Here is a 216,195-nt window from a genome sequence, read left to right on the forward strand (position 1 = left end):
TGGTTGTCTTTCTAGAAAGTTTCATAGTGCAACAGTTAATGAACCAGTCAATCACTTCAAACTCTTTTTGCACCGCTTGTCTATTTCTACATCACGTCAAAGTCTGCACATCTTCTTTTAACACCCCTAACGTAAGAGCAGTTTCAGTTTTCAGTCTATGGCACGGTTGTTGTTGCTTCATCGGGTGAGTTCATCGGAGGAGGCACCAACATGTTCACAGTAGAGTTTCGCCAAGAGTTTCGACATGTCCTCCCATGTGCGGATGCTGCTCTTGTTGGCCACATTTATACCTGAGTAATAACAAAAAAAGATGTTTCCGACTTTAACTGAACTCATTTCTACCTACAAAGACACGGCAACAACAGTTTTCTGTCTCTCGGTGTCCCTGAATGCGTGGGCATTCTTTCTTCCTTGTCGGATCAGCACCAGGAGAACGACCTTCCGACCATTTCAAAGAATAACTTGTTGGGCTTCCGGAAGTACCGGCAAAGCTTCTTCAAGGCCTGGGCGCTCAGCGGCGCGTGCGGCCGGCCTTTAGACTCGTCCAGGCACTTATCGTGTCCGGCGGACAGGAGGCAGTAGAAGCCCTTGGTGGCGTTGTAGTAGAAGTTGTCCGGGTTGATCCTGGGCGGCAGGTCCAGAAACCTCTCGGCCTTCCTCAGCTCGGGGAAGGGATCCCGAATGAGTGCGTCACCGTCCACCACATGTATCTGCTCCCTGGGGAAGACCTCCAGCCACCGGGCCAGATGCTGGTGGTACAGACTTCTCTGCAGCGCCTTGTACCGGGGGTCGATCTGACCCTTGTGGAGAAGGAGCTCCTCTAGCGGCTCATAGGGCTTGTGTTGTGCCAGGCGGTTGTGGAGGACCTGGGTGTAGTCGGAGACGAGCCTCTCAGCTGGGTCTCGGACGATGAGCAGCAAACGGACGGAAGGGTTCAGGTCCCAAACGCGTGAGGGAACCTGAGGAGCCGCGAAGTAGCCGGGGGTCTTCTCTACTGTCAGCTGACCAGGGAAGGTGAAGGGCATCTGTGCTCGGTACCAGGCCAGACCTCGGCGGAAGTGCTCCTCCACGTTGAAGTAGTGCACCTGTCAAAGATATAAAAGGTGGAGCAGCGTTGACAAAGACGAATGAACAAAAATGGTGTTCTTCTAAGACATGCAGCTCCGTCTTATCCAAACCAGTCAGTTTCTTGGCACTCAAACTCTCAACAGATCCGTCATCATTCTTAATAATAAAAGTACTCAACAAACTACATAAATTGAGCAGATTTCCTCCGCTACTAAAACTAAACTGCTCCCGGGCCTGATCTTTTATTCATATCTCAATATTACCTGATTTAACTGACTTACAGTTTACCAAATATACCTCAACATTCCCTCAGATTACTCCTCATTTGATGAGAGAACAGGGAATAAGGAAGACGCTGATGTTTGCGTAACCAAGTGTGTTCAGGGCGTGTTTCAACTTGAGTATTTCTGCAGAATTATTACGATTATGAGTTTAGACAGAGCCCAGAAGCCTCAAATTTGCAGCTCCTTCATGCTTCATGATCAGGACTGTCATGGTATTTTTACTATGTTCCCTGTTTGGTTTTCCTTGTGCCTTGTTTTACTTCCTGTGTTTTTCCCCCCTTCAATTGTTTGATTGGTTTCTCCTTGTGGCTCCGCCCTCATTAGTTTCACCTGTGTCTCGTCAACCCCTCACCACTGTGTGTATATATATATCTGTCTGTTCAGCAACCTGTTTCTTCCCCAGTTTCTCGTATCTTTGTTTTTGCGTTCTTTCTTTTCTTTCTGTCTTTTTCTGGGTTTGTGTTTTAAGTGTCTACCCTGCAGCACGTTTTATTCCTGATTTAGTACGTTTCATTGAAGTTCTGTTTGTGTCCTGCGTTTGGGTCCTACCCTCTACATAACCTAACAAGGAGTGTGTCACCAAGCGGCCTTTTGCTAATATACTGAGATATTCTCCCCTCTCATCCATGGCACAGCAGACAGTCACAGATGGTTCCATGCTGGAGTTTTACTCCAGAACCAATAAAGCATAAAACTATTTTACAAATGCCACTAGTTAAAGCTGTCTTTCTAGGCCTCAGTGCCCCCAGAGAAGAGAGAGTGGAAACATGGTGAGGAGCCTTGAAACGGCCACAAGAGGAAAGAATGATCCATTTTCACACTCAAAAGCAACACAAAGGTTAAAATAAGGCTTTATCAGAAATCCCTTTGGGTACATTGTGCAAGGAAGAATAATAATAAAAAAAAACTTGGTTGTTTTGGGAAATGTAAGTCTGAGTAACATCCCCAACTATGATCAGTAACCACCAGTAGGGTGATAGACTGCAGACCTGTCCAGGGTGTACTCTGCCTCTCGTCTGATGACAGCTGGGATAGGCTCAAGCCTGAATGAATATTACAGATAATAATATAAAATAATCATGGCAGACGTGTGGTAGAAATGAGTGAAGAGTATAATTATAATATTGAGTTATTGCAACCTTTGATTTCATCTGATACTTGTTGTGTCTCTGTGTCATGATAAACAGTCCTTGCTGGGTTTTGTTATTCGACCTTGTCCCTGATTGCAGTTGGCTGTGATCGGCTTGTAGGGAAGATGGTGTTTGGAGTGTGGAGTCTAGTTTTCTAGGCCCAGAAAATAAATTAGATATATAATGGCACTGATGGAGAAAGAGTTAACTGTTTTACAAGCAGGTCACAAGATGAATATGAAGAGGCCTTGAGCTGATTAATGACAAAAGAAGAAGTGTGGGCGACTCTGGCTGAGGCGACAGAGCAGGTTGTCCTCTTATTGTAGTGTTGGCGGTTTGCAGCTATTATATATTTTTTATATCTATAATATCTTATATATCTCACTATATGCTGTACACGATGTCCGTTCATCTAGATTCATATCCATATTGACTGCATTTATATATATTTATGTAGTTATACTACAGGATACCAAAATTTCCTGGATACCTATCTGATGCCAACATGTCCTTAGGCAAGACACTGAACCTGACATTTCTTCTGATGGTAGACGAGCACCTTGGTAAAACAGATTCCTGAATCCACCTCTTCTGGTTTATTAAAGCTGTCTTATAGGCGGTTTAGGCTTCTGCGTCAATTTGATGCAGAAGCCTAAACCCCAGAAATGAAACTACGTGCCACAGCGATGCAGGCCGCAAGAGCTGTGATTGGTCCGCTTGGTAGTAGCGTGTTTCTGCTTTTGTATTTCCGGCTGCTTCTCCATCTCTGCAATTATCTACTTGTATTGTTTTGGATCAATAAAGATGGAACACATTGAGGAGCGGTTAACCGAGGAGGTTCACAGATACAGACATTTGGAAATTTCGGTGAAAGTTTCAGTCGCTGTTTTTGAAAGTGAAGCAGGAAGTAGAAACAAAAAAGACACAGCGCTGACTAGTGTTTCGGTGGTGTTGCTACAGAGCAAACCAGACTAACGAGGCTCAAGTATAAATGGCTCGCACCGGACGTAGGCTACGTACGTAGGTTACGGCGTCTAGGTCCTGCAGTAATTTAAGTCAGCCTTTAGAGGGAGATATTGGAGAGAGTTTACTGTGACTATTAAAGAGGAACTACAGTTTTTTTACAACCTGGACGATCGTTTACTCACCCACATAACTTTGGTGTCAGTTTTAGTCCTTTGAAAGAACTCCGGACTCAACGGGGAATAGCACTAGCATATCATAACGAAATATTGGTGAAATGAACGAGTTTCGCCGCAGATAATGCGTTATTTAGAGGCAGCGTTTCGGTGCCCCATTCACTCCCACTATATGGATATACGTGGCACTCCACTGGAGCTAAATATCTTTCAAAGGACTAAAAATGACACCAAAGTTATATGGGTGAGTAAACGATCGTATTTTATGCAAGAAATAAGGTCCAGATTGTAAAAAAACGGTAATTCCCCTTTAAACTCAGACTGTATAAAGATATTTATATACAGTCAATGGTTAAACTTCACATTGCACCACTGTTACAAAGAATTTCTCTCTTTTTTTTACTTTTCTCAGAGGAGTCGTCTTTAGACGTCTGAAAATCCAAATACAGGTTGATTTTTATTTGATATGCGTTTTATGATTTTTTTCCCCCCACCTTACCAGTAGCTACAGCTGTCAAATAACTAGTGGTGTTGAGAAACAATCTCACTTTTACTTGAGTAACACTTTATCTGATGGGAATTTCCTGAAAAGCACACAGAAGAACAACCTGAGTGAATCTACTCGGGTCAGTGGCGGTTGCATTTACCTCAGCCTTTGCCACTTCCACATCTGGGTGCAGGTTGAGCATCTCCAGCAGGGCTCTGGTGCCACCTTTCCTCACGCCAATAATGATGGCTCCGGGCAGCCGTTGTTGGGTAGCATTGTACGATGAGGAGGAGGAGGAGGAGGAGGATGATGATGATGATGATGAAGAGGAGTAGACAGGAGGGCTTGAACCCCCAGTGCGTAATTCCCTTAAGCACACAGACAGCTGAGTCTGCAGCAGCAGGAGCACCAGCAACGCTAGTAGCACTGTCCACAGCATGGTGCTACACACACACACACACAGAGGAGTGGTGGTTATGAGCACGGACTCATGAAGCTCCCAGACTAGTACGATGTGCTTGTTATCCGTCAGCAGGGGGCCTCAGGAGGGAGCTCTTCAATTGGACAACCTAGAAAAACAAAAAAAAAAAATAACCCACAAAGGTTATCCACTTTTGCTGTTTGCCACTTTCCTTTTTCAATATTGCCCCTGTGGCAACAAATACAAAGTTGAGAAGGGATCAGTTTGTGAAGAAGGCTGTTGATGAACAACCTCAATCAATTAGTGCGTTTTTCTAAATAACTCAGAACTCAGGTTGTACAGATTCAGCCGCATAGAAACTGAAAGATTGAGTTTATAACACATGAATACACTGGGTAGCTGGACTGGTATAAGTGTTCATAGGCCCATATTTATGGCTGTATTTGTGTACTACATTTATGTGGATATGTATAGACACCGATCAGCCACAACATTATGACCACTGACAGTAGAAGTAAACAACATTGACCATCTTGTGACAGTTCATTGTTCTGCTGGGAAACTTTTTGACCTGGCATTCATTGGTGTGGATGTTACTTAGACATGTAGCACCCACCTCGACCAGACCAGACACCCCCACCCCATAGCAATGACACTCCTTGATGGCAGCAGCCATCCCCGGCAGGATGCAGCCACAAAAAAGCTTTAGGAACAACAACAAAAAACATGAAGAACGGGAGAAGGTTTTGACCTGGCCTCCAAATTCACTAGATCCCAAACTGATCAAGTATCTGTGGGATGATCCACAGAGGCCCCTCCCCTCAAAGACCCCCCCACTAACAACATTGTATTGCCAGACACCACAGGACACCCTCAGAAGGCCCATGTCCATTCTCTGATGAGTCACAACTGTTTTGGAGGCGCAAGGGAGACCTACGCAATATTCGGTTTTGCAAGTCACACACATATTTGTGCAGGTGAGCAGGTGAACCCATGTGTGTGTCCTGACCAAAAACAGGTAAAAGAAACAGAATGAAAGTCTAAAATGTTTTGACGTCGGGGGAAGATGCAGCATCTGCAGCACTCAGCGTTACCGAGTCTTTTCATCTCACATAGATGCTCCATGCTCGCTGGACTGTTTCATGACCCATATGTCTGAGATGGCTCTCAAATATATAATGTGCCATTTTCACAAAGTCCCAGTAGAAGGAGTGGCGATTTCAGCCCAGAATACAGAGCTGTGAAGTGATTATGGGCAGAAAATATTAAAATATTAATCTACATCTAAGCAGACTGAGAGTCGACGCATTGAAAATGAATGAAGCGTCCCCACGGAGCGCTAACACTCACTTTTACAGTATAAAAGACAAGCTGCACCGAATCCCCGGTGTATCAGTGCTGCGGTATCTTTCACGGTTTGGAGGTTTTCAAAATATGCCTTAAGTGTAACTTCACAGAGGCATTAAAGGAGTCAACTGGTCCTTTCATGTGTTTTCATCTCAGCTGAGAATTAAAAAAAAAACATCATCTCATCTGCAGAAGAGGAAAAAAACAAACCTGTGATCGGCTTCACATGATCCTCCGACATCAGCCGTGGGAGTGTGGTTTTTGACTCGATTGGTTTTGGGCCACAAAATAGTAAACTACACACAGACTCGCATGTGTTTCCAAGAGAGCCGGTCAGCTGCTTGTAACCATGGGGATCTGAGGTGTTCTCAATGTTTGAGTTGAAGAAAGGAGCTGCTGTTCCTGGGAGTTCCTGGGAGTTGTTTTAAGTTCTTTGTGCACAAATGCACAAAGAGGACGTTCATATCTCAGGGTGTCGTCACCACTGTCTGACCTGCAGCAGTGATTCTCGGGCGGGGGATTTATTTTATTTACTTGACATACTTTCAAGTACAAATCCAACCTTTTTTCCAATGAGAAATAATTGTCCATTGTGGGGAAATATATGTGTCAACTTTCTCGCCAAAGAATAAGATGCATCTCGTTGAAGTTGAAGCCAGAGGATGCTCACTATATATCTGAAACAACCTGAGGTTAAAAAAAAACAAACCTGTGAATCTCACTAATTAACCGTCTTTCTTTTACAAAAACAAGCCTGTCCCCTGTGTTACGAGGTTACAATCGAGACATTTTTCTTCGCTTTGTGAAGTTTCTATCATGTTTTTGATGTGCTGACACGGTGCCATGCCGTACCTTGTCGGCATTTTTTTCTCCAAGCACCTTCACGCACCTTTTCTTCTGCAACTGCCTCCTGCTGGTATTTTCTGTTATTTATCACCCGTATTACCTCTGCAATAACATGCAAATATATAATCCCTGCAATTCCTGTTTACTTTTGCAATTTAGTCACTTTACTCTCACAGTTATGTTACATCCTCTGAGGACGGTTTGGAAAGTTTCAGATATTCATGGCATAGTTTTTTGTATAAATCATCTATTGTTCTTTTTTTGGTTTTGTTCCTTAGAAGTGTCTCGTTCTTGCACGTCATGCTGCTCACATGTGCCTTAAATTACCCCCCGGGTGACAAATAAAGTTTTCTGAATCTGAATCTGAATCTGAATTTTGGTTGTCTCTGCACAAATATCGATTGGGAGAACTCAAGTCTAATTTGCATTTTCGTGCACAAAACATCGTCTGAGCCTATTGCATTTAGCTCATTAGCTTCTGTCTCTATTTCTTTCTGTGCAGTAGAAAGTAATGAAATCTATATCCTTGACCTTAATACATATGCTGAGAACAGACAGCTCATGTGCCACATACTGTGAGCTGCAGATATGTATAGCCTGTATAAAAACATGCAGCACCTCAGCACCATCAGTAGCATTAAATAGTGCTCCACAGCCTGTTGTTAGATGGGATAGTGTAGCAGGTATTTCTCTGCAGCTAAAGGTCTAATAACTTTATCAAATAGCTGATGTGCAGCCTCCTTCTCTCTGTTACCATAGGACGTTTGGTGAAGTTGTTAACTGACTGCTGTCCAGAGGATTTGGACCGTTCCTCTGCTAGCTTTAGCGTTTTTTGCTTTGTTTTACTAGATTTTTACTTCTATTTTATTTTTTAAATTATTTTATTCTTTTATTTTATTCTAACTATCTTCACCTATTTTTCTTTTTACTTGTGGTTCTCAAGTTTAGTTGCGTTAGAGAAATATTGTCCATATAAATCATAAACACTGATGATGGCTACTGTCCTTTTTAGTGCTAATGCCATTATTTGTGAGTTTGTCTGTCAAGAAGGTTGTGAAATGGTAGTCAGAGCTAGTTACATTTGATTGCAATAATCTAGTATTTAGTTTTATCAATAATAAAACAGAAAAACAGACTGAATTATAAAAATCCAGAACACAGAAAACACCTGAATCCTTCTGCTAGTCTCTTCTTCTGGTGTATTAAAGCAGCTTTAGAGGGAGATAACTGAGTTTATATAAAAACCTATTATTTCTGTACAATATTGATACACAATCTGTGGTTAAACTCCACTTTTAAATGCGGTTTGTTTTGAGGCAGGCGTTCACCAACAACATGAAAACAGGAATTAAATGACTTCTGGTCCCAGCTCGTTCTCCGTCGCTGCTCTTGTTTTTATTGTCACTGTTGTTATTGTGCCGAAGCCGCCCCTGATGCGACTGAGTTATTAATTAGTGCAACAATGTTCTGGCTCAGGAACCCTGTCTAGCGTTGTTCCTGTAGCGGAGCACTAATTGCGCCTTCGGGGAGAATCGCTACACCCCCCCCCGACCTTCTGTGCTATCCCCTGGCTTGGTGACATTGGCGTCATCCAGCCGAACCTTAGCCATCCCTCGTTGGCTGTGAATGGGAGCTTCAGTGTGTGTGTGTGGTTTTTGTTTGTTGATGTAAATGCAATGGGTGCGGTAACTGTTCAGCCACAGTTAGGATAGAGGAAAGGATTAAACACAGGAAGAGAAGCACCTGAACAAAAATAGCTGTATAACTTTGCATTTTCTTAAAAGCTTTTGCATACATTTGTCAGAGCATAAACTAAAAATGGATGCTATTTACAAGTGGGGAAATAGTAAGAGCTGTAACTCTAGTAAAATCTAAACACAGCTGCAGCTGCTGCACAACTGAGACTGATGGGAATGTAGTTTTGTAGGTTTACAGTAATGAAGCAAATTATTGACATGAAAATATTAGTTCAGCAAGAACGGGATGTCATCATGTTACGACTAAAATTCAAATAGTTTTGATCCAAAGTGGACACACAGACCACGTTGAGTTTCAGCTCAAACTCTGACCTGTTCCAGGACCATTCTACAAATAATGGAGTGTATTTCTAGCTTTCTAGCACAAACTGTATTGGACATAAACCTCCAGGCTAAAAAAAGAAGAAAATAATGAAACCATCGTAGGACCACTAAATACTGCAGTTCCTCAAATGGCCACTTGAGGCTGGTGCCAACAGTGAGTCAATCCTCGTTGACCTCCGTGTTAAAACGTCCAACTTTACAGCAGAAATAAACATGTTTACATGATAGTAGGGGCTGCTCCAGTTCAGATTCATTAAAATCGACTGTTACGTGATGAAAGACTTGACCCAGTAGAAAGTAATGAAATCTATATTCTTGACCTGAATACATATGCTGAGAACAGACAGCTCATGTGCTACATACTGTGAGCTGCAGATATGTATAGCCTGTATAAAAACATGCAGCACATCAGCACCATCAATAGCATTTAACAGTACTCCACAGCGCCTTGTAAAATGGGATAGTGTGCTTCTCTCTGTTACCACAGGACGTTTGGTGAAGTTGTTAACTGACTGCTGTCCAGAGGATTTGGACTGTTCCTCTGCTAGCGTTAGCGTTAGCCTTTTCAGATGCATTGCAGTTTAGTTGTATTTCAGAACTGACATGTCACGGTAGTATGGGCTTCATCTCTAGTGAAGTATTTCCACACACTTCATGAACCGCTGCTAGCTTGCTGCAACGACCCACTGGGGTCCTCACCTGTCTTCTTGGAGGCGTCCATGTTGTTATTGTCACGTGATCGGTGACTAGTCTAAACAGTTAATTTAGAGTCGGTGCCATTAATCCACTAATGATAATGATAACGGGTAACTCCAGACTCAACGGGGAATAGCACTAGCGTATCATAACAAAATATTGGTGAAATGAACGAGTTTCGCTGCAGATAATGCGTTATTTAGAGGCTGCATATCGGTGCCCCATTCACTCCCACTATATGGATATATGCTGATCTAATTATCTCCCGAAGGAATACAAATTACATAAAAGTTATATGGGTGAGTGAACGATCGTATTTTATGCCAGAAATAAGGTCCAGGTTGTAAAAATTTCCAAATTATAGTCACCTGTTCGGAGGTTATTATTATTTTATAATAATGCGTATTTGGTCATAAAATTGGCCTCAGCTCCCTTCAGCTCTTTGCTCTTTTGTCCTGGAGTTTCTGCCAAGATGGCGATGTGCCGGAGCCACCACACTGAGCTTCAAAACCATCTTTTTGTCTTTATGTACAGTAACTATAACAAAACTCAATATTTGACCCTTCTTAGTATTTTCTGACTATAAACACATTACATTTACTGTATATATGTTTAAGTATGGCTGATATCATCTGTCCTACATATGAACTGAGCTGCAGCCAGAACACCTGACTCAGATAACCTACCCTCATCATGTAGTTGTGAGATGTGCACTGATGCTGTGCAGGATGTGTACAGGTTTGTGAGTACAGACACAAAGAAGGAAATCTTTTGGGGTGGGGGTGAGGGGGTTGTGTGTGCGTGTGCATGTACGGGTGTGTTGCACACAGAGACACGTGCTTGGGTTAAGTGGTTGCACGAGTCCCTTGTGACTCCTCTCTAAGCCGGAATATTCCCCTGCTGTCAAGTTGCGTCGCTTCCACTTCACCTCCCGACTTTGCTCCCCTCCCGCTGCACCCTGTCGTGCCCTCCCCCTCACCTTCACTCGTCCTCTCTGACTCTCACCTTTGCTCTGTGTGTGCTCAGCCTCGTCCTGGGTGCCTTTTTGAATTCCCGTCTATTTTTCTTATTTCTTTTTGGTGTATCACCTCGCAACATGCTAATGGGGATGCCCTGCAGCAGCCTCTCAGCTGCTCATTAATAAAACACAGGAACACCTTTCTGCCCTGAAATATTCTGGAGTCAGTGAACTTTTAATCTGGATGAACTGGATTCAGAGATGAGAAGCAGCTCCATGCACGTGTTACGATGAAGTAAAATTGTTTGTATATAGCTTTATTTTGAAAGCTGGGCCGAACCTGAGTCACTGAGATGTTTGAACATCATCTTCTGCAACTGCTTGTCCTTTCACACTCGCACCTACGGCCAATTTAGAATCACCAATGAACCTAACCATCATGTCTTTGGATGGTGGGAGGAAGCTGGAGTACCTGGAGAGAACCCACTCAGACACAGGGAGAACATGCAAACTCCACACATGAAATGCCTCAGTCAGCCCATGGATTGGAACCCAGAACCTTCTTGCTGTATGAGGCATCAGAGCTAACCACCCTGTTTTGAAACTGTATCTTCAATGTTTTCTGCAATTTCAACAGCATATGCAAAACAAAAAAGTAAATCGACTGGAAAAAAAAAAAGGTAAATACACAAAATTGCCTTATTTTGCAGCGTGCTGCATATCCTCTTTGGTCAGCGTCCCTTGAAATATGCGTAATTCCTTTTTAAATGACATAAACAAAAACAACTGACTTTGGAACAATCTCTTTCTGTTCGGTTCGACCAGCCGGACTGCTCTTCTTTTTTTATTTTATTTTTTTATTAGCCCCATATAGAGTCTAGCTAAGTTAGCCTCTTAGCTCTGCTCAATGAGCCTCACATGAGTCATTGCTAGACCCCGTCTTTCCCGCTCATTGCTTCTCATGATTCACATTAGCCGCCGTGGATGGGGAGAACAAATAACAACAACAACAACAACCACCACAATGCCAATGATGCATGAATTCTCCATACTGACGCATATCTCGCCAGGCTGGAGAAGATTTAGATGGAGGGGGGTGAAAGCAGAAAAAAAAAAAAGGAGGGGAGGAAGGGTGGAGTGTAATTATCTGTGAAAGGCAGATGCTGCCATCTGCATTTTGGGAGAGTACCAGTGTCTTATAAGTTCTGTTGTGTGTGTGTGTGTGTGTGCAGTGCCTTTGCCTTTTGTGCGAGCACACAGCGTGCGACTGCCTGCGATCTGGGCCCTTGGAAATATCTTTTTTACTGAGCGACGGTATTTGGGGGGTTGGGGGAAGGATTATCCTGTACAGAGAAATGGAGGGTGGCAGGGAGGGAGGGAGGAGACGGGCGGCAGCGGAGAGGATGGGGCTGAGGTAGAGTCCGTGTGTGTGTGTGTGTGTGTGTGTGTGTGTGTGTGTGTGCTCTGCAGGCAAGCAAGAAGATTGTCACTGGTAGGGGGTGGCATGGTGAGCCGCCTTGGATTGCCAAGCCTGTCATATCACTAAGGCTGCGAAAGTCAGATAAAACTCTGTCCTCCTTCCTTTTCTTTCTTCCTCCATTCAACCCCCCGATCATCCGTCTTCGTTTCACACTCTGGCCTCTCGCCCGTCCTTTTATTCGTCTGGGTCTCACCTTAATTTCTGCTGCATACTTCCTGCACCGTCCCGGTCCTCGTTTACCTTCTCGTGCCCTTTTTTCCCCCACTCACTCAATCAATCACGCCCGCTGATTGCGCCACATGTAAACAGAGATGATGGGCTTTCAGAACAACAAAGGAAAACGCTCCTGCTTCATATCCCTTCCCCATTATCTGCACGGACGGGAGACGACCAACGCTCAGAGGGGGGTCTGTAATCAAGGTAGATGGAGTCCTGTGTTATCGTGCACGAAAAAGACAAGAGGAGCTATATGATTCTAGACGGGGGTTTGCGATGTTTGACAATAAAAAAAAAAGAGAGAGACGCTTTAAGTCCCGTCAAGTCCCGTCAACAAAGCTTCCTCTCTGCTGCCAGGTCTCTCAAAGTCCACAGATAAGATGAAAGAAACCTGATATGCGGAGGAGAGAGAGTGAAAAAAAGACCTCTTCCCGTGTCTATTGAAGTCGAGGAGGTTCACCTCTCACAGGCACTTTTTCCATTTCTCTCTCTGAGGCACCCCAGCACCAGGGCACCGAGCCCGGGGAAAGATGTGCTTTAGTTGGCGGCGTGAGTGGAAGATTAGATGCTTTTCAAGAAGGAGAAAGACGGAGGGTGAAAGAACAGAACTGTCTGAGAACAAGAGTTGTCTCAGACGTTTGTCTCTGCTGCAAAAACTCAACATGTCCATTATTTACAACAGTACACCCATGCAGCCATCCACGAAGTTAATGACAGAGTGTGTTTTTTTAATCCATCAAGGTGTGACCACCAAGTGATCACCCTTTAATTAGGTTTAGGATAAAGGAAAAGGTTGAAATAAGTTTCTATGCTGCGTTCCAGAAAACTGGGAGGTCTGAAACTTCCGACCTCCTACTAGGAAAAGTGCTCTGGAATGCCACTTTAAGCCGGAGGGCCTACTAGCGAAGAGATGCAGCAGCCTGACGTCACAGAACAATGGCGGTCGTACTAGACGTCATCACATTACACAACATGACTTTTGCGTGAGGATGGGTCGCTGTAATCTCTCTGCATAATAGATGAAGTGCACCCATGAACGAGTCTGACAAAAGGAGAGGAGGTTTGTTGAGCGTGAAGAAGTATATTATCTATTGCTGGTGGAAAAACTTTGGGAGACCTCAATCTCGATCATTGTCAGTAACTTCGGAAACAAAACAAATATTATCTTATTGCGGTCGGCCATGTTTGTCTAGTGCCCTCCAAGTGGGATACATCCGACATCCCAGCTTTCTGGAACGCAGCACTAGTTAAGGGTAGGGGTCGGACGTCATCACGGATGAAAGAAACCAATAATTGACTGCCGGTAGGAAACAGGAAGTTACCTCCATTCTCTGCGTTCTGATACTGGAGAAACCGCGCCGTAATCAGATGCTAATGTCCCACAACAAATGCTGCTGCAAAGTTACTGACACACACAAGTTAAATTAAATTTCTGTGCTCACAGTTCAGATTATTCGAGAACGCATACGTACTATAATCTGTGATGACCACGTCCTTTTAAACCCACTGAAACACTGACTACATTAACGTGGACGCTAGTATTTTGCTAATAATCAGAATACAAGACCAATCATTAAAAGAGCCTCTTATGAGAAAACATCAGCTCCTAATAACCTTGCAAACACCTGATCTGCATGGTGCATGTTTGCATGGGATGAATTTCCAAGAGGGACAAAGACGTGCAGGAGTTCGCCAAACAAACATGGTCGCATCTTGGTTCCTGTGCATCATTTTTTATTTTTTTTTCAAAACAAAACACGTTATATTCTGTTGTAAACACTTAACAGTTTATCTTAACCCTCTCAGTGTCCTCTAGGTCAGATCTGACCTGTTTTTAGAGTCTTCATATCACAGACTTCGACATAAATGTGTGAATTCTGCAAAAAAATGTCCGATGTATAGTAATTAGCTCAGAAGAAATTGGCTAAATGCAAGATAATCAGTTGATAATCACTGGTTTGAGTTTGCAGACGCAGAAGCTTCCAGTGTTTAGGAAATGCATTTTTATCAAAGGGATCTTTGATAAAAGCATGCATGCATTTACAGTCATATTCACCAAGACCTGGCTTTGAGTGCACAGGCTGCTGAGACAGGAAACGGTCTGCACCCACATCACACCTTTGCCTAAAATACCACATGCTACGGGAATGTAATTAGCTCTGAGTCAAATGGAGAGGACTTCTTAGTGGTTACTAGTTGTGGAAACACACTTATACTTGTATTTGTTTTCTGGTGACAGACAAACAAACACCAGACAAACAAAGTGTGGCGCGTACGCCAGAGACAATGGCTAAAACGTGTTTCCCAGCTAGCGTTACTCTTCTGTTTGTCTCTATTCTTTGTCTCCCTCTCTCTCTCACTCAAACACACATCGTTACAGAAATATCTTAGTATTTTTTTTATGGATGCACGCATGCAAAGATCCCTTTGATAAAAATGCATTTCCTAATCACAACACCCCCTCGGGTGCACCCTCTCAATATGCAAACACACCAAACACACACCACAGAGGCGGGGTTGTGTCGATGTGACTCGTGTACCTGTCGTCTAAATTTGGGAGCATTCGGTTAACGTGTTGACGAGTTTATTTAAGAAGATTTATTCAAGAATTTGAGTAAAGATCAGAACATGCCCCATGTAGGGGGTTTGCAGATTTTGAGAAAAACCTAGATACAGTTTGAAGGAGGAGGATTAAAAACGTGAGTTCAAACTGGTGTTTTTTATGTTATTGGCAGTGAGTTGGAGACGTTTGTCTCAGTGAGGGACAGGAGGACACTGGATTACCTGCTCTCCATCATGGACAATCCATTTCTTCCACTACACCAGACAATAGAAGGGCAGTGGAGCTCATTCTCCAACAGATTGATCCAGATCCACTCCCACAGTGAACGCTACAGGACGTCATTCATACCAAACTCTATCCAGCTGTTCAACAACAAGATAACTCCATGTTATTCATGTTAATGGTCACTATTGCACCTTACTATCATTCCTACGTATGTAATATATATTCTTCAGTCTTTATTTGTTCAGATGCTGATTCTGTACATTTTTGTACATCTTTCTTTTGCTTGTGGTTCTTCAAAGTGTTGTTTTATGAGCATCCAAGCTACTGTGACCAAGCAATGTCCCATGTGGATCAAATAAGTTTATCTAAGTCTAAGTCTAAAGGCTCATTTAAGGTACTGTTACGGGACATAGACGCCGTAACCTACGTACGTAGCCTTCACCATTGAGAGTCATTTCTACTTGCGCGCTCGTCGCAAGTCTGGCTTGCTCTGTAAAAATGCCTCCCAAACGATAGTCGGGTTAACTTTTGTTTCTACTTCCTGCTCCACTTTCAACAATGGCAACTGAAACTTTCACCAAAGATGAGTCGTATAAATGTTTGTATCTCCAAACCTCCTCAGTAAACCTTTCCTCCAAGTGTTCCATCTTTATTGATCCAAAACAATCAATTCAAAAACTGTGGAGATGGAGAAGCAGCTGGAAATACTAAAGAGGAAACACGCTACTACCAAGTCGACCAATCACAGCTCTGGGGAGGGGAGAGTCAGTTATGGAGCTAGGGCCTAGCTACGGCGTCAAATTGACGCAGAAACCACCAATTAAACAGTTAATGAGTTCTGTAACTTGTGAGCGTTGTACGGTGGTATGATGGTAGGAGGTTGAGCACCGTAGGTAAGTTGTAGTATCGAGGCCTTTTTTTTTTTACTTTCTTTAGTTTTGGCTCAGTCTGTCCCATTCTCCACAGTGTTTGTGTGAAGCCTTCTCATGTTATGTTGACAACCTAATAAACCCGTTTAATTTTACCTTCCACCTCGACTCCTTCGACTCCCTTGTGTGTGTTTGTCCCTGAATTCCCCACAGAAGGCACAAAACACAACCACAACCACATATCCTGCTAATGAACACAACTAAATTCATCTCTATAACAAACTGACCGCACACATCTTTCCCAGTTCACACCCCGGACGCTACCCTTTCCGACATTACAGACTTAACATATGTGGCCTCTCTCACGGTGACGGTAGCCCCGACAGCTTGGCCCGACGGTGAGGGGAGCCTGACCCGTCAAAGTGGATTTAACCCGACGGTCACTGAGGAAAGCGGGACACTTGGAGTGGTGGTGGGAGGGGTGGGCTGCAGGACGCTAGTTTATTTAATATGTATGTCTGTCGTTTGGAGGGATGCTGGAGGATTTGCGTGCTGCTTAGAACTCAGGGAAGGTCATCAGCAGTTGTTGTTTTCAGTTGAATTCGTGTCATTTCCTGTGAATACAACGGTCACGTTTGTATAAATATGGGTTTCTGGAACGAGGGAGAGCGGACAGATGGGGGCGGGCGAGTTGTGTCTGGTCAATATCATCACGGGCCAGTGAGTCCCAATATTAACTGGGTCTTAGGACTGTCTTTTATTATAGGGGGTGATGGTGATGGTGGTGGTGGTGGTGGCTACAAACCAGATAAGCATATTGTTTTTGTAAAAGAGGAAGATTTGATGGTCGGAGTAAGAAGTAAGTGACACATGAAAAGAGAAAACGAGAAAGAAATGATGAGCCAGCGTCATCAGGTGTGTTTGGGGCTCCTGCTGGCAGTTTACCATGGCAACAATTGTTGAGATCCCTCTCTCACCTGGGCTGTAGACCCCAGAGACGGAGGGAGGAGGGGAAGAATGGAAAAAGAGAAAGGGTGAGAAGCTGTGGAGGGACAATCAGGGATGGAGGGAGGGAGGGAGGGATGGAGGGAGGGGGAGAGTGTTGGTGGTAGTGGTTGCAGATGATGCCACAGTTGGTGTTGGTGTTACGGCCAAACAGTGTCCTACAGCGACAGTAATGAAAACCAGACTGACTTCTGCTGCCTTTGTTGTCCAAAATGGACAATTAGACGGGATGGTGTCCCTACTCTTCATGTCTTCAAGTCTCTCATGTCGTACAGCGATCAGCCACAACATTAAAACCACTGACAGGAGAAGTAAATAACATTGACCATCTTGTGACAATTCAACATTCTCCTGGGAAACTTTAGGACCTGGCATTCATTGGTGTGGATGTTACTTAGACATGTAGCACCCACCTAGACCAGACCAGGCACCCCCACCCCATAGCAATGACACTCCTTGATGTCAGCAGCCATCCCCAGCAGGATGCAGCCACAAAAACACTTTAGGAACAACAAAAAAAAAAACCTGAAGAACAGCACAAGGTGTTGACCTGGCCTCCAAATTCACTAGATCCCAAACTGATCAAGTATCTGTGGGATGATCCACAGAGGCCCCTCCCCTCAGAAGCCCCCCCCCCCCCCCCCACCAGACACCACAGAACACCCTCAGAAGGCCCGATCTCTGATGAGTCCCAACTGTTTTGGAGCCACAAGGGAGACCTGCACAATATTAGTTATAATGTTATGGCTGATCGGTGTGTGTAAAAAAATTAAACACTAAATACACATTTAATAAATATTTACATGACCATGTCTCATCAGGCCGATAGACCGCACCTCCACCGCTCTCTGGCCTCCTGGTGTCCTGCCAATTAAAATCAATCAAACAATCTCCCCGTCTATCGACCGGCCCCCGTACAGTAACAAGGTCATTAGACTTGAATCCTGGCTCGCTTCCAAAATTTCAGAAAAAACAAAACAAAAAACCAAATCAAATCAAGGTCACGGAGGGCAACGAGAAAGACTCACGGTGCTTTGGGTTTGCGGGGTGACCTTGATAGATTCCAGACAGCAGGAGGGACTTCAAATCGCAATCTGGGTGGCAAAAAATATACGTACGGCCATGATGGCTCTCATTAATTTCCAGTCGCAGAGACCCCCTGAGGAGCGTGTGCACATGTGTGTGTGTGTTGTGGTGCGACGGGGGAGGAAGGAGGTGGTGCGCGGGGGTTAAGTAGAAAGGCAATAAAGCCATTTAAGAGCCATAAAGTGCTTGGTCAATCAAAACCGCCCCCCGCCAGGCACCTCATGTCCTCTTGTTTGTGTGTTGCGTACATATGTGAGAAAAAAAAGAAAAAGAGTTATGAAGTGCGTTGACGTGTTTCCCGTGTATCTGGGGGAATGGGTTTGTGCATCGGTGTGCGTCTGTGAGCTGAGGCGGGCGATGATGGAGCCAGTCTGGGCTCAGAGAGAAAGAACCAGTGGAGCTTTGTTGAAAATAACAGCAGAGCAGATGCAGTGATTAGAGTGTAATTTGTCCCGGAAGCTTCGCAATGTGTTTTTGTTTGTACGTAAATACATGTGCATGCATTAGCGCCTGCGTCCAAGACTCTGAGGCAGATTATCGGAATAATTTTGTCGCCACAACAGGGGACTCTGTCCAGCTTTGCGAAGCAGACATGCAGACAGGAACGACGTCATTTCTAGATCCAGAGGGAAAAGAATGAAGGTTGTGTAAATAGAAAGAATGAGATCAAGGAAAACGCACCATCAAATGCTGCACATACTCTACGAGGCTTATATACACCGATCTGGCATAACATTATGACCACCTTCCTAATATTGTGCAGGTCTCCCTTGTGGTGACTCATCAGAGAATGGACATGGGCCTTCTGAGGGTGTCCTGTGGTGTCTGGCAACACAATGACGTCAGTGGGGGGCCTTTGAGGGGAGGGTCCTCTGTGGATCATCACACAGACATTTGATCAGTTTGGGATCTAGTGAATCTGGAGGCCAGGTCAACACCTTGTGCTGTTCTTCATGTTGTTGTTTTTTTATTTGTTCCTAAAGTGTTTTTGTGTGTGTGTCTGTGTCAGGCTGCATCCTGCTGGGGATGGCTGCTGCACTCAAGGAGTGTCATTGCTATGGGGTGGGGAATAATCGAGACTCTAACTGTTGAATCTTTTTTCAAGTTTGCAAAGTTTGTAGTTCTCAGTTTTATTCCACTTGGATAGAGTGGTACCGTTCCCGTCCACGTTAGCGAGACGGTCGTCCCTCGCCCTGAAAAGTCTGACTGCTCTGCCAGCTGACCTCCGAGCTCCGGGAGCGGGAGGACAAACCCACATCTGGTGACTCACTGTGTGGGTAATAAAATTAATCACAGTACACTCTGCAGACGAACCGTGTCAATACATAACCCAGTAATCTGCAATAAACTTCAGAGTCTTACTCGACTGAACATTCCAAACTTCGAGTGTAGCACAGTGTCCTGTTCTGTGTCTGGGTGCTTTCTCTAGAATTAGGATTTTTTTGTCCAAATAAGGATTTGTAATCTTAACTGATTCCTTACTGAGGTATAGAAAAATAACTTAGAGATAGAAAAACCCAGAAAAACAAGAAAAGATGAGGTGTAATGGACTCTGAACCTTAAATCATCTTATCAGGCTTAAGACAAAGGAGTCTTTTCACGCTATTTATTTTATATCAGGTCTCATAAATAAATTAAATCACGACGGCGCAAATTACGGGTGTGCATGGGTGTGTGCAGACTTACTCACCCCCTCCACCTGTTTGCAACCAGGAGTTGTCGATAAGTCATAGCCTCCCAGGTGCAGTTTTTGTTTCGTGTGTCCTATTGAGCAAAGCCGGAGTGAACCTTGGCCCATGACACAGAGCGGTCCACTGTCGGGTCGGGCTGATAAACGCCTGCAACCAAGGTTTTGCAAATACAGCCGACCCACTGACCCCCCTACGTGCAAGGCCTTGCCTCCAGCTGCAGCTCTTTTTTTTTATTAACTTATTATCTGATTTAATGCAATTTAATGAAATACAAACTCATGCTGAGCTCAGACTACGTTAATGTGTGGTTGATTTATCCACAGATCCGGAAATTTGGTCCAGACCTTGCTCAGTACCAGATTGTCTGGTTTGTTCTGAAACCTCCTGAAATGTTTGCAGACTCACGAGGGCTTTATATCAAACGTGTTGGATATTTAGGAGTTAAATTCTGGATGATTGTGTAAGAATTCTGACAAAAAACAAGAGAGAAGCCGTCAAGCATTCCTAAAAACTCAAAAACTATTACAGTCCAGCTTCTGCTTGTGTTTGTTTTTCTAATTAATGTTATAAAATTCCAGGAAGTTCTTCTTCTTCTTCCTCTTCTTTTTAATAGCATCTGGCGAGCCGGCTTGCAGGACTGGACTTCAGATCACATGCTCCACAGTCTCCGTTTTGGTTTACATCCTTCTTCTGATGAGATTACATGAGGCGCCACCTTTAACAATCTCAACAGCTTCCTGTAATGTGTTGCGACATTACTTCTTTTTAAAAACAAACCTTTTGTCTGTGCCAGTTTGAAATTCGAGAGAAGGTTATCTGTGAAGTTTCTCCTGAAGTGTGTGACGCAACCTGATTTCAAAGTGTGACTGGATTTGAAGTTCCTGCAACCTGACTTCACGTGAAGGACAATTAGTCCAACAATTGTCGTCACTCGGCCAAATTATTTCTATTTCAGTTCTGATTTTGCAATTTTTTATTACATTTACATTCATGTGGAAAACTTCTTAGCATTAGTGGCAACTAAATTAACATTTTGGTTTTCATGAAGACCGACTTAATCTGTTCTGTGGATCATTGACTGTATCTATATTAGATGAATGGATTTTCTATTATTGTCTCTCTCGAAGGCTTTTCTTCTTCGGCGTCTGATTAAACCATTCTCTGATATTGGATGTTCACTCGAGCTCTTCGATGTACAAGCAGGGAAATCAAAGATTCGCTGTTAACAACCGCACGATTCAGATAAGATTCAGAAAATGAACCCATTAAAGGCAAATTAAGTCGAAACAAAAGTGAAGATTTAAAGATGAGTCATGATACGATTAGTACGTAACAGAGGAGTCCGCGTAGGGGTTGTACGGACTAGTCGACTAGTCAGTTTGTCGACTTCACGCTTTAAAGCATCATGTCGACTAGTCTCTGATCACGTGACAATAACAACATGGACGCCTCCGAGAAGACAGGTGAGGAGTCCAGTGGGTCGTTGCAGCGAACTAGCAGCGGTTCATCAAGTGTGTGGAAATACTTCACTAAAGATGAAGCCCATACTACCGCGACATGTCATTCCTGAAATACAACTAAAGTACTACTGATGTGCATCTGAAAAGGCTAACGCTAGCAGAGGAACGATCCAAATCCTGTGGACAGCAGTCAGTTAACTACTTCACCAAACGTCCTGTGGCTATTGATAAAGTTTAGACCTTTAGCTGCAGAGAAATACCTGCTACACTATCCCATCTAACAACACGCTGTGGAGTACTATTAAATGCTATTGATGGTGCTGATGTGCTGCCTGTTTTTATACAGGCTATACATATCTGCAGCTCACAGTATGTAGCACATGAGCTGTCTGTTCTCAGCATATATGTATTCAGGTCAAGAATATAGATTTCATTGTTGTAAGTGGCTACATGAGTTTGTGTTGGACTCAGTGACTCAATGATGCACACCCACCCACCCACCGACCATCTGCTGCCGCCACATTACGATGGTGTGCAGAAATTGAGGAACGGAAAGTTAACTTTGCCGAGTCAGACATTTTCAAATATCAATTGTTAATGTGTTTATGTGCAAGAGAAACCAGTGTGTGTGTGTGTGTGTGTGTGCTTGTTTTCCTAAATTTGAAACCAGTTTATACATTTACATGTTGACCTCCCTTTTCGTGTACACATGAAGACGTGGTTTAAGGTTCGGTTTGGGTCAATGTTAAAAGACTCATGGTTAAGAGTTTATTTATGGTTAAGTCACCTGGAAACTAACGTATGTGAACTGATGGAGACGTGACATGTGTGTGTGTTCCCTGTGTTTACCGCGCTTCAGAGGACATTTGCACTCTGCTCATAAATAAAGGCCATGCATTATTCAGGGCTGCTCCTTCAGCTAATGTCCCTTAATGCGCCCAAACTGCCATAATGTACTCAGCTATCAAGGTGGCCGAGCACCCCCTCACCCCACCCACCCCTTCCCCATCTAACATGCGTAGATATGTCAACCCTCCACCCCTACATCAGAGACACAGTCATTGTCAGTGTCTTCCTCGTTTCCTAAAATATTTGCTTCACCATATCTCCATCGAACTTTGCGCTCCTCTTCCACTTCTCTTTTGAAACCCCACGCCCTCTTCATAGCCCCTGGGTCCTTTCTGTAGAATTTCTTTGTCTAGATAAGGATTTGTAATCTCAACCTGATTTTCGGGGAAGTGACGCCATTCAGAGTTGTTTCAAGAATAGGTTGCAAAAGAGAAAAAAACCTGAAAATGCCATAAATGCCGAGATGTTTATCACTTCTGCTTTGCCGGTCTGCATTTCATCCACAGTGTTTCGTGTTCTAGTCCCCCATTCGTAATTGATTTGCCCGTTTACCGCCTGTGGTTTTAATTGCTTGGGCGATTTGTGATCCTGTTTTGTTTTGTTCTCTGTGGCATTTTAAAAGTGGAAAATAACTCAAGTTTAAAAGGGTTGTTTGTTAAATTAAATGCTGGCTGCAGGAGGCACTGTTAAAAGTTTCTGTGAGGAGACGGACGTTATTATGAACCGCTGCTTTAGAGAGTCACAGGGTAGATTTACACAGCTTTTCTAGTGTCTCCAGTTTTGCACAGATCAGCCACAACATTATGTGGAGAAGTAAATCACATTGACCATCTTTGTGACAATTCATTGTTCTGCTGGGAAGCTTTTGGACCTGGCATTCATTGGATGTTACTTGGACATGTAGCAACCCCAGCGGGATACACCCACAAAAACGCTCTAGGAACAACCCAAAAAAAAAAGAAGAACATCACAAGGTGTTGACCTGGCCTCCAAATTCACTAGATCCCAAACTGATCAAGTATCTGTAGGATGATCCACAGAGGGATGATCCACCCAAAGGCCACCCTCAGAAGGCCCATGTCCATTCTCCGATGAGCCACAACTGTTTTGACCTGCACAATATTAGCAAAGTGGTCATAATGTTATGCCTGATCTGTGTATAAAGCTGTGGAACCCCTTGTCTTCATTACACCCTCACAACACTGTTTTCAAACCCTGTGCACGTAGCGGCATTAAAATATCCGAAAAAACGAGTAATGAGTTCTTCTCTTCCAAATCACTTGTGCCTCTAAAGACAGTTTCCCAAACTTTTCTCAGACTCTTCTAATGTTGTTTCGACTTTGATGCAATCATTACTGATCAACACATAAAAGCACATAGCTGCTGGAAGGAATATGCACACAGACTGCAAACCTAAAACTCAGAAAGAGAGATTTTTAGTTCATTAATATGCGAAAGTTCTTGTAATTCAGTGCTGACCGTATACATCTGTTTCCCAACTGCTCTGTGTGTTATTTGACTCTTTGCCTACGAACGGATGACGTCCTGCAACCCTGCTTCACAGCGGCAGAGACTGGAAGTTACAAAAAGCGGCATTTAATCCCGTGAATCTGTCGGAGATTATTATTATTATTATTATTATCATCTGAACTGAGCTGTTATTTAACGTGACGCCTTTGTTCACCGGGCGGCCCACATTCTGGTGTAACATTAACCTCTTACATGTTGCTCACAGTTTGTTTTGAGACACACACACACACACACACACTGCACCAGACAATGAGTCCATTCATCCCTTTACTCTCTCCCTCTCGCTCTCTCGCTCTCTCTCTTCTTGTATTTTCTCTTAATAAACACAGTGAAGGTCAAAAACACGACATCGAGTCTATCCCTTCGCAGCCTCTCTGACCTGGAACTGCTCTGCTCTGGTTCATATTATTTATTTCTTTACTTTAGACGCTCCAGTTGGGGCATTGTCTGTGTGTTTATTTTATTTTTTTTCCTGGTACCATTCATTCAACCAATTAGTCATGTGTGGGAGTGGCAAGCTTAGCACTGCTGTATGACAATAGCTGCCTTGTTTTAGCTATCATGTGTTCAAAATAAGGCTGAATCCATACTGTAGACGGGAGGTTAAATGCGCACTTTTGTTGTCGATGACATAAATGAGCTTTTTTTCTGATACGATGTGTGGAAAAAATCTGTGATATATGATCTGGCTTTGGTAAGAATAGCGTTACATGATATGATCTTTATTTATCTGGATGTTATTAGGGATACAGAGCTTCAGAATCTGCTGTTCCTTCCTGGAACCTGTGGTGTCATTGGTTCACAGAGGAAGCATGAGCTGTTTGAGTCAGTCTACGCCTCTGGAAAGATAAATGGACATGCTCTAGATCAGGGGTGTCAAACGAAATTATACTGTAGACATTAACTGCAATTTTTAAATAAAAGTAGCTGCTATTCCTGATTTGACCACTAGGGGTCCGCACTGTTTTAGTAATGAGTGGTTTAGACTTCTGCACTACGGGGACAGCAGACCCTACGCAGACCCCAACGCCGTAGCCTGACATGCACCTCCCCAGAAACGCAACTACGCGCCATGGCGACGCAGAAAAACAAGGGCTGTGATTGGTCGGCTTGGTAGCAGCGTATTCACGCTTTAGTATTTCCGGCTGCTTCTCATCTCCGCAATTTTCGAATTGATTGTTTTGGATCGAAAAAGATGGAACACATCGAGGAAAGGTTAACTGAGGAGGTTCAGAGAGCTTGTATGACTCGTCTCTGGCAAAATTTCAACATTGTTGAAAGTGAAACAGGAAGTGGAAAGTGAAGCAGGAAGTGGAAACAAAAATGAACCCAAATGGCAAAAAAGACTTAGTCAATATTAGGGAATAATGATGATGGTTATAGATAAAAGAAACCATTGTTGACTGTGGCTCAGAAATAAAAGGCTGTGTCCCGTGGTTAGACTTAGACTTAGATAAACTTTATCCATCCACAAGGGAAATTGCTTGGTTGTACATAATTAAAGGGGAACGTGGAAAGTGGTTCAAGGGGAACTACTGTTTTTTACAACCTAAAATACGGTAATTTTCTCAACCATATAAGTTTGGTGTTATGTGGAGTCGTTCTGACGATATTTAGATCCATGTATATCCATTTAGTGGGAGTGACTGGGGCACCGGAACGCAGCCTTTACGGATGAGGAGCTCACTGAGAGGAGGATGCGGAGGCAGAGAGAGGAACAACTGGCCAAAGAATAACAAACATCCATGACTAGATAACAGGCTAGTGTATCATAACAAAATATTGGTGAAGTGAACTGAGTTTCGCGGCAGATAATACATTATTTAGAGGCTGTGTTTCGGTGCCCCAGTCACTTCCACTATATGCATATACGCTGATCTAAATATCTAACGATCAACACCAAATAACACCAAACTTATATGGGTGAGTAAATGATCGTATTTTATGCCAGAAATAAGGTCAAGGTTGTAAAAAACAGTAGTTCCCCTTTAAGCGTGGTGTTTTGTTAACCCATCCAACCAGCCTGACCCCTCTGGCTCTCTAACTGACAGAGGGGAGCCACAATCAAGGCGGCCGCTGCAGGTCTTTGACACTCGCATGTAAACAAATGACACGAGAGTCACATAAAGCATCGCCACGCTGCAAACAAACCCAGTAAAAGTTGTTTTTTTTTCTAACAATCAAATGTGAATTTTGTAAAGTCTTCAGCTTTAACTCTTGCCTGGGCGCGAGTCCCAGAAGCGATCTGGGAGACTCTCCAAAAGCTCTATTTGTTTAGGTTTCAAAAGTTTTCTCTCACAGCGTTTCATTTTCTTTCTTTTCCTCACACACAACAATGACACCGACTGCACCTTCTTCTTCTTCTTCTCTGTTCACAGTTCATTTGCTTTTCCGTTTCCGCATTTGACAGCACAAAGCCACGGTGTGCAGCTGTGTCTCCTGCACAGCCCCGTTACAGGTGGATGAATATATATACAGGCCTTTTTAAGAATTGGCTGTGAGGGAGCGAGGAGAGGTCATGACTCCTAGAGAGTCGGGGCGGATGAGGACGAGGGGAAGCCTGCGCAGCGTGGAGTTGTACTTCATGCAGCCTTTTATGTGAAATAAATAAATCTGTCTGTTTTTCTTTTCAAGTTCCAGTGAGATATTGTCAAGAAGCATTAAGAGAAAAAATAAAGAAAAAGCGAAAGTAGTCTTACCTGAGTGATGTTCCCTCTTAGATTTCTCTTTTTCTTTTCTCCAGTCTCTTCTTTCTTTCCTTTCTTTCCTTCTTGTCTCTTGTCAGTTTTGCTTCAGGTCCCTGGGTGTCGCTGAGGTGTTGTGTGTTGAGTGTGTGTGAGGTATATATGTATATATGTATGTATATGTGTGTGTGGAAGCCGGTAAGAGAGCGCCTGTGCTTTGTGCTGCCGACCACGGCGAGCGTGTTGTTGCGACTGACTGAGTGACTGTGAGGGAGGAGAGGGGAGGGGAGGGGAGGGAGGGAGTGTGTGTGTGTATGTGTGTGAGATTAGTTCACACACAAACACATCTCCGCCTGCAGGGAAACACCCCTCTCCCTCCCCTTCTTTCCCCTTTCTTGTCTTCTTCCTCTTCTGTCTTTCTGCCTTCTTTCATCTGATCACCTTCACGACGGACCGAAACAGTTCCACTCCTTCTTCCTCCTTCCTCTTGCTCCCACTCCTTCTCAGTTTTTAACCTTTTGTCTTCTTTTCTTTTTTTTTTAATCTTCCTCATACCCCCTTCTCCTCGTTTTCAGTTTGCTGTGTTGTGAATTCCCCCACCCCGAATCATAAATAAGTTAAAGAGAGCTGGCACAAAACGGCACAAAGGCGACAAATTAACCTAAATATCTGCGATGGGGCTTCTCTCTGTACGATGATGTTTTTCTTGTTTGACTTTCTTATCCGTAAAACCGACTCTCTCTTTGCTACTGTCCAAGCGTTTTCTGTCTTAATAGCCTAGCAGTGGGCAGTGTAGCGCTGTAGGAGTCTTTCCACTTCACTTCAAGTCGTTTCAGGGACAAACTTCTTATTAGTGGTTGTCGAGTGTGGAGAAGAAAAATATTGTGTTTTAATCAACTGTAGGTCTCCCTTGTGGGGGCCTCTGGGTGCTATCCATCCCACAGATACTTGATCAGTTTGGGATCTAGTAAATTTGGAGGCCAGGTCAACACCTTGTGCTGTTCTTCATGCTTTTTTGGGTTGTTCCTAGAGCGTTTTTGTGGGTGTATCCTGCTGGGGATGGCTGCTGCCATCAAGGAGTGTCATTGCTATGGGGTGGGGGTGCCTGGTCTGGTCTAGGTGGGTGCTACATGTCTAAGTAACATCCACACCAATGAATGCCAGGTCCAGAAGTTTCCCAGCAGAATACTGAACTGTCACAAGATGGTCAATGTTATTTACGTCTCCTGTCAGTGGTTTTAATGTTGTGGCTGATTGGTGTGAGACATGAGAGACTTTGTGATTGAATTTGCATGTAGAGTAAAATATGTCAGTCTTTATTTTCTATCTTCTATATCAACTATATCAGCTTGTTGAAATATAGTGAAGACAAACTGTAATTAATGAATTTAAATCATGCATGTGACAAACTATAACAACAAAAGTCTCGTTATTATTAGATTTTACACTCCGTCGCTGAATACGACGTCTGAATCCACACCTGGACGTCTTCCATTGGCGTAGAAAATGCTGACCGCTCGAATGAACTCCGGCACGTAATTGAAAAAGACATCCATCAGTTTAACCTTGAGCAGACCCCCCTCCTCCTTTTAGTTTAAACCCATCACAGCGATTACAGAATCCAGCCTCAGCCTGCTAATCTGCTCCAGAGCCACATTAAAGTGCTCCTCGGGAGGCCGAGGACAGGCTTGTGTTATTGTGGCTGTTAATATAAAGCACAGTTCCCTGAGGTGTTTGAACCCCTTTTTGTTTTTGGGGGGATTTTCAACACATTGCGCCTTATTATAATACAATGAGAGAGAGGTTAACACGGATACGTTCAGCTTTAATTTGAGGTGGTTGGTTTACAGTCTGGGTACTGTAATTAGTTTAATATATAACAAGTGTCAGTCCTACTTTTCTGCACATCTAGATGGAAACGACATCTTAAAGCTGAAGATTTTACTTTGTAATGAAGCATCTCTGTCCACGAAGTTCCAAAAAACTGCACTTCCTCAAATGTCCACTTGAGGCCTGGTCCAAAAATGGGTTTTGATCTCTATTGCTTTACATGAACATCTGTATCTTTACAGTTATAATAATTAATCCAGGGTATGGCCACTCTGGGTGACAGGTGGTGCAGGTGGAGTCAGATACAACCAAGACTGTTATAGCCGTCCAGCCTGAGCATCAAAACCCTTTTTTAGAAAACCTGTACATCTGCTTTTAACCCCGAGCCTTGCCTACAACGATCAGCCACAACATTATAACCACTGACAGAAGAAGTAAATAACATCGACCATCTTGTGACAATACAGTGTTCTGCTGGGAAACTTTTAGACCTGGCATTCATTGGTGTGGATGTTACTTAGACATGTAGCACCCACCTAGACCAGACCAGGCACCCCCACCCCATAGCAATGACACTCCTTGATGGCAGCAGCCATCCCCAGCAGGATGCAGCCTGACACAGACACACAAACAAAAACACTTTAGGAACAACTAAAAAAAAAAAAACATGAAGAACAGCACAAGGTGTTGACCTAGCCTCCAAATTCACTAGATCCCAAATTGATCAAGTTTCTGTGGGATGATCCACAGAGGCCCCTCCCCTCAAAGGCCCAACACAGACACCACAGGACACCCTCAGAAGGCCCATGTCCATCCTCTGATGAGTCACGACTGTTTTGGAGGCACAAGGGAGACCAGCACAATATTAGGATAATGTAGATAATGTAATGGTCATAATGTAATGGCTGATCGGTGCATAAATCTCTGTTTTCATTTCTGTGCACATAACAGCAGACAAAAAATAAGATCGAAGGAGAAAAAATGAGTAATGAGTTCTTCTCATCCAAATCACTTGAGCCTCTAAAGAGAACTTTCTCAGATTCTTCCAATGTTGTTGAGACTTTGCCATAATCATTACTGGTCAACACATAAAAGCGCAGACATCAAACTTAAAACTCTGAGTGATAGATTTTTGGTTCATTAATATGTGAAAGCTCTTGCAATTCAGTTTTAAAAATGCTGAATGGCAGCGTTGCATCCGACATGAAAACCAACCAAAACCAGTTTGCCAACTGCTCTGTGTGTTATTAGTCATAATGATACGTCGGCGGTGTATCTGTGTCTGTATCTGTCCTTTGTGGTTGATGTAAAGATGAAACGTTATGGTATAGTTTAGGAAACTCTTAGGAAGCACTTGGTTAACAGACAAGACTGGTGATACTATTCTTGTCAGTCATTTGCTCCATTATTCAATAATTGAACTTTCCATCTGTGTTGGAGGCACTCAGTACTAACCCTGTCTGTTCCTACAAGCAAGTCTTTGACAAAAGGTCACAAATATTTAAAAAGGTTAAGTGCTTCCGTCAAAATGACTGCGCATTCTACTTTTCCATCGAAATAATTCATTTTAGAGGAACTTTTGGAAGTGGGTGGATCTACATTTGGCACTCAAGAGTACCTCCTGCTGCAGAAACGAGTACGTTCACAAAAAGGAAATTTAGTATATCACTACACATACCATCAGTGATTAGTAAAATACTCTGATCTTGGTTAAAATCTCTAAAATCATCCAACTAGATCAAACCACCAGGACAGGGGGAATAAACTTTAGATTATTCATTTTTCTTGGACTAGCAGATCTGATCTGTTTCCATTTTAATGTGTGTTTCCACCGACTAGAGGTTGCATCAGTTCATATTTTTTTAAACTCGACAGTAAATGATGAAAGTCAAGTCGACACCAACTAGTCTCTGATGATAGAATAAAAACACAGTATGAAATCTATATCCTTGACCTGAATACATATGCTGAGAACAGACAGCTCATGTGCTACATACTGTGAGCTGCAGATAAGTATAGCCTGTATAAAAACATGCAGCACATCAGCACCATCAGTAGCATTTAATAGTACTCCACATTGTCTTGTAAGATGGGATAGTGTCCTTCTCTCTGTTACCACAGGACGTTTGGTGAAGTTGTTAACTGACTGCTGTCCAGAGGATTTGGACCGTTCCTCTGCTAGCGTTAGCGTTAGCCTTTTCAGATGCATTGCAGTTTAGTTGTATTTCAGGACTGACATGTCACAGTAGTATGGGCTTCATCTTTAGTGAAGTATTTCCATGCACTTGATGAACCGCTGATAGTTTGCTGGACTCCCCAACTGTCTTCTCGGAGGGGTCCATGTTGTTACTGTCACGTGATCAGAGACTAATCTAAACAGTTAATTTAGAGTCGGTGCCATTAATCCACTAATGATAATGATAACGGGTAACTCAACGGAGAATAGCACTAGCGTATCATAACAAAATATTGGTGAAATTAACAAGTTTCACGGCAGATAATGCGTTATTTAGAGGCTGCGTTTCGGTGCCCCATTCACTCCCACTATATGGATATACGCAGATCTAAATATCTCCCGAAGAACTACAAATTACACAAAAGTTATATGGGTGAGTGAACAATCGTATTTTATGCCAGAAATAAGGTCCAGGTTGTAAAAAACAGTAGTTCCCCTTTAAAGTCTCCTCATCCCTTTGCACAAATCGGTGTCACCCCGTGTTGTGTTCCACTTACGTCTCCATCATTTTCCTACTTTCTCCAAATCCCGATTAGAATTTCTGACATTTGTGTGTGTGTGTGCAATAGGTGGGCAGTGTGTTTATGTGTGACAGTGGGGGTGGGAGATGACTGAATTAGAAGAAGCCCCACATCTCTGAGCACAAACCTCCTCCGCCGGCTCCATCGGCGCGTTACCGTCGAGGGCGTCGAGGAAAGGTTTTCTCTTTCTTTTCTTCTTTTTTTTTTCTCCGCTAAACAAAAAGGCCGACCCCCCGCTAGGATCCTCGGTGGGGGGTGCACTCGCCGAGCCATCCTCCTCTCCCTCTGAGACCCCTGGGAGACACTCAACCGCCCCTCCTCGCCTCCTGCCTTGTTAGTCCCCCCCCTCCACCCCCACCCTCCTCTCATTTCCCTCCCCCAGAGGCTCAAGTTAACTATTGCTCTGATCTCCCAAAAAAACTATTTTCCTGTCTTCTATTTCATCTTCCCTTTGTGTTCATCTCCTTCCTGTCCATCCTCTTCTCCCCCCCACTGTCTTTCAACCCACACCTGTAATATCCCTCCTCACATCCGTCGTCTCTTCTTTTTACAACTTCATTGAAAACACTGCCTTCTCTTTTCCTTCTCCATCTCCTCGCTTTATCTTCTTTTTTTTTTCCTCTCCTTCCAAGCAGCAAAGTGATTTGGCGCTCACTCGGGCCCATGAGAAGACCCAAGGGGGCGTTGGGGGGGGGGGCTCGGTTGCTCTATGAGGCGACGTCTCTGAATAAATAAGCATGGGTAATTTGCTCCGAACCTGCAGCCCTCTTATGTTTTCCTCCCTTCTTTTCAGCCTCCCAGTTTAGAGAGAGAGAGGAGATAAAGACACAATAATAAAAAAAAATAAAAGCTCCTCACAGAGGCTCATTATATGGTTGTCAGAGAAGTTTTCTCACAGGGCTTTGTGACTGATCGCTCAGCCCCGCTCCGCTCCGTCTACTCCTTTTCAGAGTAAATTATCTATATTACCTTCCATTTTCTTTTCCTAATGGCTGCCTATTTGGATAAAACCAGTCTCACTGAATCAAGCAGTGCAGCTCCAAATCTAACCGAGGCAGATTACTGAGAACAAATTGCGAAAGCTTGCCATACGGCGCTAACCTCGATTAGCAGCACCACGCACACTCAAGACTGCGAGCAATCAGTGGATTTGGTGTGTGTCGCTCCCGGAGGTTGCAGAGTAATCTCAGCCAGACAGACGCACACACACTCCCTATGTTCACGGGTCCGGGGAGGAAAGTGTGCGAGCGCCAGGTCAACTGTGAACATCAGGTATTAATAATGCAGGACGCGAGAAGTAGCCCCTCTGACAACAAAGCTGTGCACTCAGACTCTTTGCTAAACCGTCCCACCGCTCCATGCTACATAACCCAGGACTGACTCCCTTGTAGGTCTCCCTTGTACCTCCAAAATAGTTGTGACTCATCAGAGAATGGACATGGGCCTTCTGAGGGTGTCCTGTGGTGTCTGGTTGTTAGTGGGGGGGCCTTTGAGGGGAGGGGCCTCTGTGAATCATCCCACAGATACTTTGGGGAGGCCAGGTCAACACCTTGTGCTGTTCTTCATGTTTTTTTTTTTTAGTTGTTTCTAAAGTGTTTCCCAGCAGAACATAGAATTGTCACAAGACAGTCGATGTTATCCACTTCTCCTGTCAGTAGTCATAATATTACGGCTGATCGGTGTACCTTCATCTGCTAAACACAAACATGATCATAATGCTTACCTTGCAGGACATTTAGGCAAGTTTTTTTGGCCTGTTTATTATTTTGTAAAGTTCTTCCATGGTGTTTCTTGTCTTGTTTCCCTCCTCTTTGATTGTTTGATTGGTTTCTCCTGGTGTTGCTCCGCACACATTAGTTTCACCTGTGTCTTGTTAACCCCGCTGCCCAGGTGGGGTATATATAGCCCTGCCTTTCCCTGTGTTCTCTGTCAAGTCTCTGTCAATTTGTCCTGTTGTGCATTTCTTTGTGTTGTGGTTCTCATCTGTTCTTGTAGTTGTGTTTTTGGATACCCTGCCTTTCCTGCACCCCATTAAGTTCTGGATTTTGTTCTGCCTCCCTCTGTGTCCTGCACTTGGGTCCGCCCTCCCTCGCTACGAAACGTGACAGAAGCACCAGCAATGTCAATGAAAGCTCAGTTCGCTAAGATGAACAGCTGATTAGAGTGATTTCTCTCAGTGATGCTGAATCAAAAACTCGCTGACAGCATCCGGTTGACCGTCAACTCTACTGTCACTGCCTTTACCTTCAAAATAGACTCCACGCCTTAATCACCTCTCCCCTTTGTTTCAGTGTTGAACCTGCTGAGTAGACTCATAGTGTTTGGATGTAAACTCATATTGCGATGATAATACCGTTCAGATGCTGCACAAGCTTTTATAAGAAGCCAGCAGCCAAATAAAGTCTTTCTTTAAATGACTGAACCAGCTTGAATCACTCCTCAACCTTGTTCCTGTAACAGCCTGATACAGCAAACAACTGAAACTGATTTTTAAGTGAATGTTAGATCGTGCAAGCACAACAGAAACAGCTGCACGCAATAGTTTCCATCTTCTTACGCCTAAACAGTCCTTATGTTAAAACACATCTGAAGCTCTAGCATAAAAACATAAATAAATGAATTAATAAAATAAATTAAAGTGATTCTAACTTTATGTAAATGAATCCTCAGATTCAATCTGTTGATGGATCCGCCAGCAAAAGATTTAAAATTCAACGCTCCACCTTCTTTGAATGACTCCGTGCCCTCTGCCAGTTTTGCCATCTGTTCTTTTAACATTTGTGTCTTCCTCCTCCTCATCCTCCTCCTCCTCATCCTCCTCACTCTTAAAGAAATGAACCCTTTGGGATGTGTTGAAATCTCTTAAGCATCCTCTGCAGGAGGATTCGCTGGCTGCACATTTGCGACTCCACATAAAAAGCACAGCGCTACGTCCAACTCGTTTTCTCTGTTGTAAACATCCAGAATATTTATCTTCTCATTTGCTAACGTTTGCCATCCTTAGATTGCATGTAAGAATAAAAGTGCACAAAGTCTATAGAAGACAGTTTTTCCATTGATCAACTGCATTCATTTGATCGACCAGATATGCTTGTGACCAACACACATAACTTTGTGCATTGGGCTGTGAGTTAAACCAACACCAGGCTAATGAATGGTTTACAGATTCAGGAAGGTTATAATGATCTTTTTGGACGGTATTTCTTTCATTCTCATTAGAGATTCCAACTTAAGATGTTAAGATAAGAGTTTACTAGGGGTTGCACGACTTCAGATTTTCTAAAGTCGACTGTTGTGGGATGAAAGTCAAGACGTCACTGATAAAAACCCAGTAGAAAGTGATGAAATCTATATTCTTGACCTGAATACATATGCTGAGAACAAACAGCTCATGTGCTACATACTGTGAGCTGCAGATATGTATAGCCTGTATAAAAACAGGCAGCACATCAGCACCATCAGTAGCATTTAATAGTACTCCACAGCGTATTGCAAGATGGGATTGTGTCCCTCTCTCTGTTACCGCAGGACGTTTGGTGAAGTTGTTAACTAACTGCTGTCCAGAGGATTTGGACCATTCCTCTGCTAGCATTAGCGTTAGCATTTTCAGATGCATTGCAGTTTTGTTGTATTTCAGGACTGACATGTCACGGTAGTATGGGCTTCATATTTAATGAAGTATTTCCACACACTTGATGAACCGCTGCTAGTTTGCTGCAACGACCCACTGGACTCCTCACCTGTCTTCTCGGAGGCGTCCATGTTGTTATTGTCACGTGATCAGTGACCCCTAGTGGTTACATATCCCAAAGCGTCAATCAGGATATGCAAAGTGGTTCTGTCTGCTCTGGAGCATCTGGGTAATGATACTCCTAACCCTAACCCAAATCAAACTAAACTGGATGTCCATCTCTTGCTTCCATTTCACCGTCACTTGTGAATAACACTCTATAGAGATTCTTGAAATCCATTTCCTTATCTTTAAGCCCCGCAGTCTCCATGGCTTCGAGTAATGCCAAACTGCTTACTGTGGTTTTTAACCAGCTGCTGGCCACAGCTGCTGATACATTTTAAATACAACCTCTTGCAGCAGGGTAAATGCATGCATGTGTGCGCGTGTGAGCACATGCACTGAAGTCTCAGAGCCTCCGACCAATTACCCGCCATATGAGCAGGATGTAAACAGCTTCTCCAGAGAGTGTGAGAGACATTTTTGGCAGGAGGAGAGTTTTCACAGACGCTCCAGAGACGGTCCTCACCCTCAGTCAACAAAAGCAAAAGCAAATATATTGATTGATGAAGGCATTTGTTCTTCACATGTGGAGTAAGCTCAGTGTTTTCCAGTTAACAAAACTCAAAGATAATTATCATCCAGGCTGGTGTGTGACTTTATATTTTGTTCCTTGACAAAAGAATATGTAGAAAAACAAGCAGAGGTAGTGTAGGTACAAGATCAGTCATGACGTCCTTTGTTACACAAACCCAGCACACTAACGGGTGTCTTCCTGACACTGCTGTCAGCGCATGTTGGGAGAGAGTGTGCGCTCAAGACTAAAATAGATATGAACTGTCATCCTTCCCAAAAAATATCGGAAACAAGCAGCAATTCAAACCTGAGCGTGAAGATCTGCGACGAGGCCTGTCGCTGAGCGTAAGTTAGCGAGAACAAAATAAGGAAAGACAGAGGAAGGAGAGAAGACATGCTGGTTGGGTTCATTGGTGATTCTAAATTGGCTGTAGGTGTGAGTGTGACTGGTTGTCTGTCTCTCTGTGTTAGCCCTAAGATAGACTGGAGACCTGTCCAGGGTGTACCCCGCCTTTTGCCCCAGTGACACCCCCCTCCCTCCGCGATCATTCACAGGTTGCATTTGCAGAAGATGAACGAAGAATCGGAGAAGGAGGAGCCAAGAGGTAGCACAAAAGGGAAATTGCTCCAGTGAGAGTCATTTAATTAATCTTTAACCCCGCTTGTTAACGTTTGACTTACCTGTCTTTCCTCATCTGCACTTCCTGTCCTCGTCTGGCCCCTGATCCTTCACACACACCTGCTTCTCATTCATTCTCCCCTTTCCATTCATGTGTTTAAATCATCCTCGTGTTTGAACTTTCACCAGATTGACGTTTCCACCTGTTTTGCATGTTAAGAAAAGAGTCGTCAGTGGTACCATCAAAACTTCTGACACATTGCTGCGGCGGAAATGGAAAAGGATTTCTGACTTTTTCTGACTTTGTGGAAACCCAACATCTGCAGACTGATGGAGCAAGCAGCAGGAACAATGAGCGTGCTTGTTTAAAGAGAACTGAGCATCTGTAACTTAATTTATTGTAGAAAAGTCATCTTCAATGACCTCCAACCTCATTCAAAACACCTCTTAATACGATAGCTATGACACCACTGCTATAGAAACCATCAGCAACATAGAGATACGCAATAAAACAGGACGTTGCCTTGTAGACGGGTATCTCATATAGTGAGATGAATGCCATTACTAAAGCAAGAAACTCACCATTTTCCCGGCTGGGTCAGGCTAGCTAGCTCCAGGGTTGGGCGGCCGTGGGTTCAAAAAATAGCTATCAAAACGTTAACGGGGACGATTTGCTTGTGCAGCTAGCAACAGATGAACATGAACCGCTAGCTTGGCTTAAACGTAGCGGCTGTCTGACCGTCCAATCAGAGGACGCGAAAACGGTGACGCTACCGTATGCCACAGAGAAGGACTAAGAATATTAACTTGAAATGTGATTGGTTAAAGGAGTTAAAGCGTCATTACAATGTGTTTCAAGCTTCAGCTGCCTGCAGCTTTAATTGTAAAGGTCCAGATAGATTTCTTTGACTACGGCAACACGTGACGACTGAAGTATGATTGGATAAAGGCTCTAATGCAAAGTTACACTGCAGGAATCACCGAAGCTGAGAGACAGACAAGATATGAGATGAAAATAACAGGCTACTGGGAATAATTTAATAAGATTAATGGGAAAATATTAAAATGTACGTTTAAGGTAAGATAGTTTAGAATTTTAAGCCAGCAGAGAAGGCTACGTGAGGATGAGCTACATGAAAGCAAGTGATTCTCTGTCAATGGTACTATTCCCGGGAAGCTCATTGTCACGCTACGTGCAGTTGTGGTACTATTGTGCACATGGGAATATATGCAATAAAGCTGCAGACCCACATTTTTCCATAAGGTGGTGAACTCTGTACCTCCAAGACGCAAACGCGGCTCCGCTTTCAAGTCTAACCGCCATCAAAAAAACATGCCGGGCAACAACTTTACCACAAAGCCACGCTCACTCATGTGGTCCCGTTTGCCCCTTTTCGGATCTTTTTGAACAATGAAAGAGTTTTTAATCTTATAATCCATTTAAAATGCTATAAATTACCAATTTCAAATCCACACAGAAAAACAGGAAGCAGCGACGTCTGAGAGGCAATAAAAAATGACGTGCATGTGAGGAGGCCGATTGAAAACATGGGCCATTAGGAGAAAAATACAACCACTTGTGTTTTTGGTGAACACATGTGTGCAACCTCCTGAATCTCTGCATGCCTGAAATGATTTACAAGAGACATTTTATTTTTTTTTTAATCCACCGTCGTACAGAGCCTTTCCTTTGTTGTAAACACTGAATGATAACATTTTTGTTTTGAGACGTCTGCGTCAGGGCGCCAAATATGGACAACGTGCAAAAACAGGACTGGAACGCACACAGTTCCACTTGAGCGTGATGAGTTTTCATGGCACCTTTGTTCATTTTAAATGCGACGTGGCACGGACGTTTGTGTTTCACAAGTGACCGACAAGTGATCCGTCTTCCTCCAACATCACAGCCTCTGTTGCAGACGGTGGTTTTGCTTGTGCTGCTGAAAGTTTTGAAGCAACGATCCACTTTTGCTCTTTCATCCGCAGCTTGTCTGAAAGAGCAAAAGTGGAAAGAGAATGTATCCTTGACCCTTTAAACTTCTTCAGGAAGGGATTTTCCAGACTTGGTAATGCCAGGTAAACAATCCCACGCAAAGAGTCAAATGAAAGCTGTGAAGCAACTTTGTGGTAAACTTTATGGACACTGGTATCCCACTAAAGGGGAACTACTGTTTTTCACAACCTGGACCTTATTTCTGGCATAAAATACGATCTTTTACTCATCCATATAACTTTGGTGTCATTTGGAGTCGTTTGTCAGATATTTAGATCCGCGTATATCCATATAGTGGGAGTGACTGGGGCACCGAATCGCAGCCTCTAAATAACGCATTATCTGCTGTGAAACTTGTTCATTTCACCAATATTTTGTTGTGATACACTAGTGATATTCCGCGTTGAGTCCAGAGTTACCTGTTGTCTATTCGCGTACGTGCAGCGGTTTGTTGTTCTTTGGCCAGCTGTTCCTCTCTCTGCCTCCGCATCCTCCTTTCAACGAGCTCCACATCCGTATACTCTGGCTCAAAACGGTAAGGATGTCCATCATAAACAAAGTCGTCGTCCACAACCTCAGAATTGGAAAAATATTTAGCCATGTTGCACAAAACTAGCAGTATCAAATTACAGGTAGACAAGCCGCACATCATCCAGGTCAGAGGTTAGTAGGTCAATCTACAGACCCCGGATGATAATTACAGGTAACTCCGGACTCGACGGGGAATAGCACTAGCGTATCATAACAAAATATTGGTGAAATGAACGAGTTTCGTGTCAGATAACGCGTTATTTAGAGGCTGCATTTCGGTGCCCCATTCACTCCCTCTATATAGATAAACGCAGATCTAAATATCTGACGAACGACTCTAAATTACACAAAAGTTATATGGGTGACTAAACGATCGTATTTTATGCCAGAAATAAGGTCCAGGTTGTAAAAAACAGAAGTTTCCCTTTAAGTTGGAATCTCTAATCAGAATAATGTCAGGTTTAAGACATATTGGAAAAAGCCGTCAGTGTTTGCACGAGTTAATTTAAGCCCACCCACTTTGCAGAAACGAATCTGCACTTACACTGTGTATTAAAAAGATGCAAACTTCCAAAAGTATTATATATGCAGAGGATAAGACTGGACGTACTTGTTGTCAATGAGTTTTCTGCCCTGAACAAAGTCATTGTTCAAATCTCAGCAGTATGGGCAGTTTGCCGTGTGACTTGGTACAGATTTGTGCTGTCGCTGCAAACCAGAGAGTAAAGAAAACGCTGAATACTGCAGTATTGCTGGTGGCGAATGTGTAACATGCTGGCGAAGGTGGCGAGACTGAAAACCCAGAATTGCGAAACGTGCAGAAGCTTCTCATGTTAAACATTAACCGCAAACAAGTGTTGCACAAAATGTTTTCAGTGCCCCAATACCAGCTCATTCATTGTCTCTGTTTGTGCAAAGATTTAGGTAAACATTTTTTGTTTTTTATCTGATCCTCAGGTTTGCACCCACAGTAGATGCTTAATATTTCGGACTGAATCAGTTTGGTTCAGTCGATGTTTGTGAACAAAGAAAGACTCGGTCCCGAGGCTGGAGATGAGACAGATGATGGGATGCTCAGGGACGAAAGCTGGAGCTGATCCACTGGCAGACGACCAGACCGACTGAGTTTAAAGGCTGAGCAGCTGCTTGGGGTTGTTTATTATTGTCCCTGTTTATCCGGCATCTAATCAAACACTGTAGGTCTGTGTCACCACACTACCGAGGTTAGTGTGGTGACAATTTATCCGACTTCTTCTCTAATTACTTTATATCGTTGTTTATTTCCGAATACGTGGGCATTTATATCAAATTATGTGACACAGTCAAATTTGACCCAGAGGACGATAGGAAAGCTAAGCCATGCACTTCATGGCTTCAAGGGTGCTGCTTCACAAAGAAAAAGTCTTGAATGAGTCCCTCCCTTATCACTGTTGTTAATGTTGTGCACTGTTAACACTCCTCGTCTGATTGTCTCCCTCGGCCCCAGCAGAGTGCATTGGGTGTGTTGTGTCTGGAGCCCTGAGCTTGGAGATGCTCCTCAATGACGCTCCTCTGAGCCTTGGTGGGTGTACGAGAGTGGAAGGAGGCGGAGAGGGAGGAGAAAGAAAAAAAAGGACACGAGAAAGGAAACGGGGAAAAAGGAACAAAGAGAGAAGAGGAGATGAGTTAGAGAGGAGAGATTGATGAAACAAGGTGCAAAAGAGAAAACAAATGAGGATAGAAGGAGAGGAGAGGTGAATACGAAGGACGAGGTGGAGGCGAGGATGCCGCTTTGACTTTATGAATTTTACATGAGTCATATTGTGGTGGCGACGACCGTGACCTACAAATCAGTTGTCCACTTGTTGCTCCGCACTGCACAAATTACCCATCAGAGTTATTTACTGAGCTGCATCCAGGTGAAGGCTATGCTCCTGGCAAGGCTGCAGGTTTCACTCATTCATCCATTCCTTTTCTGTAACCGCTTGTCCTGTGAAGGGTCACGGGGGGGGGGGTACACCCTGGACAGGACTCCAGTCTATCACAGGGCTAACACAGAGAGACAGACAACCATTCACACTCACACCTACGACCAATTTAGAATCACCAATTAACCTAACCAGCATGTCTTTGGAGGAGGTGGGAGGAAGCTGGAGTACCTGGAGAGAACCCACACAGACACAGGGAGAACATGCAAACTCCACACAGAAAGGAACCAGTCGAACGATGGAGTCGAACCCTGAACTTTCTTGCTGTGTTTGCTTGGGTTTCCTCGGGCGCTCCGGTCTCCTCCCACCGTCATCAAGCAACATGGGTGCTAGGCGCTGGGTCAGGTTGGCCCACGGTGGCGGCCCTCCCCCATCCAACCATGCGATTCAGTTGTACAATATCATACAAAGCACTTTACCTTTACCTTTACGAGTGCAAACCCACACGCATTGTTGTTTTTTGTTGTTCCCTGCCACTGTAACACCTTAATTTCCCCACAGGGATAAATAAAGACCTATCTTCTCTTCTCTACTCCTATATCAAGACCTAAAGTCATGCAATAATAAAGGGAATCGTTACTTCAAGTGAAAGGTGCCCACCCGCCTCAAAATAAGAAATATGTTCCTTATGAACTTGGCTTCGTTGAGCTCCTTTATTTTAATTTCTTTTGCCTCATCAAAAGTTTGAGCTTATTAAGTGTTTTTTTTATTTATTTATTTGTCTGAGCCCAAAGAGCCAAAGAGGATTTGGTAACCAGCATGTATAACCCCTTGTCAATTAGCTAACGTGTTGATGTCAGCATGGTCAGTGTAATCCGCCTCTTAATGTACTGTAACGACCCCCCCTCCCCTCCTCTCCCTCCTGCCTCTGCCCTCCCTTCAGTGCCGTGTTCAACACACACACACACAACAGTACCTGAGGGATAACACAGCACAACAACATGACAGGATGCTGCATTAGCTCAGCCGTCATAGGGGCTCGATGAAACTCTCCAGGGCTTCCAGAGAGACAACTTTGTGACCGAGCTAACTGCTCTCACGTGAATGCTGTTTAGAGTTCACACAGGTACCGGGTCGCATTCAAACCTCGAATGCACAATTGGACTCTCTCGCTTTGCAGGGACTGTAGAAATGGTTGTTTATTCTTAGTGTTGGCTAAAGACATGTTACAGGTTTACTTTTGATCACATGGTAATGTTAAAGTCCTCCCAGCGTACCTTTAAAACGTGCAAATAGACACAAACACAAGCAAATGGTCAGTTTGACACCAGGGGCTGCAAATACTCCCAACACCAGCAAATACAGAAACACAATGCATGCAGCACAAACGCCTGAATATTCATTCATTCATTCATTCATTCATTCATCTTCTTCAGATTGACCTACAGACCCCATATGATGATAACAGGTAACTCCGGACTCAGTGGGGAATAGCACTAGCGTATCATAACAAAATATTGGTGAAATGAACGAGTTTCATGGCTGATAATGCGTTATTTAGAGGCTGTGTCTCGGTGCCCCATTCACTCCCACTATATGGTTATACGCGGATCTAATTATCTCCTGAGCGAGTGCAATTAACACCAAAGTTATATGGGTGAGTAAAAGATTGTATTTTATGCCAGAAATAAGGTCCAGGTTGTAAAAAACATTAGTTCCCCTTTAAATTAATTGCTAAGCTAAGGCCCATGGTAACACGATAAGTACTGGACAAATAAATTCTGCATCTGTGATCAGGGAACATTTTATGGTAATATTTGTTGAGATATTTCGCTCTGGATCAAACTACCCTTTCCTTTTTTTTTTTTTTTTTTTTAATTACAAACAAACTGTAAACTTGGAAAAACTTGGAAAAACTGAATACACAATTTTCCATATTTGTCAAATGTTTATTTTTCAGTTTGTTTCTTTCTGAGCTTCACAGCTGGAGCCAAAATAATGGCAACCACTGAAACTCCAGCCCACTAACGACATCAACATTAATCAGCCTCCGTCTGGTTCCGTGGGACACTGCGAGTGTCGAGGCCAAGGCGGCGGCTAATGATGCGTAGCTCGCCAGGGGGCTCGGGGGAGGCTGCCATTTCAGCCGGGAGGAAGGTCCAGTACGAGCGGCAAATGCATCCAAGACAGCTGGTGACACAAACCCATCCTTCCAGAGGATCTGGCCCCTCAGACACCGGTCCAGACAGTCGGTCCATGACGATCAGAGAGTCCCTCGGTGAGGAACTGTGTGTGTTTATGTGTGGACATTAGATTTTTTTAAAGTTGACTGTTATGCGATGGCGTTGACACCGATGTCACTGATAAAAACACAATAGAAAGTAACGAAATCTATATTCTTGACCTGAATACACATGCTGAGAACAGACAGCTCATGTGCCACATACTGTGAGCTGCAGATATGTATAGCCTGTATAAAAACAGGCAGCACCTCAGCACCATCAGTAGCATTTAATAAAAGATCTAATAACTTTATCAAATAGTTGATGTGCAGCCTCCTTCTCTCTGTTACCACAGGACGATTGGTGAAGTTGTTAACTGACTGCTGTCCAGAGGATTTGGACCGTTCCTCTGCTAGCGTTAGCATTAGCCTGTTCAGATGCATTCAGTTTGTTGTATTTCAGGACTGACACACTTGATGAACCGCTGCTAGTTTGCTGCAACAATGCACTGGACTCCTCACCTGTCTTCTCGGAGGCGTCCACGTTGTTATTGTCGCGTGATCAGCAGCTAGTCGTAATGATGCTATGCTAACCCTTATGATGATTTTCGGTGGGGACAACAGGTCTCTGGCCTCCAGTGAGCCAAATGATGATGAGACTGGGATATGAGGTGTTTATACAGTCTGTGTGTGTGAGTGCAGGTGTGCGAATGCAATTAAAGGAATACTCCGGAATTTTGGACATAGGGCCTCATTTACAACTGAGCCGGTGTGATATAGGTCGGTGGAGACCGTTTTCAGCACATTTGATCCATTCCTTATATTTGCACAAATCACTGTTGCTAAACTGGTGTTGAGCTAGCGTGCGTCAACGGTAACATCCAGCCTGTCACTAAAAACAGCTATAACTGCTCCGCAGAACACCCGAGACAAATGTATTATAACGTCGGACTATCGATGTACATGTCAGTGTTGGTAGAATCATTTTAGAAATTAAACCAACCTTGCATTTTCAATGATAAAACATTTTGAGGGACTAGTTTCTCAGCAGCAGCGGAATTTTACTTTGCGTGTTAGTAGTAGTGCGTCAAAACGAAAACAGAAGCGCCCTAAAGTCGTGACAGCTAGTAGTAGCCGCGTTATAAACATAGACAGTAAAAATAGGTTATAAACATGGTGCTTCAGTGTGCTTCCGATTCCTTCCCACTAGCCTAGGAGGACTGACAGCAGCTAAATAATCTCGCGTGATTGTCAGCGAAACCGGAACTGTCTTCCTCTGTAGCCTCACTAGCCCGGAGATAATATCAGTCCGCCGCTGCCGTAGCCTAAGCAACAACAGGGAACAAAGTGTAAGCTATTCCAATGCCATGCAAGGTTGGTTTAATTTCTAAAATGATTCTACCAACACTGACATGTACATCGATAGTCCGACGTTATAATACATTTGTCTCGGGTGTTCTGCGGAGCAGTTATAGCTGTTTTTAGTGACAGGCTGGATGTTACCGTTGACGCACGCTAGCTCAACACCAGTTTAGCAACAGTGATTTGTGCAAATATAAGGAACGGATCAAATGTGCTGAAAACGGTCTCCACCGACCTATATCACACCGGCTCAGTTGTAAATGAGGCCCTATGTCCAAAATTCCGGAGTATTCCTTTAAATGTGAAACTGCTCCAAATTCACATGTAAATGAGACGTAAATGACTGCTAAGTTGTTTTTTTTCTCTATATAAATCATGTTTATGCTAAACTGAAGGTGAATAAACAGGGCGGGTATGGACAGGTTGCCTTCCCTGCTTCGTGACACATAAGTGTCCTCTGAGGACTGAGTGTCTTTTTCCACTTTCTGTCTCCATGGTGAAACAAATGAGGTTCCTTTCTCGAGAGCTCATCGAAGAGCTCGCAAAGGTGTTGTCAGGTACAGGGCGGCCTGTCTTAAACACATACTTGTTGTGTTTTGATGAGTCTGTCTGCCGGGCTGCAGCAGAATAATGACGACAAACACGCACACATACACTTAAACACAAATGATCTTTAATTGGGAGAACAAACTCATTTGTTCAGATGACAGCAGATATTTTGTCATATTTTCCTCAGGGTGGTCTGTTTTATAGACGTCTAAGATGCCATGTGTGATGTGGCTTCTTGCTTGTGTGTGAAGACATAGTCTGCATAAGTGTGTATTTTCCTTCTCAGCTAAAGTGTAGAGAGTGTATCGCCAGCCAGTGGCCTTAGTTTACGTCTCCCAGCGCTCTTATGAAAAGATAAAGAATAAAACCTTTCTGAGGCAAAAGCTCTTGAATAATTCAGTCACGTTTAAAAAGAATAAACTATGATCCTCCACGAGTATGACCTGATACTCCCCTAAGACGCTCCCGCTTTCTCTTTCTTCTTTCGTTTTTACGACAGACGACTGCACTGCAAATGATGGAGGGCTCTTTTCTTGTCTCTTTTTCTCAACTGTCACGATTATTTCACCTCAATAAAACTTCACAGCTGTGTTTTTGTGGATGATTTACACTTTCTGTTCATATACTACATGTGTTCCCCGCATTTCAGATTCATCTACGCATTCAGGGAGTATCATAAAGCTTAGCAACGTGCGACTTCAGTTCGATAAATACTTTCCAAAATGGCTGTGGCTCAGTGGACAGAGTGGGGTTGTCCACAAACCACAGGGTTAGTGGTTTGATCCCGAGTAGACTGATATCGGGGCCGATACAGGCGTTTTTAAAGGATCAGATCGATATCGGGCTTAAGCCAAGTCTGATCTTCGGTGGTTATTTATTTTAGGTCTGCCATAAACCAAAACCACGTCCCTGTAGAGTCAGAACATCTTCTTCTTCTTCTTTAGCGGCAAAGCTACTGTCAGAGAAGAAGAACCTAAAATCACGTGGAGTAGTTTTCTGTGAAAAATTAAGTCAGACGGAAATTCATTTAATTGTGCAAGGTGGATGTTTGGTGAGGTGGTAGTATGTGATCGTTTTTCAGTGCCAAGTCCACTCGAGGCAAAGGCTGCACCAACAAAACAACAAACACTGAACTAAAAAAAAAAAAAGAGCAAAATTTCCTATATTCCAGAGAGGGTTAGGGAGTTTATGGCACTGGATGACCAGAACATTTCTGTAGCAGAGAACACAGGTTTTCCATGCTACATTAGCTTTGGCAGCTTCTATTTATTGGATTATACAGTCGCACGGTGCACAGGTGATAAGAAAAGCCTTTATGAATCTCCAGACTCAGATACAGAATATTAGAAGATTGGTATCGGTGTGGGTAAAAAAACAGTTTGATCTGAACATCCCCAACATGGACAACGTGCCGAAGTAACCACCGAACCCTAAATGTGAATGTGGGTGGGCAGATGTGTCGGTGTGACTGTAAAGCGCTTTGCGTCCTCTATGAATAAAAGAATATTTCCTATTTCCCCTGTCCCTGCACGACTCTGTGCCTCTGTGAATTAAACCTGCTCTATAAAGTCACGTTTTCAAGTTCTCTGACGAGTCCTGAACTCCACCCACTGAAAGAACTTCATGAAAAACAGAAGACTAGAACAGCGAGTCAGGCCATAGCACTCAATATATGTCTGTTATGTATCATACTTATATGCGTTCCATTTAATGTTGTGTTTCTCTACTATGCCTTAGGCCTCTCATTGCTGATTGCTCCATGGATTCAGGCACTATTACATCTCCATTACACTTTAACTAGAAAAGAACACACACTTTGCGTGATCACATTGTGTTTATATTAGGGGTGGGACTTTAATGCGTTAAATATGATTAATTACAAAACAATTATCGCGTTAAAAGAAGTAATGTGTTTAATTAATAATAGCATTATGCGATTAAAATATGATTAATCGAGGTTAATTAATTACAAAGCCTCTTTTTTATCAAGTCCCACCCCTAGTATTTATTAAACCCTGGTACGTTTCTGACTTGGCTTTACATGGGTGCAGTTGCTATATTATAAACACAAACTGCCCACAGGCCGAATGGGAGCAAATTCCTACGGCCTGGTACCAACATCTAGAATGCAAAAACATGTGCGGCTAACACACCACTTTACTTTTTATGTATATACCTTTCTGATTATCTGCACTTCATCTGCTACTGTATTCCCTCTGTGGTCACATTACTGTTGATTTATCTTATCAGTACTTGGTATGAAAACAAACGCGTTGGAACCTGCTTGACGTGGAAGAAGTGAATCGCAGCCAAGATATTTTCACTTTTGTTTTAGGCAGGGGGGGGGGGGGGGGCGCTGTGCAAAAGTCAAAGCAAAGGTGGAAGATGTGTCAACGTGAGTCACTTTTCTGGGAGATGAGCTCAGATCAGTGAGCAACCTCGGCTTAATGTTATCTCTGAGAGCCCACAGGCTGAGCCAGCAATTACGTATGACTTGTGGAGCATCCATCCAAAACACAACATAGACCTTTTGAAGTATTTGCATTCTTTCAAACAGGTTTTGGAACTGTTGCACAAACTGAAAGGGACAAAAGCTTTGCTAAAGATTTCAGCTGAGGAGATCTTGTCATGGCACAGCGGTTAAGTCCACAAACTGACTGGTAGACTGGTCTGTAGGACCCCTAAGCAGTCATCATCCATGGAAACATGAGCCCAAGCAATCTGTGGTGACCACTGAGGGGCTGCTGTAGCAGTGATCGTATCTGACGCGTCCTTTTCCGTGGTGGATCCATTGAATTAGAAGACGTCCATGCAGTTGCACCGAACATTTATTTACAATCTTCAGTTAAATGATCCAAAGGTTTTGTGAACTTGGCCGATCGATACACACTTAAGGTACTCCTAGAACTAAACAAAGGCTCACATTGTGGCTACGGAGCAAACAAATGGCAACACACCTGCTGGAGTAATTAGCACCTCTCCTGTTTGTGCCTTCCCACCTCCCACAGTACAGATCGCCACCCACCGTGGCCCGTAGGGAATGACATGCAACAACTATAAACAAAACACAAAATCAACAACTAAAGAAGCACCAAAATTCATGGGTATTAACTTATCTGTGACCCCAGGCCCTGTGATAGACTGGCAACGTGTCCAGGGTGTACTCCGCCTCCCGCCCAATGATAGTCGGGATCAAGCACCCCTGCCTCGCAAACCTCTAGAACATGGATGGTTAAGGAAAATGAATGAAAGAATGAATAAATGTAACACAGCACAGGTTTAACATAAAGGACTGGACAGAGAGGCCCAGACATGTTGGACAAATGGTGCCCTCTACAGTTGTTTGACTTCAATCACAGTTTTAAAGTTCACATTTTTTCTCTGTGTCTGGGGTCTTCCTGCGTGGACTTTGCATGATCTCCCTGTGTCTATGTGGTGATTCTGAATTGGCCGTAGATGTGAGTGTGAATGGTTGTCGGATCTGAAGGACAGGAAGCTTAAGTGATTGATTTTATGAAATCTAGAAGCTCTCACCACAAGTTCTAATTAGTTTTTACACATTTTGACATTGCTTTGAAAATGAGTTAATGTTCAGACACTAATTGCTGAAATAAACAAATACATTTTAATCATTTGAAGTGAATTGTGTTGTTTTGGGAAGTGGAAGCAAGTCGTGTTGCAAAAAAAACCGCTGGTTTGATGCTGGTGCTGGAGGTTTTCACATGATGGAACAAATCTACATTCATCGATATATTTAAAAGACAAACAAAACAAATCTTCAAATGAAAATATAAGATTTTACTTACTCTCTTTTTTAAGAAAGAGAATATTAGCCTTGATTTAAATATACGAGTGGATGAGCAAGAGCCATAATCAAACATTGACTAGTCAGGCTGCAAATGTTTCAAATGTTATCAAAGGTTAATAAAAAGAGAAAGCTAAACAGGTTTGCCATTAATAATTAAACAGTGAATGATGTGGATGTACATTCTGAAAATCATTAACAATCCAGACACTGCAGAACCAAGGCCACAGTAAAATGATCTCAGCCCTCTCACTGAACAACACTTGCAGGACAGAAAGAAACTGTGACACAAGCCGAAGATATTAAAGTTTGGTGAGTTTTTTTTAGCAACAATTTGAAGTGACTGAAAATGGCTGAGAAGGTTGTTCTTCTTAAAAATTTCCTGAGCTGCCATGTGTGTTCAGAGACTTTCAGAGACCCCGTGTCTCTGAGCTGCAACCACAGCTTCTGTTCAAGCTGCCTGCAGAAATTCTGGGAACAAGCTGAAAACAAAAACTGTCCTATTTGTAAAAGAAAATCCTCAAAAGGTCTCATTGTGAATTTTACCCTGAAGGAACTGGCTGACTCCTTTGCAGGAAGACAGAAACTTGGATCATCTGAGACAAAGAAAAAAATCATGGTGGTTTGCAGTAAACACAAAGAAGAGCATAAATTGTTCTGTGAGGATGAGCAGAAAGCTGTTTGTCCTGTCTATGAGATTCCTCATGAAGGTCACGAAGTGGTTCCTCTAGAACAAGCAGTGAGTGACTTGAAGGAGCAGCTGAAATCTGACTTAAAGTCTCTGCAGGACAAGAGGGACAAATACGAACGAGTGGAGAACACTTACAATAAGGTTATTCAACACTCCAAGAACCAGCAGCTGTTCACAGAGGAGCAGATCAAAGCAGAGTTCAACAAGCTTCACATGTTCCTGAAAGAGGAAGAGGAGTCCAGACTGGCAGCTCTGAAGAAGGAAGAGGAGCAGAAAGGGGAGATCATCAGCAGAGAGATGAAGAAGATTCAGGAGCAGATCTCCTCTCTGTCAGTCAGCATATCTGCTGTTGAACAAGAGCTGAATAAAGCCAACGTGCTGTTCCTCAACAGTTATAAACCCACTCAGACCAGAGCCAGAGCCCAGTGGTCACTGCCAGATCCACAGCTGGTCTCAGGAGTCCTGACAGATGTGGCCAAACACCTGGGCAACCTGTCCTTCAGAGTCTGGGAGAAGATGAAGGAGAAGGTCCACTACAGTCCTGTCATTCTGGACCCAAACACTGCAAACCCCCGTCTCTATCTGTCTGATGATCTGACCAGTGTGAGACGTGGAGACACAAAGCAGGATCTCCCTGACAATCCAGAAAGATTCACTCAGTATTATGACGTTCTAGGCTCTGAGGGCTTCAGCTCAGGGAAACACAGCTGGGAGGTGGAGGTGGGAGATCATCCTGACTGGATTATAGGTTTAACCAAAGAGACAATTGACAAGAATGAAATAACGGCTTCACCAAAAAATGGATTCTGGTGTTTAAAGCACCGTGATGGAAAATACATTAATAGTTATGGCAAGACTGTCACAGTGAAGAAGAGTCTCCAGAGGATCAGGGTCCAGCTGGACTATGAGAGTGGACAGGTGTCCTTCTACAACTCTGAAGACAAGACTGAGATCTACACCCACAGAGACACCTTCACTGAGAAACTCTTCCCATATTTTAATATCGGAGATGCTGTTGATGCCAAAACCTCCGACATCAAAATCTGTCCAACTGAGATCAGGGTGTCTGCTGAGGCTTAGGTGACTATTATTATAATCGTTAATTTATCAGCTTTAAGAAAATCATAGTTAAAACAGCAAACTTACATGATGGGACACCCTCTTTTGTAGCTTGACAGTAAAGCACAAAACAAAACAACAAGTTTAGAGTAAATTCAGAACCAGGTCTGAAACCCCAGAGGGAGCATGAAGGCGATGGTGGCAAGAGAAAAATAAAAAATCCCTTTTAACAGGAATAAACCTTAAGCAGAACCTTAAGCTCATCACAGAGGGAACCAATCTGCTTGAGGCTCAGCCAGGTATATGAGATATAGCTGATGCATGTTATATGACTGAATAAAAGACGTATCATAGATGCATGATGCATTGAGGTGGGAGTGGACAACTGCAGGCCATGAAGACTGGACAGGTTGATGAGACCAGGACCACTGAATGATTTCTAACAAGAAGAAATTTTTACGTAAAATCATATAATCACAGAAGAGCAGTGTCCCACTGTTTTAATTTTGACATTTCATATTAACTTTAGTTCAATTCTTTACGTTCGTTCATTTTTATTTACGCAAACTTGATCTTTAATAGTTTTTTTAAATTATGTTAGACACAGTTAATATTTCTCTTCATGGTTCAGTCCAAATTACAGCCTGATGACTGTGTTGATTGAGATGTTTCAGTTATATTTTTAGTTTTCTAGTTTTAGTAAAATGTCAGAGACAGAATCAGCTCACACATGAGAAAATGTTTGTGATTCTCGTTTTATTAATGACCCCAATGATTAATCTTTGTGAATGTCTGTGAATTGTGGACGTCTGTTTTAGTGGCTGTGTGTCTTTATTCAACATTTGGAGCTGCTGTCTGCTCCCGTGTCTTTATTTAAACTCTTCCTGTCTAACAGCACTTCAGGATTGACTCTAGCTAACAGTCAGATGTCGAGCGTTTCATACGTATCTTGGATGATCTCTGTCAATAAAAAAAAAAATCAAAGCCAATCAAAGAAGTTTTATCCGTCTCTAAACACACAGAGAGATGGAGAGAGAGACGGTAAACTTTCTGGTCTTCATGTTTACATCGGTTGTGTAAAATGCAAATTTAAAGATTCCTATTATTTGTGCTTTTGTGTGAATTTTATGAGAAAGTATTTTCTTTTATTAACATAACATAATTTTTGTGGATTATCATTTTCCCATGTATAAATAAAACACTTTACAGCGTGTCTTGATTTCCTGAAAGAATACGTTATTCTATGTTTATAGTAATTTCCCTGTACTGCTGCTGTGTTGACTCAAATATGTAAAAGCACATTTGAAATTAGACTCATTGTTTTCAACAGTTTGGAGTATTTTAATCAGTCTACATTGAATACTGAACATTCAAGTATGAGGGGACATGGCTAAAAATGGCTCTGGTTGAAAGTTACACAAGTAGTTAAATGTCTCTGAGCTGAAACCACAAATTCTGTTCAAACTACCTGCAACAGTTCAAAATAAGTTTTTACTTAACAAGGGAGACCTAGACAATATTAGGAAGGTGGTCTTAATGTTATGCCTGATCAGTGTATACTCCACTATAGTTTCTGACTGGTTCTGTGCTGCACCTTAATGGGCTCAAACACTTGTGCTCAAATGCTCATCTTACTTTCAGCAGGTAAACAGCTTACCAATGTGACAAACACTAATATAAATAGTCGTTCAATGAGTCGTCTACGTGTGTTTCAGGACTTTTTCGCATGCACGTCTCTCAAACATAGGAGCTGACAGGGTTTGACAGTCACAACAAAGGTTTTATAACAAAGAAACATCACCATCTAGTGGGGACACTCTCAAAAATCAGCTCCACCCGTAACACAAGGAAATGAAAGTGAAAGGTTTTCATTGTTGATCGGGTGGAGACGGGATCAGTACTCAAGAACACGACTTAAGAGGATTTCAAGCGGCAGAGCTTAAAGTTTGGTGAGTCTCTAAATCTGGAATCAATCAACAGAAATGGCCGAGAACCTTTTTGAAAGTTACCTGAGCTGCCATGTGTGTTCAGAGACTTTCAGAGACCCCGTGTCTCTGAGCTGCAACCACAGCTTCTGTTCAAGCTGCCTGCAGAAATTCTGGGAACAAGCTCAAAACAAAAACTGTCCTATTTGTAAAAGAAAATCCTCAAAAGAAAATCCTATGGTGAATTTCACCCTGAAGGAACTGGCTGACTCCTTTGCCAAGAGGCAGAGTCAAAGTTTAGCCATGATTGAAAAACAAAAGCAGGCAGAGAAGGAGGAAGTGGTGTGTGCTGAACACTCAGAAGTGCCATCCTGGTTCTGTGAGGATGAGCAGAAAGCTGTTTGTCCCGTCTGTGAGTTTTCTCTTCACCAGAGTCACAAAGTGGTTCCTCTAGAACAAGCAGTGAATGACTTGAAAGAGCAGCTGAAATCTGATTTAAAGTCTCTGCAGGACAAGAGGGACAAATATGAACAAGTGGAGAACACTTACAATAAGATGATTCAACACTCCAGGAACCAGCGGCTGTCCACAGAGAAGCAGATCAAAGCTGAGTTCAACAAGCTTTGCCAGTTCCTGAAAGAGGAAGAGGAGTCCAGACTGGCAGCTCTGAAGAAGGAAGAGGAGCAGAAAGGGGAGATCATCAGTAGAGAGATGAAGAAGATTCAGGAGCAGATCTCCTCTCTGTCAGTCAGCATCTCTGCTGTTGAACAAGAGCTGAAGAAAGCCAACGTGCCGTTCCTCAACAGTTATAAACCCACTCAGACCAGAGCCAGAGCCCAGTGGACACTGCCAGATCCACAGCTAGTCTCAGGAGTCCTGATAGATGTGGCCAAACACCTGGGCAACCTGTCCTTCAGAGTCTGGGAGAAGATGAAGGAGAAGGTCCACTACAGTCCTGTCATTCTGGACCCCGACACTGCAAACCCCTGGCTCTATCTGTCTGATGATCTGACCAGTGTGAGACGTGGAGACACAAAGCAGGATCTCCCTGACAATCCAGAAAGATTCAGTAATTATGCTAATGTTTTTGGCTCTGAGGGCTTCAGCTCAGGGAAACACAGCTGGGACGTGGAGGTGGGAGATCATCCTGACTGGGTTATAGGTTTGGTTAAAGAGACATTTGACAAGAATGAACCATATATTTCACCAAAATACGGATTCTGGTGTTTAGTGCATCGTGATGGAAAATACACTAATGGTAATAATAAGACTGTCACAGTGAAGAAGAGTCTCCAGAGGATCAGGGTCCAGCTGGACTATGAGAGTGGACAGGTGTTCTTCTACAACTCTGAAGACAATACTGAGATCCACACCCACAGAGACACCTTCACTGAGAAACTCTTCCCATATTTTAATATCGGAGATGCTGCTGATGCCAAAACCTCCGACATCAACATCTGTCCAAGGGAGGTTAATGTCAATTAATCTAGGTTTATTACACACTTAACTGTGTGTTTTTCATGTACAATATTGATAATATGCAAAAGTTATTCAATATGTGGAACCGAAAAGTCCATTGTCACTTTTGAAAAGGTTTTAAAACTACATTTTTACATGTTTTTAATTCAGTCACTGCATCCATTTTTCATTCATTCATCTTCTGTAACTTCTTATTCCTGTGAATGGTTGCTGGGTCTGCTGGAGCCTATCCCAGCTGTCTGCATCCGTTTTTAAAATGTGTAAAGGCTGATATTCTGCCTGATTAGCAGCATTTAACTCATCGACTGGATCAAATACTTTTTTTTTTTTACTTTGTCGTCATCTTATTTTAGGTTGTACGATATTCTGTTTATCTGATGACTTACTTTAGTCTTTAATGTGTTTTAATGGGATTGTTTACACTTCAAACTCAGTGGTTCAATTAGTCAAAACGTATTCTGTCTCTGATTGATTTATTTTTTTCCCCTTCAGCAGAACGGTTTTATTTTTTTTTGGTTGTGGAAATTGCTAATCCAACTGTCGCATCTGTCTGAAATTAATTATGTAAAGTAGTTTTCTTTTGTTGGTTTTGTGGAGACTCATCCTCAATACCTAAACAGTTGTTCCTGTTAAATCAGTCTTTCAAATCCACCAAAGATTTAGTTGTTTTAACTTTATTTTATGCTTGATCAGAATGCTATTTACAAGGAATTACTAGACAAAGAGTAAAGATTAAAATGTGCTTTAAGAAACAATTGGATTATAACTGAAATTTTGCTGCATGTTCTTCAATAAATGATCATTTTGAAAACTGAATGATTCTTTACTGGCTTATGACCGTAGCACCTGTCCCATGTAGCAATCAATAAATGTAGTTTAAACATAGTTTGGGTGTTATAGTGTTATGGGCTGTTTTTATATCTCAGGGAAACACAGCTGGGAGGTGGAGGTGGGAGATCATCCTGAATGGATTATAGGTTTAAACAAAGAGACAGTTGACAAGAATCAACCGAAGGCCTCACCAGAATACGGATTCTGGTGTTTAGAGCATGGTGATGGAAAATACACTGATGGTGATGGAAAGACTGTCTCAGTGAAGAATTGTCTCCAGAGGATCAGGGTCCAGCTGGACTATGAGAGTGGACAGGTGTCCTTCTACAACTCTGAAGACAAGACTGAGATCTACACCTACAGAAACACCTTCACTGAGAAACTCTTCTCTTGCATGCTGTTGATGTTGACGCCAAAACCTCCGACATCAAAATCTGTCCAAGGGAGGTTAATGTCAGTTAATCCAGGTTTATTACACACTTAACTGTGTGTTTTTCATGTACAACATTGATAATATGCAAAAGTTATTCAATATGTGGAAATGAAAAGTCCATTGTCACTTTTGAAAAGGTTTTAAATACTACATTTTTACATGTTTTTAATTCAATGTTTTGTTGTTTTTTTGTTTGTAGATGAGATTAGAAGAAACAACAGTCACAGCAGCAGTTTTTATGGCTGATTTTTACCCTGGTTGTGTTCACACTATTAAAAGTAAATGTGTTGACAAGCAGCCCAGAGCATCTCCCAATGAGATCCTCAAATGTGTCCTCAAAGTGTTTTCTGTCACTTTACACCTGTGAGCTGACCACCTATGATGGGACAGAACCTTTTCTGCATGCAAGCAGTTGTTGTTGATACAGACTGTTAGATATTAAAGAGTTATGGTAGGGAAAAAACAGAAAGAAATGTTCTTCTTTCTGTCTTACCAGATATGGGGTTATTTACTGCTTTGCTTCAGCTTGCTCATTAGATAAGATGCACCACACTCATATTTCACCTTGAAGATATCAGTTAGGGCCGGCCTCGGCCACACATAGAAAACCACTGATACACGAAAGGCTGCGCTCCTCCTATTATACGTGGGTGGAGCCCAGATAGAATAAAATCTGTGTGTACACTTAGGGGCTTCTCTTCTCCTACCCTTAAGGTGGTTAAGTTGAAGTCTCAGCGCTGGGTCTGTACCTATTCTCTGCGTGTCAAATAAATTGTTGATTGGAGAGAAGTTGTCGGGTGATCTATTCATAGTCGAACTAACCTTTCCAATAGGTATAAAGAACTTGGGCTGAAGGAGAGGAAAATATTCCTCCTTCGACAAGACCTAAGCCAAGCAAACACCAACTACCATCTTCTGGGTTAGGGTTATCCTCATAGTGTTCATAGAACAGCGTCATTATAATGTGTTATAAAGCTGCAGCTGTCTGCAGTTTTAATTGTGAAGGACCAGGCAGATTTCTATGACTACGGAAAAAGCATTACGGCTGAAATATGATTGGACAAAAGCTCTAACGCAAAGTTACACTGCAGGAATCACTGCAACTGAGAGACAGACAAGACATAAAATGAAAATAACTGGCTATTGGGAATAATTTAATAACATTAACAGGAGTCAGTGGTTTTTATAAAGTTTAGGCCAGCAGAGAAGGTTTTGCTGACCCGGACGGCCCACCACAAAATCAAGAAGTAAGGACGGATCAAAATTCATAGGTATTAACTTATCTGTGACCCCAGGCCCTGTGATAGACTGGCAACGTGTCCAGGGTGTACCCCGTGTCCCGCCCAATGACAGTCGGGATTCAGCCCCCCCACCTCGCAGACCTCTAGGACATAGATGGTTAAGAAAAATGAATGAAAGAATGAATGAATGTAACACAGCACAGGTTTAACATAAAGGACTGAACAGAGAGGCCCAGACATGTTGGTCAAATAGTGCCCTCTACAGTTGGTTGACTTCAATCACAGTTTTAAAGTTCACATTTTTTTCTCTGTATCCGGATCCTTCCTGTGTGGAGTTTGCATGTTCTCCCTGTGTCTATGTGGTGATTCTGAATTGGCCGTAGATGTGAGTGTGAATGTCTCTCTGTGTTAGCCCTGTGATAGACTGGAGACCTGTCCAGGGTGGACCCCCCCTCTCAGGAGGACAAGCGGTTACAGAAGATGAAAGAATGAATGAATGAAATAACATTTGGTCTTCAAGCAAAAACGACACGACATTTACTGAACAACAACGGTGACAAGTGACAATTACATCATAAAATAGAGCAGTATTAAATCACGGACTGTGGATCTGAAGGACAAGAAGCTTAAGTGATTAATTTTATGAAATCTAGAAGCTCTCACCACAGGTTCTAATTAGTTTTTACACATTTTGACATTGCTGTGAAAATGAGTTAATGTTCAGACACTAATTACTGAAATAAACAAATACATTTGAATCACTTGAAGTGAATCGTGTTGTTTTGGGAAATGGAAACAAGGCGTGTTGCAAATAAAACCGCTGGTTTGATGCTAGTGCTGGAGGTTTTCACGTGATGAAACAAATCTACATTCATCAATATATTTAAAAGACAAACAAAACAAATCTTCAAATGAAAATATAAGATTTGACTTAAGAAAGAGAATATTAGCCTTGATTTAGATATATGACTAGATGAGCAAGAGCCATAATCAAACATTGACTAGTCAGGTTGCAAATGTTTCAAATGTTATCAAAGGTTAATAAAAAGAGAAAGCTAAACAGGTTTGCCATTAATAATTAAACAGTGAATGATGTGGATGTACATTCTGAAAATCATTAACAATCCAGACACTGCAGAACCAAGGCCACAGTTAAATGATCTGAGCCCTCTCACTGAACAACACGTGCAGGACTGAAAGAAACTGTGACACAAGCTGAAGATATTACAATTTGGTGAGTTTTTTTTTTTTTAACAACAATTTTAAGTGACTGAAAATGGCTGAGATGATTCCTGTTCTCGAAAATTTCCTGAGCTGCCATGTGTGTTCAGAGACTTTCAGAGACCCTGTGTCTCTGAGCTGCAACCACAGCTTCTGTTAAAGCTGCCTGCAGAAATTCTGGGAACAAGCTGAAAACAAAAACTGTCCTATTTGTAAAAGACAATCCTCAACAGAAAATCTCCTGGTTAATTTTGCCCTGAAGGAACTGGCTGACTCCTTTGCAGGAAGACAGACACTTGGATCATCTGAGACACCCAAGGGACAAAAGAAAAAAATCATGGTGGTTTGCAATAAACACAAAGAAGAGCCTAAATTGTTCTGTGAGGATGAGCAGAAAGCTGTTTGTCCCGTCTGTGAGATTTCTCATGAGAGTCACAAAGTGGTTCCTCCAGAAGAAGCAGTGAGTGACTTGAAGGAGCAGCTGAAATCTGACTTGAAGTCTCTGCAGGACAAGAGGGACAAATACAAACAAGTGGAGAAAAATTACAGTATGGTGATTCAATTCTCGAAGAAGCAGCGGCTGTTCACAGAGAAGCAGATCAGAGCTGAGTTCAACAAGCTTCACCAGTTCCTGAAAGAGGAAGAGGAGTCCAGACTGGCAGCTCTGAAGAAGGAAGAGGAACAGAAAGGGGAGATTATCAGCAGAGAGATGAAGAAGATTCAGGAGCTGATCTCCTCTCTGTCAGTCAGCATCTCTGCTGTTGAACAAGAGCTGAAGAAAGCCAACGTGCCGTTCCTCAACAGTTATAAACCCACTCAGACCAGAGCCAGAGCCCAGTGGTCACTGCCAGATCCACAGCTGGTCTCAGGAGTCCTGACAGATGTGGCCAAACACCTGGGCAACCTGTCCTTCAGAGTCTGGGAGAAGATGAAGGGGAAGGTCCACTACAGTCCTGTCATTCTGGACCCAAACACTGCAAACCCCCGTCTCTATCTGTCTGATGATCTGACCAGTGTGAGACGTGGAGACACAGAGCAGGATCTCCCTGACAATCCAGAAAGATCCACTTATTACACTAATGTTTTTGGCTCTGAGGGCTTCAGCTCAGGGAAACACAGCTGGGAGGTGGAGGTGGGAGATCATCCTCTATGGTTTATAGGGTTAACCAAAGAGACAGCTAATAAGAATCAACTGAAGTTTTCACAAAAATACGGATTCTGGTGTTTAGTGCATAGTGATGGTGAATACATTAATAGTGATGATGAGACTGTTACAATGAAGAAGAGTCTCCAGAGTGTTGGGATCTGAACCTGGTGGTGCATAATCAGGTAACCACATGGCTGCTTTTGTCTTGGGAACAAAGGAGCCCTGGAAAAACTCTATTACCCACAATCCTCCAGGTGTGAAAAACTGACCAAGCAGTTCACTGGCTGACAGTGGCATGTGACCTATGAGGTCATCAGGTCATATAAAATGCACCGTTTGGCCTTTGTTCTCTCTCTTATTCTCTTATCCTCCTACCCTCTACAACTCCACACCTCCACGTGGAGACCCCCAGCTGCTAAGCTGCAGCTGGGCGCCAGGTAGTCTGCTAACAAAGAGCAACTACTTGCAGGCCTGTTCTCCATACAGCAGCGAAGCGAGTTCCTGCTGAGGAATCTACACCAGCTTTTTAGCCAACAACAGAAGGTTTGCAGGCTAAACTCCCAAACAACAGGAGCCACACGGCTAGTTAGCACCGAGCTGCTAACAAGCCACTTCAAAGGACTTCAAGGAGCGGCCAGTTTCCCCTCCAACGTCTGCCATCAGGAAAACACAGCAAGGACTACAGCTTTTCCCAGTTTGGCCTTCCATCAGGAACTGCCAGCTAAAGGAGCAACACACCAGAAATTGACTTTTCCACCAAATCTGGTAGTATGACCTGGGCCTAGTTAAGCTAAGCAAAGCATAGAACTTAAACTTTGATTTGATGTGATATGTGTTTTATTGAGTGTTTAGTATAGTGATTTGATGTTAGTTTAGATTATGCAACACATAGACTCAGGGTCTCTTGCATGCTAAACTAACCATCCTTTCTCTAACCTGGCACTTCTTATCACATTCTCTTATCACATTCCACCAAGGCATTTGGCCAGCACACGGCACATGAGTGTCCCCACTCAGCAGCCATTGTTTCCTTTGTGTTCAAGACCTCAAGGCCCAGCGGCCATCTTGACACGCCCACAACCGGCGGCCATCTTGGCACGCCCACAACCGGCGGCCATCTTGACACGCCCACAACCGGCGGCCATCTTGACACGCCCACAACCGGCGGCCATTTTGGCTCACACACAACCAGCGGCCATTTTGGCTCACACACACACACACACACACACACACCTGTATTGAGTACACTGTAGTTAGCTTGTATGTTTACTTTTATTCTTGTTAATAAATGTCTTTTAAACATACCTGTCTGTTTAATGTTGCACAAGAGTGAATATTGCCAACCTCTACACTGTCAAGAACTCCAAATTCCTTCAACTGTAACTAGTTGTTAACATGGTAATTTTGGTTATAGTTATTAAGTTAATTATTAATCCGAACTCCAAATTGACAATTTAGTATAATTTATGAGACTGTTTTGATTAATTGGCTATCTTTTCCCTTCCTAGAAGGGTGGTGCCCCGAGGTGATCTAGTAATTCAGATCCAATTATTTAATAATAAATAATTATTTTTGATAATTATTAATTATTCATGATAGCCAAACCCCAATACTGAGTGCCTTAGTACCAGGCCCAACAAATGGTGCCCCGTGTGAGGCAGAGTACTGTTGGCAATTATTCATAATTGTGCAATATTAATTTCAGCATAATTTTGGCCAAAGCCAAAAATATTTTTGAACAACTTTTAGACTTGCCAGAAGTCTTAACGTTCAATCCCACTAGTCTACCACAAGAGTAGATGTCCAGTTGTACTTACAAACAGGTGCAGTGTGGTGATAATTTATGAAATTCATAAATTGATAAATTGATAAATTATTAATAATTCGTTATTAATAACTACTGTTTTCAGTCCCATTGTTCTACATTAAGTGTTGCTTTTGCTGCTAGCCAATTCAAGTTGAACCTACCTTTCGTAGTTGTAAGAATTTCGGCATTCGAATACCACGTATTCATGCAATCCAGTCAAGCTGTTTCCTGTTAATTTAAGTGCTCCCCTGTTGAATTAAACCACAGCGTGCCACCGGCCCTGTGTGAAAGAACTTGTGCCAGCTGTTACTGCCATGCATTTCAGCCTAAGTAAGATAAGGAGTCTGAGATAGAGCCACAGTGTGCTACCAGCCCTGTGAAATATAAGTTATATACTTAGCTGCCACTAACACGTGTTACAGCCCAAGTTAACTTTAAAAATCACGTCTCTAACTGTTACTGCCCTGCATTTCAGTTACTGCATTTTGAGTTTTGGTGAGTAAATTTGCATTTACTGTGTTACCAAATTTGTTGTGCCCACTAGAACCACTAGATGGTGCCATAGCTACCTTTCTAGCCTCTCTCTTAGAAGCTACATAGCTACTTAGCATAGCATTGCTAACCCCATTGCTTTGTTGTTGTTGTTTTTGACACCTCCATCCCACATAACAATGGAGAACCCCTGTGTAGAGCAATTCATTTCTTCCCTTGCACAGAGCCTAAACCCAGGCTACCCTGAATTCATTAACAAGTTGAATTTCAGTGAGTGCAGGGATGAGATAGATTCTCTACTGAAGGACAGGTGTGATGCACAGACTGCATCCAAAGGCCCATTGTTAAGATGTTTGCTTCTGAACTTCCACAGGCAATCCAGCCTTGCCTCTCAGAGCAAAGCAGCCTTAGAAAAGGAGGTAGAGTCCCTTAAAGCGCAAACGGCTTGTCTCCTCCATGAGGTACAAATGGCCAATAATAAAGCTATGCGCTACTTAGCAGACTTGCACTCAGCAGAGTCCGATCTTTGTGCACACAAAGAAGAACTGCTAAGGCTTAAATCGGGTTGTCTCTCCCCACCGCCGTCATTAAGCCAATGTGATTCTGGTTACTCCGATTCACACTCCTCCTGTAGTGAAAGGTTAACGTCCCCTACAGTTAGAAAATGGGAACAATTTCCAGCTGACCCTAAGTTCCTGGGAATGGAGTCAGGTCCTCAACCTCCTCTGAGAGACCGAGGTAACAATTACCTGACGTCCCATCTCTCTGACATAGACCGTGAAGAGATTTGTAGTTTATCCTCCAGAAGATATTCTGCCCAATCTTCTTTTCAGCCGATGATGTATGACACTCCCATCCGTGCCCATCTCTCCGAAGGGGGGACTACAACACCACAGGTTTGCCCAGCCCCCGCCTTTCCACCAGAGATAACTGTTGCACGTGATGCACCTGCCCGGACACCACAGTGTCCCCGCTTTAAAGTGCTTGAGTTCCTTGCCAAGGACATTGAACATTTTGATCCAGACAGCTGTGATCATAACGTTGACAATTACGTTAGGGATTTAGACCACGCCCTAATTGATTTGCCCCATGCAACCCAAAGGGAGAAGGTTAAACTTGTATGGAAAACAAGCTCTAAAGCTGTCCATAAGTTTATCCAGTCACAACCTCCCACAGTCAGAGATGACTACTCAGAGCTCCGTCAAGCACTACTAGAAGAATTCTCTTCTACTGCTGATGAGATTGACTCAATGGTTGCAGCCCTCCAAATTAAACATACCCGTCATGAGCATCCTAGAGATTATTACAAACGTTTGAGAGATGTGTACTTTCAGGGCAAGAATGCACCAGGCTTAGAAGAGAACTCCACCTTCAAGTCTTTATTCTTGCAGAACCTTCACCCATGTGTACGCACTCACGTTGCACTCATGACACGCCAAGGTGACCCCTCGATGCAGGACATCAGGAAGATGACACAGGTGGCTTGGGAAACTGTTGTCACTTCCAAAGCAAGAGGGAAGACAGTTGAGCTCTCCAGCTCCACCACCAAGGCATCACCCCGATCTACCACCTTTAAACATCACCCTCACAACAGACCAAAGGGGGGTGATAAAGGGCCACACAGGGACACTGAGCGTAGCCGCCATGTCCGCCAGCTTCCCCGAGATAGACATTCACACAGTCGAAGCTGTAGAAAGCCTTACTCTGAAATTATGGCCCAGCAGTATGATCAACCAATAGACTGCTCAGACGATGATCGCAGCATCTCTGAGTGCAGCTTAGATGATCATAATTCAGCAGACAGTGACAATACCTCTGAATACCTCTGTGCCTCTGGCTACACGGAGCGTTACAGCCCTGAGCCACTAGTTCATAAAAACTTAAGGCAACACAAATTCAGAGTTCCTTCCTCAAGGAAATAATAACACAGTCCATCCCTGTACTGCCAGTATGTAGGAAGTACTTTACTTTCTTTGCAGTTAAGTAGGCAAACTTGTGATTTGTTAGCAACAGCAGCAAACTCCATATTTTTCAACTCACTAATAGTCACACCTGCCACTATTAGCTGAGAAAAGCCTAAATTCTGGTTGGAACCAGACCCACTGTCTAACTTTGCAATTACACCTGAACCAACTCCTTGGTAGTATTTTGCAATTTATACATGTCCTTATTCAACGCAAATTTTAGGACACATTCAGACAATGATACAGCCAAAACCAAGATATTTAAACGTGATGACATCCTTCCGCAGCAACATCTGCATGAAGGACAAATTTGTTATTTCTGTTAAGATCAGACCGAGTACTGCATTGAATAATAATTATTCTAATAGGATCCAACGAGTAAACCACAAAACTCTTGGACATTTGGAAATGGTTTTATCATTGTAGGTGCCACTCTCTTTCTGCATCTTACCCTAACAATTTACATCACTGACATTCTTCTTTTCCTCACTAACACTGTTAGTAACTGTCAATGTGCTTATGTGTATTTCAGTTTTTCACCTGATGATTTTGTTTTGCTTAGCTAAGATAGTTAGCATTTACCACAGCCCAGTTGGTTAACAGACTGCCCAGACGTCATTACTATGAATGAACTTTTCCAACTTGGATTACGCACGGACACTTGTGCTCTCACGACCACACATCGAGTGAGATCGTGAGACCAAAGGGGGGAATGTTGGGATCTGAACCTGGTGGTGCATAATCAGGTAACCACATGGCTGCTTTTGTCTTGGGAACAAAGGAGCCCTGGAAAAACTCTATTACCCACAATCCTCCAGGTGTGAAAAACTGACCAAGCAGTTCACTGGCTGACAGTGGCATGTGACCTATGAGGTCATCAGGTCATATAAAATGCACCGTTTGGCCTTTGTTCTCTCTCTTATTCTCTTATCCTCCTACCCTCTACAACTCCACACCTCCACGTGGAGACCCCCAGCTGCTAAGCTGCAGCTGGGCGCCAGGTAGTCTGCTAACAAAGAGCAACTACTTGCAGGCCTGTTCTCCATACAGCAGCGAAGCGAGTTCCTGCTGAGGAATCTACACCAGCTTTTTAGCCAACAACAGAAGGTTTGCAGGCTAAACTCCCAAACAACAGGAGCCACACGGCTAGTTAGCACCGAGCTGCTAACAAGCCACTTCAAAGGACTTCAAGGAGCGGCCAGTTTCCCCTCCAACGTCTGCCATCAGGAAAACACAGCAAGGACTACAGCTTTTCCCAGTTTGGCCTTCCATCAGGAACTGCCAGCTAAAGGAGCAACACACCAGAAATTGACTTTTCCACCAAATCTGGTAGTATGACCTGGGCCTAGTTAAGCTAAGCAAAGCATAGAACTTAAACTTTGATTTGATGTGATATGTGTTTTATTGAGTGTTTAGTATAGTGATTTGATGTTAGTTTAGATTATGCAACACATAGACTCAGGGTCTCTTGCATGCTAAACTAACCATCCTTTCTCTAACCTGGCACTTCTTATCACATTCTCTTATCACATTCCACCAAGGCATTTGGCCAGCACACGGCACATGAGTGTCCCCACTCAGCAGCCATTGTTTCCTTTGTGTTCAAGACCTCAAGGCCCAGCGGCCATCTTGACACGCCCACAACCGGCGGCCATCTTGGCACGCCCACAACCGGCGGCCATCTTGACACGCCCACAACCGGCGGCCATCTTGACACGCCCACAACCGGCGGCCATTTTGGCTCACACACAACCAGCGGCCATTTTGGCTCACACACACACACACACACACACACACCTGTATTGAGTACACTGTAGTTAGCTTGTATGTTTACTTTTATTCTTGTTAATAAATGTCTTTTAAACATACCTGTCTGTTTAATGTTGCACAAGAGTGAATATTGCCAACCTCTACACTGTCAAGAACTCCAAATTCCTTCAACTGTAACTAGTTGTTAACATGGTAATTTTGGTTATAGTTATTAAGTTAATTATTAATCCGAACTCCAAATTGACAATTTAGTATAATTTATGAGACTGTTTTGATTAATTGGCTATCTTTTCCCTTCCTAGAAGGGTGGTGCCCCGAGGTGATCTAGTAATTCAGATCCAATTATTTAATAATAAATAATTATTTTTGATAATTATTAATTATTCATGATAGCCAAACCCCAATACTGAGTGCCTTAGTACCAGGCCCAACAAGAGGATCAGGGTCCAGCTGGACTATGAGAGTGGACAGGTGTCCTTCTACAACTCTGAAGACAAGACTGAGATCTACACCTACAGAGACACCTTCACTGAGAAACTCTTCCCATATTTTGCTATCGGAGATGCTGTTGATGCCAAAGCCTCTGACATCAAAATCTGTCCAACTGAGATCAGGGTGTCTGCTGAGGCCTAGGTGACTATTATTATAATCGTTAATTTATCAGCTTTAAGAAAATCATAGTTAAAACATCAAACTTACATGATGGGACACCCTCTTTTGTAGCTTGACAGTAAATCACAAAACAAAACGACAAGTTTAAATTCAGAACCAGGTCTGAAACCCAGAGAACCAGCATGAAGGTGGCGATGGCAAGAGAAAAGAAAATCCCTTTTAACAGGAAAAAACCTTAAGCAGAACCTCAAGCTCTTCACATGGAGGGAACCAATCTGCTTGAGGCCGGCCAGGTATATGAGATATAGCTGATGCATGTTACATGATTGAATAAAAGACGTATCATAGATGCATGATGTATTGAGGTGGGAGTGGACAACTGCAGGCCAAGAAGACTGGACAGGTTGATGAGACCAGGACCACTGAATGATTTCTAACAAGAAGAAATTTCATGTTAAATCATATAATCACAGAAGAGCAGTGTCCCACTGTTTTAATTTTGACATTTAACATTGACTTTAGTTCAATTCTGTACGTTCATTCAGTTTCATCGACGCAAACTTGATCTTTAATAATTTTTTTAAATGATGTTAGACACAATTAGTATTTCTCTTCATGGTTCAGTCCAAATTAAAGCCTGATGACTGTGTTGATTGAGATGTTTCAGTTATATTTTTAGTTTTCTAGTTTTAGTAAAATGTCAGAGACAGAATCAGCTCACACATGAGAAAATGTTTGTGATTCTCGTTTTATTAATGACCACAATGACTGATCTTTGTGAATGTCTGTGAATTGTGGATGTCTGTTTTAGTGGCTGTGTGTCTTTATTCAACATTTGGAGCTGCTGTTTGCTCCTGTGTCTTTATTTAAACTTTTCCTGTCTAACAGCCCTTCAGGAATGACTCAAGCTAACAGTCAGATGTCGAGCGTTTCATACGTATCTTGGATGATCTCTGTCAATAAAAAGAATCAAAGCCAATCAAAGGAGTTTTATCCGTCTGTAAACACACACGGAGAGATGGCGAGAGAGACGGTAAACTTTCTATTTAAACATGTTTTATTGTTAACACCTTAACACATGTTCACGTGAGAGAACAGAGCAATAATCCGAAGAAGAATCCGAGGCTCAGACAGATCTTTCCTGCAACAAACTATCAGTCTGTAAAAAAGAAAAAAAAAAAGGATCAGTGTACACTCCACTAAACTTTCTGACTGGTTCTGTGCTGCAGCTTAATGGGCTCAAATACTTTACATTTTACTTTCAGCAGGTAAACAGCTTACCAATGTGACAAACACTAATATAAATAGTCGTTCAATGAGTCGTCTACGTGTGTTTCAGGACTTTCCACGTGCACGTCTCTCAATCATAGGAGCTGACAGGATTTGACAGTCACAACAAAGGTTTATGGAGAATTGCTTAAAGATTTATAACAGAGAAACATCACCATCTAGTGGGGACACACTCAAAAATCAGCTCCACCCACAACACAGGTAAATGAAAGTGAAAGCTTTTCGTTGTTGATCGGGTGGAGACGGGATCAGTACTCAAGAACACGACTTAAGAGGATTTCAAGTGGCAGATCTTAAAGTTTGGTGAGTCTCTAAATCTGGAATCAATCAACAGAAATGGCTGAGAAACTTGAAACTTTCCTGAGCTGCCATGTGTGTTCAGAGACTTTCAGAGACCCCGTGTCTCTGAGCTGCAACCACAGCTTCTGTTCAAGCTGCCTGCAGGAATTCTGGGAACAAGCTGGAAACAAAAACTGTCCTATTTGTAAAAAAAAACAATAAAAGAAAAGCCTCCAGTGAATTTTACCCTGAAGGAACTGGCTGACTCCTTTGCCAAGAGGCAGAGTCAAAGTTCAGCAATGATTGAAAAAGAAAAGGAGACCGAGAAGGAGGAAGTGGTGTGTGCTATACACTCAGAAGTGCCTTACTGGTTCTGTGAGGATGAGCAGAAAGCTGTTTGTCCCGTCTGTGAGTTTTCTCCCCACCGGAGTCACAACGTGGTTCCTCTTGAACAAGCAGTGAATGACTTGAAGGAACAACTGAAATCTGACTTGAAGTCTCTGCAGGACAAGAGGGACACATACGAACAAGTGGAGAACAGTTACAATAAGATGATTCAACACTCTAAGAACCAGCGGCTGTTCACAGAGAAGCAGATCAAAGCTGAGTTCAACAAGCTTCACCAGTTCCTGAAAGAGGAAGAGGAGTCCACACTGGCAGCTCTGAAGAAGGAAGAGGAGCAGAAAGGGGAGATTATCAGCAGAGAGATAAAGGAGATTCAGGAGCAGATCTCCTCTCTGTCAGTCAGCATCTCTGCTGTTGAACAAGAGCTGAATAAAGCCAACGTGCCGTTCCTCAACAGTTATAAACCCACTCAGACCAGAGCCAGAGCCCAGTGGTCACTGCCAGATCCACAGCTGGTCTCAGGAGTCCTGACAGATGTGGCCAAACACCTGGGCAACCTGTCCTTCAGAGTCTGGGAGAAGGTGAAGGAGAAGATCCACTACAGTCCTGTCATTCTGGACCCAAACACTGCACACCCCCGTCTCTGTCTGTCTTATGATCTGACCACTGTGAGATGTGGAGACACAAAGCAGGATCTCCCTGACAATCCAGAGAGATTAACTAAGTATCCTGAAGTTCTGGGCTCTGAGGGCTTCAGCTCAGGGAAACACAGCTGGGAGGTGGAGGTGGGAGATCATCCCAAATGGATTATAGGTTTAACCAAAGAGACAGTTGACAAGAATGAAACGATGATTTCACAAAAATACGGATTCTGGTGTTTAGTGCATAGTGATGGAAAATACACTAAAGTTGATGGCAAGACTGTCACAGTGAAGAAGAGTCTCCAGAGGATCAGGGTCCAGCTGGACTATGAGAGTGGACAGGTGTCCTTCTACAACTCTGAAGACAAGACTGAGATCTACAGCCACAGAGACACCTTCACTGAGAAACTCTTCCCATATTTTGCTATCGGAGATGCTGTTGATGACAAAACCTCCGACATCAAAATCTGTCCAACTGAGATCAGGGTGTCTGCTGAGGCCTAGGTGACTATTATTATAATCGTTAATTTATCAGTTTTAAGAAAATCATAGTTAAACAAGCAAACGTACATGATGGGACACCCTCTTTGGTAGTTTGACAGGAAAGCACAAAACAAAACGCCAAGTTTACACTCAATACCAGGCCTGAAACCCCCAGAGGGAGAATGAAGTTGACGATGTCAAGGAAAAAAAAATAAAAAATCCCTTTTAACAGGACAAAACTTTCAGCAGAACCTCAAGGTCTTCAAATCGAAGGAACCAATCTGCTTGAGGCACGTCCAGGTACATGAGATATAACTGATGCATGTTACATGACTGAATAAAAGACATATCATAGATGCATGACACATTGAGGTGGGAGTGGACAACTGCAGGCCATGAAGACTGGAGAGGTTGATGAGACCAGGATCACTGAATGATTTCTAACAAGAAGGAATTTCATGTTAAATCATATAATCACAGAAGAGCAGTGTCCCACTGTTTTAATTTTGACATTTAACATTGACTTTAGTTCAGTTCTTCATGTTTATTCAGTTTCATCCCTCAAACTTGATCTTTAATAGTTTTTTTTTAAACGATGTTAGACACAATATTTCTCTTCATGGTTCAGTCCAAATTACAGCCTGATGACTGTTGATTGAGATGTTTCAGTTATATTTTTAGTTTTCTAGTTTTAGTAAAATGTCAGAGACAGAATCAGCTCACACATGAGAAAATGTTTGTGATTCTCGTTTTATTAATGACCACAATGACTGATCTTTGTGAATGTCTGTGAATTGTGGACGTCTCTTGTAGTGGCTGTGTGTCTTTATTCAACATTTGGAGCTGCTGTTTGCTCCCGTGTCTTTATTTAAACTCTTCCTGTCTAACAGCACTTCAGGATTGACTCTAGCTAACAGTCAGATGTCGAGCGTTTCATACGTATCTTGGATGATCTCTGTCAATAAAAAGAATCAAAGCCAATCAAAGGAGTTTTATCCGTCTGTAAACACACACAGAGATGGAGAGAGAGACGGTAAACTTTCTGGTCTTCATGTTTACATCAGTTGTGTGAAATGAAAATGTAAAGATTCCTATTTTTTTGTGCTTTTGTGTGAATTTTATGAGAAAATATTTTCATTTATTAACATAACATAATTTTTGTGGATTATCATTTTCCCATGTATAAATAAAACACTTTACAGCGTGTCTTCATTTCCTGAAAGAATACGTTATTCTATGTTTATGGTAATTTCCCTGTACTGCTGCTGTGTTGACTCAAATATGTAAAAGCACATTTTAAATGAGACTCATTGTTTTCAACGGTTTGGAGTATTTTAATCAGTCTACATTGAATACTGAACATTCAAATATTAGGGGGCATGGCTAAAAATGGCTCTGGTTGAAAGTTACAGAAGTAGTTAAATGTCTCTGAGCTGAAACCACAAGTTCTGTTCAAACTACCTGCAACAGTTCAAAATAACCCATACAGAAAAATAACATATTCACATATATGCAGCTTGCATATATTCCAGTATAAGGACATCTATGTTAAATACATATATTTACATCTATGTTAAATGCATATATGTTAACTACATATATGTAAATATATGTATCAATATATGTCAACCTATAAGTACATATTCGAAATTGGCCACTTTCTTATATTTCCTACATATAAGTACATATATTTAAATATATTGCACTAAGAAGCATGGTCACGTGACGCCTGATGACAATTGGTCACATGACCGATATATGTCAGACCTATATTTCTCACATATATTCTCATATATTCTTTAAATGTAGTTCATATTCTACTATTGTTTATTATTTTCAGCATTTATTGATATTTCATTACTGTGTTTACTTAACATTAACCATAATATCAATATAAAGAGGAAGAAACACACAACACTTCTGCTTTCTTTTACTGAATTTTAATTAATTTTATTTCTATTTTGAAATCTGAGCTCTGTGAGCTTGGCATTAATCGCCTGCCCCAACAATCCAGCCTGAGTCCCTTGGAATCTCTTCTGGGTGGCCTCTGGAAACATAAAAATAGAGCATGCAAAATATTAGTGACAAGCACAGATGCTAATGTGTTGTGTATCACAATAATTGAAGAGAAATACAAAGCCAGTTGGAGAGAAAGACATGCAAATAGAATAAAATAAACTCATCCATTATGGCCTTGTTATATTATATTATTTGCTTATAACAAGACATTTTTACACTTTAAGTTTATTTTGACTTTGTGTAAGTGAAAATCTTCTTGTATTGACAAATCTTGGAAGATAATTTAGTTTATTTTCCACAAAACAAGAAACTTTCATTTGCAGGATTTGCCAATATAACAAGTACTAAGTATAAGTATAACAAGTACATAATAAGGTCAAAAAGGCGTACATCAAGTGCAGAAATATCTTAAAAGCTCTTGTTATATGCAAATAATAAACAAAATGATTCATACCCCTGGAAATATTGATTTCCCCTTGACCAATGTTTCTTCTGACTGAAAATGACAATGCCACATGGCAAAAGGTTGTAAGACCATGTACCAGAAACAAGGAACCAGAAAAGGTGTTTTCATTGTTCAGGTGTTTGTTTGTTTGTTTTTTTTTTAAACATTTTTATGAAAAATGGCTCGTGGCAGTGCTATATTCAGTCAGAACAAACATATTGGTCAAAAGAAAATCAACATTAAATTGATATCTGCCAAAGGGAATTAATGACTTCTGTTTAGACCCCCATGTTTAAAAGAACACTCCACCGTTTTTTCATATTAAACTAGTTGCGCCACAGCTGGGGCCACCAAGGGAACTTTATCAGGATGCATAGTATCCTGGATCCATGGAATAACTGGCCTTTAAAAATAATAATCTGCCTGCCTCTATGGAAATTTAACATATGGGTGTCTATACTTATGCACCCTGTATTCTAAGGAAGAACATTTATTTTATATGATACATTATTCACTCACAAAGAAATCTGGTGTCTTTAAAGGTTGCATTCTCCCTCATGTTTTTTTTAATTAGGGCACTCAGATCAATTCCCAAAAGATGATTTTTTATTCCTCTTTTTAGTCAACTTCAGCATGGGGGTCTAAACGTATGCATACACTTTATTCATTATACGGCCCTTCACAAAGCAAGTAGAACGCTCCATTGACTTGAATGGGATTTCCCAAAGTTCTACCGGTCATTATTTTCTGATAGAGGACCTCTGAAAAAAATAATGACCGCTGTCAATGGCAACTGTGTTTTTGCTTCTAATTCAGGTCTTTCATATCATTTCGTTGAAAGTGAAAGACAGCTAGTAAGAGGTTGCCAAGCAACATCTGAAACAGTCAAGTTCTATCTGTGTGGCCAACTATTTTGTTAGCGGAAGCCACGGAACGGTAGCTAAGTCATTGCTAATCTTCAAGTCAATGGAGCGTTCTACTTACATTGTGAAGAGCCGTAAAATAAGACAAATATAATGAACTCACCCATTATGGCCTTAGCCCTTTCAGGGTCCAGGGACTCCCTCTGTTCCCCCTCTGCCCTCTTAGACTTGCCTCCTAAAAAAAAGCACAATCAATAAGGAATGTCCATTCATTTCAGGTAAGAAATAAAGAGGAATATAAAGTCATCTTTTGGAAATTGATCTTAAAGGGATATTCCACCATTTTTGGAATTAAGCTCATTTTCCACCTCCCCTCGAGCAAAACAATTGATATTTATCTTTTTCCCGTTCATCCAGCCGTTCTGTGAGTCTGACGATACAACTTTTAACTTCAGCCTAGCATAGTACATTGAATCAGTTTAGACCATTAGCATCTTGCCTGCTAGCATCCTGTTTAAAAGTGACTAAGATTTCTGGTAATTTTCCCATTCAGCTTTAAAAGAAAGAAGATTGAAAAGTTAGACAAATTGCATCATATTCACTAAAGTATTATATCTGGGAAGCATTTACACAAATTAGTTAATGAATATTACTGATAAAGAAATATGCTGTTTCTGTTTCCCACAATACAATATCCAGGTCACCCTAAAGTTTATTTTCATGCTAAACAGTTAAGTGAGGAGCAACACTGAATTGTGACTAAAATGTTAAACTAATGCATGTCTTGTCTCAGCTACATTAACATTACAAGCTTTACTGAATTCTTAATAGGCAAACTACTACACTTAACCTCTGAGGCAGAATAAGGGCCTTACTTGTCAATAGGAGAAAAAATAAAAATAAAATATAGACCAATAAAAATCTTTATATCACAAACAAAATAATAGTAATAATACTAACTAATGGCATTTACATAGGCCTACGTGCACTTGTGTGGGTGTTGTGCGTTTTGCTGCTGCTGCTCTACCCTCCCCTCCTCTTCCCGCCCCGCCCCTCCCCTCCCCCACCCTTCCTCTTCCCGCCCCACCCCACCTCCCCTCCCCCACCTCTCCCCCAAAGTCAAGTTCAAGCACCTGAAAAGCAGGCGAACATTTTTACAGTTTTTTAACAGTTTTTTAACGCACACAAATCGATTCTGACAGGAATTAAAACGTTATCTCCGCTGCTGGTGCCAGCCTACCAGCTTGCATCCGCCGCCAGCTCGCACCCCCCCAATCCCACCGGCAATATACACACCCGACAAATGCTTGTTTAATCCACATTTACGTTTCAAATGCATAAAATAACTGCCGACACATTCAATGCATAAAATAAAAGACGATGTTACAATGAGGTCGCAAACATTAGGTAACTCACCAAAGAGATGCACTCAAAGAGAAGAATAAAGTAATGGCGGTCAGTGCAGCTGAGCGGGTTGACAAAATCACATTTCACCTCAATATTCACTAATGTTAGCAGTCTAGCGACGAAAAATATCTCTTTAACTGCCTAAACTTAATAACATAAGTTGTTCCACGGGTTGAATATTTGCCAAGCAGGTTGAGAAAACTGCTGCATGCTACCACATTTCTCCGCCAACAATTTACCAACAGTCCCACGGGATAATTTTTTTTTAATAATCTTTATCCGTTTCAACGTCGAAATATCGAAGTAATTCACAAGCTGAAAACTTTTCTCCGCATTTCCCGTTCACAGCGAGCAACGTGTATGTATATAATGTTATAGGTGTATATGTTTTTTTGTGTGTAAAGCACTTTGTAACTGTTTTTTTTAAAAAAACAAAAAAACAAAACCTAACTTATATAGTTAAATAAAGCCTTAATTACTTAAGGAACTTACCGTTATGTCGGACTTTTCTCTTGCACTGTAGTCTGCTCGTGTTTGCTGCTGCTGAAGAAGCACGTACGCACCGTCGGCTTGCGCGGGCTGAAGAAGCACGTACGCACGTACGTGACGTCACATATAACGGTCGACTTGTTTAAATAAGTCTATTCAGTGAATATATTCAGCACATAGACTTTCATATAAGATATCCACATATATGTTACAGTGCAGGGTTCAACATATACTTGCATATATACATACTTGTACTATATATGTATTCAATATATTGTAGCCATCTATTTAAACATAAGTTGGGATGCAGCTGCATATATGTAAATATATTTTTTCCCTTGATTTTTCTGTATGGGAAGTTTTTACTTAACAAGGGAGACCTAGACAATATTAGGAAGGTGGTCATAATGTTATGCCTGATCAGTGTATACTCCACTAAAGTTTCTGACTGGTTCTGTGCTGCAGCTTAATGAGCTCAAATACTTTACATTTTACTTTCAGCAGGTAAACAGCTTACCAATGTGACAAACACTAATATAAATAGTCGTTCAATGGGTCGTCTACGTGTCTTTCAGGACTTTTCCACATGCAGATCTCTCAATCATAGGAGCTGACAGGGTTTGACAGTCACAACAAAGGTTTATGGAGAATTCCTTAATGATTTATAACAAAGAAACAGCACCATCTAGTGGGGACACACTCAAATATAAGTTTTACTGTTTTATTACAATGAAATCAGCTCCACCCATAACACAGGTAAATGTAAGCGAAAGGTTTTGGTTGTTGATCGAGTGGAGACGGGATCAGTACTCAAGAACGCGATTTAAGAGGATTTCAAGTGGCAGAGCTTAAAGTTTGGTGAGTCTCTAAATCTGGAATCAATCAACAGAAATGGCTGAGAAACTCGAAAATTACCTGAGCTGCCATGTGTGTTCAGAGACTTTCAGAGACCCCGTGTCTCTGAGCTGCAACCACAGCTTCTGTTCAAGCTGCCTACAGGAATTCTGGGAACAAGCTGGAAACAAAAACTGTCCTATTTGTAAAAGAAAATCCTCAAAAGACAATCCTACGGTGAATTTTACCCTGAAGGAACTGGCTGACTCCTTTGCCAAGAGGCAGAGTCAAAGTTCAGCCATGACTGAAAAAGAAAAGGAGACAGAGAAGGCGGAAGTGGTGTGTGCTGAACACTCAGAAGTGCCTTACTGGTTCTGTGAGGATGAGCAGAAAGCTGTTTGTCCCGTCTGTGAGTTTTCTGTCCACAGGAGTCACAAAGTGGTTCCTCTTGAAAAAGCAGTGAATAACTTGAAGGAGCAGCTGAAATCTGACTTAAAGTCTCTGCAGGACAAGAGGGACACATACGAACAAGTGGAGAACACTTACAATAAGATGATTCAACACTCCAAGAACCAGCAGCTGTTCACAGAGAAGCAGATCAAAGCTGAGTTCAACAAGCTTCGCCAGTTCCTGAAAGAGGAAGAGGAGTCCAGACTGGCAGCTCTGAAGAAGGAAGAGGAGCAGAAAGGGGAGATCATCAGCAGAGAGATGAAGAAGATTCAGGAGCAGATCTCCTCTCTGTCAGTCAGCATCTCTGCTGTTGAACAAGAGCTGAAGAAAGCCAACGTGCCGTTCCTCAACAGTTATAAACCCACTCAGACCAGAGCCAGAGCCCAGTGGTCACTGCCAGATCCACAGCTGGTCTCAGGAGTCCTGACAGATGTGGCCAAACACCTGGGGAACCTGTCCTTCAGAGTCTGGGAGAAGATGAAGGAGAAGGTCCACTATAGTCCCGTCATTCTGGACCCAAACACTGCAAACCCATATCTCTATCTGTCTCATGATCTGACCAGTGTTAGGAATGGAGACACAGAGCAGGATCTCCCTGACAATCCAGAAAGATCCACTGAGTATGAAGACATTCTGGGCTCTGAGGGCTTCAGCTCAGGGAAACACAGCTGGGAGGTGGAGGTGGGAGATCATCCTAAATGGATTATGGGTTTAACCAAAGAGACAGTTGACAAGAATCAACCGGCTGCTTCACCAAAGTACGGATTCTGGTGTTTAGAGCATGGTGATGGAAAATACACTAATGGTGATTACAAAATTGTCATAGTGAAGAAGAGTCTCCAGAGGATCAGGGTCCAGCTGGACTATGAGAGTGGACAGGTGTCCTTCTACAACTCTGAAGACAAGACTGAGATCTACACCCACAGAGACACCTTCACTGAGAAGCTCTTCCCATATTTTGCTATCGGAGATGCTGTTGATGCCACAACCTCTGACATCAAAATCTGTCCAACTGAGATCAGGGTGTCTGCTGAGGCCTAGGTGACTGTTATTATAATCGTTAATTTATCAGCTTTAAGAAAATCATAGTTAAAACAAAACCAATCAGATTTTCAATATGTTTGACGCCGTCCAGGTATATGAGATATAGCTGATGCATGTTACATGATTGAATAAAAAACGTATCATAGATGCATGATGCATTGAGGTGGGAGTGGACAACTGCAGGCCATGAAGACTGGAGAGGTTGATGAGACCAGGACCACTGAATGATTTCTAACAAGAAGGAATTTCATGTTAAATCATATAATCACAGAAGAGCAAACACAGATTCACGCAAACTTGATCTTTAATAGTTTTTTTTTGAAACAGAACTGTATGTGTAAAGTTTTTTTTTAAATGATGTTCGACACAATATTTCTCTTCATGGTTCAGTCCAAATTACAGCCTGATGACTGTGTTGATTGAGATGTTTCAGTTATATTTTTACTTTTCTAGTTTGAGTAAAATGTCAGAGACAGAATCAGCTCACACATGAGAAAATGTTTGGGATTCTCGTTTTATTAATGACCACAATGACTGATCTTTGTGAATGTCTGTGAATTGTGGACGTCTGTTTTAGTGGCTGTGTGTCTTTATTCAACATTTGGAGCTGCTGTTTGCTCCCGTGTCTTTATTTAAACTCTTCCTGTCTAACAGCACTTCAGGATTGACTCTAGCTAACAGTCAGATGTCAAGCATTTCGTACGTATCTTGGATGATCTCTGTCAATAAAAAGAATCAAACCCAATCAAAGGAGTTTTATCTGTCTGTAAACACACACAGAGCGATGTTAGAGAGAGAGAGATGGTAAACTTTCTGGTCTTCATATTTACATTGGTTGTGTGAAATGAAAATTTAAAGATTCCTATTTTTTGTGATTTTATGTGAATTTTATGAGAAAATATTTTGATTTATTATCATAACCTAATTTCTGTGGATTATAATGTTTCCATGTATAAATAAAACACTTTACAGTGTGTCTTGATTTCCTGAAAGAATACGTTATTCTATGTTTGTGGGAATTTCCCTGTACTGCTGCTGTGTTGACTCAAATATGTAAAAGCACATTTTAAAATAGACTCATTGTTTTCAACAGTTTGGAGTATTTTAATCAGTCTACATTGAATACTGAACATTCAAATATTAGGGGACATGGTTAAAGGTGCCTCTGGTTGAAAGTTACAGAAGTAGTTAAATGTCTCTGAGCTGCAACCACAAATTCTGTTCACACTAAACAGCACCATCTAGTGGAGACTTACTCAAATGTCAGCTTAACTTCAACCGGCTCCACCAAAAAGAAAAATGAAATCCCTGAAAATCAAGGTGAAGGAACAGTATTTTAGACAGTCTGGTAATAAACAATAATCTTCACTTATTTTCATTCATCACCAGATACTACATGGACAGTGGAGCACCTCCTCTAAAAGGCTCAGACAGGAGAAGTGAATAACATTAACCGTCTTGTGACAATTCAGTGTTCTGCTGGGAAACTTCTGGACCTGGCATTCATTGGTGTGGATGTTACTTAGACATGTAGCACCCACCTAGACCAGACCAGGCACCCCCACCCCATAGCAATGACACTCCTTGATGGCAGCAGCCATCCCCAGCAGGATTCAGCCTGACACAGGCACTCACACAAAAACACTTGTGTGTGGTCATAATGTTATGCCTGATCAGTGTATACTCCACTAAATTTTCTAACTGGTTCTGTGCTGCAGCTTAATGAGTTCAGATACTTTACATCTTATTTTCAGCAGGTAAACAGCTTACCAATGTGACAAACACTAATATAAATAGTCGTTCAATGTGTCATATATGTGTTTTTCAGGACTTTTTCCACATGCACGTCTCTCAATCATAGGAGCTGACAGGGTTTGACAGTCACAACAAAGGTTTATGGAGAATTCCTTCAAGATTTATAACAAAGAAACAGCACCATCTAGTGGGAACACAGTCAAAAACAAGTTTTACTGTTTTATTACAATGAAATCAGCTCCACCCATAACACAGGTAAATGAAAGTGAAAGGTTTTCGTTGTTGATCGGTTGGAGACGGGATCAATAATCAAGAACACGATTTAAGAGGATTTCAAGTGTCAGATCTTAAAGTTTCGTGAGTCTCTACATCTGGAATCAATCAACGGAAATGGCTGAGAAACTTTTTGAAAATTACCTGAGCTGCCATGTGTGTTCAGAGACTTTCAGAGACCCCGTGTCTCTGAGCTGCAATCACAGCTTCTGTTCAAGCTGCCTGCAGAAATTCTGGGAACAAGCTGAAAACAAAAACTGTCCTATTTGTAAAAGAAAATCCTCAAATGAAAAGCTTCCAGTGAATTTTACCCTGAAGGAACTGGCTGACTCCTTTGCCAAGAGGCAGAGACAAAGTTCAGCCATGATTGAAAAAGAAAAGGAGACAGAGAAGGAGGAAGTGGTGTGTGCTGAACACTCAGAAGTGCCTTACTGGTTCTGTGAGGATGAGCAGAAAGCTGTTTGTCCCGTCTGCGAGTTTTCTCCCCACCGGAGTCACAAAGTGGTTCCTCTAGAACAAGCAGTGAATAACTTGAAGGAGCAGCTGAAATCTGACTTAAAGTCTATGCAGGACAAGAGGGACAAATATGAACAAGTGGAGAAAACTTACAATAAGATGATTCAACACTCCAAGAACCAGCAGCTGTTCACAGAGAAGAAAATCAAAGCAGAGTTCAACAAGCTTCACCAGTTCCTGAAAGAGGAAGAGGAGTCCAGACTGGCAGCTCTGAAGAAGGAAGAGGAGCAGAAAGGGGAGATTATCAGCAGAGAGATGAAGAAGATTCAGGAGCAGATCTCCTCTCTGTCAGTCAGCATCTCTGCTGTTGAACAAGAGCTGAAGAAAGCCAACATGCCGTTCCTCAACAGTTATAAACCCACTCAGACCAGAGCCAGAGCCCAGTGGTCACTGCCAGATCCACAGCTGGTCTCAGGAGTCCTGATAGATGTGGCCAAACACCTGGGCAACCTGTCCTTCAGAGTCTGGGAGAAGATGAAGGAGAAGGTCCGCTACAGTCCTGTCATTCTGGACCCAAACACTGCAAACCCCCGTCTCTATCTGTCTGATGATCTGACCAGTGTGAGACGTGGATACACAAAGCAGAATCTCCCTGACAATCCAGAAAGATTGATTAAGTATACTAATGTTTTTGGCTCTGAGGGCTTCAGTTCAGGGAAACACAGCTGGGAGGTGGAGGTGGGAGATTATCCTGTATGGATTATAGGTTTAACCAAAGAGACAGTTGACAAGAATCAACCGATGATTTCACCAAAATACGGATACTGGTGTTTAAATCATCGTGATGGAAAATACACTAAAGGTGATTACAAGACTGTCACAGTGAAGAAGAGTCTCCAGAGGATCAGGGTCCAGCTGGATTATGAGAGTGGACAGGTGTCCTTCTACAACTCTGAAGACAAGACTGAGATCTACACCCACAGAGACACCTTCACTGAGAAACTCTTCCCATATTTTGGTATCGGAGATGCTGCTGATGCTAAAACCTGTGACATCAAAATCTGTCCAACTGAGATCAGGGTGTCTGCTGAGGCCTAGGTGACTATTATTATAATCGTTATTTTATCAGCTTCAAGAAAATCATTGTTAAAACATCAAACTTACACGATGGGACACCCTCTTTTGTAGCTTGACAGTAAAGCACAAAGCAAAACGTTGAGTTTAGAGTAAATTCACAACCAGGACTGAAACCCCCAGAGCAAGTACGAAGGCAATGGTGGCAAGAGAAAAAAACAAGAAACTTTCAGCAGAACCTCAAGCTCATCATGGAGGGAACTAATCTGCTTGAGGCCCGGCCAGGTATATGAGATATAGCTGATGCATGTTACGTATCATAGATGCATGATGCATTGAGGTGGGAGTGGACAACTGTTTTGTCCCACTGTTTTAATTTTGACATTTAACACTGACTTTAGTTCAATTCTTTACGTTCATTCAGTTTTATTCATGCAAACTTGATCTTTAATAGTTTTTTTAAATGATGTTAGACACAATTAATATTTCTCCTCATGGTTCAGTCCAAATTACAGCCTGATGACTGTGTTGATTGAGATGTTTCACTTGTATTTTTTCTTTACTAGTTTTAGTAAAATGTCAGAGACAGAATCAGCTCACACATGAGAAAATGTTTGGGATTCTCATTTTATTAATGACCACAATGACTGATCTTTGTGAATGTCTGTGAATTGTGGATGTCTGTTTTAGTGGCTGTGTGTCTTTATTCAACATTTGGAGCTGCTGTTTGCTCCCGTGTCTTTATTTAAACTCTTCCTGTCTAACAGCACTTCAGGATTGACTCTAGCTAACAGTCAGATGTTGAGCGTTTCATACGTATCTTGGATGATCTCTGTCAATAAAAAGAATCAAAGCCAATCAAAGGAGTTTTATCCGTCTGTAAACACAGAGATGGAGAGAGAGACGGTAAACTTTCTATTTAAACGTTTTTCTTATTGTTAACACCTTAACACATGTTCACGTGAGACAACAAAGTAATAATCGGAAGAAGAATCTGAGGCTCAGACAGATCTTTCCTGCCACAAACTATCAGTCTGTTACAAGAAGAGACAAAATCTGTTTTTGGAAGGAAATATAAATATGATTTTATATTTCTGTCTCTGTAGTTTCAAAAAGATTTCTGCTGAATGAACATCAGCTGTTGTATAATGAACAAACAATTGTTTATACACTGATCAGCCACAATATTATGACCACTGACAGGAGAAGTGAATAACATTGACCATCTTGTGACAATTAAATGTTCTGCTGGGAAACTTTAGGACCTGGCATTCATTGGTGTGGATGTTACTTAAACATGTAGCACCCACCTAGACCAGACCAGGCACCCCCACCCCATAGCAATGACACTCCTTGATGACGCAGCCATCCCCAGCAGGATGCAGCCTGACACAGACACACACACAAAAACGCTTGTGTGTGGTCATAATGTTATGCCTGATCAGTGTAAACTCCACTAAAGTTTCTGACTGGTTCTGTGCTGCAGCTTAATGGGCTCAGATACTTTACATCTTACTTTCAGCAGGTAAACAGCTTACCAATGTGACAAACACTAATATAAATAGTCGTTCAATGAGTCGTCTACGTGTGTTTCAGGACTTTTCCACATGCACGTCTCTCAAGCATAGAAGCTGACAGGGTTTGACAGGCACAACAAAGGTTTATGGAGAATTCCTTAAAGATTTATAACAAAGAAACAGCATCATCTACTGGGGACACACTCAAAAAGAAGTTTCCCTTTTTTATTACAATGAAATCAGCTCCATCCATAACATGAGGAAATGAAAGTGAAAGGTTTTCATTGTTGATCGGGTGAAGACGGGATCAGTACTCAAGAACACAACTTAAGAGGATTTCAAGTGGCAGAGCTTAAAGTTTGGTGAGTCTCTAAATCTGGAATCAATCAACAGAAATGGCTGAGAAACTTGAAAATTACCTGAGCTGCCATGTGTGTTCAGAGACTTTCAGAGACCCTGTGTCTCTGAGCTGCAACCACAGCTTCTGTTCAAGCTGCCTGCAGAAATTCTGGGAACAAGCTGGAAACAAAAAGTGTCCTATTTGTAAAAGAAAATCCTCAAAAGACAATCCCATAGTGAATTTTACCCTGAAGGAACTGGCTGACTCCTTTGCCAAGAGGCAGAGTCAAAGTTCAGCCATGATTGAAAAAGAAAAGCAGACAGAGAAAGAGGAAGTGGTGTGTGCTGAACACTCAGAAGTGCCTTACTGGTTCTGTGAAGATGAGCAGAAAGCTGTTTGTCCCGTCTGTGAGTTTTCTCCCCACCGGAGTCACAAAGTGGTTCCTCTAGAACAAGCAGTGAGTGACTTGAAGGAGCAGCTGAAATCTGACTTAAAGTCTCTGCAGGAGAAGAGGGACACATACGAACAAGTGGAGAACACTTACAATAAGATGATTCAACTCTCCAGGAAGCAGCAGCTGTCCACAGAGAAACAGATCAAAGCTGAGTTCAACAAGCTTCACCAGTTCCTAAAAGAGGAAGAGGAGTCCAGACTGGCAGCTCTGAAGGAGGAAGAGAAGCAGAAAGGGGAGATCATCAGTAGAGAGATGAAGAAGATTCAGGAGCAGATCTCCTCTCTGTCAATCAGCATCTCTGCTGTTGAACAAGAGCTGAAGAAAGCCAACGTGCCATTCCTCAACAGTTATAAACCCACTCAGACCAGAGCCAGAGCCCAGTGGTCACTGCCAGATCCACAGCTGGTCTCAGGAGTCCTGATAGATGTGGCCAAACACCTGGGAAACCTGTCCTTCAGAGTCTGGGAGAAGATGAAGGAGAAGGTCCACTACAGTCCCGTCATTCTGGACCCAAACACTGCAAACCCCTTTCTCTGTCTGTCTGATGATTTGACCAGTGTGAGATGTGGAGACACAGAGCAGGATCTCCCTGACAATCCAGAAAGATTAACTAAGTATACTGATGTTCTAGGCTCTGAGGGCTTCAGCTCAGGGAAGCACAGCTGGGAGGTGGAGGTGGGAGATCATCCTGAATGGATTATAGGTTTAACCAAAGAGACAGCTGACAAGAATGAACTGAACATTTCACCAAAATACGGATTCTGGTGTTTAGGGCATGCTGATGGGAAATACACTAATGGTGATGATCAGACTGTCACAGTGAAGAAGAGTCTCCAGAGGATCAGGGTCCAGCTGGACTATGAGAGTGGACAGGTGTCCTTCTACAACTCTGAAGACAAAACTAAGATCTACACCCACAGAGACACCTTCACTGAGAAACTCTTCCCATATTTTGATATCGGAGATGCTGTTGATGCCAAAACCTCCGACATTAAAATCTGTCCAAGGGAGGTTAATGTCAATTAATCCAGTTTTATTACACACTTAACTGTGTGTTTTTCATGTATAACATTGATAATATGCAAGTTATTTAATATGTGGAGCTGAAAAGTCCATTGTCTCTTCTGAAAGGTTTTAAATACTACATTTTTACATGTTTTTAATTCAGTGTTTTGTTGCAGCAGTTTTTAAGATGCATAAAGGAATTTTTTGTCTTTTAGCCTTGTTAGCAGCATCGAAGTCATCGACTGGATCAAATACTTTCTGATTGTGTCACTTTTGTTTGTTGTCATCTTATTTTAATTTGTACGATATTCTGTTCATCTGATGACTTACTTTAGCCTTTAATGTGTTTTAAATGGGATTGTTTAAACTTCAAACTTAGTGGTTCAATGAACCAAAAAGTATCTGTCTGTGATTTATTTATTTATTTATTTATTAATTTTTTCCTACAGGAAACCGTCTTATTTTCTTGGGTCGCAGAAATTGCTAATCTGACTGCCTCTGCTGTCTGAAATTCATTACGTAAAGTGGTTTTCTTTTGTTGGTTCTGTGGAGACTCATCCTCAGTTCCTAAACAGTTGTCCCTATTAAATCAGTCTTTCAAATCCATCAAAGATTTAGTTGTTTTTACTTTATTTTCTGTTTGATTGGAATCAAAATGCTATTTTTGCAATGCATGTTTTCAAGGAATTACTAGACAAAGAGTAAAGATTAAAATGTGCTTTAAGAAACAATTGGATTATAACTGAAATTTTGCTGCATGTTCTTGAACTGAAGGATTCTTTACTGGCGTATAACCATAGCACCTGTCCCATGTAGCTATCAGTAAATGCAGTTTAAACATAGTTTGGGTGTTATAGTGTTATGGGCTCTTTTTATAACAACAAGCACTTATTGCTCTTACCTTTGCCCAGGCTCACACAGCTAAATAAGTTGATCTGTGCCACTTTGTAGATTATCTCAGTTCGCTACGAAGAATATATTATAAGCACAACTGTTTTAACTCTCCCACAGCATGAGGCTGCCACCACCATGCTTCACAGTAGGGACGGTGTGTTTGTTGTGTTGCACAGTAGCACCTGCACCTTCTTCCAAATAACGTTGGAGTCACCCATGTGGCATTTTACATTCTAAATAGTGACAAGCAATCTAAACAAAGTCAAAGATCAGCCTGAAGGAACGTAAATAATGTTTTATCCATTTGACTATTGTAGTTCCTTGAAACTTCATGGAATCATTTTTAACACATGCTAACTATATAAAGGATGATACGTTGCTACGGATTAAAGTCACACGATCTCGAATAAAATGTCTTTCAGTTAAAACAAATCCATCCTGCGCGCTCTCTAGTTTTAAAAACGACGCTCTTATTTTGAAAACACAAGCGGAAGTCCTAAATTAGCAGCCATAGCTAGGCGAGGCTATCCAGTAAACAACGACCGTCGCTTCCCGTGATATCCGCAGTGATGGTACTAACTTTTAAGCTTTTTACTAAAACAAAAAACAAACCAACGCACGTGCACGGTAGTCTGCTCAGTTAATTGTGCGGTATGTGTCATTTGTACGGGTTACTCCTGAATGCCACAGCTTAGCTTGGTAACAGCTAGCAGCTAATAACGTTAGCTAACTAGCTAGCTAGCTAAAGAAGTGACGAGAGAGGGGGGCACCTCACTGATAGCAAGGATTTCTAAGTACTGGCAACGATTTAAATATAAATTAGCATTTTCTGACACAGATATTAACGATATGTGATTTTAATAAATTACTAATTTAGTCGCAATTAGTTAGCTTTGTGTGATGTAGCTCTGTTGACACAACCTACTAACTAAAACATAACATGTGCCATTAAGCTAGCATTTAACTTGACCCCTGTTTAGGGAAGCTGCAAGACACTTTCTGTTTCTACTATTTTCAGTGAGATTTCCAGATATACCAGTGAACACGGTGTTGTCACTAGGCTTTCGTGTGTTTTCATTCATGTTTGCACACAGTCCCATTCACTGTGTCCACTGTAATGTATACATATGTGTTATTAAAACCCCATCTTTTTGTACATGGCTTGGTAAACTAAAGTTAAAGCCTAGCCAGTTTAAAGCTAACTGATATCCACCTTCCACATGCGTGATATGGAAACAAAACATGCTAAAGGAGCTTTGTGCATTCAGCTGATAAACTCTAGGTATACAACATATTATCGTGGTGGCAGATGCAAGGTTATGATGATTTCCTGCAGCCAAGTAGATGTGGTACTACCAAGCAAACTAAATATGTTTTTAAGTTCAAACTAGTTAAATGAACTAATTTTGTTTTGTAGAACGTATCTGATTAACGCTGTTTAAGACTATTTTTAAAATGATTTTCTACAGTGTCTGTCTTCTCTGCCTGTAAAACCTCCACATCCTATCACCGTCTTCCGTATCATTTCCCAAAACAAAAACCTTCACGAGAGGTTTAATGCAAACCACAATAAATAACCATAATATATTGTACTATCCCTGCTGATCACTTCTGTGTTGTTTTGCTCCACTAGGACCTGTCTCTGAGGGAATAAAAGAGAGACTGCAAGCAGCAACCTTTTAATGGTTATGGAGGATGATGGACAACCCAGCAGCAAATAAGAGCCATGCACCCTGCCTGTCGTGGGAGGGCCAGAATGGCTGGTGCACGGCTCCATCTCAAGGACCCATCAACCTGCTCACCGGCTCTCAGCATCACAGCATGGGCTCGTCTTCTGACCAGAGGCCCTCCTATGACCACATGCAGGCGTCCGGTCAGAATTGTATGACCAACCTGGGCGTCCTAGCTCCCAGACACAATATTCATCACGCTGCCCTGCACAAAGCCCCCCACATTAGCGGCATTTCACCCTCCAACGCGTTGTTTGCCAACACTGCTGCTACCCCGAGTGCCTCTCACATCGTGTCCTATGCACAGCAAAGCCCTCAGACTCTGCCGCTGCTGCTAACCGCAAACCATGGGAAAAACCTACCCCCGTCGTCCCTTCCCCAACCGAACCAGCATCTCCCAGTTCTCTCGCCCCATGACCCTTACAAAGCATCCTTTCAGAATCCCTTAACCAGTCAGGGTTTGCCAAACGGACTTCAAGACCTGCCCGTTAGCCTGCCGTCATGTGGGCAACAAGTAAGTACATCTCAAGCTACTTCTGAAGAGAAGAAACAGAGTTGACTGGTTTTGTTGGATACACTTATTCACATTTATGCCTCATCCACTTCTCAGGAGCAGCTTCAGTGGATGCCTTCATTGCATTATAGAGGTAAGCCTTGTATGTTGCACTGCCAAGTTTGTCATGTATCATGTGGGTTTTTTTCATTTGGTTTGTTGGGTAACTTCCTAGATGAGGATAAATACACTCAAATGTTCTGCTGGGAAACTTTTGGACCTGGCATTCATTGGTGTGGATGTTACTTAGACATGTAGCACCCACCTAGACCAGACCAGGCACCCCCACCCCATAGCAATGATGCAGGACACACACAGGAACACACACGAAAACGCTTTAGGAACAACTAAAAAAAAAACATGAAGAACAGCACAAGGTGTTTACCTGGCCTCCAAATTCACTAGATCCCAAACTGATCAAGTATCTGTGGGATGATCCACAGAGGAACCTCCCCTCAAGTCACAACTGTAGGAACGTGGCCATAATGTTATGCCTGATAAGTGTATATACTGTTAATTCTGGGTATTTTAAAATTAGAATTAGAAGAGCACAAACATTGTGACGCGCTGTTGTGTTCCACGCAAATACGTCGTCATCGGTGATTATGCCGCCGTCTCGTTTGTAGCTCTTTAGTTAACTTCCCTGTCTTTTTCCTCAGAAACTGTGAATGAGTCTGTCCCAGATGCAGCTGTTCACCCTAACAAAGAGCCCTTGCCAGAGGGGAATGTTACGCCAGGGGTGAGGAAATTAACAGCAAACCTCTAATAGTTTTGTTGGCTCATTATTGATGCTCATTTTATGAAGATACTTGTAGTTTTTCTTCAATAGCTGCATGTTACGCTGATTATTTCTGTCTGCTTTTAGGCCAGCAATGAGCGACTACGTTCAGTTCTTTTACATCAACGCGCACAACTACTTAAACAGCTGGAAGAAATGGATAAACTTGTAAGTGTGTTTAAAAGGGGTTCCATATATTGAATTTACTCAATTGTTGGTTACATTATGTTTTATATAGTTATGTCTGCACCCTCTTAACTTCGCTATATTCTTTTTTATTAAGCTGGAATCCATTCCTCCAGATGAGGGCAGTGATGTCCAGTCTCCACAGACGGCTAATCAGGTAGGTTGTTCTGATGTTGTAATTTAATATGCAACGGAGAAGTCATATCTGAAATACATGCAAAGCTACAAAGCTCTCTGATGATTTCCCCCATTTTTTTTTAATTAATGGAATCAAAGTAAATATAATTTGGCTTTTTCAACATAAAAACTAGTTGTTAACACTTGTTCTTCTCTGTTTGTGTGATTTTTTTTTTATTTTTCAGTCACAGCTTGTAGCAGATTGTTCACCTTCATTGTGTCGCGAAGAAAATGAGCCATGTGAAACGCCAGTGGATCCAGCAAACAAAGCAATATCTGTGGTAATTAACTGTATTTTTATTTGTTTAAAAACCCAGACAGTACTACAGTACAGCAGTTAAAGGAAAAATAATCTGCACCTATTTCAGTGACCTAGCCAGCAAGTAGATCACAAATCCTTGATGGTTTTTATAAATCTCAAATGAGTGTCTGTACATTTTTCTTTTTCAGAAAGTGGAAACTGCTTCAGCCAAGTCAGGGGATGACAGTGATCCTGATTACATACCTGATGATGATGGTGACTTCTCCAAGTCTGAGACGGACGGTTGTTATTCAAACGAATCCAATCATGGCAGTCCTTTGCCCCCCACGCAAAAACCTCACCCCCCACGGGGAAAAAGGGCCAAATCAGGAAGTTCTCTGTGTAAGGATGAAAATTTCACTCCTCCGCCAAAAAAGATATTTGTGCGTTCCCAAAAGAAGCATTCAGAAACTCTAGTCTTACCGACTTCAAATTCGAAAAAACATCGTGTTTATGACAAGAGGAGTTACTGTTTTTTTTGCCACAAACCGGTGATCAAAATGGCACGGCATCTTGAGACGGTCCACAGTGACAAAGCAGAGGTGGCAGCTGCGTTTCAGTATCCAAAACATTCCAAAGAAAGGCAAAAGATATGGAACAAACTAACAAATCAAGGAAACTTTGCGCATAATAAAGACGTTTTGAGAGCAGGAAAGGGACAACTTGCCGTTCGAAAAAGACCAAAGCGCGTTGGCAAAGCCCAAGACTTTCTTCACTGTCTCTACTGTCAGGGTCTTTATTTAAAGAAAGCCTTGTTCAGGCACATGAGAAGATGCCCAGAGAAGGTGAAGTCCGAAAATGAAATGAAGATCGGAAGAAAGCGCATCGCGTCGCGTTGTGCACTTGAAGCATTGGGAGACCTTGGCGTAAGTGACGCTTTTAGGAGCATTATGAACGAGATGGTGTACGATGACGTGACGCAAACCATCATGGATGACAAGATTATCTTACAGTTCGGAGAGCAGATGTTTTATCAGTTTGGCTCTGACGTGAAGAATCATGGTTATATAAGACAAAACCTTCGTCAAGTAGCAAGGCTTGTGCTCAAGGCTCAAAAAACGACCCCCATGCAGGAGTTGGAGGACTTCTTTTATCCCTCAAACTTCCCACATGTGGTGTCTGCTGTGAACGCCCTGGCAGGCTATGACCCGGAAAGCAAAAAGTACACCACTCCTTCTCTTGCCCTCAAGCTTGGTTACCATCTACAGAAGACCTGCAGCATTGTTGAGGCCAACGCACTGAAGTGTGGTGATGCCGAGCTGGCGGAGTCTGCGAAATGTTTCCTCAACGTGTACCAGGAGAAGTGGACTGAGCTCATTTCTTCGGGGGCATTGACAAGCCTCAAAGAAACCAAGTTGACCACGGACAAGCAGGTGCCATTTGGTCAAGATGTAAAGTCCCTGCATTTCCACTTGGAGAATGCTCACGCAGTAGCGGAGAAGAAACTCAGAGAAGAAACGTCTGTAGAAAACTATGCCGCTCTGGCCAGGGTAATGCTTTGTAGGATAATGATGTTTAACAGGAGAAAGTGCAGAGAGATATCGTCAATTCAAATACAAGCCTTCATGTCACGGAAGAAGACGGACGCTCATGATGACATGGACATCTCCGTGTCGAATTTGGAAAGAACCATGTGCAGGTTCTTCGTTAGAATTGACATACGAGGGAACTGCGGGAGGATGGTCCCTGTTTTGCTGAAGCCTTCGTTCGTGTCGGCTATGGAGCTTCTCGTAAGCGTCCGCGATGCGTGCGGCGTCCCCAGCATGAACACCTTCCTCTTTGCCCGGCCGAGCACGCTGTCGGCCTACAGAGGGTCCGAGTGCATCCAAAGATTTGTCAAGGCGTGCGGAGCGAAGAACCCCGAAGCCCTGACGCTGAGAAAGATCCAGAAGCATTTCACGACGATGCTGCAGCTGATGAACCTGGACGAAAACGAGGCCTACCACATTTTGGGCCCCAATAACCAAGTCCAGGTCCTGAGACAGAACAGTGCCATGACGCTCGATGATGTTGAGCTGCAGTCTGGAGGTAATCATTTCTTCGCTTTGCATGTGACTAACAAGTCCCAGAACACCATAGGGAATTTTGCACATTTAAGAGTTTAATGGAAGATACAGAAAGCTGACCAGCCAGAGGCCATAACCCCACACTGCAGCATTATCACAATATTTCAGAGTGTTATTACCAAGAGAAGACCCCCTATGTAGATAATGGTGGTGCCGTTACCACCATGCTTTACAGCTCACAGAATTCTGGGGGCATTAAAGCTTTCAATAAAGAAGTTGAGCAATAGCTCCCCAACCTTTTTTTGTTTTGCATCAACCTGTGAGCCGCTGTGATCTGTTACAGCTGTGGTTACCTGGCTAAGAGGCTACAACATGCCTCCTGCAGCTCTTCATCCAACAGCTCACCGTGGCCCCATCTTGTTCCATTACTTCCTGCAATATTTCCAAACAATCCGCTATCAAAAAAATGGTCTTGCAGATGTATTTTGTGCTTAGCAAACTGACAAAACACATCGCATAGTCGGCTCGTGTTTTGGCATTCGGTTGCTTTTAATGTGAAGCGGTAGAACTTTGATCAGCGAGCCGTAGTCCAAGCCATCGAGTTACTTTATTCAGCATGAATGCCTCTTTAATTTGGAGAACATATTTACAGCATAGGGCGGAACAGTGGCGTGGTGGTTAGCGCTGATGCCTCACAGCAAGAAGGTTCCGGGTTCTAAACCATCATGGTCGACTGGTTCCTTTCTGTGTGGAGTTTGCATGTTCTCCCTGTGTCTTAGTGGGTTCTCTCCAGGTTCTCCAGCTTCCTCCCACCGTCCAAAGACATGCTGGTTAGGTTCATAGGTCTAAATTGGTCGTAAGCCCTGTGATAGACTGGAGACCCGTCCAGGGTGTACCCTGCCTGGGATAGGGCCCAACATCCCCGCAACTTTATTTTTCGATTTTAATCAAACATTTATGTATTTAATTAAACATTTTTTGGGCAGTTTTCATTTGTTAGATTAATCTAATATTATGAAGTTAATGTTTGGATAGTGGTGATGTAATACGGGTCACAAAAATAGCAAACTGAGGACCAGACTCAGTCAGTGACATGTCTAGATGTTGTTAACAGCCTCCTGGATGAGAATAAATGTTCACAGGCTACTGAGTATGTTGCTGAATGAACTTTTCGACTGAGAAAAAAACAAATATATTGGCTACGAACACAGCTGGTTATGTTTGTGCAGGAAATGTATATTCATGTAGTTAGATGCCAGTTGACAACTTTTTTTTTTGTCTTCGACACAGCGAAAGCACAGCCTGCTGTAGCACAACAAGCTGCATTGTGGGATCACAGTGACGTCGGCAGTGCAGGCTGTGGACCGGGAGGTTTCCATCATCAACAAGCGCATCACGGAGTACCAACCAGCTCCAACATGAACATACCTGTCAAGTCAGGGGCACAAGGTAGTAATGTTGATTAATGAGAGGCTTTCTCTAATCACAGTAAAAGACACCAAATAAAGGTTTAATGTTTTTGTGGGAATCAAGAGGAGGATGCAGCTGCTCAGGTTTTTTTCCTGTTTGCTGCCAGTTATTAATTATGAATGCATTAATAATTTTGTGGGGTTACTTGAGCTACCTCTCATGGGATTAAACATAAGGCTGACATTCCAGCATGGACCTATTAGCAAGTCCAACAGTGGATAATAAATCAACACAACACAAAACTAAACAGAATCTATATTTATCTGTTTTATTTTATATAGGCGAACAGCGTCTAATTTGTTTTATATGGCTTCCATTGATTTATTTGTCAGTTTGCTTGTATCACCTAAGGCAGAGGTCTTCAACAGGGGGTCCGCGGCACCGTGGAGGCACTGCAGGAGGGGGTCGCGGATTATTTTTTCCATAAATTTAAATTTCTTTAAATACACATATACATAAGTAGGGGTTCCCTGCTCCATCTCACCATCAGTTTGGGGGTCATTGGCCCTGAAAATGTTGAAGACCCCTGACCTAAGGCACAGGTGTAAAACATAGGGCTCAAAAGCGGCCAGCCAGGGGGTCAAATCAGCAAGAACCTGTAAAAATTACATAGAAGACTGCAGTTTTTCATTGAAGATGAACAGCAGACAGCAATGTGACCGAATTGCACTTGTTTTTCTTAAGAAATATTATTAAATGTAAACATTCCCCTAATTCACTTGTTCTTTTTTGCACAAAAACAAATTGAAAAAGTCTGTAGTTGTTGTTACTTGTAGGTTATTATTGTGTTATGTTACTGGTCTGGCCCGCTTGAAGTCAAATTGGGGCTGTATGTGGCCCCCTGAACTAAAATGAGTTTGACACCCCTGGTTTAAGGTTTGCTAATTGTGTTTTAAGTTGACCTGATTTGATCCAAAATATTAGCTAGTTCTCCAAATACCTCAGTTCATGTTTAGATGAATGTTATAAATGCTATAAATCTCAGCTTTTATACATCATGCGTTATTCACACAGATTAAAGGGGACTTGAGACAAAGACAAGGGTTTGTGGACAAGCTTTTCAGTGATTGCAGAAGTTCACACGAGTTCATTCATTTCTCTTTTTCCCCCTCCCTCACAGGCACCAGCTACAAACCCAAACAGAAATGGGACGAGGACGAAGTTAGCGCCGTGGAAAGACACATGATGCAGTTCATTCAAGGACACAAGGTGCCTCAGAAGAACGACTGCATGCGGTGTCTTGAGGCCGAGCCCAAAGCGCTGCGGACCCGGACGTGGAAAGGCGTAAAGGACTACGTCAGAAACAGGATCACCACCCTAAAAAGACAAACTGGCTCTTCGCAGAATTTACCGAAAAACGGCAACAGCGCCGGGCAAGTGGAACAACAGCAGCAGAGCACTGAACACTTCCAGCAGCTGTAGATGTGAGACAGATTGTAGATAGCTCAACCGGATTTGTGCTACTCTCCCATCTTCCATTTACTCACCTCTATCAGTACCTTTCCGACATTTGTTAAATTGGCCAAGAATAATTTGATAACGGTTCATTTTTGTATTCACGGTTCATGGTTCGTTGCGGCTCTGTCGTTTTGTGTGAGCACAGTGTGTTCGGCTGTGGTTTTCTTTCATTCTGTCACGTTCATTTGACAGAGACCGTTAACAAATAATGTCACTCAGATTCAACTGATGTCGAATGTTTACTTTTCTGATGGAGGGTTTGTTCATCTACTTTGAACGCCTTATTTGGTATACAGTATTTGGTTACTCTGTTTGGTATAGTAGGATGTGGTATGTTGTTTTTGATAATTCCACCAAGAATAAAAGTTCCCAGAATAAAAATTATGTGTGAAAATATTGTGCCACCCTCGTTATTGCATATTTCCTTCATGTATACATCACACTTCTGCGGGCGTTATATGCAAATAACACTCCACAGTGTTCATGATAATACTGAAGATAAGCTGCCAGTATTTTAATGCTTTTATAATACCTTGCACTGTACATTAAATGTACACCGATCAGCCACAAGATTAAAACCACCTGCCTCATATTGTGTAGGTCTCTTGTGTGCCTTCAAAACAGTTGTGACTCATCAGAGAATGGACATGGTGTCCTTCTGAGGGTGTCCTCTGATGTCTGGCACCAGGATGTTAGTGGGGGGGGGGCTTTCGGGTCATACAGATTGAGGGGAGGGTCCTCCGTGGATCCCACAGATGCTCAGTCCGTTTGGAATCTGAAAAAATTAGATTTTTCTGCAAGCTGCTGGATAAGGCTGCTGCTGTCAGGGATGGTTGTTGCCATGGAGTGGACGTCCAGCAACATTTAAGTGTGTCGTACGTGTCTAAATACATCTGCATGAATGCCAGGATCAAGGGTTTCCAAGCAGAGCAGACCAGTGCATTGAAATGAGATGTTATTCACTTCACCTGTCAGTGGTTTTAATGTTGTGGCTGATCAGTGCATGTGCAATCCTTGAATTTTGACTCTTTGATTTTAATCCTAAAATAACCTAAATAAATTAAATTGTATATAAAACTCATTTAGCTGTTATACAGAAGCTAATTTGACATGAAGGAAAAACATTAGACCTTTATTTACAACGGGCTTTTATTTTGAAGGGAAAAGCGGAAGTTTGCTGTCGTGATTCTTGCTAATGTGATGCTAACGTAGCGGTAAGGCTCCGGTTTCTTTACCGTGTTGTTGTTGTTTGTTGCGGCTACGGACACCGACGTTAAAGATGTAGTCTTTCCCCAAACACGGTGTCTTTATTATAGTTTATTATAATGTAACGTATTGAAAGCGTTTCGCTTCTGTCGCAGCAGAGGAGAAAATGAAACGGCGACCGTTAGTAACGTTAACGAACGAACGCACGCAGAACCGTTTGTTTCCGTTGACGTCCAAAGGTAGCGATTTAAATTTTTTTATCACTAAAAAAATACACGTTTATTTATTTCAACTTGAGGTTTTATATGTGGCTGTGTCTTTTTTATTATTATTATTTGTTTTAATCTTTTAAGCTGTCCTTCCTGTGTCTATATGTCAAGACCTCATCCCCATAGAGCGTCTCTCTCTCTCTGTGCTAACAGGAGCTAGCAGGTATTAAAAATAAATGAGCGAGGCATTACAGTTTTAAATATTTAATTTAGATGTTGTGGTTTAAGATACCTGCCAGTGGGAAGACAGCGAACTGCTACAGTCACAGAAACAAGAGGTTTTAAAGTTAACGGAATCACAGCTGATATTAGCTGGTTGTTGTTGCCAGGTAACATTTAAGCTAGTGTCAGAAACAACATCACGACCTTCGTTATCTTTTAGTTCCCTTTTTCTGTTTCGCAGTCAGATTTATTTATTTATTTATTGCCACGTATGCTGACACATATGAGGGATTTGTAGTGTACTGGGTATAGTCCAGAAAAATATATTAATGTGATGCATAGACACAGGTTGTGTAGCCATCTTTTTATTTGTTGACATTAGGAATTTACAGACATACACTGATCAGCCATAACATTAAAACCACAGGCAGGAGAAGTAAATAACATTTAAACCATCTTGTGACAGTTCAATGTTCTGCTGGGAAACTTCTGGACCTGGCATTCATTCATGTGGATGTTACTTAGACATGTAGCACCCACCTAGACCAGACCAGGCACCCCCCCATCCCATAGCAATGACACTCCTTGATGGCAGCAGCCATCCCCATCAGCAAAACTCACAAAAACGCTTTAGGAACAACTCAAAAAACCATGAAGAACAGCACAAGGTGTTGACCTGGCCTCCAAATTCACTAGATCCCAAACTGATCCCACTAACAGTAACAGTATTCTGTTGCCAGACGCCACAAGACACCCTCAGAAGGCCCATGTCCATTCTCTGATGAGTCACCACAAGGGAGACCTACACAATATTAGAAAGTATTGTATTTGCCCTTTATCTACTGATTAATCCCTGGTACAACCATTCCAAACTACAACACTGCAGGTTCAAAATGAAAACAAAGCAATAAAACTAGAAAATCTTATGAAATAAATGTATAAAGTCGTTTAAAACTAGAAAAAAATGGGGTTTGAGTGATTTGAGATCTTCAGTTTGTGCCCATATTTTAACATCTTTATTGAGTTTAAGTTTTGTGTGATTTTCTTCATTCTATAAAGACGTTTCACTCTCTCTTTACATTGTTCTAAACTAGGGGCCTGACGTTAAAGCAAGAAAACTGTGCCCCTTGTCGCTGCTGTTAAAAGTCAAATCCATTTCTGTCTACTCTTTAAGAAATATAGCCAATATACAGAACTTAGCATCAATTAATTTAACGTTTTGTTGTCTTGCGAGGTCCCGCCTCCAAGAAGAAAAACACCTACCGATGGTGATGGTTATGGAGGATGATGGACGTCCCCTCACCCAATCAGAACCAGGCACCCCCCTGCCAGTCGTGGGCGGACCGGAACGGCTGGTCCACGTCCTCGCCTCCAGGACGTCTCGGCGATCCTCTCCCCAGCTTTCAGCACCTCAGCCTGGGCTCGCCGTCTAAACCCTGTTACGACCACCTGCAGGCGTCCACCCACGGCTCCCGGAGCGGCCTTGCTGCCTTTTCACCTCGAGACAACACCCGTCACGCCATGCTTTGTGTTAATAATGCTCACCAGAGTGTGCAGCAAATCCTTCCTGTTTCATCCATGATTCCAAGCCATGGAAGAAACGCACCTCTACATTGTCTTCCTCTCCAAAACGAGTTGACGCAGCCTTGCAACCTCCAACAAATGTCACTTTATTCCTCTCAAGCAGTATGTGCCCCTCTGCAGCCCTTGAACGTACCCCAGGGTTTACTGAATGGACCTCAGTCACCTCACCAGAGTCATCTGCCCGTTAGCCCTCCGTTATCTGGATACTACGTGAACCAGAGTCCACAGCCTGTGCCCCCGCTTTCGTTTGAGGGGGAAGCGGCGGGGTCTTCTGTGGGATATGCTTACAACCATACCTCGCCCACCTGTCCCGTGCAGCAGCAGCAGCAGCATCCTCAGTGGACGCTCCCACCGCAGTCTAGAGGTGCGTTTTTAATAGGTAAATGGTATGCTAACGTGCTCCTTCACACGTGTCCGGATGAAAACAGCCCTTATTGCTTCTTATCTGGATCTCCTGTTTCTCCTCAGGAAACGAATTTGTTCCCAGTGCAGCTGCAGAGAACAGGGACATCCCTCCACAGGTGAGGAAAATATAAATATGCACACGTGTTTGAATCACTTCTATAATTCTTCAAATAGACACAAAATTGGGGGAATTGACTGGTGAAGCATTGTCTTGTTGTGTTTGTTTGATAATTACTTGTTTTACTTCCTGTATATTTCCTGCAGTCTCCCACCTCTGAGTCCCGTTACGGCCTGGACCCAGAGCTCCTGCCTAGCGCCGTAAGTTCTTCTGTTCACGTTTCTTTCACTTCTTGACTAAGGTGAGTTCTCTGCCCGGCTGATTGCAGGCTTTTGTATTTTAAGCACGACACACATCGCACAGTGTCTCATCCGTTAATGTGATGTACATCATATGCTGAGGACATGTGTCGCCATTTGCAGCGGGTCTTCTCGCAATACTATTGGAAACGACTCTTGCAATTTACGGTCCAGTACGTTAATTTGTACTTGTAATAACAGTATAATTCTGTATGCATATACACCGATCAGGCATAACATTATGACCACCTTGTGCCTCCAAAACAGTTGTGACCTTCTGAGGGTGTCCTGTGGTGTCTGGCAACAGAATGTTGTTAGTGGGGGGGGCCTTTGAGGGGAGGGGCCTCTGTGGATCATCCCACAGATACTTGATCAGTTTGGGATCTAGTGAATTTGGAGGCCAGGTCAACACCTTGTGCTGTTCTTCATGTTTTTTTGTTTTTTTGAGTTGTTCCTAAAGCGTTTTAGTGTGCTGCTGCTGCCATCAAGGAGTGTCATTGCTATGGGGTGGGGGTGCCTGGTCTGGTCTAGGTGGGTGCTACATGTCTAAGTAACATCCACATGAATGAATGGCAGGTCCAAAAGTTTCCCAGCAGAACACTGAACTGTCACAAGATGGTCAATGTGATTTACTTCTCCTCTCAGTGGTCATAATGTTCTGCCTGATCGGTGTACACTGCACCTTTCTACCTATTGGTACTACAGTTACAATAACACATCTAACCACTCGTTCACACAAACGCACAAACTTGAGCGTGTGGTCCATGTTCTGAGGATCAAAGTACTGACCCTCTGGTTCCTCAGACAACCTGCTCTACCTGCTTCGACCCACGTTGGCTATTACTATTGAATGAATCTAAATATTTCCTGATACATCCTGCGTCTGTTTAAATAAAGTCTATCATTCTAGCCGATTGACGAGCTGTCTGCTTGCCCGTGTTTGCTGCAGGTGAAGGTGATGTCAGATGACAAGGCAGCGTGGGAGGGCAAGGTCTTCGTCTCAGAACCTTTTTCCCGTCTGCCTCCTTTGGCCACTACTTCCTGTATAATCGAGGACAGAGGTGTGTATCTGTATCACAGAGACCTGCTCCGTATCAGTTCACTTTATCCAGTCCAGAAGCAATACATCAGTGCTGCTTGAATTAATTACAGAGCTACTTCATACACTGATGAGATTAGATTTAACTTTGGCCTTGTGTCTGTTTGAACTGTAGGTAACGCGAGCCCCTCTGCCATCCGCTTCACCTCCTACTCTGTGCCCTGTGAAGGTCAATCTGTGCTGCTCAGCCATCTGCCGCTGGGAGCTCTGGTCACTCCTCTGGCGAAACAAAATGCTGGAGAGGTGGGTTTCTGTTTGTTTTATACATAGTTGAATTATATACAGGGAGAATTAACAAAAAAAAAGAATCCGTATTCGTATGGGACTGGTGCTACCTAAGGGGCCTCTAGTAATCTGTCCCGTGCAAATTACACACAGATGACAAATAAGACTAAAGACTTGTAGAAACGCTACGAATAACTCATTTGTGGAGAAACATGTGACGTTAACTTATGTGTGTGTTTGTTGCCTCTAGAAGCTCATCCCGCTGTGCAAGGAGACGGAGAGCGTTTCGGGCTGTGGCCAGTGTGGAGCCTCCATGTGCCCGGCGATGAGCTGGCAGGACTGTGGTCAAAGGTTTTACTGCCCCTTCTGTGGTAAACTCAGCGAAGGTCAGATTTAACACGGAGAACTTGAATCTGTCACGACTAAAATCCCAAACAGGAAAGCGAGCAGCTCGTTCTTACACATTATCAAGTAACCGTGTGAACAAAGATCATTTAAGATCTACGTTAAAGATGGTGTGTAGTGTGGCTTTATTAACCTGAATGTATGCTATGCTATGTCTTTATGCTTCCTCTTTGTGCGACTTGTGCAGCTTTTCTCTCCTCTGTTGCGTCTCAGTGTCGTGGCAGCACTACCAGCCCACCAAAGGCGCCGATGGGTTTCGTGTTGATAAAGACAAGAGGCCTGAGCTTAGTATGGGGTCATACGAGATACTCAACTCTCAGAAGGTTAGGCTTCACTCGCCACAGTTGTTCGTCTACGCTTCATCCTTTCATATATTGGCTTTGTCAGTAACACGTCTGCACAAGTGGTCTGTGAGTGGCAGGAAACACAAGTCATTGTAGCATCCAAACTGGAAATATTTAAGACCATTACAGCCTCATTTAATTAGTTTTTATATGGGACACTATAAATTGTGTCGATGTCTGTTTATTTTATTTTTTATATTTTGTTTCAGGGTGAACCTGCCGCGCTGCTTCTAGCCATAGACGTGTCTGCCTCAGCGCTGAGAGGGGGACATCTGGAATTTCTAACAAAACAGATCCACACACTGCTCACCTCTCTGAACAGGTATAACCCACTCCCACCTGCACCCACACACCCACAACTTCCACGTCCTGCTCGGCGGCGTTCGTGTGCACAAAAAACTGTTGAGGTTCTCGTCCCGTTCGCGTAGGGAGGACGGCGACTCGCTGTCGGATGTCCGTGTTGGTTTGATAACGTACGACACCAGCGTCCACCTGTACGACCTCAGTCCCGATCTGTCCCGCCCGCACATGCTGGTCATCACGGAGACTGAGGACCTGCAGCTTCCTGTGAGGGAGGGGCTCCTGGTGTCCCTCAGAGACTGTATAAGCAGTATCGACAGGTAACAACCACGTTGGCTGTTATCTGAGCTGAAATGATTTATATACCAATCAACCATAACATTACGACCACTGACAGGAGAAGTAAATAACATTGACCATCTTGTGATAGTTCAGTGTTCTGCTGGGAAACTTGTGGACCTGGCATTCATTGGTGTGGATGTTACTTAGACATGTAGCACCCACCTAGACCAGACCAGGCACCCCCACCCCATAGCAATGACACTCCTTGATGGCAGCAGCCATCCCCAGCAGGATGCAGCCTGACACAGACACACACACAAAAACATGAAGAACAACTAAAAAAAAAAACATGAAGAACAGAACAAGGTGTTGACCTGGCCTCCAAATTCACTAGATCCCAAACTGATCAAGTATCTGTGGGATGATCCACAGAGGCCCCTCCCCTCAAAGCCCCAAGACACCACAGGACACCCTCAGAAGGCCCATGTCCATTCTCTGATGAGTCACAACTGTTTTGACCTACACAATATTAGGAAGGTGGTCATAATGTTATGATGAGTAGTTTTCTCTTCAGTTTTGTTCAGTTTTATTGTCTCTCTGTGTGTGCAGTGTGTTGCAGCTTGTTCCTCAGTTCAGTGCAGAGTGTGATGGCTCTGATGGCGTTCCCATGGAGCTGCCTGTCAAAGCAGGGCTAGCCGTTCTACAGGTTTGGGCATCTAACCTAAATGAGGGTTAATGCTATATTCATGTTCATAAGTTTCTCCTTGTGTATTTTGGTTAATAGCTTCATCCTGATTATCTTACAAACTAGGGCCTGAGTTGTCCTGGCAAGCTGCTGATCTTCCATACGGCCCCTCTGGTAGAAACAGGACACACAAACTCCTCCTCAGGGTTCTTCGGCACCAACAAACCAAAGGTACATATAGCCTAAATTACCCCTAATAGTGCTGTCCTCTGATCTTTCTCTTATGTGGGAGGAGGCAGCTTGTAGTTTTTATAGAGAGTTTAATAATTATATTGTGACCTAACTTCACTTCTCTTTTGTTTTTTCCCAGTCCATCTTCCAGCCATCAGAAGTAGCCCTCTCATTGGCCAAGGAGTGTGTCCTTCAGGGATGTGGGGTTCACCTGTTTGTCCTTTCTCAGCAAGATGTGGGCGGGGCCTGGCCAGGGCACATTCCATATCTAACAGGTGGAGCTCTGAACACCTACGGCCACCTCCAGGTACAGGACAGCTCCTCCACTTCGATCTGCATAACATTCATTGTTAAAGACACAATTTGACATATTTTTTCTTTTTTTTTTTTATTTCCACTGCAGGGGCAATTGGACAGAGAGCGTTTCACCTCTGATCTAAAGCGAGCCGTAGAGACGGACACGGGCTACAAGGCTGAGCTCAGGATATTTGTCAGCAAAGGTGAGCGATCGGTGTATCGTAATTATGCAGCGTGTGCTCTTTAAAAACACACGTGGCTCCACTATCTGTACCTGTCTCACCAGATTTACGTGTGTCCGGCTGTTACGGACTGTTTGTCCCCGGCCCGAGCCCCGGACACGTCACCCTGGCGACCCTTGATGGGTGGACAACGCTGGCTGTGGAGATCGCACACAACAGAGCTCTGGATGAGACCAGGGGGATGGCCATACAGGTGGGTCTGCGATCATCACCTTAGATCTGTTAGTTGACATTTAAGTGGACTATTAGTCATGTTTTAAAGATTTTTTAAACATATATATTTATTAATTTCATGACATTGGAATCAGTCCTGAGAGCAAATTTAGTCGAGATGTCTCAAGCGATGTCAGGAGATCGGTATCAGGTATCAAGCTTCAGCCAAGCCTGATCTTTTGTAGAACAAATCACGTCCCTGTAGCGTCACAACGTCTTCTTCCTCCTCTTCTGTTTTAATAGAGGCTGGCTAGCGTCAAAGCTCTTTTAACCGTACCGTAATCCTCTCCTTTCCCCTCCTGTGTGTCAGGTTGTGCTGACTTACAGCCTCCAGTCAGGAGACCGGAGGACCAGGGTTCACACGCTGACCTTACGATGCTCACATCAGCTACAAGACACTTTCCGGCACTTTCAGGCCCAGACGCTGCTCGCTTTCTACTGCAAGAAGAGTAAGGAATCTGCATATTGTTATGATAAATTATGCAGCGTGTGCCAGTAATAGGTTTTTATCCTCTTAAGGAAAAATAGCACAAACGCCTGGAAGGTATAAATAGAAATGTTGATACTGCTCTACGGTGACATTAATGATTTGTTCAGATGCTATCCATGGAAGCTGTAAAATAAATAGTGGATGTCGTCTCCTCAGTGTACTGTTCAGTGCTGGAGCGCCCTCTGCAGGAGCTGAGGGAGGAGCTGCAGACGGAGGTAACGGAAGCGTTGGCGTCCTACCGCAAACACTGCTGCTCTGCTTCAGTATCTGCAGGACAGGTAGAAATTCATTTTATACTTGAATGCCTACGTTTAAATTATACTAAACAGTCGGGGAGCTGTTACAGCCACTGAATGTTTGACCGTGCTGTGTTTGTGCTCTGCAGCTGGTCCTTCCTCAGCACCTGCGGGCTCTCCCTGTTTACATCAACAGCCTGAGGAAGAGCGAGGTGCTGCTGCCGGGCCTGAGGAGCTCCATCCACCAGAGGCTGCAGCAGCGTTGCCAGGTGCTCAGCATGGACACGTGCAGCACCGCCACACACTTCTACCCTCTGCTGCTGCCTCTGGTCAGTGTCAACACACGGGAGTTTGTCTTGGTCAGATTTATGCTACCAAAGAAACTAAGGCTGAAATTTCAATATCACTTAGAGAGATCACTTAGTTAGAGATCCTAGATTCTTTTAGGCAGTAAAGAAGTTTTAGCTGATTATTATTGATTCCTCCACTTTCAGTTTGATTGACGGTGTACCAGGACTTTGTCTCGATTGCCCTGTGAACCCAAACCAAACTTAAATACAACATTTCAACAATATTGTATTAATTACTCGCTGAAACGGAATGAAAGTAGAAAAGAAGATGTTTGTCCAGCATCCGTCTTGACCTCTGACCTGACCTGTCTCCATATTATTATTAATTTGCGCCAAACGCCTTGCAGACATTTATTTTGTTGAGATTTTCCCTCCTTTGTCTCCTCCAGCCGCTGTCAGCTGACGGCTCCCGTCCCCCAAACCCAGAGGAGGCGCTGCGTTGCTCTGCTGCCAACCTGGAGCCCCGAGGTCTGTATCTGATGCACGCGCCCCTCAGCCTGCTGCTCTGGGTGGGCACCCAGGTCCCAGCATGCACACTGGTTGAGCTCTTCAACAGCAGCGGCTTCTCCTCCCTGCCGTCTGGAGAGGTGAGAGATCACACGTACGGTTTATTACTATGTCTAAGGACTCATCTACAAGTGAACACAGTGTAATAAAGGTTTAGCTGTAAAACAGTATTTTATTCATGATGGTTTAATGGAGAAAAAAGAAAGAAAGGAGTTAAGTGATAAAAGAGAAAAAGACAACTATCCATGTCACCACTGAGCTCAGCTGTTTTATCATTTCTATCCATGTGCTCCTTCAGACCAAGTTGCCGGTTCTGGAGACCCCTCTGTCCATCCATGTCCGGTCCCTCATCAACACACTGAACTCCCAGACACCCTGCACCCGCAAGGTGAGCAAAGACCACGTCAAGTTCAGTTCACATCTCCTCTGTTGCCTCCTTTTGCTTTCAGACTCTGACCAGACTTGGTCCGCTTTCTGTTTTCAGCTCTGGGTGGTGAAGCAGGGCGACACCTGCGAGGAGGCCCTGCAGCGCCACCTGGTGGAAGACAAGAGCCTCAATGGTGGAGCGTCCTACGCCGACTTCCTCTACCATCTCCATGTCAACTCTGTCCGGCTGCTGCAGTGACAAACTCAAAAGATGACACGACAGCAGCATGTTTGCCCCAGAACAAATCACTATTCATTTATCTTCTGTAACCGCTTGTCCTGTTAAGGGGTGCGGGGCGGCTGGAGCCTATCCCAGCTGTCTTACTGCGAGAGGCGGGGTACACCCTGGACAGGTCAGTGGCGGCCAGTTTAGAATCACCAGTGAACCTAAGGAGCATGTCTTTGGACGGTGGGAGGAAGCTGGAGAACCTGGAGAGGATTGGACTGGATGATTAGAGCCTTCTTGCTGTGAGGCATCAGTACTAACCACACCGCTGTGCCGCCCGTTAGACGTTATTGAAATGTGGAAATACTAAAAGCTCTGCTGTCAGAGGATGAGGCGACGCATGGGGACATTACAAGAGACACATCATTCATTCATTTAATGACTGCAGCGATATAAAATGTGTTTGTGTGACGAGTGCTGCTCTGAATGGATCTGCGTATTATTGAAAACGTGTCAATGATGTTATTTATTCTGAAATCCTTATCTGAGAGTCGTGTGTATGAGTGATGTGTGTGGATCATGTCCAGTAAATAAAATAAAGGCTGGGAACGAGTCATTTAACCCCAACTGATGCAATGAGTAGCTTCTCATTTCTTCAACAACCATGTCTAAAGACACATCCTGTGGTCGTGGAAAAGATGTTTGAGAAGGGTCAAATCATTGGCATGCATCAAGCAGAGAAAACATCTAAGGAGATTGTAGAAACTACTAAAACTGGGTTAAGAACTGTCCAACGCATTATTAAAGACTGGAAGGATAGTGGGGAACCATCAGGGTAAGAAGAGAGGCAGATGAAGTGATGCACCCATCATGCCTAGTGTCTACTGTACAAGCCTGTGGGGGCAGTGCTATGATCTGGGGTTGCTGCAGTTGCTCAGGTCTAGGTTCAGCAACATTATGTGCCCAAAGAATGAGGTCAGCTGACTACCTGAATATACTGAATGACCAGGTTATTCCATCAATGGATCATATTCCAAGATGACAATGTCAGGATTCATGGGGCTCAGATTGTGAAAGAGTGGTTCAGGGAGCATGAGACATCATTGTCACACATGGATTGGCCACCACAGAGTCCAGACCTTAACCCCATTGAGAATCTTTGGGATGTGCTGGAGAAGGCTTTGTGCAGCGGTCAGACTCTCCCATCATCAATACAAGATCTTGGTGAGAAATGAATGCAACACTGGATGGAAATAAATCTGGTGACATTGGAGAAGCTTGAAAAGTGAAATCCCTTCATTAGCTTTCTGTTTTTATTTTTATTTGCATTTAACCTGTTTATCATGCAGTGCCAACCAAAATGCTTCATATCAGACTTGTGCATTATATGTCTTCAGTGTTCTGTATAATATTCTGTTTAGTCTTGGGCCAGTTTCTCAACATGTCTCCATTTAACCCCTTCACTTTGTCACAGCGTCCACCTCGACTCCAGATAAACACTTACATCTCTCTGTCACACACACACTCACACACACACACGTGGCGCTCGCAAACAAGCTCTGTCTCATATTTGCCCGTATTTGGAAATGCGCACCGTGCAGGCGGGAGGTGCGCTCCATTACGTTGTGGCGCTTTGACGCTGCGCCCTCAATCCACCAGAGGGCGCCAGAGAGGGAGCGAGAGAAAGAGAGAGAGAGTCGCTGAGTAGTGAAGGTGCTGCAGAAAGAACAGGACTGCGTGAAATGAGCCAGACTGACGAGCACGAGGCCGGAAGATGTGTGATTGTTGCCTTCAAAATAAAACATAAACAAAAATGTATTTTTACCTGACACACTTGAACGGCCTGAGTCTGGAAATATGCTGCTCTTACGCCAACGCGTCAACTCCACGGGTTCTTTTTACTATTGCAGAGTTTATAGTTTACTGTGTGTAACCCTGTTCTGCAACTTCACCATTTACATAGTATTTGCACCACTGCTAAATAATACAAATAACTTTATTTGCACTATTACTAATACTACGAAGTACCTTATTTGCATTACTGTTAATACTGTATATTACTCTTACACTAGGCTACTGAATTTTATTTTTTATTTTTTGCAATACTCTGTATGTTACACTGCTAAAATAACTCAATGATTAGCATTAGCTAGCCTTGTACGTATGCAAAAGAGTAACAAAAGAAATATAAATTATTTAAAAAAAGAACATGTGAAACAATAAAAGTCAAGGCAATTCCACAAAAAGAAAATTTTGTGTAAATTTTTTGAGTGATTTTGCAACAAAACATAAAAAAAAGACAGAGTAGTTGTCGTGGCAGCATGCTAGCATGATTTCACATCCTGTTGTTATCGATGGCCCGGCCAAACTTCCTCTTTCGATGTCACATCCTGTTTCTGTAGAGTCAAAAAACGAACTAAAATCAAATAAAATTAAACTTAGAAAAAAAAGAAAAATGTATATATTAATGACCTAAAATGACAGAAACAATCCTTGAAAAAGAAAGATTTAGTTCGGCCCAAGTCCCATCCGCTAACATGGAGGGGGTGGAGCTATACTGCAGCCAACCACCAGGGGGAGCTCTTCCTGCAGTATAATAATGTATAATGCGGGAGGAAGTGGAAACGCGTCGTGCATATTCTTCTACAGTCTATGCCTCACGCAAATACTCGTTTTATTTTGAATTGTTGTGGAATTACTGGCAGGAAGTGGATGTGGGTAGATCAGCTGACTTGATGACAGCGCGGCAGCTGCTGTCAGATAGTAGAGAGAGAGAGAGAGAGAGAGAGAGAGCACCACCCCGGCTACCTCGTCTTTCTATATCAAACCCCTCCGTCACTCGGCGCCTCCTAAACGGCTTTCCACCGCTCCAACGGCCGGCTCGCTGCTGGGCGGACCTGTATTTTTCTAACGCAACATTTTAGCCCCCCCAAAACATACACAGATCACACATTATTTATTTTTTAATTTTTTATTTTTTTGGAGTTGATTAAGGAGAAGAAGCAGAAGAGAGACAGGGGAGAGACATGGCCACGACAACCTGTACGCGATTCACAGACGAGTATCAGCTATACGAGGAGCTGGGGAAGTGAGTAGAGCCGGTGGATGTTGTGTCGGGTGTCGGTGTAGTGGTGTGCGCAACGGCGTCGGGCTGCTGCCTCTGTTGGAAAGTGTGATTTGGTTTAAAAAGCAGCAGGGCTGGTTTATTTTTTTTGCAGGAGCTGATCTGAGTTGATTGACTCTGCAGGCCAGCAGTGCTGCGAGCGTCTGTGTGAGCGTGTGCGCGCTTTTTAGGGATGACAGCTCTCAAAATACGCTGCTCTCTCCTTCTCTCTCTCTCTCTGTGTCTCTCTGTGCATGCATGCACCGCTCATAACATTTGCTCTCTCTCTCTTGTTTCGACATTTGCACGAAAGAAATAACATATTGACTCAGTTTGCTCACTTTTACATGTCCCTGCAGCGTCATGCGGTGAACCGCGGATGAAAGGTGCGGTTTATAAAAGAAAAAAGAAAGAAGGAAAGTAGTAGATGTTTTCTAAGTAACAGTTGCATGCCCTCTAAGGAGAGCACAGGTCTCCAGATGTGGGAAATGCTGCAGAAAAGAAAACATCTGCTTCGTGGAACAACAATAATATGAGTACCAGAAGAACATATAGGAAATGGAGATGCATGCTCAAGACTTTTGATTTTTTTATTGGCTTCAATTTCAAGTTCTGAACTGCGGCACCCTTTACAGGTTTATTGGACAGTGTGTGAATGAGTGACAACAGTTTCTTCCTTAGACAGCTGTTTCTTTTTTGCAGCTTTGTGGTGACAGATAGCACCAGATAAGACATTTTGCAGTGCAGTGTGAATCATCTCTGTTCAGTGCACGTTTTTTAAACACAAAGATAGCTTTTTTTTTCAACACCTAACCCCGGTTAGTGTGAAAATGATGTCTTGCCTTGAAAATATAGATTTGTATTGTTCTTATTAGCTTAATCCTACATAATCCCTCCTGTTGTGACTTTTCTTTACTCATTTATTGAGCCAAAATGTCTTGTTTTAAGCATATCCCCATGAAATGACACACAACACAACCACGTAGATGCATAAAACTTAACTTTCTGGCATATTATTTTGCTTTAGGTGACCAGGCATGCAAGTATTTTAGGAGAAAGTTAAGTTTCACTTGATTTATAGTAAGAACTGAAGGAGCACTCCACCAAAAGGCTTTTATTTTGTAGTATTAACCCCCCTGTCGGCTCTGAAAGGATACCGATCTGTGGCGTGGAAGTGGAAGACAGCAGCTGTAGTGAGCTTGGTGCAGCTCGGCTATTTGCATTTGTTCACGTTAGCTGCGTGTATCGATATTAGGCTAAAATGTATTGACAGGTTTACATGGATGTTGTTATTGTTTTGGTTTTTTTCATCATGAAACTAGGTCACCGTTTCAGTCCGTACTAGCTTTTTCTTTTTGCCGCTGGTGAGTGTGTGTTTCTCACTGGGCCATTGTTGTAAGTCACATCAGATCACTTAACACTTTATTTGCCATCTCTATATGTGCACACACACACACATAGAAGGAATTAGCTGTCTTCATTTAACCCATTCGAGGCATGCAGCAGGGAGCGCTTTGCAGGGTTTTGGGTTCTTGCTTCGAGGCTCCTTGGCGATGGACGTAGAGGGGATCAAACCAGTGACCTCACCGTCCCAAAGCTGTTTCTCTCATGCGCCACAGCTTCCCCTAAATTCACAAAGTCCTCTGTCCACATAATATTCGCTTGTAACCCGTCGTTTTGTAGCCGACGATTGGTCGCTGGTGGATGTTCCAGGCTGTGGTCACCTGGGTAACCCTCTGTTTCCAGACCAAACCTATTGCTAGTGTATGGATGGAGCTAGCCTACGTGTCTAGTGCAGTCTTTCAGATCAAAACGTTACGCATCATCCAAGAGCTGGCTCTTCTTGTCGTCACTGCTCTCTGTTTGCGCTCCATCTGCTCCAGACTGTAAAAAAAGATGGAGCTAGTAGTAGAGCTCCCCCTGGTGCCTGGCTGCAGTGTAGGTCATAAGCTCCGCCCCCTCCATGTTAGTGGATGGGACTTGAAAATACCAAAGTCATTTTAGGTAGCTAATATAATACTGGTTTATGTTCAAGACTTTCTGAGAAGTTACGTCTTAGTAGTGTCTAGAGGAAGTATGGGCGGGCCATCGGCCAACGTACCTCCAGTCTCAGCTCAAGATGGTGCCGCCTGTATCCCCGGTCTATAGCGTCAGTTTGACCAACTCCGCTATCAGCATGGTCAATGCTTTGTTAGCTTTTTGTTTTTTTTGGTTGTTGCGTCGTTACTGGTTAGAGAGGCTCCTTCTTTGTCACAAAGAATTTAGATGACTTCAAAAATGTGCACCCAGGCTTCACAGTTTAAAATTTTTGTGAGTTTCGAGTGTAGTTTGGGTTTGTCGGAGACCATATTGAAGAAAACTGCTACTCCGTTCTGATGGGGTTAAAGTAGACGGTGTTTCCCTGCTGGATATGTTTGGAGATCTCTGTGTTGCCATCATCAGACAACTTGACGATGCCTCGATTGAGATTAGTTCCGCTTTGAACTCGTGTCATCGCTGCTGAATTTCATTGCTATACGCGGGGCTATATCGGGGCTAACCCAGGAAGATTTTAAATGATCAGATCAGATCGGTATCAGGCTTCAGCCAAGCCTGATCTTTTGTAGTATTTATTTTAGGTCAGCCATGAAACCAAAACCACGTCCCTGTAGCGTCAAAGCGTCTTCTTCCTCTTCTGTTTTAATGGCAGATGGCTAGCGTCAAAGCTGCTCAAAAACTGAAGAAGAGGAACAAAAATCACGTAACTAATGATGTCTGCTGTGTGGAAGAACTTTAATCTGGAAAATGAAGTCATGTAGATGTTTGTTGAGGTGGTAGTAGGTGATTGTCATTTAACACTACCAACTTGAAACAGAAGGCTGCACCAAAACAAAACAGCAAAAAGAGGAAGGTCTCCTGGAGGCAGCATCAAGGCGAAAAATATTCCAGAGAGGGTTGCTGAGTTTATGGTGTTGCATGACCAGAACATTTCTGGACCCAAAGTATGACTACTATCTTCTCGTTACGTTAACTTTGACAGCTTCTATTTGTTCCAGTCGCACGGTGCGCACGTGAGAAGACAGGGGAATCAACAGGGGAGAAAATTTTGTTTGTTTAAGATCGGATTGGGACTCGGATACTGAATAATAAAAGAACGGTATGAGATCACAGAACATCTGGATAGAGTTTGGTATGAATGACGTCCTGTAGCGTTCACTGTGGGAGTGGATCTGGATCAGTCTGTTTGAGAATGAGCTCCACTGTCCCTCTATAGTCTGGTGTAGTGGATGAGATGGATTGTCCATGATGGAGAGCAGTTTGTCCAGTGTCCTCCTGTGCCTCACTGAGACAAACGTCTCCGACTCACTGTCAGTAACTTGTCCAGCCTTTCCGATCAATTTGTCGATCCTGCTAATGTCCTTTTTGCTGGTACTCCTCCTCCAACAAACCACAGCACAGTACAGACTGGTAGAACATCTCCAGCAACTTGCTGCATACGTTGGAAGACCTGAGCTTCCTCAGGAACTAGAGTCTACTCAGGCCCTTCTTGTCCACAGCATCACTGTTGTCCCTCCAGTCCAGTCTGCTGTTCATGTGGACTTACAGTGGTCCACTACTTACTGCCCTGGACGGTGATGGGCTCCACTGGTGTCCTCTTCCTCCTGAAGTCAATGACCGGCTCCTTGGTCTTGTCCACATTCAGGAGTAGGTGGTTTGCCTGGGACCACTCAGCATAGTCTCCAATGTCCATCTCTAATACACCCAACCCAACCACCGCAGAGTCATCAGAGAGCTTCTGCAGGTGGCAGGAGCTATTGACATTTACACACCAGTGTATTTCTCAAATTGTGAAACTGAGGTTTGGCAGCTCATTGGATCCAGTGTCTTGCTCAAGGGACATTATATCGCCATATACCGGGGATCGAACGGCCCCGGTATATGGCAATATAATGTCCCGCTGGCCCCTCTGGTTCACGCCCCATCGTCTGTCCCAACTACCTGCCAAAGGTGCAGGGATCAGGCTAATTCACAATGCTGCCGTGCTGTTTCATACCTTAAGTGACACACACACACACACATACAAAGACATGCTCCGGTCTCGATTTCTTGAAAAATGCAGCTGATCACAAGCGCAGGCTTTCATTGTGTTCATCTAAATGTTACACAACAGACAGAAACCGGTGGCTTTCAAAGCTCCCTGTGTGGGAGAGGCTAATCTTTCACGGGGCCGATCTTATTAATCACGCAGAGCCTGAAGGAAGAGGCGCAGGTGTGAATGGTTTGACATCCGTACGATAACGCTCCGTGCAACTTGGCGACGCTAATCCCACTTCTGGGGAGAGACAATTACTGGGCGCCGGTGTCACTTTCTTCTTCTTTCTTTTATCCCTTTATTGCAAAAGGATGTCAGCCTTTTGCTTTTGCTGCAAACGACACAGCATTGACGTATATTAGGCGTATATTTCTACATAACCTCTAGTATTAGCAGATATTAGTTAGAATTTTGAAATAATACAGACCGAATGCTTCGATTTTCAGCAAATATTGGTGCAAATGTTCAGCAAAACATGCATTGGTGAAGATTTACACGTCTAGGAGCAACAATCTGAGCAGTCTCGTGTCCTTGAGTGGAGCTTTCTGTCCGTCCTTCTGCCACAAAAAGAAATCTGTAAGAGGAGAAGAGATCTTGTCTCTTGTTTGTAATACATTTTAAGCTTTTAAATATAGCTTTTCACATCCTACAGCGCTGAATCCCTCTGCGCCGCGGGGTCCGTTGTGAGGCTGCAAGCGGCGCAGTGGCCGATCGGAGTCATCCAGTTACAAAACCCTCGATAATTTTAGGCCCGTTTTAAATCTCTCCGTGTCAAACCGGACTTTGAAAAGCGGTGATTCACGACGTGTTACCTTATTTAACTCGGTTTGTGTTTTGAAGCGTATTTACTGACCTCACCGAGTGTGAACTTTCCAGGCACAGCTGTGGAGTTCGGTGTCAGTAGCTTACGCATTTGTTTGCGTGCTGTGTGTGTGTGTGTGTGGCTGGTGTCGGCCGTGCAGGGAGTGGCGTCTCGCTTTTTTTGGATCTTATTTCGATGCTGTGCACGTGGTCGCCGAAGAAAAGCAGGCGGATTCTTGGACGCAATGTCGAGCGCGGGGCAATTCAAACCCGCTTTAGCTGAGTCTGTGCTGAAAAGGTTATGCTCTGCTGGGTTTTGAGTCATCGCAAAGAAATATCCCCCAGAGTCTGCTGTTATAGCCTCAGGTCAGCAGGTCTCGCAGCTTTCACCTTTGACCCCTCACCTTGTCGGTTGCTTGTCGGTGGCTTGTCTCAGTGTGGAGGCAGACCAGTGGCACCACTCGACCTTTCACTGCCGTTGCCGGCCAACGCTGTGAAGCCAGCTCTTCACAGAAAACTTGCTCAGCTGAAGGTTTTTGAAGGAAGATATAATTACTTTGACCTGATAGATGTTTAAATCAGATTTTGTGGAGTAGCTGCAGGGGCGAAAGTAGGTTTGGGAAGACGTACCAAAGTTCGGATGAAGTGGCTGCGAGGTATTGTTCTTTGAGGCGTGCTTGTCCACTAAAGCTGAAATTGTGTTCAAGAGCCCAGTGTAACTCCTGCACAAGTGTGCACATTGTGTAGAATGCTGACTCTGTATCGGGGAGCTCTTGGGACCTTATTAAGCAGACAACTCCATATATATATATATATATATATATATATATATATATATATATATATATATATATATATATATATATATATCTAGGGTTAACATCGTGGCTGTCATACCTTCTACCTGGAGAAATGTGAAGAGCTCTCCTCCTTAGCCATTAAGCCAGACAGGGATCTCCTCCACCCACTCCATGTCTTCAGGTATTGAGTTATCAACTAACAGCAAAGCTGAGTTAATGTTTTTCTTTCTTTTCTTTCTTTTCTTTTCCACAGGGGAGCATTTTCAGTGGTGCGCAGATGCGTTAAGCTGTGCACAGGACAGGAGTATGCTGCTAAAATAATCAACACCAAAAAGTTATCTGCAAGAGGTAAGCACGGTTCTTCTTAGAGTTGTTTCTTAGCACAGACCTACTGTGTGTGCTGTGTGTACCTAAGGTTTGTCTCTAACGTAGCTGCTGTCTAAAGGTTGCTTACTCCCACTTAAAATGTAACGTTGATGGAAATTTGTGTTGTTTGGTTTCATATTGCTATCTATGCAAAAAAAAAAAAAAGTTTTACAACTTGCAAATGCACTAGGATTGTAGTCCAATGGATTTGAGCATCTGCTCTTGTGAGTCTTGCTAGAGTTCTTGTTTGATACGCAACAGATGAGGACGCAACAACTCCCAGGCCACTAACTAACCCAGAATCAGACAAAACTCACTGTCGTAGCCCAAATATCGTCATTTTGAGGTTGGAAAGCTGCAGGAGGTGTCCCTGCATAGTTTTTGTGCTTCTATTTTTTTGCATCTCATTGGGTTGAATGGCGCCTTTAGTGCGTTACGTTGATGTCTCGTTGCAGCCCTACTACATGCTAGTATCTAGTGCCATAGCAGATGTTTAAATAAGCAACTGCCTTCTCCAGCAATGCGTTGTGGGAGGAACTGTCTGTAATCCTGGAGGCCACGGATCCAAGAAAGTACAATAATGATCCTCTCCTCCACAGACAGGTAGAAACTAAACTTACTTACTGACCCACCACTGCATTGCAGTTTGTGTTGTCAGCTACTTCTGCTCAGTAACACATTGCCAGAAATTCCAGAATACTCTGTTGAAGCCATTAGAATATAAACAGATCAGGCATAACATTATGACTACTGACAGGAGAAGTGAATAACACTGAGCAGAGCAACTTGTGACAATTCAATGTTCTGATGGGAAACTTCTGGACCTGGCATTCATTGGTGTGGATGTTAATTAGACATGTAGCACCCACCTAGACCAGACCAGGCACCCCCACCCCATAGCAATGACACTCCTTGATGGCAGCAGCCATCCCCAGCAGGATGCAGCCTGACACAGACACACACAAAAACACTTTAGGAACAACTAAAAAAAAACATGAAGAACAGCACAAGGTGTTGACCTGGCCTCCAAATTCACTAGATCCCAAACTGATCAAGTATCTGTGGGATGATTCACAGAGGCCCCTCCCCTCAAAGACCCCCCCCCACTAACAATATTCTGTTGCCAGACACCACAGGACACCCTCAGAAGGCCCATGTCCATTCTCTGATGAGTCACCACAAGGGAGACCTGCACAATATTAGGAAGGTGGTCATAATGTTATGCCTGATCTGTGTATCACTTAAAAAAGGAATGATGGTAAACTTCACTTGACGTCATTGGAAGCAACTCTCAAGTCAGTAAAATTAAACGATGAATTTTCATATCACATGACTGCAGTAAAAGTTAATCTCTCTTGTTTTCTGGCCATTATAACATCTGAAACGTTTCACCACATAATAAATCTTTTAACCACATTAATTGTTGCCACATGTTTCCTGAGCCAGTAACGGTTAAAGCCAAAGTCGGGACTGAATGTCACGTCCGCGAGGACCAGTCCAGCACCACGGTGGTCGCTGTGGCTCCTCACGCCACCGCCACTCGCCCCCCCTGCAGCCTCGTAACCGGAGACCCGCTGCTGCCGCCCTGCCAGGTGGCACCACGCTGACACTTGACTGTTACCCTGCCTCCACACACACACACACAAACAGCTTGTGTGTGAAGACGACGCAGAGTGTGGCGGAACAGGCATTTTAACAGGCATTAGCAGAGGGCATCAGCCTGGAATGTCTGGTCGCATCGGTTCGTCTCTCACGAGTGTTAGCCTCCGTTACGACCGCGTGGCCTGTCAGTTAACCTTCTGGGTGAATACTCTGACTGAACCAGGCAGACATATTAATTATAAATGACTCTGCTCGACGTATATAGAATTATTTTTTGTATATTCAGCTTGAGGTTGTGTGTTCTCCTTTTCCATTGCAGAACAGTGTAGTGTTAATAAATAAGTTAGACGATGTTGTAATGCTCTTTTGGCATTGTGTTTCCACATATTGTTTACAGCTCCTTTCTCTCGTCGACACTTTTTGTGCAGCACAAACGCAAGAGGATGTGTGAGCAGTGTTTCTTGGCTTTCTTATTCACGCTTTACCATGATCTTAAATGTAAATTTGTTCCAAATCAGTCAATAAATGAAAGTGGCAAGGTGGAAAAACTACTTTCTATAAAAAAAACATATTAAAAGAACGTCACAGATCTCACAAACGGCCATCGGTTGATATTCGCTAGCGTCGCTTGTCGCTCTTGGCAGCAGTCGTGTCAATATGTTGGTATATTTTGACTATACTGTGACCGTGTGTGGCTGCAGCTCAGACCCTTCTCAGATTATCCTAACAGCGACACACACACACACAGAGAGTGAATTATTCACCGGTAGATTTTGCTTTCTGGCTGTATTTCTGTCTGAGGCGCACCATAATCTCCCTGCTCTGCTTCAACATTCGATAGGTGGACTGATCTGACCCGACTGGCTGGTGCGCGGGGCCTTTTCTCCGCTCCTTACTAATGGATGAGCCATGTTCTTTGAAACAGCAGAGCAATGTCAGAGCCAGCAGAGCCGCTGCATACTACTTCTACTCCAGGTCCTATTTATAGCTCCATGACCTATGTGTCATGGGCTCCTACAGCCAGGTTCTTTCGGGCATATCACGACGACTCGCCGCTCTGTTTTGGGACTGTTTTTTGCCGTTGTTGTGTTTCTCAGAGAGCGCGTAACGTCGGCGACTGCAGGGCCGCGGCGGCAGCGACTCAAGAGGAGCGTTTGTTTAGGACCGGCAGATGGAGACAGTGGCTGAGGGGAGGGAGGGGTCATGCGAGAGAAGGCACCCCAGGCACTTGGCAGCTGAGGGCCATGCGCCTGTACGCCTACATGCCTTTAGCACGGGACTCTCATCTGACTCTCCCTCCCTTTCTCTCAGACACACCAGACATTCAGACAGCAGCCGCAGGAGAGAAGCCGAGACCGTCGAATTCACAAATAATCTGTTGCATACAGCAATAAATTTCACCTCTAAGCGTTAGTGTGAATAAATCTAATCGTGACATCTTCCCGCCGACCCGTCCAACTTTACAAGCGTGGGACGTTTAATGCCAATCCAACACATGTCCAGGGCAGGTCTGCTGGGCAGACCTGCCCTGGACATTTTTTGGCTGTGATCTCTGGACAGGGGTTGCCAGAGGTTCCTGCATGGCTTTGTAGTTTATCTTGGTGGAGTAGCACTCGTGTTGGTGTGTGTGTGTGTGTGTGTGTGTGTTTATACAGTTGGTGTTTCACCTGCAATGCAGTAGAAGTGATCTGGCCTGGTTTTGGGGTGTGAGCTTTGTGTCAATGTCAACCAACCAGGACAGAGGTAGTGAAGGAAAGGAAATACAACATTTTTTTAGTAATCCAGGCTTTTAATACACAGTCTGCTTAATTATTGGCATTTCGAACAGTATTTCACCTTTACGACATGACTATCCCTTCAGAGGTCTTATACCTGTAGGCGGTATTATGATGATACGTCTCTCATTTCTGCAAAATGTCAAGGAAACAGGACACGCTTTGCCTGGCTAGTCAGAGTCATGCCAATATTATGAGTAGGGATGTCCCGAACAAGTTTTTTCTGCACCCCGATCCGATCTTTTAATATTCATTATCTATAGCCGATCTGAGTCCCGGTCTGATCCTAAATAAACGTACTTGTATTCTTCTACAGAACTGCCAATAAATAGTAGGGATGTCCTGATCGGTCACGATCGGGGGCCGATCCAGGCATTTTTTTTTAAAATGATTGGATTGGATCAGCCAAGCCTGATCTTTTGTAGTTGTTTATTTTAGGTCTGTCATAAAACGTCTGTCGTGTGGCAAGCGTCAAAGCTGCCAAGGAACGAGTGACTAAACATGTACTGGACCTTATTTCTGGCATAAAATACGATTGTTTACTCACCCATATAACTTTGGCGTCATTTGGAGTCGTTCGGACAATATTTAGATTTGCGTATATCCATACAGTGGGAGTGAATGGGGCACCAAAACGCAGCCTCTAAATAACGCGTTATCTGGCGTGAAACTCGTTAATTTCACCAATATTTTGTTATGATACGCTAGTGCTATTCCCCGTTGAGTCTGGAGTTATCTGTTATCATCATCTGGGGTTTGGAGCTTGACCTACTAACCTCTGACCTGGATGATGTCATCTCTGAAGAACTTTACTCTGGAAAATGAGGTGATGGTGAACTACCCTCTCCTTGCTAGACTTTGTCGCACGGTGCACACATGATCTAGAAGAATGAATCTCCAGGGGTGGAAATTTTGTTTATTTAAGATCGGATTCTGAATATTATTGGATCGGGGCGCAAAAACCCTTGATCAGGAGGTCATTAGCAAATACAGCTGACATAGCAAGGAGAGGGTAGCTCGTACCTTGGCTCCAGAAGCTCCAACAGATTGGAAAACCAATGTTCTCTACTCCAGAAATGTTCTGGTCATCCAGCGCTGCCATAAACTCCATAACAGCCTCTGGAATATGTTTCGCTTGACGCTGTCTACAGAAAACTTTTAAAAGCAGCGTTCAGTCGAGTCAAGGTGGTAGCATTGAACAACGATCACCTACTACCACCTCGCCATACATCCACATTGCACAATTAACAAATTTCTGTCTGACTTGACTTCATCTTTGACGTTACCCAGCCACTGCTAAAACAGAAGAAGAAGACATTTAGACACTACAGGGACGTGGCTTTGACGTTTATGAAGCCCGATACCAATCCGATAATTTTAGAAATGCCTGCTTCAGCCCCCGATACCGATCGGGACATCCCTAGTTGCGTGAGTCAAATTCTGAACAACGGTTATATCTGGCAGTCCATCTTTTTTTTTTTTTTCATCTCCTCCCCTCTCGAGATTAAAGTCCTCACCGGTGATGATTAACCCAAATATACTTTTTCTCCTCCTACAGCTCAGAGATTCCTGCAGCCTTCTCTCTCTGCTGCGCGTGCTGTCCTTGGGTCGTCTCATTTAGCGCCCGTGTTCTTGTTTGCCACGTATCTCCTCCTCCTTTCTTGTCCTCTTTTTTCTCCACTTCCTCTCTCACCACCCCTCCCCTCGCTTCTAGTCCTTATCTTCCTTCCTTTCACCGCTCTCTCCTGTCATTTCTTATTTACGCTCGCTGAGTCGGAAGCGCAGGATCGCTATCTAGAAGGCCGACTAAATGAATGCTTGAAGCAGATGCAAACAGAAAAACTGATGGCAATTAGATTTGTTTTTATGATTTCATTTTAGTTTACATGTGGGTACAGAAATAGGAAAAGTCTGCATGAATCTAGCAGACATTTAACTGACAGATATCAATGCTCGTTCACATCCATCCCTGGCACTGTGCAGGTACTACGCAGAGCTTTCCAGTTGCACGCCCACATGCAGAAACCTAGGCTATTCCTGTTTGTGCCGTTATTGGTTCTTTCATTTTGCTCTTGCTGCAGAAATGACACGGGAGCGAAACCAAGTTTTAATATGTCTGTCAGTTTGTGTTCCTTCATTCATTTATTCTTCTTTTTTTCTTCCACATTTGACCCATGCATAGTATCATCACGCTTTGTGCTCGCTGGACTGCATACAACCTTGTCTCCGTAGCCTCCGCGTTATTTGAATTCCCATAATCCATCACTCTGAAATCGGACTTTATGCTGCCGTCCTCAAAGCTACATGCAGGTCAATTTGCTGCTACTGTCTCTCAGTCCATGCTTTTGTTCCGTCCACTTGTCCAACATCTCCTCCTTGCAATCATCCACCCAAATCCAACAAAAAAACTGTATTTGCACCGCTGACAAAGCTGAAATTTGTCTATTTATAGTAGGTTTTCTTGTTGATAACGTAGGAAAACAGGCGAATGTAAATCCAAATACATATTGCATTGTAAAATAATAATTTCTAATATAATAATTTACAAATTCCAACAATGCAACATTTCTACGGTACTTTCTTTTGCCAAATAACATGTTTAATGTTTATTAATGAGGAATGTGACATGCAGCCTCATACTATCCTACAATAACTGGTTTGTTTCAGCTCAGTTTTCTCTTTTAAATGCTCCACCGTAACAGACCTGTGTTGTTTTGTCGGCCCCAAATGAACAATACTGAAAAAAAAAAACAGGCCCACTATGTCACTCCCACGCTGCCCAGGCTTATCTCACATCCTACAGACTGTATGGACAGTTGTGCCTTCTTTACGCACGGTGCTCGTAAAGAGCGGCATGACAAAACCGAGCCGGGGACTGCTCTGTCATTCCCAGCGGTATCTTCCACTGATCCACCCAGCCTGATAAAGCTGGGAGAAAGGACATGAACAGCAATCACCCCCGTCACGGAGGAGGTGGTATAAATCTACTCTTCAATCGGCAGCAGCTGTAAATCCCAAGACGCGCTCCCTATAACTGACTTTACGAGGCTAGAAAGCACAGTTAATCATATACAGTGCTGCTGTGCACTCTTCACAAGTCCTGACGGTACTGAAACACTGAAATATTACACTACTTTATTCAGGAAAATGAGCCAATATTACATATCAGTGAGGTGCACTTTTTGGTTTACAAACTAATTTCAAAGCCAAATTAGATTCAGACGTGTTTCTAATCGTTGTAAAGAGACTCAGGTGTTGTTCTGTGGCTCGTTTGTTTCAAAGAAAATGACAGTCTGATCTTCATAACACATGTTTGCAGTAAGTGTATGATGACACAGATAAAGGAGCTTTCTGAGTAGCTCAGAAATAGAGTTGTTGTTGCTCATTAACCCTCAAAAGAGTTTGAAATCCACAAATCCACAGTCAGACAGACTGAGAACAAATGGAGGAGGTTTAAGAGATGACTCTTACCCTCCACAGGAGTGGTCCACCAACTAAGATCACTCCATAATAGTCTGAGAGGTCACAAAGGAACCCAGGGGAACTTCTAAGCAGCTAAAGGCCTCTCTCACATCGGCTACTGTGAATGAACATTGCATTGCGTTACAGCTCGCAAATGCACCAGTATGCAACTAGCAAGCTGTGCTAGCCATTAGCACATTCTGCAGAAAGTCTTTGTTGAGGGCTTGTCTGAAAAACAGCGATTAAGGACACAACAGTGACTCCCAGGCACTGACCTCCAGCCAACAATCAGACGCTCTCTGGAACAGTCCAAATAATGACCCTGCTGTTGTTTCTGTTTTTTTTTTTTTTTTTGAGGATGTTGGGTTCCTCGTGCAGTTATTAGTTCGTTTTATTGGGTCCCTGTTTAAAGAATGATGATGGAGTCCAGTGTTTTTTGACAAAGTCTAATGATTTTCAGTATGCCTGGTAGCGGGAGCAGAACACATGTCATGTCGACATGTCCCGCACAAATTGACGTCGTTGCGTAATTGACACAATCAATTACATCTGTGCATCACTGCAACACTATTTGAAACCGCGTGCTTCATATACATGAGTGGACAGCAGTGATTATCTTAGTCAAGTGTAATTCCCACTCTTCTCTTAATTTGTGCATTTTCTTCCTAATAGGACCGATAGATAACAAATGCACAGTTTTGCCATCTTGTCCGCTACAATAAACCACAACGAACCGCTGAGCCAGTTGGATACAAGGACAGTAGCCTCATTAGAAGTAGACATTCATGACCTTTCTTGCACGGTCATCAATAAATATTGCTTTCAGAGTGTTTGTATGGCATTAATATGATCTAAAATGCAGTTTGTCATCGGGACATTGGAGATGTAGAGTTTTTCAATGCAAGTCTTAAGCAGAATTGTGATTTAGTATTAGCACTGATGCCTCACAGCAAGAAGGTTCTGGGTTTGATAACATCATGGCCGACTGGTTCCTTTCTGTGTGGAGTTTGCATGTTCTCCCTGGGTTCTTTCCAGGTACTCCAGCCTTCTCCCACCGTCCAAAGACATGCTGGTTAGGTTCATTGGTGATTCTACATTGGCTGTAGGTGTGAGTGTGAATGGTTGTCTGTCTCTCTGTGTTAGCCCTGAGATAGACCTCGCGACCCTTTCCCGGACAAGCGGTTACAGAAGATGAATGAATGAATGTTTCATTGCAATAGGAAACAGCAGTTTTTCTTTGCCTTGATTTGTTTCGCCCAGTTGAAAACACTTTAATGTTGTAAAGTAAAATGAAAATCTTTAAGGGATAGCCTTTTTTTTGTTAATCTTAATGCATTGCAGCACTATCTAAGCATCAAGCAGCTGTCAAGCTTACAGACGTACATTGAGCTGGTTTTGGAGTTTATTGTATTTAATGCATTTGCAGAGTGCACACTGGTGATCTGGGACAATACAAGTTTATAGAATTAAAAAATCAGATTAGACTATACTCAAGCTTGGAGGGCATCCCTAGTTCGCAGCTAATAAATGTAAAAATACATTCAGCCAACGGCAGCGATTAGCAAGGCCTTACTGCACACATTGTGATGGCACATGCTGAAAATGATTCAACATCATTTACTGATTCACTTTGGTGCAACGTTGTGCAACAATGGTACAGAACAACAGAGAGGATTATTAATTCATACATTATAAGGCAACTTTTAGGGAGCAATAAAAACACCAGAAAATCTTCCACAACTGTCAACAAATCATGAAACAAAGAATTTAAAACACTTGAAACATATATCTAACTTAATACAGGCTTAGCTTTATATAGTCCATCGTCATGTCACGTTTATTCTCGTGTTAGACGTTGATGTCACTCAGTGTGAAACTTCACAAAGCAGTTATTCTGGGCTGTGAAACAGAGGTGCACGTTACACTTGCTGTCAAAATGGACATCCTGATTTGGAATGGGACAATTTTTCTGTCAAAATGTGTTAAAAGAAGCCAAATATTGTTGCATTTACAGCTAGTTTTGTGCAAAAATACACAAAATTATATACGATTACATTCGAAAACGCCGTTGGCAAAGTCTCCCTCAAGAGGTACCCCTTGTCACACGACGTCGCCCTGAGGCAACGAACAGAAAAACTGAATTTCTGAACATGCAAAATAAAAAAATACTTCAAAAACCCTCTCTACAAACTTCAAACACATACGTGTATTTTCTATTTACGTTTCTGTCATTTTAAATATGATTATTAGGGTAAATACTCTAACCTTCTTCTCACACCATGTCCTCCTGTGACCATGTGTCAGAAAAGGATGCCCCGCCTTCAAATGATGTCATAGTGGATCCCACATTTTATTGGACTGAAATTTGAGACTTTTTACAACAATCTTATTCTGCATCATTTAAATCAACATGTACGTGGGCATGGGGCTCAAAAAAACTTTCTGTTTTTACGCTGTGTTGTAGAGGCGACTGTGGCTTTGGATGTCTTAATCGTCCTTGCATTTATTTCCTCCTTCCTTCCTTCGTCCTCCTCTTCCTCCTCATCTGCCACTCTCCTCCACTCCTTTCTCCGCCTCAACTCCTCTCATCCTCTAAGACTATAATCACCGGGCTTACTCTTCACTGTCACTCCTCGGTGGTGCCGGGGTGAATGTATTTGTTTTTTTGTCGTTGCTTGTTGTTCAAGCCTTTGCAGTTTGAACACGAGTGGGCGAACATACATGTTTGCATATCCACATTTGTGCTCTCTGCCACGAACACGGTGGTCCACCCTCCCTAGTGTGTGTGTGTGTGTGTGTGTGTGTGTGTGTGTGCTTGTATGTGGGCTATGACTGCTGCTTACTTGATGGGCTAGCTTCATTAATCTGAGGCGGACAGATTTATATTCATGCAAATAAATAATCTACATGCTACAGCCTACTTGTAAGACACTAAGTTAGCAGTCGAATGAATGATATTATAGTTATGGGTTGAGAGTAAAACGTTAGAAATACTATTTGCGGTTTGCATATCTTATGGTGTCTTTAACTGAAGTATTTTTGTAAAACTTATTTTTAAAATGAAGACTTCAAGTTAATTCAATTCAATTCATATTAACCAGCTGATTTGTTCCATCTGGTTTCATGGATAAATATAGCTTGGTGTCATCTGCGTAGCATCGGAGGTTTAGGTTCAAGGTTCTTTATTTGGAGGTTTATGCCGTGTTTTCTAATAATATTGCCTAAGGGAAGCATATATAATGTGAAGAGTATTGGTCCTAGCACAGAACCCTGAGGAACTCCATAATTTAAGTAAAGAAGTAAAGGTGTAAAAAGTCAGGTTGCGAAACATAACTTTAGTTTTTCATAACATGTTTTTTTTGACCTGAAAAAAGTTTTGTTGTTGTGCTTTATTAGAAAAAGAACAACATCTACTCATCCGTCCATTAGAAATAATACCTAATAATGCATTTCAGCTTTTCTAGACCGACTCACCCCGGATGGATCAACGTAATATTCCTTTATTAGTTTCTGATATTTCTTATTTCCGTGAAATTACACTTTCTGCAATATTTAATTTGATCCTACTTCCCCAAACAATGCTGCTACGACTCCTAATCGTAGATAAATAATGCCGTTTCCAGTTCGATATTTAACCTTCTCTGCCTCTGTCGTCTGCCTCTCTCTTCAGATCACCAGAAGCTGGAGCGAGAGGCTCGGATCTGTCGCCTGCTGAAACACCCCAACATTGGTGAGGACTGAACCGAGACGCTCGTTGTGATTTCGCATCACTCCTGTATTCGTCACCAGATATTTCCCATGTCTGATTTCCTTTTACGTAATTATGTTTGTATTAACTCGAAATCTAAACCTATTTATAACAAGCTAATAGCAGCCCATCTATTACTGATGATGTGAGGAAAATCTATTAGTTGAAATACGTACGAGTGTTGTGTATAATCCACATTTTTCTGTTGGTTAAATAGACCCCCTCACCATCACCATCACCATATTGTAAATACATATGATGTAAGACTCAATTATTATGACTCCCCGTGGTTTCTAACCCACGCACACTCTCACTCCCTCCCTCTCTCTCGCTCTCCATCTCCCTTTTTTCTTTTCTTTTTTAATCTCCTGCTTGAAATGCAGCCAGCGTTATTCAGAACCAGCTTAAAATAAATAAAAAGAAAAAACATCAACTATTTTCCCGCTATGTACCGAGGCTAGGAATTAATAATAAAGGAAAAAAAAAAGAAATGACGGTAAATACGGTGAACATCTCTGAGTGTCGTTCTCTTTCTCTTCCAGTTCGTCTTCATGACAGTATATCAGAGGAGGGCTTCCACTACCTCCTGTTTGACTTGTAAGTCCTCATCTATCTATCTATCTATCTATCTATCTATCTATCTATCTTTACATTAATAGATACAGATATGCATATACGGTTACATAACTCTCTCTCCTATATTTGCCCCCCTCCCTCCCTCCCTCCACCACCACCCACGCCCTCCACATTCATCTCTCAGCCAATTCCCTCTAGTTTCCATGGTAACGGTGAACGAGAAGGAGGGAGGATTGGGGGAAAAAGGGGGGAGGGAGGGGGTGCATCCACAGGAATGAGGAAGGAATCCTTGCTTTGAATGTTTGCATCACTACCACCACAACCTATATTTACCCCCCCCACCCCTTCCTCTATAATCACTACTCATCCTCATCATCACAGTTAAATAAAAATATATAATAATAATAAATGTGTGTGTGTGTGTGTGTGCAGGGTGACCGGAGGGGAACTTTTTGAGGACATCGTAGCCAGAGAGTATTACAGCGAGGCCGACGCCAGGTAGGAGCGCAGCCGCCCCCCCCCCCCGTCCCCCCCGCACATGTGCAAGAGCTTCTCCTTGTCCTTAAATGGTCTGTGTCTTCTGTTGTCTCCTCTCGTCTCCGTTGTTGTTTTTTTTTTTTTAAGCTGTACGTATCTTTCCTCTACCTCTCCTCTCTCTCCTTTTTACTCTCTTACTCCGTGTTGTGTCTTTGCTCGTTACGTTCTCTCGTTCGGTTTCCGTTTTCCTCTCTCTCTTTTTGACTTTACTTCCTATTTTCATTGCCATATTCGTCCCATATTCTTTCCTTCTTTTTCTCCTCCTTCATCTTTTGCGCCCTCTTTTACATCAACCGTACCTGACCTCTTTTACGTTGGCTGGCCCCGGAGCCAACTTTATGCCCAGTCCAACTTTAGACTTAGACTTGCTTAGTCACTGCAGCTTCGTTGCACTCTTAAGAACCACTAGTAAAGGTTTACCGTATTCAATTGCAAAGCTGCACAACCTTTTTTTGTAATCATGCTTTTTGGATTTTTTTTACTCTTTTTTTGGTCCTGATTGGACGACAAAGTCTAATGTAGTGCACGCATACATCTTTACATTTTATATTCTCAAAAAAAGCATCTACATAGACGTAGTTTTCAACTAAAGCTGCTCTAAATTCCATCCGTCACTGAGAAGACTGCTGCCACATGTCACTGTGTCACTGGCCAGACCTTTTATGTTTATGTTGAATGATCCAGTTAGTTCGGCTGCTGCTGAAGAACATAACTAAACAGCCCTGCTCTCCTGTACACACTCTTCTTTTCTTAATTCTCACGTTTTTCCTTTCTTTTTACTTTCTCTTTCACCACCACCACCCGGGCTGTTTTATATCTTCTCACACCCTCACCACTCCTGCTGACTCATCGACACGCACAGTTAAACCAACGGCGGAAGAGGAAACAGAGTGGGGTGGTGGGACGGGGTGGTGGTGGGGGCGGGGGGGTTGGACAGACAATAGGCTGAGAGAAGAGTGAGAGAGATACTTGAAAGTGACAGTTGTGCTGTGGGTGTCAGTCCATTCAGCGATGCTCTAACCAAAATGTAAAAACACACTCCGGGTGACTTCATGTGACCTTTGATCCAAAACCAGGTTTGCAGACAGCCGGCGCTGCAGCCATCAAAATTGAATTTGTCCGATTAGTCAGTTCCATGAAACAGAATTGAACATGCTTTCTATTTACTTAGACTTCCTTCCTCCTGCCTTTATTCTGCAGCCTTGTGTCCCAGTCAGAGTTGCGTCCCTGGATCAAAGCCAGTGCTAACAACTGAGCCACTTGTCTTTTCTCAACTAAATGATTGTAATTGTGTCTGCAACAGTTGGGTGTAACAGTGGGAATCTAGTTTTTAGTGCAGCATGCTCCATCAACAGTTCAGTCAAGGGTTAAATGCCTTTGTTCAGGATGTGCAGGATGGATTGGATGCACATGAGTCCCATTATTGTGCTGCAAAGGGCAGTTTAGGCTTCTGTGTCGATTTGATGCCGTAGCCACGGTGGCGCCCAGACCCTACATAGACCCTAGCGCCGTGTTTGACGTGGACCTCCCCAGAAATGTAACTACGCGTCACGGCGACGCAGACAGCAAGAGCTGTGATTGGTCCGCTTGGTAGTAGCGTGTTTCCGCTTTACTATTTCCAACTTCTTCTCCATCTCTGCAATTTTCTGATTGATTGTTTTGGATCAATGAAGATGGAACACATGGAGGAAAGGTTAACTGACGAGGTTTAATGATAAAAATATTTGAGATACAAAGACTCGTCTTCCATCGCTGTTAATAAAAGTGAAACAGGAAGTAGGAACAAAAATAACCTGACTGGCAAAAGAGAGTTGAGTGCAATAGTGGAAATCTAGTTTTTGGTGCAACATGCTCCATCAATAGTTCAGTCAAGGGTTAAATGCCTTTTTCGGGATGTGCAGGATGCATTGGATGCACATGAGTCCCATTGATTGGTCCGCTTGGTAGTAGTAGCGTGTTTCAGTCGCTGTTTTTGAAATTGAAGCAGGAAGTAGGAACAAAAATAACCCGACTGGCAAAAGACGCAGCGCCAACTAGCGTTTGGGTGGTGTTTTTACAGAGCGAGCCAGACTGACGAGCGCACAAGTATGAATGGCTCGCACCGGCGCCGGCTGTGTGCGTAGGTTATGACGTCTAGCCTCAAATGAGCCTTTGTTTTTCATCCAGCAAAGTTTTAGTTTGATTAAATGTCAGCTGCTGATGTTGGGTTTTACAGCAACAGGCGGCTGAAAGTGATATCGCTCTCAGAGAAAAGGTCAAATCCCACCGTGTTCTGCAGCTTGTTTAATGCAAACATGGAAACTCTGGATTCTAGAAAAAACCTAAAGGTCATCTAAATTCTTTTACAACCCCCAGAAAGCTGAAATACTTCATGCTGCTTTCTGGATTTGTTGAATGAACTCAAATTATACAAATTATTCCTGGACCTGTACCGCAAATCGATGCAAATGTGATTATACAGCACAATGTGTGGGAAGGTTTAGCATGTGGCGGCTCATTTAACAGCATATGTTAGTATAATGTTTAAATATAATCTGCATAAATGTCTAAATATGTATTTACAAGCAGAAAACCTTTAGTGTGTTAAGTGATGGCGCCACATTTAGGCATAAGATACTCTACTGTCATTTAAAAATGTCTCAACCCCATTTGAGAATATCATTTCTCATTTTTATCAGAAGTTCCTTACGATGCAGTCACCAAGCAAAGTTGAACATTTTGCATTCTTTATTTTGGAAAAACCCCAATCTGCAGTTGAAACTCGCATCGTTTTTGAGAATTAAAGTGCAGCCGTTAGACTTCACAGGAGTGTCTTTATGCTTTTCTCTGCCTCATTCTGATGCTTTTATGTTCATTAATTTCCTGAAAACTGTGCATATGGGAAAAAGGAGTGTGTGCGATTTGTTTTTGCCTGTTAGTTTCTTGTGTTCTCAAAACTGCGTATTGAGCAGTGTCCAACAGCTGCCAGCTAGTTTCTTCATAATGTCTGATGCTGAGAAGGAGTCTGTACTCAGAAATACTTCTCTGTGTGTTTTTGTGGCCGCGGGCATTATAGTTTGTCCGTCTGTCAGAGCCATTCTTATGAATTTTGTATCTCGGGATGAGTCGTTGAGGGAATTTCTTCGAACCTGACACTAATATTCACTTGGACTAGAGGAAGAAGTGATTACATTTTGGTCAGTGTTACTCACAAAACACATTTTTGACCGTAACTGAACTCAAATAACCTCGAATTTTCGCTCACGGATGAACTAGTCATCAAAAGTGGTGAAAGGTCACTGTGGCTTAATGTCCGTGCCCGAAGGCTGTGACAGAATTTCACAGGAATGTTCAAGGAGACGGGCGGCACAGTGGAGTAGTGGTTAGCACTGATGCCTCACAGCAAGAAGGTTCCGGGATCTAATCCATCTACTGACTGGTTCCTTTCTGTGTGGAGTTTGCATGTTCTCCCTGTGTCTGCGTGGGTTCTCTCCAGGTACTCCAGCTTCCTCCCACCGTCCAAAGACATGCTGGTTAGGTTTATTGGTGATTCTAAATAACCGCTTGTCCCGCGACCCATCACAGAAAAAGCAGAGAAGATGAAGGTGAACTAACGTTCAAGGAGATAAAATGAGGCCTTCATAATACTTTTTTTAGTCCTCACTACCGACTAGGGATTGTACAGACTAGTCAATTTCACTGCTGTGCCTTTAAGCATCATGTCGACTAGTCACTGATCACATGACAATAACAACATGGACGCCACCTAGAAGACAGGTGAGGAGTCCAGTGGGTCGTTGCAGCAAACTAGCAGCGGTTCATCAAGTGTGTGGAGATACTTCACTAAAGATGAAGCCCATACTACTGTGACATGTCAGTCCTGAAATACAACTAAAGTACTACTGCAAAGCATCTGGAAAGGCTAACGCTAACGCTAGCAAAGGAACGGTCCAAATCCTCTGGACAGCAGTCAGTTAACAACTTCACCAAACGTCCTGTGGTGACAGAGAGAAGGAGGCTGCACATCAACTATTTGATAAAGTTATTAGACCTTTAGCTTCAGGACACGGAGAAGTAAAGTACTATTAAATGCTACTGATGGTGCTGAGGTGCTGCCTGTTTTTATACAGACTATACATATCTGCAGCTCACAGTATGTAGCACATGAGCTGTCTGTTCTCAGCATATGTATTCAGGTCAAGAATATAGATTTCATTACTTTCTACTGGGTTTTTATTAGTGATGTCATAACAGTCGACTCTACATATGTTATATGACTTTCATAGATAGAAACTGCGACTACAACTAAGGTGGTGGAGTCATATAACCATAAGGTGGTGATTCTAGCTGGTATAACTTTTACAAATAACCGCCCGTCTAAAACCCACGGTGATCTCACTCTTTTTAGTCCATGTTGTAACCGATGCAGTCCTCGCCCCTTTGCGCTCGAGCTCACTTTCCTTTCCCTTCTCTCCTGAATGTCACTCATCCAGGCCATCCCCCCCACTCCCACTCCCTTGGAGACCTGCAAGAAGTGGGACTTTAATTAGCCACGATAATTAGTCTCACACGGACCCCAGACCGTGCAGCATCACACCTTGTCGCCCCCTATCAGAATCCATCACGGTTTCCCTTCAGTAGCGTTTGATTGGATCCAGGTCATTACGAGGGCAATTGAGGAGTAAATTACACCTGAAGCTACTTCAGGAGAGCCCCAAAAATTGGTTTTGCCTAACTTGTAAGCGAGCAGTTGCACACACATTCAGCAAACGAAATACTAATAATCGCACACCTTTGAGCGCTGGTCCATCAACGCCAACAGTTTAGACCACCACAGCGAAGTTCTGATTTAAAGTCTGATTTGTAGTTCAGCATTTGATTTCACCTCCTCATACCTCAGTAGGCGACGTTAGACAGATGCACTGTACGTAACCAGTCCTAATTGTTCTTACTCCGATCAAGCATAACATTATGACCACCTTTTAATATTGTCTAGGTCTCCCTTGTGCCTTCAAAACAGTTGTGACTCATCAGACAATGGACATGGTCCTTCTGAGGGTGTCCTGTGGTGTCTGGCAGCAGAATATTGTTAATGCCATCAAGGAGTGTCATTGCTATGGGGTGGGGGTGCCTGGTCTGGTCTAGGTGGGTGCTACATGTCTAAGTAACATCCACACCAATGAATGCAGGTCCAAAAGTTTCCCAGCAGAACACTGAATTGTCACGAGATGCTCGATATTAGTTACTTCTCCTGTCAGTGGTCATAATGTTGTGGCTGATCGGTGTATGTTTTCACACTGAAGAATTTTCCAAGACTTTCAGTGAAAAGACACTGACTCTGTATTTTTATTGTCTTCCCACCATCATTTTACCGTCCCGCAGTGAACAGTGGGAACACTGTAGCTCAAAGTGCTGAGCGAGTCTCGATCTTTTTTGGCCAGCGTGACAAAAGCTGCACTTCTTTCACCCCCCTCTGTCCCACCGGGAGTTCATAAACAGACGAAGTCTCTTGGAATGACACGGCGGCTTCGGACGCGGTGACATAACGGAGGCGCGCACAAATACATAAACAAAGGAATGGCATGGGGAGACGCTCTCCTGTTTCTAAATGCTCCACATACGCGGCGGGTTGCTGTCAGGACAAGTCATGTGTCCTGTCCATGTGCGTGCACAAGGTAGATGTTCCAGATCGCTTTATCTTTATTTATCAGAAAGCATGCGGCACCAGGAAGTGGTCTCAGCTTCCAGAATGAGTAGTGACAGTTTGAACTCCTCTCATTTTACATATTCAGGTCATCTGAACAGTCCAGTATTCATATACACCGATCAGGCATAACATTACGACAGGAGAGGTAAATAACATTGACCATCTTGTGACAATTCAGTGTTCTGCTGGGAAACTTTTGGACCTGGCATTCATTCATTGGTGTGGATGTTACTTAGACATGTAGCACCCACCTAGACCAGACCAGGTACCCCCACCCCATAGCAATGACACTCCTTGATGGCAGCAGGAACAACTCAAAAAACCATGAAGAACAGCACAAGGTGTTGACCTGGCCTCCGAATTCACTAGATCCCAAACTGATCAAGTATCTGTGGGATGATCCACAGAGGCCCCTCCACTCAAAGCCCCCCTCGCCCACACTAACAGGACACCCTCAGAAGGCCGATGTCCATTCTCTGATGGGTCACAACAGTTTTGGAGGTGCAAGACCTGGACAATATTAGGAAGGTGGTCATAATGTTATGCCTGACTGGTGTATGATGATAATAGTTTGCTGTGTCTAGTGACCTCTCCTCTCCTCTCCTCCTCCTCCTCCTCCTCCTCCTCCTCCTCCTCCTCCTCCTCCTCTTCTTCCTCTCCTCTCCTCCTCCTCCTCCTCTTCTTCCTCTCCTCTCCTCCTCTTTCTCCTCCTCCTCTCCTATCTTCTCCCCTCCTCTCCTCTCCTATTACCCTCCTCTCCTCCTCTACGCCTCTCCCCTCCTCTCATCTCCTCTTCTCGCCTCTTCTCTCCTCCCCATCCTCTTCTCTCCTCTCCTCTCCTCTCCTGCTCTCCTCTCGTCTTCCTCTTCCTCTCTTCCTCCTCTCCTCCTCCTCTCGTCTTCCTCCTCCTCCTCTCCTCCTCCTCTCCTCTCCTCTCGTTTCCTCTCCTCCTCCTCTCCTCTCCTCCTCCTCTCCTCCTCTTGTTTCCTCTCCTCCTCCTCCTCTCCTCCTCCTCCTCCTCCTCCTCCTCTCCTAGCACTGTTTTTGATTGATGTCTGGCAGGTTGTTCTGTCTTAAATATTCACGGTTGGATTAAGGTTTTTGTTTTCTCAGGACCTTGAGACTAAACCCTGTTGGTGATGCTGGTTACAATCAGACGTGCAGTTTTTATCATTTCAAAGTGTAGTACACTCCATCCCTGCAGCGAGTGGAGAAGATAATTAGTGGAGCCCACAATTATGAACAAGACTTTCTGTTGCTTTTTAAGTTTTCTCTTTAAGGTTTGAAGTCGGCTTATTAAACCCGTCGGTGGAGCAGAACTCGTGGTTATGGATCAAGGTTTTTATAATCAGGGAATGAATCCCGTCAGGACTGTTAGATCACAAAAACACAAACGTCTTTTGGTTTTGAGGTGTGTCGCGTCCTAAGGTGTGTGCATGTTCTGTTGTGCGTTTGGATAGATTTATCTTTGTGCGTGAGTTTCTGCGAGCACGCACATGAGGCATACATCTCTCTGATTCTCTCTCTCAGTCCTCCCACTCACTAGACACAGTGTGGGTGTGGATCCTGCAGGCTGCCTGTCTCCTTGCGCCTCCTGCTATTAGTCACATATTCTCTCTCTCTTTCACTGCACCAAGCCTACACAAACACATGCACACATTTTAACGTGCACACATGTACAATAGAGGTGAGGTCGGTTCATGCACCTCTTATCAATGCATGTGATGGAAAAATAGCCTGGCACCGGCCCCCACCGGCCCCCACCGGCCCCCACCGACCTCCTGTGATTCAGTTTCATCCAAAACACAAAGAGCTCCTTTTTTAATTCTACGTATTTTTGCCTCTTTTTTTTTCTGCGAACGTTTCTTTTTTCTACTTCACAATTTGTTGTTCTTTTTCCTTTGATGCTCTCATCCTCCTCCTCTCCTCTCGTTTCCTCTCCTCCCCACTCGTTTCTTCTCCTCTCCTCCCCTCTCCCCTCCTCCTCCTCTCCCTCCTCTTCCTCTCCTGTCCTCTCATTGCCTCTCCTCCCCTCTTCCTTCCCTCTCCTCTCCACTCCTTTCCTCTTGTTTCTTCTCCTCTCCTCCCTCTTCTCTCCTCTCCTCCTCTTCCTCCTCCTCTCCTTTCCTCTCCTCTCCTCCTCTTTCTCTCCTCTCCTCCCTCTCCTCTCCTCCTCTCTTCTACACCTCCTCTCCTCTCCTCTCCTCTCCTCTTCCTCCTCCTCCTCCTCTCCTCCTCCTCTCTTCTACTCCTCCCCCTCCTCTCCTCTTCTCTCCTCTCGTTTCCTCTCCTCTCCTCCCCATCCTCTTCCTCTCCCTCTCCTCCTCCTCCTCCACTCCTTTCCTCTCCTCTCCTCCTCCTCCTCTCCTCTCCTCTCCTCTCCTCTCCTCTCCTCTCCTCTCCTCTCCTCCTCGTCCTCCTCCTCTTTTCTCCTCTCCTCCTCTTCTCTCCTCTCGTTTCCTCTCCTCTCCTCCTCCTCCTCCTCCTCCTCTCCTTTCCTCTCCCCTCCTCCTCCTCCTCCTCTCCTCTCCTCTTCTCTCCTCTCATTTCCTCTCATCCCCCCTGTCCTCTCCTCTCGTTTCCTCTCCTCTCCTCTCCTCTCCTCCTCCTCCTCCTCTCCTCTCCTCCTCCTCTCCTCTCCTCTCCTCTCCTCTCCTCTCCTCTCCTCTCCTAGCACTGTTTTGATTGATGTCTGGCAGGTTGTTCTGTCGCTGCCCTTGTCTCTCATCATGTTTTTTAAAAAGCCAAACAAAAAACGTTTTTTGTCTCCTTCACCCCGCATCCATCCATCCACCCACCCGTCTCCTTTCCAACATCAATCTCCTCCTCCTCCTCCTCCTCCTCCATCTGTCACCTGACCTTCTCTGTCTCTCGACCTCCTCTAATCTGACCTCGCCCTTTGCTTCTTTGTCTCACTGGGACACCCCTGTTTACCTGCCGTCCTCTTTGTCCACCTTCATCCCTCTCTGTACATCCTCATGGTCCATCCGTCTCCCGTCTCCCCCCCCCCCCCCCCCCACGCCCCTCCACCCTCCTCTCTCTGTTTTGTCTTCACAGTCACTGTATCCATCAGATTCTAGACAGTGTCCATCACATTCACCAACATGACATAGTGCACAGGGACCTGAAGGTTAGTACGTAGAGGAGCATCCCTCACCCTTCTAACCTCCCAACCTCCCCCCTTCCCTCCCCCACACTGAGGCTTGCTTCCTCTCCTTCCTCCGTCCTCTCCTTCCTTCCTTCCTTCCTCCCTTCCGTCCTTTGTCCTCGATCTCGTCTGTTGGTGTCGTACCTGTCGCTTGTTCTGACGTCCGCCTGTCCGACTTGTCTCCTGGTTTTTCTCTAATTTTTCTTTTTTTTTGCTTTCTTGTTGTGTCGTATCTTATATTTTTAATTATCGAACTACCTTGGCCTGCCTCACCCGCCCTCCCCTCCTCTGACCTCCACCCACCCTCCCACTCGCTCCCCCCTTTTCAACCATTTAACAAACACCACGTGACAAAAGGCTCCCGTTGCACTGACCGACGGCCGGATCAATACGTGAATGAGCTTTTACAAATGCGCACACAGCCACCTGCAGGGAGCATTCAACTTTCTGCAGGTGCAATAAATCTCCAGTCCATAAAACCATCAATTTCTCCCACCAGGCTAGTTACGATAAAATCCAGAGCTATATTTACTGTGCTCTTCATCGATTCCTCCCTCCTCCTCCTCCTCCTTTCTATCTGAGTCGTTAGGCTTTCTTGTATTGATCCCGATATTTTCGAGACGGCATCAATTAACATCAAGTACATCTGTGTAGAGGCAGAAGACTTTGCTTACATTTTCAGTTCTGAATAGTCCTCCAGCTCACGGTCAGGACAGGATGCTGCTCTAACTTAACGGCACCGGTTTCCTCTAAATATATTAGAAGCTAAACTTCAGAACACTTAAAGATTAGTGACTTTTATGGAAAAGAGGAACAGACAATAAGTCTTCTCTAAATTAGCACACATGATTTTATACATCCTGTCTCACTGTAGATACACCAATCAGCCACAACATTAAAACCACTGCCAGAAGAACTGAATAATGTTTATTGACCATCTTGTAACAGTTCATTGTTCTGCTGGGAAACTTTTGGACCTGGCATTCATTGGTGTGGATGTTACTTAGACATGTAGCACCCACCTAGACCAGACCAGGCACCCCCACCCCATAGTAATGACACTCCTTGATGGCAGCAGCCATCCCCAGCAGGATGCAGCCACAAAAACACTTTAGGAACAACTAAAACATGAAGAACAGCACAAGGTGTTGACCTGGCCTCCAAATTCACTAGATCCCAAACTGATCAAGTATCTGTGGGATGATCCACAGAGGCCCCTCCCCTCAAAGGACCCCCAATACACCACATGACACCCTCAGAAGGCCCATGTCCATTCTCTGATGAGTCACAACTGTTTTAGAGGCACAATTGAGACCTGCACAATATTAGCGGTTGAAGAAATAACGAACGAATATCCCACACCATGAATAGCTTTTGAGTCTTTAGTCTCTATAAACACAGGGATGCGTGTAACCTCGTTTCAATAAACAGCTAAAATAAGGAAATGTCTTCAAACATGTGCAGACGTAGCAGGTTACACACATGTATATATCTTTGTTTCTTTTAACCAAAGCGTTTGGGGAAGTAATCTGTTTTAATCAAAGCACAGAAACGCATTTAGAACAGGAAACGCTAAGTTTGCAGAAAATACCGTCTTGGAAATTCACAGTTTACAAAATAAACTAAACTCCTTTCTTTCTTCATTTTTTATTTTTTTTTGCTGTTGCATGCCGTCATTGAAATGTTTTTGTGAAGCACAGGGAGCAGATTATTTAAAGTCCCATGATGCATTTGCGGCACCAGTCGCTCGCTCTAATTATTCAGTTCCTCTTTGAAGAATACTATAAAGTGGGGTAACTTGTCAGACACATATATAACAGATGTAGCTCGTAGCAGGTCGTACCGAACCGCTCGCACACCTCCACGCAGGAACACATTAATAAATACAAACGAGGGCGCGAGAGGAAGCACGCGCATTTAATTTCGTGGAAGCCGTTTCAGCCTTGAGCGCTTATTTACAGACGCACGCGGCCACATGCTCGTGTTGTCTTTTAGCGATCGCGCCGCATACTCACGCAGACACTCTGTGGATGTGACCTGCCCAGTATTTATTCATTGGGAGACCTTTAGAAAGAAGACACAGGATTCTAATTTATAGCCTTGAACTTTACAGTCATGCCAGTCCAACTATCCTCCCCGCCCTCTCTCTCTCTGTGTTATCTCACCCACTGGCCACCCAACTCAGAATTTATTGCACCTTACAGCTCAGAGTCAGCTTTTGAAGTCTCTATCAGCTGACATCTAAGTGTGAGACTTAAATCGTTTGGCTGATTGATTAAAATTTTAATTTTGCCTTTTGCAGATCAGCCCATAAGTGCAGCTGTGGTTACTAAATCTGTCTGTGCACGTAAAGCAATAGAAGAATCCCACAAATATCACAAATATCATGTTGATAGTGGTGCTTTCTCTCTTGGAGCTGCAGTTTTTTAGTTGACCATAACATTACCCACATCTACTTTAAAAATAAATGCCACCCCCCACCTGATAGCTATTTTAAAGCTTCTGGTTCTCACCTCTGCCAAAGCCTCTTGTTTGACCCCTAGTAGTAAGGGCTAATATTCAGGAGGTCGTGTTGTGTCTGCACAAATATTCCACATCACAGCCGGACGCTTCAACTCTCACATTTTCAACCAACAGCGAGTCACCGTTTCGAATTTAGAGCTTCTTCTGGCACTAGATTTTTATTAAACGCCGCCGACAACCAATGCGTTTAAGAAATAATGTGCTATTTGACATATCTGACAGACCGATCAGCCAATTTATGACCAAAGTTATTATGATAAAAGTTTCTGGGAAACTTTTGGACCTGGCATTCATTGGTGTGGATGTTACTTAGACATGTAGCACCCTCCTAGACCAGACCAGGCACCCCCACCCCATAGTAATGACACTCCTTGATGGCAGCAGCCATCCCCAGCAGGATGCACACACACAAAAACGTTTTAGGAACAACTCAAAAAAACATGAAGAACAGCACAAGGTGTTGACCTGGCCTCCAAATTCACTAGATCCCAAACTGATCAAGTATCTGTGGGATGATCCACAGAGGACCCTCCCCTCAAAGGCCCCCAAGACACCACAGGACACCCTCAGAAGGCCCATGTCCATTCTCTGATGAGTCACAACTGTTCTGGAGGCACAAGGTGGTCATAATGTTATGCCTGATCAGTGTATATTTGTGACAATCATTAGTACACTTCCAGTTTTTCCCGGACACACTTAATTCCACTTTATTGCACAAACTGTTATATTTCAACTGCATTTTCTACTTAACAATCTTTTTAGAAAAGCCTCAAACAACGACCCAGATAATATTCTTAAACTTCATTTCCAAAACGCGCCAGTGGTTAGAGGAAAGAGAGCGTCTCTTCTCATTATTCAAAAGCTTCTCTTAAGCCGCGTTCAGACTTAAAACGGGCCCGCAGCGTGAAAGCGGCGGCTTGGCGGGACCTGACGAATGTGAGACAGTTGAAAAAGCAGTTAAAAAGCAATAGATGTGTGAGTTTGGGGACTCGTCAGACACTGAAACCCTGCACAGCAGTCGGCGGTGCTGTGAGGAAATATTTGAGAAAATCATCGCCCTGTCAATCATTTTATCTTTTGTCAGGTAAACAATAGAAAAAAGCTATTTCAGTGCATTTTTTTTATCCCTAAATTTCTTCCTGTCTGAATGTGACATTACTGAAAATTATACTTCATATATTGTGAAGCTATATCACCCTAATGGCCCTCATTATTTTATATGATTGAACAGTGTTGGGATGTGAAGCAGCTCAAAGAAAAAGTCCTATTTGTTCTATTTGCTGCGTGGGGGCTTGTCCAAACTCTCCCATTAATAATTAAATCTTGTGGATGTTACATGTCCACCATGAATATGCACTGAATATATTATATCCACACAGAAAACCATAGTTGTCAGTGCACAGGAAGCACACACTCCATGCACGGTCAAGCTTTTGTCTGCCCACAGCGACACAACCCAACTCGTATGTGCTTGAGTGTGTGTTAATGCAGCCGTGCATTAGTTCACACATCCCACAGCTGCACAGAAACACATGTACTTAATATCTGTCTCATCACAGATATCCATTTAAAAGTGTATTTAACGTATGTACACATCTTCCTCCCCTGCCCAGATATATCATTTATCCTCACACCTCAATCTCCCCCTCAGCGTCCCTTTGCGCAGTTCTTTTTATTTTTATTTTTAAATCTTTTGGGGTTTTATTTTTAGCAGGACTGTCGCTTACAGACATCAGAGTGACGAATCCCGTCAGCAGAAGCCAGCTAGACTGGCACTGGTAGAGATGGCGCTGATCCCAGACACATCTTTTAAATGTTATTAATTGCACAATGACTCACTCCTTCCCTTTCCTCCTTCATCAACGCCTCCCGTGCCCCCCCACCCCACCCCACCCCACCACCCTCACCCCTTGGCCAGCCACACTCTCACGCCCCTCTCTCATCACCAAAGACCTTAATGGCTAAAACACAGCGGGAGGTGGGGTATCAAGGATCCACCTTCAGCCAGCCGCCTGTTTGTTTTTTTTTTAGATGCGTTTGTCTGATGATACCCTCACACAGAGGTTACCATTGGTTAGTTTCAGATTAGACTGATTGATGAGGAGTTTTCTGTTGCTGAGCACCCACAGATATGACTTTCCAAGTTAACCGGGGTCAAACCCAGAGCTGCAGCCACACAATAGCCATTTGAAAACTAAAGTCATGTTTTAATAAGTGCAGCTCAACGTACAGAAGCCAAGATACGTTGCAGTAGGACTTACCAGTGGAAATTACAATATATAATATAAAATAGACCTTGGTTGGTTTCATTGGTTTTGTTGGTGCATCATCCTAAACTGAGATTAAAGCTTCTGCATCGGCTCACAGCCATATGGTATGGCGTAACGACGAAGAACGCAGCAGCACCTGTTACTGGTCAAAATTGCACTTCATCATCCATGTGTTTCAGTGGCTGGACAGGAAATTCACCCTCAGTGGCTGTTCATGCCATCTACTCCGACGTCTTTTCTGTGTTGCAGCCATTTCATAAAAAGCTAAGTCGCTGTCGCTGCAGCTCGCGTCATTACAGTACAATGGTGATACCACAGCACAAGTAGAGGCACTTGCGACAGCACTTACCGTTGCAGAAGTATACATTAAGTTTAAGCCAGTAAAAGGTCAAAGTGTGATGCCTGGCAACAGAAGACTCTTTTCAACCAACTGTTCTACCCCTCATACATCCCACCACCTTCCTTCCCTTCCCTCCCCTCCCCTCCCTCCTCTACCTGGCTTGTGCACGGGATTGTAGCGCTGCTAAAAAACTAACATGCGCCCCCCTTGGTGTTTGCATGCAGTCATTGCATCCAGCAGATCCTGGAGGCGGTGCTTCACTGCCATCAAATGGGCGTGGTGCACCGGGACCTGAAGGTGAGTGATGGGGATCAGTTGTATATATGTGTACAGGGTGGTGGCGGGGGGGGGTTTGAAAAATGTTTTTATTTGTATACTCTGTGTATGTTAAAGAGAAACTGTAATGTTTGTGGATGTAATGTCACTTCCAAAGACTCAGGAGTAATGGAACCATCTTATTCCGCCTGATAGTTGGTTATACAGTTAGCTGGCCCCTTAGATTCAGGTCAAAGCTCTAACAGCTTTGTGGCAATTACCATTAGACCGTCAAATACCCCTTGTAACATTTCTCCGGCTCTGTTCTTCCTCTTTGCACAACTCTTGTTGTGTAAACACTGCTTTCCCCCGTGCACTACTTAAAGCATGCAAAAAAAAAAAATGCTAGCTGACCAGAGCCTCCTCTCTATAACCTCTGTCATTGCACAGTTGGCTTGTTTTTGTCAATGGATCTGTTTAAGATCACCCGAGAGAATACTTGATCTGATCTCTGGTTCATTTGCAACTCAAGAGAGACGTTAACTATCGATTATCAGGCACCCTGGGAGTGTTAGATTGCCTTTATAGACAGCTCATTTACTGTTTAGAGTCATTCATTAACTCATGGGGTTCCTTTAAAGGGGAACTACTGTTTTTTACAATCTGGACCTTATTTCTGGCATAAAATACAATCGTTTACTCGCCCATATAACTTTGTTGTTATTTGGAGTCGTTCATCAGATATTTACATCCGCGTATATCCATATAGTGGGAGTGACTGGGGCACCGAAACGTAGCCTCTAAATAACACATTATCTGCCACGAAACTCGTTCATTTCACCAATATTTTGTTATGATACGCTAGTGCTATTCTCTGTTGAGTCCAGAGTTACCGGTTATCTATTCGCGATCGTGCAGCGGTTTGTTGTTCTTTGGCCAGCCTCTGCATCCTCCTTTCAATGAGCTCTTCATCCGTATAATCTGGCTCAAAACGTTAGGGACGTCCATCACGAACAAAGTCATCGTCTACAACCTCAGAATCGGAAAAATATTCAGTCATGTTGCAAAAAACTAGCAGTAGCAAATTACAGGTAAACAAGCCGCGCGGGGTGCCCAGCGCTCAGAGATGACATCATCCAGGTCAGAGGTTAGTAGGTCAATCTACAGACCTCGGATCATGATAACAGGTAACTCCGGACTCAACGGGGAATAGCACTAGCGTATCATAACAAAATATTGGTGACATGAACGAGTTTCGCGGCAGATAATGCGTTATTTAGAGACTGCGTTTCGGTGCCCCATTCACTCCCACTATATGGATATTCGCTAATGTAAATATCTGACAAACGACTCAAAATAACACCAAAGTTATATGGGCGAGTAAAATATCGTATTTTATGCCAGAATTAAAGTCCAGGTTGTAAAAAACAGTAGTTCCCCTTTAACTTGGCTCCTAGTTTTGAAATGCCCGAGGTACATTTTCAGGTTTCCCAAAGCAGCTCCCTCAAATATGAGCTACGTGTGTGACCCAGCATCCGAACTGGTTCCGTGTCTTGGTAGCGTCTTCGTACGTGCATGCCTGTCCGTTGCATCTTGCTTTGCATGATACTACTTTGTCCAGTAGACCTCCATGCAAATGTCAGTCCCAGCATTCCAGCAAAGGCGTGTTGTGTTTATCAGAACTGTTGTGGCTATTTCTTTATTTAGCTGACACGCCTATCTGGTTTCACACCCAAGCGCTGGGGAGGGTTTCATGCAATAGGTCATAGTGTGATGACTGAGGACAGTCCGAGCGGCAAGTTCCCTCAATTTAGAAAAGAAGCACATAACGGATTCTTGAAAATCCCACTTAATAGCAATCAGCTGATGTAGAAAGAGGCGCTATTTTAATTCGGACTGTGTGTCAAGGTGGTACATTTGCGGCGTAAGAAAGAAATGTCCTTCTCTTTAAGTGTTGGAGCAACTTGTTTAGACAAAGGATTTAGTATCTAGATAAGAGTAGCATTAAAAATACTTTAACCAAACCACCTTGACTTGACTTCAAGTACCATTTATGTCAAGGTAAAATGAATTAGGTCTAGTTTCTCCAAATCGACTTAAAATGGAGTGCCTTCTTAATGGAGGTCTACATCTCTGCCGCCTTCTCTTAAATCAGTAATGCCACAGCATCTCCAGTGACAAAGAAATAAAATAAAGTAGGAGAGAAAGCTGGGAATCATTCCATTTCAAAACGCCCACTCATGACCGGGCTCTCGAACACAGCTTTTTCTATCATCTGTACACGGTCCACCCTCTGCCCTCCTCAACCAAACCAGTCGCTGTAGTCATCAGTGTGCTCAGCTGCGTGTCGGTTGTCTAAAAGTACTTGCGCGCTAGAAAAAAAGAAGTGAAAGGAAGGTGTGATTATGTCAAACAGTGATTCAGGCTGCCGCTCTTACATCTGAACGCGTGTCCCGGTTGTCTTGCTTCGCGTTTATGCACCTTTTTTTATTTGATGGAAGCCGATGGAAGCTTCATCATAAATTCCACCCACATCCATTTTCACGGATTATCTCCCTGCTGCAGTGTTGGCAAGTTCTAACTCCCCTCTCATTTATGAAAAGAGTAGAGCCCAACCGAGACATGGAAGCTGTGAGAATGTGGTGACGTGCGGTAGGGCACGGAGCCTCAGGATTACCGGTTCGCTCTTGCTCATTTCCTTCTCCTCTCCTTCTGGGCTTAAAGGCTGTAAAAGCACACTTCTTTTAAGTATCTCAGCTTTAAATACACAATGTTCCTTTGGCTCTAAACAAATTAGCGGAAAACAGAGAGCGAGTGAGTTTTCGAGGCTGTGGAGACTGCAGTGCAGGGGAGGCAGTGACAGAAATGCAACCTAAATATAATGTCCTCATTCTATCCATGCTGAAAGTTTGGACTTGTGTTGCCGTTTGTTGTGCTGCATTCCGGGAAACAACAACAACACCAGCTAATTGGAAGAGCATGAATACGTTAAGACATTAAGTGTCGCCCTTGATATAGTCAAATTCGCCAAGCACAGACCAGGATTGCAGATGATAACCTTGCTGGGAAAGGCACCTTAAACGGACACAGCCAAGGAACTCATTAGTTTCTGTCTAGTGTAACACTAGACACTTTTGGCCCAAAAGCAAGTCGCCACCTGGCAACAAGTTATTTAACCCCAACTGATGCAATGAGTAGCTTCTCATTTCTTAAACAACCATGTCTAAAGACACATCCTATGGTCGTGGAAAAGATGTTAGTCTGTTTGAGAAGGGTCAAATCATTGGCATGCATCAAGCAGAGAAAACATCTAAGGAGATTGTAGAAACTACTAAAACTGGGTTAAGAACTGTCCAACACATTATTAAAAACTGGAAGGATAGTGAGGAACCATCTTCTTCCAGGAAGAAATGTGGTTAGAAGAAAATCCTGATTGATCGTGATTGGCGATCACTTAAACGTTTGGTGAAATCAAATTGTAGAAAAACAATAGTAGAACCCAGGGCTATGTTTAATAGTGAAAGTAAGAACATTTCCACACGTACAATGTGAAGGGAACTCAAGGGATTGGGACTGAACAGCTGTGTAGCCTTAAGAAAACCACTAATCAGTGAGGCTAACTGGAAAAAAAAAGGCTTCAATTTGCTAGGGAGCATAAAGATTGGACTCTGGAGCAATGGAAGAAGGTCATGTGGTCTGATGAGTCCAGATTTACACTGTTCCAGAGTGATGGGGGCATCAGGGTAAGAAGAGAGGCAGATGAAGTGATGCACCCATCATGCCTAGTGTCTACTGTACAAGCCTGTGGGGGCAGTGCTATGATCTGGGGTTGCTGCAGTTGCTCAGGTCTAGGTTCAGCAACATTATGTGTCCAAAGAACGAGGTCAGCTGACTACCTGAATATACTGAATGACCAGGTTATTCCATCAATGGATCATATTCCAAGATGACAATGCCAGGATTCATGGGGCTCAGATTGTGAAAGAGTGCTTCAGGGAGCATGAGACATCATTTTCACACATGGATTGGCCACCACAGAGTCCAGACCTTAACCCCATTGAGAATCTTTGGGATGTGCTGGAGAAGGCTTTGTGCAGTGGTCAGACTCTCCCATCATCAATACAAGATCTTGGTGAAAAGTGAATGCAACACTGGATGGAAATAAATCTGGTGACATTGGAGAAGCTTATGGAAACAATGCCACAGAGAATGTGTGCTGTAATCAAGGCTGAAGGCGGTCCAACGAAATCTTAGAGGGTGTTACCTTTTTTGTTTTGGTGGCAACTTTCTTTTTGGCCAGGCAGCGTCTCCAGTCTGGTTACTCCGTTACCCAAGCTGACCTCCAAAACTCTTAAGAAGTTAACTTACCTTGTTAGTTAGCCATTAGGCATAGTAATTACGCTTTATGTTTTACTTGTCGTGCAGGTTTTGCCAGTATCTTTTACAGAGACGATGATCTAACGTGAGACTCAGAGAGATGCGGTGAAAGGAAGGGAAAAGGAACAAGGGGGCCAGTGGGGATAGCAGCCCATTATTAGAGCCCTCCTCTGACAGAGAATAATGAGGCTGGCTGCATTATCTGGGCCACAGAGAAAGGAGCCTGTAGACCACAGCTCATCACTCGAGACTGAAGACAAAAAAGCACTGGGCTTAACTCTGTTGAGATGTGGAGTAGCTTTTACGTGTCCGTGCACGCTCTTCTGACGACGTCTGTTTTGATCCGTGTGTGTGAAAATACAGTGTCATTACGAAGCCCCGTTACAAACCTCTGCATGCATACCGTTCCACCTCCAGCTCTTATGCCACTTGGAGAGTTTATATGCTTTGTGTACCACGTGCTTTAATTCTTTAAGTGGTCGGTAATCGTCTCTTCTCCTGTTCCCCACTTCAGCCAGAGAACCTGCTCTTGGCAAGCAAGTGTAAGAACGCCGCAGTGAAGCTGGCTGACTTCGGCCTGGCCATCGAGGTGCAGGGGGATCAGCAGGCCTGGTTTGGTAGGTACAGCGGACAGATGCAGGAGTGATGAAGTGCACAGCAGAGGCAACAAGTTTGAAGTTACCAGAGAGAAAAAATGAAAATGTTGTGGCATGTTTGGGAATAATGGAACAACTTATGTTGGTTCCCTTTGTCAGAAAGGATCACTAATTTGTGTGCACCACAGTAAAAACGCTCATATTAGCTCACATTACTGGTGCTTCTACACCAAGAATGGCCATGCATATCTCCACTTACACCGATCAGCCACAACATTATGACTACTGAACATCTCGCTTTTCTGACAGCAGCTGTTTTCTTGCTCTGATTTGTAGTTTTTTTTTATATTTTAGTAACTTAGTTTTGGTCGTATACCAAACATGTAAATCTAAAACATCCTCCAATCCTGAAATCTGAACAATGCTTGATCTCAACCGATCAGCCACAACATTATGACAGGAGAAGTAACTAACATTGACCATCTTGTGACAATTCAACTTCTGGACCTGGCATTCATTGGTGTGGATGTTACTTAGACATGTAGCACCCACCTAGACCAGACCAGGCACCCCCACCCCCAGCAATGACACTCCTTGATGGCAGCAGCCATCCTCAGCAGGATGCAGCCTGACACAGACACAAAAACACTTTAGGAACAACTAAAAAAAAAAACATGAAGAACAGCACAAGGTGTTGACCTGGCCTCCAAATTCACTAGATCCCAAACTGATCAAGTATCTGTGGGATGATCCACATAGGCCCCTCCCCTCAAAGGTCCCCCACTAACAACATCCTGTTACCAGACACCACAGGACACCCTCAGAAGGCCCATGTCCATTCTCTGATGAGTCACAACTGTTTTGGAGACCTACACAATATTAGGAAAGTGGTCATAATGTTGTGCCTGATCGGTGTGTAAACGTCAAACATGGAGTGGGAGCTTTTCAATTAACTGACCTTAAATCCTCATTTCGCTGTTTGTGAAGATTGTCTTTCTTTCTGTATGAGCTCAGCCACCGACTGCAGCTCCACAATCTGTCACCTTGAACACGTCAAGTCAGTTCCGTGTGTTTTGTTTCTTGTTTGTTTGTTTTTTTACTGCAGGATTTGCCGGCACGCCAGGATACCTGTCCCCTGAGGTATTGAGGAAGGAGGCATATGGCAAACCTGTGGACATCTGGGCCTGTGGTGAGTTGTACGAAGAAACACACACTCATTCACACACAAACACACACACTCACATGGCATTTCTTATATGATTACGATCAAAAATATACAGAAACTTGCTGAATCACATTTTCTAATAAATTGTGCGTTTTCTGTGTGTGTGTGTGTGTGTGTGTGTGTGTGTCCATGTGTGTGTTTGTGTGTGTCTCAGGGGTGATCCTCTACATCCTGCTGGTGGGTTACCCTCCTTTCTGGGACGAGGACCAGCACAAGCTGTACCAGCAGATCAAGGCTGGGGCTTATGATGTGAGTCTCCTCTCCTCTCCTCTCCTCTCTTGCTCCCTCTTTTCTCCCCCTCCCGCTGTAACGCCCTCCCCTCTCCTCCCACTGCCCTCGTTCCTTTTTGGCAGCTATTCAAACTCAGTCACCTCATTCATATTTCAGGGGGTGCAAGAGAGGGAGCCTCACCTTAGATCACGTTAAACTGCTTGCCAGACGGAGAAAGAGAAAGGCTGGCAGAGATTCTAGGCTCAGAGGACACAGACCTCAGTGTTTACGCCTAAACACAACAGGACCTGATGGGTTGAACATTTCTTAACAAATTGCCAAGGGCCATGTGTGGACTGGCCTTTTTGGTACTGTTAAACAACACACCCACTGGGACACACAGTGGCAAAAATGTTCAAGGCGTCCTGGGACATGTGTCGCTTCCTGTCCTTCTCTTTTTTTTTTTTTGCTCCGTATTCATATTAAAGCTTTTCCAACAAAGAGATATAAACCACCAAGTTTTATTTTGTTATACATCACATCAGTGTGTCACCAAACTTAAATATGCACCGATCAGGCATAACATTATGACCACCTTCCTAATTTTGTGTAGGTCGCTCTTGTGCCTCCAAAACAGTTGTGACTCATCAGAGAATGGACATGGGCCTTCTGAGGGTGTCCTGTGGTGTCTGGTTTTGGGTCCTATGGGTTGAGGGGAGGGGCCGCTGTGGATCATCCCACAGATACTTGATCAGTTTGGGATCTAGTGAATTTGGAGGCCAGGTCAACACCTTGTGCTGTTCTTCATGTTTTCTTGAGTTCTTCCTAAAGCGTTTTTGTGGCTGCATCCTGCTGGGGATGGCTGCTGCCATCAAGGAGTGTCATTGCTATGGGGTGGGGGGGTGTCTGGTCTGGTCTGGTCTAGGTGGGTGCTACATGTCTAAGGAACATCCACACCAATGAATGCCAGGTCCAAAAGTTTCCCAGCAGAACACTGAATTGTCACAAGATGGTCAATGTTATTCACTTCTCCTGTCAGTGGTCATAATGTTGTGGCTGATCGGTGCACCGTATCTCATGTTCAATTTACTGTATGTTGGGATCAGTTAGGCATTGTTTAGATTTCAGGATTAGAGAATGTTTTAGCTTCACATGTCTGGTATACGACCAAAACCAAGTTATTAAAATATATAAAGATCTTCATCCATCGCGTCTTTAGTAAAAAGATATTGACAGTGAAATAACTTTGAAGGTTGAAGGACTATCCAGTTGTGTGCAGAGCTTTATTTTTCTCTGTATCAGTTGAAACACGCCTCATAATGAACCCCAAAGGGCATCTTACCGGACTCATCTGACAAGACCTGAGTCTGGCTACGTTGATCTAGAGACAATCATCGCAATAGCTTAATCTTCTAGTTTCCAGACGTTAGATATGTTTTCAGTGAATGTGATTTGGTTTCCAGTTTCCCTCCCCAGAGTGGGACACAGTCACCCCAGAGGCCAAAAACCTGATCAACCAGATGCTGACCATCAACCCAGCCAAGAGGATCACTGCTCAGGAGGCCCTCAAGCACCCATGGGTCTGCGTAAGTGTCCCTGTCTTCATGAGACAGACAAGCGGAAAGTAATACTGCTGCACGCCTGGAAACGGCATCAAAAACATAAACTTAACTGATTTCTTCTTCTTCTACTCCTATTGTCCTCCTCCTGCCGTTCTTTCTTCCCTTTCTTTTTCCCAGCAACGATCCACAGTGGCGTCTATGATGCACAGACAGGAGACCGTGGAGTGCCTGAAGAAATTCAACGCCAGGAGGAAACTCAAGGTCTGTTTGCATACTCGCCCCACGCCCCACATCCTCCTCTCCTGCACTAATGAGCTCTTCTTTACATATTTCTCTACTTTTTTTAATGATTTGTGATTCAAGATTACAAGAATGTGCCCCTGGATACTGAGTAGAGTAATAAATCAAACGTCTTGAAGCATGGGTACGATCCAAGCTGATCCTGTACGCTGGGTTTCCCTTTTATTGCTGACATTATTGGTGGATGTAACAGCTTAGCCGCTGCAGCCTGACACTGTTACCCTGCTGCTGCTGCGGGCCGCTCTCGGCGTGGCTCAAATGCCAGCACATGGGACGTTGGACGCGGGCGCACAGGTGGCTGCAGGCAAATGTTGCACCATTCAGCTAACATGCCATCAGCATCAATCAATTGTCTCTCCGGCTTTTCACATTTAAAAGCAAACGGGCTCCGGTGGGGTTATACATTCAGGACATACAGAGGACAAGCAGTTACAGAAAATTATCTATTTGAGTTATCAGCTCTAGTTTTAAATCCAGATAAAAACGTTTCAACATTAGCCGCTTAGTTGCTTATCGCTAACGTGTAATTTGTGAGATTTGAAAGGTTACTTCCACATTTAACTGATCGTTTTATGAAAGAGCTTTATCTCTTTAAGTTTAAGGACACTTCAACTATTCGTATTCAGTTCTATAAAAATATCAAAATGATTGTGTTCTTATTTTAAATGGTTCCCTTTTTTTCCTGTTTTCTTCTCAGGGGGCTATTCTTACCACCATGCTGGTTTCTCGAAATTTCTCTGGTAAGTGCTTCTCGGAAATAGCTCGTGAATATCAGCTAGTCACCGGTCAATAAACAGCTAGCCGGGTGTCAAACTCATTTTAGTTCGGGGGCCGCATACAGCCCCAATTTGATCTCAAGTGGGCCGGACCAGTAAGATAACAGAATAATAACCTGTAAGTAACGACAACTCCTCATTTTATTTGTTTTAGTGCAAAGAAGAGCAAGTACATTAGGAGAATGTTTATATTTAATAAACTATCCTTTAAAAAAATGAAATTTCTTAAAAAAAAAAGTAAATGCAATTTGGTCACATTGCTGTCTGCTGTTTAGTCCTGGGTCTCTGTGTTGTCTTCCATCCACTTCCCTTTCTAAAACAGTGGACAAATTAAGGACGGCAGTTTTTTTTATTGAAAAATTGCAGTGTCTTCTATGCAATTTTTACACAAATTCATGCTGCGGGCCAGATTAGACCCTCTGGCGGGCCGCTTTTGGCCCGCGGGCCATATGTTTGACACCTGTGCTTTAAATGTACAGTATGTGCCTTATTGTCTGAACTCCAACTGTATTGCTATATGCAAATAGTTAAGTACACAGGGAGGATGAATTATTTGTTGAACACATAATTAAGTTTTAAATTTAAAATTTTAATTTTTAATTGCTATTATTATTATTATTAGTATTATGTATTTTATTATGATTAATATTATTAGTATTATTTTTTTTATTTTATTTTTTTCAATAATGTTTTTTTTTTGTTGTTTTTTTTATGTGCATCTGAGCTACTGTGACCAAACAGTTTCATTTGTGGCTCAGTAAAGTCTAAGTTTATATAAGACTGTTTGGATCATACCGCCGATCTTACTTCACCAACTCAATGTAACTGCCATGAACCTCTGCTCAAAACCGATTTAGAAAGCTCACAGTGGGAGAGAATTATATGAAAATAAGATAAAATAGGTTCATTTTGTTTTTCTATTCTGCCAAAATGGAGACATGTGTCTTGTAAACACAGATAACCGTTAACATACATGTATATTGAGTTATATTAAGTAGAATAGAAGTTAAGAGAGCATGCAGCCATTTCCATTTCATCTCAGCACATCTTCAGTGTTCCCCCTCCATGTTCTAATATAATGTCATAAAGCAGCTGTTTAAAAAACTTAGCTCGTGTTAATTTATTGTTTCATCATTGTCATTTGAAGATTAGATTTGTTTGTGTGAGATAACATTTAAAGGGGAACTACTGTTTTTTACAACCTGGACCTTATTTCTGGCATAAAATACAATCGTTTATTCACCCATATAACTTTGGTGTCATTTGGAGTCGTTCGGACCATATTTAGATCAGCGTATATCCATATAGTGGGAGTGAATGGGGCACCGAAACGCAGCCTCTAAATAACGCATTATCTGCCGCGAAACTCGCTCATTTCACCAATATTTTGTTATGATACGCTAGTGCTATTCCCCGTTGAGTCCAGAGTTGAATGTTGTCTATTTGCAAATACAAATATTCAGCCATGTTTCAAAAAACTAGCAGTAGCAAATTACAAGTAAATGACATCATCTAGGTCAGAAGTTAGTAGGTCAATCTACAGACCCCGGGTGATGATAACAGGTAACTCCGGACTCAACAGGGAATAGCACTAGCGTATCATAACAAAATATTGGTGAAATGAACAAGTTTCACGGCAGATAATGCGTTATTTAGAGGCTGCGTTTTGGTGCCCCATTCACTCCCACTATATGGATAAAATCTAATTATCATTCGAACGACTCCAAATAACACAAAGTTAAATGGGTGAGTAAACGATCGTATTTTATCTCACCCACCACCTCAAACATTCATGTTGTCCCTAAAAATGCAAATAATATATATCATAATATAATATACTGATTATTTCCCTACACTATAAACATCAGGTCCGACACTTAAAGACCGTATGGCCCCGAAGCGCAAGTATTTTTGCACCGAGCTGCAGAGGACACATCCTAAATGTGGGGAAACACTGAATTTGATCTGCAAACTGTGGACATTTTAATGTCTGTGTGTTTGTCTTTGCACATATTCATACAATGCATGACTTTCCTGAACATTTAATGTGATTTTAAACATATGTTCAGAGGTCTAAGTGAGACACTGTAATCTCTTTAGCTTATTACGTACTGCGGTTTGCGATTTTGTCAGCTAATTACACTTTTCCGCACAGTTGTGGTCAGTGAAATGAGAGTTAAATGACAAACTTGACAGAAGAATCACACTCAGTACGAGTGATGGCACATTCACCTTTGAATGCAATACATCTTATCTGTTTTCATAGTTGTTCACGTACAACTTAACTGTAATTTGTATATATATAAATGTGCGTGTGTGTGTGTGTGTGCACAATCATGCTGCCTCAGTTAACATGAGTCACGGCAGAACTAGCGAAGCAGCGTGAACATCCGCTCTTTAACTCTAGGCGTGTGCCCTGGCCTCTCCTACGCCTCCCTCTTCATCCTCCAGTAGGTCATCAGGTCAACGAGTCAAAGGGAGAAGGAGTTAAAAAAAAAAAAAAAAAAAGAAGATATTTGTGGCACATTACATCAACACAAAAGGCAGTTTTAGCTTTATGCAACGGGCTGCTGCGTTGTGAATCACGTACTACACAGATGATCGGCGTCTCTGAGTCACTGCTCTGACACGGAGGCGTGTTTCTGTTTCTCACCGCATGCTGATGTAATGTCTGGTTGGAGGTTATCGGGATGAGCCTCGGGTTGGGATCAACCGCCTGCTCTAAATTCAAGCGCTTTCCATAGGCAGGCGGCCACAAATCTAACGTGAACTAACATGTTGCTTAAATTCTGCATCATCATCATCATCATTATTACCATTTCCACCCTAACATTAACGCTCTTTGCAGATAGAGGGAAATTGCAGGCTTTTGAAGAGGTGAAAGTTGAGGTTTGTGTCTCTCTGAGGACGAGCGACGGATCTGACAGAATTTGTTTTGCAGCCAAATAATGTCAGTGGTCTGTGTGTTCAAACGAATCCCCCTCTTCTAAACTAATGCGCCCTATTTGTCACCTTTCCTCACTTTTCTCCCCCTCCTCCCTACTTTACCCTTCACCCTCCTGCTGTGTCTGACTCACCCCGTCCACATCACCTCCTGGTCTTCTACCCTTCTTCTTAAATGTCACCCCCCCCAACCCCCCCTTCCCCACCCTTTGTCTCTCATTCACGGCTTTCTCCCCATCCTCTCCTCCTTGCTTTGTAACTCTCTTTCTTCCTTCGTGGGTACTGGACTCTTAACAGTGGGCAGCAGACAGACCACCGCTCCGGCCTCTGTCACTGCGGCCGCGGCAGCAGTGGCTGCAGCCGCCGGCACCACCGCTGGGCTGGTGGAACAAGGTAGCATGGTGGCTCACCCAGGGCATGCCACCCCCCCTCTCACCCTGCCCCCCTTTCGCTGTCACTCTTATCTTCTGCTCTTTGAACTTGTTCTTCTTCCTCTTCTGCCGATCCGCCTCGGTCATTGTCTTTCTCTGTCACCTCTCACTTCCTTCTTCCTGAGCATGGGAGTTCAGAGCATGACGGGCGACCACGCTGCTAACAACGTACGTCTCCGATCAGCTCATCGGCTGCAGGATTAGCTACGTTTCCATCTGTTTGGCATTTTGATGCAGCATACCCATACATATCCCACCCTCTGGCATAACTCAAGTGAAGAATATTGATAATTAGTCAATAAAAAACACAGTTAAAGAAAGTAGAAACACATTTTAAGTGTAAAATTACAACCCTCGTGCATCGTTAGGGACGTTTTTGTCCATTTATGCAAGTTTTTCTCCTTCATCCAGCCGTCATTTTGGCTGTGTTAGTGCATGTGGCACATTTTTTTGTGAAACAAAGTCTCCCTCTACACATCTAATAGGTCAGCAGAACACTGTGAAAAAAAATGTACTGCCCTCTTGAGTCATTAAGGACAGAATTTTTGTCCTTAATGACTCAAGAGGGCAGTACATTTTAAATCTGATGCTGCACAAAATCTGATAATAATAATAAAGTCAGTATTTTAGCTAAGCTTGGTCATATCCAAGACATTTTTCTGTGATTTTAAGTGATCAGACTTGCATTTAGAGGGTTAAAATCCTCAGAATGATTTGATTTTTGGTAGTTTTGTAAAGTGCTGAAGAGATTTGTGCAGAAAAAAAAGCAGAAATATATTAATCAGTTAAGTTTTTATAGTATTTTCTTTAATAGATTTTTGTTCTTAATGACTTAATAGGGTAGAACATTTTAAATCTGATGCTGCACAAAAGCTAATAATGCATTCAAGTCAGTATTTTAGATAACCTTGGTCATATCCAAGACTGATTTGAAATAAAGAATGCCCCAGCCTCCCAACATTAGTTTTATGGTCAATGACTCATTTTTTGTGACTTTAAGTGATCAAACTTGCATTTAAAGGGTTAAAATCCTCAAAATAATTGGATTTTTGGTAGTTTTATAAAGTGCTGAAGAGATTTGTGCAGAGAAAAAGCAGAAAATATATTAATCAGTTAGGTTTTTATAGTTTTATTTTAGAGATTTTGGTTCTTAAGGACTCAAGAGGGTTGTAAATTAAACTGATGCCTGAGGTGAAGAATTAGATTAATGCAAATGTCCTGCGAAAATGACAGTATCTATATCTTTTCAGGGAAGTTACGATACATAAGCAAGATAAAGTTTACTTTCAAATCAAAAAATTGCACTAAATTGCATCTTTACCCGGTGTCTTAGTAAAGCAAAGCAAATGAGAAATTAACTTTTGCCAAAATGAAAATGCTCTGATTTCCTTTTCTAATTTGAGTAAGTGATGGAAGCCCAGCTACTACTGTCTCTTTTCATGTCAGCCCATCTTGTCACCTCTCGTCTGAGATCTGGCGCGGTGGCTTCGGCGCCTGTCGCTCCTCTGTCATCGCCACGGACCTCGCCACGGCGCCTCCATCCCTCTGCCCAGCCACGGAGCATGGCCTCGGCCCCGTCTCACTCCTGTCCTTTCTCTTTGATTCTCTCTTTTTTTTCTTCCCCCCTCTCCGACATCTCATGACATGTGACTCCTATTCCTGTACTCTTTCATTTCTACCTTTCTGGTCTTCGTCTGTCTCTCGTGTCACATCCGTTTGTACATTTTCACCAGTATCACTCCCACTTTCCCTGTTTCCATAAAAACAAAAAGAGTCCTATCTATATTTCCCCTCATCCCTCTTTCCCTCTTGCTCTCTCTTTCTCTCTCTCCTTTTCTCTGTCTGACAATGACACTGGAAAGTCCACCCCCTGTAACTTTAAGGATGGGACTGCCCAAGAGCTGTTGGTGAATGCTGCATGGGGCACTGGATTTGGTGCATGCGCTCCAGCACAAGGGGACTTTGGTGCATGATGAACACTGTAAAAACGATGCAAGGCTGGGCCCCGTTCTCTTGGAGTTGATTAAGCTCCGAAGCTGACTATATTTTTTAGATTTCTTGCACGGATGTCGTAGCCAGTAGTTTGCCAAATGCGTGCTGTGAGCTGAGCTGTAGCTGGAGCCTAACTGTTCGTGTTCGGTACAGTTTTGCGGCTCAAATGAACAGAACTAGCCTCCTTTGCACTTTATTTGATAGAGAAGGCCGTTACATTTTTCGTCTTTTGAGCCATCGCGCATCCTGTGAGTCTGTTGCCGCCGCTCGGTTGCATGCGAGTTTACGTGTTTTTTCGGCAGCAACCGCAGCGAAGACCTTCACATGACAGTCTAGCGCTGAGCTGAGGAGACAGAAGCTGTGGCCGTGTCCTTGTTTCTGTGCCTCAGTGGGACGCCACAGTCCTTTCTGTGTCCCTCAGCCTCCACGAGGCTCCAATCAAATATTTATAGTGGGCTGTCTCCCCAGATCAGCCTCACTGGCTGACTGGAGGCCTTGTTCTATTTGGTGTATTCACGCACGCAATTGCCGTCTACTCGAACTCACCCTGTCCTCATGCAGGAGCTCTGTGAACGCCGTTGTTTAATGTGTCCCGGCCTTCAACGTGCTATGAATCTTCATGTGAACTCATGCCCATCCTTGCTTTGTTCTTGCAGTGGTTCATCTATCTTTTATTTATTTTTTGTTTGAAGAGTTTATCGGTAATAGTTTTGTTTTAATCTCTTCCTCCTCTCTCTTCTTGCTTCATGTGTAATTTGTGCCAAGGTAAGGAGAGCCCCTTGCTTCCACACCTTTCGCTTTGAACTAAGCCAAGCTTTGACTTTTCAGGTTTCCGCAGAGATTTCGACGCCATTTTTTTCATTTTCATTCTTTTCAGTTGAGGTATTTTTGACAGAATAACGCGGTTTTCCCATCTTCTCCTTACCTCCCCTCTGTTCCCGCGTCCTCTCCTCCTCTGCCGAGCCGTCAGAGGACGTGAGAGAGCGAACTTGACGCGACTCTGACCCCGATTCTTGTCCTCGGCAGCAAGCGGCCTCTGAAAGGAGGGAAGAGCGGTGCAGCATTAAACCATTAAACCATGCACATCCATGCCACTCTCGCATCTCTACGGGCGACGTGGTGCTCACTTTTCACTCCGTGTTGCTCCTCCCGTGGCGACTGAATATGCTAACCTCACATGACATAACCTTTAACCGAGGCGGAAAAACTAAAAACTAAACCAGGACGGACGGTGGCAACGATAGAAGCGTGCACCCCATTTAGTTTTCTCTTGATTTCTCAATCAGTTTTAAATGTATGTGCTAATAAGGAAACTGGCCTAGATGGAACATTTTTGGAAGCAGAAGTGAGGAAACCAGACGGGAACGAACAATAGAGGCAGATTTAAAGAACTGCTAGAAATAGTAGTTTACGTAACGTGGCTGGATACTGATGTGATTGCATCTGATTAGATTAGAAATTGCACTCAGCTCCTTTAAAAGGTCCCGGCGAGGCGAAGTAAATAAGAGAAGGGCGCGATAGGAAACCAAACTTTCCCAGATGACTCATTATTCATTATAATGTAGCAACGGTTTTTTATAGAACAGATTACTGTTCAGTCGGATCTTGTCGTCCTGACGTGAAGCTGATGAGTAAACGGTGAAAAAGATTAAATATACAGATCAGCCACAACATTATGACCACTGAGAGGAGAAGTAACCGACATTGACCGTCTTGTGACAATTCAAAGTTCTGCTGGGAAACTTTTGGACCTGGTATTCATTGGTGTGGATGTTACTTAGACATGTAGCACCCACCTAGACCAGACCAGGCGCCCCCACCCCATAGCAATGACACCCATCCCCAGCAGGATGCAGCCTGACACAGATACACACACAAAAACGCTTTAGGAACAACTAAAAAAAAAACATGAAGAACAGCACAAGGTGTTGACCTGGCCTCCAAATTCACTAGATCCCAAACTGATCAAGTATCTGTGGGATGATCCACAGAGGCCCCTCCCCTCAAAGACCCCCCCCACTAACAACATTGTGTTGCCAGACACCACAGGACACCCTCAGAAGGCCCCTGTCCATTCTCTGATGAGCTACGACTGTTTTGGAGACCTACACAGTATTAGGAAGGTGGTCATAATGTTATGCCAGGATAAAACTCTGTCTGTGCCTGAAGTTGTTTCTTCTCTTCTTGCGTTAATGTTGTGAAACAACCTTAGCCTGCGTCTCGGTATCAATATTTAAGTGTTAAATATCCCCTCATCTACACGTCCCGTCTCATCAGCATCTAGATTTAATCCTCCGTCTACACAGACACACCCACGGCCTCCACCGACACCACCGTCACAAAGAGCCTCCCTCTTATTTCGGGGCCCCTCTGGGTGAGTGAACATGCGTCTATCTGGTGCGATCAGACCGCCCCACTCTCCGCGCTTTAGCCGCGCAGTCACGGCAAACGCCCCGCGGACCGTCTTCTGATGTCTGGGATTATGAGCATTACGCTCATCAGAGGACTTTGTCTTCAGTATCATGTTTCCTCTCCCGCCGTCCCGTCCCCCCCGCCTCCCCCTTCCCTCATTACCCTTCATTAGAGAGCAGACTGGAGACTAATCCTCCTCGAGGCCTCCGAGGAGATCTTTAAGGCGAGGCATGTTGTTAAGGTTTAGATGGCCCGCCTCGCGTGGCCGTCAGAGAACTGAGTTGTGTTTTTGTTTCACTGACTACAACGTCTTCGTACCGGAAGACAAATCATCAGATTATGAAACTAAATCAGCTGTGTCGTGTAGCTAATCTCAAGACAGACTCTGGAAATTAATACTGTGATAGATTCCTGGATAAGAGGCTTTCCCGGAATAATTCCTAGTCCACCTGACTAACTCCAGCATCTCAGACCAATAGTGTTGATCCTCTTGGGACCTATCAGTGGTATAGACGTATTAAAGCATGTTACAGATGCACCTTTCTGATATGGCTTGTGATGCGTAACAATAAATCTTATATAAATTCAGTTTTGCAAACAAAAAAAATGCAGCTTTAGTGGAAAAAAAACACACATCAAGGCGAGTTGTATGACTCAGTTACTCATGCGGCTCCCGCTCCTGTGATCTCGTGAACTCTGGAGGTGGGAGTCACTTTGCCGCGATCGTAAAAACGCGCTTTCAAGTGCGCGGTTCTTTTTATTCTGCAGCCTCAGGCTTCCTCAGCTAAGACGGCTTTACTACAGAGATCAAATAAATAAATAGATGAATAAATAAATAAATAAAAGGAGAATTCCGTTTCAGAAACTCAAATGAACGTCACCTCTGAAGGTTTCAGTGCAGGGTAAAGACGAAGCAGAGCCCCCGTTGCTCGTCTACACATTTAACTGTTTATTCTTTTCCTTTCTCATTGCAGCAGCCAAGACCTTGCTCAACAAAAAGGCAGATGTCAAGGTAAGGTTCATCATCACACAGTTCGTCTTCCTCCCACTTCTATTATCTACTACTACTACTCTCTCTCCCTCCTCCTTTCTCAAATTTCAAACGCTGCACCTTCAACGCTGCTTCATTATTTGCTTCCTCCCTAATCTGGCACACTTTTATGACTTTTCTTTATATATATGTATGTTTTTCCCCATTAATTCGGTGCCTGGTGTCATTGTCGCGTCTTCATCGTGTTTCCAGATTATGTGCATCTGAATGAGGGCTGCAGATTAGTTTCCCGCACCGTTCTGCAACGCAAAGACATCCTCCGACTTTTTCGCACGACGCCCCGCAGCCCTACTCACATCTGTGTGCACACGTCTCCATATCCATGCATGTGTGTTCCAGCTCGCGCGTCACAAGCCTCAAGCGGCGCATCCTCCCGACGGCGCCCTTTATTTTGATATTACATTCAACTCGCTGCCACCTCTCTGCGTCTCCATTATCAAATGAAACCATCTGTCAGCCCCTCACTTCTTCACTTCCCCCCTCTCTCTCATTCTCTCTCATCTCTCCATTTTCCCGCTCACCCCATCTGGTCTTTAACCCCACATTCCTGCTCTCGTTCACTTTTATTGAAGATCTCTCGCCATCCCACGCTCGCACGTGCACGCGCCGCAGTAACACACATCCCACGCACGGCTTCCATGAGTCTGCGCGCGGCGTCCAGGTCGTTCGACAGAGCTCGGCGCAGAGGTGTTCGTGCTTCCTTCACCTTTGGGCCGAGCTTTAGCGAAGGTGTGTGTGCAGAAAAGTGAACGCCGCCGTGTGTGTGACCGCATCCCAATCGTTTGTCGGCGCTAATAGGAGTGTGAGCGTGCCTGTGCATGGAGTGAGCGTAAGCGTGGGTGTTTTGCATGTGTGCTACGCTAATGTGCACCAGTGAGGGCCTGTGTGTGTATGTGTGTGTGTTTATGTGTGTGTGTATGTAAGTGTGTGTGTGTGTGTGAACGCCCCCCTCCCTCCCTCCCACCCCACCCACCCTCCTTCCTCCCTGCTCGGTTGGTTCAGCAGGGAATGTGACTCCGGTTCCAGGAATAGCTGCCAGTCTGGACCCTGGAAACTCAGACGACAGAAATAGACACTTACTTCCACTGCGGCGCTCTCATCGCCTAGCAACAGGCTCCACACACACACAGACACACACTCGTCCCGGACCGTTTCTAAAGGCGTCTTCTCCTTCTTCTTCTTTTTGCCGCTGTCCCTCCTTTCCTCTTCCCCCCCCCCCCCTCTCGTCTCCTTCCTCCTCGGTTTCAAACCCTCCACAGGTCCTTTTTCGTTCTTGCCGCGACTTTGACCTCCTCTGCTCGTTCTTCTCCGAGTTACTTTCCAGACGGTTCACGAATGTGTAGCGGCACCTGACGTTTTCGGGGCTGTGGGTCTCTGTCTCTTGCACTAGTTACCCACACCACCGTTAACCTCCTGTGCTCCCCGGTCGCCTTAATCAGGATACAATAAAATAAAACAAAAAAAGTCTATACTTACATCAATAAACTCCAAAACAATGCATCAAATCTGACCTGAATTCACAAGAAAACAACACAGAGGACATCTTATTTAGGATTGTGCAGTTAAATTATTGATGTATAAATTATATATTTGACGACAAAAAGGTTTGGGCCGGATTTTGAATTTAAAATGAATCCTGGGAAAGCGGTTTACTAATCTGACAGAACAAATAAAGCATCTTCTTGTCCTGGTGCCATCCGGCTTCTCGCCCCGAAATGCCTCTGAAACAGAAGAACAGAGAGTCGCGGTCTCTTATCCCGCCTGCTTCCTGGTGACTTCCACTCGGGACCGCTGCTCCTCTTTGTCCGCTTGCACCTCTTGTACTTTTGCAGTGACTTTTAAATCTTATTTCTCTGAGGCAGCTGCTCCTTTTTTTTTTAACTTTTTTATTTTTAGCTTCTTTCTTCTTCTTCTTCAGGATTGAAACATGCATTGTCATCAAACTTCTTTTTTTTTTTTTTTTTTGTTCTTGTACCACTTCATTCACCTGTTTGTCATTGGTTGCTTTATTTCCTCTTAACTTCTTCTACCACGTGCTCCATCCATCAAAACACCATCCATCAATTGCCTGAGGACAGAAACGCAAGTCCAGCTCTACTGTCCAGTATATGGTGAGCATGCTATTTATGCATTTGCCCAGTCTCTCAGTCTCTTTTTTTTTTGTTCTCCGTCTTTTCCCTTAAAGATCCACCTTTTCCCCCTCCACCCTGCCCTTATTCTTCTCCAAGTATTCATTTTTGATCCAGTGCCACTAAGTTCATGTACAAAGTTCTTGGATATAAGTAATTTTATATGTTAGGAACAGCAGCTCTGATCAGCGCCGACGTTCGTGCCACGTAAACAAAGTGACGGCACGCGCGGAAAGCGCAGCTCGCCGACAGTTTGATTAATGGGTGCAGGTGATCCTCGCAAAGTGCACTAAGTCTCGCGTCGACTGTTAAAATGTCACGGAAGCCGAGTGTTTCGGTTCAGAGTTACTCCAGGGATGCTGCTCCAGATCTGTCGGGAGGTGGGAGGGAGGGAGGTGGGCGGGGTGCACGCTTAGAATAGAGCCTTAGAATAGAGTGTGTGCTTTTGATAGCTGGTCTTACAAGCTAATGCACATACTTAAAAACAAAAAGTAGGTGTAAAAGTGGAGGGTAGTTGCTCAGGGAACCAAATGCAAGAATTTACAGGAATTGTGGCACCGTGCACATTTTTTTAAAAAGGATCTGAACTTTACTTTCTTCTGCCCTGAGGAACTTCTTCTGCACCTCTTCCTCCTTCGTGCACCATGGTCCTTGGTCACCTGAAAGACCACCTGTGTGTTCTTGAACCCCTTTTATCCATCATGCTGTTGACTGTGATCACTTTTTTTTTGTCATGTATTACCTCTGTTTTCTTTTATTATATCAAAATGACCGGCGGCCGTCTCCGTCTTTGGTTGAACCTCAGACCGCAACTGTCGTCGGGAAGTCTGAAGAGTTTTCACCCTACAAACGCACGAAGAGACGAACTTTAGTTAAGACGGCTTGAACAAATGAGAAATATGTTTCCGGCTGAGGGGCGGCTGATGGCTGCTTGGGTTGGTTTAATGGGTGTGAGCGTGGGTGTGGGAATGAATGACTGTGTGTGAGTTTGCCGTTGTGTCTATACGTGAGGTTCACTTATAGACTTAGACATGTAAGCTTTCACTTTCACGGCTGTTTTGGGCATGCTTTGAGTTGTGTCTTCGCACTTGTGTTTGCTCCTCTCCTCTCCTCTCCTCTCCTCTCCTCTCCTCTCCTCTCCTCTCCTCTCTCCTCTTCTCTTCTGTAAGCCCAGTGGCTTACAAAACTCTGGCTGCACACACACCCACACATGACTTCCACTCCATCCTACAAGTCAGTGTCACTGCACGGTCCACCAAACTGCCTAGAATATAAATAACTCACACTAGTTGTAGCGTAGTGGTTAGAGAAGCAGCCTGGTACCAAGTTTGCACCCCACCATGTTCATGGCTTAACCCCCAGTTTGCTCCACGGGCGCTACACAAGCAACAGCCTCCTGCACCGAGTGTACCCACGACTGTGTGAACGAATGAATGGTTCAAATGCAGAAGTGCAGAAATGCAGAAATGCAGGCTTTATGTTGCAATGACTTCCCTTGACCTTTCACTGACCAATTAGTAATTGCATAGATGTAATATAGTGTTTTATCAGTTTCATTTTTGTTTTTCCTCAAGGATTACAAATGTAATGTAGATTTAATGCAGATATCATCGCGGGTGATCGTCCGAGCGCCAAAGGACCGGCCAGCGGTCTTTGATATGCGTTCTTCAAAAAGAGCGTTTGATCAAGGCTTATTAACGTGCTTCATTATGGCCAAACGGTACCGTAGCAGGGGAAGTCACCAGTGACAACCAAATGACGTCACGCACAATTTAGATCAGTCCTGAGTATGAAAGTTTAAGGTAGCTCTTTCATCCCCACTGTCACCTTCTAGAGTCCATGAACCATTATGTCTGTGGATAAAGTGAAAAAAGCTTCTTGGGCACCCTGTACTGGTTAAATGCAGGGGATAAATGACTTCTACGTGTGTACATATGCACCAATCAGCCATATAATTAAAACCACTGACAGGAGAAGTAAATAACATTGACCATCTTGTGACAATACAGTGTTCTGCTGGGAAACTTCTGGACCTGGCATTCATTGGTGTGGATGTTACTTAGACATGTAGCACCCACCTAGACCAGACCCGGCACCCCCACCCCATAGCAATGACACTCCTTGATGGCAGCAGCCATCCCCAACACTTTAGGAACAACTCAAAAAACATGAAGAACAGCACAAGGTGTTGACCTGGCCTCCAAATTCACTAGATCCCAAACTGATCAAGTATCTGTGGGATGATCCACAGAGGCCCCTCCCCTCACTCCATAGGACCCAAAGGCCCCCACTAACAAAATTGTGTTGCCAGACACCACAGGACACCCTCAGAAGGCCCATGTCCATTCTCTGATGAGTCCCAACTCTTTTGGAGGCACAAAGGAGACCTACACAATATTAGGAAGGTGGTCATAATGTTATGCCTGATCGTGTGTAAAGTACAATGCCAGAATTATCTAGTTGTGTAATATTGACTCATCATCCTGAATGACTTAACCGTAACCTCCATAAAGGCCTCCTCAGTCAGGAAGCTGTTGCTCAAACAAACATGAAGGTGAAAAGCTCCAACTTACTGTATACGCACACAAGTACACACACATGCACATGGACACACATGGACACACATGGACACACCTTCACCTCTTGCTGTTGTTAACACTCTTGTTGTGTCTCCTCCCTTTCCTCTCCTTTCCTGCACAGCCCCAGACAAACAGCACCAAAAACAGCATAGTCACCAGCCCCAAAGGAAACATCCCTTCACCTGCTCTGGTATTTACCTCCTAACCCCCCTTTTACCAGTGTGTGTGTGTATGTGTGTGTGTCCGTCCTCCTTCCTAAGACCCTGACCTTCACCGCCCCCACTCCCCCTATTCTTTCACCTTTTGTCTGTTTTTTTTCCTCCCTGTACGTCTTGTCGGTTGTGGTTGATCTTTGCCGAGCTGCTGAGACGGCCACGGCGGTCTGCCCGGTAGGTCTTAAAGCAGCGGGCGGTGTCAGGAAACATTTCCCAACGGCAGGTGGGGGATGCTGTATGTGACTTGCACTCGGGTTGATATTGTGCTGCCGTGTCACATTCTGTGTCAGTTTAAAGTTTGCCAAAGAAGAACGGGCAGCCACTGCCTGCTGGGACTGTCAGTAAAATTTACCCCCTTCTTATTGTCGAGAAGGTATTCCTCGCCGCGGGAGAGTCCAAAGGTCTGCAGGTTGTCGCCCCCCCAGGCAAACAGGATACCAGCAGGTTTCAGAGAGTCTCTGCTCTACCGTTGATGCTTTGAAAATCTGTGAAATTGGCGGATGGGTTGGAATGAAAACCTGTATGCTCATAGTCTGCTGGCGATTTTAAAGAGGGGATGAGTTTTCGCTTGGAGGTTAGTTTAGAACAGGGGTGTCGTTTCAGTTCAAGGGTCCACATACAGCCCAATTTGATTAAATAAAGCATAATAGTCTATAAATAATCTCCAAACTAGAAATTTCCCCCTTTGTTTTCAGTGCAAATTAGTACAGGTATATTCTGAACTAATCTTTTTCTGAAACGTTTTATGAACAACCTGAAATATTAAAAGATAAATGAGTGCAGTTTCGGGTAATGTGTTCTCTCCGCTACTCTGACTAAAATAGTGGAAAAATTAGGAATAGCAGTTACTTTTATCTTTAATGTGCAGCAAATTCATACTGCGGGCCAGATCAGACCCTCCAGTGGGCCGGTTTTGGCCTGCGGGCCGTATATTTGACACTTTGACACTTCTCATTAGCCCTGTAGTGGAGGTTAGTTTGCACCGAGCGGTTATTTTCTTGATCGGTATGGTGTTCATGATTGCACTTAAGCATTTTAAATGTCCCATCTTGCGTACGACTGTTTTTTAGTCCATGTCTTTCCTATCAGCATTTTGCACGCTGCTTATGGTTCAATGTAGATAGTGACAGACTATTTTTACCTTATAATTCTGCATCCTTATGATGAAGTGACAGCCTCATGGCATGTGGTCTACCTTTTACTGCTCCAAGATGTCACATATACTAATACTAATTTACAGACATATGCATAGTGCCAATGCCTAATTTTAAAACGTATGAATAAAATAGTATTAAGTATTCAATTCCAATTTAGGGAATTATATAGTCCTATCTGCACAGATTTTTTAAAGTCGACTGTTATGTGATGAAAGTCATGTCGACACTGATTAGTCTCTGATGACGTCACTAATAAAAACACAGTAGAAAGTAATAAATCTATATTCTTGACCTGAATCCATATGCTGAGAACAGACAGCTCATGTGCTACATACTGTGAGCTGCAGATATGTGTATAAAAACAGGCAGCACCTCAGCACCGTCAATCGCATTTAATAGTACTCCACAGTGTGTTGTTAGATGGGATAGTGTAGCAGGTATTTCTCTGCAGCTAAACGTCTAATAACTTTATCAAATAGTTGATGTGCAGCCTCCTTCTCTCTGTTACCACAGGACGTTTGGTGAAGTTGTTAACTGACTGCTGTCCAGAGGATTTAGGCCGTTCCTCTGCTAGCGTTAGCATTATCCTTTTCAGATGCATTGCAGTTAGTTGTATTTCAGGACTGACATGTCACAGTAGTATGTTCTTCATCTTTAGTGAAGTATTTCCACACACTTGAAGAACCGCTGCTAGTTTTTCTGCAACGACCCACTGGACTCCTCACCTGTCTTCTAGGAGGCGTCCATGTTGTTATTGTCACATGATCAGTGACTAGTCGGCATGATGCTAAACCTACTATTTACATATCCAGTCCAGCAGCTACACGCAGTCAGCAAGCAACTGAGTAATAATCATGTATAATATGTTCTCGGCTGTTATTCAGCGAGCATCGAGTAGCATGTGCAGCCGTATGAGCATACAGTGTTCATGACATTCACCCTGTTGTCTCCTTAAACTTGTGTTTCTATGTGTTCACGCATGTGATGTTAATGTTATTTAGCAGCTATGCAGACGTACGGTACATCTAGGGGTGGAAGTTTGTGGGATTAAGCATAGAACAGAGGAGGTTGGTTTTTTGTTTTTTTTTCCTGATCCTTGAAGGGGAAGAGAGTGGGAGGGCGGCTGTGATCTCCATGCTGTTGCCAGGGACTTGATCTAGTAAGTGTTTAGCCATTTGGTACATTAACTCCTTCATTACAGAGCTCCCCAGCCGAGCAGAGACAGACAGACAGGCAGGCAGCCTTAGTCCCCTGACCTGGAAGTAGAGCTTGGCAGAGTGTGGGAACCCTTAAATAATATATTAATGTGCTTGAGTCTAAGCGATATCATTTAATTTGGCCGTGCCACAAGGAAATCCCTGGAAGAGCAGCGGCGATGATGTGAGGTCAAACGTTCCCCATCATTTGGTACCATTCAGCACCCGCCCCTCCTCCTCCTCCTCCTCCTCCTCCTCCTCCTCCTCCTCCTCTACAAACCCAGAGGTACTTTGTTCTCACTCGTCATCATCTCTGAAGTTGCCACCGGCGCTTGTTGCCCTAGGAGACGGTTGCCCTGACAACACTGCCATCATCATCATCATCGCCACCAGGAAGACTGCTGATGATTGGTCATGACAGAGGTGTCACTTCCTGTGCCGGGGGAGGCTGCAAAGGATATGAGTTGAGAGGGGTGCTGCTGCTGGTGGGCTCTGGTTTTCAACTTTACATCAAGTGACAGTTCCTCGCTTCCTGTCTGACTCTGCTCTTGGCAGAAGTTGAGTTTCGATAACGATGAAAAATGTTTACCCTCTAACTTTTATGCACAGCGTCCTGTAAAAAAAAAAAAAACAGCTGACTGAATTCGACGTTTGTGTTTTGCACGTCAGCGATCGCCTTCTTCTGTTGGGTCGAGTGCGAAAGAACAGAATGACCCGTTTTACATCTCGCGGGGTTATCTCAGTCTCTTCTGTCGGCCGTGCCAGCGCTCCCTCTCCGAGGCGCTGAGGCTAGTGTTTATCCGTGTCGCAGCACATTTTATGCATATTGTATGAGCTGGCTGTTTTCCCTTTCTCTCGTGTTTGTCCCTTTTTTTTTTATTTTACAAATTCATGTGATTCAGCGCGTATTTTTCCATCATTTGGGGACACGGACGGAAGACTGTTGGAGGATTGTGCATGCAGAGGAGGGCGGTGCAGAAATAAAGAAATCTCATGTGCTGGAAAAAGCCTGGCTGTGCTAAGGTTTTGAAAATGTCACCGTTTTGTTTTGAGTTTGGCCGCCTCTCGCCGTGGGCTGTGTACTTATTTTGTCTGTGTGTCTACTCGTACTTGTGTTACTCGTGTTGTGAAGACATGAATCTGTTTTGTGAGGACTCCACTCAAAACAAGTCTTCATTACTTTTCGATAGAAAACCAGAGGTTAACGAGGGAAGTAGTAGCTACAGTGAGAGTGAATCAGTGTTAATGTAACGTGCAAGTGTGTGTGGGTGTGTGTGCTCTTGTACAGCTATCTTTCTGAGGACCAGTATTAACACCTTCAGAGTGAGGACATTTGTGCAAAGTGAGAACATTTTGGCCTGTCCTCGCTTCTTTACAAGACAGTTTGTTGGGTTAAGACTTTTATGTTTATGGTTAGGGTTAAGGTAAGGTTTAGGTTAAGGTAAGGGGCCAGGGGACTGCATTATGTTCATGAATGTCACAAAGATAGCCATACAAATGTGTGTGTTTGTGTTTGTGCACATGCAGGGAACAGACCTGACTCCAAATTACAGTTTTCAGTTCATCCACCCACTCTGTTGCTTTGGAGGATTCTTCCCCCTCCCCACTACCGAACCTTAACAAGCACTTTCTCTTCATCCAACATTCATGCCACCTTTCTCTTTTCTCAGTTTTGTACACTTGGTCCATTTTCTATCTAAGTTTATGTCAAATTCTGCTCTCTCTCTTTTTCCCTGCCTCTGTACTTTCTCTCCTTTATTCCATCTTTCTCCATCTTCCTCCTCCTCTTCCTCCAGGAACCTCAGACAACTGTCATCCATAATCCAGTGGACGGGACGAAGGTACATGCCACCCCCCAGTCCTGACCCACTCTTTATCCTTTTTTTTGTCATTCTCCTCCTCTTCCTTATCTTCTCCTGTCCCTTTGATCTGCATCTATGCATATGTATGTCTGTGTGTGCTGCAGGATATTAAACCCCTCAGATAGCATCATTGTGTTGTGAAGGGAACAGTGATTGGCTGTGGTGGCGAATGCTTCTTATCTGTTTAACCACATCATAAATCAGTGGACGAATCCGTTATTGAGCTGTGCAGCAGCAGTTTACCAGCATTTTGCTTTCTGCAGCGTTCAGTTCAGTAAAAAAACGTCTGTTCACTGTCAGTGATCTTTGGTCGATCCTTTCACGTGGCCTCTACTAAAAGTAGTTGGTTTGTGTGAACGTGTATGTGTTGAACCTGCATGACTTTGCAGTGAGATCCCTTTCTCGCATACAGTGTCTATTGCTGACCTGCACAGTTGAGGAGGAACAGTAACACAACCACGTTCAGGTTTTTGCGTCCATGCAGAGTGACCTTTGAATACGATTTTGGGACAGTCCTCAGAGAGAAGAGCATGGTTTTGAATTCTCAGTGTCAGATAGAGGCTATGCAGGAAGCTGCTGACAGTATATGGGAAGAATAGTGCTTCAGTACAGTTTGTTCTGGTTTAAAGTAGCACACTTGATCTCTCAAGTGCTTACTCACTTCTGTCCATCAGGGCAATTAAGAATGTTAAAATCTTGTGAGGTAATAATAATTTCTGTACAGTAAAACTTCCAAAAACTGTTGCTTTGTGAGTTTAAGGAGATAAATGTGATCATCTGTCGTGTGTGGACATTGTTGAATGATAAAAGTTCACATCAGTGAAACGTCAATGGACTGAAGAGCTTCTCCAAAGTGAAGCCAAAGCAAGTAGAGCTCCCCCTGGTGGCTGGCTGCAGTATAGGTCATAAGCTCCACCCCCTCCATGTTAGTGGATGGGACTTGGGCCAAACTAAAACACTAAAACAAAGTTTTTCAAGGATGGTTTCTGTCATTTTAGGTAGTTAATGTAAAGTTTTGTTTTAGTTAGTTATTTGATGCTATAAAAACAGGATATGACATCATGATGACTAGCAGTTGCCATGCCGGGAAGCTGTCCCGTGAGAGTTGAAAAAATATTCCACTCTCGGACCGTAGTGCCCAGACTCTGGCTGCAAAATCGCAGGATGGCGCCGCCCGTATCCCCGGGAAAATAAGTGTCAGTTTTGCTGATGCAAGGAGGTGGCGACGCTTTGTCCATATTTATATACAGTCTATGGAAATGTCTTAAATGCTGGGGTTGAGGGATAAATAATTATTTAAATGAATCATATTTACATGAATAATATTCCCAAGTCATTTCCTGTTTAAGATTCAAGATTCTTGAAAAGTATGAAAGGCAGAAATGTAAAAGTATAAATCCACATCTTTTCGCACAGACATCATTAACGGTGAAACAAACGCATATGATTGTTGAAAAACCATAAACTAGTGTTGGGCATCTGTCTGTGGCTTTAAATCAGCAGCTTTCACTAATAATGATTTGTAGCCTGGTGCTTTTTTCTTGTTGCTAGTGTAAACACAGCAAACTTTAGGTGTAATCCCACTTTTGATCATGTTTCTGATACGTGAGGATGCTCGGTGCAGTTCTCTCGGTTTTCCCTTTCGCAGCTTCTTCCACACATCAGGTCAGCAGCTGCTATGTTAAAAAGCCTACGAAACCGCCACTTTTGTGCTCGGTGCTTGTGTTGCTTGTTCGAACATGTGTGCACTCCTAATGAGGTCGCAGCAGAGTCTCTAAACTCTCCGCGACGTGCAGGGGAATTTAGGCCCATTTAATCTGCTAATTGGAAATCAGATGCCCCTCCTCTGGTGAAAGAGAAGAAGAAGAAGAGAAAGACAGCTGGGCAGCAGACAGACAGACAGTTAGCTTGAGGACACCTTTGAAGAGAAGATTTGTCCACCTGGTGTGATAGAAACACTGATGCACACACTATAAAGGGAAAAAGGCAAATATAGATTGATGATTGACAAGTTTGGTTTGGTGGCATGTTCTTAACTTTACATTTGGTTTAAGGTTTGTGACTAACACATTACCAGCGCTGATCAGCACCTGGATTATGTCTTAATCTTGACTACCGCTCCTGGATTTAAATCCACATTAACTGGTCTGGTGTTTGGCGTTTTGTGAAGACATAAGCGACGTTTGGAATTCGCCCCCTGCTGGCTTGTCTTCAGCCTCTGTGAAACCTTTTGCCCTCTTCTGTGACGTGCGTCTTTCGTGCTCATGTGTATTCAGCGATGTAAATGTGTGGCCCTGTTGCACCCGAACCCCCGACTGACTGCGTGTCTCTGATCTCCAGGAATCGTCGGACAGCAGCAACACCACCGTGGAGGATGAAGACGTGAAAGGTACGACTGCAGAAATAAAGTGTTATGGTGGAATTTCACACTTTGAAGCTTGGTATTGTACCATTTTACTGCAAGTGAAAAGTTTTGGGAGCGTGATAAATACCAGCCGAGGCAGAAAAGTGATTTTTGCACACCAATTGAGGAACAGGGCGGTCGGCCGATGGCAGAATAAATCAGGCTGATTGCCTCTCAATTGAGCTTGTGAACAATTTTAACGTTGGATTTTGACAAGTTCTGCTATTGCTCTTCAGTTTCACACAAAGAAATGGATTCTGAAATTCTTCCATGCAGAGAAAGCCACACTTTGCTTCTGACATAATTGCACTTGATTGAGTTTAGGACATTTTTAAACGCTTAGAAATAACATTTTATGGTACTGGTGATCCAGAGAGCCTTTAATAAGAGTGCTTTTCTTTTTTTATTTGATTGTATTGTGGTTTTAGCCACCCCCCTCCCCCGCAACCCTTCACAGGACAAGCGGTCACAGAAGATGAATGAATGAATGTATTATAATGTTCAAATTCTCTGACTTAGTCATTTTTAAGTTGAGAAAAGGGCTCAAAGAAGTCATTTTAAAGAAGTTAGCAGCTCATCCTAGCAGCACATGCTAAATGTACATGGACTGGACACTGCATAGACTCCACGTGTGGTATAGGTGGTGCAAATTAGGCACCAGGCAGTCAGGCGGATGATATCTAACCTCTTACTGACCCCTCATGGAGCCCAGCTGTATTGCTTTCCATATGTGGCATTTTCAGAAATGCTGAAGATGTGTTTGATTTTCTTTTCGTGTGTGTGACTGTGTGAGGTGAGAGGGAGGCTGCGAAATGTAAGAATCCTTGTAAAGCTGTTGTGGTTTGTGCTTGTAATACTGAAGAACACACACATACACACACCCGAAATACCAACATGCCCGCGTGGGGTGTCAGTTTGCAGAGTTGTGTATTTGTGTCGTGCGTGTTACTCGTGGCTGGAATTGTGAAATGACTGTCAGCATATAGGGCGCATCGGCAAATAACTCCGTGAGGTGTTTGTGCGGCGAGCGTTTTCCTGGATTTATGGGTTTGACGTGAACGCAAGCGGGTTCAGCCTCGGCTTATCTCAAAACGCCCCTGTTCTCCACGACTCAGCTGAGCACAATGCCTCTAAATCAGGTCGTGGATGCATCTTTTCAGTGCCAAGCAAACAGAACAGAATGCGCGCTTCAATTTCTTCCACCTCCTTCGTATATAGAGGTTTTGCCGTCGTGTCGCAGGGGGAGGCATTACGCAAGAAAAATCAACCTGTCCTGAAATTATCAAGCAGTGGCAAGGAAAACTCAGCCTGCGGGAGTTTTAAGATCCCACCAAATTTTGAAATCAGGTTGCATCACACTCTCACTCGGGGAGAAACTTCACAGATAGTCTTCTCTTCTCTAATCTCAATCTCACAAGCCCTGTCGATCGTCAGGAGGAGGGAGTCTGGGAATAAAGCGACCCGAAAGTCTGAGCCCAGCTTAAGTGAAATAGCAACTCAGATAAGATGAGCTCAGCCTAGTGTGTTTTTTAAACCCTGAAAAGATAAAAACGTGTTTTATTTCATACGCAAAAATGGAAATTAGAAAAAATAAGTGCACCTCAGAAGAAAAAAAAATCTCTTTTCATGTGCCCTGATAGTTGAGTGATAGTATATCTGTGAAGGTTCTCAGTCATCCAGGTCATGGTATATCCAACAAAGGTTCAGAAAAAGGCAACTGGACTTGTAGAGTTTTTTGAGAATTCTCAAAAAATTCTCAAAAAACTCAAGTCAAGTTTCCTTTTTTGAACCTTTGTTGGAGTGATACTATTCAATAGTACCATCCATGCAATTACACCATCAAGGATATTTTATCACATTCGTTGTGTACACCGATTGGCCACAACATTAAAACCAGTGACATTTAAATAATCGACCATCTTGTGACAATCCAGTGTTCTGCTGGGAAACTTTTGGACCTGGCATTCATTCATGTGGATGTTACTTAGACATGTAGCACCCACCTAGACCAGACCAGGCACCCCCACCCCATAGCAATGACACTCCTTGATGGCAGCAGCCATCCCCAGCAGGATGCAGCCTGACACACATGCAAAAACGCTTTAGGAACAACTAAAAAAAAAACATGAAAAACAGCACAAGGTGTTGACCTGGCCTCCAAATTCACTAGATCCCAAACTGATCAAGTATCTGTGGGATGATCCACAGAGGCCCCTCCCCTCAAAGACCCCCCCACTAACAACATCCTGTTGCTAGACACCACAGGACACCCTCAGAAGGCCCATATCCATTTTCTGATGAGTCACCACAAGGGAGACCTACACAGTATTAGGAAGGAGGTCATAATGTTATGCCTGAACGGTGTAAAGTACAATGACTCTAGCCTTGGTGTCTGCATCTATGTGTTATTTTATAAAGTTTAGAACAACCTCAGGTGCCCGTCCAGTAAAGTCACTCTTGTTTTATCCCTAACTATTCGAGTGTCTTCCGCCTAAAATGTTTTAATGATTGTTCCATGTGTTGCTAATTTAAAATGAATTATTAAAGTGGCTCTTTCTGTAGGTAGTGTGGCCCTTTATTGACTCAAAATCCTTCGTACAACTCAGTCCCTACTGTACTTTCCCCGTATAAACACCGAAAGGGATCGTCCCCTTTTCATATCCAAAATTGGAGCCCCACCACCCCACCCCTTAGGCGGTAGTGGAGAGGACACCTTGGGATGGGAGTTGGGGCTAAACGGGAGGTCGGGGGGTGGAGGGGTCTATATTTAACCCTGGTGACAGGAAACAGAGACAAGAGTGCCCAGGGAGGCGTAAAAGAGACGCCGCTCTGCTAGCGCCACCTTTGGATAGCGTTAGTCCAGTCGCAGCCGCTTTGAGACTCTTTAAGACACCGACGGTCACGTAGCACAGAGAAAACTACAAGAGCCAGGTGAGTGCGGGGAGGAGTGGGGGGGGTCTTGCGTTTGTCTGGGATCGTTTGCGTCACGTTGGCCTTTGTCGAGTCTCGTCAGGTCAGTGCTCGACAGCTGGTTTGTAACCCAACACCTGCGCCGGCTTTTGGAGCATCTGACCACATCTCTTCTCTTTACGCTAACTGTACATAGAAGAGAGGAGCTCTCTGAGGGGGCGGCTGGTTGTTGTTGTGAGCCATTAATCAGCTGTTTTAATGTCTTTTTTTGCTTACTAGTCAGAATTTAAAGGACTTATTTGGTGCTGAGTTGATAGTTGGGTGGGTTGGTTTCTTCTTGACTGTGATTTATTTCTGTAGCCACCACCGTCGTCATTTGATGATATTCCAGAGAGCACAGTCACACCTTCACTGGTATTTCCTCCTTTTTTTCTGCCATGCCGGTTTACTTTTCTTTCCATCTATTTGTCAATGAGTTGTCCACGTGCCGGCCGATTAAGCAGGCGAAGCAGTAATGAGCAACATCCAACTCTCTCTCATTATTGCTGCCGTCATCATCCGTCCTCCGCTCAGTTGGCAGCCGAAGTCATTAACCGGGATAACTATGGAAATGCACCTTTTTTTCTCTCTATTGGCATGGCTCATCATTTTGTATTTACCTACCCTCCTCTATCCTCCAAACCATGTCATCTCACGCCTCCCCTTCCCCGTCATCCCTCATTGAGACATTGTGTTTTTGTGTCCTAAAACATATGTCATCTCTCTTTGTATCCGTGTGCTTGGTCACATTCTGTGTGTGTGTTTGTGTGTTTTGCGCGTCATCAGGAAAGAGCTTAGACAACAGCTCGCTTAAGGCGCAGTCCAGCACGAGCTCCCAGCCCGATAGCTCTCAGGGCCCCTCAGCTGCTGCGCACTGTAAGTCAGCATGGCCCCGCCAAACTGCAGCCTGTTCCATACACAACATTTAACTGCTCTACCGGCAGCTCACTTTAGCTTAATCCCTCATTGTATGTGTGTGGGTGTGTGTGTGTGTGTTACATTCGAGGCCCCCCCTTTGCATGTATTAAAAGCATGCTGCTATTTAGCGCCGAGTCGTCTTAGTTCAGCTACATAACAGAATCAAAACCTTCACGGCGTAAACAGTCATATGAAAATACTTTAAATCCCCTGTAGTGTGTCTGTTGCTCTACCATCCCGTGATCTTCACACACACCACTTGTGCTCAGAATAACTCTTTATCTCCCTCTAATGGATGAAAGCATGAAAATGGTCTTTTATGTTCCCCTTCCCTCGCCATTATCTTCTCCTTGGAGATAATGATGCATCCAGCAAATGAGACGTCATTTCTGCGCATGCTTGATTTTCATATTTACACATATATACAGCAGGTAAAATAAGCATCATAAGTAATCAGTGAATATATTTCTAAATGTGCTACTGATATGAGACGTTCACCAGATGTCGGTAACTACCTATGCAACCCACACATGCAAAGAAATCAAACCTTAGATGTCCATAAATTAAGTTACGTGTTAAACAATGGAATGACACAGGGAAAAAGTATTGAACACAAGCCTTTGTTGGTAATAACAGCTTCAGGACGCCTCCTGTATGGAGAAACCTGTTGCATGCATTGCTAAGGTGTGATTTTGGCCCATTCTTCCACGCAAACAGTCAAATATTCAAGTCAGGTGATCGTCTGAGTCACTCTAGCAGCTTTATTTTCTTTCTCTGAAACCAAGCGAGAGTTTCCATGATGTTCCCACCTCCAAACTTCACTGTTGCCATGGCGTTTTTGGGGTGATGCGCAGTGCCATTCGACCTCCAAACATGGTGTGGTATTATGGCATCCAAAGAGTTCGATTCTGGTCTCATCTGACCAGACTATACTCTCCCAGTATTTTACAAGCTTGTCTACATGTTGTGCAGCAAACTTTAAACAAGCTTCAACATGTTTTTTTGCCATGGCTGTTGAGTGCCTGACTGTACCTGCTAATATCAGGTCTTTCTGAAGGTCTGCACAGGTAGTCCTTGGCTCTCGGACAACTCTTCTGATAATTCTTTTAACTCCTCTGTCAGAAATCTTGCGAGGAGCACGTGGTCGTAGCCGGTTTATGGTGAAATAATGTTGTTTTCCACTTCTGGATCACTGGAACATCCAGAAGTTTAGGAATCCTTCTGCAACCGGTGCTATCAGTTTGTTTAGAGTTCAGCTGGTGTCTTGGCGTTCTCTGCCTTTTTTTTTGGCACCTCTATTTCTTCATGTGTTCAATACTTTTTCCCTGTGTCATTCCATTTTTTAACACGTAACCTAATTTATGGACATCTAAAGTTTGATTTCTTTGCATGTGCGGGTTGTATGGGTTGTTACCCGTCATGTCAGTAGCCCCTTTAGAAAAATAGTGACGTGTTCAATGCTTATTTTACCCGCTTAATATATATATATATATATATATATATATATATATATATATATATATATATATATATATATATATATATTTTTCACATTTGCTTGCCATTGCTGTTGTCATCTTCCCATTAAAGTCTCCATGTTCCTCCCTTTACCTGAACTCAGCCGCTGCAAAGTTTGCTGACCTGCTGGGCTCAGTGCGTAGGGGTTCAGGGCCCGTATCTGACGGAGAAGGGAGATCCAGCACTCCACCTCCCGCCGCTCTCTCCGCCCACTCCCCTCCACACACCCCCGTTGTCCCAATGCAGAGTAAGTAAAAAAAATAAATAAATAAAAACAAAAGGCAGGGGGTTGACCACATTAACGGGACTCGGCATATCCGTTTCCTTGTGCCAGGAGGACGCATGGAGAGATGGACTTAATGAGTCTTTCGTGTGTCATCTATTTAAGCTGATTTCTTTGCATCTTCAGAAATATGCAAAGGGTTGAAAAATGCAGAATTAATGTAAAAAGACTCAGGCAAAGAAGCTTGTCCTTTTAAGTGTATCTTGTACAATTTAATCTATTTAATTATTCAAAATGTGAATTAATTCAATTATAAATGCAACTTTTAATTTGTACATGTAAATAAAAGCCTTATGATATAATGCTGTAGCTTAAATGTCAAAAAGTCTGATAACAATCAGTATATTGACACTATAGCTCAGTTTATAGTTATTATCACCACACGCGTACACGTCCCTGAAAGGATTTCCATATTTCCTCATTCTCTTATTCTCTTTTTCATTTCTCGTTCTTATTATTTCTAATCTGTTCTTGTCCATTCCTCCACCTCCATCTCCATCGCAACTCCCCCCCTCTGACCCTCACCCTGCATCCGTGCATCTTACCCGGATGGTGCTCCCAGTGTCCCGGCTCACAGACCTGGTAAGCAGCGTCCGCAGGGTGTCAGCAGCCCCAGCGGCCCCTGCGCCCCCCGCGCCAGAAGTTGATGCCGCGCCAGCGCCTAGCGCCAGGCCCGCCCATCCGCCCGCACATGCCACCTCCCCACCTCCCCCTCTGCCCCCCTCCAGCCCTTCCCTGTCCTCCTCCCAGAGTGAGTACCGAACCTGACCCACCACGACCGCGCGCATGGCCTCCAGTCAGAAGGCGGATGACTTTTTAGGTTTAAGGCAGGCCGCTGTGTGGTGATGGATGAATCTAACAGAGTTCTGCTTCGGCTAAAAAAGGACATGCATTGGGTTTTCAAATCTTCTTTAAGGAAACAGAGTCTGCTGCACCAGCCTTGCTTGTACACAGCTGTATACTGGCTGGGTACTAGCTGTGTACATAGGTGCTATTGCTTGTGGTGATAAAAAGAGATGCCTGGTGTGGGCTCATGTTATGTCCGGTACGCACCATGTGATCTTGGGATGACTCAGATGTGAAGGGATTGTGGTGATACTGTATTTATGGTGGAAATGGTGGCGACTGCTGCTGTTGCTGCTGCTGTGACTTGCATCTACTAACCAACCGGGAACGCAGCATGCAGTGATGTTCTGTTCAACGCAACACCCCCGAACATACCAAACGCTCATTTAACATGTCAGCAGAAAAAGACAGATCGCATCAGGAGACGCTACAGCACGTGCACATGCTTTCGTGTTTGCCGAACAAAATTGCTCAGGCCTCCATGACCGTGACCACCTCTTCTTTGGAATTATATGCGCTCTCAGAGGATTGCATCCATGGAACTCATACAAAGTTACTGGATCCGTGTAGCACTGTGTGGCTTGCAATAAATTAACAAGATTGCTGTAATGTCACAGCTTTAAAGGAGAATTACTGTTTTTTACAACCTGGACCTTATTCCTGGCGTAAAATACGATTGTTTACTCACCCATATAACTTGCGGAGCTCCTAGCAAAAAACTAGCAGTAGCAAATTACAGCTAAACAAGCCGACCGTCGCTGGTGAACGTGGCGCTCAGAGATGACATCAGAGGTTAGTAGGTCAATCTACAGACCCCGGATGATGATAACAGGTAACTCCGGCCTCAACAGGGAATAACACTAGCGTATCATAACAATAACAATATTGGTGAAATGAACGAGTTTCACGGCAGATAATGCGTTATTTAGAGGCTGCGTTTCGGTGCCCCAGTCACTCCCATTATATGGATATACGCGGCGCTCCGCTGGAGCTAAATATCTTACGAACGACTCCAAATGACACAAAAGTTATATGGGTGAGTAAATGATCGTATTTTATGCCAGGAATAAGGTCCAGGTTGTAATTCCCCTTCAAGAGTGGTGTGTTTTACAGTTGTTTGGGATCACATGATGAGCCCGATCTCTGCTTGTCTGGAGTTAACTTGCTGGTCATGCTTTGCACATGGTTGTTCCACAAACCCCGTTGACGTAATTACATACATATATTTTCAGATGGAGTCATAAGTCCTGCCTGAGCAAAACTAACCGCCGTTTATCTGTCCAGCTCCTCCTCTAATTAATCTCTGTTGCTGCCATCCTCTGCAGCGCGCAAACAGGAAATTATCAAGATCACTGAACAGCTGATAGAGGCGATCAACAACGGAGACTTCGAGGCATATGCGTAAGTCTCCGTGATTCCGGTCAGATGCTTTCGTTTAAAGTTAACGTCTGCATGCGTCTTTAACGTGTCCTGCTCTTTTCCTCCTCAGGAAGATCTGCGACCCCGGACTGACTTCGTTCGAGCCGGAGGCGCTGGGCAACCTGGTGGAGGGAATGGATTTCCACAGATTCTACTTTGAGAACCGTAAGATTAATGGATAACGGTTTAATTCCTGCTTTTGTTTCCCATATTTTTATCTCATTTCTCATTTTGCAATTAAAAGAGAGAGATTAAGTTAGTTTACCCTCATTCAATTCTCCATTGGCACTATTGCTGATTTTAGACAGCAGCTTCTCATTGAATCTAAATACATGGACAGCTGGTATGTTCCACTATGAGATTTTTTCCATGTCCTTGTTTTGTGAATTAATTCACACTGTGTTGCATAATCAGTAGAAACGCCAGTTATACTAGAAGAGCACCAGCATGTCTGCCATTGTTGAGTTTTCATCCTTTTTCCAGTCTTGGCTAAGAACAGCAAGCCCATCCACACCACCATCCTGAACCCCCACGTCCACCTGATCGGCGAGGATGCAGCCTGCATCGCTTACATCCGCCTGACTCAGTTCGTCGACAGCCAGGGGCGGCCGCGGTCCAGCCAGTCGGAGGAGACTCGCGTCTGGCATCGCAGAGACAGCAAGTGGCAGAACATCCACTTCCACTGCTCAGGCGCACCAGCTGCCCCGCTCCAGTGAGGTAAGGACCGCAACAGATGACGAAGTCGAGGGCTGCTCTGTTGTCAGTTCTGACATATTGAAACTGCGTTAGTCAAAGATGCATGGTGCAACAAGTTAAACGCAGATTGAAGAGAGTCCAGTGTTGCATAAAGTGGCTGGTGCAGCCCCTGAGCTGGCAGGTGCAAAATAAGAAATATATATAATATAAAAGAAGTCATAAACTAACAGAAGATATTACAGACAAAGCAGGTTAACCTGATGCTGTAGCTACGGAATAGAATATCTTTATTGTCTTTGTAATGAGCAGTGAACTTAAAGGGGAACTACTTTTTTTTACAACCTGGATCTTATTTCTGGCATAAAATACGATTGTTTACTTACCCATATAACTTTTGTGTCATTTGCACTTGTTCAGGAGATGATTAGATCAGCGTATATCCATATAGTGGGAGTGAATGGGGCACCGAGACGCAGCCTCTAAATAATGCATTTATGTGCTGCGAAACTCGTTCATTTCACCAATATTTTGTTATGATATGCTAGTGCTATTCCCTGTTGAGTCCGGAGTTACCTGTTGTCATCATGATGTCTTCTGACCTGGATGATGTCATCAACAGTCGGCTTGTTTACCTGTAATTTGCTACTGCTATGGTTCGTCCACAACCTCAGAATCGGAAAAATATTCAGCCATGTTGCAAAAAACTAACTAGAAAAAGGTCCAGGTTGTAAAAAAACAGTAGTTCCCCTTTCAGTTCAGTCCATTCAGTGCAAAAGTTAAAAATAGACATGGGCAGCACAGTGGTGTGGTGGTTAGCACTGATGCCTCACAGCAAGAATGTTCTGGATTTGAATCCGTTCTCTCCAGGTACTCCAGCTTCCTCCCACCGTCCAAAGACATGCTGGTTAGGTTCATTGGTGATTCTAAATTGGCCGTAGGTGTGAGTGTGAATGGTTGTCTGTCTCTCTGTGTTAGCCCTGTGATAGACTGGAGACCTGTCCAGGGTGTACCCCACATGTTACCCAGCACGGTGGAACAGTGGTTAGTGCTGGTTCCTCACAGCAAGGGCCAGAGTTGCATGTTCTCCCCGTGTTTGCGTGGCACTCCGGTTTCCTCCCACCATCATCAAAAAAACATGGGTGCTAGGCGCACAGTGCTCAGGACTAACCCTCCATCCAACCATGTAATGCAAGTGCTTTATTTTTATAATGACAAATAAAGCACTTTACCTTTACCAATGACAGCTGGAATAGGCTCCAGCCCCCCTAGCAACCCTCCAGAGGACGAGTGGTTACAGAAAATGCTTCCCATAGTTATTGCTCAATCTCCTCTGGGATTATAAATTAATTCTGCTTTAGGAATCCAAGAATCCTGGAAGTATAGTAAAAGTAGCAGGTTTTACATTCCCATTCATTCCTAATATCTGATTATCTTCATTAATGTGCCCATGCAAATCACAATGTGCCTCCTTTACATATCATATATTAAACTCAGTCGGTCTGGATTCGAACCCAGAACCTTCTTGCAACCTTCAAGTCACACTTTTGTTGTCATTTGTTTAGTTAATGCTGTTTTTTTCTTCTTTCTTAGGGTTGAATGCTGTAATTTTGTCTGTCAGGAGTGCTCTGCTGGAGAGAGGAGGAGGAGGAAGATGAGGAGGAACGGCTGAAAGAACACGTCCAGTGTGTGTTAAGGGGGACAGGGCTCTTCACCCCCTCCTACAAGCAACCCTCAACCCTCCCTCGCTGGATGCCCAGCCTCAAACCCCCAGCATGCATCTCTTCTTGCGCTACTACCGCCCCTGTCGGTGACACACACCACACGACACCTTCAGTCAACGATCAAACAGCAGCAGCGACCCTTCACCCTTCACCCTTCACCCTTCACCACCTGGGCTTCCCTGGCCTTCCTCTTCTTCTTCTTCTTCTTCTTCTTCTTCTTCTTCTCCTTCTTCCCCCGACACACTGGGCGTTTGATGATGATGATGATGGGATGATGGGGGGGAGGTGGGGGTGTTTTCAGCACTGGGTGTGACTCCTTCTTCCCGTGGCCTCTCCCCCTCCCCTTCCCTACAGTTTTTGTGACACCGACCCTCTTGTCGTCCTGTAAATCCACACTTGTGTGACATAAACACTGCACTGGAAATACAGTATGTAAAGTTTTAAGTAAAATCTATTATTACCATTATTACTATAGTATTATTAATATTATTATTATTATTATTATTATTATTATTATTATTACACATTTGCAATTGTATATGTAATTTGTATAATTCAGAATTCTTGATGCCAGTGGTTTTTAGAGTCGAAGGAAATCTTTTTTTTGTTTGTTTTTTCTCTAATCTTTATAAGGAAGCATGCCCCCCCTCCCCTCCCCTCCCCTAATTCCCCCCCATGCCCCCACCCATATTAACAGTGGCTGTTTTTTATTGTGGCTATTAAGTGGAATATGATATTGGCAGTTTTTTGTAATTTTTGCTCCTCGTATGTTAGCCGTAATGACGCGCCCAAACTCGTCCACGTGTTTTAGTGTTATTGGCTATTTTATTTTTTATTTTTTTTTTTGGAAGGGGTGTGAGTGATGGGTGTCATTTGTGAATGTAGAGGGTGAGGCCTCCTGTGTGTGCGTGCATGTGAAAGATAGAGAGGTTATCTTAGCCGGACACGTTGCTGGGCTAAGTCCGACCCTTATGTCCCGGTGCGGTGCGCTTGCTAAACCCGGCGTCTCCCTGCAGGATGCGCCGGGTTCTCTGAACGACGAGGCCTAAAGCATTTAGCGTGAGGAGGCATCAGGGAGGAAAGAAAACGTTTTTGTTGCTCTTGTTTTGTGCGTGGAACATTTCTCGTTTTAGCATTTGCCGAACGGTCTTACAAGCCAATAATTCTCTGTTTATTTAAATGATTTGATCCAGGTTCCTTGCATGAGTCCTCTTAAATAAGAGCTTAATAATAATGAATAAATAAATCCAAGGCCTTCCTAATGTTAAAGAAGCTTAGTTTTAGGAAAATTCACTCACAGCAGCATCAGGAATATGAAAAAGAGTCGCCCCCCTGACTAGATGGGTCAACTTTTAGTTCGTGAAAGCACTGAAAACACATCAAAAATGTTATTTCTTCTTTTACACATCTGCTTTTTTTTTTGGTTTTCTGTGTATGCATAATAATGAATATGCCAAACATTATTATTTAAAAAAAAAAAAGGGATTTGATCTCAGTGACATGCAGTTTCCTAAACCTCACCGTCCCTCGACCACACGGCCCTGCCTTCAAGCATATCAGCCTCGGGTCTTATTTTTCTGGCTAGCGGTGCTAAAAAAAAACAACAACAACAACAACAAAAAAAAAGCTGTCCCGGAGAGAGGGGGATGCGCCGTCGGTGGCTCCTGCCGTTGCTAGGCGACAGCCGAGCACCCGCTTGCAGCATCAGCGCACTTTTCCTCTCTGAGGAAATATTTTTAACTCGCTTGAATATCTCGGTGCTGGAACACAATAGCCCCCAGCCCCCCCTTCTATTTATTTATTTTATAATCTATCTATCTATATCTATTTGTTTCTTCTGAATCGATACGAGAAATGACTCTCGCTTCCAAAAAAAGCCATAGTGCAGAAGCTGGTGCTGTCGCTGCCTTCACTAAACAAAGCACACACAGACGATTAACCAACACTTCGGCCCATATCAGTAATAAAGGATGACGGGTGCGTTCGTTTCGTGGTTTGTCGTTTCAGGACAGTCTTTAGCCACAGGGTGCAATATTTGTGATTTGTGATTTATGTGTGTGTGTGTGTCTGCAAGCATGTGTATTGGTTGTATCTCAGTGTGCATTCTTTACAAGCCTGGCGGGACATTTTAACATTTTAAGAGGTGTGCGTTGTGTGAGAGACGGATGAGGAAGGCGTTATTTCGGAGGACGCATCAGTCCCCTGCCTTCAGCCCAGGACTTTTCATTTTTCTTACATATATATTATTTTTTTCATGCATTGTGTTTTTACTGTGTTGTTCTCTTTGATTTTTGTGTTACGGTAAAGTGTTATTAGCTTTTTATGACATAAAGTGCTTGTGCCAGCGGTGGAGGGTTGAACCAGGACTGAACCGGGATTGAATCAGGACTGAATCGGGACTGAACGGATGGACATTGCAGCACTGAAAACTGATTTGGCGGGAGTTCACTTTGCGATCAGCTGTACCGCTGTACTTTGCTCGTCCACCATTGGCTGCCTTCACATTTGTCTCGCCCCCCCCGTCGGTCAGACCAAGATGTTAAGAGACCGGGCAGTCGGTTTTTGGTGAACAGTCCTCAGGTTTCTATTTATTTTTGAATATTTATTTATTTATTTTAGTGGGTATTTTTATTCTTTTTTTTCTTTTTTTTTTTTTGCTATTGTACGACTCGTGCACTTGTGCAAGTACTGTCTGTAGCTGTTCAAAGGGACAATGCTCCGTGTAAAGCGTGACTGTTTTTTTTTTGTTTGTTTGTTCATTTTAAAGATTTGCATTCTGCATGTGTTTTCTTGTAACGACCAACATGGTGTGAACTTCTTCTTTTCTGCTTCTCCTGCGACTTCAGATCAGCGACTTCTGTGGCCGTTTTGTGGTGTCTTATCTCTCTTCCACTGAGGCCGCTGCCTATCCTGTGCTGGAGTGGGACGTTTTTCACTCCAAAACACATATTAACAGAGGAGCTGTCCCTCCAAAAGCTTCATTGTTGTTTTCTTTTCTTTTTTTACAAGTTCACGTCCGGTTCGGCCTCTCTTTGTTCTTGTGTTAAAGGGGAACTACTGTTTTTTACAACCTGGACCTTATTTCTAGCATAAAATACGACCGTCTACTCACCCATATAACTTTTGCGTCATTTGCACTTGTTCAGGAGATTATTTGATTATTTTAATATTCTGCGTCTCGGTGCCCCATTCACTCCCACTATATGGATATACGCTGATCTAATTATCTCCCAAACGAGTGCAAACGACACAAAAGTTATATGGGTGAGTAAACGGTCGTATTTTATGCTAGAAATAAGCTCCAGGTTGTAAAAAAACAGTAGTTCCCCTTTAACAAAGGTCAAAAGGTCACAAACATGACCCCAGCTCCGCCCCTTACAAAAAAAGGAGAAAAAGCAGCATGTACAGTACAAAGGTGTCGTTCTTATGTTCTTCTTAGTGTGTTTATAGCCTTGAAAATCACTATAATAAGATTCACATATTTAAAACGAGGGAGTACACAGTATTACACACCTGCAACTAACTAGCATCGTAGCTGGCCTTTTTCATTTTATTTTATTTTATTTTATTTTGTTTTGCATGACAGTTAACAGGAGACTCTGTGACTTTTTTTTTTGGTGTTTTTATTTGGGTTCTCATTTTCTACTGAATGCTGGTATACTCCACCTTTCTCTATTTTTCTCAGCTTTTTAAGTGCATATAACTATTTTTGTCTCCAGATGATATAACGAAGATGATTATAATGAAGTTTATTATATTAATGACTGTGGTACTGAGGACGACTGTGAGGAAGTCGACAGTGATGATGATGATGATGACGATTATTTCGCATGCTTTTCTATGGCGGCTCTGTGTTGTCAGTGCAGGACGGCCCCCTTGCGTGCACAGCTGAGGGGGACACGCGATGGGGGGGGGGGGATCTGTCCCCGCAGACAGATGAGAGGCGGTTCAAAGAGCGAATGAGCACAAAAGTAAAGCACAAGCATGCACATGGATGGCAGGCTGATGCTCCTAATGTAGCTGCACGAGCGGTTGACCTTAGCGTCGCGTCAGCTCATTGTTCTCCAGCTTCCACTAAGATTAACGATCAGGCCTGCAAAAATGACGCCGCTAAATCATCAGACGTACCTGGCGGCGCAGCTCTGCTTCTAAGCTGCATAAAGTGTCCTCCTCTGGTCTCTCGGGGTCAGTGCGAGCTCTGCTGCCTTCCTGCCAAGCTGTTTAGTCAGACGAAGCGTCACTGAGAGAAACCGTAGCCGCCGTGTTCGCTCTGAACTTCTGCCATCTTCTTTCTCCAGCCGCTGAGCTGCACTGAAAACACTGAGCAAGCTTCTATGTGTCGGCTCTCTTTCACTCTTTCCACCACCCCCACCCCCTCTCCCTCTGTTTCCCGGCTTCTTCGATCATTTCTCTGCAGCTGACTCTTTCTAGTTTGTCCCTTTTTGTCAGTTTGGGTTTTTACTTCTGTATAATAATATTAATCCTCTAGTTCTCGGATTCTTCTTCGGATTGTTGCTCTGTTCTCTCACGTGAACATGTGTTAAGGTGTTAACAATAAAAAAACGTTTAAATAGAAAGTTTACCGTCTCTCTCTCCATCTCTCTGTGTGTTTACAGACGGATAAAACTCCTTTGATTGGCTTTGATTCTTTTTATTCACAGAGATCATCCAAGATACGTATGAAACGCTCGACATCTGACTGTTAGCTAGAGTCAATCCTGAAGTGCTGTTGGACAGGAAGAGTTTAAATAAAGACACGGGAGCAAACAGCAGCTCCAAATGTTGAATTAAGACACACAGCTACTAAAACAGACGTCCACAATTCACAGACATTCACAAAGATCAATCATTGTGGTCATTAATAAAACGAGAATCCCAAACATTTTCTCATGTGTGAGCTGATTCTGTCTCTGACATTTTACTAAAACTAGAGAACTAAAAATATGAGTGAAACATTTCAATCAACACAGTCATCAGGCTGTAATTTGGACTGAACCATGAAGAGAAATATTAATTGTGTCTAACATCATTTAAAAAAAAAAATGTACACATACAATTGAACGTAAAGAATGGAACTAAAGTTAACGTTAAATATCAACAATAAAACAGTGGGACACTGCTCAGCTATATCTCATATACCTAGCCGGCCTCAAGCAGATTGGTTCCCTCCATGGTGAGCTTGAGGTTCTGCTTAAGGTTTCTCTTCCCAACATCACCTTCGTGCTTGCTCTGGCTGTTTCAGGCCTGGTTCTGAATTTACTCTAAACTTAAAGTTTTGTTTTGTGCTTTAATGTCAAGCTACAAAAGAGGGTGTCCCATCATGTAAGTTTACAGTTTTAACTATGATTTTCTTGAAACTGATAAAATAACGATTATAATAATAGTCACCTAGGCCTCAGCAGACACCCTGATCTTAGTTGGACAGATTTTGATGTTGGGGGTTTTGGCATCAACAGCATCTCCGATATCAAAATATGGGAAGAGTTTCTCAGTGAAGGTGTCTCTGTAGGTGTAGATCTTAGTCTTCTTTTCAGAGTTGTAGAAGGACACCTGTCCACTCTCATAGTCCAGCTGGACCCTGATCCTCTGGAGACTCTTTTTCACTGTGACAGTCTTGGCTTCACCATCAGTGTATTCTCCATCATCATGCTTTAAACACCACTGTCCATATTTTGGTGAAAACATCGGTTGATTCTTGTCAACGGTCTCTTTGCTTAAACCTATAATCCATTTAGGATGATCTCCCACCTCCACCTCCCAGCTGTGTTTCCCTGAGCTGAAGCCCTCAGAGCCCAGAACTTCAGGATACACAGGGAATCTTTCTGGATTGTCAGGGAGATCCTGCTTTGTGTCTCCCCATCTCACACTGGTCAGATCATCAGACAGATAGAGCCAGGGGTTTGCAGTGTTTGGGTCCAGAATGACAGGACTGTAGTGGACCTTCTCCTTCATCTTCTCCCAGACTCTGAAGGACAGGTTGCCCAGGTGTTTGGCCACATCTATCAGGACTCCTGAGACCAGCTGTGGATCTGGCAGTGACCACTGGGCTCTGGCTCTGGTCTGAGTGGGTTTATAACTGTTGAGGAACGGCACGTTGGCTTTCTTCAGCTCTTGTTCAACAGCAGAGATGCTGACTGACAGAGAGGAGATCTGCTCCTGAATCTTCTTCATCTCTCTGCTGATGATCTCCCCTTTCTGCTCCTCTTCCTTCTTCAGAGCTGCCAGTCTGGACTCCTCTTCCTCGTTCAGGAACTGACGAAGCTTGTTGAACTCAGCTTTGATCTTCTTCTCTGTGAACAGCTGCTGGTTCTTGGAGTGTTGAATCACCTCATTGTAAGTGTTCTCCACTTGTTCGTATTTGTCCCTCTTGTCCTGCAGAGACTTTAAGTCAGATTTCAGCTGCTCCTTCAAGTCATTCACTGCTTGTTCTAGAGGAACCACTTTGTGACTCTGGTGGAGAGAAAACTCACAGACGGGACAAACAGCTTTCTGCTCATCCTCACAGAACCAGTAAGGCACTTCTGAGTGTTCAGCACACACCACCTCCTCCTTCTCTGTCTCCTTTTCTTTTTCAATCATGGCTGAACTTTCACTCTGCCTCTTGGCAAAGGAGTCAGCCAGTTCACTAAATTCAGTATGAGATTTTCTTTTGAGGGTTTTCTTTTTACAAATAGCACAGTTTTTGTTTTCAGCTTGTTCCCAGAATTTCTGCAGGCAGCTTGAACAGAAGCTGTGGTTGCAGCTCAGAGACACAGCGTCTCTAAAAGTCTCTGAACACACATGACAGCTCAGGTAATTTTCAAGTCTCTCAGCCATTTCTCTTGATTGATTCCAGATTTAGAGACTCACCAAACTTTAAGCTCTGCCACTTGAAATCCTCTTAAGTCGTTTTCTTAAGTACTCATCCCGTCTCCACCTGACCAACAACGAAAACCTTTCACTTATATTTACTTGTGTTATGGGTGGAGCTGATTTCATTGTAATAAAACTGTTTTTATTCAAGGTTCAAAGGTTCAGTTTAACTACTTCTGTGACTTTCAACCTGAGCCATTTTTAGCAATGTCCCGTCATATTTGAATGTTCAGTATTCAATGTAGACTGATTAAAATACTCCAAACTGTTGAAAACAATGAGTCTAATTTAAAATGTGCTTTTACATATTTGAGTCAACACAGCAGCAAAACAGGGAAATTCCCATAAACGTATAATAACGTATTCTTTCAGTAAATCAGGACACGCTATAAAGTGTTTTATTAATACATGATGAGATGATAATCCACAAAAATTATGTTATGTTAATAAATTCAAATATTTTCACATAAAATTCACAAAAAAAGCACAAAAAATACAAATCTTTAAATTTGCATTTTACACAATCGATGTCAACATGAAAACCAGAAAGTATACCGTCTCTCTCTCCATCTCTCTGTGTGTGTGTTTACAGACGGATAAAACTCCTTTGATTGGCTTTGATTCTTTTTATTCACAGAGATCATCCAAGATACGTATGAAACGCTCCACATCTGACTGTTAGCTGGAGTCAATCCTGAAGTGCTGTTCGACGGGAAGAGTTTAAATAAAGACACGGGAGCAAACAGCAGCTCCAAATGTTGAATAAAGACACACAGCCACTAAAACAGACGACCACAATTCACAGACATTCACAAAGTTCAGTCATTGTTGTCATTAATAAAACGAGAATCACAAACATTTTCTCATGTGTGAGCTGATTCTGTCTCTGACATTTTACTAAAACTAGAAAACTAAAAATATAACTGAAACATCTGAATCAACACAGTCATCAGGCTGTAATTTGGTCTGAACCATGAAGAGAAATATTAATTGTGTCTAACATCATTTAAAAAAAACTTTACACATACAATTCTGTTTAAAAAAAATCTATTAAAGATCAAGTTTGCGTGAATAAAACTGAATGAACTTAAAGAATTTGACTAAAGTCAATGTTAAATCTCAAATTTAAAACAGTGGGACACTGCTCTTCTGTGATTATATGATTTAACATGAAATTCCTTCTTGTTAGAAATCATTCAGTGGTCCTGGTCTTATCAACCTGTCCAGTCTTCTTGGCCTGCAGTTGTCCACTACCACCTCAATGCATCATGCATCTATGATACGTCTTTTATTCAATCATGTAACATGTATCAGCTATATCTCATGTACCTGCCTGGGCCTCAAGCAGATTGATTTCCTCCATATGATGAGCTTGAGGTTCTGCTTAAGGTTTCTTGTTTTTTTTTTTCTTGCCACCGTCACCTTCATGCTCCTTGTGGGGTTTCAGACCTGGTTCTGAATTTACTCTAAACTTATCGTTTTCTTTTGTGCTTTACTGTCAAGCTACAAAAGAGGGTGTTTTTCTTAAAACTGATGAATTAACGATTGTAATAACAGTCACCTAGGCTTCAGCAGACACCCTGATCTCAGTTGGACAGATTTTGACATCTGAGGTTTTGGCATTAACAGCATCTCCGATATTAAAATATGGGAAGAGCTTCTCAGTGAAGGTGTTTCTGTAGGTGTAGATCTCAGTCTTGTCTACAGAGTTGTGGAAGGACACCTGTCCACTCTCATAGTCCAGCTGGACCCTGATTCTCTGGAGACTCTTCTTCACTGTCACAGTCTTGCCACCACCGTTAGTGTATTTTCCATTAACATGCTGTAAACACCAGAATCCGTATTTTGGTGAAATATTCGGTTGATTCTTGTCAGCTGTCTCTTTGGTTAAACCTATCAGCCATTTAGGATGATCTCCCACCTCCACCTCCCAGATGTTTTTCCCTGAGCTGAAGCCCCCAGAGCCCAGAACACTGGTATACTTAATCAATCTTTCTGGATTGTCAGGGAGATCCTGCTCTTTGTCTCCACGTCTCACACTGGTCAGATCATCAGACAGACAGATCCAGGGGTTTGCAGTGTTTGGGTCCAGAATGACAGGACTGTAGTGGACCGTCTCCTTCATCTTCTCCCAGACTCTGAAGGACAGGTTCCCCAGGTGTTTGGCCACATCTATCAGGACTCCTGAGACCAGATGTGGATCTGGCAGTGACCACTGGGCTCCAGCTCTGGTCTGAGTGGGTTTATAACTGTTGAGGAACGGCACGTTGGCTTTCTTCAGCTCTTGTTCAACAGCAGAGATGCTGACTGACAGAGAGGAGATCTGCTCCTGAATCTTCTTCATCTCTCTGCTGATGATCTGCCCTTTCTGCTCCTCTTCCTTCTTCAGAGCTGCCAGTCTGGACTCCTCTTCCTCGTTCAGGAACTGACGAAGCTTGTTGAACTCAGCTTTGATCTGCTTTTCTGTGAACAGCTGCTGGTTCTTGGAGTGTTGAATCATCTTATTGTAAGTGTTCTCCACTTGTTTGTATTCGTCCCTCTTGTCCTGCAGAGACTTTAAGTCAGATTTCAGCTGCTCCTTCAAGTCATTCACTGCTTGTTCTAGAGGAACCACTTTGTGACTCTGGTGGAGAGAAAACTCACAGACAGGACAAACAGCTTTCTGCTCATCCTCACAGAACCAGTAAGGCACTTTTGAGTGTTCAGCACACACCACTTCCTCCTTCTCTGTCTCCTTTTCTTTTTCAATCATGGCTGAACTTTGACTCTGCCTCTTGGCAAATGAGTCAGCCAGTTCACTAAATTCAGTATGAGATTTTCTTTTGATGATTTTCTTTTTACAAATAGCACAGTTTTTGTTTCCAGCTTTTTCCCAGAATTTGTGCAGGCAGCTTGAACAGAAGCTGTGGTTGCAGCTCAGGGACACGGGGTCTCTGAAAGTCTCTGAACACACATGGCAGCTCAGGAAATTTTCAAAAAGTTTCTCAGCCATTTCTGTTGATTGATTCCAGATTTAGAGACTCACCAAACTTTAAGCTCTGCCACTTGAAATCCTCTTAAGTCGTGTTCTGGAGTACTGATCCCGTCTCCACCCGACTAACAACAAAAACCTTTCACTTATATTTAACTGTGTTATGGGTGGAGCTGTTCATTGTAATAAAACTTTTTTTTTTTTTTTTTCAAGGTTCAAAGGTTCAGTTTAACTACTTCTGTAACTTTCAACCTGAGCAATTTTTAGCCAGGTCCCCTAATATTTGAATGTTCAAATATTAGGGGACCTAATATTTGACAATGCATCATGCATCTATGATATGTCTTGTATTCAATCATGTAACATGCATCAGCTATATCTCATATACCTGGCAGAAGCAGATTGGTTGAGGTTCTGCTCAAGGTTTTTTCCTGTTAAAAGGGATTTTTTTTTCTTTCCATCGTCACCTTTGTGCTTGCTCTGGGGGTTTCAGGCCTGGTTCTGAATTTACTCTAAACTTAACGTTTTGTGCTTTATTACACCTGCACATCAACGCCAGCAAGACAAAGGAGATGGTGATCAACTTCAGCAGGAAACCACAGCTGACTGCACCGGTGAACATCCAGGGCTTGGACATTGAGGTCGTGGAGGATTACAAGTACCTGGGTGTTCACCTTAACAATAAACTGGACTGGACACATAACACAAACGCCCTGTACAAGAAGGGCCAAAGTCGTCTCCAACTGCTTAGACGACTGAGGTCCTTTGGAGTGTGCAGGGCACTGCTCAGGACTTTTTATGACTCTGTGGTGGCTTCTGCCATCCTATATGCAGTGGTCTGCTGGAGCAGTGGAAGCTCAGAGAGGGACAGGAAGAGACTGAACAAGCTGGTCAGACGGGCCGGCTCTGTCCTGGACTGCTCTCTGGACTCCATCGAGGAGGTGGGTGAGAGGAGGATGTTAGCCAAGCTGACATCAATCATGGACAACCCCTCTCACCCACTGCATCAGACTGTTTCAGACCTCAGCAGCTCCTTCAGCAGCAGACTGCTGCATCCACGCTGCAAGAAGGAACGCTACCGCAGGTCATTCATTCCAACTGCCATCAGGCTGTACAACACCAGCCTGAGACAATAAGAACTGTCATTTTGCACAAATAAATCTGCCTTTTTGCACACACCACTACCTCACCAACTTATAGTTTTTCCTGAAGTTTTTAGCAATCTATTTATTTGTAAATTATTATTCCACCACCACAGTGTATATACAGAATGTCTTTATATTTGTTGTTATTTTTTTGTATATATTTTTCAAATCAGTACTTGTGTTTTTTTTTTCGTCACTGTTTTGTATATTTTGACAATTCTGTGCTACTGTGACAAGTTAATTTCCCATACGTGGGATCAATTAACATGTCTTATCTTATCTTATCTTATTGTCAAGCTACAAAAGAGGGTGTCCCATCATGTAAGTTTGCCGTTTTAACAAGGATTTTCTTAAATCTGACAAAATAACGATTATAATAATAGTCACCTAGGCCTCAGCAGACACCCTGATCTCAGTTGGACAGATTTTGATGCCACAGGTTTTGGCATCAACAGCAACTCTGATATAAAAATATGGGAAGAGTTTCTCAGTGAAGGTGTCTCTGTAGGTGTAGATCTCATTCTTGTCGTCAGAGTTGTAGAAGGACACCTGTCCACTCTCATAGTCCAGCTGGACCCTGATCCTCTGGAGACTCTTTTTCACTGTGACAGTCTTGTCATAACCGTAAGTGTATTTTCCATCACTAAGCTCTAAACACCAGAATCCGTTCTCTGGTGAAATCTTCAGTTGATTCTTATTAGCGGTCTCTTTGGTTAAACCTATAATCCATATAGGATGATCTCCCACCTCCACCTCCCAGCTGTGTTTCCCTGAGCTGAAGCCCTCAGAGCCCAGAACTTCAGCATACTCAGTTAATCTCTCTGGATTGTCAGGGAGATCCTGCTTTGTGTCTCCATGTCTCACACTGGTCAGATCATCAGACAGATAGAGACGGGGGTTTGCAGTGTTTGGGTCCAGAATGACAGGACTGTAGTGGACCTTCTCCTTCATCTTCTCCCAGACTCTTAATGACAGGTTCCCCAGGTGTTTGGCCACATCTATCAGGACTCCTGAGACCAGCTGTGGATCTGGCAGTGACCACTGGGCTCTGGCTCTGGTCTGAGTGGGTTTATAACTGTTGAGGAATGGCACGTTGGCTTTCTTCAGCTCTTGTTCAACAGCAGAGATGCTGACTGACAGGGAGGAGATCTGCTCCTGAATCTTCTTCATCTCTCTGCTGATAATCTCCCCTTTCTGCTCCTCTTCCTTCTTCAGAGCTGCCAGTCTGGACTCCTCTTCCTCTTTCAGGAACTGGCGAAGCTTGTTGAACTCATCTTTGATCTGCTTCTCTGTGAACAGCTGCTGGTTCTTGGAGTGTTGAATCACCTCACTGTAAGTGTCCTTCACTTGTTCGTATTTGTCCCTCTTGTCCTGCAGAGACTTTAAGTCAGATTTCAGCTGCTCCTTTAAGTCATTCACTGCTTGTTCTAGAGGAACCACTTTGTGACTCTGGTGGAGAGAAAACTCACAGACGGGACAAACAGCTTTCTGCTCATCCTCACAGAACCAGTAAGGCACTTCTGAGTGTTCAACACACACCACTTCCTCCTTCTCTGTCTCCTTTTCTTTTTCAATCATGGCTGAACTTTGACTCTGCCTCTTGGCAAAGGAGTCAGCCAGTTCCTTCAGGGTAAAATTCACCCTGAGATTTTCTTTTGAGGATTTTCTTTTACAAATAGGACAGTTTTTGTTTTCAACTGTTTCCCAGAATTTCTGCAGGCAGCTTGAACAGAAGCTGTGGTTGCAGCTCAGAGACACGGGGTCTCTGAAAGTCTCTGAACACACATGGCAGCTCAGGTAATTTTCCAAAAGTTTCTCAGCCATTTCTGTTGATTGATTCCAGATTTAGAGACTCACCAAACTTTAAGCTCTGCCACTTGAAATCCTCTTAAGTCGTGTTGTCCCTTCTCCAACCGATCAACAACAAAAAATCTTCCACTTTCATTTACCTGTGTTATGGGTGGAGCTGATTTCATTGTAATAAAACAGTCAAACTTCTTTTTGAGTGTGTCCCCACTAGATGGTGCTGTTTCTTTGTTAAAAATCTTTAAGGAATTCTCCATAAACCTTTGCTGTGACTGTCAAACCCTGTCAGCTCCTATGCTTGAGAGACGTGCATATGGAAAAGTCCTGAAACACAGGTAGACGACTCATTGAACGACTATTTATATTAGTTTTTGTCACATTGGTAAGCTGTTTACCTGCTGAAAGTAAGATGTAAAGTATCTAAGCCCATTAAGCTGCAGCACAGAACCAGTCAGAAACTTTAGTGAAGTGTACACTGATCAGGCATAACATTATGACCACCTTCCTAATATTGTGTAGGTCTCCCTTGTTAAGTAAAAAGTCATTTTGAACTGTTGCAGGTAGTTTGAACAGAATTTATGGTTGCAGTTCTGAGACATTTAACTACTTCTGTAACTTTCAACCAGAGACATTTTTAGCCATGTCCCCTAATATTTGAATGTTCAGTATTCAATGTAGACTGATTAAAATACTCCAAACTGTTGAAAACAATTAGTCTAATTAAGCTACAAAAGAGGGTCTACCATCATGTAAGTTTGACGTTTTAACTATGATTTTCTTAAAGCTGATAAAATAATGATTATAATAATAGTCACCTAGGCCTCAGCAGACACCCCGATGTCAGTTGGACAGATTTTGATGTCAGAGGTTTTGGCATCAACAAAAACTCCGATACCAGAATATGGGAAGAGTTTCTCAGTGAAGGTGTCTCTGTAGGTGTAGATCTCAGTCTTGTCTTCAGAGTTGTAGAAGGACACCTGTCCACTCTCATAGTCCAGCTGGACCCTGATCCTCTGGAGACTCTTTTTCACTGTGACAGTCTTGTCATAACCGTAAGTGTATTTTCCATCACTAAGCTCTAAACACCAGAATCCGTTCTCTGGTGAAATCTTCAGTTGATTCTTATTAGCGGTCTCTTTGGTTAAACCTATAATCCATATAGGATGATCTCCCACCTCCACCTCCCAGCTGTGTTTCCCTGAGCTGAAGCCCTCAGAGCCCAGAACTTCAGCATACTCAGTTAATCTCTCTGGATTGTGAGGGAGATCCTGCTTTGTGTCTCCATGTCTCACACTGGTCAGATCATCAGACAGATAGAGACGGGGGTTTGCAGTGTTTGGGTCCAGAATGACAGGACTGTAGTGGACCTTCTCCTTCATCTTCTCCCAGACTCTGAAGGACAGGTTCCCCAGGTGTTTGGCCACATCTATCAGGACTCCTGAGACCAGCTGTGGATCTGGCAGTGACCACTGGGCTCTGGCTCTGGTCTGAGTGGGTTTATAACTGTTGAGGAATGGCACGTTGGCTTTCTTCAGCTCTTGTTCAACAGCAGAGATGCTGACTGACAGGGAGGAGATCTGCTCCTGAATCTTCTTCATCTCTCTGCTGATAATCTCCCCTTTCTGCTCCTCTTCCTTCTTCAGAGCTGCCAGTCTGGACTCCTCTTCCTCTTTCAGGAACTGGCGAAGCTTGTTGAACTCATCTTTGATCTGCTTCTCTGTGAACAGCTGCTGGTTCTTGGAGTGTTGAATCACCTCACTGTAAGTGTCCTTCACTTGTTCGTATTTGTCCCTCTTGTCCTGCAGAGACTTTAAGTCAGATTTCAGCTGCTCCTTTAAGTCATTCACTGCTTGTTCTAGAGGAACCACTTTGTGACTCTGGTGGAGAGAAAACTCACAGACGGGACAAACAGCTTTCTGCTCATCCTCACAGAACCAGTAAGGCACTTCTGAGTGTTCAACACACACCACTTCCTCCTTCTCTGTCTCCTTTTCTTTTTCAATCATGGCTGAACTTTGACTCTGCCTCTTGGCAAAGGAGTCAGCCAGTTCCTTCAGGGTAAAATTCACCCTGAGATTTTCTTTTGAGGATTTTCTTTTACAAATAGGACAGTTTTTGTTTTCAACTGTTTCCCAGAATTTCTGCAGGCAGCTTGAACAGAAGCTGTGGTTGCAGCTCAGAGACACGGGGTCTCTGAAAGTCTCTGAACACACATGGCAGCTCAGGTAATTTTCCAAAAGTTTCTCAGCCATTTCTGTTGATTGATTCCAGATTTAGAGACTCACCAAACTTTAAGCTCTGCCACTTGAAATCCTCTTAAGTCGTGTTGTCCCTTCTCCAACCGATCAACAACAAAAAATCTTCCACTTTCATTTACCTGTGTTATGGGTGGAGCTGATTTCATTGTAATAAAACAGTCAAACTTCTTTTTGAGTGTGTCCCCACTAGATGGTGCTGTTTCTTTGTTAAAAATCTTTAAGGAATTCTCCATAAACCTTTGCTGTGACTGTCAAACCCTGTCAGCTCCTATGCTTGAGAGACGTGCATATGGAAAAGTCCTGAAACACAGGTAGACGACTCATTGAACGACTATTTATATTAGTTTTTGTCACATTGGTAAGCTGTTTACCTGCTGAAAGTAAGATGTAAAGTATCTAAGCCCATTAAGCTGCAGCACAGAACCAGTCAGAAACTTTAGTGAAGTGTACACTGATCAGGCATAACATTATGACCACCTTCCTAATATTGTGTAGGTCTCCCTTGTTAAGTAAAAAGTCATTTTGAACTGTTGCAGGTAGTTTGAACAGAATTTATGGTTGCAGTTCTGAGACATTTAACTACTTCTGTAACTTTCAACCAGAGACATTTTTAGCCATGTCCCCTAATATTTGAATGTTCAGTATTCAATGTAGACTGATTAAAATACTCCAAACTGTTGAAAACAATTAGTCTAATTAAGCTACAAAAGAGGGTCTACCATCATGTAAGTTTGACGTTTTAACTATGATTTTCTTAAAGCTGATAAAATAATGATTATAATAATAGTCACCTAGGCCTCAGCAGACACCCCGATGTCAGTTGGACAGATTTTGATGTCAGAGGTTTTGGCATCAACAAAAACTCCGATACCAGAATATGGGAAGAGTTTCTCAGTGAAGGTGTCTCTGTAGGTGTAGATCTCAGTCTTGTCTTCAGAGTTGTAGAAGGACACCTGTCCACTCTCATAGTCCAGCTGGACCCTGATCGTCTGGAGACTCTTCTTCACTGTGATAGTTTTGTCATCACCATCAGTGTATTTTACATCACTATGCACTAAACACCAGAATCTGTATTTTGGTGAAGCAATCGGTTGATTCTTCTCAACTGTCTCTTTGGTTAAACGTATAGTTCATTTAGGATGATCTCCCACCTCCACCTCCCAGCTGTGTTTCCCTGAGCTGAAGCCCTCAGAGCCAAAAACATCATCATGGTTGAGCTTTCTGGATTGTCAGGGAGATCCTGTTCTGTGTCTCCACGTCTCACACTGGTCAGCAGGGGCGTAGCACCAAATTCTGGGCCCTGTACACTCTTAATGTCAGTGGGCCCCTATCCCTGCCAGTGCACGAAGCACGCAAGTAAAAAAAAAAAAAAAAAAAAAAAAAAAATTGGGGCATTTTTTTTTTTTATAAATAAACAAGCATAAATCAGGTTTTAAGCTAAAATCAGATCAGATTATATTGATGACTGGTTCTTTCATTCGCCACCTGAATTGATGCATTTGGCCTACTTGTGCTCAAACACCTATAAACATTAGGCTGCATCTGGTTTGTGTACTAACGTTTTGATCAATGACACATTTTGATTTCAAAACATTTATTCTTGAACAGGAGCCAACAACTGTACACAGAGAATCAAATCAAATAAACTATCTAATTTTTCAAGCTTGCAGAAAAAGAAATAAAGCCTTGCTAAAGCCTTACACGAGATGTAAGGATGTAATTTACATCCCAGTAAATGCCAACTGACTCTGGACTACGACAACGTTAATGGATGCAGTTACACAACAAGTAAACTCGGTTCTCCTTTCGGAAAGAAAGCAGTTAACAGTTGCTTCCCCTCATTCTGCCTTATTTCTTTTTCTTTCTGCTCTTTCTTTTTCTGGTTCCCCGATTTGAGTTTTTTGGGCGGCATGATGACAGCTAGCCTCCAGGTCATTCAATCTGCGGTCACTGACGTGCTTGTCGCCAGCCGCTGTCTATGGGCGGACTAAACCATTTTGCGTCTGCAAGAGGGGGCCCCCAGAATGTCCAATATGTTGGGAGGGCTGTGACACAAAGTTCATTCTCTGAGTTGATGTTATCAATATATTTGAAATGCATTATGATACCAATTAATTGGAACGCCCAATTCATTCATTCATTCATTCATTCAAAAAAATAATCTGGATTTTCATGGGCCCTCTCCCTACTCGGGCTCTGGGTAGTCAGGTCCCCTTTTCCCCCCACTACCACGGCCATGCTGGTCAGATCATCAGACAGATAGAGCTGGGGGCTTGCAGTGTTTGGGTCCAGAATGACAGGACTGTAGTGGACCTTCTCCTTCATCTTCTCCCAGACTCTGAAGGACAGGTTGCCCAGGTGTTGGGCCACATCTATCAGGACTCCTGAGACCAGCTGTGGATCTGGCAGTGACCACTGCGCTCTGGCTCTGGTCTGAGTGGGTTTGCAGTATCAGCGCTCTTTTCCTGTCTGAGGAAATATTTTTAACTCGCTTAAATATCTCGGTGCTGTCTGGAAAAACAATAGCCCTCCCTTTTATGTATTTATTTTATAATCTATCTATCTCTTTTATTTGTTTCTTCTGAATCGATAAGAGAAATGACTCTCGCTTCCAAAAAGACATAGTGCAGAAGCTGGTGCTGTCGCTGCCTTCACTAAACAAAGCACACACAGACGATTAACCAACACTTCGGCCCATATCAGTAATAAAGGATGACGGGTGCGTTCGTTTCGTGGTTTGTCGTTTCAGGACAGTCTTTAGCCACAGGGTGCAATATTTGTGATTTGTGATTTATGTGTGTGTGTGTGTCTGCAAGCATGTGTATTGGTTGCATCTCAGTGTGCATTCTTTACAAGCCTGGTGGGACATTTTAACATTTTAAGAGGTGTGCGTTGTGTGAGAGACGGATGAGGAAGGTGTTATTTCGGAGGACGCATCAGTCCCCTGCCTTCAGCCCAGGACTTTTAATTTTTCTTATATACATATTATTATTTTCATGCATTGTGTTTTTACTGTGTTGTTCTCTTTGATTTTTGTGTTACGGGAAAGTGTTATTAGCTTTTTATGACATAAAGTGCTTGTGCCAGCGGTGGAGGGTTGAACCAGGACTGAACCGGGATTGAATCAGGACTGAATCGGGACTGAACGGATGGACATCGCAGCACTGAAAACTGATTTGGCGGGAGTTCACTTTGCGATCAGCTGTACCGCTGTACTTTGCTCGTCCACCATTGGCTGCCTTCACATTTGTCTCCCCCCCCCCCGTCGGTCAGACCAAGATGTTAAGAGACAAGGCAGTCGGTTTTTGGTGAACAGTCCTCAGGTTTCTATTTATTTTGAATATTTATTTATTTATTTTAGTGGGTATTTTCATTCTTTTTTGGGGTTTTTTTGCTATTGTACGACTCGTGCACTTGTGCAAGTACTGTCTGTAGCTGTTCAAAGGGACAATGCTCCGTGTAAAGCGTGACTGTTTTTTGTTTTTTTTTGTTCGTTTTAAAAGATTTGCATTCTGCATGTGTTTTCTTGTAACGACCAACATGGTGTGAACTTCTTTTCTGCTTCTCCTGCGACTTCAGATCGGCGCCTTCTGTGGCCGTTTTGTGGTGTCTTATCTCTCTTCCACTGAGGCCGCTGCCTATCCTGTGCCGGAGTGGGACGTTTGTCACTCCAAAACACATATTAACAGAGGAGCTGTCCCTCCAAAAGCTTCATCGTTTTTTTTTTCTTCTTTTTTAACAAGTTCACGTCCGGTTCGGCCTCTCGTCGTTTTTGTGTTAAAGGGGAACTACTGTTTTTTACAACCTGAACCTTATTTCTAGCATAAAATATGACCATCTACTCACCCATATAACTTTTGTGTCATTTGCACTCGTTCAGGAGATTATTTCCCGTGAAACTTGTTAATTTCACCAATATTCTGCGTCTTGGTGCCCCATTCACTCCCACTATATGGATATATGCTGATCTAATTATCTCCTGAACGAGTGCAAATGACACAAAAGTTATATGGGTGAGTAGACGGTCGTATTTTATGCTAGAAATAAGGTCAAGGTTGTAAAAAAAAAACAGTAGTTCCCCTTTAACAAAGGCCAAAAGGTCACAAACATGACCCCAGCTCCGCCCCTTACAAAAAAGGAGAAAAAGCAGCATGTACAGTACAAAGGTGTCGTTCTTCTGTTCTTCTTAGTGTGTTAATAGCCTTGAAAATCACTATAATAAGATTCACATATTTAAAACGAGGGAGTACACAGTATTACACACCTGCAACTAACTGGCATCGTAGCTGGCCTTTTTTATTTTATTTTATTTTATTTTATTTATTTTGTTTTGCATGACAGTTAACAGGAGACTTGTTCTTTTTTTTTTGGTGTTTTTATTTGGGTTCTCATTTTCTACTGAATGCTGGTATACTCCACCTTTCTCTATTTTTCTCAGCTTTTTAAGTGCATATAACTATTTTTGTCTCCAGATGATATAACAAAGATGATTATAATGATAAAGTTTATTATATTAATGACTGTGGTACTGAGGACGACTGTGAGGAAGTCGACAGTGATGATGATGATGATGACGATTATTTCGCATGCTTTTCTATGGTGGCTCTGTGTTGTCAGTGCAGGACGGCCCCCTTGCGTGCACAGCTGAGGGGGACACGCGATGGGGGGGGGGGGGGGGATCTGTCCCCGCAGACAGATTAGAGGCGGTTCAAAGAGCGAATGAGCACAAAAGTAAAGCACAAGCACGCAGATGGATGGCAGGCTGATGCTCCTAATGTAGCTGCACGAGCGGGCTGACCTTAGCGTCGCGTCAGCTCATTGTTCTCCAGCTTCCACTAAGATTAACGATCAGGCCTGCAAAAATGACGCCGCTAAATCATCAGACGTACCTGGCGGCGCAGCTCTGCTTCTAAGCTGCATAAAGTGTCCTCCTCTGGTCTCTCGGGGTCAGTGCGAGCTCTGCTGCCTTCCTGCCAAGCTGTTTAGTCAGACGAAGCGTCACTGAGAGAAACCGTAGCCGCCGTGTTCGCTCTGAACTTCTGCCATCTTCTTTCTCCAGCCGCTGAGCTGCACTGAAAACACTGAGCAAGCTTCTATGTGTCGGCTCTCTTTCACTCTTTCCACCACCCCCCACCCCCTCTCCCTCTGTTTCCCGGCTTCTTCGATCATTTCTCTGCAGCTGACTCTTTCCAGTTTGTCCCTTTTTGTCAGTTTGGGTTTTACTTCTGTATAATAATATTAATCCTCTAGTTCTCGGATTCTTCTTCGGATTATTGCTCTGTTCTCTCACGTGAACATGTGTTAAGGTGTTAACAATAAAAAAACGTTTAAATAGAAAGTTTACCGTCTCTCTCTCCATCTCTCTGTGTGTGTTTACAGACGGATGAAACTCCTTTGATTGGCTTTGATTCTTTTTATTGACAGAGATCATCCAAGATACGTATGAAACGCTTGACATCTGACTGTTAGCTAGAGTCAATCCTGAAGTGCTGTTAGACAGGAAGAGTTTAAATAAAGACACAGGAGCAAACAGCAGCTCCAAATGTTGAATAAAGACACACAGCCACTAAAACAGACATCCACAATTCACAGACATTCACAAAGATCAATCATTGTGGTCATTAATAAAACGAGAATCCCAAACATTTTCTCATGTGTGAGCTGATTCTGTCTCTGACATTTTACTAAAACTAGAGAACTAAAAATATGAGTGAAACATTTCAATCAACACAGTCATCAGGCTGTAATTTGGACTGAACCATGAAGAGAAATATTAATTGTGTCTAACATCATTTAAAAAAAAAATGTACACATACAATTGAACGTAAAGAATGGAACTAAAGTTAACGTTAAATATCAACAATAAAACAGTGGGACACTGCTCAGCTGTATCTCATATACCTGGCCGGCCTCAAGCAGATTGGTTCCCTCCATGGTGAGCTTGAGGTTCTGCTTAAGGTTTCTCTTCCCAACGTCACCTTCGTGCTTGCTCTGGCTGTTTCAGACCTGGTTCTGAATTTACTCTAAACTTAAAGTTGTGTTTTGTGCTTTAATGTCAAGCTACAAAAGAGGGTGTCCCATCATGTAAGTTTGCAGTTTTAACTAGGATTTTCTTAAAGCTGATAAAATAACGATTATAATAATAGTCATCTAGGCCTCAGCAGACACGCTGATCTCAGTTGGACAGATTTTGATGTTGGGGGTTTTGGCATCAACAGCATCTCCGATATCAAAATATGGGAAGAGTTTCTCAGTGAAGGTGTCTCTGTAGGTGTAGATCTTAGTCTTCTTTTCAGAGTTGTAGAAGGACACCTGTCCACTCTCATAGTCCAGCTGGACCCTGATCCTCTGGAGACTCTTTTTCACTGTGACAGTCTTGGCTTCACCATCAGTGTATTCTCCATCATCATGCTTTAAACACCACTGTCCATATTTTGGTGAAAACATCGGTTGATTCTTGTCAACGGTCTCTTTGCTTAAACCTATAATCCATTTAGGATGATCTCCTACCTCCACCTCCCAGCTGTGTTTCCCTGAGCTGAAGCCCTCAGAGCCCAGAACTTCAGGATACACAGGGAATCTTTCTGGATTGTCAGGGAGATCCTGCTTTGTTTCTCCCCATCTCACACTGGTCAGATCATCAGACAGATAGAGCCAGGGGTTTGCAGTGTTTGGGTCCAGAATGACAGGACTGTAGTGGACCTTCTCCTTCATCTTCTCCCAGACTCTGAAGGACAGGTTGCCCAGGTGTTTGGCCACATTAATCAGGACTCCTGAGACCAGCTGTGGATCTGGCAGTGACCACTGGGCTCTGGCTCTGGTCTGAGTGGGTTTATAACTGTTGAGGAACGGCACGTTGGCTTTCTTCAGCTCTTGTTCAACAGCAGAGATGCTGACTGACAGAGAGGAGATCTGCTCCTGAATCTTCTTCATCTCTCTGCTGATAATATCCCCTTTCTGCTCCCCATCCTTATTCAGAGCTGCCAGTCTGGACTCCTCTTCCTCTTTCAGGAACTGGTGAAGCTTGTTGAACTCAGCTTTGATCTGCTTCTCTGTGAACAGCTGCTGGTTCTTGGAGTGTTGAATCACCTCATTGTAAGTGTTCTCCACTTGTTCGTATTTGTCCCTCTTGTCCTGCAGAGACTTTAAGTCAGATTTCAGCTGCTCCTTCAAGTCATTCACTCCTTCTTCTAGAGGAACCACTTTGTGACTCTGGTGGAGAGAAAACTCACAGACGGGACAAACAGCTTTCTGCTCATCCTCACAGAACCAGTAAGGCACTTCTGAGTGTTCAGCACACACCACTTCCTCCTTCTCTGTCTCCTTTTCTTTTTCAATCATGGCTGAACTTTGACTCTGCCTCTTGGCAAAGGAGTCAGCCAGTTCACTAAATTCAGTATGAGATTTTCTTTTGAGGATTTTCTTTTTACAAATAGCACAGTTTTTGTTTCCAGCTTGTTCCCAGAATTTCTGCAGGCAGCTTGAACAGAAGCTGTGGTTGCAGCTCAGAGACACGGCGTCTCTAAAAGTCTCTGAACACACATGGCAGCTCAGGTAATTTTCAACAAGTTTCTCAGCCATTTCTCTTGATTGATTCCAGATTTAGAGACTCACCAAACTTTAAGCTCTGCCACTTTAAATCCTCTTAAGTCGTGTTCTTAAGTACTCATCCCGTCTCCACCTGACCAACAACGAAAACCTTTCACTTATATTCAACTTGTGTTGTGGGTGGAGCAGATTTCATTGTAATAAAACTGTTTTTATTCAAGGTTCAAAGGTTCAGTTTAACTACTTCTGTGACTTTCAACCTGAGCCATTTTTAGCAATGTCCCGTCATATTTGAATGATCAGTATTCAATGTAGACTGATTAAAATACTCCAAACTGTTGAAAACAATGAGTCTAATTTAAAATGTGCTTTTACATATTTGAGTCAACACAGCAGCAAAACAGGGAAATTCCCATAAACGTATAGTAACGTATTCTTTCAGTAAATCAGGACACGCTATAAAGTGTTTTATTAATACATGGTGAGATGATAATCCACAAAAATTATGTTATGTTAATAAATTCAAATATTTTCACATAAAATTCACAAAAAAAGCACAAAAAATACAAATCTTTAAATTTGCATTTTACACAATCGATGTCAACATGAAAACCAGAAAGTTTACCGTCTCTCTCTCCATCTCTCTGTGTGTGTGTTTACAGACGGATAAAACTCCTTTGATTGGCTTTGATTCTTTTTATTCACAGAGATCATCCAAGATACGTATGAAACGCTCCACATCTGACTGTTAGCTAGAGTCAATCCTGAAATGCTGTTCGACGGGAAGAGTTTAAATAAAGACACGGGAGCAAACAGCAGCTCCAAATGTTGAATAAAGATACACAGCCACTAAAACAGACGACCACAATTCACAGACATTCACAAAGTTCAGTCATTGTTGTCATTAATAAAACGAGAATCCCAAACATTTTCTCATGTGTGAGCTGATTCTGTCTCTGACATTTTACTAAAAGTAGAAAACTAAAAATATAACTGAAACATCTCAATCAACACAGTCATCAGGCTGTAATTTGGTCTGAACCATGAAGAGAAATATTAATTGTGTCTAACATCATCATCATTTAAAAAAAACTTTACACGTACAATTCTGTTTAAAAAAATATATATTAAAGATCAAGTTTGCGTGAATAAAACTGAATGAACTTAAAGAATTTGACTAAAGTCAATGTTAAATGTCAAAATTAAAACAGTTGGACACTGCTCTTCTGTGATTATATGATTTAACATGAAATTCCTTCTTGTTAGAAATCATTCAGTGGTCCTGGTCTCATCAACCTGTCCAGTCTTCATGGCCTGCAGTTGTCCACTCCCACCTCAATGCATCATGCATCTATGATATGTCTTTTATTCAATCATGTAACATGCATCAGCTATATCTCATGTACCTGACTGGGCCTCAAGCAGATTGATTTCCTCCATATGATGAGCTTGAGGTTCTGCTTAAGGTTTCTTGTTTGTTTTTTTCTTGCCACTGTCACCTTCATGCTCCTTGTGGGGTTTCAGACCTGGTTCTGAATTTACTCTAAACTTATCGTTTTCTTTTGTGTTTTACTGTCAAGCTACAAAAGAGGGTGTTTTTCTTAAAACTGATGAATTAACGATTATAATAACAGTCACCAAGGCTTCAGCAGACACCCTGATCTCAATTGGACAGATTTTGACATCTGAGGTTTTGGCGTCAACAGCATCTCCGATATTAAAATATGGGAAGAGTTTCTCAGTGAAGGTGTTTCTGTAGGTGTAGATCTCAGTCTTGTCTACAGAGTTGTGGAAGGACACTTGTTCACTCTTATAGTCCAGCTGGACCCTGATTCTCTGGAGACTCTTCTTCACTGTGACAGTCTTGCCACCACCGTTAGTGTATTTTCCATTAACATGCTGTAAACACCAGAATCCGTATTTTGGTGAAATATTCGGTTGATTCTTGTCAGCTGTCTCTTTGATTAAACCTATCAGCCATTTAGGATGATCTCCCACCTCCACCTCCCAGCTGTGTTTCCCTGAGCTGAAGCCCTCAGAGCCCAGAACAATTTTATACTTAGTGAATCTTTCTGGATTGTCAGGGAGATCCTGCTTTGTGTCTCCACGTCTCACACTGGTCAGATCATCAGACAGATAGAGCCAGGGGTTTGCAGTGTTTGGGTCCAGAATGACAGGACTGTAGTGGACCTTCTCCTTCATCTTCTCCCAGACTCTGAAGGACAGGTTGCCCAGGTGTTTGGCCACATCTGTCAGGACTCCTGAGACCAGCTGTGGATCTGGCAGTGACCGCTGGACTCTGGCTCTGGTCTGAGTGGGTTTATAACTGTTGAGGAACGGCACGTTGGCTTTCTTCAGCTCTTGTTCAACAGCAGAGATGCTGACTGACAGAGAGGAGATCTGCTCCTGAATCTTCTTCATCTCTCTGCTGATGATCTCCCCTTTCTGCTCCTCTTCCTTCTTCAGAGCTACCAGTCTGGACTCCTCTTCCTCTTTCAGGAACTGGCGAAGCTTGTTGAACTCAGCTTTGATCTGCTTCTCTGTGAACAGCTGCTGCTTCTTGGAGTGTTGAATCATCTTATTGTAAGTGTTCTCCACTTGTTCGTATTTGTCCCTCTTGTCCTGCAGAGACTTTAAGTCAGATTTCAGCTGCTCCTTCAAGTCACTCACTGCTTGTTCGAGAGGAACCACTTTGTGACTCTGGTGGACAGAAAACTCACAGACGGGACAAACAGCTTTCTGCTCATCCTCACAGAACCAGTAAGGCACTTCTGAGTGTTCTGCACACACCACTTCCTCCTTCTCTGTCTCCTTTTCTTTTTCAATCATGGCTGAACTTTGACTCTGTCTCTTGGCAAAGGAGTCAGCCAGTTCCTTCAAGGTAAAATTCAGAAAGCGATTGTCTTTTGAGGATTTTCTTTTACAAATAGGACAGTTTTTGTTTTCAGCTTGTTCCCAGAATTTCTGCAGGCAGCTTGAACAGAAGCTGTGGTTGCAGCTCAGAGACACGGGGTCTCTGAAAGTCTCTGAACACACATGGCAGCTCAGGTAATTTTCCTTAGAGACTCACCAAACTTTAAGCTCTGCCAACTGAAATCCTCTTAACCCTCGTGCTACCCTCTTGCATGATCTCTATCTGTCTGTCCATTCGCTTGGGGTCCCAGAGACCCCAAAGGTAGCACGAGGGTTAAGTCGTGTTCTTACTGATCCCGTCTCCACCTGACCAATAACGAAAACCTCTCACTTATATTTACCCTGTGTTATGGGTGGAGCAGATTTCATTGTGGTAAAACTGTTTTTTTTTTTTCACGGTTCAGTTTAACTACTTCTGTGACTTTCAACCTGAGCCATTTTTAGTCATGTCCTGTCATATTTGAATGTTCAATAATGTAGACTGATTCAAATACTCCAAACTGTTGAAAACAATGAGTCTAAATGAAAATGTTTTTTACATATTTGAGTCAACACAGCAGCAGGGAAATCCCAATAAACATAGAATAACGTATTGTTTCAGGAAATCAAGACATGCTGTAAAGTGTTTTATTTATACATGGGAAAATGATAATCCACAAAAATTATGTTATGTTAATAAATTCAAATTTTTTCACATAATATTCGCACAAAAGCATAAAAAATAGGAATCTTTAAATTTGAATTTTACACAACCGATGTAAACATGAAGACCAGAAAGTTTACCGTCTCTCTCTCCATCTCTTTCTGTGTGTTTAGAGACGGATAAAATCCTTTGATTGGCTTTGATTCTTTTTATTGACAGAGATCATCCAAGATACGTATGAAACGCTCCACATCTGACTGTTAGCTAGAGTTAATCCTGAAGTGCTGTTCGACAGGAAGAGTTTAAATAAAGACACGGAAGCAAACAGCAGCTCCAAATGTTGAATAAAGACACACAGCCACTAAAACAGACGTCCACAATTCACAGACATTCACAAAGATCAATCATTGCGGTCATTAATAAAACGAGAATCCCAAACATTTTCTCATGTGTGAGCTGATTCTGTCTCTGACATTTTACTAAAAGTAGAAAACTAAAAATATAACTGAAACATCTCAATCAACACAGTCATCAGGCTGTAATTTGGACTGAACCATGAAGAGAAATATTAACTGTGTCTAACATCATTTAAAAAAAACAACAACTGTTAAAGATCAAGTTTGCGTGAATAAAACTGAATGAACGTAAAGAACTGAACTAAAATCAATGTTAAATGTCAAACTTAAAACAGTGGGACACTGCTCTTCTGTGATTATATGATTTAACATGAAATTGCTTCTTGTTAGAAATCATTCAGTGGTCCTGGTCTCATCAACCTGTCCACTCTTCATGGCCTGCAGTTGTTCACTCCCACCTCAATGCATCATGCATCTATGATACGTCTTTTATTCAATCATGTAACATGCATCAGCTATATCTCATGTACCTGGCCGTGCCTCAAGCAGATTGGTTCCCTCCGTAATGAGCTTGAGGTTCTGCTGAAGGTTTGTAGTTTTTTTTCTCTTGCCATCGTCACCTTCATGCTCGCTCTCAGGGTTTCAGACGTGGTTCTGAATTTAATCTAAACTTAATGTTTTGTTTTCTGCTTTACTGTCAAGCTCCAAAAGAGGGTGTCCCATCAGGTAAGTTTAGTGTTTTAACTATGATTTTCTTAAAACTGATAAATTAACGATTATAATAATAGTCACCTAGGCCTCAGCAGACACCCTAATCTCAGTTGGACAGATTTTGATGTCGGAGGTTTTGGCATCAACAGCATCTCTGATATTAAAATATGGGAAGAGTTTCTCAGTGAAGGTGTCTCTGTAGGTGTAGATCTCAGTCTTGTCTTCAGAGTTGTAGAAGGACACCTGTCCACTCTCATAGTCCAGCTGGACCCGGATCCTCTGGAGATTCTTCTTCACTGTGAGAGTGTCGCCATCATCATACTGTAAAAACCAGTATCCATTTTCTGGTGAAGCCACCAGTTCATTCTTGTCAGCTGTCTCTTTGGTTAAACCTATAAGCCAGTTAGGATTATCTCCCACCTCCACCTCCCAGCTGTGTTTCCCTGAGCTGAAGCCCTCAGAGCCCAGAACTTCAGGATACTCAGTTAATCTCTCTGGATTGTCAGGGAGATCCTGCTTTGTGTCTCCACATCTCACACTGGTCAGATCATCAGACAGATAGAGACGGGGGTGTGCAGTGTTTGGGTCCAGAATGACAGGACTGTAGTGGACCTTCTCCTTCATCTTCTCCCAGACTCTGAAGGACAGGTTGCCCAGGTGTTTGGCCACATCTATCAGGACTCCTGAGACCAGCTGTGGATCTGGCAGTGACCACTGGGCTCTGGCTCTGGTCTGAGTGGGTTTATAACTGTTGAGGAACGGCACGTTGGCTTTCTTCAGCTCTTGTTCAACAGCAGAGATGCTGACTGACAGAGAGGAGATCTGCTCCTGAATCTTCTTCATCTCTCTGCTGATAATCTCCCCTTTCTGCTCGTCTTCCTTCTTCAGAGCTACCAGTCTGGACTCCTCTTCCTCTTTCAGGAACTGGTGAAGCTTGTTGAACTCAGCTTTGATCTGCTTCTCTGTGAACAGCTGCTGCTTCTTGGAGTGTTGAATCATCTTATTGTGTGTTTTCTCCACTTGTTCGTATTTGTCCTTCTTGTCCTGCAGAGACTTTAAGTCAGATTTCAGCTGCTCCTTCAAGTCATTCACTGCTTGTTCTAGAGGAACCACTTTGTGACTCTGGTGGAGAGAAAACTCACAGACGGGACAAACAGCTTTCTGCTCATCCTCACAGAACCAGTAAGGCACTTCTGAGTGTTCAGCACACACCACTTCCTCCTTCTCTGTCTCCTTTTCTTTTTCAATCATGGCTGAACTTTGACTCTGCCTCTTGGCAAAGGAGTCAGCCAGTTCCTTCAGGGTAAAATTCACCATGAGATTCTCTTTTGAGGATTTTCTTTTACAAATTGGACAGTTTTTGTTTTCAGCTTGTTCCCAGAATTTCTGCAAGCAGCTTGAACAGAAGCTGTGGTTGCAGCTCAGAGACACGGGGTCTCTGAAAGTCTCTGAACACACATGGCAGCTCAGGAGATTTTCAACAAGTTTCTCAGCCATTTCTGTTGATTGATTCCAGATTTAGAGACTCACCAAATGTTACGCTCTGCCACTTGAAATCCTCTTAAGTCGTGTTCTTGAGTACTGATCCCTTCTCCACCCGATCATCAACGAATAGCTTTCACTTTCATTTACTAGTGTTATGGGTGGAGCTGATTTCATTGTGAGACTTCTTTTTGAGTGTGTTCCCACTAGATGGTGCTGTTTCTTTGTTATAGATATTTAAGTAAATCTCAATAAAACTTTGTTAGGACTGTCAAACCCTCTCAGCTCCTATGTTTGAGAGACGTGCATGTGACAAAGTCCTGTAACACACGTAGACGACTCATTGAACGACTATTTATATTGGTGTTTGTCACATTGGTAAGCTGTTTACCTGCTGAAAGTAAGATGTAAAGTATCTGAGCCCATTAAGCTGCAGCACAGAACCAGTCAGAAACTTTAGTGGAGGATACACTGATCAGGCATAACATTATGACCATCTTCCTAATATTGTGTAGGTCTCCCTTGTGGTGACTCATCAGAGAATGGACATGGGCCTTCTGAGGGTGTCCTGTGGTTTCTGGTTTAGTTATTCCTAAAGCGTTTTTATGTGTGTCTGTGTCAGGCTGCATCCTGCTGCGGATGGCTGCTGCCATCAAGGAGTGTCACTGCTATGGGGTGGAGGTGCCTGGTCTGGTCTAGGTGGGTGCTACATGTCTAAGTAACATCCACACCAATGAATGCCAGGTCCAAAAGTTTCCCAGCAGAACACTGAATTGTCACAAGATGGTGAATGTTATTCACTTCTCCTGTCAGTGGTCTTAATGTTGTGGCTGATCGATGTAAAGACCACATTGTCTATTCATTATACAACAGCTGATGTTCATTCAGCAGAAATCTTCTTTAAACTACAAAGACAGAAATATAAAATCATAGTAATCTTTTCTTCCAAAAACAGATTTTGTTTTTTAACAGACTAGTCGTTTGTGGCAGGAAAGATCTGTCTGAGCCTTTTAGAGGAGCTGCTCCACTGCCCATGTAGTATCTGGTGGTGAATGAAAATGGGTGAAGATTATTGTTTATTACGAGACTGTCCAAATTACCATCCTTCACGTTAATTTTCAGGGATTCCAGGTTTCTTTTTGGTGGAGTCGTTTGAAATTAAGATGACATTTGAGTAAGTCTCCACTAGATGGTGCTGTTTGGTTAGAACAGAATTTGTGTTTGCAGCTCAGAGACATTTAACTACTTCTGTAATTTTCAACCAGAACCATCTTTGGCCATGTCCCCTCATATCTGAATGTTCAGTATTTAATGTAGACTGATTAAAATACTCCAAACTGTTGAAAACAATGAGTCTTATTTAAAATGTGCTTTTACATATTTGAGTCAACACAGCAGCAGTACAGGGAAATTCCCATAAACGTAGAATAACGTATTCTTTCAAGAAATCAAGACACGCTGTAAAGTGTTTTATTTATACATGGTGAGATGATAATCCACAAAAATTATGTTATGTTAATAAATTCAAATATTTTCACATAAAATTCACGCAAAAGCACAAAAAATAGGAATCTTTAAATTTTCATTTTACACAACCGATGTAAACATGAAGACTAGAAAGTTTACCGTCTCTCTCTCCATTTCCCTGTGTGTGTTTACAGACGGATAAAACTCCTTTGATTGTCTTTGATTCTTTTTTATTGACAGAGATCATCCAAGATACGTATGAAACGCTCGACATCTGACTGTTAGCTAGAGTCAATCCTGAAGTGCTGTTGGACAGGAAGAGTTTAAATAAAGACACGGGAGCAAACAGCAGCTCCAAATGTTGAATAAAGACACACAGCCACGAAAACAGACGTCCACAATTCACAGACATTCACAAAGATCAATCATTGTGGTAATTAATAAAACGAGGATCCCAAACATTTTCTCATGTGTGAGCTGATTCTGTCTCTGACATTTTACTAAAACTAGAAAACTAAAAATATAAGTGAAACATCTGAATCAACACAGTCATCAGGCTGTAATTAGGACTGAACCATGAAGACAAATATTAATTGTGTCTAATATCATTAAAAAAAAAAAATATTAAAGTTTGCGTGGATAAAACTGAATGAATATGAAGAACTAAAGTCAGGCCTCAGCAGACACCCTGATCTCAGTTGGACAGATTTTGATGTCAGAGGTTTTGGCATCAACAGCAATTCCGATATTAAAATGTGGAAAGAGTTTCTCAGTGAAGGTGTCTCTGTAGGTGTAGATCTTAGTCTTGTCTTCAGAGTTGTAGAAGGACACCTGTCCACTCTCATAGTCTAGCTGGACCCTGATTCTCTGGAGACTCTTCTTCACTGTGACAGTCTCATCATCACCATTAGTGTATTTTCCATCACCATGCTCTAAACACCAGAATCCGTATTCTGGTGAAGCCACCAGTTCATTCTTGTCAACTGTCTCTTTGGTCAAACCTATAGTCCATTTAGGATGATCTCCCACCTCCACCTCCCAGCTGTGTTTCCCTGAGCTGAAGCCCTCAGACCCTACAACTTCAGGATACTCAGTGGATCTTTCTGGATTGTCAGGGTGATCCTGCTTTGTGTCTCCACATCTCACACTGGTCAGATCATCAGACAGATAGAGACGGGGGTGTGCAGTGTTTGGGTCCAGAATGACAGGACTGAAGTGGACCTTCTCCTTCATCTTCTCCCAGACTCTGAAGGACAGGTTCCCCAGGTGTTTGGCCACATCTATCAGGACTCCTGAGACCAGATGTGGATCTGACCGTGACCACTGGGCTCTGGCTCTGGTCTGAGTGGGTTTATAACTGTTGAGGAACGGCACGTTGGCTTTCTTCAGCTCTTGTTCAACAGCAGAGATGCTGACTGACAGAGAGGAGATCTGCTCCTGAATCTTCTTCATCTCTCTGCTGATAATCTCCCCTTTCTGTTCCTCTTCCTTCTTCAGAGCTGCCAGTCTGGACTCCTCTTCTTCTTTCAGGAACTGGTGAAGCTTTTTGAACTCAGCTTTGATCTGCTTCTCTGTGAACAGCCGCTGCTTCTTGGAGTGTTGAATCATCTTATTGTAAGTGTTCTCCACTTGTTCGTATTCGTCCCTCTTGTGCTGCAGAGACTTAAAGTCAGATTTCAGCTGCTCCTTCAAGTCATTCACTGCTTGTTCTAGAGGAACCACTTTGTGAGTCCAGTGGGGAGAAAACCCACAGACGGGACAAACAGCTTTCTGCTCATCCTCACAGAACCAGTAAGGCACTTCTGAGTGTTCAGCACACACCACTTCCTCCTTCTCTGTCTCCTTTTCTTTTTCAATCATGGCTGAACTTTGACTCTGTCTCTTGGCAAAGGAGTCAGCCAGTTCCTTTAGGGTAAAATTCACTATGGGATTTTCATTTGAGGATTTTCTTTTACAAATAGGACAGTTATTGTCTTCAGCTTGTTCCCAGAATTTCTGCAGGCAGCTTGAACAGAAGCTGTGGTTGCAGGTCAGAGACACGGGGTCTCTGAAAGTCTCTGAACACACATGGCAGCTAAAGTATTTTTCAAAACGTCTTTCAGCCATTTCTGTTGATTGATTCCAGATTTTTTTTAATTTATAGACTCACCAAAGTTTAAGCTCTGCCTACTGAAATCCTCTTAAGTCGTAATCTTGAGTACTGATCCCGTCTCCACTCGATCAACAACGAAAACCTTTCACTTTCATTTACCTGTGTTATGGGTGGAGCTGATTTCATTATAATAAACAAGTGAAACTTCTTTTTGAGAGTGTCCCCACTAGATGGTGCTGTTTCTTTGTTATAAATCTTTAAGGAATTCTCCATAAAGCTTTGCTGTGACCGTCAGCTCCTATGCTTGAGAGACGTGCATGTGAAAAAGTCCTAAAACACACGCAGACGACTCATTGAACGACCATTTATATTAGAGTTTGTCACATTGGTAAGCTGTTTACCTGCTGAAAGTAAGATGTAAAGTATTTGAGCTCATTAAGCTGCAGCACAGAACCAGTCAGAAACTTTAGTGGAGTATACAGTATTTTGTTAAAAGTAGAAAACTAAAAATGTAACTGAAACATCTCAATCAACACAGTCATCAGGCTGTAATTGGGACTTAACGACCATGAGAAATATTAATAGTGTCGTCAACAAAAAAATATTAAAGATCAAGTTTGCATGAATAAAACTGAATGAGCGTAACAAATTGAACTGAAGTCAATGTTCAATGTCAAAAGTAAAAAAAGTGAGACACTGCTCTTCTGTGATTATACGATTTAACATGATATTCCTTCTTGTTAGAAATCATTCAGTGGTCCTGGTCTCATCAACCTGTCCAGTCTTCACGGCCTGCAGTTGTTCACTCCCACCTCAATGCATCATGCATCTATGATACGTCTTTTATTCAGTCATGTAACATGCTTCAGGTATATCTCACACACCTGAAGGGGCCTCAAGCAGATTGGTTCCCTCCATGATGAGTTTGAGGTTCTGTTTAAAGTTTCCTGTTTTATTTTCTTGCCACCATCACCTTCATGCTCGCTCTGGGGATTTCATGCCTGGTTCTAAATTTACTCTAAACTTGTTGTTTAGTTTTGTGCTTTACTGTCAAGCTACAAAAGAGGGTGACCTGACTACCCAGGGCCCGAGTAGGGAGAGGGCCCATAAAAATTCTAATGTTTTTAAATTTTTTTATTTATTTATTTCATTTTCTTTTTCTTTTTTTTTCTTTTTTTTTTAATGAATTGGGCCCTGCAATTAATTGGTGTCATAATGCATTTCATATTTGCTGATAACATCAACTGAGAGAATGAACTTTGTGTCACAGCCCTCCCAACATATTGGACATTCTGGGGGCTCCCTCTTGAAGACGCAAAATGGTTTAGTCCGCCCATAGACAGCTGCCGTCGACAAGTAGCCTACGTTAGTGAGCGCAGATTGAAGGACCTGGAGGCAAGCTGTCATCATGCCGCCCAAAAAACATAATGAATGTACCAGAAAAAGAAATAAGGCAGAATGAGGGAAAGCAGCTGTTGACTGCTTTCTTTCCGAAAGGTGAACCGAGTTTACTTGTTGTGTAAGAGCATCCAATTAACGTTAAGGTTGTCGTAGTCCAGACAGCATGCAGTTTGTCAGTTGCTGATGTTTGTATGCTGAAGTTTGCCAACCAGGCCGCATGCTACAAGTAAAGATCATTATGGCCCAGCTAACGTTACTTGTCAACATTAACCAGTTTGCAAACAAAACGACCCGTCAGTGGGCATTTAATATGTAAATTACATCCTTACATCTCGTGTAAGGCTTTAGCAAGGCTTTATTTCTTTTTTTTTGTAAACTGAAGAACAATTTTATTGAAAAATTAGATAGCTTATTTATTTGATTCTCTGTGTACAGTTGTTGGCACCTGTTCAAGAATGAGTGTTTTTAAATCAAAACGTGTTAGTACACTAACCAGATGTAACCGTTTATAGGTGTTTGAGCACAAGTAGGCCAAATGCATCAGTTCAGGTGGTGAATGAAAGAACCAGTCATCAATATAATCTGATCTGATTTTAGCTTAAAAGCCTATTTATGCTTGTTTATTTATAAATAAATGCCCCCATTTTTCTTTTTGTTCGTGTGCTTCATGCACTGACACGGATAGGGGCCCACTCATATTAAGAGTGTACAGGGCCCAGAATTTGTTGCTACGCCCCTGGTCCCATCATGTAAGTTCTATTTCATCCTTACTGACCGCCAGAGGCGGTGCTTCAGCACTGAATGTCTCCATCTCGCGCATGCGCAGGTCGAGTGTTTATACCAACAGAGTCACCTGTGACCCCCGATGACACCAGCTAACCTATATCTTCCGGTGACATCAGAGGATCTGTTCCTTTTCATCTTCTCGCTTTTGCAGGTAGACGTATGTCAGTAAGTTCTAGCTGAACTAAGCGTGTACTTCACTGCTGCTTCGTCGCCGGTAGCCTTGCGACAACGTTGTCGGAGCTGCGAGCTGCGCCCTCCAAAGGCTGCGACGAGCTGAGACGGGAGGTTTGTTGCGGTTTACCGCGGACACCCTTTGAGTATTTGTTTTAGTCGTTTGTTATAAGGTTGGTGATGGCGTGATACTCGCTCCCTCTCCCGACGCTCGTGTTATTATTTTCGGGCATTAGCGGTCGCGTTGCCCGCTTGACCTGTTGGCTGTGTATCGGTACACCGTTGGTTGTACCCGTCTTTCGTTGTAGTTTGATTTGTTGGTGAAGCCAGCGTACTCGCTCCCTCTCCCGACATTTGTACCGCCGTTATCCGCTAAGTTGTAGCCCGTTTTTCGTTGTTGTTCCCTGTAGTGGTGAAGGCAGTGTGTGCGCTCCCGCTCCCACTTTAGGTGTATATTATTACCTTAGAAAAGTAGTTTTACCAGCGTTTTTCGCTCGGCCTACTTGGGTTGTTTTGTTTTTTGCACAGCAAGCTGACTTGCTGGTGAAGGTAGTGCTCTCGCTCCCGCTCCCAGCATAGGCGTGTGCTGTTGCCCTTGTTGCAACACCTGTTGGTGAAGGCAGTGCGTTCGCTCCCTCTCCCAGCATCTGTTGTTTTCTCAGTTGTTGTCACCATGTTTGGTGACCACTCTTGCTCGGCCTGTCTGGCTTCTCTGCAGCCTGAAGATGGTCATGATATGTGTCCTTCGTGCCTTGGCCTTGAACACCTGAGGGAGGGGCTTTCGGAGGATCCATGCATGAACTGTAGCTTCATGCCCCGGGCAGTGCGGGTTGCCAGACTGGCTGAGGCTGAACACCTGCTGGGCCATGTTCCGGGGCCGGACCAGTTGACTCCAGCCCAGCGAATGCCAACTCAGCCTAGGCGACCTAGACGGCGGGCTGAGACCGTGGGTGCCTCCTCCGGGAGGGGGGCCAAGGAGTCTAAACTGGCCTCCAAGGTGGACCAGCTGACTGAGGAGTTGAACCAGGTGAAGTCCCTCTTCCTAGCCATCCAGTCTGGGACTGGTGCAGGGGAGGTTGGTGCTCCTGCTCCTCCTGCGGCCGTGTTCGATCCAGAGGATGATGTGCTCTCCGTGGCGGCATCAGCCACTGAGTTCGCTGACTGTGGGGCGGACGTGGTTCCCCAGGACATTACCTCCAAGCATGGCTCTGGGGAGAGCTCCCGCTCCTCAACCAACAGTTGTGCTGCTGGGTCTGAGGATAGCTCTATGGGTGCCATCATTCGTATGGCCCTGGCCCGCCTGCAGCTGGATGTTCCGCAAGCTCAGCCGGCTCCTGCCAGTGCTTTTTTCAGGCGGGGCCCAGTCCCTGCCACCTTTACTGTGCCTCCGTCAGACAAATACCTGAGGGAGCTGCACGCATGCTGGAGGGATACTAGAGCCCTCTCTCATGCAACATCTGATGGCCGGACCCTGGCTGCCATGCAGGACGCAGCCAAGTTTGGCTTGGCCCGCATGCCAGCGGTTGAACCGACTATAGCGGCTCTCATCGTTTCGCCTGATGAGGCTCTGAGGCCAGATGCCAGGTGTCCTCGCCCCCAGTGTCGGGTTACAGATGATCTGCTCTCTAAAGCTTATGACGCAGCGGCACGTATGGGACGCATCGGCAATTCTCTGTCGCATCTGATGCTGGCTCTTTCTGCATCCCTGCAGGATGCTACGCTGGACGCGTCTGTCCACAGTTTCAGTGACGCGTCTCTGCAGGCTTTTGCTCTGATGTCCAGAGAACTGGGGCGCTTGATGTCCACTCTCGTCCAGGCTCGCCGCCAGGTGTGGCTGGCGCAGTCGCCTCTCACTGAGACGTGCCGGAGAACCCTCCGCAGTGTCCCAGTGGAACCCGGTGAGATTTTCGGGTCGGCTGCTCTAGAGGCGCTTGAGCGCACAGTCCAGGCCAGACAGACTCGACAGCAGCTCTCTGGGCTTCACAGGAGTATGCCTCCTCCCGGCAGGCCGGGGGGTTCTTCAGCTGCCCCCCAGCGACGCTCTCAGCCACAGACTTTCCCCAGTGGCCACCTTAGGTCTCAGCGACCGGCTCAACAGCCTGTTCAACGAGGGGCTCAGGGCTTTCGAGCCCCTGAACGACTGCCCTCTAGACAACCTCAGGCTTTCGATGCAGCCCGTCGTCCCCCCAGGGCCTCTAGAGGCCGGGGGACCAGGCGCTGAGAGCCTGGGGCCGGTCGTCAGCTGTTTTTCCCAGCAGCAGCTCAGCCACTGGGCTGCTTCCACCACGGACCCGTGGGTGATTTCCACCTTAACCCACGGGTACAAACTTCAGTTGCGACGCCGGCCCCCAGCCTTCGGCCGGGTCAAGATGACCATCATACACGACCCGGCAAAAGCCCATGCCCTCAACCAGGAGTTGTCCGCCCTCCTGGACAAGGGTGCCATCGAGCCGGTAGACCCCCTGTCATCACCCGGGGGGTTCTATTCGACTTACTTTCTTGTCGAAAAGAAAGACGGCCTACTTGAGGGGACTCAACAGGTTCCTCAAGGTCTTGCGGTTTCACATGCTCAGCACTGCAGAGGTCCTGTGTACCGTTGCCAGAGGGGAGTGGTTTACTTCGGTAGACCTGAAGGATGCGTACTTTCATGTCCCCATAGCACCACACCACAGACATTTTCTGCGGTTTGCCTTCCAGGGCCGCCATTTTCAGTTCAGGGTGCTCCCGTTCGGCCTCTCCCTTTCTCCACGGGTGTTCACCAGGTGTGTGGCTGCAGCCCTCTCACCCCTGCAGTCGCGGGGCATGAAGATTCTGCCGTATCTGGACGACTGGCTGATTTGCGCGCCATCCCGGTCTCAAGTGACCCGGGACACGCCGATTCTCCTCTCACATGTGACCCAGCTCGGTCTCAGAGTGAATTTTCTGAAGAGCTGCCTGGTCCCCTCACAGAGTACACTCTTTCTGGGGATGACTCTGGATGCCGTTGCCATGAAGGCCTGTCCATCTCCCCGGCGCGTGGACGACATCATCCGCCTCCTTCTCCTCTTTCGGGAGGGCCGCTGTTTGCGCTATGTCCTGTATTTGCGCCTCTTAGGCAAGCTGACGGCTGCTGCCACTGTGGTCCCCTTAGGGTTGCTGTCGCTGCGTCCCCTTCAGAGGTGGCTGAACAGCTTTCACTTGGATGCCAAGTGGCACCGGCACAGGAAACTCAAGGTGTCACGGCGTTGCCTCCTTGCTCTGGCTCCATGGAGGGAGAGGTCATTTCTCCTTCGGGGCATGCCCATGGGCTCTATTGCATCCCGTCGGGAGACTGTCACAACAGACGCCTCCCTCTCAGGGTGGGGTGCTGTGTGGCAGAACCGGACAGCTCGCGGGCTGTGGCCTGCACGGGACCGCTCGGAGCACATCAACGTGCTGGAGCTTCGGGCAGTGCACATGGCACTGCAGTCTTTTCTTCCGTTCCTGAGAGCGAGGCATGTGCTAGTACGGACAGACAATGTCTCAGCCGTCTCTCACATAAACCACCAGGGGGGAACCAGGTCAGCACGGCTGTTGCAGGTGACCCGGGACCTCCTGTTGTGGGCGGCTCCCCACCTAGCCAGCATGAGGGCGATGTACTTGCCGGGAGAACGGAACCGGACCGCAGACTTCCTATCCCGTGGCAAGCCTCCACCGGGGGAGTGGCGGCTTCATCCCGAGGTGTTGCTCAACATCTGGGACGTTTTTGGCAGGGCAGAGGTGGACCTCTTTGCCACAGAGGAGTCGAGCCATTGCCCCCTCTGGTTCTCCTTGACAGGGGAGACCAGCCCTCTGGGCCAGGATGCTCTCGCCCACGATTGGCCGGAGAGTCTTCTCTATGCCTTTCCACCAATCCCTCTGATTCCTCAAGTACTGCAGAGGGTCCTCCAGCAGGGCCACAAGCTGCTGTTGGTAGCCCCCTTCTGGCCGGGGAGGACATGGTTTCCTCTGCTGCACAGGCTCTGCCGCAGCTCACCCTGGCGTCTCCCCGACAGGATGGATCTCCTGTCTCAGTTAGGGGGCCGGATTTGGCATCCCGACCCTCAGCGCCTGCAGCTTTGGGTTTGGCCACTGCAGGGCCCGACCCGCTGCTGACAGGGTGTTCGGACACTGTCCAACATACCATACTGAATGCTAGGGCGCCTTCTACCCGGTTGCAGTATGAGAACAGGTGGCGGCTGTTTTCTGTATGGTGTTCGAGCAGGGGTGAGGACCCCGTGCACTGTACAATTCCGAAAATTCTGGAGTTTTTACAGTCACTTTTGGATGGCGGACGGTCCCCGTCTACTCTGAGGGTATACGTGGCGGCCATTTCCTCTCGACATGCCCGGGTTGATGGCAACACCGTGGGGGGCCACAGACTCGTGTCACTTTTTCTAAAGGGAGCCTTGAGGTTAAGACCCCCACAGGCACAGAGAGCTCCAGCATGGGATCTGCCCCTGGTGCTGGACGCTTTGTGTCTGCCTCCTTTTGAGCCCCTGGCGCAGGCGGAGCTGAAGTGGGTGTCTGCTAAGACTGCTTTTCTCCTCGCCATCACTTCAGCGAAGCGTGTTGGGGAGCTACATGCTCTCTCTGTGAGT

At 43.5% G+C, this 216,195-nt stretch overlaps 16 protein-coding genes, 1 long non-coding RNA gene and 1 pseudogene across 29 annotated transcripts; 9 read left to right on the top strand and 9 right to left on the bottom strand.

Moving 5' to 3' along the window:
- Positions 1 to 381: 381 nt before the first annotated feature.
- On the bottom strand, positions 382 to 26,222 carry hs3st1l2 (heparan sulfate (glucosamine) 3-O-sulfotransferase 1-like 2). The gene is made up of 3 exons (XM_084550991.1): positions 26,131 to 26,222; positions 4,269 to 4,677; positions 382 to 1,085 (listed from the first exon to the last, which is right to left on the bottom strand). The coding sequence occupies exons 2-3, from the start codon at positions 4,545 to 4,547 to the stop codon at positions 420 to 422; spliced, it is 945 nt and encodes a 314-aa protein (XP_084407117.1). The 5' UTR covers positions 4,548 to 4,677; positions 26,131 to 26,222; the 3' UTR covers positions 382 to 419.
- Positions 26,223 to 48,344: 22,122 nt separating this feature from the next.
- On the top strand, positions 48,345 to 49,864 carry LOC311492942 (nuclear factor 7, brain-like; the record flags this gene model as incomplete). Its single annotated transcript, XM_084551400.1, has 1 exon — positions 48,345 to 49,864. The coding sequence occupies one exon, from the start codon at positions 48,345 to 48,347 to the stop codon at positions 49,764 to 49,766; it is 1,422 nt and encodes a 473-aa protein (XP_084407526.1). The 3' UTR covers positions 49,767 to 49,864.
- Positions 49,865 to 51,689: 1,825 nt separating this feature from the next.
- LOC311492940 (nuclear factor 7, brain-like) lies at positions 51,690 to 54,051 on the top strand. Its single transcript, XM_084551398.1, has one exon. It carries the CDS (start codon positions 51,728 to 51,730, stop codon positions 53,153 to 53,155), a length of 1,428 nt encoding a protein of 475 aa, XP_084407524.1. The 5' UTR covers positions 51,690 to 51,727; the 3' UTR covers positions 53,156 to 54,051.
- Positions 54,052 to 66,152: 12,101 nt separating this feature from the next.
- On the top strand, positions 66,153 to 68,991 carry LOC311493712 (nuclear factor 7, ovary-like; annotated as a pseudogene). The gene has a single exon. The product of its transcript is annotated as a nuclear factor 7, ovary-like (transcript).
- Positions 68,992 to 69,508: 517 nt separating this feature from the next.
- LOC311493714 lies at positions 69,509 to 72,972 on the bottom strand. The gene is made up of 3 exons (XR_014699247.1): positions 72,932 to 72,972; positions 71,196 to 71,267; positions 69,509 to 69,752 (listed from the first exon to the last, which is right to left on the bottom strand). It is a non-coding gene; the product is annotated as an uncharacterized lncRNA (long non-coding RNA).
- Positions 72,973 to 73,332: 360 nt separating this feature from the next.
- On the top strand, positions 73,333 to 75,588 carry LOC311493711 (nuclear factor 7, ovary-like). The gene has a single exon (XM_084552480.1). The coding sequence runs from the start codon at positions 73,820 to 73,822 to the stop codon at positions 75,251 to 75,253; it is 1,434 nt and encodes a 477-aa protein (XP_084408606.1). The 5' UTR covers positions 73,333 to 73,819; the 3' UTR covers positions 75,254 to 75,588.
- A 1,813-nt stretch (positions 75,589 to 77,401) lies between these two features.
- Positions 77,402 to 78,845, top strand: LOC311493710 (nuclear factor 7, ovary-like; the record flags this gene model as incomplete). The annotated part of the gene is made up of 1 exon (XM_084552479.1): positions 77,402 to 78,845. One exon carries the CDS (start codon positions 77,402 to 77,404, stop codon positions 78,836 to 78,838), a length of 1,437 nt encoding a protein of 478 aa, XP_084408605.1. The 3' UTR covers positions 78,839 to 78,845.
- A 1,812-nt stretch (positions 78,846 to 80,657) lies between these two features.
- LOC311493607 (nuclear factor 7, ovary-like) lies at positions 80,658 to 82,151 on the top strand (the record flags this gene model as incomplete). Its single annotated transcript, XM_084552341.1, has 1 exon — positions 80,658 to 82,151. The coding sequence occupies exon 1, from the start codon at positions 80,727 to 80,729 to the stop codon at positions 82,149 to 82,151; it is 1,425 nt and encodes a 474-aa protein (XP_084408467.1). The 5' UTR covers positions 80,658 to 80,726.
- Positions 82,152 to 83,531: 1,380 nt separating this feature from the next.
- Positions 83,532 to 92,209, top strand: LOC311493313 (uncharacterized protein). Its single transcript, XM_084551905.1, has 10 exons — positions 83,532 to 83,596; positions 84,658 to 85,268; positions 85,365 to 85,401; positions 85,967 to 86,046; positions 86,173 to 86,253; positions 86,369 to 86,428; positions 86,634 to 86,729; positions 86,899 to 88,777; positions 90,046 to 90,204; positions 91,346 to 92,209. The coding sequence occupies exons 2-10, from the start codon at positions 84,720 to 84,722 to the stop codon at positions 91,645 to 91,647; spliced, it is 3,243 nt and encodes a 1,080-aa protein (XP_084408031.1). The 5' UTR covers positions 83,532 to 83,596; positions 84,658 to 84,719; the 3' UTR covers positions 91,648 to 92,209.
- Positions 92,210 to 92,777: 568 nt separating this feature from the next.
- Positions 92,778 to 102,986, top strand: LOC311493142 (protein transport protein Sec24C). 4 transcript variants are annotated; one of them, XM_084551698.1, is made up of 21 exons: positions 92,778 to 93,128; positions 94,555 to 95,283; positions 95,373 to 95,425; positions 95,574 to 95,627; positions 96,616 to 96,727; positions 96,881 to 97,008; positions 97,241 to 97,376; positions 97,609 to 97,718; positions 97,949 to 98,061; positions 98,168 to 98,359; positions 98,931 to 99,027; positions 99,133 to 99,237; positions 99,377 to 99,544; positions 99,641 to 99,737; positions 99,821 to 99,969; positions 100,300 to 100,438; positions 100,636 to 100,757; positions 100,865 to 101,044; positions 101,455 to 101,652; positions 101,871 to 101,960; positions 102,057 to 102,986. In XM_084551698.1, exons 2-21 carry the CDS (start codon positions 94,605 to 94,607, stop codon positions 102,195 to 102,197), a joined length of 3,063 nt encoding a protein of 1,020 aa, XP_084407824.1. In that variant the 5' UTR covers positions 92,778 to 93,128; positions 94,555 to 94,604; the 3' UTR covers positions 102,198 to 102,986. The 4 variants fall into 4 exon arrangements, with proteins under 4 accessions (XP_084407824.1, XP_084407827.1, XP_084407826.1 ...); XM_084551701.1 differs by having other exon boundaries at positions 94,555 to 95,268; XM_084551700.1 differs by having other exon boundaries at positions 92,874 to 92,897.
- A 2,015-nt stretch (positions 102,987 to 105,001) lies between these two features.
- Positions 105,002 to 177,691, top strand: camk2b1 (calcium/calmodulin-dependent protein kinase (CaM kinase) II beta 1). Of its 9 annotated transcripts, XM_084551152.1 has the most exons (24): positions 105,002 to 105,252; positions 111,194 to 111,288; positions 121,816 to 121,875; positions 122,436 to 122,490; positions 122,902 to 122,967; positions 131,750 to 131,822; positions 142,120 to 142,222; positions 143,307 to 143,390; positions 143,581 to 143,675; positions 145,100 to 145,222; positions 145,376 to 145,459; positions 146,196 to 146,238; positions 155,027 to 155,064; positions 157,182 to 157,214; positions 159,933 to 160,001; positions 164,176 to 164,220; positions 166,582 to 166,630; positions 170,381 to 170,470; positions 172,134 to 172,277; positions 172,876 to 173,064; positions 174,485 to 174,560; positions 174,649 to 174,743; positions 175,062 to 175,295; positions 176,865 to 177,691. In XM_084551152.1, the coding sequence occupies exons 1-23, from the start codon at positions 105,191 to 105,193 to the stop codon at positions 175,292 to 175,294; spliced, it is 2,004 nt and encodes a 667-aa protein (XP_084407278.1). In that variant the 5' UTR covers positions 105,002 to 105,190; the 3' UTR covers position 175,295; positions 176,865 to 177,691. The 9 variants fall into 9 exon arrangements, with proteins under 9 accessions (XP_084407278.1, XP_084407270.1, XP_084407271.1 ...); XM_084551144.1 differs by lacking the exon at positions 170,381 to 170,470; XM_084551145.1 differs by lacking the exons at positions 164,176 to 164,220; positions 170,381 to 170,470.
- A 4,269-nt stretch (positions 177,692 to 181,960) lies between these two features.
- LOC311492812 (nuclear factor 7, ovary-like) lies at positions 181,961 to 183,811 on the bottom strand (the record flags this gene model as incomplete). Its single annotated transcript, XM_084551226.1, has 1 exon — positions 181,961 to 183,811. One exon carries the CDS (start codon positions 183,809 to 183,811, stop codon positions 182,384 to 182,386), a length of 1,428 nt encoding a protein of 475 aa, XP_084407352.1. The 3' UTR covers positions 181,961 to 182,383.
- A 1,177-nt stretch (positions 183,812 to 184,988) lies between these two features.
- On the bottom strand, positions 184,989 to 186,903 carry LOC311492811 (zinc-binding protein A33-like). Its single transcript, XM_084551225.1, has one exon. The coding sequence runs from the start codon at positions 186,837 to 186,839 to the stop codon at positions 185,409 to 185,411; it is 1,431 nt and encodes a 476-aa protein (XP_084407351.1). The 5' UTR covers positions 186,840 to 186,903; the 3' UTR covers positions 184,989 to 185,408.
- A 1,168-nt stretch (positions 186,904 to 188,071) lies between these two features.
- On the bottom strand, positions 188,072 to 190,284 carry LOC311492810 (nuclear factor 7, brain-like). The gene has a single exon (XM_084551224.1). It carries the CDS (start codon positions 189,785 to 189,787, stop codon positions 188,351 to 188,353), a length of 1,437 nt encoding a protein of 478 aa, XP_084407350.1. The 5' UTR covers positions 189,788 to 190,284; the 3' UTR covers positions 188,072 to 188,350.
- Positions 190,285 to 190,584: 300 nt separating this feature from the next.
- LOC311493244 (nuclear factor 7, brain-like) lies at positions 190,585 to 192,518 on the bottom strand (the record flags this gene model as incomplete). The annotated part of the gene is made up of 1 exon (XM_084551804.1): positions 190,585 to 192,518. Exon 1 carries the CDS (start codon positions 192,019 to 192,021, stop codon positions 190,585 to 190,587), a length of 1,437 nt encoding a protein of 478 aa, XP_084407930.1. The 5' UTR covers positions 192,022 to 192,518.
- Positions 192,519 to 198,177: 5,659 nt separating this feature from the next.
- Positions 198,178 to 204,113, bottom strand: LOC311493246 (uncharacterized protein; the record flags this gene model as incomplete). The annotated part of the gene is made up of 3 exons (XM_084551806.1): positions 198,178 to 199,612; positions 201,230 to 202,632; positions 204,108 to 204,113. The coding sequence occupies 3 exons, from the start codon at positions 204,111 to 204,113 to the stop codon at positions 198,178 to 198,180; spliced, it is 2,844 nt and encodes a 947-aa protein (XP_084407932.1).
- A 166-nt stretch (positions 204,114 to 204,279) lies between these two features.
- Positions 204,280 to 205,695, bottom strand: LOC311493247 (nuclear factor 7, brain-like; the record flags this gene model as incomplete). Its single annotated transcript, XM_084551807.1, has 1 exon — positions 204,280 to 205,695. The coding sequence occupies one exon, from the start codon at positions 205,693 to 205,695 to the stop codon at positions 204,280 to 204,282; it is 1,416 nt and encodes a 471-aa protein (XP_084407933.1).
- A 2,121-nt stretch (positions 205,696 to 207,816) lies between these two features.
- Positions 207,817 to 209,253, bottom strand: LOC311493249 (nuclear factor 7, brain-like; the record flags this gene model as incomplete). Its single annotated transcript, XM_084551809.1, has 1 exon — positions 207,817 to 209,253. The coding sequence occupies one exon, from the start codon at positions 209,251 to 209,253 to the stop codon at positions 207,817 to 207,819; it is 1,437 nt and encodes a 478-aa protein (XP_084407935.1).
- Between the last annotated feature and the right edge of the window lie 6,942 nt (positions 209,254 to 216,195).

Source organism: Chelon labrosus (genome assembly GCF_963514085.1).
Source record: "Chelon labrosus genome assembly, chromosome: 9".
NCBI classification, from domain to species: Eukaryota; Metazoa; Chordata; class Actinopteri; order Mugiliformes; family Mugilidae; genus Chelon; species Chelon labrosus.

Coding starts and splice junctions, on each gene's coding strand:
- LOC311493313 (XM_084551905.1), top strand. CDS start 84,720: ATGATGGACAACCCAGCAGCAAATAAGAGCCATGCACCCTGCCTGTCG. Junction 88,778..90,045: donor TGTTGAGCTGCAGTCTGGAG/GTAATCATTTCT, acceptor TCTTCGACACAG/CGAAAGCACAGCCTGCTGTA. Junction 90,205..91,345: donor TGTCAAGTCAGGGGCACAAG/GTAGTAATGTTG, acceptor CCTCCCTCACAG/GCACCAGCTACAAACCCAAA.
- LOC311492811 (XM_084551225.1), bottom strand. CDS start 186,839: ATGGCTGAGAAACTTTTTGAAAATTTCCTGAGCTGCCATGTGTGTTCA.
- LOC311493711 (XM_084552480.1), top strand. CDS start 73,820: ATGGCTGAGAAACTCGAAAATTACCTGAGCTGCCATGTGTGTTCAGAG.
- LOC311492810 (XM_084551224.1), bottom strand. CDS start 189,787: ATGGCTGAGAAACTTTTGGAAAATTACCTGAGCTGCCATGTGTGTTCA.
- hs3st1l2 (XM_084550991.1), bottom strand. CDS start 4,547: ATGCTGTGGACAGTGCTACTAGCGTTGCTGGTGCTCCTGCTGCTGCAG. Junction 1,086..4,268: donor TGGAAGTGGCAAAGGCTGAG/GTAAATGCAACC, acceptor TATCTTTGACAG/GTGCACTACTTCAACGTGGA.
- camk2b1 (XM_084551152.1), top strand. CDS start 105,191: ATGGCCACGACAACCTGTACGCGATTCACAGACGAGTATCAGCTATAC. Junction 145,460..146,195: donor ACGCCAGGAGGAAACTCAAG/GTCTGTTTGCAT, acceptor TTTTCTTCTCAG/GGGGCTATTCTTACCACCAT. Junction 174,561..174,648: donor GGAGACTTCGAGGCATATGC/GTAAGTCTCCGT, acceptor TTTCCTCCTCAG/GAAGATCTGCGACCCCGGAC.
- LOC311493142 (XM_084551698.1), top strand. CDS start 94,605: ATGATGGACGTCCCCTCACCCAATCAGAACCAGGCACCCCCCTGCCAG. Junction 97,719..97,948: donor AGATACTCAACTCTCAGAAG/GTTAGGCTTCAC, acceptor ATTTTGTTTCAG/GGTGAACCTGCCGCGCTGCT. Junction 99,238..99,376: donor TCGGCACCAACAAACCAAAG/GTACATATAGCC, acceptor GTTTTTTCCCAG/TCCATCTTCCAGCCATCAGA.
- LOC311492940 (XM_084551398.1), top strand. CDS start 51,728: ATGGCCGAGAACCTTTTTGAAAGTTACCTGAGCTGCCATGTGTGTTCA.